Below are 288,358 nucleotides of genomic sequence, written 5' to 3'. Positions count from 1 at the left end.
TGCAGCAAAGTTTAACGTGCAGGGACACCGAGATACTAAACATTTTTACACCATTTGACTAAGTCTCAATTGCGAAAATTATTTTTAGCCCCAAATCGATGCATGTACATAAATAGCATTTTGCAAAAATCAGGCTTAACTGGTTAAATAACATTTCCTAAAACTCAAATTGCCTTTTAAGGGGTTAAGGACTTATTTTCAACCAAAGAATGCGCTAATGTTTTTTCCTCCTACCTAAACATGGAAAAATCGACCAGCACAGGAGTAATCTTATCTAATAGATATTCACTGGAAACGCCTAAATCAATATCCTCCGCCAACAGAGCGGGCCTAAAGCTGCATGACGCCTATGGCATCCGAGTGAGGTCCAAGTTTTTCACGGACCCATACACTTCCATTGACGATTTTGATCCAATCCTCAGATGAAAATTGGACATGTCTCTGATTTTCCATGGACTATGGATAAGTATTAGGATGTCACCAAGCTTTTGTCAATCTGAGAGCAGCATAATGTAGCGGTAAGGACTGAATGACACTCTGCTGTTTCAATCAGAAGCATGTAGCCGTCTTTTAAATGGAACCTGTCCTGTTGGGTAATGCTAGGATTCTGCAGATAGAGACGTGCACAGCTGCTGTAATGAACTGTGGTTCCTTGAAAGAAAAAAAAAAAAAAAAGCGCTTTATTCCACCTGGTGCCGCCAGCTTTCAGTCATTTAGGTGGGCCGATGTAGCTACAGTTACAGGTGGCTATAATCACACCAGGTACTTTAACTGATACATGATCACAGCCGCAGCTGGGACTGGTGACGTGCCGGCACGAAATGTACGACTGAAAGCTGGCGGCTCCCTGAAAAGTTTAAGCTAATTTTCTCCGGGTAGTCGTTCTTTCAGTAAGACAGCATTGTAAAAGCCATTTACCTGCAGATTAACCCTATATTGAATGGGCTTTGGTGAGTAATTTTTATCTTCGTCAATTTGTACATGGAAGAAACTGGGGTCCATAATAATGATTTGGTGGGGGCCATGAGGTCATTTACGGTATATTGTGGACATCGATACCCTTGAAATTGTAGGCCTAGATTTGCCAATCCAGCCCTAGTTACACCGGAGCTCTTTAAAGAGACTGTCAGCACAGAACGACTGTTCAAACCAAGCACCGGCGCTCTGTGCTGCATGGCAGCGCCAGTCATTTAAATACAAGCTTCACACCTGCTTGTTTTCTCACCATCTCTGCCTCCATTAACCTGAGCTGTTAAAGAGGCGGCAGAGATGGGGGGAAAATTCAAATTTTCCCCCCTTCATCCAGACCTCTGATGTCTTCCAACCACAACTCCTCTGCAGAATGCAACAGATCTATGGCTGATCTTTCAGAACACCCTCCCCTTAATACCTGTACCTCTTATTCCACTCACAGAACAGTGTCCCCAAAAATAAAACACACATTCCAAGCACGTTCTTGCCCCAGTAGAGCCCAAAAGGAGGGTTATCTGTCAGTCAGTGGTAAGCCCCGAGATGGCACAGAGGAAGTGGGACCGGAGTCAACGTGTAGGCCAGCCCTGAAAGTTATAGTAAAAAAAAAAAAAAAAATCTATCTAGGCTAGACGAAAGACGTCACTGCAGAGGGCTGTAGTCAGTGAAGGACAGACAATGAATGGAGTGTTCAAATCACGAACACCATATTACTGAAGTGATGCCATGTTGTACAGTGCCACCATGTATAATCAGTGAGTCAATGTAAACTACTGTAGATGGAAATGTGAATATGTTTTGTGCCCAAATACTACATCAGCAAAGATTACAGAAAATGAACTGCTTGGTTTCTTGTGATTGTCATCAAATAATGCAGGAACCTGGTGTAACAATCTGCAACCACACTAGTTTATTAAAATAAAATAACCAAAAATTAAAAACTAGACAGAGCGCACATATTTCAATGAGACTTCTTGAATCGTGGAGGCTCAGCCATGATTGCTTAATTACAAGCGATTTCAGCAGGAATTAATTTCCACAGGAGCCACATGCCGCCGTTACATCACTAGTTGTAGTCCATAAAATCAAGAGCGGCTCAGAAGAGCGCAGGACATCGAGGCACCGAGATGCTGCTGCCCCCTAGTGACAAGATCTCATGCCACAATTTCTCATTCTGATTGATTGAATATATATATATATATATATATATATATAATCAGTCATTGAAAAACAACTAAAAAGATGGCAATAAATAGCAGCTCTTGACAATACTCACGTCTCATGGCATAACACAATCTGAAGTGACATTTTCACACAACAGGACCCTATTCCTTTGTCTATAAATGTGGCCAGATTGTGTTATACTATTCCTGATAGAGTTTGAGTAGTCTCCAAAGTTGTCATTTATAAATATCTTATCGGTTAACTATTGAGAAATGAAACTTAATTTCACAGCACCAAAAAAAAAAAAAAATTATATTTTCTGTTACACTATATAATAAAATGAGAGTTAAGGCCAAGTTCACACGGTGCAAACAGCTGCTTTTATACTGTATGAGTGCAGAAAATCTACTGCACTTTACAGTGCATGATGGACAGTTCTCATGCAGAGGTCATTGTGCAAGTTGACAAGATCTGTAGGTTGGCCAAGTTGTGGACAATCCATTTAAGTTTACAGCTTTAACATTGGACTAATCTTCTGGCAACTGGCTAAAGAAACAGCTTAAAGAGGATGGAAATAAAAGGCTTAAAGCGGATCCTTTAAGTCATAAGTGTGATCTTGAGTATGCTCCACAACATGGCGAGAGTCAGAGCACTCCTATGTACAGAGGAACAAAACGGATGTTTGTTACTTGATGACTTTTATTAGTGACCACCTCATAATTACACTAAATTTACATCTTATTTACATAGAATACGGACGTTGCAGCCTGCTGACAGGGCTAATAAATTAGGGAGCTTTATTTTAGACCAACCCAACCAAGTCTGTCCTGTCTCAGACTGATGATAACCAAGTGATAAGTGCTTGCATCCTCCTTTATGTTTCCAGTGCGTTTCAGAAAAATAGTGCGGACATTAGGTGCTAAAGATGCCAGTCTAGAGCCGCACCTCCAGAGTCCAGTCCAACCAAGGGCTCCTGAAACACTGGAGGAAGGAAAAAAAAAAAATAAAAATAAAATTAAACTTGTTTTTTCATGAGAAAAAAACCCAACACTATGAACGCATGACCTTACTGTGGATGTCATAAGTGGACTCTGGCTCCAGCAGCAGATCTGGCGGCAACACGAGAAGGTCCTGGGGCCACTGTGCATTACAAAAAGAAATGGTCTCCTGCTCCGGTGAGGAACAGCTGTCGGTTCCAGTTTCTGATGCCCCGCTGCCAATCCTGCAGCAAAGTGCACAGCTGGGAGGTGTGAAGCCCGGCCCACGAGGACACAAGCCATCCTCATTTCTGAGATAACTCCTTAGTGCCCCACTATGGTGGATAGGGCGTTCACGGGACCAAGCCCAGTGCGTGGGATCCTTAGACATCACCTAAAAAAAACCAAGCAATTTCTATCAAGCCCATACTGCCATGTTTTCCCATATCAGTTCTCATGTTCGGCCATTTACCTCATCACAAAATCTCCGACTCACAACAGCTCTGTAGTTCATTTTTGCCCAGAAACTGTCCCGTACCCGAAGGAACTGAGGGTATAATTCCCGCCAAGAGTCACCAAGGGCCCATGGAAAGATTTCATATTTATAGTCCTCATCATCTTCCTCCATGTCATTAGCCAAGTAGCTAGGAAAAAAACAAAAAAAAAAAAAAACACGACAGCTATTAAGCAGAGATTTCACTTTGGCTGAAGAAGGTTTAATACATATTTTCACGATGATCTAGAAGTTAAGAGTAATTGTCACTTAGAGGATTCACCAGCTCCATAAGGACAGAATGTTGAAAAAAAAAAAAAAAAAATCTTTGCCTGGGCATGGAAGCGCTGCAGTCACTGCCACCCCCGATTTACAGAAATGTTGGACAATCATTGTCTCTGGGAAGCTATGAAGCACAGCTCTCAGCCTCCAGATAGTGACAGGGTAGATGTCTACAGGATGTGGAGTGATTATTCAGAAGCTCACACATGTGCAATCTCAGACACCGGTCTCTTTGGAACAGTTCAGAATTTACCAGTTCAACAGTTCCCATTCCATCAGTCGGAATACAGGTCCTTCTCAAAAAAAAATTAGCATATAGTGTTAAATTTCATTATTTACCATAATGTAATGATTACAATTAAACTTTCATATATTATAGATTCATTATCCACCAACTGAAATTTGTCAGGTCTTTTATGGTTTTAATACTGATGATTTTGGCATACAACTCCTGATAACCCAAAAAACCTGTCTCAATAAATTAGCATATTTCACCCATCCAATCAAATAAAAGTGTTTTTTAACAACAAACAAAAAACCATCAAATAATAATGTTCAGTTATGCACTCAATACTTGGTCGGGAATCCTTTGGCAGAAATGACTGCTTCAATGCGGCGTGGCATGGAGGCAATCAGCCTGTGACACTGCTGAGATGTTATGGAGGCCCAGGATGCTTCAATAGCGGCCTTAAGCTCATCCAGAGTGTTGGGTCTTGCGTCTCTCAACTTTCTCTTCACAATATCCCACAGATTCTCTATGGGGTTCAGGTCAGGAGAGTTGGCAGGCCAATTGAGCACAGTAATACCATGGTCAGTAAACCATTTACCAGTGGTTTTGGCACTGAGCAGGTGCCAGGTCGTGCTGAAAAATGAAATCTTCATCTCCATAAAGCATTTCAGCCGATGGAAGCATGAAGTGCTCCAAAATCTCCTGATAGCTAGCTGCATTGACCCTGCCCTTGATGAAACACAGTGGACCAACACCAGCAGCTGACATGGCACCCCACACCATCACTGACTGTGGGTACTTGACACTGGACTTCAGGCATTTTGGCATTTCCTTCTCCCCAGTCTTCCTCCAGACTCTGGCACCTTGATTTCCGAATGACATGCAAAATTTGCTTTCATCAGAAAAAAGTACTTGGGACCACTTAGCAACAGTCCAGTGCTGCTTCTCTGTAGCCCAGGTCAGGCGCCTCTGCCGCTGTTTATGGTTCAAAAGTGGCTTTACCTGGGGAATGCGGCACCTGTAGCCCATTTCCTGCACACGCCTGTGCACGGTGGCTCTGGATGTTTCCACACCAGACTCAGTCCACTGCTTCCTCAGGTTCCCCAAGGTCTGGAATCGGTCCTTCTCCACAATCTTCCTCAGGGTCCGGTCTCCTCTTCTCGTTGTACAGCGTTTTCTGCCACATTGTTTCCTTCCAACAGACTTAAGGCCCCTTCACATTAAGCGACGCTGCAGCGATACCGACAACGATCCGGATCGCTGCAGCGTTGCTGTTTGGTCGCTGGAGAGCTGTCACACAGACCGCTCTCCAGCGACCAACGATGCCGGTAACCAGGGTAAACATCGGGTAACCAAGCGCAGGGCCGCGCTTGGTAACCCGATGTTTACCCTGGTTACCATGCTAAAAGTAAAAAAAAAAAAAAAAAAAACTAGATACTTACCTACAGCCGTCTGTCCTCCAGCGCTGCGCTCTGCTTCTCTGCACTCCTCCTGTACTGGCTGTGAGCCGGAAAGCAGAGCGGTGACGTCACTGCTGCTTTCCGGCTCACAGCCAGTACAGGAGGAGTGCAGAGCACAGCGCTGGAGGACAGACAGCTGTAGGTAAGTATCTAGTGTTTGTTTTTTTTTTCCTTTTAGCATGGTAACCAGGGTAAACATCGGGTTACTAAGCGCGGCCTGTTGTGAATTCTGTGGCTGAGTTCACTTCTGTGGTCACAAGTGGTATTGCAGTCTCTGGGCTTCCTCCCTCAGGTGTTTTGGTGAGCTCGTTGGCTGCCTGGCTATTTAGCTCCACCTGAGTCTGTCTTCCTTGCTCCTTGTCAATGTTCCAGTGTTGGATCTGAGCTACTGCATCTTTCCTTGGGCCTGCTGCTCTGCTAGATAAGTGCTTCTAGTTTGTTTTCTGTTTTTTCTGTCCAGCTTGCTATTAACTTTTGCTGGAAGCTCTGAGAAGCAAAGGGGTGCACCGCCGTGCTGTTAGTTCGGCACGGTGGGTCTTTTTGCCCCTTTGCGTGGTTCTCGTTTTAGGGTTTTTTGTAGACTGCATAGTTCTCTTTGCTATCCTCGCTCTGTCTAGAATATCGGGCCTCACTTTGCTGAATCTATTTCATTCCTACGTTTGTCTTTTCATCTTGCTAACAGTCATTATATGTGGGGGGCTGCCTGTTCCTTTGGGGTATTTCTCTGAGGTAAGTCAGGCTTGTATTTCTATCTTCAGGCTAGTCAGCTCCTCAGGCAGTGCCGAGTTGCATAGGTAGTTGATAGGCGCAATCCACTGCTGCTTACAGTTGTGTGAGGATAGATCAGGTACTGCAGTCTACAGAGATTCCACGTCTCAGAGCTCGTCCTATTGTTTTTGGTTATTGCCAGATCTCTGTATGTGCGCTGATTACTGCACGCTGTGTTGCCTGATTGCCAGCCATAACAGTACAAGGAGCCCTTCAATGATTTCCAATAGAGGGAAAAAAGAAATCCTGACATCATTTTTTTTTCTTAGCTCTGTCTTCAGTCTTTTTTTTCCCCTAGACATTAGAGTGCTTCAGGACACAGCTGTGGACATGGATATTCAGGCTCTGTGCTCCTCAATGGATAATCTCGTTGTAAATGTACAAAAGATTCAAGATACTATTGATCAGAAATCGATGCTAGAACCAAGAATTCCGATTCCTGATTTGTTTTTTGGTGACAGAACTAAGTTCCTGAGCTTCAGAAATAATTGTAAGCTATTTTTGGCCTTGAAACCTCATTCTTCTGGTAATCCTATTCAACAGGTTTTGATTATTATTTCTTTTTTGCGCGGCGACCCACAGGACTGGGCGTTTTCTCTTGCACCAGGAGATTCTGCATTGAGTAATGTTGATGCATTTTTCCAGGCGCTGGGATTGCTTTACGATGAGCCTAATTCAGTGGATCAAGCTGAGAAAAATCTGCTGGCTTTATGCCAGGGTCAGGATGATGTAGAAGTATATTGTCAGAAATTTAGGAAATTGTCAGTACTCACTGTGGAATGAATCTGCACTAGCGGCTTTGTTCAGAAAGGGTCTCTCTGAAGCTCTTAAGGATGTAATGGTGGGATTTCCTATGCCTGCTGGTTTGAATGAGTCTATGTCCTTGGCCATTCAGATCGGTCGTCGCTTGCGCGAGCGTAAATCTGTGCACCATCTGGCGGTATTGTCTGAGAGTAAGCCTGAGCCTATGCAGTGCGACAGGACAATGACTAAAGTAGAACGGCACGAACACAGACGTCTGAACAGACTGTGTTTCTATTGTGGTGATTCTACTCATGCTATTTCTAATTGTCCTAAACGCACTAGGCGGTTCGATAGCTCTGCCGTTATTGGTACTGTACAGTCCAAATTCCTTTTGTCCATTACCTTAATGTGTTCTTTGTCATCATATTCTGTCATGGCGTTTGTGGATTCAGGCGCTGCCCTGAATCTGATGGATTTGGATTATGCAAAACGTTGTGGATTTTTCTTGGAGCCTTTGCGGTGTCCTATTCCGTTGAGAGGAATTGATGCTACACCTTTGGCCAAGAATAAGCCTCAGTACTGGGCCCAGCTGACCATGTGCATGGCTCCTGCACATCAGGAAGTTATTCGCTTTTTGGTACTGCATAATTTGCATGATGTGGTCGTGTTGGGGTTGCCATGGCTACAAACCCATAATCCAGTATTGGATTGGAACTCTATGTCGGTAACCAGCTGGGGTTGTCAGGGAGTACATGGTGATGTTCCATTTTTGTCTATTTCGTCATCCATTCCTTCTGACATCCCAGAGTTCTTGTCGGACTTTCAGGATGTATTTGAAGAGTCCAAGTCTGATGCCCTACCTCCGCATAGGAATTGTGATTGTGCTATCGATTTGATTCCTGGTAGTAAATTCCCTAAGGGTCGTTTATTTAATTTGTCCGTACCTGAACACACCGCTATGCGCAGTTATGTGAAGGAGTCCCTGGAGAAGGGACATATTCGCCCATCGTCGTCACCATTGGGAGCAGGGTTCTTTTTTGTAGCCAAGAAGGATGGTTCGCTAAGACCGTGTATTGATTACCGCCTTCTTAATAAGATCACTGTTAAGTTTCAGTATCCCTTGCCATTGATTTCTGACTTGTTTGCTCGGATTAAGGGGGCTAGTTGGTTTACTAAGATTGATCTTCGTGGTGCGTATAATCTGGTGAGAATCAGGCAGGGAGATGAATGGAAAACGGCATTTAATACGCCCGAGGGTCATTTTGAGTATCTGGTGATGCCGTTCGGACTTGCCAATGCTCCATCTGTTTTTCAGTCTTTTATGCATGACATTTTCCGTGAGTATCTGGATAAATTCTTGATTGTTTACTTGGATGACATTTTGATCTTCTCAGATGATTGGGAGTCTCATGTGAAGCAAGTCAGAATGGTTTTCCAGGTACTGCGTGCTAATTCCTTGTTCGTGAAGGGATCAAAGTGTCTCTTCGGTGTGCAGAAAGTTTCATTTTTGGGGTTCATCTTTTCCCCTTCTACTATCGAGATGGATCCGGTTAAGGTTCAGGCCATCCAGGATTGGACTCAGCCGACATCTCTAAAAAGTCTGCAGAAATTCCTGGGCTTTGCTAATTTTTATCGTCGCTTCATCTGTAATTTTTCTAGCATTGCCAGACCATTGACCGATTTGACCAAGAAGGGTGCTGATTTGGTTAATTGGTCTTCTGCTGCCGTGGAAGCTTTTCAGGAGTTGAAGCGTCGTTTTTGCTGTGCCCCTGTGTTGTGTCAACCTGATGTTTCTCTTCCGTTCCAGGTCGAGGTTGATGCTTCTGAGATTGGTGCAGGGGCGGTTTTGTTACAGAGAGGTTCTGGTTGCTCAGTGTTCAAACCATGTGCTTTCTTTTCCAGGAAATTTTCTGCTGCTGAGCGTAATTATGATGTGGGCAACCGAGAGTTGCTGGCCATGAAGTGGGCATTCGAGGAGTGGCGTCATTGGCTTGAGGGTGCTAAGCATCGCGTGGTGGTTTTGACTGATCATAAGAACCTTACTTATCTTGAGTCTGCCAAGCGCTTGAATCCTAGACAGGCCCGTTGGTCGTTATTTTTTGCTCGTTTTGATTTTGTGATTTCATACCTTCCGGGCTCTAAAAATGTGAAGGCGGATGCTCTGTCTAGGAGTTTTGTGCCCGACTCTCCGGGGTTATCTGAGCCGGCGAGTATCCTCAAAGAAGGAGTCATTGTGTCTGCCATCTCCCCTGATTTGCGGAGAGTGTTGCAGAAATTTCAGGCTAATAAACCTGATCGTTGTCCGGCCGAGAAACTGTTCGTCCCTGATAGGTGGACTAGTAAAGTTATCTCTGAACTTCATTGTTCGGTGCTGGCCGGTCATCCAGGAATCTTTGGTACCAGGGAGTTGGTTGCTAGATCCTTCTGGTGGCCATCTGTGTCACGGGATGTGCGTGCTTTTGTGCAGTCCTGTGGAATTTGTGCTAGGGCTAAGCCCTGCTGTTCACGTGCCAGTGGGTTGCTTTTGCCCTTGCCGGTCCCGAAGAGGCCTTGGACACATATTTCGATGGATTTCATTTCTGACCTTCCCGTTTCTCAAAAAATGTCGGTCATTTGGGTGGTCTGTGATCGTTTTTCTAAAATGGTCCATCTGGTGCCCTTGGTTAAATTGCCTTCCTCCTCTGATTTGGTGCCTTTGTTCTTCCAGCATGTGGTTCGTTTACATGGCATTCCTGAGAATATTGTTTCTGACAGAGGTTCCCAGTTTGTCTCGAGGTTCTGGCGAGCCTTTTGTGGTAGGATGGGCATTGACCTATCTTTTTCCTCGGCCTTCCATCCTCAGACTAATGGCCAGACCGAACGAACCAATCAGACCTTGGAAACATATCTGAGATGTTTTGTTTCCGCTGACCAGGATGATTGGGTGTCATTTTTGCCGTTGGCTGAGTTCGCCCTTAATAATCGGGCCAGCTCGGCTACCTTGGTCTCTCCATTTTTCTGCAATTCTGGGTTCCATCCTCGTTTCTCTTCAGGACAGGTTGAGTCTTCGGACTGTCCTGGTGTGGATTATGTGGTGGACAGGTTGCAGCAGATCTGGACTCAGGTAGTGGACAATTTGACCTTGTCCCAGGAGAAGGCTCAGCTTTTCGCTAATCGCAGACGCCGTGTGGGACCCCGACTTCGTGTTGGGGATCTGGTTTGGTTATCTTCTCGTCATATACCTATGAAGGTTTCCTCTCCTAAATTTAAACCTCGTTTTATTGGTCCGTATAGGATTTCTGAGATTCTCAATCCGGTGTCTTTTCGTCTGACCCTCCCAGACTCCTTTTCCATACATAATGTATTCCATAGGTCGTTGTTGAGGAGATACGTGGCACCTATGGTTCCATCTGTGGAGCCTCCTGCCCCTGTTTTGGTGGAGGGGGAATTGGAGTATATTGTGGAGAAGATTTTGGATTCTCGTGTCTCTAGACGGAAACTCCAGTATCTGGTCAAATGGAAGGGTTATGCTCAGGAAGATAATTCCTGGGTTTTTGCCTCTGATGTCCATGCCCCAGATCTTGTTCGTGCCTTTCATGTGGCTCATCCTGGTCGGCCTGGGGGTTCTGGTGAGGGTTCGGTGACCCCTCCTCAAGGGGGGGGGTACTGTTGTGAATTCTGTGGCTGAGTTCACTTCTGTGGTCACAAGTGGTATTGCAGTCTCTGGGCTTCCTCCCTCAGGTGTTTTGGTGAGCTCGTTGGCTGCCTGGCTATTTAGCTCCACCTGAGTCTGTCTTCCTTGCTCCTTGTCAATGTTCCAGTGTTGGATCTGAGCTACTGCATCTTTCCTTGGGCCTGCTGCTCTGCTAGATAAGTGCTTCTAGTTTGTTTTCTGTTTTTTCTGTCCAGCTTGCTATTAACTTTTGCTGGAAGCTCTGAGAAGCAAAGGGGTGCACCGCCGTGCTGTTAGTTCGGCACGGTGGGTCTTTTTGCCCCTTTGCGTGGTTCTCGTTTTAGGGTTTTTTGTAGACTGCATAGTTCTCTTTGCTATCCTCGCTCTGTCTAGAATATCGGGCCTCACTTTGCTGAATCTATTTCATTCCTACGTTTGTCTTTTCATCTTGCTAACAGTCATTATATGTGGGGGGCTGCCTGTTCCTTTGGGGTATTTCTCTGAGGTAAGTCAGGCTTGTATTTCTATCTTCAGGCTAGTCAGCTCCTCAGGCAGTGCCGAGTTGCATAGGTAGTTGATAGGCGCAATCCACTGCTGCTTACAGTTGTGTGAGGATAGATCAGGTACTGCAGTCTACAGAGATTCCACGTCTCAGAGCTCGTCCTATTGTTTTTGGTTATTGCCAGATCTCTGTATGTGCGCTGATTACTGCACGCTGTGTTGCCTGATTGCCAGCCATAACAGCGGCCCTGCGCTTAGTTATCCGATGTTTACCCTGGTTACCAGTGAAGACATCGCTGGATCGGTGTCACACACGCCGATCCAGCGATGTCAGCAGGAGTCCAGCGACGAAATAAAGTTCTGGACTTTATTCAGCGACCAACGATCTCCCAGCAGGGGCCTGATCGTTGGTCGCTGTCACACATAACGATTTCATTAACGATATCATTGCTACGTCACAAATAGCAACGATATCGTTAACAATATCGTTATGTGTGAAGGTACCTTTACCATTGAGGTGCCTTGATACAGCACTCTGGGAACAGCCTATTTGTTGAGAAATTTCTTTCTGGGTCTTACCCTCTTGCTTGAGGGTGTCAATGATGGCCTTCTTGACATCTGTCAGGTCGCTAGTCTTCGGGTACCGTCACACTATAACATTTCGATCGCTACGACGGTACGATTCGTGACGTTCCAGCGATATCGTTACGATATCGCTGTGTCTGACACGCAGCAGCGATCAGGGATCCTGCTGAGAATCGTACGTCGTAGCAGATCGTTTAGAACTTTCTTTCATCGCTGGATCTCCCGCTGTCATCGCTAGATCGGTGTGTGTGACACCGATCTAGCGATGCGATCTAGCGATGCGTTCGCTTGTAACCAGGGTAAACATCGGGTAACTAAGCGCAGGACCGCGCTTAGTTACCCGATGTTTACCCTGGTTACAAGCGTTAAACTAAAAAAAACAAACAGCACATACTTACATTCTGGTGTCCGTCAGGTCCCTTGCAGTCTGCTTCCAGCACTGTGACTGCTGGCCGTAAAGTGAAAGCAGAGCACAGCGGCTGTGCTTTCACTTTCACTTTACGGCCGGCAGTCAGTGAGTACGGGAAGCAGAGACTGCAAGGGACCTGACGGACACCAGAATGTAAGTATGTGCTGTTTGTTTTTTTTAGTTTAACGCTTGTAACCAGGGTAAACATCGGGTAACTAAGCGCGGTCCTGCGCTTAGTTACCCGATGTTTACCCTGGTTACCCAGGGACCTCGGCATCTTGGTCGCTGGAGAGCTGTCTGTGTGACAGCTCCCCAGCGACCACACTACGATTTACCTACGATCACGGCCAGGTCATATCGCTGGTCGTGATCGTAGGTAAATCGTATAGTGTGACGGTACCCTAACCCATGATGGAGGTTTTGAGTAATGAACCAGGCAGGGAGTTTATAAAAGCCTCAGGTATCTTTTGCATGTGTTTAGAGTTAATTAGTTGATTCAGAAGATTAGGGTAATAGGTCGTTTAGAGAACCTTTTCTTGATATGCTAATTTTTTCAGACAGGTTTTTTGGGTTATCAGGAGTTGTATGCCAAAATCATCAGTATTAAAACAATTAGAGACCTGACAAATTTCAGTTGGTGGATAATGAGTCTATAATATATGAAAGTTTAATTGTAATCATTACATTATGGTAAATAATGAAATTTAACACTGCTAATTTTTTGAGAAGGACCTGTATACTGTAGGCTTCACAAGCTAATGGGCCCCATGAGTTTGTTGTGGAGCAAAGCCAGGTGCATTTATTACGTTCTTAATTATGCAAAAAAAAAAAAAATTAGAAATTATGTATGTATGTATGTATATATATATATATATATATATATATATATATATATATATATATATATATATACATACATATATACACATACATACACCTCAAGTTGTGGGTTTTTGTATTATATATGTATTGTTTTAATGTATTTTTATGTCTGACATGTTTAGTAATGTGTGGCATTACGAATAGACAATTAGGGTTAGGGTTAACGGTTGGACTAGGCTAAAGTGAAGTGAGACAGTTTTCTGTCAGGGAGGCATGCAGTAGAGGGAGTCCTATGGTGGTGAAAAAAAAAAAAGTGGGAAGGTGCAATTAAATGTTTGGCCATGCCATGTCGCAGAGTACCTGGCCTTGGTTGGAACAGTCATTCTGTTACGAAAGTCCCTTTAAACTCACAATAAGGTCTAATGGTTCTATGCATTGCAATTTACTGCCCTGCTGGTATTCCTAATAAATCTGGAGAGTTGGAGCCATGACTAGTCCGAGAAACATGGCCTTCATTTGGCGGTGTGAATAAAGACAAGTCTCCCACTTTCTTCTAGCAAGAAGATACAGTTTTTAGGACCAACACTGATGTGGCAAAGTGACTAGAAGATGGTCATGTAGGTTTGCAGACTAAAATATTATAAGGCGAATCTAGACAGACTTAAGACCTGTGGTGCACATTAAGGATTACTTACAGAGCAACGAAGAAGTCCAATTTGGAATATTCACTGGTGTAGAGGCCTGCACGTTTAAAATACACCAAAACCATTGCGAGAAGATACTGTGGATTAGGAGAGCAAAGCAGTCACATCAGATGACCCACAATGAGTGTACAGCATTATGGCTACAGACGGTTCATACATCACTTATCTACAGAGGTTAAGAGTGAACCAACATTTCCTTACAATTGCAAGCACTATATTTATCTGGTGCATGCGCGCAGCTTCCTCATCATCATTGATCCTCTGAAGCTGGGTGTAAGCATGCTGACCTCAGAGGCGCATGACGAACTCTGCACTCAGATCATGCACCTCTCAAGCTGGCGATCAATGATGAGAGGGAAGAAGCTGCGTGCATGCGCAAGGCAAGTGCAGCGCCCCAGAGATCTGGTCATTGCAGTATGACACTCTGCCACTAAGGGGAGTGATGGTACGTCTGATGGCACTGAAGGAATTCTACTGACCAGGTATCACCAGAACACATTACACTTCACACTCCGGCCACTAGGGGGAGAAAAAGGCTTTATTTATTGGGCCACTCCTCACACTGGTAAAACTAGGGGCTGGGGAGGAAGTTAGTCAGAAGCTGACTGGGTTGGATTTAGGCAACATCCCGTGGCAGGGGGTGTTGCGGGGAGAAGACACAGGGGGGTCCCTGTCAGGCGTGGGAACCTGGCAGGTGCCTAGCGAACAGAACAGAACGTAACGGAACCGCGCCTGCACTACCTTGCGGCGGTATCCTAAGAAAGAGATAAGAAAGGAAGGATATTGTGGAACAGTAAACAAGATCAAGCAAAAAGGACCAGTAGGAGTCGTGCCGTGAGACCGAGGCAACATCCTACTGAGGTGTGTAGCCGGAACACCACGGGAGTAACTGACTCTAGGCCTTACTTCAAACTCCGCAGGACAGTTAATTATAGGTTGGCTGTCTACCTTAAATTTTTTTAAGAAGACATAGGGGGCAACAGTGGGAGAGGGGAGTCTCTAGGGTCCCGGAAGAGCTCCAAGCCTTCCCGTCATACGGGTGCGTCCTAGCCAAAATATACCTGGGGGACGAGAAACTAGTAACATCTGGAACTAAAGAGAGCTGTAGAGAACGAACGAGAACAGCAGTTGTGAGGACTATTCCGAATGCTCAGCAGGGTAGGACTACAACACAGGCGCTAGTGGTAGGCAACGATTTCAATCTGCGAGGGAAACTCTGGAAGTGTACATCAGACCGGCCAGTCGGTCTCCGAGCCCTGTTAAGCGTGCTCTGGATTGAGGATCCTGAAGCCTTCAGTAAAGAGGTAAAGAGACTGCAACCTTGTGTCCTCGTTATTGACTGCACCCTACACCATCACCATCCACCTTACTGGGAAGCCCTGTGGACATACTTCACCTGTGGGAAGGTATACCATCCAGCTGCCATTCCATCACCCCAGCGGACCCCACAGCAGCGTCGGTCACCCTGACCGAAGACCACAGGTGGCGTCACGAACCCTTGACAGACTACCACCTTTATTGGACACCCCTTAGCAGGGTCGCGGACCGGGTCTAGCCACCGTGAGCCTCAGAACCGAACCAGAGAGGCCCGGTACCGAAACGCGTGGCCCTGTGTCTGGGGGCGCTCCACAAGTATAACCCTTATGATAACATTGGCATGACGCCAGCCAAAAGCACCACAGGGGTGCGATAACATGCTAGGTGGGCCAACTAGTCTGGGACACTAATGCCCCCTGGACTAGTCAGAGCCCTCATTTACTCATCATAAACAGATCTTTAGAAAGGGTTTCTAAACTCAATGCAGGTAATGCAACACAGGTAGTTTATATATGCAGACACAACTGCCGGTGGTTTTCAGGGTATGTGGGACCTGACTGGTTCCCTCTAAAGGGTAACCAGCAATATTTATTTCCTATACCAGCATATATCTGCTGCTTGCTCCTCCTAGACTGATCACAGCAAAATCTGTCTCCAGATTAGACACATTACTGAAATGAGATGACAGTTGGTGCTTATAAGATTTTATGGAGGCGCTGCTCTTCCTCTAGCCTTTCCCCATCTAAATTAGAAGCTTGATCGTTGCAGCTGCCACATCCTCGTATTAAGTCAGCAGAGAAGCTAGAGTACTATTGATTCATGAAATAAGAGACTTACTCCTTAACCCTTACCGACACCAGGAGTACCTTAACACCGATGTTGGTATCCCTTCCTTTGATGTGGGCTCTGGTGGCAAGTCCATATCTTTCCAGCGACATGTCGGCTGTTTTGAACAGCTGACATGTGCCCGCAATAATTGTGGGTGGAATCGCGATCCATCCGCGGCTATTAACTAGTTAAATGCCACTGTCAACCACTGACAGCAGCATTTAAATGGCGCTTCCGACCATCGGGCTGGAAATACGCACACCGGTGACCCCCATCATGTGATTGCAGGTCACAGGTGTATTGGCATGACAACCAGAGATCTCCTGGAGACCTATGGTTGTTGATGCCAGGTTGCTGTGAGCGCCACCCAGTGGTCGGCGCTCATAGCAAGTGAGTAATTCAGCTACATAGGAGCGATCTGATCATCACCTGCATGTAGAAGAGCTGATAGGGCTATGGCAGCTTCTAATCTCCCAGGGAGACTATTGAAGCATGCCAGAAGTAAAGAAAAATTAATTATATATTATATATAAAATTTGTGACACCTCTTGCCTCATTCAAAATAAAATTAGAAAACCAAAACATTTAAGATCGCCGCATTCAGAATCACCCGATTAATGAAAGAAAAGGGATTAACCTGATCGCTAAACAGTGAACCAAGAGAAAAAAAAAGCCAGAATTACCTTTTTTGGTTGCCATGACATTGCATTAAGATGCAATAACCATCATATCTCCACAAAAAAGGTATTAACCCCTTCATGACCCAGCCCATTTTGACCTTAAAGACCTTGCCGTTTTTTGCAATTCTGACCAGTGTCCCTTTATGAGGTAATAACTCAAAAACGCTTCAACGGATCCTAGCGGTTCTGAGATTGTTTTTTCGTGACATATTGGGCTTCATGTTAGTGGTAAATTTAGGTCAATAAATTCTGCGTTTATTTGTGATAAAAACGGAAATTTGGCGAAAATTTTGCAATTTTCACATTTTGAATTTTTATTCTGTTAAACCAGAGAGATATGTGACACAAAATAGTTAATAAATAACATTTCCCACATGTTTACTTTACATCAGCACAATTTTGGAAACAATTTTTTTTTTGTTAGGAAGTTATAAGGGTTCAAATTTGACCAGCGATTTCTCATTTTTACAACGAAATTTACAAAACCATTTTTTTTTTTAGGGACCACCTCACATTTGAAGTCAGTTTGAGGGGTCTATATGGCTGAAAATACCCAAAAGTGACACCATTCTAAAAACTGCACCCCTCAAGGTACTCAAAACCACATTCAAGAAGTTTATTAACCCTTCAGGTGCTTCACAGCAGCAGAAGCAACATGGAAGGAAAAAATGAACATTTAACTTTTTAGTCACAAAAATTATCTTTTAGCAACAATTTTTTTTTATTTTCCCAATGGTAAAAGGAGAAACTGAACCACAAAAGTTGTTGTCCAATTTGTCCTGAGTACGCCGATACCTCATATGTGGGGGTAAACCACTGTTTGGGCGCACGGCAGGGCTTGGAAGGGAAGGAGCGCCATTTGACTTTTTGAATCAAAAATTGGCTCCACTCTTTAGCGGACACCATGTCACGTTTGGAGAGCCCCCGTGTGCCTAAAAATTGGAGCTCCCCCACAAGTGACCCCATTTTGGAACCTATACCCCCCAAGGAACTTATCTAGATGCATATTGAGCACTTTAAACCCCCAGGTGCTTCACAGAAGTTTATAACGCAGAGCCATGAAAATAAAAAATAATTTTTCTTTCCTCAAAAATGATTTTTTAGCCTGGAATTTCCTATTTTGCCAAGGATAATAGGAGAAATTGGACCCCAAATATTGTTGTCCAGTTTGTCCTGAGTACGCTGATACCCCATATGTGGGGGTAAACCACTGTTTGGGCGTTGGAGGGGTGGATTGGAGCACGGAGTGGGGGATCGCTGTGCGGGCGGGTGGATCGGAGCACGGGGGGGGAGGGGATCGGAGCACGGGGGGGAGCGGGCAGGAGGACGGGGGAGCGGAGCACAGGACCGAGGGGAGCGGACCACAGATCGGGGGGCGATCGGAGGGGTGGGGTGGGTGCACATTAGTGTGTCCAGCCATGGCCGATGATATTGCAGCATCGGCCATGGCTGGATTGTAATATTTCACCATTTTTTTAGGTGAAATATTACAAATCGCTCTGATTGGCTGTTGAAAGTGAAACTGCCAATCAGAGCGATCGTAGCCACGAGGGGGTGAAGCCACCCCCCCTGGGCTAAACTACCACTCCCCCTGTCCCTGCAGATCGGGCGAAATGGGAGTTAACCCCTTCACCCGGCCTGCAGGGACGCGATCTTTCCATGACGCATATGCTGCGTCATGGGTCGGAATGGCACCGACTTTCATGACGCAGCGTATGCGTCAAAGGTCGGGAAGGGGTTAAAAAGTCAGCTCGGCACAAAAAAAAAAAAAAAAAAGAGCCCTCACCCAACCCAAGATCATGAAAAATGGAGACTACGGGTACTGGAAAATTATGCAAATTTTTATTTTTTTTTAAGTTTGGCATTTTTTTTCCCACCACTTAGATAAAAAAAAGAGCCTAGACATGTTTGGCGTCTATGAACTCGTAATGACCTGGAGAATCATAATAGGTCAGTTTTAGCATTTAATGAACCTAGTAAAAGGAAAAAAAAAAAAAAACAAGTGTAGGATTGCCCCTAGGACCCCTTCTTTCTGTAGCTTCTCCTTTCTCTACTTCTCACCTTGTCTCTTCCTCTTCACTGACTGACTACTTTCCCTCCTAATTAGCTCCTCCTTTCCCTCCTTCGTTACCCTCTCCAGACTGGGATGAGGCCATCCTCCCTTAGCGTACACCCAGATGCCCTGACTGGAGTGTTGTTGGATGCTAGTGTAGAGTCCCAGTTATGCCCCCTCCTTGCCCGAGAGCAGAGCCCCACACCTCTGGATGAGGTGCAGTACCTCTGTGGTGACCAGACCTCAGGGGCACCACACAAGCAATGGTACTTTAGGCTAGGGCCATGTGCTGTTAAGATTACACAGCTAAAATCACATCTCTTGTACTAAAGCAAACACTGCCACCATCATAAAGACAACCTAGATTTCCAACAAAATGTTTAGAAACTATTGGTGTAATACAAGAACTGCACCAACAGCAAATAAAATGCAAAGATAGCTTGCAGTGCCTGAGCTGAAGGCTAAAGCCATCAGACAGCAGCAGCCATACCTACCTTGTCTGAGATTCTTAAGCAGGCATCCATAGACAGGAACTGTTGTATCAGCTCATTTTCTGTAAAAAAGATAAAACCATTGCCAGTTATAAGTGTTCACCATGAGCATTAGCTGCACATCCCCTGCCTCCCCATCATAGAGTCCATGTAGTACGCTGCGTCTGAGTGCCTCCAGGAGGTGTATGCACCCAGATATGATGCATAAGGTGGCTCAGCCGGCATCATTATAGCCACTTCAGTCCTACTTTGCAAGGGTTTGGACACAAGCCGAAGCACACTATAAAAACATCCTTACAGAACCACAAGGAGAAGTGCTACCACGTGGGAAAGCGAAATGCCAGTAAGGAGACTTACAGGCCATGCACTTCTCCTCTGGGTAATCAAATATAGGGGGGGGGGGGGGGGGGGCATTTATATGGATAAACCTAGATAAAATGGGAATGGTTGGTGATATCAACTTCCTGTTTGTGGCACATTAGTATATGGGAGGTGAAAAGCTTTTCAAGATAGGTGGTGACCGTGGCGGCCATTTTGAAGTCGGCCATTTTGGATCCAACTTTATAAATGGCCCACCGAGACGTATCCACACAAGTGGCCCACCCTGTACAAATTGCTTCTAAGGAGCAACATACCAAGTCATGTGGCAAGACTTGCTAGAGGGTCAATATTGACTTGTAGGATTGCTACTTCCAATAGGTGGCGCTAGAGTTAAAGTCGTATTACAAGGGCAAGTTTACAGAAAGTAAACCCTACGTTTTGGAGACATGCCCATCTGCACCTGTGATCTAAAATGTGTCAGATGTAATCTTTTTCAAAGCTATGACAAGCCAGTGCCTGGGGCCTTCCCCCATACCACAGGACAGTGGTGCTCTTACCTAGGAGCCTGTAGAAAGCCTGGCAATCTTGAGGTTGGAGATTGAGAGCACTCACCACCTTGGATCTGGTTACTGTGACCTCTCTCTCAGGGATTCGCATCTTGCGCGCTCCAACAACCCTAGCATGAGGATGCCCCCTCACAATGCCTTGCTTCACCATGCTGCCAGCAGTTGCTGCGGCCCGAGGGGCAATTTGCACGTGTCTCATTGTGTGAGGGAAAGAGGGACAAGCTAAAGGGCTGATCTGAAAACAGAGGCAACAAAATGCACAAATTCATCCATTAATACCATGCAGAACATGAACCACCCCATGTCCCCACCAATTATATAATTAAAGGGAACCTGTCACCCCCAAAGTCGTATATGAGCTAAGCCCACCGGCATCAGGCGCTTATCTACAGCATTCTGTAATGCTGTAGATAAGCCCCCGATGTATCCTGAAAGATGAGAAAGGTTAGATTATACTCACCCAGGGGCGGTCCGATCCGATGGGCGTCGCGGTCCGGGGCCTCCTATCTTCTTACGATGACGTCCTCTTGTCTTCACGCTGTGGCTCCGGCGCAGGCGTACTTTGTCTGCTCTGTTGAAGGAAGAGCAAAGTATGCCTGTGCCGGAGCTGCAGCATCAAGACAAGAGGAAAGAGGACGTCAACGTAAGAAGATGGGAGGCCCCGGACCGGACCGCGATGACCATTGGACCAGACCTCCCCCCCGGTGAGTATAATCTAACCTCTTTCTTATCTTTCAGGTTACATCGGGGGGCTTACCTACAGCATTACAGAATGTTGTAGATAAACCCCTGATGCTGTTAGGCTTAGCTCATCTTCGATTTTGGGGGTGACAGGTTCCCTTTAAGGCCATGGTCATACAGTGGAGACAAATCCAGAGTTTTCAAAACAAGAACAAACAAGGTGAAGAGCAAGACCAGCAACCCGGTCACCTGATACAAGATATTTGAGGAAAAGACCCATCTAGGCGAGCACAAGATCAATCTTCCTACATATTGCTATGCATTGCTTATATAGCGCCATCATATTCCATAGCTCACTACACACATCACTGTCCCCGTATGGAATTTACAGGGGACGGCACGGTGGCGCAGTGGTTAGCACTGCTGCCTTGCAGCGCTGGAGTCCTGGGTTCGAACCCCACCAAGGACAACATCTGCAAAGAGTTTGTATGTTCTCTCCGTGTTTGCGTGGGTTTCCTCCGGGCACTCCGGTTTCCTCCCACATTCCAAAGACATACTGATAGGGAATTTAGATTGTGAGCCCCAACGGGGACAGTGATGATGATGTGTGCAAACTGTAAAGCGCTGCGGAATATAATAATAATAATAATAATAATAATAAAGATTACATTAGGACCAATCAGTGCGTCTGCAGTGTGGGAGGAAACCCACAAAAACATGGGAAGAACATAAACTCCTTGCAGCTGTCCTTGGTGGGATTTTAACCCAGGACCCCTGAGCTGCAGACAGTGCTACCCACTGAGCCACCATGATGCAAGTTGCCAGGGCTCAAGATAGACAATAGAAAAAAAAAAAAAAAAAAAAAAAAACACACACACCACACTTCTGGAAGTAGTTTTTGGCTTGTTCATACATTGCTTTGATTCACCATTCCCCAATCTGGCATTTAAAGCACCAATCTAACTTTTTATTGAAAAGCTTCTATTTTTTTTTTTTTTTTACTTACCAACCGTCCACATCCATCACTGCTCCTCCCGCTAGTCTTTAGCAGTTTGTGACCAGCCAGATCACTAGTATGGAGATGGAGGTCACTTTTCAAGGCAAGTCTGAGAGTTTCGCTCTGATTCAGACCCAGGCCATGTTCACACATTGTTTTTTTCAGTGAAAATGTATTAGATTTTAGAAATCTCATGCACATAGCTTGTTTTGTCCTCAGCATTTTCTGTAATACCTTGGTTTTTGAAGAACGCAGCATATCACCTTCAATGATTTTCACCAATTTAACCCCTTCACAACATGCGCCGTACTAGTACTGCGCATGTCATGTCCCCCGCTTTGACGTGGGCTCCGGCGGTGAGCCCACATCTTTCCCGGTACATGTCAGCTGTTTTTTTACAGCCATGTGCCCGGGACAGCCACGGATGGAATCGTGATCCACCTGCGGCTATTAACCCATTCAATGCCGCTGTCAAACAACGACAGCTGCATTTAACGTCTGCATCGGGCCAGAAATCCATCCACCGGTGACCTCTGTCATGCGATTGCGGGTCACTGATGGGTTGGCACAACAACCAGAGGTCTCCTGATGGGATGGCACTCCTAGCAAGTGAAGTATTCTGCTACATACAGGCGGTGATCTGTTAGTCGTCTGTATGTAGCAGAGCCGATTGGGTTACAGCAGCTTCTGGACTCCCACGGAGCCTATTGAAGCATGCCAAAAGTAAAATAAAAAAAAAAAGGAACACATTTGGTGTCGCCACGTTCAGAATCACCCGATCCATATATTAAGCGTTAACCTCATCGCTAAACGGTGTAATGACAAGAGTCAAAACGGCAGAATTAAGTTTTTTGGTCGCAGTAACATTGAATTGAAATGCAATAACGAGCGATCAAATGGTATCAGCAAAATGGTATCTTTAGAAACGTCAGCTCGGCACAGAAAAAAAACTATATAATCCCCCACCCAACCCCAGATCATGAAAAATGGAGACGCTACGTGTATTGGAAATTGATGCAGTGTTTTGTTTGTTAAAAAAAAAAAAAAAAAAGTTTTTTTTTCCACCGCTTAGATAAAATAAAACCTAGACATGTTTGGTGTCTATGAACTCATAATGACCTGGAGACTCAAACACAGGTCAGTTTTAGCATTTAGTGAACCTAGTAAAAAAAAAAGTCAAACTAAACACAAGTGTGGGATTGCACTTTTTTTTGGCAATTTTACCGCACTTGGAATTTTCCCTGTTTAATACACGACATGGTAAGAGCAATGGTGTCGTTCAAAAGTACAACTCGTCCCGCAAAAAATAAGCCCTCACATGGCCATATTGACGGAAAAATAAAGTTATGGCTCTGGGAAGGAGGGGAGCGAAAAAAAAAAACGGAAAATGCAGAACCGAAAAAGGGCTTCATCATGAAGGGGTTAAAACAATGGGGGGGAATTTTTTTTTTTTTTATCAGCATGCACAGGAGATAAATGCACTATGATGGATATATATAGATATATAGATATATATATATATATAGATATATATATATATATATATATATATATATATATATTCACACCCCTTGTGTAACCTAATATTGCACAATAGCAGAGAGGTTACTAAATTCTTGGGGCAACAAAAACAAAACAATGTTCTATACAGCCAGCACTGACCCCCAGCTCACAGTGGCGTCCTGGGTGCCCGCACATCGCCTCAGCCAACAACTCAGCAGCTGGCACTACTGACCGCTGTCTGGCTATATATACTGCTCCACAGAGGGCGGGGCCTACTCAGACCACGCCCATAGCCAGCCAGGAGGAGGAGCCTGGCTGCTACGCATGGACCCCGAGTCTCACCAGCTGCAGGGGCAGACCAGACCTCCCGGAGATCCGCCGGGCTCAGCAGTCACCGTGAGCTGAAAAACGCTTTGCCAGAAAAATGGACGCAGCAGCGGCATGTAGCACACCCACTGACCTGAGCAAAGGGAGCAACCAGCAAAGGGAGGCTTTGTGACCCACCCGGCCTCCTGTAGCAGGCTTATCAGCAGTGAGGATCCCGCCTCCGCCACCTGCGGCTCCTTTATACTCCGCCCAGTAACAGCCAATCAGGTGGCCGGCAGCTGGAGCGTGGGGGCGTGGCCATCAGGGAGCGGGGCTGGCTGCAGCTGTGTGCTGGCGGAAGGATCTGGCTCTGCTCTGCTGTGCTCTGGCTCTGCTCTGCTGTGCTCTGCTCTGGCTCTGCTCTGCTCAGCTGTGCTCTGCTGTAGACCCTTTGTTCTGGCATTTGGCGGTGTGTGCACCTACCAATGTGTGACTATATCCTGAGCAAGGATTTTACAGCGTTTCTTCAGGATGGTGGGGGAAAAACTATATCAATGTGTAGCAAAGAAAAAAAAATATCCAGGGGTTCAGTAAATCATTTCTACTAGGAAAACTTTCCAGCTGAGCATAAATCACTTTTCTTGGTATCCTAAAAAAAAAAATCCTTAGAAAAATGCTACACGAATGTGGTGGGTGGGGGGAACCTCAAGGCTTAAATTGATTGATTATTTTTTTTTCCCCTTGTATTTTTTTTAGGCTCAAAATTCTGCTTTGACAACTAAAATTTTGGGAATGTCAATTTCTTTTGCGGTTACGCTGGATTTTATGTGCTGATTTTTTTTCCCCCCTAGGCTGGAATTACAGTAGATGCGTAAAATCCACAGGTAATAAAATGCACGCGTGTTTCTGAAAACTCATGAGAAAAAAAATCCATGTAATGTGCAAATGATTGTATCAATAAAGTGTTGTCAAAGCAAAATACCTGGAAGCATCAAAACCCAAGCAGCTTTATTTAAATCATGACACCGCAACAAGAGACAAAAAGTGCAGCGTAAAAAACGCATGTTTATATATATATATATGTGTGTGTATGCAATGATAACAGCAAACGTGAGGCTATATTCCCGTGATGAGTTTTTGGTGATTTTTTTTAATGCTGTCTAGTCACGAAAAAAAGTGCAAGTAGCTTATTTTAATTAATGAGTACCAAAAGCTCATGGTGGGCATGAAGACTAACCTAATTTATCTAATTGATGCAGAGAATCTGCAACATTAAAAACTCCCCAATATGTGCACATGACGTCTATCGTATGCTGGCATAGCTACCCGCTTTTGCAAGAGGGTGATGCTTCAACCGGAAACATTTTATGCCTGAAGAGGTAAAAAAAAACTAAAAAAAAAAAACTCAAAAAATGGAATATATGCACATGTAATTTTTACATTACCGGGCATATGTTCATTCTTTTTATTATTTCAGAGCTTTTTCAGGCAGTTTTCAGAGATCACCAGTTTGAAGAACACATAGTGGGCGCTCAATGTCATTTTCAGTCGGATTCCGCCTGAAACCACCTGAAAAAGCACCACGTAAAATAAACCTAATACAGAGCAGCACAAAACGTTACTGCACGTCTTCTGTCCTTTGCTTCTTTTAACTGCTTCAGGATTTGGAAACGGTGACGCAGTCAGGCCGGTTTCACACGTCAGTGTCTCCGGTACGTGAGGTGACAGTTTCCTCATGTACCGGAGACACTGACTCACGTAGACACATTAAAATCAATGTGTCTCTGCACATGTCAGCGTGTTTTCACGGACCGTGTGTCCGTTTGCAAAACACGGAGACATGTCGGTGTTCGTGGGAGCGCACGGATCACACGGACCCATTAAAGTCAATGGGTCCGTGTAAAACACGTACCACACACGGATGCTGTCCGTGTGCGTTTTCCCTGTCATAGGGTTAAAATTGTAAAAATTGTTGCAATACACGGACACACGGACAGCACACAGACCCTAAAAATGTACTCACGGACATCACACAGATCCCACACGGATGGCCTACGTGAGCACACGGACACGGATAACTCCGTTACCGTTTTCTCCGGTACCGGAAATATCTGGACGTGTGAGACTGGCCTTAAAAGTAGAAAATCTTCAGGCAGCGTCGTTTGGAAGCCGCCCATTTTAAGGCCACGTTCAGTACTTTAAGGCCGGCTTCACACTTGCGAGTTTTACGGACGTAAGAGCGCAGAATCTACGTCCGTAAAACTCACAAAAAATACGGCACAATTATTCTCTATGCCCCTGCTCCTATCTGCCGTATTTTACTGATCAGTATTATACGGCTTTCTACGGCCGTACAAAATCGCAGCATGCTGCGTTTGTCACCGTACTGCGCAAGAAATACGCCAATGAAAGTCTATGGAAGCGTGAAAAATACGGATTACACACGGACAAGCAGTGTGACTTGCGAGAAATACGCAGCGCTGTTAGAGAGAAAAGCCGGCAATTCAGTGCGGTGTACAGTAAAATCACACTGACAGCTTCCAGTAGAATAGGTAGAATAAATGTGTACACATAGAATAGGTATATATATATATATATGTGTCAGTGAGACACATATATGTATATATATTAATATTTATTCCAGCGCTATACAGCTTGAAAGCCGGTAATTCAATTACCGGCTTTTTCTTTCTCCTTCCTAAACCCGACATGATTTGAGACATGGTTTACATACAGTAAACCATGTCTTCTCTCCATTTTTTTTGCAGATTCCACACTACTAATGTCAGTAGAGTGTATCTGCAAAATTTGGCCGTTCTAGCTCTTAAAATAAAGGGTTAAATGGCGGAAAAAATTGGCGTGGGCTCCCGCGCAATTTTCTCCGCCAGAGTAGTAAAGCCAGTGACTGAGGGCAGATATTAATAGCCTGGAGAGGGTCCACGGTTATTGGCCCCCCCCCGGCTAAAAACATCTGCCCCCAGCCACCCCAGAACAGGCACATCTGGAAGATGCGCCTATTCTGGCACTTGGCCACTCTCTTCCCATTCCCGTGTAGCGGTGGGATATGGGGTAATGAAGGGTTAATGCCACCTTGCTATTGTAAGGTGACATTAAGCCTAATTAATAATGGAGAGGCGTCAATTATGACACCTATCGATTAATCCAATTGTAGTAAAGGGTTAAATAAAACACAAACACATTATTTAAAATTATTTTAATGAAATAAAAACAATGGTTGTTGGAGTATTTTATTCTACGCCCAATCCAGTCACTGAAGACCCTCGTTCTGTGAAAGAAAAAACATAATAAACCAACAATATACTTACCCTCCGCAGATCTGTAAAGTCCAACGATGTAAATCCTTCTGAAGGGGTTAAAACATTTTGCAGCAAGGAGCTTTGCTAATGCAGGCTGCTCCTCTCTGCAAAACCCCAGGGAATGAGGCTAAATATAGATCAATGAGCTATATTTAGCTTCATTTGCGGTGAGGCGCCCCCTGCTGGATGTTCATAGATCGTGGGAACTTTCCTAGAAAGCCTGGGAGCTTTCTAGGTAAGTTCCCACGATCTATGAACATCCAGCAGAGGGCGCCTCACCGCAAATGAAGCTAAATATAGCTCATTGATCTATATTTACTCATTCCCCGGGGTTTTGCAGCGAGGAGTAGCATTGCATTAGCAAAGCTCCTTGCTGCAAAATGTTTTAACCCCTTCAGAAGGATTTACATCGTTGGACGTTACAGGTCTGCGGAGGGTAAGTATATTGTTGGTTTATTATGTTTTTTCTTTCACAGAACGAGGGTCTTCAGTGACTGGATTGGGCGTAGAATAAAATACTCCAACAACCATTGTTTTTATTTCATTAAAATAATTTTAAATAATGTGTTTGTGTTTTATTTAACCCTTTACTACAATTGGATTAATAATGGATAGGTGTCATAATTGACGCCTCTCCATTATTAATTAGGCTTAATGTCACCTTACAATAGCAAGGTGGCACTAACCCTTCATTACCCCATATCCCACCGCTACACGGGAATGGGAAGAGAGTGGCCAAGTGCCAGAATAGGCGCATCTTCCAGATGTGCCTTTTCTGGGGTGGCTGGGGGCAGATATTTTTAGCCAGGGGGGGGCCAATAACCATGAACCCTCTCCAGGCTATTAATATCTGCCCTCAGTCACTGGCTTTACTACTCTGGCGGAGAAAATTGCGCGGGAGCCCACGCCAATTTTTTCCACCATTTAACCCTTTATTTTAAGAGCTAGAACGGCCAAATTTTGCAGATACACTCTACTGACATTAGTAGTGTGGAATCTGCAAAAAAAATGGAGAGAAGACATGGTTTACTGTATGTAAACCATGTCTCAAATCATGTCGGGTTTTAGGAAGGAGAAAGAAAAAGCCGGTAATTGAATTACCGGCTTTCAAGCTGTATAGCGCTGGAAAAAATAGTAATATATATACATATATGTGTCTACTGACATATATATATATATATATATATATATATATATATATATATATATATATATATATAGACAGTATATATATATTTTTTTTTCTTTTTGGGACACATGGATCATTTCTATAGCGGTATGTTGGTTTTGCAAGCCTGCGAGAAAACCACGCAGTACGGATGCCATACGGATTACATACGGAGGATGCCATGCGCAAAAAACGCTGACACACCCTGCCTACGGAGGAGCTACGGACCACTATTTTCGGGACATTTCAGCGTATTACGGTCGTAATATACGGACCGTATTTTCATACGCTGAGTGTGAAGCCGGCCTAACTCAGTATTTTACCTCAGTATTTTACCTCAGTATTTGTCAGCCAAAACCAGGAGAGGAATAATCAGAAGAAAAGTATAATAGAAACATATGCACCACTTCTCGTATTTATCACCCATTCTTGGTCTTGGCTTACAAATACTGAGGTAAAAAAAATCACCAAATACTCAACGTGTGAACATGGTCTCAAGGATATGATTTTTTGAAACTTTTTAAGTCTTAGGCCATGAGCACATGTTGAGTATTTGGTCAGAATTTTACCTCAGTATTTGTAAGCCAAAACCAGAAGTGGAACAATCAGAGGAAACGAATAATAGAAACACGTCACCACTTCTGCATTTACCACCCACTCCTGGTTCTAGCTTACTGGTTCTAGCTTTACTGAGGTAAATTACTGACCAAATACTGATTGTGTAATGTGGGCATCGGATAAGTGCACACGATCAGGAATGGCTCAGTATTTGCTTAGGACTTGACGTAGATGAAATCTGCATCTGATGTCACTAGCAGATCACCTGCGTTTTTGATGCGTTTTTTTCATTGCATGCTTTTTTTGTCACTTGAAATAAAGCTCATTGAAAGTTGGCTTCTGGGATGGAAAAAAATGATTTCCTGTTTGCAGATATATTGGGGTATGTGCACAGAGTCAGTAAACGCTGTGTACTTGTGCAGCATCCAACCTGCAGCTTCCAGCTGTTACAGCATAGTGGATGGGATTTCAAGAAATCCCATGACCACTATGCGTGCACCGATGCCCACGGTTCACCCGCAGAGACAGACATGCGGCGCGTCTTTTCAGACCGCAGCATGTCAATTTATGTGGTGGAGACGCTCAGTATTCGCTGAATAAATTACCCATACGCTTTTATTAGATGCAGTAAAACCGCATTATCTTCCTAGTCACATGCGTATTAAAAGCAGGAACGCAGCTTGCTTCGCATGTTTACTAATTTACATAATAGTTATTCTTGTGACACTGCCACACGTACATGACACAGGAAGTGGAGGAAAGCACAGAGAGCGGTCCCTTCTTTTTTAATAAACAAATAACATGGCGTGGGGTCCCCTTATATTTGTTAACCAGCCAGAGTAAAGCAGACTTCTGGCACTGGTATTTTCAGGCTGGTAAGGATCCAATATCCATGAACCTTACCAGCCTGATAATAGCCCTGCTGCAGTCTGTTTACCTTGGATGCTTAGCAAAAATAGTGGGATCCCCTGCAAAAAAATAGCGTGGGATCCCCCTCTTTTTGTTAACCAGCCAAGGAAAAAGCAGACAGCTGCGGCCTGGTATTCTCAGGCTGGAGAGGCCCATGGATTTTGTCCCTCACCATCCTAAAAAGAGCAGCCTGCAGCCGCCCCACAATTGGCGCATCCAAAGATGCGCCAATTGTGGCACTTTACACGGCTCTTCTCGCTTGTTCTGTAGCTGTGGCAAGTGGGGTAATATTTGTGGGGTTGATGTCACCTTTGTATTGTCTGGTGATATCAACACCACAGGTTAGTAATGGAGAGGTGTCTACAAGACACCTGTCCGTTACTAATCCTACAGTTATATGGTGAATAAAGACACAGCCAGAATAAAGTCCTTTAATTGAAGTAATGACCTCTATTCTTGATAACCAGCCTTGCTGAAGCTGACAGCTGAGGACTGCAGCCCCCAGCTGTGAGTTTTGTCTGGCTGGTTATGAAAAATAGGGGGGAACCCATGACGTTTTTTTTTTTTTTTTAATCACCGTATGTGTTTACAGCTCAGGAGCGGCAGATGAATACTCCCATCCGCCACTCCTGCTGTCACTGTTATTAGCAGCAGCAGCAGGGGTAGGCTGATGGGAGTAATAGTCCCATCAGCCGCCGCCTGCTGTCTCATTTAGGCCAGTCTCACACGAAACAGTCTCGGAGTTATCCGTGTCCGTGTGTGCACGTAGGCCATCCATGTGTCATCCGTGTGCTGTCCGTGTTTCTTGTCCGTGTGCTGTCCGTGTTTTGAAACAATTTGTTTCAATTTTAACCCTGACTTTAAAAAAGCACACGGACAGCACTCAGATAGCATCCGTGTGCGGTACGTGTTTACACGCACCCACTGACTTTAATAGGTCCGTGTTATCCGTTTGCTCCCACGAACACTGACATGTCTCCGTGTTTTGCACACGGACACACGGTCTGTGAAAACACGCTGACATGTGCAGAGACACATTTATTTTAATATGTCTACGTGTGTCAGTGTCTCCGGTACGTGAGGAAACTGTCACCACATGTACCGGAGTCACTGACGTGTGAAACCGGCCTAAAAGACGCTTTTTATTGCAAAAAATAGCTTTTTGCGTCACCACATTTTGAGAGCTATAACATTTCCATATCAGTGGCGTTTCCGGGGGGGGTCAGCCGACAGGGGGGCGCCAGCGGGCCGCCTGATGATGCAGCGGTCCAAGGAGGCTCCTCGTCAGTGGCATTCTGTTGCCCCCACACTGAGATAGTCCCGTTCTCTGAGCCAGCTGTCAAATTGACGGCCGGCTCAGAGAAAGTGCGGCGCGTCAGATCCCAAGTGTCAGTGGCGTAACTACCCCACAGCAGAGCCCCTCCACCGCAAAGAGCCGCACACCACAGCTATTGCTGCCGCAGCTCTGTGCGCACAGGACCTGTGATGAGGTCACAGGAGGGGAGGAGTCAGGAGTCACCTGATCAAGGGCCTCCGTGTAGTTCAGGACTCTGCTGGTTGTCATGGTGCTGGACAAGGGTAAGCTTTTGTGTGGGGTCAGGAGTGGTTTGTGTGGATGTAGCAGAGCCGTGTATGTATGAGGTGTACAGAGCGGAAGCCATGTGTGCAAGGTGTATGGAGCGGAGCCGTGTGTGTAAGAGGTGTACAGAGCGCAACTGGGTGTGTGCAAGGTATCGTAATTAAAACACACTAGATCTATAAGGGTATAGTATATATAAAATCTACCAAATAAAATCTACCAACTAAAAATGTTTATAAAAATATATATACTATATAAATAAATAAGATAGTATAAAATCCAACTACCCCCACACACCAATGTGTCAAAAGTGTAGTATAACACTACTAGACACTAAAAAGAAAAACGTGCTTGTAGCATGGTATAAGGTCAGAAATACAAATACAACAGAGATATAAATAGATTAATTTTCATTATTTATTTGCATGGTAACAATATATTAAAATTAAATAAATATTAAAAACAATTTCATTATATATACATGTATGTAATTTTATGTGCCCATACCTATTTGGCTACCATTATATGTATTATATATATATATATATATATATATATATATATATATATATATATATATAGCTGTAGAGACTGAATATATGGAAAAAATAGTACTAAAAAAGCAGGGGGTATATCTAAAAACATGTGCAAAAAAAATAAAAAAAATAAAAGGACCTAAAAGGACCTGTATGTGCAAAAATATATAGCAATACGCTTATAAAAGGAGCACTAATTAAAGTGCTATAGTGAAAGAGGTGCTAGTGCAATAAGTGCAAAAAACGCTAAAGATATATAAGGTGCTACTAGTTAGAATCAATACATCCAGTCACTTACTTTAATATATATGCGGTATTAGGTAGATAGCCAGTGCGGTATGATGCACCCCGACGCGCGTTTCGGACGCTTAACTCCTTCGTCAGGGGGTGTGCAAGGTGTACGGAGCGGAGCCGTGTGTGCAAGGTGTACGGAGCTCAGCTGCGTGTGTAGGAGTAACTAGGTGTGGCCATTATACTGTACGCTATATGTGTGTGTGTTTGTGCGTGCATGCGTAGCGCTGTGGGTGAATGTGCAGAGACGTAAATGGTTTTGTGTGTGTGTGTACGGGGAGTAGAGGGCAATGATGGGGCTGATAGGGAGAGTGCAATAATTGGGATGGAGGGGGAGGAGGAAATGATGGCTGTGGTGGAATGGGCAATGATGGGGGTGGGGGGAGGAAATGATGGAGGTGGTGGAATGGGCAATGATGCAGGTGGGGGGAGGCAATGATGGAGGTGGTAGAATGGACAAGGATGGTGGTGGTGGAAAGCACACTGATGATATTGGAGGGGGAGAAAATGATGGAGGTGGTGGAATGGGCAAGTATGGTGATGGCGGCGGAAAGGACAATGATGATAGTGGTGGAAAGGGCAATGATGGGGATGGTGGGGGAAGAGAAAATGATGGATATGGTGGAAAAGGCAAAGGAGGAAATGATGGAGGTGGTGGAATTGGAAATTATGGGGTGGTGGGGGAGAAAGCAATGATAGTGGTGGTGGAGAAGGCAAAGATGGAGGTGGTGAAGAGAGCAATGATGGGGTGGAGTAGAGGAAAATAATCGGCATATATGAGGAAACAGTACAGGAGAATGGGGGGCATATCTGAGGAAACAGTATGGGGGATGGGTGCAGACAGTATGAGGAGCGAACGGGAATGTATGTGGACACAGTATGAGTAGCGATGTGAAAAATGTATGTGGACAGAGTACGGGGAGTGAGGGTGATGGGATGTGTGCAGACACAGTATGGGGAGTCAGGTGAGCAGGCAGTATAGAAAGTGAGGGGGTAAATATATAAGGAGACAGTATGGTGAACAGGAGAGATGTGAGAGGAGACAGTATGGGGGAGAAAAGTGAGTGGGCACAGAATAGAAATTGAGTAGTGGGGGCGTAGCATGGTAGCCAGGAGGGGACAGTATACTAAGGAGGGGGAGTATGATGAGAGGGTACAGTATAAATACTGGGCCCTATAGAGGGGGACACAGTGTGAGAGGACAGTGTGAAGAGGGGGCCGGTATGGAAAGGAGAGGTCAGTGTGAAGAGCATGTACCATAAGAGGGACAGTGTGGGGGTCATATTTTGTGCAGACAATATAGCGAGGGGCAATTTTTTATTCAGGAGCATTATAATGACACTTGCATCTTTAAGGGCATCATGTGGAGATTTTCTGCAAAAGAACGGAGAAGATGGAAGTCTGCAGAGACGGCTGTGGATGAGAAAACTCATCATGGGGTCTGGACAAGATGAAGAAAAGGAGAACGGCTCCGGAGACGACATCATCTATAAGGTACCTGGATGTAAATGTTATTTGTGATCCTGACTAACTCTCATGTTTTTATTTATGTTCGGAGCATTAACCCCTTCATGACCTTGGGATTTTTCGTTTTTCCGTGTTCGTTTTTCACTCCCCTCCTTCCCAGAGCCATAACTTTTTTATTTTTCCATCAATTTGGCCATGTTAGGGCTTATTTTTTGCGGGACGAGTTGTACTTTTGAACGACATCATTGGTTTTAGCATGTCGTGTACTAGAAAACTGGAAAAAAATTCCAAGTGCGGTGAAATTGCAAAAAAAGTGCAGTCCCACACTTGTTTTTTGTTTGGCTTTTTTGATAGGTTCACTAAATGCTAAAAATGACCTGACATTATGATTCTCCAGGTCAGTACGAGTTCATAGACACCAAACATGACAAGGTTATTTTATACCTAAGTGGTGAAAAAAATTCCAAACTTTGCTTAAAAAAAATAAAAAAAAAATTGCGCCATTTTCCGATACTCGTAGCATCTCCATTTTTCATGATCTGGGGTCGGTTGAGGGCTTATTTTTTGCGTGCCGAGATGACGTTTTTAATGATAGCATTTTGGTGCAGATACGTTCTTTTGATCGTCCATTATTGCATTTTAATGCAATGTCGCGGCAACCAAAAAAACCTAATTCTGGCATTTCGAATTTGTTTCTCGCTACGCCGTTTAGCGATCAGGTTAATGTTTTTTTTTAATTGATAGATCGGGCTATTCTGAATACGGCGATACCAAATATGTGTAGATTTGATTTTTTTTTTATTGATTTATTTTGATTGGGGCGAAAGGGGGGTGATTTAAACTTTTATATTTTTTTTTTCACATTTTTTAAAACTTTTTTTGTCACTTTTGCCATGCTTCAATAGCCTCCATGGGAGGCTAGAAACAGGCACAACTCGATCGCCTCTGCTACATAGCAGTGATCTGCTGATCGCTGCTATGTAGCAGAAAATCAGGTGTGCTGTGAGCGTTGACCACAGGGTGGCGCTCACAGCTGCCGGCGATCAGTAACCATAGAAGTCTCAAGGACCTCTATGGTTACAAGGTACAAGCATCGCCGACCTCCGATCATGTGACAGGGGTCGGCGATGCCGTCATTTCCGGCCGCCCGGCCGGATGCGGTAGTTAAATGCCGCTGTCAGCGTTTGACAGCGGTATTTAACTAGTTAATAGGCGCGGGCAGATCGCGATTCTGCCCGCGCCTATTACGGGCACATGTCAGCTGTTAAAAACAGCTGACATGTCCCAGCTTTGATGCGGGCTCACCGCCGGAGTCTGCATCAAAGAGGGGGTTCTGACCTCGGATGTACTATCCCGTCCGAGGTCAGAAAGGAGGGGATGTCCAGGTTTGTGATGAGTCTGCAGTCATTCTTTGTGACTGCAGACTTCTGAATTCTCACAGTGCGCACTTCACGCTGTCAGGATTCTCTCGTGCTGGCGATTTACATTAATGCGGTCATGTACTGACTAGATACAGTATGTGTGACCTCAGTCAATGAAAATGAACTGAGCGAGGTCAGGCACGTCTAGTCGGAATGTGGTCAGAAGTATACAAATTACATACTTGTGCTGACATGACTGTCCACCGGCAAGGGAGAATCCTAGTAGTGTGCAGTGCACGCGTTGTGAGAAATCAGAAGCTGCGATGTCAGGATTCAGCTCTGCAGGTTCCAGTAGTCGTCACATGGATACTTCACTCATATGCGATTTTCATACTTATGGTCCTGTGACAACGAGCTTCTCTTCTGCTTCTCTGTTTTTCACTGAACATTGAGAGCATTAGGGAGAGGAGCTCATGGGTACATGACTAAGTGTGCAAATCACATATGCCCTGTGGGGGGGGGGGAGGGCACCAAAATATATTCTTGCCCCTGGTGCCAGAAACCCTAGATAGACCTCTGATTTCTATAATGAAAGGGGTCAGAAACGCTGCAGTTTCGCACAAAAGAAGTAACATGCTACTTCTTTTGTTCCGCAGCGGTTTTCATGAGGATTTTTTCCGCACCATCTGCACAGCTTTTCTTTTTCCAATTGATTTACATTGTACTGTAAATCACTGTGCGGATCTGCAGCGTTTCTGCGTGGAAAAATCTGCTGCGGATCCGCACAAATTCCGCATCGTGTGCACACAGCCACAGAGTCACGTGGGGTCTTGTTTTTTTGTGAGACAAGTTGACATTTTTATTGGTACCATTTTCAGGCACGTGATATTTTTTTTATTCCGATTTTTGTGAGGCAGAATGAACAAAAAACAGCAATTCATGAATTTCTTTTTGGGGGGAGGCGTTTATACGGTTCCACGTTTGGTAAAATGGATAAAACAGTTTTATTTTTCGGGTCAATACGATCACGGCGATACCTCATTTATATCATTTTTTAATGTTTTGGGGCTTTTATACAATAAAAACTATTTTATAGAAAAAATATTTGTTTTTCCATCGCTTCATGTGTAATTTTAACGTTTAGATTTTTTTTTTTACTCATTCAAATATTTATTTAGTGATAGAATTTATATTGATTTTTTAATTATTATTTTTATTTATTTTTTAGAATTATTTAATTATTTTTTATTTTTTTATTTTTAGAATTATTGAATTATTATTATTTTTTTTTTTTTTTATTTCATTCTAACTTTCATTCTTGACCCCAGCCTAGGTGTCGCTGTATTGGTGGGGCCTCCATTCTAGGCCGGGTTTTGTAGAAGATCAATATTTTTATTATTATTTATATATCGCAATACCTAAGTTTTACAGGCAGGTGATCAGTCACGGGTTTAGGTCCACAAAAAATATTTTAATAATAAAATACTATGCAAACAAATAGAAAGTACAAAAAAAGTAAAAAATAAATAAATAAATTAAAAAATACTAAATAAATACAAAGTACAAAAAAAGTAAAAAAAAAACTATTTTTTTTTTTTAAAGTTCAAGTCCGCCTTTTTTTTTTTTTACAATCCAAAGATGAAGAAATATAAAAAAAATAAGCAGATTTGATATCACAAAAGTTCAGGCTATAATTGAGTCAGGAAGGACTTATAGGACCAGAGCATCCAGAGCCCGGGTCTCGGGAGTGTTAGGCCATGTTCACACGTTGTGTTTTTGCCACTTTTCTTTTTAATGCAAATTTTTAGGTGTATTACAGAACCAGCAAAAAAAAAAAAAAAAAAAAAAAAAGATCTGCCTAGCAACCAGTGAAAACATGTCTTCATCTATTGGACCGCGTCAGCCTCTGCAGATTTTATCTTTTTTCCTATTGGCTTACTTATTTACATGCTAACCAATCATGTGTAGCCACGGGTCTACAGTCACAGGAAAGCTGTCAGGAACGCAGAAAAGACGCGACAACAGTGTTTTTCTAGCCTTCAATGGAAATGACGGCAAATCCACAATTTACAGCCTAAACCTATGACAGACTGTGCACAGGTTCCGAACCCAGCAGCAGAAATCACCAATGTTCCAGGTAAAAAAAAAAAAATACCCTATATAAAGCGTTTAGTTGGTACGCTCCTTTAAAGTAATGTATTGGATGGACGATACCATTGTAGAAATAGGGATTAATGTACTTGCATTACACCAGCGTTCCATACTTAAAAATACGTCTGTTTTATTTATTTTTGATAAATATTAACTTTATGTAATATTTGCACTCGCTACTATATAATATGAGTGAATGGCAGCAGAATCGTTTTTTATGACCACCCCCATACTGTGAGTTCATATGGATGAGTCCAACCGGAAGTGAGGTGTCTATTGACTTAAGCGCTTCCTGTTTTGGGGTGTTAGTGACAGCAACAGCTGGGAAGAGGTCAGATCATCTGTCACTGGCTGGGGTAATGCTGCTTGTCTGGTCTGTGATTAGTGTGGGCACATGAAGGCTTCAGGGGGGCTTGGGAGCGCACTTTACTGCACTGCTGCACATGGAATGGGCATTGCAGGGATCTGCTGTAGTGTTTGCTGCCTGTTCACACCACATGTTTAGCTGCAGGTTTTAGTAGCGTTTCTATGGCCAGAACAGACATGAGCTGCAGGGGATGTCTGATGACTGAGTTGCATGGAGACCAGTCCAGACTAAATGCAGTAACGCTGCAATGCATTATGCCATATCACAGACCTCAGGTGGCTCAGTAATCAATATACCAATATCACTAGATCGATCCCTGTCCAAAATGCTTTTACTGATCAGTGCTGATTTTTGCACGCCGAGCCGTGTGTGCTGTTGTGCTCTTTGTTTTCTTTATAGCCCAGATGTGATAACCTTGTAATATCATGAAGAGTTTGTATCTTTGCTGGATTGATTGCACTGTCTGTCTTCACACTGGCGGACACAGAAAAGGAGGGGGCCCCTGTGCATGAACAATATATGGGCCTGTGGCTCATCATAATGCACAATCCCACCTGCTCTGGAGGTGGTAGTGATCCCCTTACCTCTGGGGCCCCTGTGCATGAACAGTATATGGGCCCGTGGCTCATCATAATGCATAATCCCACCTGCTCTGGAGCTGGTAGTGATCCCCTTACCTCTGGGGCCCCTGTGCATGAACAGTATATGGGCCCGTGGCTCATCATAATGCACGATCCCACCTGCTCTGGAGCTGGTAGTGATCCCCTTACCTCTGGGGCCCCTGTGCATGAACAGTATATGGGCCCGTGGCTCATCATAATGCATAATCCCACCTGCTCTGGAGCTGGTAGTGATCCCCTTACCTCTGGGGCCCCTGTGCATGAACAGTATATGGGCCCGTGGCTCATCATAATGCACGATCCCACCTGCTCTGGAGCTGGTAGTGATCCCCTTACCTCTGGGGCCCCTGTGCATGAACAGTATATGGGCCCGTGGCTCATCATAATGCATAATCCCACCTGCTCTGGAGCTGGTAGTGATCCCCTTACCTCTGGGGCCCCTGTGCATGAACAGTATATGGGCCTGTGGCTCATCATAATGCACGATCCCACCTGCTCTGGAGGTGGTAGTGGCCCCCTTACCTCTGGGGCCCCTGTGTATGAACAGTATATGGGCCCATGGCTCATCATAATGCATAATCCCACCTGCTCTGGAGGTGGTAGTGGCCCCCTTACCTCTGGGGCCCCTGTGCATGAACAGTATATGGGCCCGTGGCTCATCATAATGCACGATCCCACCTGCTCTGGAGGTGGTAGTGGCCCCCTTACCTCTGGGGCCCCTGTGTATGAACAGTATATGGGCCCATGGCTCATCATAATGCATAATCCCACCTGCTCTGGAGGTGGTAGTGGTCCGCTTACCTCTGGGGCCGCTGTGCATGAACAGTATATGGGCCCGTGGCTCATCATAATGCACAATCCCACCTGCTCTGGAGGTGGTAGTGGCCCCCTTACCTCTGGGGCCCCTGTGTATGAACAGTATATGGGCCCATGGCTCATCATAATGCATAATCCCACCTGCTCTGGAGGTGGTAGTGGCCCCCTTACCTCTGGGGCCGCTGTGCATGAACAGTATATGGGCCCGTGGCTCATCATAATGCATAATCCCACCTGCTCTGGAGGTGGTAGTGATCCCCTTACCTCTGGGGCCCCTGTGCATGAACAGTATATGGGCCCGTGGCTCATCCATAATGCACAATCCCATCTGCTCTGGAGGTGGTAGTGGCCCCCTTACCTCTGGGGCCCCTGTGGCTGCACCAAAGATATGTCCCACTTCGTGCATTCAGTTCTGTTTATTTTTTATGTGAATTGTATTGGAAACATTTTGTGACTTTGTTGCAACTTTTGATGTCAATGTTTTATGATTCCGAAGATGAAACCCCCTATTAAGTAGATTTACTTTACTACGCATCGTGTCTGATGATCTTCCTTGCCAATATATTGACTCTAACCCCTTTTATAGTTAATAACCCCCCCCCCCCCCCATTATGTCATCATCCCTGTGTACGCTTGGTGTAGAATGAATATTGCACTGCCTCTTTTTTTCACTTAAAGGGACACTGTCACCTGAACTTGGAGGGAACAATCTTCAGCCATGGAGGCGGGGTTTTTGGGTGTTTGATTCACCCTTTCCTTACCCGCTGGCTGCATGCTGGCTGGAATATTGGATTGAAGTTCATGCTGTGTCCTCCGTAGTACACGCCTGCACAAGGCAATCTTGCACAGCGCAGGCGTGTACTATGGAGGACAGAGAATGAACTTCATTCCAATATTGCAGCCAGTGGGTAAGGAAAGGGTGAATCAAACACCCAAAAACCCCGCCTCCATGGCTGAAGATTGTTCCCTCCAAATTCAGGTGACAGTGTCCCTTTAATTGCTTGCATTACTTGATGATCACATTTGCCGAGATTGGTTGGGCAGATGCTAATTATAGGAAATAAAGCAAAATGTGGTAAGCCGTGGAGGCATCCTGTTGACAGATGTTCCCTGCAGGTGCATGGAAGCTGTGCACTAGTGCACCAGTAATGTCACGGCTAACTGCCTGGATGCCTCCCACACGGTGACCTGCTGCCTGTATACCATGCGGTGATGATGTCGGGGTGTACTGTTGCAGTAGAATTACAGGTACTTCACATGGTATTTTAATGCCGACTGTTGTGTATAATGTGAGTGCGGGCACTGAGCAGGGATTGACCATAAGTGTGTTGAGTTGGCGGATATGTAGGGTACAATTTTTATTTATTTATTTTTTTTAAATGGGTTACCTTCTCACATACAGCTCTTCTAATATGGAGGTCATTCCCGAGACCCTCATGTTTCCATGGCATGATGCAGCTTGCAGTGAAAATATTATATAACATGGCAGGCGTTCAGATAAATGATCTTCCGTGCCATATCTGGGAGTGTACGGAGTCTGCCAGTGGCATTTGCTGACGGCAATCGGCTATCCTGGCTCATAAAGCCGGTGACCCCTCTCTATCATGTCTGTGAACCCTTCATTGGGGTTGTCTGGTTAGGAAAACCAATTTATATATATAAAAAAAAAAAAAATGTCCTTCTTGGGAATGTAGAGTTAATAGATGGGAGTTCCTCATTTGCAGCCATCATTAATCAGATGGGGGAGATGGAGGCTTCCAAGGATGTTTCTTTGAAAGCCCCAGACTATGTGTACTTTGATTGTAGTAGGTGCCTTGTAATTTATTTATTATCCTAAGGGTGTGCTGCAGGGGGAATTGAGCTCTAGCTACCAGTTTTGGAGGTCCCATCAGTGGGATACCCAGTGATCAGCACTCTCCTAACCAATAGGGCTGGCTTTTAGTGCACTACCCATTTAGTTTGTAGCCTCATGTTTTAAATGGCACAGATGGTCTGTGTGTGGCCAAAGGATGTATGGGTGTAATCAGGTTACTGGCACATGCAATTTAATAGCACGTGCTTATAGAGAACCTGTGACTAGTTTTTTGCTTTTCTTTTATTCCCTGTGCTCCTCTGAATTTTTTTGTTTACAAATCTAACATACTGGAGGTGCACACTTTTTTTTTTATTTTATTTATTTATTTTGCAAAGTTGGATCCAGCTCATCATAATAGAATTCTTGGAAGTGTTCGGAGCCCAGAAATGCTGCGTCAAGGCATAGAATAATCATAAAATGAGGATGATCCAGCTCCACAAACTGTGATTGTGAATAGGCCTTTATTCACACAAAGTGCGTGGCAGAGGACAAAATCTGATGAAATGTGACACCGACGCGTTTCGGGTGACTGCCCACCCTTAGTCATGATTTTGTCTTCTGCCATGCACTTTGTGTGAATAAAAGCCTATCCACAGTTAGTTAAGCTGCATCATCTTCCTTTTTTATGTAGTATTAATTTTTATGGCCTTTTCCAAAGGGCGTTGCCCACAGGGTAGTAATGCACAGCAGTCTGAAGACACGCCCCTGAGGATCCTGGGAACTAATTTAGTAAAGGTTATAAATATTAGCACTAAAGAATAAGGTCCATATTTTTGGAATCATATGGTGGATTTAAAAACAAAAACATTAAAAAAAAACCTTAAAGGAGCAGCAGAAATAAAATAAGAGCAGAAACTTGACATTTTTGCGAACGGACTGATCCTATTTAAAGGATGCTATAAATTGGAGTTATCACTGGGGCCATACAAGGAAGATGTTTAAGAATCCCTAGACCTCTTCACGTGGCACCAGCACTCCAGATCTATCTATCTTGTACGGTAGAGTAGGACCCATCAGAGGGAGGTCATCCTACCGTGGTTGATGGGAACACATGAATTGGCCAATTTAGGCGCTAAGAACCTTCATTTCATCTCTTACTGTAAGTTTTTATGAAAAAATTATTTTGAAGAAAATATTTTTGAGAAGTATAATCTATATCGAATGTCTGTTTTCACATGGCCTAGATTCATGCACATGTGCTGCTACTCTTACACTCTTTCTTTCTTTCTCTTTCTTTCTCTCTTTCTTTCTTTCTCTCTTTCTTTCTCTCTTTCTTTCTCTCTTTCTTTCTCTCTTTCTTTCTCTCTTTCTTTCTCTCTTTCTTTCTCTCTTTCTTTCTCTCTTTCTTTCTCTCTTTCTTTCTCTCTTTCTTTCTCTCTTTCTTTCTCTCTTTCTTTCTCTCTTTCTTTCTCTCTTTCTTTCTCTCTTTCTTTCTCTCTTTCTTTCTCTCTCTTTCTTTCTCTCTTTCTTTCTCTCTTTCTTTCTCTCTTTCTTTCTCTCTTTCTTTCTCTCTTTCTTTCTCTCTTTCTTTCTCTCTTTCTTTCTCTCTTTCTTTCTCTCTTTCTTTCTCTCTTTCTTTCTCTCTTTCTTTCTCTCTTTCTTTCTCTCTTTCTTTCTCTCTTTCTTTCTCTCTTTCTTTCTCTCTTTCTTTCTCTCTTTCTTTCTCTCTTTCTTTCTCTCTTTCTTTCTCTTTCTTTCTCTCTTTCTTTCTCTCTTTCTTTCTCTCTTTCTTTCTCTCTTTCTCTCTTTCTCTTTCTTTCTCTCTTTCTTTCTCTCCCTCTCTCCCTCTCTCAAAATATTTACAAAAATGTATCTTTCCTTGGGACAGCACAAGATATGAAACTTTGATACAATGTAAAGTAGTCGGTGTACCGCTTGTATAGCATTGTAAATTTGTGAGTACACCCCTAAATGAATGGCCGAATTAGCCATTTCCCTTCCCCGGCGTTACAAGGTCTCGGGTGTAAGTGGGGAGTAGATATAGTCAATTTGGTGTTATCACTCTCACACTCTCATACTGATTAGTGGAAGGTCAACATGTCTCCTCATGGCAAAGAACTCTGAGGGTCTAAAAAAAACTGTTGCTCTACATAAAGATGTCTGAGGCTTTAAGAAGATTGCCGACACCCTTACACTGAGCTACAGCACAGTGGCCAAGACCAAACAGCGGTGTAACAAGACGGGTTCCACTCAGACCTGGCCTCTCCATGGTCAATCACAGAAGTTGAGCGCACAAGATCAACGTCATATCCAGAGGTTGTCTTTTCAAAAATAGACGTATGAGTGCTGCCAGCATTTCTGCAGAGGTTGCAGGGATGGGTGGTCCGCCTGTCGGTGCTAAGACCATATGCCAAACACTGCATCAAATTGGTCTGCATGGCTTTCATCCCAGAAGGAAGCCTCTCCTAAAGATGATGCACAAGAAAGGCTGGAAACAGTTTGCTAAAGATAAGCACACTAAGGGCATGGATTACTGGGACCGTGGTGTGATCAGACCAAGAAACTTATTGGGTTCAGATGGTGTCAAGAGTGTGTGACGGCAGCGAGGTGAGGAGTACACAGACAAGTGTGCCTTGCCTTGTTATGGGAGTGTCATGGTTTGGGGCTGCTGGATATGGGGAGCTACAGTTCATTGAGGGAACCATGAATGGTGATCTACTGAAGCAGAACATTGGTCCCCTCTCTCCGGAAACTGGACTGCAGGGCAGTATTCCAACATAACACAAACACACCTCCAAGAAGACCACTGCCTTGTAGAGGTGCTGGACTGGCCAAGCATGTCTCCAGACTTGAACCCTATTGATCATCTGTGGGACATCCTCAAACAGAAGGTGGAGGAGCACAAGGTCTCCAACATCCACCAGGTCCGTGATGTAGTCATGGAGGAGTGGAAGAGGATTCCAGTGGCCACCAGTGAAGCTCTAGTGAACATAATGCCCAAGCAAGTTAAGGCAGTGTTTGAAAATAATGGAGGCCACACAAAATATCCACACTTTGGTCGCAATTTGGCCATTTTCACTTGGGGTGTATTCACTTTTGTTGCCATCGGTTTATACATTAATGGTTCTGCGTTATTTAGCGGGCACCAAATTTACTGTTCTACAACCTGCACACTGACTACTTTACATTGTGTCAGATCTTCAGTGTTGTCCCATGAAAAGATATAATTAAAAAATCTACAGAAATGTGAAGGGTGTGCTCACTTTTGATGTACTGTATGTGTGCACAGACACTCTTATTAAAGTCCATCTGTATAATTTTCTGCCATATCTGTCTATACGAGGTCTGCTCCAAGACGCAGTAAGGCACTTCTTGGAGCCGGTCTCAAATAGGCAGATATGGCTTTAAATTACATCTGACAAAGTGACTCTGTTTGCCTCATTACAGTCAATGGCCCCATCAGTGCGTACGCCTATATCCAATTTCCCAGGGCGTCGGATGTAAGCCCCAATGGTGTCACTGACGTGAGGGTAAAACACAATGTGAACATTGCTTTGGGGTCCAGCTGTCTGTACCTGATGTTTGAAGGTCCCCCCCCCCTCTTTTTCACATTGAGATTGGTGATGGTATATTCTGTCATGTACTGAAGATCTTGTATGTTATGGTTCTGTATCTTTGTAAAGACGCATTGAAGGTAATTGAACTTGTCCTGGATGTTTATTTGTTACCAACGCTCCCCCATCCTCACTGCAAGGAGAATCTGGACTGGCTCCTGATTGTACGACTGTCCCACCAAATTTCTAAGACCTTACAAAAATGACCTGGGTGAATGCTGTTTTTTTTTTTGTTTTTTTTTTAAGATTATTGTTGTTGAATCTTAAAATGTGTGATGGCTGCATATAACTTGCAGCATGTCAGCTGCTGCCATGTTCGGCGTTCACCTTGTAACATTACCTCTATAAATGTAACAGTCCACATGCAGCTTCTTTAGGTAAACCTTGTAGAACCTGCCTCTGACTTGCTAAGTACATAAAACATTCCATTTCTCGTTTTTTGCACAGGGTGCCGCCCCTCCGTTGACCGCCAAGATGAGGACAGCCATGATGACAGGTGCCAGCTTGGCTCTTACGGCTGCCGTGGTGGCTCACGCTTATTACCTCAAGCACCAGTTCTACCCAACAGTTGTGTATTTGACCAAGTCAAGTCCCAGTATGGCTGTGAGTAAATGCTCTGGAATGGACACAAAGTAAAGATTTATCATATTTCTATGTGCATTGCATGAGAACTCTTGATTTGTATCGTGCAACCATGTTTCCGAATACGGGGCCGTGATGGACGGACTGGCCACAATCTAGGAGGGTGCTGATCTCTGGTTGGGAGACTTACGGCCAGTCCATACATCATAGCCCATACTTAGGAGTTGGTCAGGGACCATACAGCTTGGGTGACTAGTTCAAGAGGCCTGTCCGTGTCCCACTCTGCCAGACAGCCTAGCCCTAGGTGATCTGGGCAGGGAGAGGCCACCAGGGACCACCGGCCTATCCCTAGGTGATCTGGGCAGGGAGAGGCCACCAGGGACCGGCCTAGCCCTAGGTGATCAGGGCAGGGAGAGGCCACCAGGGACCGGCCTAGCCCTAGGTGATCAGGGCAGGGAGAGGCCACCAGGGACCGGCCTAGCCCTAGGTGATCAGGGCAGGGAGAGGCCACCAGGGACCGGCCTAGCCCTAGGTGATCTGGGCAGGGAGAGGCCACCAGGGACCGGCCTATCCCTAGGTGATCTGGGCAGGGAGAGGCCACCAGGGACCGGCCTATCCCTAGGTGATCAGGGCAGGGAGAGGCCACCAGGGACCGGCCTATCCCTAGGTGATCTGGGCAGGGAGAGGCCACCAGGGACCGGCCTAGCCCTAGGTGATCTGGGCAGGGAGAGGCCACCAGGGACCGGCCTAGCCCTAGGTGATCTGGGCAGGGAGAGGCCACCAGGGACCGGCCTCGGAATAGTCCCCCAAGCTCCCATGCAGCATCCATAGAGGTTGTCCTCCAGCCTCACTAGGCCCATGGATGGCACATCTGTGTGGATGCCCTGCTTCCATGTTCGTGCACATCTGTATGGATGAAATGGTTTGTATTTATAACGAGTTTATTTTTCACTGTTCCTTTAGGTGCTTTATATACAAGCGTTTGTCCTGGTCTTCCTCCTAGGCAAATTTATGGGCAAAGTGTTTTTTGGTCAGCTGCGAGCAGCTGAGATGGAGGTAAGCTTTGTAGCGGGGATTATGGGATTTGTGAGCTTGGGTTGGATTTAACAAGCTTACATGCCAGATATTGTGAAGATCCGTCTTCTGATCCATTGATTGCTGTGTTTTTTTTTTTTTTTTTTTTTTTTTTTTTGTATTCTACGGTATGGAAACGATCCCTACATAATATGGGTTGGTGATTACAACTCATTGGAGGCTCATTCATTGTATCGGTGAAGTCAGAAATATCCACAGTCCTTTATAGGGAGTCACTGTGGTTAGGTGCAGGTCATGCAATCGGATCACACACCAATCGAAGGCCGGATTCTCACTAGCATGACCTGGTTGTAAATCAAGCCCCACCGGCCATCAATGATCCAAACCAACTGCTCCATAGGGATTTATTACGTTTGCATGAAACCAGCCTGACCGTGGCTAGTGAATTAATCTGACAAGGTGACTCCATTCTAAAATAAAGAGATTATGCACCCCCTTAAACTATTTATGTGCACATGTCGGTCTTTCATAGTGAAGTCCAGCAATTCCTTTAGTCATGTATATATATTTTTTTCTAATGTAGTGGAAACCCCGTTTAAGTGACATTTTGTACAATTCTAACCATTTTCTTTTTTTCAGTGGATCTAAGGAAAAAATGGAGATTAAAAAAATATTTGGGAAAATTGCTTCATTTTTAATTTTTAGGCTCTGGAGCATAAAAAAAATAAATAAAAATCTATTCCCAAAGCATACAGCTCATATGCAGACCTATTGGTCTCTGTGCACAGGGTTGGTTTGTAACCCCCAATCTGATCCCGTCCTTCTCTCTTTTATATCCCATAAAACAATGGTTGTCAAAGGTGAACATGGCATTAGAATTGCAGTAGTTGTATTATGCTGCTTAGATGACATCTTAGAAGCCACTTAAATTATGAATTCTGATTTCTTTTCAGTGCTATTGCTAGTTACTAGTGATGAGCAAATGTGTTTGGATAAGGTGTTATCTGAGCATGCTCGGGTGCTAACCGGGTGACTTTGGCATACTGGAAAATATGTTTGAGTCCCCGTGGCTGAATGTCTTGCGACTGTTTGATAGGCAATCCCTGCATATGTTGTGGCTAACAGCCGCTGGGGCTCAAACATGATGTTATACGAGCACACCGAAGACATCCAGTTAGCACCCGAGCATGCTCAGATAACACCTTATCCAATCACATTTGCTCAACACGAATTGTTTTCCATTGCTGGGATGTTCCAGCATCAGCACCATTATTAATGCATCCAGATCCACCATTGCTTCATATCCGCACTGATTCCTGTGTTCTCCTGCCCGCAGCACCTCCTGGAACGCTCCTGGTACGCCGTCACAGAGACGTGTCTGGCTTTCACCGTGTTCAGGGATGACTTCAGCCCGCGATTTGTGGCCCTCTTCACTCTTCTGCTGTTTCTGAAATGTTTCCACTGGTTGGCGGAGGATCGTGTAGATTTTGTAAGAGACAAATTGTGCACTATATATATATATATATATATATATATATATATATATATATATATATATATATATATATATATATATATATATATATATATATATATATATATATATATATATATATATATATACCATATGCACCAAAATATAACTTTATAGTGATGTAAGGTAAACTGGTAGCCGCCCATCGGTCTGATGTGCAGTGGGTAAGTCTCCAATCTAACCTTTAGGCCACGTTCACATGATCAGTATTTGTGGCCAAAACCAGGCGTGGGTGATAAATGCAGAAGTGGTGACGTGTTTCTATTATACTTTTCCTCTGATTGTTCCACTGGTTTTGATCAGAGGAAAAGTGTAATAGAAACACATCCCCACTTCTGCATTGTTTATCCACTCTTGGTTTTGGCTTACAAATACTGATGTAAAATACTGAACGTGGCCTTAAAGGGGTGTCCGGATCCTTTAAAAGAAATAACTGCAGCAGTCATTGGGATATAAGAAGGAAAGGCGATATGCTCACCCCAGGAATCCGCTCTGTGCTGCAGCCAAATTGGACGATATGGTGTCACATGTAATGGTCTCGGTGGCCACAGCGCTCAGATGACTGGTAAGTGTGGCATCATTGCTACTGTACTGGTGAAGTGTCAGCACTGGATTCAGAAGCAGATTCCTTGGAGTATTTCTTCTTTTATCCCTATGGCTTGCTGCTGTCAGCGGTTTTCTTTTTTTTTTTTTTTTTTTTGTTGCATAGTCTTATAAAAAATCCTCCTCTTCACAGTTAAAGGAAATTTGACAGAAGGTTGTCGGCATGTAATCTGAGAAGATCATGATATAGAGGTGGAGACCCTGATTCCAGCGATGTGTCACTTACTAGGTTGTGCTTTGCTGTTTCAATAAAATCAGTAGATTCTACCTACAGGACTAGGTGTCTCGTGCCTCTTGGTCCAACCCATCCCCATCACTGATTAGCAGCTTTACCTCGCAGTACAATGTACACAGGAAGCTGGCAATCAGTGGTGTTCCCGATCCTATGGCTAGGTAACAATTTGCTAGATGTGATTTTTAGCAGACAGTCTAATATCCAGGGGTCTTCCCAGACACGTGGGCTATTTACAGGGTTATCTCACGAAGCTGTAGCCACCATTGATCATCTGTGGCCGGTGGCTGCCTCGGTAGGCCATTCTTGTAACTCATTAGGCCATGTAGCGGCATCCCCCTTTATTCGGATGTCCACATAGGTCGGATATTCAGAAAATCTGCTACTTATTACCGTCCCAGGATGGTGGGTGAGATTTTTCTAAATGTCATCAATTCGCTGCGGATAAAACCTGCTGCATAAACTGACCCGACGTAGAAATTGTATTCTTTATTTCCACGCAGATGGAGCGCAGCCCAAACATTTCCTGGTTATTCCATTTCCGGATTCTTGGTAAGCGCCACAACACCTAACGTAGACTTCAATATGTTACTAGAGGGTCCGTCTCCTCTCCTGTCCGGTCTGTTTTAGCAAATGCATTTCCCCTTAAAATATCAATCCTGGAGCATTTCTTCCTATTACTTTGTGGTGTACATTTCTTCTGTTATTCCTCCTGGAAATGTCACTGATCTCTTTGCACAGCCGGACACTGTCCCTACTATCTGACGCTGTCCACTCTCTCCTGACAACTTTCACACTGTAGAAATGCATTTTTTTTTTCTTTACTTTTTATTACTTCTTGAAAGTTAGAACTATAGAGCAGAACGGATGACAAATGGCAAAAACTTGCGTTTTTGTCTGCAGCGTTTTTTTGCACAAAAAAACGCATGCGTTTTTTTCCCTTTATTTAACATTGAAAACGCATGTGTTTTTTTTGTGTACGCGTTTGGTCGCGTTTTCACTCGCATGCGTTTTTTTACTGCATGCGTTCATTTTCAAAAATGCAACTTGTTGTATTTTTGAGAGGCGTTTTTTGGACACAAAAAAACGCATGCGTTTTTTTCCCTATATTTAACATTGAAAACGCATGTTTTTTTGTGTACGCGTTTGGTCGCGTTTTCAATCGCATGCGTTTTTTTACTGCATGCTTTCATTTTCAAAAATGCAACTTGTTGTATTTTTGAGAGGCGTTTTTTGGACACAAAAAAACGCATGCGTTTTCATGCGTTTTTTTTTTGGGTTAAAAAACACATTGGAGTCAATGGGAACGCATGCGTTTTTTTGTGCATGCGTTTGCATGCGTTTTTTTTTTTTTTTAAACCATAAAAACACACTGATAAACCACCCCACACCATAAAATTGATAAAGGGATCCTACCCCTAACCCTAATCCCTTTAAGGTTAGGGTTAGGATCCCTAACCCTACCCCTAACCCTAGCTCTTTCTGTTTATAGTGGGTTTTTTACTTTATTTTGATGATTGGCAGCTGTCACACATTTATCTGCATGCGTTTAAAAAACGCAAACGCATGAAAAAACGCATGTAAACGCGTCAAAACGCCGCGTTTTTTTCACCACATGCAAAAAACGCATGCGTCAAAAAAAACGCAGCGTTTGCACGCGTTTACATGCGTTTTTTCATCATGAGTTTTTTTTTTTTTTTTTTTTTAAACGCATGCGTTTTGAAACGCAAGTGTGAAACCAGCCTAACAATGGGAGTGTGAATGTGGCCCCTGTCTGGAAATTAAGACTTGGCTGTTTGAGCTTAAAGTGGCGTTCCCATCCCTAAGAGCCTATCCCAATATGTAATAGGTGTAATAATATTAGCAAATGCCTCCAATTAGAAACCAGTTCTTCTGATTTAGCGATGTTGCTTATCCCATGTGCAAGGAACGGCAGTAGCTTAAATGTCCATGGTTATGACCACTAACATCTAGCTAACTGTTACTGAGTGTTAATAACCACGGCTGCCTAAGTTACTGCAATCCCTGCACATGGTGTAAGCGACATAGCAAATCAGAAGAACTATACTACATTTCTAATTGAAGGCATTTGCTAATATTATTACACCTTCTACATATTGGGATGTGATTATTTTTTTTTTTTTTTTTTTTTTTGAGATGAGAATACTCCTTTTTAAAGCAAACCTGGCATGAGAGTAATGCTGTGTGATCCCTGGGCAATATGTATCAGTCACTGGCTGTGGTACATACTTTAAAGAGCTGGCTGGGGGCCTTGCATATCCGGTGACTAGTCCAAGGCCGGTCTCTAGCGTCATCTTCACGCCCTTCAGGCCTCTCCGTGTGTGTGCGTCATAGGTAGTGGGGTGGGAGAATCCGCCAGGCTTTGACTAGTCACCCGAGACCCATAGTCCCTGGCCGGCTTGGAAAAGTTTTTCTCTGAAATGCTGCAGTCTATCCATCCAATAATGCCATATCTGGCTTATGCTACCCATGGAAAGGGTTCCCTCACCCTCAACTGCACCCAACACACATCAGTGGTTTTTTGGATACGAAACTGTGCTTGAGATTAGGATTTCTCCATAGGGCTAATGTAGGGAGACCTCACTCCTCGCTTGCAACATCAACCGAGAAGTTCCAGGAGACACATTTTGACATGGGAGAATGGTTGTGGCCAATTGTCCGTTTATTCCTATATTTTCTTGAGGAGTAACAGAGGAACGGCAGCACTCCTCTCTAAGAAGGAATGCTCCATGAGGTACGCAAGCGCTTCCTAAACCATGTGTGAAGGGTTGCCTTCATGCAGTAAGTCTTCCCTGTAGATATTTCTGTGCCTGGTTCTTGCATTCTTTGCATGGCTCAGTGCTTGTTCTCCTGACGTGTGACCTGCCGGATGGCTGTGCGGTATCACTTCCTCCCTGGTTTGCATACAGCTGCCTTCACCATGACTGTTTCCTAGCTCCGTCCCAGAGTCGTGCTCATTACATGATGTTACATCACACGTCTGACATTGCACGCTTCGCAGTCTGATCTCCCCCGTCCAGTTCTCCAATATTAATGTTTCCCACGTGTGTGCTTTCCTCCTAGCGCTGATGCTCCTGCTCGGGGTGCTGGATGTTCTCTTTGTATCTCATGCTTATCACAGTTTGGTCACCAGAGGGGCCTCGGTGCAGCTGGTATTTGGATTTGAGGTTAGTACCAACCTCTGTAGTTAGAAACACCCATGGAACGCCTCCGGATGGAGACCCCTTTTAAATGGCGTATATCATAGTCCCCCTGTGGGACCCTCTCGTGATCCAAGAACTGCTGGTGCTTTTTCAATGTTCTGACCTTGGGGGTCTTGGAATGGTAAGTTCTGGCATATCCCAGATATATAAAAAAGGGAAAACTTTGCTCAGCACCTTTGCTGTTGTAGATTAGGCTACTTTCACACTAGCGTCGGTACGTGCCGACGTACTGACGCATACTGTGAAATAAAATCACAACGGGGGCAGCGGATGCAGTTTTTCAACGCATCCGCTGCCCCATTGTAAGGTCTGGGGAGGAGGGGGCGAAGTTCCGGCCGTGCATGCGCGGTCGGAAATGGCGGACTCGACGCTCAAAAAAACGTTACATGCAACGTTTTTTTTGTGCCGATGGTGCGCCAAAACACGACGCATCATTTTTTTTTTTTTTTGTGCGACGTATGCGACGTGTGGCGATACGTCGCAATGCGTCACTAATGAAAGTCTATGGAGAAAAAACGCATCCTGCGGGCAACTTTGCAGGATGCATTTTTTTTCTTCTCCAAAACGACACATTGTGATGTGCGTTGAACGACGCAAGTGTGAAAGTAGCCTTACCTGACATGAGCCACTGAGGGTCGGTGACTAACTGCAGCGGTGATGTGAGCTGTGACTGGCTGCAGCGGTGATGTGAGCCGTCAACGTGATGTCTCGTCTGCAGATAAAACACAAAGAACAGAGCAGTGGGGATGTTGTGGCTGGAGAAGGCCAGGATGAATGCTACCCTTTTTTGGTTATTTCACATTACTATAATCACTTGGGGCCCACTATTCTAAAAGTTGGAAACTCTACTTTTTTTTTTTTTTTTTTTTTTTAATTTGCATCATTTATTTTATTTAGTTCCTATTCACAGCTAAAAAAAAAATGAAGCATTCTCTTAGTTCTGTGGACATCTTATTTGCACTCTGGAGATATCCTTCTGGTGTTCCCGCTTTTCCAATTTGACACTTAATTTAAACAGATGTTAAAATATAGGCTGGGGCAAAGTATTGGCAAGGATCTATTATTTTCTACGTAGAATTAGTTTTTTCCTTTTTTATTCCGTTTCTTTTGTATCCTAAAACACCTGAAACCAATAAGTCACGATTGTCACACTGTGACCCAGCAAAGGTTTAGTTTTGCAAATTGTAATACTTGCACAAGTCTCCAAATAAGTGTCTTTTTATTATCAGGTCAGACTACTTTTCAGATTAAAGGGAAGCTAATCCTGGAAATTCAATATTCAAAGTAAACATAATAAAACCATACACGCATTGTTTGACAGTCTGCAGGGAGCCCGGGTGCTAACTTCCTCTTGAGCCTTGGCAATTTCGTCTAGAAGGAAGAAGTGCATGTGTCTGGTGTCTTGGACACAAAATGTAGCAGAGGCGAGGACTGATAAAATATATATATATATATATATATATATATATATATATATATATATATATATATATATATATATATATATATATATATATATATATATATATATATATATATAAATATATAATATAATATTTCTTCTCGCCCGACCACGTGCACCAGTGACCCCATTCCGTCACATCTCCTCCAGTCCCTTTCCCCGGCTGTCACCTCTCGCCTAACAAATATTCAACCTTTCTCTCACTTCCGGTATCTTTCCTTCCTCATTTAAGCATGCCATCATACATCACTTAAAAAAAACCATCCCTCGACCAAAACTGTGCCGCTAACTATAGAGATGAAGAGAAGATTAGAGACAGGTCTAAACTCCTTGAACGCTTGGTCCACTCCCATCTTATCCGCTGTCTCTCAGATAACTCTCTTCTCGACCCTCTTCAATCTGGCTTCCGCTCTTTACACTCTACTGAAACTGCCCTCACTAAAGTCTCTAATGATTTACTAACAGCTAAACCTAATGGTCACTACTCCATGCTAATTCTCTTGGATCTCTGCAGCATTTGACACTGTGGATCATCGGCTCCTCCTCACTATGCTCTGCTCCATTGGCCTCAAGGACACCGTTCTCTCCTGGTTCTCCTCCTATCTCTGACCGCTCCTTCACTGTATCTTTTGCTGGTTCCTCCTCCTCTCACCTTCCCCTTACTGTTGGGGTTCCTCAAGGATCAGTCCTAGGCCCCCTCCTCTTCTCGTTGTATACTGCCCCTATTGGACAAACAATCAGTAGATTTGGTTTCCAGTACCATCTCTATGCTGACGACACCCAATTATACACTTCTTCTTCTGATATCACGCCGACCTTTTTAGAAAACACCAGTGATTGTCTTACCGCTGTCTCTAACATCATGTCCTCCCTCTATCTGAAACTGAACCTGTTAAAAACTGATCTCCTTGTGTTCTCTCCCTCTACTAACCTACCTTTGCCTGACATTGCCATCTCCGTGTGCGGTTCCACCATTACTCCAAAGCAACATGCCCGCTGCCTTGGGGTCATACTTGATTCCGAGCTTTCATTCACCCCCCACATCCGATCACTGGCTCGCTCTTCTTATCTGCATCTCAAAAACATTTCTAGAATTCGCCCTTTTCTTACTTTCGACTCTGCAAAAACTCTTACTGTTTCACTTATTCATTCTCATCTGGACTATTGTAACTCTCTACTAATCGGCCTCCCTCTTACCAAACTCTCCCCGCTCCAATCTGTCCTGAATGCTGCTGCCAGGATCATATTCCTCACCAACCATTACACCGCTGTCTCTACCTTGTGCCAGTCATTACACTGGCTACCCATCCACTCCAGAATCCAGTACAAAACTATTACCCTCATCCACAAAGCACTCCATGGCTCAGCACCACCCTACATCTCCTCCCTGGTATCAGTCTACCACCCTACCCGTGCCCTCCGCTCCGCTAATGACCTCAGGTTAGTATCCTCAATAATCAGAACCTCCCACTCCCGTCTCCAAGACTTTACACGTGCTGCGCCGATTCTTTGGAATGCACTACCCAGGTTAATACGATTAATCCCCAATCCCCACAGTTTTAAGCGTGCCCTAAAAACGCATTTGTTCAGATTGGCCTACCGCCTCAACCCATTAACCTAACGATCCCTGTGTGGCCCATTACAAAAAACTAAATTGGGTTCCTCGCATCATGTTCTCATACACTTTATGCAGTATTAGCCCTCTGTGTCTGTACTGCTACATACTTAGGCAGGTAACTGGTTCATGCAGCTTTACATGAACACCCGATCCTAACACTATAGCTGGTCCGAATAACTATAGCAATTGTTACCATCCACCTCTCGTGTCTCCCCTTTTCCTCATAGTTTGTAAGCTTGCGAGCAGGGCCCTCACTCCTCCTGGTATCTATTTTGAACTGTGATTTCTGTTATGCTGTAATGTCTATTGTCTGTACAAGTCCCCTCTATAATTTGTAAAGCGCTGCGGAATATGTTGGCGCTATATAAATAAAAATTATTATTTATTATAATATTTAAGCTAAATGAATCTGAAATCTAAAAATAAACCTAAATCAATACCGAGTTTAACTATAGTTTAGCTACAGAGGTCAGAGAGGGGCTACGGAATGAGGACAGGACGATATCAAGCAGCTGGCTCTGTAATGTGACATGCAGGCTCTCCAAGCCGAACGGCAATGTTTAAAGCAACTGTGAATCTGTTTTCTTTATTAAAGAAAGGTTTCTAGGACTATCACAACTGTGATTTAAGCAGCAATAGTCACTTACTAATATATTGTTACTGTGAGATCAGTGCTGATATCCTCCGTAATAAACTTATGGGTATAGTGCCATTTTACCAGCCACCAGATTTAGCACCTTTTCCTAAAAAAAAAAAAAAATTAATTCACTCTTGTTATGAAAATTTTTCCCTGCTGTAATGTTTTTATAGTGAAAAAACGCACCATTAGGGGTGGAAACTTTGCAACATGGATGAACAAGGAGTGTTTTTTTTTTTTTTTTTCTCTCGAACTATTGGTGGAATGCTGACACTCTTTATGAACGTTAGACTTTATTCACACATTCAGTATTTGTATGCCAAAAACCAAGAGTGTCTGTCTCAAAAGCACAGAACAGATGTCTATCTTTCAATTATTTTTTTTTCTAAGTTCCTCCCCTGGTTTTGGCATACAAACACTGATGCAAAATACTGACATGGGACAAAGCCCTTACTCACACAGTGCTGCTTATTACCATTTGTTACCGTATATACTCGTGTATAAGCTGAGTTTTGTTCAGCATGTTTTTTTTTTTTTTTTTCCTTTTGTGCTGAAAACTCCCCCCTCGGCTTATACATGAGTCAATTGTCCCAGAGGGCAGGCGGGGGAGCAGCGGGTCACAGGAGGCAGGAGTCGGCAGCTGTGGCTAAAGCCTATGTCTCTGGTGTTATGGCACATTGACAGCCGCAGCCACCGGCTTCCAGCACACATACTCTCCTTCCTGCGCACCCTCATTGCTGGCACTGCATCTTCTTTGTTCTGGCACCAGCAGCTCCTCACATGGCCCCGCTCATTAAGGTAATGAATATGCATGCCTCTCCACTCCCATGTGTGTGGAGTGCATATTCATTGCCTTAATAAGCGGAGCTGCGTGATTGCTCCGCCCAGGAAGAGCTGCTGGCGCCGGCCGGCACGAGATACAGTGCCAGTAACGAGGGCGTGCATGCAGGTAAGGCTACTTTCACACTAGCGTTTTCTGCAATCCGTCACAATGCGTCGTTTTGCAGAAAAAAACGCATCCTGCAAAAGTGCTTGCAGGATGTGTTTTTTCCCCATAGACTTGTATTGACGACGCATTTGCGACGGATTGCTACACGTCGCATCCGTCGAGCGACAGATGCGTCGTGCTTTTGCGGACCGTCGGGAGCAAAAAACGCTACATGTAACGTTTTTTTGCTCCTGACGGACTGCTTTTTCCGACCGCGCATGCGCGACCAGAACTCCGCCCCCACCTCCCCGCACCTTACAATGGGGCAGCGGATGCGCCGGAGAAATGCATCCGCTGCCTCCATTGTGCAGTACGTTAAACGCTAGCGTCGGAATCTCTCCCCGACGCATTGCGATGGGGAGATTCTGACGCTAGTGTGAAAGTAGCCTAAAGTGTGTGTGTGTGTGTGTGTGTGTGTGTGTGTTTTTTGTTTTAACAGGAATCATACACACAAGGATAAGGGATAAAGAGCCATGCATACAGTGATAGGGTATAAGGGGCCATGCATGCAGGGATAGGGGGCCATTCATACAGGGGTAGGGGATAAGGGGCCATGCATGCAGGGATGGGGGATAAGGGGCCATGCATACCAGGACAGGGATGAGGGGACAATACTTACCTGGTTTATACTAGAGTCAATAAGCTTACCCAGTGTTCTGTGGCAAAACTAGGTGCCTCGGCCTATACTTTGGTCTGCTTATACTTGAGTATATACGGTATTTTAATTTTTTTTTTTTTTTTTTTGGGTTACTGACTGCGTTGTTGTTTTTCTCCTCTATTTGCCAGTATGCCATACTGATGACGATGATCCTCACAGTCTTCATAAAGTATGTCTTGCACTCCGTGGACCTTCAGAGTGAGAATCCCTGGGACAATAAAGCGGTGTACATGTTATACACCGAACTCCTGACTGGTAAGCGCCACTCTTTTTTTTTTTTTTTTTTTTTTTTTTTGCAAACTCTTCTGTTTCCATCTTCACATAATTTGAGCCAGGTGTCCTAAATTAAATCCAATAATTAAAAATCTTGTAAATCTATATTTTGCCCATACATTGTCAGTACTTTGTCACTGTGATGGAATTTTTGGAGAATCCATTTTTATTTCCATCCTCCTTTCTTGCAGGCTTCATAAAGGTTTTGCTCTATATGGCTTTCATGACCATCATGGTTAAAGTCCACACGTTTCCACTTTTTGCAATTCGACCAATGTATTTGGCAATGAGGTAAGTAACATCTGCAAAACATAAGTCCTAGGATTTCCCCTTTTTGAATGCCATGCGTCTAGTAGTGCATGCATCTTACGGTCTGAACCAGAAAAAAACCACTCTAGAATGTAATCGAGAGATTCTGGTATATAAAGGGGAACATTTTATCCAGCTAAAACATTTACTTCATAAAGAAACAATAAAAGTGCAATGAGTTCACCGGTTAACATCTAAAACCAAACTGCTGCGCCTCGTAGTGACTGGTGGGGTTCTCGTTATCATCACCATCTTTTAAACCAACTGTATACTCGCTATGGTCTGTGCAGTAGAGTCCCAAAAGGTCTGTCTTGTGGGACCCTGGAGGGGTCTGGAGGGCTAAGTTGACTCGTAATATAAGGACATGAAATTTGATTACATTTTAAACCCTTTTTTTTTTTTTTTTTTTTTGTGCTTTGGCAATCAAATAGTCTCACAAGCACTGCCTTTCAATCTTTAATTAGTAGAAGAATGATATTCCAGGGATAACGTAGTTGAATAGCTCTTGCTTAGATGGTCCATACCTCTTAAAGGGATTGCCCACTACTAGAACAACCCATTTTCATTCCCCATGTTTTGGCCCCATTAAAATAAAAACTCCTATACTGTCAGCACGCTTTCTTATTCCCGGACCTGACATGAAGTTGTTGGGTCAGGTGAGTACTACGCCCAAATGGCGCTGGCGTCGCTGTCCCCGCAGCTTGTTGCTCACTTCCTCTTGATTACTGGCATGTGCAAAGGCGGGAACAGCGACTCCAACTCTGCTTGGGCGCAGGGCTCATGTTAGCCATGGGAACGCGAGTGCCGACAGCACTGGAATAGCGTCACCACGGGAGGGGAGTATGGGTTTTTATTTTAAAGGGGACAAACATGGGGAACATAAAGGGGTTGTCCTAGTAGAGGATAACCCCTTTTTTGCCGTCTCCCATGACAGCACACATGAGAGAGAGAGGGGATCCGCCCAGTCAGGACAGGAAACCTACTAAAATAAAAGGGCGGTACCTCTCCCTCGCTTCAGTTGGGTTTCCTGTCCTGAGGGGAACCCTTGTACTGAATGTACGGCGGTACGTTGATTGAAGATTCCACTCACCCACTCCTGTCCCGGCTCTGGAAGAACAGGCAGAATGCCTGTAGGCCGGCCTTCAGGGTGTGGCAGCGCCGTTCGCAGGTCCTGGGGCCTTAGCACACGTGCGGGCGTTTGGCAGCGCAGTCCGGGGTCCTGTGGCTCTTCTGCGGCTGCCACGCCGCTCTCTTCCCCCTCTGCTGCCGCCGGCTCTGGTTTCCGGGTGTGCGGCGGTGATGCGCGCGGGGCATGCTGGGAGTAGGCGTGGCCTCGTGACGTCGCCGCTGCGCGCTGGATCCAAGATGGCGGCGCCCATGAACAAGCTCTGCGGCGTCTCAGGAATCCCCTGGCGGTTTCCGGTGGGCGCAGAGGGGGGGGGGGAGGGGCAGTAATGGTACCGGAGGAGGCGGTGAGCAGAGTGGATCACCCTTTAAAAGGGTGTGAATCCACAAGAAGAGTGCTCGCATATACAGAGCTCCACTATGGAAGACTGTACGGAGCAACACTCGAACTCCTCACCACAGCAGCAGCTGCAGGAGAATTTATCAGGAGTTATGTCTGCTCACCAGCATGCTAGGAGAAGAAGCGGCAGTCGTCCGGATCGGAAATCACAGGACTCCTCAGCTTCTAGGAGAGACGTTATCCGTACTCCAGATCAGCCTCAAAAGCCGGTACCCTTGAGTGTCAGCGGGTGGTGAGTGATCTTCGTGAATGTCACATGGTGTTAATGGGCTACATATCTCTGCTTGCTTATCAGGCGCCGAGGAAGGCTAGTGCCAAGTCCAAGAATAAAGAATGTGCCCTCTGCAAAGCCCCGCTAGCAGTCCAATGGCAGAAAAGCCTCTGTGCGGACTGCATTCAAAAAACTATTCAAGATGAAACTCCTGACTTTGCCGCTAGCCTCAGGGCCATGATTAGAGCAGAGGTTAAAGGGTCTTTAAAATCAGCCCTTAAAAAGAGAAGTAGCAAGACCTTAGAGACTGTTCCAAATTCTGATACCCCTCAATCTGATGAGGAATATCAAGAAAGACCTCTGTCTCCTTGTTCATCCTCTTCTGTACTCTCGGGCTCCTCTTCGGATAGTGATGTTGGGGGCCGACCATGCTTCCTAACTGAAAATAGAGATAAACTAGTTAAATCTGTTAGGGCTACAATGGGCCTTAAGGACGAGAAGGAGTCCAGATCTGTAGAGGACGTTATGTTCGGTGGTTTGGAGGAGAAGAGGAAGCGTACCTTCCCTGTAAATAATAGAATTAAAACCCTTATAGAAAAGGAGTGGAAGAAGCCTGAAAAGTCGGGTAGTCTTCCCTCAGCTTCCAAGAGATGTTATCCTTTTGATGATAAGGATTCAGAAATATGGGACAAACCCCCCAAAATTGATGGTGCAGTGGCCAGATCTTCTAAGAGGTCTTCCCTTCCCTTGGATGATTCAGGCGTCCTTAGAGACCCTCTGGATAAAAAGGCCGACGCTTTTTTAAAACCTACCTGGGAGGCAGCCGCAGGAGGTTTAAAGCCGGCAATAGCTGGTACATGTGTTGCCCGCTCCCTTATAGTCTGGCTGCAACAATTAGAGGATCAATTAAAATCTAGAGTGCCGAGAGATTAAATCCTAGCCAATATGGCAATGGCACAAGGAGCAGCGGCCTTTGTAGCGGATTCCTCAGCCGACTGTTGGACTTGCAGCTAGGGCAGCGGGATTGTCTAACGCGGCAAGACGTGCCTTGTGGTTGAAAGGGTGACCAGGGGACTTACCCTCAAAAAATAGACTCTGTTCCATTCCGTGTGACGGCAAATTCCTCTTCGGTCAGAACTGGAGGACATTTCAGAAAAAGCTGGCGACAAGAAAAAAGGTTTTCCCCGTTTTCCAGTGGCTATCAGACGGCCTTATTTTCGGAGAGGAAAATTTTAAGAGGTCGCCCTCCAGGGGATAGAAGAAACTGGGATTATAGAGATAGAAAAGGATCAGGGTATATGTTTAAGGGTCCCTCCACATCCACAAAAAAGCCCCCCCCCCCCTCCCCAATGACGCCATGCTAGAAGTAGGGGGAAGGCTTTCTTTCTATCATCACGCCTGGTTGAATATTTCCCCCAGTCGTTGGGCGTTGAATGTTGTCAACGACGGACTAAAAATAAAGTTTATTCATCTACCTCAACAGACTTTTGTGTTAACACCTTGCAGGAAGCTTCCAGAAGAACAACTAGCTCTGGAAACAGAGGTATTGGGGCTAGTTCTAAAAAAGGTCCTAGTAGAAGTTCCAAAGGGGGTTTTATTCCCCTCTCTTCTTGATACGAAAACCAGATGGCTCACTAAGGACTATTGTCAACCTAAAAAAACTCAATACAAAATTACTCCTTCAAGATGGAGTCGGTAAGCTCAGCAATAAAGATGCTGTTTCCAGACTGCTTCATGGCAGCTATAGACTTAAAGGACGCGTACTACCATGTCCCAATTCATCAAGACTATCAAAAATTTCTGAGGGTAGCTCTGTTCGTCCAAGGTCAGCTCAAACACTACCAGTATGCTGCCCTTCCATTTGGTCTGTCAATAGCGCCAAGGATATTTACAAAATTAATGTCAGATGTCATGTCCTTCCCCGGTTCCCGGGACATAGTCATCGTCCCGTACCTAGACGACTTCCTAATAATAGGCAGATCAGTGGATCACTGTCTTGCGCAGATAGAAGAAGTGACTACGACCCTAGCAGTATTAGGTTGGGAGGTAAATGTCGCCAAGTCAAGATTAACACCAGTGAAGGTTCAATCCTTCCTGGGGTTGATTCTGGATTCCACGCGTCAACTCTGTCTCCTGCCGGAGAACAAAATTTCCAAAATACAAAGTCTCGTGGAACTGGCGATTCATCAACCTGTGATGACATTAAGGGCCCCTTTCCACTTGTGTGAGAAAAAAACGGTCCGATTTATGGACCAAAAAAACGGATGTAACGTGTGCGATTGTCATGCGAGTGTCATGCGAGTGTAATGCTATTTTTTAATCGCATCATCCGTTTTTACATCCGTATGCAATCCGTTTTTTTTCTCTGCAACTATTTTTATACAGTCATTTACAGGACTATTTACAGTGTTCTGTGCCACAGAATGGTAATGTATCCGTAAAAAACAGATGGAATACGGATGGTCCGTATTCCATGCGGTTTTTTTTCTCGCACCCATTGACTTGCATTGGCAAGTCTTGTCCGAGAATCTCAGCAATACGCAGCATGCTGCGATTTTTTTTTTTTTTCTCAGCCGACACAGATTTTTCTCAGTCCGATTTCGGCTGGGAAAAAAATCGCAAATGAAATGTCACCTATTGAAAAACATTGGTCCGAGTGCAATCCGATTTTTTTTATCGGATTGCACTCGTCCGTTTTTCTCACAAGTGAAAAGGGGCCCTAAGAAAGGCGATGTCCCTACTAGGGTCACTAACATCCTGTATTCCCGCTGTAAAATGGGCACAACTTCACCTGAGGCAATTACAGTGGGAGGTCCTGTCAACACAGAGGTTGTTAGGGCATTTAGAGGGAAAAATTCACCTCTCAATAAGCGTCAGAGATTCCCTAGTCTGGTGGTCAGTAAGGGATCACTTGAGCTCAGGGGTTCAGTGGCTGACTCCAATAGAGGATGTGATCACAACAGACGCGAGTGGTACAGGATGGGGTGCACATCTGAGGTCTCTTTCCGTTCAGGGGTCCTGGTCCCATACAGAAAAGCTTCAAACATCCAATATAAGAGAGTTATGGGCTGTAGAAAGGGCAGTAAAACATTTCCTCCCAATTCTTCAGGGTCGTCATACCAGAGTAATGTCCGACAATTACGCGGTAGTAGCATATATCAACCATCAGGGGGGAACGAGGTCCTTTTCACTCATGAAAGCAACATCGGCGCTCCTTCAGTTAGCAGAATCTCACCTACTGTCCCTCACCGCTCTACACATAAAGGGGGTCGAAAACACTAAGGCGGACTACTTAAGTCGAAAAAAACTAAAACAGGGAGAATGGTCACTGAATCCCAGGGTATTCCGACAAATAGTACAGGCCTGGGGAGAACCAGTAATAGACTTGTTTGCCACGCTTCAAAACAGGAAGGTGAAGAGGTTCTGTTCACTAGACCCGAGGGGGAACCCGGTTGCAGTAGATGCCCTCCGCATTCCATGGAAGTTCAGTCTCGCTTACGTGTTTCCCCAAATAGCGTTAATACCGGTTGTAGTGAGGAAGATCAGGTCGGAGCAGGCAAGAGTGATTCTGATTGCTCCATTCTGGCCGAAAAGGCCATGGTTTTCTCTCTTAAGACAAATGTCGGTAACCGATCCATGGATCCTACCAGAGGTCCCGGACCTGCTTACCCAGGGTCCAGTATGCCACTCTCAAGTGAAGGGCTTCCATCTGGCAGCCTGGAATTTGAGAGGGCATTACTGAGCCGACAGGGATTCTCGCTAGGATTAGTCTCCACCCTGTTGAAAAGCAGGAAGCCGGTTACATCAAGAATTTATGGTAGGACATGGAAGAGATTTCTAGAGTTTTTAGGACAACCTTTGACAGACGAGGCTCCTGTGGGTGCTATTTTAGAGTTTCTGCAAGCAGGCTTACAGCTAGGACTGGCTACCAATATACTTAAGGTTCAAGTGTCAGCATTAGGAGCTTTATATCATTGCAATTTAGCCTCCAATAAATGGGTTGCTCGGTTCATTAGATCATGTAGTAGGTCTAGACCTGTAGTAATTCAAAAAATTCCTCCCTGGGATTTAAATCTTGTTTTAGATGCTCTAACTAAGAAACCTTTTGAGCCCTTGCAAGAATTATCAATAAAATTTCTTACTTTAAAAACAGTGCTATTGGTAGCCTTGACGTCCGCACGTAGAGTGAGTGACTTACAAGCCCTGTCCGTTTGTTCTCCATACACTCAGATATATGACGACAGGGTGGTTCTAAGACCAGACCCGGCTTACCTACCTAAGGTAGTTCTTAAATTTCATAGGAGTCAGGAAATTGTATTACCCTCTTTTTGTGCTAATCCAAAAAATCCAGGTGAGGAGAGGTTTCACACTCTTGATGTAAGAAGGTCTATGTTACAGTACATATCCTTGACTAGTCAGTGGAGGAAGGATCAGTCTCTATTTGTAGCTTTCCAGGGTAGCAGGAAAGGTCATGGGGTGTCCAAAGGTACTATTGCCAGGTGGATTAGGGAGGCCATTAGCTTATCCTATACTGCATGTGGCGTTCCGATCCCTGATGGCATCAAGGCTCACTCCACCAGGGCCGTGGCTACTTCCTGGGCTGAAAAAGCAGAGGTATCGCTTGATCAGATATGTAAGGCTGCTACCTGGTCCTCACCATCTACCTTCTTTAAACACTACCGACTAGATCTATCCTCCTCTACTGACCTTACCTTTGGTAGAAGGGTGCTGCAAGCGGTGGTCCCTCCCTAAGGTGTTCCTTTCTCCAAAAATCTCTCGTGTGCTGTCATGGGAGACGGGAAAACACCAAGGTTACTTACTGGTAGCCGGTTTTTCCGGAGCCCATGACAGCACCTGTATATTCCCTCCCTTTTTTCACCCTTTGGTGTGCACTTTTAGTTGGGTGTTTTTGTTTTTGTTATTATTATAATGTGGTGGTGGATTACCATGTGTACTAACCAAGGAGGCCTCTCATGCTCTGAAAACCAACTGAAGCGAGGGAGAGGTACCGCCCTTTATTTCAGTAGGTTTCCTGTCCTGACTGGGCGGATCCCCTCTCTCTCTCATGTGTGCTGTCATGGGCTCCGGAAAAACCGGCTACCAGTAAGTAACCTTGGTGTTTAGATATTATAGCGGCATTCATTATAATAATTTGGCACATGGAGGTAGGAAAAAGACCATTCTGCTTTTTGAGCTTCTAACACCTGGTTTGGTGTAAGGGATATCTGGTGTTGGACCCTCAACTATCAGATATTGATGATGGATCGTGTAGATGGATCATCAGTATAATGTGACTGTGAGCACCCTATAAGCCCTACTCTGCCCCAACTCCCATCTTTTTGGCTACTTTGAACCAGAGATATAAGTGTAGATGCAGACTGTCTTCTGAGACCCTCAGGTAGTGTTTCGTCAATGGCTTGCACTGCCTTATTTTTATTTTCCCTTCATCTTTTGTACTAATGCAAGTGGTTGATTTTTCTAAAGCCGGCCACACACTTTAGATGGCCGATTACCGAATGACCGTGCAATCAACAGCCGTCTTATACAACTCTCCCGTACAGGAGCGATCTTTTGGCCGAGTGCTCCTGTGTTCGCCATGAGAAAGCCGCCAAAAAGGGAGAACACTGTGAATGGCAGTCAAAATTCGGACCTCTCTTCCCACATCAATTGTCCGGAGCCCCCATACACATTCAACCAAATCCGTCGATATCGGTGGCTTTTGCTGACACAAATCTGTGTGGCCATTTTAAGGCTCTGTTCAGTTTAGAACCGATAAATGGAATCGTCATTCTCTACATTTCTGTTCTAATCAGAAGAGCCCCGTTGATGGATATGGGGTTTGTCTGTTTTCGGTTTTACCAGTTTTTTACAGTGGAGTCTAGTATGCAGGAATATATGAATCAATGGGTCCATTAGGAAGAAGATTCTATTTCCATTTGTCAGTTCTAACCTAAACAGACCTGTAATCTGAGTATAGTAGTGTGCGTCCCTCAAAGAATGGCGCCCTTGTTCTCCGTCTATATTTGTATCATACAGCATGAATTTGATTCCTAGGTGAAGAGACAATTCCCCAATATCTCCTTCTTTGTTTCCGTACAGGCAGTTTAAGAAGGCCGTCACTGACGCCATCATGTCAAGGAGAGCGATCCGCAACATGAACACCTTGTGAGTAAATAGGTTATGACTGGAAGGAAAGTAGACTCCAGCTTTAAGTGTATTCAGATATTTTGTGTTTAATACACAAAAGTATGGTCTCCTAATTAGCAGATTGCTGGAGGAAACGCATCCTCGGCCTTCCTTGTCACAACCCGTTTTATTGATTTTGTTTTCCTGTTCAGTGCAGTCTATAGAAATGCTGCAGTAGTATGGCTGGGAATAAATAATTGGAGATCTTTTCCGCTGCCAGAGGGTGAAGGAGACTAATTCTGTCCAAACAGAGTCCACTCCTGCAGCACAGATTAAAGCCTTTTAGGATTTTTGGTTTGAAAGTGTTCTATGGCATAAAGCCTTTTTAAAGGGATTCTGTCAGCAGTTTTGGCTTGGCAAAAACGCTGACCGTACTGTTTAAGCATATATAAAAGGGGTATCGTATCCTGGACTTATTAGAGGGATGGTCATCCATATCAGATCGGTGGAGGTTTTACACCTGATTCCAGTGCGGACGCTGGTGTAGGTGAACATAACTGGAACAGCACGGCACAGTTTGTGGTGTAGTGGTTGAGAACTGCAGTTTGGCTTCTATTCATTTGAGCTGCAGTTCTTGGCAGCAGCCACTACAGTGCAGCCATACTGTTCTGGCTGTGTTCACTGTGTATATCCAGCCAGTCCCGGAGCTGGAATCAGCTGATTGGTGGGGTGATGACTCTTGGACCTCCTCAATACAATAATTATGCCCTATACTAAAGACGAGAGGTCAATGTCACAAGGCTAAATAACCCCTCTAAGGTAAGCCATCAAGGTTTGATAAAGGGAGGGTGGGGCAAACATCCCAGATCCTGGCCAGTCACCACACTGAAAGGTGAAGACCACCGCATCGGCTTCATTGTCTACAAAGGATTTATCCTTTTCACTCCATTGGGACAAGTTGCAGTACCATACACAACCTTCTGAGGAAAGCTCCATGTCTGTCCCTTCTCTCTCACAAACTAATATATTTTCTAATATACTGTACTTTAATTAAAAAGTCCTGATCATTCCCTCTCTACTCAACTGATTTATTGATTTATTTAGTGTTTTTTTACTACCTCCGGTGTGATGACTCTTCATTTGCTTATCCCAGCATACACTGGGGGTTCTCAAACAAGTCGTCATCAGGAGTAGAGGCTGCAGTCAATGCTGCACCCTTTGCCTCCTCCCTAAAACGAATTGTCATCAGGAAGTTGCGTTTCAGGGGTTGGGCTAGTCCCTGCTCTACTGAGCATGCGCTGGTTGTCAATTTCAACGTATACTCTTGTCACTGTGCGCTTGCTCACCGGCTCTGATCAGAAGTGATGAGCTGGCAAGAGGGCGCACTATCAGTGTGCATTGTAAGAAGAATACCAGGCGTGTATGAAAGCAGAGCCTAGCACCTCCCCAGCAAGTAACGTCACATGAGGGGGGGCGTTGGCCTCTTCTGTTCCTACACGTCAGGTATTCGTCATACAACGCACACTGACAGTGCGCTCTTGCCAGCTCCTTCTGATCAGAGGCGGTGAACGAGCGCACTGTCACTGTGCATATTACACACTGAAAAGATCCTACTGAGCATACGTTGGAATTGACAACCAACGCATGCTCAGTACAATTAGGGACTAGCCCAAACCCTGAAATGGACCTCCCTGATGACACTCCGTTTGACTATCCCAGCACGCACTGGCATTTTCAAATTAGTCGTCAAAGAGGAAGTAGTAAAAATAAATAAAGCAGTTGCATAATGTAGTGGGGAAGCAGTAGGGAATTTTAAAATAAAGTATATGCGAAATTAGATTGACATTAAATGGGGCATTTAAGATTAAGCTACATTATTCTTCTGGACCACCCCTTTTAAATAGTTTGAAACTCCTTTGCATTTTTTTTTTATTAATAGAAATTCAGCAACGGGTAATGAAGGTGATTCTGATAATATAACAATAGGAAATCGATGTTAAATGAATTTGATTGTTGCCACAAATTAACTGATGATGTAAAGGTATAATATACATATCGCCTACAGGTATCCAGATGCCACGCCAGAGGAGCTGCAGGCCATGGACAATGTGTGCATCATCTGCAGAGAGGAGATGGTGACTGGAGCCAAGAGACTTCCCTGCAACCACATCTTCCACACCAGGTCTGCTCAGTTGCAATGTAGAGAGTGCCATGTATCTGGTCTTCTATGTCAGACATATTGTGGTCTAGTAAAGAGGAGTATGAATGTTATATACTCCCATCCTGAAAATATATCTGCTATCCAGTCTAGATTGCATGCCTATATTGCTGGTCTGCAACATTCAGATACAGAAGAGTTTTTCTTTAAAGACAAAAGCCTATACAGTATGCAGCCGTCATGGCTATCGGCTACTACCTTCCTTGGGATCCACTGAAAACGGCCAATATTCCTTGGGAAGCTCTGCCCCAACAGGCATTTCACTTTTCAGCCTCCAATTTGTCACTATAATGCAAGAACAGCCCGAGTCCTCCTGGACAGGAGCCAGAAGATGGTATAGATGCCTGTATGAAGTCCATATGACTGAATAGGGCATGTGGACCTGGTGTGTCACCTATAATCTAGCATTGAATATTGCCAAACAAGTCCTTGTAGCTCTGAGAGTGAGATCTGGAATCTCAAAATCCAAAAGTCTAAGACTTTCTAAGTAAAGAACAAAGTAATGAACCCCCTATCTAATGCACCTTCCCTTACCATTCCAGTTGCCTGCGTTCTTGGTTCCAAAGGCAGCAGACTTGTCCCACATGTCGAATGGATGTTCTCCGAGCTTCCCTGCCCACGCAAGCTCAAGCACCTGTAGACCAGCCGGACCCTGCCCAGCAGCCACATGCAGCTCCCGCACAACAGACTCCCATTATCGCTCCGCCACCCAACTGTAGGTCACACCATTGGTTTTATATAGATATATTTGATGTTAAACGGTGTCAGTTTACTTATTCCTTCTTAATTTCCTTTGTGTTTAGTCCCCCCAGGGATGCTTCCACCTTTTCCTCCTGGAATGTTTCCACTCTGGCCCCCAATGGGTCCTTTTCCGCCAGTCCCTGGCGTACCTGGAGCCAGTGCCGCGGAAGAAGCAAATGCTGGAACTTCCACTGGTAAAACTTTTTTTTTTTTTTTTCCCCTCCTCATGCTCCATTCTCAGAACCATCACATTGATTCATAGTACTCTCTCAATATAGAAATAATAAGAGGCAAAATTTCAAAGAAGGGTCCACAAGGCTTTGTGGAGTCCCAAAACCCAGGAAATTTCCCAATAAAACGTAGGCAAAATAATGTAATTCTGGGAGACTTTTTTTTTTTTTTTTTTTTTCTTTCCATTTAACCTTCGTCCGGCTGAGTAGGTACAATTGTAACTATTCTGTTTTAAAGTTGCAATAACTTTTTTTTTTTTTTTTCCGAAAAGCCGTAGAGGGCTGAAATTTCATGACATCTCTGCAGTTTTGGTCCAGAATATATTGGCCAAATTTCAATAAAATATACATGAAGGTACAATTGTACCTCTGCAGCCTGTTAACGTTGTAAAATTATGCAGCCCGACGAAGGTTAAGGATGATTTAGTGTAGTAGAGAAAGGATCAAGGTTATCAACTGAAGATTTATTTATTTATTTAACCTGGCAGAAGTGTCCATATCAACCATTCATTCCAACAAGTCAGGCAATTTCTTTCCAGAAAAAAAAGTGGCTTTTTTTTTTTTATATTTGTGACTTATTTTTTTTCTTTTCTTTTCTCAGTTTTCTTCTACAATATATTTACCTCCATTGGATATTTTCTGTTTGTACTTTGCAGCATCCGCTCCTAGGCCTGGCGATGCATCGAACACTGCTGGCGCGGATTCATCATCTGGGACATCTCTGCCAGGCTTTCCCTTCCCACCTCCATTTTTAGGAATGCCAATGTTTCCTCCATTTGGTAAGGGAAGATCTCCGTGTTCCAGTCTTCATGACTTTTTGTGACCTGCATCTACAATCTTTAGATTAATGATATATATATTTATATATTTTTTTTTTCTTTAGGTTTGCCCCCCATGCCAATGCCTCCTGCTGGCTTTGCTGGTATGACAGATGACGAGTTGAGGGCAATGGAAGGTCACGAGAGGCAGAATCTAGAAGCCAGACTTCAGTGTCTTCAAAATATCCATACTCTTCTAGATGCTGCCATGTTACAGATAAACCAATATCTAACAGTATTGGCAACTATCGGGTAAGACCTCTTAATAGCCCAGCTTCACTTAACTATTGTAGATTGTAAGCTCTCACGAGCAGGGTCGTCATATTTCGCTTTAATTATTGTATTGTTAACGTTACTTATGACTGTTGTGTTTGAAACTGTAAAGCGCTGCGGAATATGTTGGCGCTATATAAATAAAGATTATTATTATTATTATTTACTACCACCTGTTACAGTTCCAATGTAATTAGCATTTTTCCCTTATTAAAGGGGCAGGCAATAGATTTTGTCTTGGTTGATGCTAGTTCTGCACAGGTACTCTGAAGACCAAAGTGAATATAGTACAGGTAAATCCTGTGACCTCCGGATGATGCCTTATCAGATTGGAATTGTTCATCTTTAGTGATGAGCGACATCTACTCAGTACTCGAGATTTCCCGAGCACGCTCGGGTGACCTCCGAGTTTTCATCACCGCAGCTGAATGATTTACATCTGTTAGCCAGCATAAGTACATGTGGGGATTCCCTAGCAACCAGGCAACCCCCACATGTACTTATACTGGCTAACAGATGTAAATCATTCAGCTGCGGCACTGAAAACTAATTCTCTGAGTACTTACAAATACTCGGAGGATACCCGAGCATACTCGGGGAAACCTCGAGTACAGAGTATATTCGCTCATCACTATTCATCTCCCCTTATCTTCTCTGCCTTGCCAGACCGCCATGAAGACTCTTGAGCTTCCCACTGCTTTCTTACCTCTCCACAGTCACTTTTCATATTGCCCCACATAATAATCATACTTACTTTTTTTGCACCTCCCATTTCCCATTACAAATAAAACAAAGCCTCAAAACTCTCCAGAACCTCCCTTCCATGATAAGCAGCAGTGTCCCTAACTGCTGTGTAGTGCAGATGGCACGATGACTTCCACAACGTCTCATAGGCCACAGACCAAAATAGATAAGACCAACTAAAGTCCTAAAACCTATGTAAGCTTGGTGAAACGCGCGTCGAGGCGCTAGGTTACACATTAATAGTGCTTCAAATTGACATTATGTAAGTTTGTTAGAAATTTCATTTTTTACGGTCTTGAATGAAACCCACTGTCAGAGGCAGTTGATGGGTAGAATTTATAGGATAGCTCTCCACTCTTTCCTTTCCTTCTGTATATTTGTAGGTTTGTTTGTTTGTTTTTTAATCAGTCTGGACTCCTTTCATGATCCATTATGGGAAAGAAAACTGTTGCGGATGTGTTTTTGAAATGATCTTCCCTTGTCACACAAAGTGTGCCTGAATTGGGTTTTTATGATTCTTTGATGGTGGTAAGTCAATGACTGAAGGTTATATGTTCCATTTTTTTTCCCATCAATTATTAGGCCCCCTCGTCCTCCCATGCCCTCTCCACAGTCTCCAGTAGTCTCCACAGACATCGTTTCATCCAGTCAGTCTGAAGAAACCCCCACTTCTGAAGCACCCTCAGATGTCCCTGAAGCCTCGCAATCAGGTACTCTTCCAGCCTTCTTATAACCAGCCTGCTCTCTTACTGTCGCTTACAAATAAAAATTAATGAACGATCTTTCTCTGACAGTTCAAGTTGAATCCACCAGTGAAGAGATTATCAATGATTCTGAAGCTGGCACGTCAACAGAAGAACCAGATACTGCAGAGTTACGGAGACGTCGACTTCAGAAGCTGGAAATGGGCGCCTCTGAATCTCACTGAGGCTATCCTTTTGACCACGTCGGCACAAATAAACTGTGTGTACGAATCGGAAGATGAGCTTCTTTTGGACTTTGAATGAATGCCGGACAAGACTTAAGCTGGACTTCTATAAATATATATTTTTTAAGGACACAATCCTGGCATTTTCATGGAAATGCTCTTTAGATGAGGAAACTTGTGACCTCATTAAATGTGTTGGACTTGTTTCAGTAAAATGAAAATTTGGACTGGTCTATTTCACTTTATGAACGGAGTCTAATAAATCACTTTCAGTGGAGGGGCTATCTTACACCATTATTGGCGTAGTTTTGGCATCTAGGGTTGATAATTATAGTAATGGGTACATATATGGCCCAGGGGATTTCCAATATTGTTTTGTTTTTTTTATTAGGAGTTGCCCATCAATGTTTGACTGAGTATGTGCCCGTTACTGATCATGAAAACGGCATCTGTTCATGGATCTGCTCATCCAGATAGTCAACATATTTCCCTAGTAGGCCCAGCAGTTGGTAGTTCTTTGCCAGAAGTTCGAGCTAGAATGGACCTGCCCCCTATCTTTGGCCACCAGTGATCTTGCTACGGTCTCCTAGTCAATGATGGGCCTTGTGGCCCATTTTTGATTGGGTTTTTCCCAGGTCTGTACCTCAACAACTTCCTCACAGGTCAGAGCCCATAAGTGGTGCATCTGCTTGTCACCCGTCTCCCCTTGTTCATTTCTTCCCTATGTAGAATTGTTGGGTCCAAGAGGAAGATTTATAAGTTGTATACCATTGTGAACAACTTCATCTCAGCTGGTCCGTGTACCTTGAAAATGTAAAGGAATTGTCTCAAGTTCTTAAATGGGTAAAACGGCAAAGTGCTAATAAAAAGCACCTTTGCAATGCACCTCCTCTTACTCTCACGAACTGGTGGATTTTTTTATTTTATGGTTTACAGCTCATTGCCTCGGTTACCGGCCACTCTCGAGTCTTGAGTAGTCGGTGTAACTGGATAAGGAGTGCGCACCTTGTAGCCCCTTAGCTTTAGGGCAAGTTCACACAGGGCGCTTTTGCTGCATTTTTTTTTTTTTTTTTTTTTAATGCTAATTTTCAGCTGCTTAGTCCCTATGAGATTTCAGACATCTCATGCACACACATTGGTTTTTTTTGTGTGATCAGTATTTTGTGCTTTGCTGCGTTTTTTGGACATGGAGCATGTCACTTCTTCTTTCAGCGTTTTCCACCCATTGACTTGAATGAATGGTGACAAAACTCTTGAAATACGCAGGTTCTGTTCTTGCAGCATATTTGCTGCAGAAAAGTCAAGGAGAGCCGGATGTGACATCACACTCGGCTCTGCTACATCTAGATGGCAGGCTGCATGATGCGTCCATGCAGCCTGTCATCCAGCAGAGCGGACCTGAACCCCCATTCACTTGAATGGGGGGTCCGACATTACAGCGTGGAAAACACCGCTTCTGATTGGCAGGGAAATCATCCTCGCCGGTCAAAGTGCCGCAGTTCCCACGCTGTCAAGACAGCGGGGAGCACTCAGCTGTGAACAGAGGAATAAACTTCACTTCTGGTCACTGGTGTCAGCTGATGGGACTACTGCTCCCATCATCTGACACCTGCAGCTGCTAATTACAGTGAGAGCAGGAGCGGTGGATGGGGGTTTTCATCTGCCGCACCTGCGCTATAAATAAAAAAAAAAAAAAAAAAAAAAGCGTGGGGTCCTTTCCCCCCCCACATTTTTTTACAACCAGCCGTGCAAAGCTCACAGCTGGGGGCTAGTATTCTCAGGCTGGTAAGGGGCCACTATAGGGCCCCCCCAGCCTAAAAATAGCAGCCCGCAGCTGTCCAGAAAAGGCGCATCTATTGGATCAATTTTGGTGCTTTGCCCGGCTCTTCCCACTTGCCCTATAGCGGCGGTAAGCGGGGTTATGATGGGTTAATGTCACCTTCCTATTGTAAGGTGACATTAAGTCGGCTTAGTAATGGAGAGGTGTCAATAAGACACCTATCCATTGCTAATCCTATAGTAGTTAAAGGGTTAAAAAGACTTTTCTGCGTGTTTAAACCCCTTTCTGTCCTGTGGTCGGCGCTCATAGCAATGCAGCAATTCTACTACATAGGCGCGAACTGAGCTTTGCTCCTATGTAGCAGAGGCGATCGAGTTGTGCCTGCTTCTAGCCTCCCCATCAAGGCTATTGAAGCATGGGAAAAGTTGAGAAAAAAAAAAAAAAAAAGTTAAATATAAGTTAACCACTTAGTGACGGAGCCCAATTTTTTTTAAATCTGACCAGTGTCACTTTATGTGGTAATAACTCTGCAACACTTCAACAAATCCCAGTGATTTTGAGAATGTTTTTTTCGTGATACATTATACTTTATGATAATGGTAAATTTAGTTCAATATGTTTTGTGTTTATTTATAAAAAAAATATCAAAAATTAGAGAAAAATGTTAAAAAATTAGCAATTTTCAAAATTTGAACGATTATCTCTAATCCAGATGGTCATACCACAGCAAACCATTAATAAATACGATTTCCCACATGTTGGCTTTACATCAGCACCATTTGTAAAATGTTATTTTGTTTTGTTAGCGTTTTAGGAGGTTTAAAAATGTAGCATCAATTTTTCAAGGAAATTTACAACATTATTTTTTTAGGGGACTATCCAGGTTTGAAGTGACTTTAGGGGTCTCATATATTGGGAAACCCCCAAACGTGATACCATTTTAAAAACCGCACCCCCTGACATATCGAAAACTGCTGTCAGGTAGTTTATTAACCCTTCAGGTGCTTTTCAGGCAATAATGCAAAGTGGTATGACAGAAATGAAAAAAATGTATGTTTACCACCTAAATGCCGCTAACTTCAGAACAGGTTACAGCAGACTCTATCGCCGCTATTTGGTCGTGAATTGCCATTGCAAACATCAGGACCACACAATCATGATCTGAGGGCACCAATTGGGATAAATAGGAAGCCCCCACACTGTTAACCATTTATATGATGTAGTCACTATTTACAGCAGCATCTAAGGGGTTAAACAGTTGGACAGTGCAAACACTGATCGTGGCTGATGCAGCAAGTTGTCAGCTATAGTGGACAGCCGACAGCAACTGGATTGTCCCCTGTATGGGGAGGCTATTCTCTTATATCTCAGGTCAGTTAAAAGACGTATTGGCGGTCATTAAGGTGTTAAAATCATCACCCCCCCCCCCCCCCCCCTTCACAATAAAAAAAAAAATCAAATATACACATATTTGGTATCACCGCGTTCAGAATCGCCCGATATATCAATATAAACAATGGATTAAACTGCGTAGTGAGAAAAAAATGCCACATTTTTTTTTTTTTGGTCGCCGCGACATTACATTAAAATGCAATAACGGGCGATCAAAAGAACGTATCTGCACCAAAATGGTATCACTAAAAATGTCAACCTGGCACGCAAACAATAAGCCTCACCCGACCCCAGATCACAAAAAAATGGAGACGCTACGGGTATCGGGAAAATTGCGCAATTTATTTATTTTTTTTGTTAGCAAAGTTTGGAATTTTTTATTTTTTCTTTTACCACTTTAGACATTAAACATGTCTAGGTTCTTTTTTTATCTATGAACTCGTAATGACCTGAAGAATCATTTTGGCAGGTCAGTTCTAGCATTTAGTCAACCTAAATTTAGTTAACCTAGCAAAAAAAAAGTGTGGGATTGCACTTTTTTTTTTTTTTGCAATTTCACTGCACTTAGAAAACATGAAAACAAAATTCCAGTACACGATATGCTAAAACCAATGATGTCGTTCAAAAGTACAACTCGTCCCGTAAAAAATAAGCCCTCATATGGCCATATTAACGAAAAAAGTTATGGCTCTGGAAAGAAGGGGAGTGAAAAATGAAAACGCAAAATCGAAAAAAGCTGGGGTCATTAAGAGGTTAATAAAATAAAACCATGCACACCGTTTTATCATTTTATTTGTCTGCCCTTCCAAGCAAAGCCCTCGATCTTCTGAAACAAAAAAAAATAATAATAAACCAACACAAATACTCCCTGATCCGGTGCTGTCCAATATAACGAGTGACCCACGCAGTATCTGGGGGAGAAGAAGCTTTCAACCAGGAGCGCTGCTAATGTGACCACTCCGGGCTGTAAGCGACTGGGGAATGAATGAGACGGAGCGGGCGCAGGCTCAGTAACTAGCGGTGACGTCACCGAGCCTGCGTCTGCTCACAGCCTGACCTGAGATAACCTCTGGACCGTGGGAAAATGCCGGGGAAAAGATTACTGCAGGTAATCTATCAGTCCCTCTATTCAGTCTTTTTTTTTTTTTTCCCCCCCCTCTTCACTCAACTTTGTTGTCATGCACAAAGAGAAAAAAAAACCACGACAAAAAAACGCACCTAAACCTGCATTTTTGGCGCAGCTTCTTTCCTGCCAAGAAGATCAGGTTTTGCTGCAAAAAAAAAAAAAAAAAAACAGCAAAACGCCCTGTGTGAACTTACCCTTAGAGCCTGCAAGTATCGCTCTGAAGCAGATAGGATCTCTGAATCTGGACTGCTTTTGTCCTGTCCCATGCCGTATCGGCAGGCCTGCTTCTGGTAGCAGCCTGACAGTACTAAGTACAGAACAGCCCTGTAATATTGCCGCTGATCTGGACTATCTTTATGAGCATACTCTTCCCTGACAAACGGTAAGCTGGAAGGCAGAGATGCAATGCGCTTGTAAAAAGGGAACATAAAGGATTTGTCTAAAGAGTGTAGTGTCCTGCACACAAAGTATGGCCCTACATGGACTCCAAAGGATTTTCCTTAAATTTGTAATTTGAGGAGGTGTTTTCAGTGGAACGGAAACATCCAGACAAAAAAAAAAAATTCTCAACTTCTGTTTGGATATTATGTATTTTTACCCTTAAGAAGGCCATTTAATGTCCCAAATCTACAGCTGTGAATTGTTAAGGCTATTGTCTGCCAAGAAGACAATAACAGATGCAAGGGAGCGCCAGGGCCCCAGTCGTGGCTGAGTTTCTATATTTTAACAAGCCCCCGGTCTCCTGTCGCATGAATATAGTGTCCCCGCTGTAGCATACCTTCCACTTCACCTTCTGCACCGTCAGGGTCCCATCGGGCTGGCTGTAGGTCCACTGCTGCCGTTGTTGAATATAAAGACCGAGTTCGTTTCAAACTTCAAATGCAAAACCTTATTGTTTTCACAGCACATCCATATTTGTCACAGATTCCACACTACACATTTCTTCCTCTTTAGCTGTACTTTTCTCCTTCTCGGACTGTATCATACGCTTCCTCAGCATCCCTGTTCAGACTGCGCTGTGGATTTCCCTCAGCAGTTTCGCACCGGATCTGAGGGCACCAGCCCATGCGATGATCTGCCACATGGTGAGCGAACTGCCCTTTGGTACTGCTGTGACTTCTCCTGCAGCTCCAATTGTTGCTACTGCTAACTCTGCTGCTGTTCTGGTCTACTGGCCCTGGATGGCTGGACTTCTCCCTTGATAACGTTATGGGGTCACTGTGCTGTCCTGGGCATTAAGGCCGGGGACACACACAACGTATAAAAAAACGGTCCGTTTTTGACGGACGAGAATCGCACAAATGTTACCAAAACAATGATCCGTGTGCAGTGCGAGGATGCGATTTTCTCGCATTAAATGATCCGTGTGACATCCGTATGGCGTCCGTATGGTGAGATTTTCTCACACACTTGCAAAATGAGCAAATAATGGCTGAGCCTTTCCTGTCACCTGCCCAATGCCTGAGAATTTCTCGCACGTCACACTGATGGTCCGTGTGCTGTGCTATTTTTTCTCACCCCCATAGACTTTCATTGGCGATTCTCGGCCGAGATACGCTGAGAATTGCAGCATGCTGCGATTTCACTCGGATCCTGAATACGGCCGAGAAAATATCGGATGATGGGAGCTGCCCCATAGATTAACATTGGGACGAGCGCTATGCGATTTTTTTTTATCGCATTGCACTCGTCCGTATTACGGTCTAGTGTGACCCCGGCCTTAAGCCCATCTGGGCTGTCCGGGCTTCCTGGCTCCTCTCCCCAATATCAGGAAATACTCCTGGCTACCCACACAGGAGACTCCTCCTATATTAACTATTTACTATATGTTTCTCCTATCTATAGTGTGTCCACTATATAATGCCCCCATCTAGTGGCCAGGAAAGGGCACTGCACTTTCCCTATACTGAAACAATTTACAAAGTGCAAAAGCAGCTAAAACAAAATATACACCTATCACATGCAGTACAGTCCAAAAGTTTGGACACGCCTCATTTAACCCCTTCACGCTGCGGCCCTTTTTCGTTTTTGCGTTTTCGCTCCCCTCCTTCCCAGAGCCATAACTTTTTTTATTTTTCCATCAATATGGTCATGTGAGGGCTTATTTTTTGCGGGACGAGTTGTACTTTTGAACTACACCATTGGTTTTACCATGTCTTGTACTAGAAAACAAGAAAAAAATTCCAAGTGTGGTGAAATTGCAAACAAAGTGCAATCCCACACTTGTTTTTTGTTTGGCTTTTTTGCTAGGTTCACTAAATGCTCTACCTAGCATAGCCAGCTCATAGACTTAATAAAACTTAACTTTTAATATGTACATAAAACCAATAACAGTCAAAGATAAAGTGCTCATAAATACTAGGGCGCTTAATAAAATGGTACAATCTCACCCATTTGTTGTCTCTTAGTTCTCCAAGGTCCCGTATAAGACCTGGGTAGTTGAGACCGAGATGGGGGGGGGGGGGGGGGGCCGGGGCAAGGGGAGTTAGGGACCTGACTTTCCCTGTCGTGCCCTCTGCAAATAACTCCCGCCCTGACAAGGGCAGTTACCAAGTATGAAACTACTTTGTGGTGCCCATGGTAAATGTAACCTCCCTGGATGGTGTGTCTTCCCTTCCCAACGCGTTTCCTCCCCTGTTCAGGGGGTTCATTAGGGGAAGCTGTCCAGGCTAATTGAGGTCTTCTGCAGTGGCAGGTCTGACCTCCTTATGTAATAGCTGCCTCAATGTGAGGGTAAAAAAGTATCTTTGGTTTGCTGAGTAAAGTTCACTAAATGCTAAAACTGACCTGATATTATGATTCTCTAGGTCATTACGAGTTCATAGACACCTAAGGCCTCTTTCACACTTGCGTCGTTTGGCATCCGTCGCAATCTGTCGTTTTGGGGAAAAAACAGATCCTGCAAATGTGCCCGCAGGATGCGTTTTTTTTCCCCATAGACTTGTATTAGTGATGGATTGCGACGGATGGCCACACGTTGCGTCTGTCGTGCAACGGATCCGTCGTGTTTTGGCGGACAGTCGGCACGAAAAAAACGTTCAAGTGAACATTTTTTGTCCGTCGCGTCCACCATTTTCTACCGCGCATGTGCGGCTGAAACTCCACCCCCTCCTCCCGGACCTCAGAATGGGCAGCGGATGCATAGAAAAACTGCATCCGCTGCCCACGTCGTGCACAAATTTCACAACGTGCGTCGGCCCGACACATAATGACGGACCCGTACCGTCGCAAGTGTGAAAGTAGACTAACATGTCTAAGTTATTTTTTATTTAAGTGGTGAAAAAAATTCAAAACTTTGCTGCTAAAAAAATAAATAAAAAGCGCCATTTTCCGATACCCGTAGCGTCTCCATTTTTCGTGATCTGGGGTCGGGTGAGGGCTTATTTTTTGAGTGCCGAGCTGACGTTTTTAATGATACCACTTTTGTGCAGATACGTTCTTTTGATTGCCCGTCATTGCATTTTAATGTAATATCGCGGCGACCAAAAAAAGGTAATTCTGGCATTTCAATTTTTTTTCTCGCTACGCTGTTTAGCGATCAGGCCAGTGCTTTTTTTTTTTTTTATTGATCGGGCGCTTCTGAATGCGGCAATACCAAATATCTGTAGGTTTTTTTTTGTTTTTTGTTTTATTTTGGATGGGGCGAAAGGGGGGTGACTTAAACTTTTGTATTTTTTTCATATTTTTAAACTTTTTTTTTTTTTTTTACTTTTGCCATGCTTCAATAGCCTGCATGGGAGGCTAGAAGCTGGCACCACTCGATCGGCTCAGCTACATAGGAGCAATGCTCAGATCGCTGCTATGTAGCTGAAATGCAGGCTTACTATGAGCGCCGTCCACAGGGTGGCGCTCACAGCTATCGGGGATCAGTAACCATAGAGGTCTCAAGGACCTCTATGGTTACCATCCTGACACATCGCCGACCCCGATCATGTGACGGGGGTCGGCAATGCGCTCTTTTCCGGCTGCGCAACCGGGAGCGGTAGTTAAATGTCGCTGTCAGTGTTTGACAGTGGCATTTAACAGGTTAATAGCGGCGGGTGAATCGCGATTTCACCCGCCGCTATTACGCGCACATGTCAGCTGTACAAAACAGCTGACATGTTGTGACTTTGATGTGATTTCAGCGCTGGCGCCCACATCAAAGGGGAGACACAACATGCACAGTATGGGGCATGTCGTGAAGGGGTTAAAGATTTTTCTGTATTTTCTTGACTATGAAAATTATAAATTCACACTGAAGGCATCAAAACTATGAATTAACACATGTGGAATTTTATACTTAACAAAAAAGTGTGAGACAACTGAAAATATGTCTTATATTCTAGGTTCTTCAAAGTAGTCACCTTTTGCTTTGATGACTGCTTTGCACACTCTTGGCATTCTCTTGATGAGCTTCAAGAGGTAGTCACCGGGAATGGTCTTCCAACAATCTTGAAGGAGTTCCCAGAGATGCTTAGCACTTGTTGGCCCTTTTGCCTTCACTCTGCGGTCCAGCTCACCCCAGCCATCTCTATTGGGTTCAGGTCTGGTGACTGTGGAGGCCAGGTCATCTGGCGTAGCACCCATCACTCTCCTTCTTGGTCAAATAGCCCTTACACAGCCTGGAGGTGTGTTTGGGGTCATTGTCCTGTTGAAAAATAAATGATGGTCCAACTAAACGCAAACCGGATGGAATAGCATGCCGCTGCAAGATGCTGTGGTAGCCATGCTGGTTCAGTATGCCTTCAATTTTGAATAAATCCCCAACAGTGTCACCAGCAAAGCACCCCCACACCATCACACCTCTTCCTCCATGCTTCACGGTGGGAACCAGGCATGTAGAGTCCATCCGTTCACCTTTTCTGCGTCGTACAAAGACACAGTGGTTGGATCCAAAGATCTCTAATTTGGACTCATCAGACCAAAGCACAGATTTCCACTGGTCTAATGTCCATTCCTTGTGTTCTTTAGCCCAAACAAGTCTCTTCTGCTTGTTGCCTGTCCTTAGCAGTGGTTTCCTAGCAGCTATTTTACCATGAAGGCCTGCTGCACAAAGTCTCCTCTTAACAGTTGTTGTAGAGATGTGTCTGCTGCTAGAACTCTGTGTGGCATTGACCTGGTCTCTAATCTGAGCTGCTGTTAACCCTTCGATTTCTGAGGCTGGTGACTCGGATAAACTTATCCTCAGAAGCAGAGGTGACTCTTGGTCTTCCTTTCCTGGGGCGGTTCTCATGAGAGCTAGTTTCTTTGTAGCGCTTGATGGTTTTTGCAACTGCACTTGGGGACACTTTCAAAGTTTTCCCAATTTTTCGGACTGACTGACCTTCATTTCTTAAAGTAATGATGGCCACTCGTTTTTCTTTACTTAGCTGCTTTTTTCTTGCCATAATAGAAATTCTAACAGTTTATTCAGTAGGACTATCAACTGTGTATCTACCAGACTTCTGCACAACGCAACTGATGGTCCCAACCCCATTTATAAGGCAAGAAATCCCACTTATTAAACCTGACAGGGCACACCTGTGAAGTGAAAACCATTCCCGGTGACTACCTCTTGAAGCTCATCAAGAGAATGCCAAGAGTGTGCAAAGCAGTCATCAAACCAAAAGGTCGCTACTTTGAAGAACCTAGACTATAAGACATATTTTCAGTTGTTTCACACTTTTTTGTTAAGTATATAATTCCACATGTGTTAATTCATAGTTTTGATGCCTTCAGTGTGAATTTACAGTTTTCATAGTCATGAAAATACAGAAAAATCTTTAAATGAGGTGTGTCCAAACTTTTGGTCTGTACTGTATACTATAATATACACAGTACTAGACGACGAGACGCATAGAGTACTAATACATCACATTGAACCGGAATGGATAAAGTGATGAAGGGGTGCATCAGTCCTTGTAATCCCTTACACAGACACCATTTTCGAAAGGGTTTATTTTGTTCTGTAATATTATTTCTTGCAATCTGGCCAGTTACAGAGGAGAGTTTTACAGTTCTATTGGAAAGTAGCTCCTTGCCTGAGACACTGATCACTACAGATAGAATGCAGCAGTGACCGGTAACCTAGGTAACGAGCAGTGAACAGTAACATTTTAAAAATCTCATATTAAGAACTGAGATGATTTTTAATAACCTTGCAATCTTAAGCCATTCATGATGATGAGAATAACTCATTAACATTACTATCCATGGTGGTTTAGGGCAGAAAGATGATTGTCAGTCCCTATTGTAGTCTAGATTAGACAAAGTGTTTTCCATGGGCAAAATTAAGGTTTTATGTTGCATTCCTGGCGTTTGGTTTATTCCCACCAGATGGGGTCACGGAGAATAGTCCTTTTAACAGACTACTTCCTTATTTCCTCATTTTTCCTCCTATTGTTTTTCCACCTCCTTTCTTACCCCCTTCCAGGCAGCTGCCTGTGGTTTCTCGGCATCAAAGAATGGTCCTCTCTGTCTCATAAGGACCAATATTCTGGGGATTCTACTTTGATTTCTTTGGCAAAGAAGGATTGATCAGCCGAAACCCTAAGGTCATTCATTGAACATTTAAATGGAGCATTGCTTCCATCAGTAGAAATGTGTATTTACACCTGACCATCAGCTCATCGGCGCTCCCTATACTTTGGAGTACATTTCCATCTCTACCAATTTATTGCTTTCCCATTTGGACAGGTGACTGCTCCACAGATGTTCACGGAAGTTCCTTTTGTGATGATATTCCTCAGCTTCAGAAAAGAGCTTTGGCATCCTCTATATGGATGATGTTCCGATCCCGCACTGAAAGTATTTGAATTATTCGATGTCTTGTCTGGATAAAATTGAGACAAGCCCTTCCCTCATGAAAGGTGACACTTCTTCATATGCTAATTTATACTGATTTAGCAAGGTTATTTCATTTTTCAGAAAGGAAATCTGTCTTTATTTTGCTTCTGCATGTCATATCTGGGCATCAGCAGATAATGATTGAGACTAATGATGAGCGAATATACTCGTTACTCAATATTTCCCAAGCACGCTCGGTGGTCCTCCGAGTATTTTTTAGTGCTCGGAGATTTAGTTTTCCTCGCTGCAGCTGAATGATTTCTCTTACAGAGAAGTGCACTATATACTGGTTGATAAAACCCGGAATGGCCTGGGATTGACATCAAAGACAATGGGAATGGAAGAGGAGAATATCCAGACAATTAAATGTGTCAAGAAGACTCTTGCAGAACTGGATAGAAGACAGCTGGAGTTTGTTCCTGAGCATCCATTTGTGGCGAGACATCATGCACAGCCTTCACTAACTTCTGTTGACAGGTGGCAAATAAGAGACTAACTCAGTCAGTAAAGATCTACGGGTAATGGAAAAGAAACCGCTACTCCTGTGGGATGAATGGACTGAATATTAGGTGCATCCTCAAAGCCCTCAGACTACATGAGCAGTTGTGTCCAGTAAGGGGAGATGATGTTGGTGCATGCGTTTCACAATTTGATGTATTATAAAATTTTTTACTGTACTGAGATAATCTTATAAATGTGCCCCTGCTGTGTACTGTGTAAGCGGTGGCAAGTGGGGTAATAGTTGTGGGGTTGATGTCACCTTTGTATTGTATTTATTATTTTACTTTTATTACAGGAGATCGAGGGCATCACATGGATTAGGAGTAACAATAAAATGGTAAAACTGTGTTGTGTTTTATTTCATTAAAAGACTTTACTCTGGCTGTGTCTTTATTTAACATGTAACAACTATAGGATTAGTAATGGATAGGTGTCTTATTGACACCTCTCCATTACTAACCCGTGGGCTTGATGTCACCTTACAACTATTACCCCACTTGCCACCGCTACAGGGCAAGTGGGAAATGCGAGGCTAAGTGCCAGAATTGGCGTATCTTAGAGATGAACCTTTTCTGGGGCGGCTGAGTGCTGATGTTTTTAGCCAAGGGGGAACAATATTCATGGTCCCTTCCTTGGCTATTAATATCAGCCCGCAGCTGTCTGCATGGCCTTTGCTGGTTATTAATTATGGGGGAACCCCACGTCATTTTTTGGGGGGTCCCCCATTTTAATAGCCATTAAAGGCTAAGTATACAGATGTGAGCTGATATTAATAACCTGGGAAGCTCCATGGGTATTACCCCCTTCCCAGACTATAAACATCTGCCCCCAGTCGCTGGCTTTCCCTCTGCTGGTTTTGAAAATTGTGCGGTAGCCCACGCCATTTGTTTGTAATAAATAATCGTTTATTAATTAAATACTTGTCCCATAATTTGCACACACTATATTAATTGTATTTGTCATTGACATCTATATATCTACCTATTCTATATGTATTTACTGTATGTAATCCATCTCTTCTATCCTTTCGGCTCCTGCAGTGATTTTACAGAAGCCGACAGATGAATTATCGGCTTTTCTTCTATCTTTCAGTTCAATATAAAAAAATATATATATGTGTGTGTGTATTCTATGTGTATATTTCTATTCTATGTATTCTATTCTAACCTGTCAGTGTGATTTTACTTTGCACCGCACATGAATTACCAACTTTTCAAAGGACACCGATGCATAAAAAATGGTGCGAGTGCTGTGCATGTTTTTCTTGCATCCATTGACTTGCATTGGCGAGTCTCGTCCGAGATGCGCTGCAAATCACAGCATGCTGCGTTTTCTTCTCAGTCCGATTTCAGCTCAGAAAAAAAATCGCTGATGAGATGTAACTCATTGAATAACATTGGTCAGAGTGCAATCTGATTTTTTATCGGATTGCACTCGTCCATTTTTCTCGCAAATGAGTATGAGCCCTAATGGTTGTGTCTGACTGTACAGGAACATGGTCTGATCATTGCACAGCTCCTGGGCAGGGGAGGAAGCAAAAGAGAGTATACAGAAAGGACAGCACAGGATCACAGCTGATGCTTCCTGTGAGGTTAAACATTTCCCAGACAATTGTGTGACATTTCTAAGGGTATGTGCAGACATTCAGTAATCGGCAGCGCTTTAGACGCAGCACATGTCCGCTGCGTCCAAAGCGCTGCCGGCTTTTGAACGCAGGTGAGTCCTCTGTGTTCACTTAACCGTGCAGATTCACTGCGTCCAATACATTGCACGGGTGAAATTTGTCTTGCGGAGATAAATAGACATGCTGCAGTCTAGAAAGACATGCCGCATGTCCGTCTCTGCAGAGACACCGCGGGCGTCGGTGCACGCATAGTGGCCATGTGATTTTTTTTAAAATCACATCCACTATGCTGTAACAGCTGGACGCTGCGGACTGGATGTACGCAGCGTCCAACCCACAGCATTTACTGACCGTGGAAATGTACCCTAAGAGTAACACACCAGAATTTCTGGTGAAAACTGTTTCATGAATCAGCCCCTTCATGTCCATTTATGTGAATTTTTTCTTTGTTTAAACTGCAGGATACATTCAGAACTCAAAAAAATGTAAAGACCAAACATGTACGATTTTCATCATCCACCAAGCATAATTAAATACTTGCTACTTTTATTCTATGGCTCAGTATGATTGCAGAAATTAACTTGTGTGCGTTAATAAACTTATGCACAATAATTGCAGACTCCATGAACAAATTGTTTTTCAAATTTTCATAATGGCTTTTTTTAAATCCAGGACAATTCATTATTATTAGAACCATAGTAGGATACATTTAAGTAATTGTCAAACATTTTGTAAAAAAAAAAATGTTGACAAATAATTAATTGCTTAAGAAATGATAGCTCAAGAACTAGGAATAGTAATATTAACAACCAAGTAAAATAAATCATTCAAAATTTACAAGTTATATACAGTGTGAGGATTCTTTGGGTAGCATAAATACAGGGAGATCAATCAGCACTAGACTTTTGTTACTCTACTTGCAAACCCTTAAAGGGGCTTTACCACAATAAAAAGGTACCACATAGGCACAGGATAGATGCTGGGTTGCCTATTGCTTGGTTATGACCCCAAAATAACTGCAAGAAAAGAGGGTTCCAAGTCCTCGATTTCAATGGATTGGTGGTTGACTACAGTGTTCGGCTTTTTCCGTCAGTCCCATAGACTCTGAATGCAGCAATAGTACACAAGTTTGACCACAGCTCACTTAGAAAACAGAACTCAGCACCCCATTTTTTATTCATTGAGGTTACCAGTGGTTGGACCTCGAGCAATCATCCAACTATCATATAACCTGTATATAGGTGATAAGTTGTTGCGATTGTGATACAACCACTACACGTGTTCCTTTTCCATAAAAGGTGGCTCATGGAAACGTTTTCACCTCCTTGACAAGTGCTGTAACATCATTCATAATTTCAAAAAGAAAATTTTGGCAATCTGGCTTATACAATGTCTTGACAATCCATGATTTTTGACCTTTGGAGACTTCCAAACTCTGTATCACAGTGCCTAGTAAATCATCACTTGACACATTTTTCACCACTTCCTTCACCCTGTGGACATTTCTGTTATGGTCAAGGGCAGCGAGTTGTGTTTGCGCCACCATAGAGTCCATGAAGAAGTGTAACGTCTTTGAACGATATTTGCGGCAAGCGCTATGGTATATCTCTAACTCTCCCGTGTGACAGAGGAAGGAAAGCTGTTTTAAGTCTTTCAGTAGAGACGAATTTTCAACTATTTTTTTGAGTTGTTCATAGGCAGCTGAATTTTTCTCCAGCCACTTTGTGTTTTTCACCACTTCTTCTGGGAGAGGTGGATGATGACAGGCTTTGCAGTCACTATCACCTCCCCACTCATGGACATTGGTGACATGCTGAAGAACGGATTTCCATTTTTGGGTTAACAGATCATGATTTTTAGAACATGTGCAAGAGCTCCACCAAATATGGTTTCTGATCGCCTCCACCCATTCGTAGAGGACTTCACAGTCATTGTGTTTTGCTGCCATTAAAACTTCATTGCCTATTGATTTGGATAAATGCCACAGATCTATGAGATGTACGATACCCGGATAATCGTCCTTCAGAAGTTCTTGGATAGCGACACTTCTGTCAGTAACAATCATTTTCACATCAGTGTTCATAGTCTGGAGTTCACCCATTGCCTTCTGGAATCCTACTTTTTCTGAGTCTTCCAATCTCACTTCTGGAGTAACCGGCTCCACAGAAAATGAACATATTTTTTTGCTAGCCACGTCCATCAGAGAGTATACAGAATACTTGGGAGAAAATCCAGGATTGTCTAATTGTCGATCTCCTGCTAAGCAAAGTGGTCTTTCCCGGATACTTTGTATGACAGCTTTTTGCTCCTCCTTCCAGTGATGGTTAATGGCCGGAAACAGGTACATGGACTGATTTTTATAGTAAGTAGTTTTGTCTATTGATTTCACATTGAGCAATTTGAACATATGTTGGGATGTTAGAAAACTTGAGCCGCTGAATAGCACTGCTGCCGATAACAGAACATTTCCCAGTGGCTGATATCCATGTCTTGGCTGGCTTTCCCACAGCAACCTTGTATGACCAGACTGGCACCGAACCTCTACTGACAAATATGATCCAATAGTTTCCTTCCTGTACTGTGTAAGAGGTGACGTACATTTTGTTTCGGACATACACGGGATCATCATGATCAGTTTTTTGAGACAGGACTCAAATACAAGATACTTTTCTTCATCAACAGGATTTTCCACTGGTGAATCTAAGTCCTGGAAGACATGTTTTACGTCATCTTCATCATCACTTGGCACTAAGAACGACTCATCTTCATCCTCAGTCAATTCACCGATATAAAAGGAGGAGTTGTTCGGGTCTTCCTGATCTTCATCAGTTTTTACAGCAAAAGTATCCAATGAATTTGGATTTCTACAAACTGGAACTAATGGCTCCATTGGAATTGGGGAAATCCTTTCAATCTTGATATCTTGTGATATGAAGTTAGTGATGGTTTTTGAAGGACTAGAAATTGGAAATTGATCCTCTTCTATTTTTATATTGGGTTCTTTTTTCAGTGTAATAATGTCAAAATCTGATATTGTAAAGTTATTGTTAAAAAGTGTTGGCGACAGGAGTGATTGTCCTGCTGATGATTCATCTTCTTCTTTAATATGGATTGCTGTTTTATCATCTGAAGAAGTAGGTCCAGATGGATCAACTTCAGAATCTGATAAGATTTCATCTTTAACGGGATCTAAATTACCAGGTTTCACATCTTCACTCGGATCATTGTCATGGCCACTGGAGCTGTAATATCTGCAGTTACTAAATCCTTTGTCTGCTGGGCTGGCAAGAGATGTGGTTGATTCTGAATCATTAGATGTTTCACTTGGAACTGATAAGTTGTGCATAATGTTACTAAGGTTTGTAAATATTTTAGTTTGTGTGTATGCATTTCTTTTCCTATCTGAGAAAAAATCAGTGTTGACACCTTTGTCTACCATTAACGGCTTCTGGATCAGACAAGATGGTGGCACAAACGGTGGTGAATTAACAGAAATCTGGTTTGTCAGAGCACTTGGATCGGAAAAGGAGGCAGTAATAGGTTTCAAGAAAACATTTTCTTCCAGTTTTCTTTTCTTTGATGGAGGCACACAATAAGGGACCACAGTTTGGGAAGCAGGTGGGACATGCACAACAGATACAGAGGGCGGTTTCAGTGTCAAACCAGATGTTGGTGGCGTCTGCGTCACAGTGGACACTTTTCCAGAAACTGGAAGAACTTTCACACAGCATGGATTTGTTTCACTAACAGAATTCAAAGGAATATTGATGGGTGGAGCTGTGTTTAACCCAGGGGTAGAGATTACTGGTGCTGGGGCAAAGGATGTTATTGGAGAGGAAAATATGGAGGGTGATAAGGTTTTGGTATTTAAACATGATGCATTTTGTCTGAGCTTAGAATTCAAAGGCAGATTTGTATTTTTGAGAACAGAAGAGAACTCTTTCTTCAAAAATGTGAGAATACTTTGCTTCAAGTCAACAGGTGCTAGCTGTTTCACTTGACCACCATGGGATAGTTTTAATTTTGAATTTGCAAATGTACGAAGTTTAATACCAGAGGATGACGACGGTAGATCTTTTACAATGGGTGAGGTAGAAGCTCTCGATACCGATGACAGCTGCCTTACACCAGACGACGCAGAACGTTTTTGTGTGGCTGTAGCGGTTGCTGTTATTTCAGTAGTTACTTTTGGCGGTTTGTCACTAACTACTGAATTCGATTTTTGACTAGACCCGCATGCTTGTGCTGCTCCAGAGATGGCAGACAGTTTTTGTGTGGCTGCAGTTAGTTCGATAGTTACGGATGTTGGTTTGTTGTCAACTAATGGATCTGATTTTTGACTAGTTCCACATCCTTGAAACAAACCATTTTGAGGATCCACGGGAACTACAGTCATATTCTCAACTCGATATGTACGTACTGTACCGGAGCAAGATTTCTGTCTCTCAGCAAATGGAACGGAAGGGATGTAATGCTCACTAGAAGAGCTTGATGGTTCCGACACAGATGGAAAAATTCTTGAGACTGAAGATGGACCTGTACCTGTTTTATCCATATTAAAAACACTAGGAATGGCATCCTCTCTTAATCTCTTCCCACAGCCCTTATAACGGTAACTGTCATGTGTGAAATGTAAAGAACACATTCTGTATGAGTCACTAAGTTTTCCTTGGAATACTTTCTCAACCTTTTTTTCAATGTCGATGCCATACTGTCCTGTCTGTTGTAGCCAAAGCTTGATTTGTTCACGATTTCTTGGAAAACTATGAAGAATTCTGGATCGATCACGCGGCCTCTTTGTGGAATCACAACCTCGCACAACACAGGATGGCATGATGCAATGCCTACATAAAGAACACAAAATCCTTGTTATAGTTCAGACCGTCTGAAACAGAGGGAGGAAGTTGTCCACATCTTAACCCCATGAAAATCTCCCATGGAAAATAAAAGTGTGAAGAGAATTTATAAGAATTTATTGTTCATTGCTCTTATTTTTAACAATATAATTGCAGATAAAGTGAATATTTGTACCTCATTCATACAATGCAATTTTGCTTCAATTCCTGTGAAGCATCTGAAGGGTTAATAAACTTATTGAATGTGGTTTTGAGAACCTTGAGGGGTGAAGTTTTTAGAATGGTGTCACTTTTGGGTATCTTCTGCCATATAGGCTCCCAAAGTTACCTAAAAAAAATGGTTTTGTACATTTTGTTGGAAAAATAAGAACTTGCTGATGAACTTTGAACCCTTCTAAGGCTACGTTCACATTCACATTAGCGTTTCACGACGCAGCGTCGGGAAACGCTGCGGCGACGCATGCGTCACGCGCCCCTATATTTAACATGGGGGACGCATGGACATGCGTTGTGCTGCGTTGTGCGACGCATGCGTTTTTTTTGCCGCAAGCGTCGGGCGCAGAAAATGCAACAAGTTGCATTTTTCTTGCGTCCAAATTTCGTCAAAAAAGGACGCATGCGTCGCAAAACGCAGCGTTTTTGCGTGCGTTTTTATTTGCGTTGTGTCGCCGACGCAGCGGCGCACAACGCAAATGTGAACGTAGCCTAACTTCCTAACACAAAAAAAGTATGTTTCAAAAATTATGCAGATGTAAAGTAGACATGTGGGAAATGTTATATATTAACTATTTTGCATGATATAACCGTCGGATTTAAGGGCATAAGAATTAAAAGTTTGAAAATTGCAAAGTTTTCAAAATTTTTGACAAATTTCTGATATTTTTACAAATAAACGCAAGTCATACCAAATTAATTTTACCACTATCATAAAGCACAATATGTCACAAGAAAACATTCTCAGAATCAGTGGGATCCATTGAAGCGTTTCAGACTTATTACCTTATAAAGTGACACTGGTCAGAATTGTAAAATTTGGCCTGGTCAAAATTATGTGAAATACCTGTAGGTTGAAAATGCTTATTGCACCCCTTCTTTACAAGGTGTAGTTTCCAAAATGGTGACTCTTGTGGGCTATTTCTGTTATTTTGACATCTTAACCCCTTAGTGACAGAGCCAATTTGGTACTTAATGACCGAGCCAATTTTTGCAATTATGACCACTGTCACTTTATGAGGTTATAACTCTGGAACGCTTCAACGGATCCCGCTGATTCTGAGATTGTTTTTTCGTGACATATTGTACTTCATGATAGTGGTAACTAGTGTTGAGCATTCCGATACCGCAAGTATCGGGTATCGGCCGATACTTGCGGTATCGGAATTCCGATACCGAGATCCGATATTTTTGTGATATCGGGTATCGGTATCGGAAGTGTAAAATAAAGAATTAAAATAAAAAATATTGTTATATTCACCTCTCCGGCGGCCCCTGGACATCAGCGGGAGGATCCGGCGTCCGGCACGGCTTCTTTCTTCAAAATGCGCGCCTTTAGGACCTGTGGTATGACGTCCCGGCTTCTGATTGGTCGCGTGCCGCCCATGTGACCGCCACGCGACCAATCAGAAGCCGCGACGTCATTCCTCAGCTAAAGTCCTAGAATGAGCGCCTTCTAGGACCTGAGGAATGACGTCGCGGCTTCTGATTGGTCGCGTGGCGGTCACATGGGCGGCACGCGACCAATCAGAAGCCGGGACGTCATTCCACAGGTCCTAAAGGCGCGCATTTTGAAGAAAGAAGCCGTGCCGGACGCCGGATCCTCCCGCTGATGTCCAGGGGCCGCCGGAGAGGTGAATATAACAATATTTTTTATTTTAATTCTTTATTTTACACTTTAATATGGATCCCAGGGCCTGAAGGAGAGTTTCCTCTCCTTCAGACCCTGGGATCCATGAGGATACATTCCGATACTTGATGTCCCATTGACTTGTATTGGTATCGGATATCGGTATCGGCGATATCCGATATTTTTCGGGTATCGGCCGATACTATCCGATACCGATACTTTCAAGTATCGGACGGTATCGCTCAACACTAGTGGTAACATTTCTTCGATATTACTTGCGATTATTTATGAAAAAAACGGAAATATGGCGAAAATTTTTAAAATTTTGCAATTTTCAAACTTTGTATTTTTATGCCCTTAAATCAGAGAGATATGTCACGAAAAATAGTTAATAAATAACATTTCCCACATGTCTACTTTACATCAGCACAATTTTGGAAACAAAATTTTTTTTTGTTAGGGAGTTATAAGGGTTAAAAGTTGACCAGCAATTTCTCATTTTTACAACACCATTTTTTTTTAGGGACCACATCACATTTGAAGTCATTTTGAGGGGTCTATATGATAGAAAATAATGAAGTGTGACACCATTCTAAAAACTACACCCCTCAAGGTTCTCAAAACCACATTCAAGAAGTTTATTAACCCTTTACGTGCTTCACAGGAACTGAAACAATGTGGAAGGAAAAAATGAACATTTAACTTTTTTTTGCAAACATCTTAATTCAGAACCATTTTTTTTATTTTCACAAGTGTAAAAACAGAAATGTAACCATAAATTTTGTTATGCAATTTCTCCTGAATACGCCAATACCCCATATGTGGGGGTAAACCACTGTTAGGGCGCACCGCAGAACTTAGAAGTGAAGGAGCGCCGTTTGACTTTTTCAATGCAGAATTGGCTGGAATTGAGATCGGACGCCATGTCACGTTTAGAGAGCCCCTGATGTGCCTAAACAGTGGAAACCCCCCACAAGTGACACCATTTTGGAAACTAGACCCCTTAAGGAACTTATCTAGATGTGTGGCGAGCACTTTGAACCCCCAAGTGCTTCACAGAAGTTTATAACGTAGAGCCGTGAAAATAAAAAAATCGCTTTTGTTTACACAAAAATGATCTTTTTGCCCACAAATTCTTATTTTCACAAGGGTAACAGGAGAAATTAGACCACAAAAGTTGTTGTGCGATTTCTCCTGAATACGTCGATACCCCATATGTGAGGGTAAACCACTGTTTGGGCGCACCGCAGAGCTTGGAAGTGAAGGAGCGCCGTTTTACTTTTTCAATGTAGAATTGGCTGGAATTGAGATTGGACGCCATGTCGCGTTTGGAGAGCCCCTGATGTGCCTAAACAGTAGAAATCCCCCACAAGTGACCCCATTTTGGAAACTAGACCCCCCATGGAACTTATCTAGATGTGTGGTGAGAACCTTGAATGCCCAAGTGCTTCACAGAAGTTTATAACGTAGAGCCGTGAAAAAAAAAAATCGCATTTTTTCTACAAAAATGATCTTTTTGCCCACAAATTTTTATTTTCACAAGGGTAACAGGAGAAATTAGACCACAAAAGTTGTTGTGCAATTTCTCCTGAGTACGCTGATACCCAATATGTGGGGGTAAACCACTGTTAGGGCGCACCGCAGAGCTTGGAAGAGAAGGAGTGCCGTTTTACTTTTTCAATGTAGAATTGGCTGGAATTGAGATCGGACGCCATGTCGCGTTTGGAGAGCCCCTGATGTGCCTAAACAGTAGAAATCCCCCACAAGTGACCCCATTTTGGAAACTAGACCCCCCATGGAACTTATCTAGATGTGTGGTGAGAACCTTGAATGCCCAAGTGCTTCACAGAAGTTTATAATGCAGAGCCGTGAAAATAAAAAATATTTTTTTTTTCCACAAAAAAGATATTGTAGCCCCCAAGTTTTTATTTTTACAAGGGTAACAAGAGAAATTGGACCCCAAAAGTTGTTGTCCAATTTGTCTTGAGTATGCTGGTACCCCATATGTGGGGGTAAACCACTGTTTGGGCGCACGGCAGAGCTCGGAAGGAAGGAGCGCCGTTTTGGAATGCAGACTTTGATAGAATGGTCTGCGGGTATTATGTTGCATTTGCAGAGCCCCTGATGTACCTAACCAGTAGAAACCCTCCACAAGTGACCCCATTTTGGAAACTAGACCCCCCCAAGGAACTTATCTAGATGTGTGGTGAGAACTTTGAATGCCCAAGTGCTTCACAGAAGTTTAGAATGCAGAGTCGTGAAAATAAAAAATATTTTTTTTTTCACAAAAAAGATTTTGTAGCCCCCAAGTTTTTATTTTCACAAGGGTAACAAGAGAAATTGGACCCCAGAAATTGTTGTCCAATTTATCCCGAGTACGCTGATGCCCCATATGTGGGGGTAACCCACTGTTTGGGCGCACGGCAGAGCTCAGAAGGGAGGGAGCACCATTTGACTTTTTGAGCGCAAAATTGGCTGTCGTGTTTGGAGACCCCCTGATGTACCTAAACAGTGGAAACCCCCCAATTCTAGCTCCAACCCCTAACCCTAATCCCAACCTGATCCATAATCCTAATCACTAACCCTAACCATAATCACAACCCTTACCCCAAAACAACCCTAATGTCAACCCTAACCATAACCCTAATCAAAACCCTAAATCCAACACACCCCTAATCCTAATCTCAACCCTAACCTCAAACCTAACCCTAATCCCAATACACCCCTAATCACAACCCTAACCTTAACCCTAATCCCAAACCTAACCCTAATCCCAAGCGTAACCCTAATGCCAACCCTAACCCTAATACCAACCCTAATCCAAACCCTAAACCTAATCCCAGCTCTAACCCTAACTTTAGCCCCAACCCTAGCCCTAACTTTAGCCCCAACCCTAACCCTAGCCCTAAGGCTACTTTCACACTTGCGTTGTTTGGCATTCCGTCGCAATCCGTCGTTTTGGACAAGAAACGGATCCTGCAAATGTGCCCGCAGGATGCGTTTTTTGCCCATAGTATTGCCGACGGATCGTGACGGATGGCCACACGTCGCGTCCGTCGTGCACTGGATCAGTTGTGTTTTGGCGGAGCGTCGGCACAAAAAAACGTTCAATGAAACGTTTTTTTGTACGTCGCATCCGCCATTTCTGACCGCGCATGCGTGGCCGTAACTCCGCCCCCTCCTCCCCAGGACATAGATTGGGCAGCGGATGCGTTGAAAAACTACAGCTGCTGCCCACGTTGTGCACAATTTTCACAACGTGCGTCGGTATGTCGGGCCGACGCATTGCGACGGCCCCGTACCGACGTAAGTGTGAAAGAAGCCTAACCCTAAATTTAGCCCCAACCCTAACCCTAAATTTAGCCCCAACCCTAACCCTAAATTTAGCCCCAACCCTACCCCTAACCTAACCCTACCCCTAACCTAACCCTACCCCTAACCTAACCCTAGCCGTAACCCTACCCCTAACCTAACCCTACCCCTAACCTAACCCTAGCCGTAACCCTACCCCTAACCTAACCCTAGCCCTACCCCTACCCCTAACCTAACCCTAGCCCTAACCTAACCCTACCCCTAACCTAACCCTAGCCGTAACCCTACCCCTACCCTAACCCTACCCCTAACCCTACCCCTAACCTAACCCTAGCCCTAACCCTACCCCTAACCCTACCCCTAACCTAACCCTACCCCTAACCTAACCCTAGCCGTAACCCTACCCCTACCCTAACCCTACCCCTAACCCTAACCCTACCCCTAACCCTACCCCTAACCTAACCCTAGCCCTAACCCTACCCCTAACCCTACCCCTAACCCTACCCCTAATTTTAGCCCTAACCGCTGTTCTCCTGCCGGCCGGCAGATGGAGACAGATGGCGGGCGCACTGGGCATGCGTCCGCCATGTTCTTCTGCCGGCGGCCAGGAGGAGCAGCAAGAGGATCCAGGGACCTAGGTGAGTATGATAGGGTCCCCGAATCCCCCTATTTCTCTGTCCTCTGATGTGCGATCACATCAGAGGACAGAGAATTACACTTTACTTTTTTTTTTTTTTGCGGTCGCCGGTAAACAGTTAATTACCGGCGATCGCAAAACAGGGGTCGCTAAAACCGACCCCCGATCATGCTCTTTGGGGTCTCGGCTACCCCAGGCAGCCGAGACCCCAAAGATTCTCCCGGTGCCGGCCGGCGGGCGCACTGCGCATGCGCCCGCCATTTTGAAGATGGCGGCGCCCACCGGGAGACACGAGGAGCATCGGGGGAGCTAGGTGAGTATTGGGGGGCCACCTGGGACCCCTTTTCTCTGTCCTCCGATGTGCGATCACATCGGAGGACAGAGAAATTAAAAAGAGATCTTTTTTTTTTTTTTTTTGCGATTGCCGGTAAACGGTTAATTACCGGCGATCGCAAATGCGGGGAGGGTTAAAAACCCCCCGAATCATGTTCTCTGGGGTCTCGGCTACCCTCGGCAGCCGAGACCCCGGAGAAAATCGGCCTGTGGGGGGCGCTATACACTTTTTCCACAGCGCCGTTAATTAACGGCGCTGTGGTTTAAGTACCCTTAGCGGCCGCCGTTAAAAGGCGTATCGGCGGTCGCTAAGGGGTTAAGGGCTCTCCGATTTGGTGGCCGCAAATCAATTCCATCCAAATTTCTGTCCCAAAGATCAAATTCTGCACCTTTCCTTTTCGAGCCCTTCAGAATGATCAAACAGTAGTGGGAAACAGCCACATTTGGGAGAAACTGTGTAACAAATTGTTGGGGCCAAGTTACAAAAATTAAAAATTTTGAGCTAAGGCAATATTTAAATGGGAAAAATGTAATTTTTCATTTTCACTGAAAAATGTTATATTTTATGTGAAAAATTTAATTTTTTCTTTCCATTCATTTCGCTGGGTGTTAGTTCTGGTGAAACACCTGAAGGGTTAACAAACTTTCCGATAACAGTCATTCCATAACACACTTCTTCCTGCTGTAGATGTCACCTTTCCTTAATGTGTGACTTTTTAATGTCTTGCTTTAACACTCTCAATAAACTATACTATATATCTATACTACCGGTATATATATTTTTATAAATGTATCCATTTGGTCTTTTATGTGCAGGTACGCTAATGTTGTCTATTGGGCGCAAATTATGCAACAGAGCCAAGTACAGGTGCTCAGTGCATCATGATGGGGGCAATCATGTATATACACCTTCTACCAGCTTGTTTTCTCTTTCTCTCTGCCCTTTCTGTCTCTATGAAGCCAGGGCTATCGATCAAAGTAAAGGGGGTAGAGATAGAGGGGAAACAAGGCGAGAAGGTGTATATAAATGATTGTCCCCGAGCGGCGGAACTTAGTTTGGACCGTCATCCTATGCTAACAAAGTCTCTTTAAGGGAAATGGATAAAGTAGTTCTTTACATAAAGTAAATGTTTGGCTCTGATAAAAACTATAGTTACCGCCTGTGCCGGCTCCATTCCAGCAGTGTCGGCACTCGCCCATCCTGGGGCTGTGATGTCGTGGAATGACACGTGGTGCCCGGCGCCCAATAAGTGCTGACGTCACTGTCTCCACTTTCAGACAAACTGAACACAAGAGGAAGTCCGGGATCAGCAGACCTGACTTCCACTTGATGTTCAGTTTTTTATGAAGATGGAGACAGTGATGACAGCGCTGATTGGGCGCCGGGCATCATGTGTCAGAACGCCGCATCACAGCCCTGGGACAGCGAGTGTCGACAGATAGGTGGGGGTACACATAAGTGTGTGTATATATATATTAGATGGTGGCATCGGGTATTCTAGAATATGTATGTAGTTTATTTATCAATCGGGAGCGACCAATCCTCACGCCCCCTGAGGAAGGAGCAGGTTGCTCCGAAACGCGCGTCGGGGTGGGCCGTTGGTCCTCCACTCCTGCATTCATCAGGTATTGTACCGTGAATTCTCTCTGACTGTTGTTATAATATTAACCCCTCTGTGACCTTAGACGTACTATCCCGTCGAGGTGCCCTGGGCTTATCTGACCCTGGACGGGATAGTACGTCATAGCCGATCGGCCGCGCTCACGGGGGGAGCGCGGCCGATCGCGGCCGGGTGTCAGCTGCTTATCGCAGCTGACATCCGGCACTATGTGCCAGGAGCGGTCACGGACCGCCCCCGGCACATTAACCCCTGGCACACCGCGATCAAAGATGATCGCGATGTGCCGGCGGTGCAGGGAAGCAACGCGCAGGGAGGGGGCTCCCTGCGGGCTTCCCTGAGCCCCCCGCAGCAACGCGATGTGATCGCGTTGCTGCGAGGGTCTCCTCACCTCCCTCCCTGCTCGAGCCCCGGATCCAAGATGGCCGCGGATCCGGGTCCTGCAGGGAGGGAGGTGGCTTCACAGAGCCTGCTTAGAGCAGGCACTGTGAAGGCTGCAGCGCTGCATGTCAGATCAGTGATCTGACAGAGTGCTGTGCAAACTGTCAGATCACTGATCTGTGATGTCCCCCCCTGGGACAAAGTAAAAAAGTAAAAAAAAAATTTTCCAAATGTGTAAAAAAAATAAAAAAAAATATTCCAAAATAATGAAAAAAAAAAAAAATATTATTCCCATAAATACATTTCTTCATCTAAATAAAAAAAAAAAACCAATAAAAGTACACATATTTAGTATCGCCGCGTCCGTAACGACCCGACCTATAAAACTGTCCCACTAGTTAACCCCTTCAGTAAACACCGTAAGAAAAAAAAAAAAAAAACGAGGCAAAAAACAACGCTTTATTATCATACCGCCGAACAAAAAGTGGAATAACACGCGATCAAAAGGACAGATATAAATAACCATGGTACCGCTGAAAGCGTCATATTGTCCCGCAAAAAAAGAGCCGCCATACAGCATCATCAGCAAAAAAATAAAAAAGTTATAGTCCTGAGAATAAAGCGATGCAAAAATAATTATTTTTTCTGTAAAATAGTTTTTATCGTATAAAAGCACCAAACCATAAAAAAATGATATAAATGAGGTATCGCTGTAATCGTACTGACCCGAAGAATAAAACTGATTTATCAATTTTACCAAACGCAGAACGGTATAAACGCCTCCCCCAATAGAAATTCATGAATAGCTGGCTTTTGGTCATTCTTCCTCACAAAAATCGGAATAAAAAGCGATAAAAAAATGTCACGTGCCCAAAAATGTTTTCAATAAAAACGTCAACTCGTCCCGCAAAAAAAAAGACCTCACATGACTCTGTGGACCAAAATATGGAAAAATTATAGCTCTCAAAATGTGGTATTGCAAAAAATATTTTTTGCAATAAAAAGGGTCTTTCAGTGTGTGACGGCTGCCAATCATAAAAATCCGCTAAAAAACTCGCTATAAAAGTAAATCAAACCCCCCTTCATCACCCCCTTAGTTAGGGAAAAATTAAAAAAAATGTATTTATTTCCATTTTCCCATTAGGGCTAGGGTTAGGGCTAGGATTAGGGTTAGGGCTAGGGTTAGGGTTAGGGTTAGGGCTAGGGTTAGGGCTAGGGTTAGGGCTAGGGTTAGGGTTAGGGTTAGGGTTAGGGCTAGGGTTAGGGCTAGGGTTAGGGCTAGGGTTAGGGTTAGGGTTAGGGTTGGGGCTACAGTTAGGGTTGGGGCTAAAGTTAGGGTTAGGGTTTAGATTACATTTACAGTTGGGAATAGGGTTGGGATTAGGGTTAGGGGTGTGTCAGGGTTAGAGGTGTGGTTAGGGTTACCGTTGGAATTAGGGTTAGGGGTGTGTTTAGATTAGGGTTTCAGTTATAATTGGGGGGTTTCCACTGTTTCGGCACATCAGGGGCTCTCCAAACACGACATGGCGTCCGATCTCAATTCCAGCCAATTCTGCGTTGAAAAAGTAAAACAGTGCTCCTTCCCTTCCGAGCTCTCCTGTGTGCCCAAACAGGGGTTTACCCCAACATATGGGGTATCAGCGTACTCAGGACAAATTGGACAACAACTTTTGTGGACCAATTTCTCCTGTTACCCTTGGGAAAATACAAAACTGGGGGCTAAAAAATAATTTTTGTGGGAAAACAAAAAGATATTTTATTTTCACGGCTCTGCGTTATAAACTGTAGTGAAACACTTGGGGGTTCAAAGTTCTCACAACACATCTAGATAAGTTCATTGAGGGGTCTAGTTTCCAATATGGGGTCACTTGTGGGGGGTTTCTACTGTTTAGGTACATTAGGGGCTCTGCAAACGCAATGTGACGCCTGCAGACCATTCCATCTAAGTCTGCATTCCAAATGGCGCTCCTTCCCTTACGAACCCTCCCATGCGCCCAAACGGTGGTTCCCCCCCACATATCGGGTATCAGCGTACTCAAGACAAATTGGACAACAACATTTAGGGTCCAATTTCTCCTGCTAACCTTGGAAAAATACAAAACTGGGGGCTAAAATATAATTTTTGTGGAAAAAAAAATATTTTTTATTTGCATGGCTCTGCGTTATAAACTGTAGTGAAATACTTGGGGGTTCAAAGCTCTCACAACACATCAAGATGAGTTCCTTAGGGGGTCTACTTTCCAAAATGGTGTCACTTGTGGGGGGTTTCTACTGTTTAGGTACATTAGGGGCTCTGCAAACGCAATGTGACGCCTGCAGACCATTCCATCTAAGTCTGCATTCCAAATGGCGCTCCTTCCCTTCCGAACCCTCCCATGCGCCCAAACGGTGGTTCCCCCCCACATATGGGGTGTCAGCGTACTCAGGACAAATTGGACAACAACTTTTGGGGTCCAATTTCTCCTGTTACCCTAGGGAAAATACAAAACTGGGGGCTAAAAAATAATTTTTGTGGGAAAAAAATTTTGTTTTATTTTTATGGCTCTGCATTATAAACTTCTGTGAAGCCCTTGGTGGGTCAAAGTGCTCACCACACATCCAGATAAGTTCCTTAGGGGGTCTACTTTCCAAAACGGTGTCACTTGTGGGGGGTTTCAATGTTTAGGCACATCAGTGGCTCTCCAAACGCAACATGGCGTCCCATCTCAATTCCTGTCAATTTTGCATTGAAAAGTCAAACGGCGCTCCTTCCCTTCCGAGCTCTCCCATGCGCCCAAACAGTGGTTTACTGCCACATATGGGGTATCAGCGTACTCGGGACAAATTGGACAACAACTTTTGAGGTCCAATTTCTTCTCTTACCCTTGGAAAAATAAAAAATTGGGGGCAAAAATATAATTTTTGTGAAAAAATATGATTTTTTATTTTTACGGTTCTGCATTATAAACTTCTGTGAAGCACTTGGTGGGTCAAAGTGCTCACCACACCTCTAGATAAGTTTCTTAGGGGGTCTACTTTCCAAAATGGTGTCACTTGTGGGGGGTTTCAATGTTTAGGCACATCAGTGGCTCTCCAAACGCAACATGGCGTCCCATCTCAATTTCTGTCAATTTTGCATTGAAAAGTCAAACTGCGCTCCTTCCCTTCCGAGCTCTCCCATGCGCCCAAACAGTGGTTTACTGCCACATATGGGGTATCAGCGTACTCAGGACAAATTGGACAACAACTTTTGAGGTCCAATTTCTTCTCTTACCCTTGGAAAAATAAAAAATTGGGGGCAAAAATATAATTTTTGTGAAAAAATATGATTTTTTATTTTTACGGTTCTGCATTATAAACTTCTGTGAAGCACTTGGTGGGTCAAAGTGCTCACCACACATCCAGATAAGTTCCTTAGGGGGTCTACTTTCCAAAATGGTGTCACTTGTGGGGGGTTTCAATGTTTAGGCACATCAGTGGCTCTCCAAACGCAACATGGCGTCCCATCTCAATTCCTGTCAATTTTGCATTGAAAAGTCAAATAGCGCTCCTTCCCTTCCGAGCTCTCCCATGCGCCCAAACAGTGGTTTACTGCCACATATGGGGTATCAGCGTACTCAGGACAAATTGGACAACAACTTTTTGGGTCCAATTTCTCCTGTTACCCTTGGTAAAATAAAACAAATTGGAGCTGAAGTAAATTTTTTGTGTAAAAAAGTTAAATGTTCATTTTTATTTAAACATTCCAAAAATTCCTATTAAACACCTAAAGGGTTAATAAACTTCTTGAATGTGGTTTTGAGCACCTTGAGGGGTGCAGTTTTTAGAATGGTGTCACACTTGGGCATTTTCTATGATATAGACCCCTCAAAATGACTTCAAATGAGACGTGGTCCCTAAAAAAAAATGGTGTTGTAAAAATGAGAAATTGCTGGTCAACTTTTAACCCTTATAACTCCCTAACAAAAAAAAATTGGTTCCAAAATTGTGCTGATGTAAAGGAGACATGTGGGAAATGTTACTTATTAAGTATTTTGTGTGACATATCTCTGTGATTTAATTGCATAAAAATTCAAAGTTTGAAAATTGCGAAATTTTCAAAATTTTCGCCAAATTTCCGTTTTTTTCACAAATAAACGCAGGTACTATCAAAGAAATTTTACCACTATCATGAAGTACAATATGTCACGAGAAAACAATGTCAGAATCACCAGGATCCGTTGAAGCGTTTCGGAGTTATAACCTCATAAAGGGACAGTGGTCAGAATTGTAAAAATTGGCCTGGTCCATAATGTGCAAACCACCCTTGGGGGTAAAGGGGTTAACCATCTAGTTATGTGGCATTTGCTATGATAGTTTTTGAGTCTTTGGGATATTTGTGATTGTAGCCATATGCCATTACATTTATGCAGGGGTGGCTGACCATCCTAGCCCTTCTTTGATGTGTCGCTATTGAGAGCGAACACGAACATTGTTTTCCACTTCTGCCATTGTACCTATACATTTCCGGGTTTTATAATTGTATTTAATAAAGTTTGTACACTTCTATGGGACTTTATGACTGCTGGTTTGGTAGTCACCTATCTGTATACACATGCACCTATCTGTGTGTATATATATATATATATATATATATATATATATATATATATATATATATTATATATATAAATATACACACACCTATCTGCACACCTCTATATACACCCTCTCACCCAGCTACCTCTATCACAGCCCTATGGGTTACACAGGCCCCTGCACTGCACATATTGACCCTGTACCCCGGAGCCGCCCCTTCCTGTTTGCACTCACACCGTGTATCTATGGACACGTTTCCATCACACTGATATACACACGGGTGATTGCACCCCGGGGCGGTGACACCGAGCACACATCCCGGTATGAGCCTCCGCCGCCAGTTACCTCAGCACACCGCGCCGCCTCTAAAGTCACAACGTCTGACGTCATCACCCTGCGACCTGGAGGCAGCGCGACCCCCCGGTGACGTCACGCAGCGCAGGCTGATAGTTTGAGGATCTCACCACAGCCTCCCCGGTGTAGGCGCTTCAGTGCTGACTAGATCGGGGGTGATTTTTTGAGGAGCTCATTTTACCAACTCCTCTGTAGACGGCTGAGGACACGGATCGGAGGCTGCAGTGAGATCCTCAGCACTGAGACGTCTAGACCGGAGGTGATTCCCGGAGCTCCTCATACAGTCTCCATTCTGGTCCGCTCTTCTGGCTCTTTAATGCTTTTTTGATGGAATTTCTCCAGTGCTCTGCGGCCCCATAGAGCGGGGATGGAGCTCAGACTGCGCATGTGCAGTGCTGCCTGGCTCATTCACTCCAGAGTATAAATAATCGGTCCCGTTCTCATCCCGGAGAGTAATCCGATCAGTGTGAGCGCGGCCTTACAGAGATAAGTGCCCCATGCTGCCGGCCAGTGCAGGTCCCAGCTGATGGACACCGATCACCTTGGATAGATGATAAAGGGGTTGTCTGATGACAACAAGTTCTGTATTCATACATGGAAGCATTGTTAAAAGATACAGTTTCCCCTCAGTGAGATTTTAGTATTCTTTACACCAGCGGTGGCCAATTTATTTTCCCAAGGAGCCACATGAGAGTCTGTGACTGTTGTAGAGGCCGAGCCTGAAATTCTGCTCAATATTAATATAACTACATGGTAGCCCGATTCTAGCGCATCGGGTATTGTAGAATATGTATAGTAGTATATAACACGGCCCACGCAGTATGTATATATATATATATATAGCAGAGCCCACGTATATAACAGCCCACGTAGTATATAACACAGGCCACGTAGTCTATAGCACAGCCCACGTAGTCTATTGCCCAGCCATGTAGTATATAACACAGGCCACGTAGTATATAACAGCCCACGTAGTATATAACACAGGCCACGTAGTCTATTGCCCAGCCATGTAGTATATAACAGCCCACGTAGTATATAGCACAGCCCACGTAGTCTATTGCCCAGCCATGTAGTATATAACAGCCCACGTAGTATATAACACAGGCCACGTAGTATATAACAGCCCACGTAGTATATAACACAGGCCACGTAGTATATAACAGCCCACGTAGTATATAACACAGGCCACGTAGTATATAACAGCCCACGTAGTATATAACACAGGCCACGTAGTATATAGCACAGCCCACGTAGTCTATTGCCCAGCCATGTAGTATATAACAGCCCATGTAGTATATAGCACAGGCCACGTAGTCTATTGCCCAGCCATGTAGTATATAACAGCCCACGTAGTATATAGCACAGGCCACGTAGTATATAACAGCCCACGTAGTATATTGCCCAGCCATGTAGTATATAACAGCCCACGTAGTATATAGCACAGGCCACGTAGTATATAACAGCCCACGTAGTCTATTGCCCAGCCATGTAGTATATAACAGCCCACGTAGTATATAGCACAGGCCACGTAGTCTATTGCCCAGCCATGTAGTATATAACAGCCCACGTAGTATATAACACAGCCCACGTAGTATATAACAGCCCACATAGTATATAGCAATGTGGGCACCATATCCCTGTTAAAAAAAAAAGAAAACAAAAAATAGTTACTCACCTTCCGGCAGCCCCCGGATCCAGCCCAGGCGTTTAGCGATGCTCCGTTCCCAAGAATGCATTGCGACAATAACACGTGATGATGTAGCGGTCTCGCAAGACCGCTACGTCATCTCCGATCATTGCCACAATGGATTCTGACATTGGCGCGGGATTTAAACCACGCTTCGTTGATTTGTCGCACCGGTCCGGCCATGACCAATCAACGATTATCCTGGACCATCTATTTACTATTGATGCTGCCTATGCAAAAAGATATAATGTTAAAAATAAAAAAAAATTGTGATATTCTCACCTTCCGGCATCCGCGGCAGCGTCCAATCAGCAACATTGGCGTGGGATTTAAATACCACTTCGCTGATTGGTCGCAGCCGACCGTGCCAATGTCGCTGATTGGTTGCGGCCGGCCGCGACCAATCAGTGAAGCATGGTTTAAATCCTGTGCCAATTCGCGGCCGGACAGCACCTGTTGCTGATTGGTCGCGGTCGGCCGGGCGCGACCAATCAGCGAAGCGATGTTTAAATCCCGCACCATAACCCGTGATGACGTAGTGGTCTTGCGAGACCGCTAAGTCATCTGGGTAATTTTGCAATGCATCACTGGGAACGAAAGCTGCTGGCCACATCGCGAGGAACGGGAAACCTACAAAGGAGATGGAAGGTGAGAATAGCATGATTTTTTATTTTTTTTAAATTATTTTTAACATTATATCTTTTTACTATTGATGCTGCATGGGCAGCATCAATAGTAAAAAGTTGGTCCGGGATGGGGCGACACACTGGTGCTGACTGGAGGGGAGTAGGGAGGGGCCAATTCACGGCCGGAATAAGCCTGTCGCTGATTAGTCGCGGCCAGTGCAACCAATCAGCGACGCGGGATTTTTGTGACAAACAGACGGAAGTGGACCTTAGACGATTATATAGATTATTACTATTTTATATTATTTGTATCAATACTGAGCAGAATTAATTTCACTGACTCGCTGCTACATGTCACGATAGGGATTATTGTCACTTGTGTCCTTGTAGCAGAGAATCGGCTCCATATAATTTACTGCTTTTTATAAAATCTATACACTGTGTTCCAAATTATTATACAAATTGGATTTAAGTGTCATAAACATTTAATTGTTTTTTTCAAATAAACTTGTGGATGGTATTGTGTCTCAGGGCTCAATAGATAACTGAAATCAATCTTAAACACGTGATAATTAGTTTTTCAGGTGATTCTAATTAAAGGAAAACTACTTAAAAATTATGTTCCACATTATTAAGCAGGCCAAAGGTTTCAAGCAATATGAGAAATAAAAAGGATCTCTCTGCTGCTGAAAAGCGTTAAATAGTGCAATGTCTTGGACAAGGTATGAAAAAATTAGATACTTCACAAAAACTTTGTGATCCTCATACTGTGAAGAGATTTGTGACTGAAACAGGGCACAGACATAGTTCAGGCAGATAAAGGCATAATGAGGAAGGCTTCTGCCAGACAAATTCATTGGATTAAGAGAGCAGCTGCTGAAATACCATTACAAAATTAGCAAACAGTTATTTGAAGCTGCTGGTGCCTCTGGAGTCCCTCGAACCTCAAGGTGTAGGATCCTTCAAAAGCTTGCTGTGGTGCATAAATCTACTATTCTGCCACCCCTAAACAGTGTTCATGAGCAGAAACGGTTGCAGCGGGCCCAGACATACATGAAGACTAATTTTCAAACAGTCTTGTTTACTGATGAGTGTCGAGCAACCCTGGATGGTCCAGATGGATGGAGTAGTGGATGGTTGGTGGATGGCCACCATGTCGCAATAAGGCTGCGACGTCAGCAAGGAGGTGGAGAAATCATGTTTTGGGCCAGAATCATGGGGAAACAGCTGGTGGGGCCCTTTAAGGTTCCTGAAGGTGTGAAAATGACCTCTGTAAAGTAAATAGCATTTCTGACTGACAACTTTCTTCCATGGTCTAAAAGCAGAAACGTGTCTTCAGGAGCAAAATCATCTTCATGCTGACAATGCCCCATCTCATGCTGCAAAGAAACTTCTGAGTCAATGGCTGCTATGGGCATAAAATGAGATAAACTCATGGAGTGGCCACCATCTTCCCCTGACCTCAACCATACAGAGAACCTTTGGAGTATCATCCAGCACAAGATCTATGAGAGTGGGAGGCCGTTCACATCAAAACAGCGGCTCTGGGACACTATTCTGACTTCATGCAAATAAATACAAGCAGAAACTCTCCAAAAACTCAAGAATGCAAGAATTGTGAAGGTGATATCAAAGAAGGGTTCCTATCTTAACATGTAACTTGGCCTGTTAGGCTGTTTTGGAGTTAAATAGCTTTTTTGTTCAGTGAATGTGACCTCCTAATGCTGCAAATTCCACAAATGAGCATTTTCAGTTCTTTAAAACATATAAAATATTTAGAAATTCTACTGTGCCTAATAATTTGGAACAGTGCATTTTGAGTTTTTATTCATTTTGGAGATTACACTGTTATCATTGGGAGGTTTCTCCAAGAAAATTTGATGTATAATCTAACGGGTGATGACTTTTATTAGACTGACTGTCATTTGCACCGAACATTTAGGAAAATCCGAGAAAAATGTCATCTGCATAATAATGTGGAACATGGTGTAAATCATTTGCTCCCATTATTCAGCCATTGTACCTTGAATATAGTAAGATGTCTCCACAGCCCTCCTACACAGTACAATGCCCCACACACAGTACATGCCACCCTAACATACGATGTCCCCACAGCACCAGCCACAGACAGTACAATGCAAAATGCCCCCACACAGTACAATGCCCCCACACACAGTACAATGCCACCGCAACATAGGAGGCCCCCACAGCTCCCCAACATAATTTGACAGTATGATGGATTTCACAGCACCCCCACACATGGTTTGATGGTCATCACAGCCCCCTCCCATACTGAGTAATGGCACCCATATACCCCCACAGACAGTAATGGTGGTCCTCACAGCCCTCCCCACACACAGGATGGTCCTCATAGGCAGCCACAGTATGACGGTCCTCACAGCGCCACACACATGGTTCACATGGGCCCCTATACACAGTATAATTGCCCACAACAACCCAGACAGTATTATGGTCACCACAGTCCCCGTATATAGTATGAGCCTCCACACACAGCCACTTATGCCTCTGATGCTTATATACCAGCAGAAAGCAGTGTGACGAGACGCTGCTCACATCTGTTTTGGAGACTGTCATGATCCATTATTAGAGTTTGTGTAAATCGATGTGCAGGACGTGGTCTAACGGCCTCGCCAGTAATCTGTGGCCATTGGCCTGGAGCCCTGTGAGCTGCTTCCTACCTCCCGGCATCCACGGATTGTCTTGTGTATAGCCATTCTGGTGCAACATTACGTCACGCCATTCACAAGTAGATCTGCGTATGCCGGTAGGTAGGAGAAGGTTTGTCCTGACGAAGAAGTTTGAAACTTTAAAACGCATGAAAAAACTGAAATGAAATGGGTTAATCTGCGCTACCACCGGAATTCTGTCTTGAATTGTCTGAGATGTTCTGTGTTGGACACTCCCCTCTCGTATATATGCTCACCACTTGCACTTGGGAATTGCCAGTGATAGCTCACATTTCCTGGTTTCGGTGACAAATAAGCCACATACTTGTATTCCTGTCTTATCATCTTTCCGCTGGCAGCGCATATTGACCCATTTGATTCCAGTTTCTTCACGTCGACGGCAGAAGGCGGCTCTCAGGGCTCGCGTCCAGTGGCCACAGATGGACCACTCCTGGCGCAGCGACTCACACAAACTATCTGCAGCATAGGATGGACACCTAAGAAGAGCGCTAATGGTGCCCGTCAGGCGCTAATGGTGCCTAGGTGCGACAGATCCAGAGCTGCGGCGTAATTTCCATCTATGAGAGAACCTCACGGGGGAAAGTTTGTTTTATTATTTCCATAAGTGTCTAGAAAACTAATAACAGAGCTTGGTGTGACACCCCGAGTCCACCATAGAGAAGAGCACATCCCCCCGCATTACCTCTACAGACTCTACTTGTTATAAACACTTCTTGCTATCTGACGTCATCAACTTGAGACGTAATGGCGCCCACGCATTGGACAAGGGTTAAGACTATCCAGGACGGTGTCAGCAGTGTTCCTGGCTGGAGTCAGGGAGGGGCTGGAGTGTAAATGGTTTATGGCCTCCCTTATAGCATGTGGCAAGTCTGTTTACAGTGCCGCAGTGATCACCTGGCGTCCTGAGCTTGGAGCGGCGCTGCTGGTCACGTGGCGCACCTGCAGACGTCACGCAGGGAGCGGTCACGTGTTTGTACGGCTCCTCCTCGCTGCAGTGGATGGAAAGTGAGGTCTGAGAGGAGCCGGGAGTGATGGAGGCTCTGCACAGTGGACACTGGATGGTCTGTGAGGCCAGAGGAATGAGGGAAACTGTTAATATGATTTTTTTCTGCAATTCCACAATGATACAGCGCAATACTTCTGTATAGCGCTGTAATAAGCCTGTATAAAGAGGTTCCCAGCATCACCCTGCAATCACATTGTGGGGGTCCTCATGAAGGTGCATAGGTGATGTGCATACATCCAAGCACATTACAACTAGACGTGTCTGGCCTCACTGATATCACCCGCACTGAGCGAGGCTGTGTACGTCTAGTCGGCATGTGACCGCATGTATGAAAATGGCGACGCTGTAGAATCTTGACAGCATGCACTGTGTGCACTGTGAGGATCCACAAGTCTGCTGCCAGATAGAGTAACTGCAAACTTCAACCCCTTCGAATATTTCTGTCCTCACAACCCAAGTACTTGTTTTCTCTCCTATAATGCTCCTGGAACTTTATAGGGTTCAGTATATTTATTCTTTCAGAGTGCATTGTGGTAGATCTTTTATTGCAGAATTTGACAACTGCTTCAAGTTACTGCGCAGAATCCTATGTCAGAACACAAACAAGCACGATTTACATCAGGTCGGTATTTAGACTCCTATCTTGGTTTTATGATTTGCACTTTAAAATTTTTTTTTTTTTTTACTATGGGCTTAACAAGTAAGAGGCAGTACCAGCCTGTTGTACCCAGCGCTGGCACAGAGTGGTCACCAACTGTTTCTGCCGGCGATTCTGGTGCTTTATGTCAACAGAGCAGTTCTTTTTCTTCTGGGCGCTTCTGTCGACAAGGCGTGACTGCTGACATCATCATGCTGATTGACAGCCGGCTCCACGCAGTTAGTCAGCGGTGAGCTGGCTGTCAATCTACATGACGTCAGCTGTCACGGCCCATCAGCAGAGTGGAAGAGAAGTTGCTGCTCCGTTGATGTGACATCAGCAGAAGCCGCAGAATCGCCGGCAGAAGTTTGTGACTGCTGTGTGGTGCTAGAGATCATAAGTGGGCTGGTAGTCAGCTCTTAAGTCTATAGTAAAAAAAAAGAAGTCTCATATAACCCCTTTCTCTTGCTACTATTATAAGCCTTCTTTTTGAGATGTTGGTGGCTGATATTGTTTCACTTTTGCAGGTCTCAGCTCTTTTGTGTCCTCCTAAAAGAATCTGGGAAGTAAAGTCAAGAATTTGGTCATTTCACCAGCGGCAAACTTACCACTTGCTCTAAAAAAATAAATTATACTCTCTAGCCTATCCAGACCTGGGGAATTTGAAGATATGATGGGATAGCAGACAAGGTCTAAGGGTATGTGCACACAGTGCGGATTCTCTGCAGATCTGCAGCGTTTTTTGAGATGCAGAAACGCTGCAGATCTGCAATTGATTTACAGTACAATGTAAATCAATGAGAAAAAAATGCTGTGCACACTTTGCGGAAAATCCGCTGCGGTTTAAAAGAAGTAGCATGTCACTTCTTTTTTGTGAATCTGCACCTTTTTTGTACCCATTCCATTATAGAAAACCGCAGGGTAAAAAACACAGCAAATCCGCAAGAAAACCGCAGCAAAAACGCACAAAAAACGCGACAAATCCGCAGGTGCGTTTTCTGCCAGGAGAGGCAGAATCCGCACCAGAAACTCCTAAGCCTAATCCGCAGCGTGTGCACATAGCCTTAAGGTACCTTCACACATAACGATTTTGTTAACGATATCGTTGCTTTTTGTGACGTAGCAACGATATCGTTAACTAAATCGTTATGTGTGACAGCGACCAACGATCAGGCCTCTGCTGGGAGATCGTTGGTCGCTGGGAATGATCAGGACCTTTTTTTGGTCGCTGATCACCCGCTGTCATCGCTGAATCGGCGTGTGTGACGCCGATCCAGCGATGTGTTCATTGGTAACCAGGGTAAACATCGGGTTACTAAGCACAGGGCCGCGCTTAGTAACCCGATATTTACCCTGGTTACCATTGTAAAAGTAAAAAAAAAACACTACATACTCACATTCCGATGTCTGTCACGTCCCCCGGCGTCAGCTTCCCTGCACTGGTGACGTCACCGCTGTGCTCTGCTTTAAGGCCGGCCGGCGATGACACAGTCAGTGCGGGAAGCTGACGCCGGGGGACGTGACAGACATCGGAATGTAAGTATGTAGTGGTTTTTTTAACTTTTACAATGGTAACCAGGGTAAATATCGGGTTACTAAGCGCGGCCCTGCACTTAGTAACCCGATATTTATCCTGGTTACCCGGGGACTTCGACATCGTTGACAGTTTCAACGATGCCGAAGTCGTTGGTCGCTGGAGAGAGCGCTGTCTGTGTGACAGCTCCCCAGCGACCACACAACGACTTACCAATGATCACGGCCAGGTCGTATCGCTGGTCGTGATCGTTGGTAAGTCGTTTAGTGTAACGGTACCTTCTGCACTGAGGAGTACAGATACCTTATCATTAGGAATCCAGTGCTGCTATTGTCATCCTGAGATGGCATTGTCTAGTGAGGCAGCATCGTACCAGTGGATTTGCCTTGATTTGAATAAAACATGTAATAAATAGATTTATTTTCCCAAATGTGTAATAATCTTCCATTTAGCGGCTGTGTGCGACATCTAACTTCTTCATAGATCTGGACTTCAGTAATGTGGATTTGGGATGAGCTGCGGCTGTTTTTGCTGTGTACAGCATTAGGCTGCAATGTATGATAGCTTTCGCATACACTTACTAATGCATGGGTAGAATGGGGATGGTAGAGGTTCTTTGGGCTTTTAACTTTGTTCGCAGTCCTTAAGATAAATCCAAAATGTTTGATCCATGGAGGCCCAAACCTCAAGACCCCTTACCATGCTATGTGCCAACCAGGCCTCAAAACAGACCAGGGAAGAGCGGGACCAGTGCCTAGAAAAGTGAAATATACAATGGAGCACAGCCCAGCTGATCCAAAGTTGTAACACAGCCTGCACCAGAGTATGGAGCAGGCTCAGATCCTGAGCCCGCTCTATACAGCCGAGAGGTTAAAGCATTTGCTGATAAAATCTTTGTGACGTTTTAGGTGGAGGAAAAGCACCTGGCATGACAAGACACGAATACTCGTCGTGACTTCTCCCAGAAGCTGCTGTCAGTCAGCTAAGCCAGGCATGCAGTTGTATGGGCACCTTTACATTGTAGTGTATATATAACGGGCACGATGCATAGCCTGCAGTATTAAACATTCAGCAGAAATACATGTAGTATGGCATCCTTCACATAGTACCTGATCATACATTTTCAGACCGTAATTTGATTAAGTTATTGGTTGTAAATTTTAAAATTGAAATTGGACGGTGAATCATCATCTGTTTTTTACATTTTCTCATTGATCCAAAGAAAAAAAATTTCAATATACTATATTGGAAAGTCATCAAAAATATACAGCCTCCGTGCCAATGTAAACTGTGGGTATTTTGTTATCTCCAACTCTGAAATACTTTGCATGAAAAATGTAAAACCCACAAATAATTAAAACCCGGCTTTATTATTGCTGAAGTGCAAGTTTTAGGGAGCAGTCAGATGGACGCATAACACAGATGAAGATGGCATCGCAATGCACGGACTGGCCGGCGGGTCACCTGATCCGAGCGGGACAGCGTGATGTATTTCTATGCAGCTGTCACGCCTGGGTCAGGAGAACCGTTGGCCACTCCGTGCACTATGATGCCAGTGTCGTCCGTGCTATACGTCTGACTGCGCCATTATTATGAAACACTGCGGCGTTTCAGAGGAAATATGCTTTTAGAATCTGGCTGGGGATGTTGTGACTAGGATGATTCGCCCTTAGCTGCTTCTCCTTGAATGACAGGTCTCTTTACAGACAAGTAGAGAGAGACCTGTCAATCAAGCCAAGCAGGGCGAAGGTCCCAGGTACCTGCATGAATCAGAGACTGGCTCTGTTATTCCAACCATGTATGTTTTACTCTGAAACACTGCGGTTTTTCAGAGTGGACATACACTCGAAAACGGGGCCCGACCCACTTGTGTGTATAAAACACGGGGAGATGTCAGCGGGGACGTACCTCTGTGAATAGTCACCCTAATCACTGGACGCTGCTATAAAACGATACTTTCTCTGAAACGTCGCAGCATTTCTGAGTATGGAAAACACGGCTGCAATAATCAAATCAGTCTTGGACTCGGGTCATGTTCACACGTTCAATATTTGGTCAGTATTTTACATCAGTATTTGTAAGCCAAAACCAGGAGTGGGTGATAAATGCAGACGTGGTACATATGTTTCTATTATACTTTTCCCTGATTGTTCCCCTACTTACAAATTCTGATGTAAAATATTGACCAAATACTGAGAGTGTGAACGAACGTGGCCTTAGCCTGCCCGTGGTTCTGGCAGGTTCCCTTTTAGAAATATGTTGATACAAGAACGTGGAATAGTAATATCAACCGCTTTGTAAATTTTTTTATGGGTATAGAAAAATACTTCAATATACACAATATATATCATATACATCACCATACAAAGGAAAAAAAATGCATTGTTTGTAATCCCCTAATTGGTGCTTTCCATAAGTGTTGGGTTATTTAAATGTTTTTCTCCTCTCTGACAAGTGCTGTAACATCATTCATAATGTCAAAAAGAAAATTTTGGCAATCTGGCTTATACAGTGTCTTGACAATCCAGGACTTTAGACCATTTGAAACCTCTAATCTCTGTGTCATAGTATCTAAAGAATCTTCACTTGATGCATTTTTCACCACTTCCTTCACCCTGTGGACATTTCTGTTATGGTCAAGGGCAGCGAGTTGTGTTTGCGCCACCATAGAGTCCATGAAGAAGTGTAACGTCTTTGGACGATATTTACGGCAAGCGCTATGGTATATCTCTAACTCTCCCGTGTGACAGAGGAAGGAAAGTGCCTTTAGATTCTGTAATAGACTGGTACTTAGAACTATCTTTTTGAGTTGTTCATAGGCAGCTGAATTTTTCTCCAGCCACTTTGTGTTTTTCACCACTTCTTCTGGGAGAGGTGGATGATGACAGGCTTTGCAGTCACTATCACCTCCCCACTCATGGACATTGGTGACATGCTGAAGAACGGATTTCCATTTGTGGATTAACAAATCAGGGTTTTTAGAACATGTGCAAGAGCTCCACCAAATATGGTTTCTGATCGCCTCCACCCATTCGTAGAGGACTTCACAGTCTTTGTGCTTTGCTGCCATTAAAACTTCATTACCTATTGATTTGGATAAATGCCACAGATCCACGAGATGTACGATACCCGGATAATCGTCCTTCAGAAGTTCTTGGATAGCGACACTTCTGTCAGTAACAATCATTTTCACTTCAGCGTTCATAGTCTGGAGTTCACCCATTGCCTTCTGGAATCCTACTTTTTCTGAGTCTTCCAATGTCTCTTCTGGAGTAACCGGCTCCACAGAAAATGAACATATTTTTTTGCTAGCCACGTCCATCAGAGAGTATACAGAATACTTGGGAGAAAATCCAGGATTGTCTAATTGTCGATCTCCTGCTAAGCAAAGTGGTCTTTCCCGGATATTTTGTATGACAGCTTTTTGCTCCTCCTTCCAGTGATGGTTAATGGCAGGGAAGAGGTACATGGACTGATTTTTATAGTAAGTAGTTTTGTCTATTGATTTCACATTGAGCAATTTGAACATATGTTGGGATGTTAGAAAACTTGAGCTGCTGAATAGCACTGCTGCCGATAACAGAACATTTCCCAGTGGCTGATATCCATGTCTTGGCTGGCTTTCCCACAGTAACCTTGTATGACCAGACTGGCACCGAACCTCTACTGACAAATATGATCCAATAGTTTCCTTCCTGTACTGTGTAAGAGGTGACGTACATTTTGTTTCGGACATACACGGGATCATCCTTATTAGTTTTTTGAGACAGGACTCAAATACAAGATACTTTTCTTCATCAACAGGATTTTCCAGCGGTGAATCTAAGTCCTGGAAGACACGTTTTACGTCATCTTCATCTTCAGCATCACTTGGCACTAAGAATGACTCCTCTTCATCCTCGCTCAATTCATTGATGTGAAAGGAGGAGTCGTTCGGGTCGTCTTGCTCATCATCGGTCTGTAGGGCAGAAGTTCCCCATAAAACTGAATTTTTGCAAATTGGATCACTTGGAATGGGGGAATTTCGTTCATTTTTAGGATTTTGTGATCCAAAGTTAGTGATGTTATGTGTAAGGATAGAAATTGGAAATTGATCCACTTCCATTTTTATATTGGGTTCAATTTTCAGAGTATTGATGTCACAATTCGGTATTGTAAAGTAACTTTTAAAAGTTGTTGCTGATAGCAGTTTTTTCCCTGCTGATGAATCATCTTCTTGTTTAATATTAATTGCCTGTTTTTTACCCGAAGAAGCAGGTCCTAATACATCAACTTCAGAATCAGATAAGATTTCAACTTTAACGAGATCTAAATTAGCGGTTTCCAAATCTTCACTCGGATCATTGTCATCATCACTTGCCCTGGAAGAACTGCAGTCATTAAATCCAATGTCTTCGGGGCTGGCGAGAGATGTGGTTGATTGTGAGGTATTGGCTGTTTTGCTTCCAAGCAATAAGGTGCACATAATTTTGCGATTTCTTCTAGATATTTTAGTTTGTGTGTGTATGCTTCTTCTCCTATAAATTGGGTCAGTAGCAACACAGAAACTTTTGCTATTTGTGCAGAAATCAGTGTTGACTCCTTTGTCCACCATTAAAGGCTTCTGGAGTAGACAGGATGGTTGAACGAATGGTGCGTTATGTGGCAGGAAAATAAAATTACCTGTGTTAACAGACGTCTGGCTGGGCAGAACGGTCGGAGCAGTAGACGATACGGCTACAGGATTTAAAAAAAGCATATTGTCCTTCAGTTTTCTTTTCTTTGATGGCGGTGCACAATCGGGAACTGCGGAATAGGAAGAAGGTGGGTTCTGTACAACAGACGTAGAGGGTGCGTTCTGTGCCAAAGCAGATGCTGCTGGTGCCTGTGTTACAGGGGATGCATTTACAGAAACTGGAAGAACCGTCATGGAGGACGGCTTTGTTTCACCAATGACAGGAATATTGGCCGGTGGAGCTGTCAGAGTTTTGGATGATGCGGTTTTGGTGTTTGAAGATGTTGCTTGTGATCTAAGCTGGTTATCCAAAAACAAGTTGGAACTTGTGGGAACAGAAGGTTTCCCCAGACATGTGACGGGGGCCATTGTACTTTGCTGCAAGTTAACAGATGTTAGCTTTCCCCCCAGTTGACCACCTTGGGATGATACTTTTAATTGTGAAATTGTAGGTGTACTCTGATGAACCATCAATGATGACGACACTGGTACTTCCACAATGGATGATGTAGAAGGTCTTGATACAGAAGGCTGCTCACTTACACCAGACACGGCAGACATACTTTTTGTGGCCATAGTGGTTGCAGTTAGTTGAATAGTTACCATTGATGGTTTGTTGCTAAGTGCTGGATTAGGTTTTTGATCAGTTCCACATGACTGAAAAAAAACATGTTGAGGAACCACAGGAATTAAAGTCATTTTCTGAACAGTGGGTTGTGAGGATACCTTTGGAGGAACAACAGGAACCTCAACTCGATATGTCCGTATTGCTTCAGAACAAGATGGTGTTTGGCCTTGGGTATGTGGAGTAGAAGATGTGTGTTGCTTATTAGATAAGTCTGATGGTCCTGATTCTGAAGGAATAGTTGTAGATGGTAAAGATGGAATTGTAGATGGTCTTACTGTATTAAAAATAGTAGGAATGGCATTCTTCTTCAATATCCTCCGACATCCGTCATAGTGGTAAGAGTCATGTGAGAAGTGTAAGGAACACAGTCTATAGGAGTCATTTACTTTTCCTAGAAACACTTTTATAACCATTTGGTCAACAAGGTCGGGGTCATATTGTCCTGTCTGCATCAGCCATAGCTTGATTCTATCAGGTTCTTTTGGAAAACTATGAAGGCTTCTAGAACGATCATAATTCTTTCTTGCGGGATTACAACTACGCACAACACAGTTTGGTATGATGAGATACCTACATAAAAAAAGATGGAAGTTACCCTTCATAAAGAATTATATGTTAAAATGCTACATGTTTTAAAAAAGTAGAAACATTTTTAACCTCTTCCCACAAATAAAAGGGCACATTCACATTGTTTTTTGTGTCCCATCGGACCATGCAGTACGCCCGAAATCCCCAGGAAAACGGGGTCCTGACGTAGGCGCCAACGGGGCCAACCGATTGCAATGCTGCATGTTCGCTCTGCCGTCACCATTGCAATATATTGGCCCTGTCGGCACCTACGTCCGGACCCCATTTTGCTAGGGATTTCGGACTTATGCCCCAACGGGGACATAGAACGCAATGTGAAAGCACCCTAACTGTATGATCAGATTGCAGGTGATTTCCGGTAAATGGGTGTACAGTTAGATCTGATGAGTGGCACAAGCACAGGACTTGTGCTCATGCTAGCTGAAACAGGATCAGGCTGTTAGGGCTCTTTCAGTCATCCGTGATTATCGGTCCCATATCAGATCGCAAAGCATGGACTGACCGCTCGTTTCCTGAACCAAGCGTGACAGCTTCATACAAATATAAGAAGCTGTCACGCTAAGGTTGGGAGACGCATGGCTAGCCTATGCATTGCCATCTGAGATTGGACAAATGATCACGAACGTCTGAAAGATCCCTTATAAACAGCTGCGCTCCTGCAGAGTGTGCTGGGACAGGACCTAGTTCTGATCTCACCACTTTAACCACTCAGATGCCACGGTCAATAGTGACAGCAGCATTTGAGGAGTTAGACAATGGGAGATTGCTCCCTGTCAGTCCGTCGGCACCTCCGCAGTATGACACAGTATGACGCAGTGCAGGTGACATACAGTCTAGTGGTGCTAATGCAAGACATACAGCGCGATCCCCATGAGTGCTCTGAGGACATCAGCACTGAAAACCTTTCTGGGAAGCTAACACACTCCTAAGGTGTCTCCCCTTCAATTGCCAGAGTTGATACTTCCAGTGTATAGTAATGGAGTTAAAAAAATAACATAAGTACACTAAGCAGTAAGAAGTGGTTTGAAGGCCACTTAGATGCACGTTTTTTTTTACAGAACTGAAGTCAAGTTGCTTAAAAAAATGATTTTCAGAGTTAAAGTGGTTGTCGACTACTTTTACATTGATGTCGTATTTGTAGGATAGGTCATCAATATTTGATCGGTTGGGGTCCAACACCCTCGCTGATCAGCTGTTATCGGTGCCAGTGATGGCGGCGGTCTCCAGAGGTACTTACTTGCGGAACTTGGTCGTCTACTTTTAGTGGCCAAGGCTTGTTACTGCACATCCGCCTCCTATTGAATTGAATAGGAGGCAGATGTGTAGTACCCCACAGCGAAAACTACAAGTAGATGGCCAAGCTCCGCAAGTAAGTACCTCTGAAGGCCGCCGCTGGCACCAATAACAGCTGATTAGCGGGGGTGCCGGACCCCGACCGATCAGACATTGATGACCTATCCTAAGGATTGCAGGAGACAAAAACCTGACCAGCACCTCCATACAATGTGAATGGGTTCAAGTTGCAATGACTGCATAATATACAAAAAGAGAGCACAGCAGCCCTCTGTAAGGGCCAAAGTATATGCAAACACTGAATACATGAGATCTAAAATGAATTGTTGCTAAATAAAGTGAACTTGCAAAAATGAAAGTTCTTAGAGTATAAATTGGCCAATTCATATATGCCCATCAACGGCGGCAAGGTGACACTTCTCTGATGGGTAATCAATGCAAAAGTAGTGGACAACCTCTTTAACTTTCAAAGCTGCATAAATTATTGAAAGAAATTTGGAAGTTTATTTACTCTTAAAATGGGTTGTCCGATCTTTTGCTAAAAGTCTGCAGTCGCTCTATGTGACTGCAGACTTCTGAATCCTCACAGCCTGCAATTCTCTGTTGTCAATGTTGAGAGCAGACGGTAACATAACTGCAGGTATGCAATATGCATATTTCCACATTTCAGGTCACTCAATTCATTTGTATTCTTCTCTTGGGGCATGTACTTTGTTACATGCTTGTCATTGACCAATCAAAAGCATGCATCCTGCAAGAAGAAAAAGATAATGCCAGCTACTGTGTAGTATAGAGCAGAGCTTACTCTGATTACAAACACTTTCAGATCTCCACTCACAGCAGTCAGTGTGGAGGGAGCGGGACAGAGCAGTGCTGATTATGACCGCGAACACTTCAAGATCTCTCACAGCAGTCACTGTGTGGTGGGGAAAAAGCTGAGCTCAGTGCGATTACAAACACTTCCGGATCTCTCACAGCACAGCAGAGCTCAGTGCGATTGCAAACACTTCCAGATCTCCTCTCACTGCTGTCAGTGTGGTGGGAGGGAAAATATAGCAGGGCTGATTAATTACAAACACTTCAAGATCTACTGTCCCAGAAGTATTAGTGTGAGGTGAGGGGTGGAGTGGACCTTACAGCGCTGAGAGATGTCACATGATTCCTATGGCCAATCAGCGCTGCCTTTACTCTCCTACAGACGTACTTGACATCCTGTGGAAGGGAGAGCGCAACAGAGGCTCTCCTGTACTGTCAATCTCTTGATTTTTTAGGAGGGGAGAGTAAAGCCAGCGCTGATTGGCCGCAGAGGTCACATGACATAGTAATGTCACATGAGCAGTGGGAGAGGCAGTGCTGACACCAATGAAATAGCCCGTGGACCGGAGGCAAATATACGTGTTATTATTTTACTGTGGGGTTACATAGGTATTCAGAAGGGGTTGTCTGAGTAGTGGACAACCCCTTTAAGTGGGTTCTCCCTCTCCAGTGTAAATCCAGGCTTTGGCTCCTTCACTAGCACCATATCTAGCACGGTGTGGGACAGAATAACAGACAGGTGAGGCATATTGTTTTTTTTTTTTTTTATTTTATTATAGGAGATGAGGGATTCAATGGGATGGGCGTTCGGTACGTATAACTGTGTTTGTTATTTTTAAATAACAAAAGGAAACCTGTGTTTTGTTTTATTTCTAATAAAAGACTTTATTCTGGCTGTGTCTTTATTGACCATGTAACTATAGGATTAGTAATGGATAGGTGTCTTATAGACGCCTCTCCATCAGTAATCCATGGGCTTGATGTCACCAGACAATACAAAGGTGACATCAACCCCACAAATATGAACCCCACTGGACACAGCTACAGGGCAAGTGGGAAGAGCTGGGCAAAGCGCCAGAAATGGATCATCTAATGGATGCGCCTTTTCTGGGCGGCTGCTATTTTTAGACTAGGGGGACAAAATCCCTTACTAGCCTGAGAATACCAGCCCTTACAGCTGTCTGCTTTAGCAAGGCTGGTTGTCAAAAATGGAGGGGTACACATTTTTTAATTATTATTTATTTAAATACTTAGAAAACAGTGTGGGGATTCCTCTATTCTTGATACCCAACCTTGCTAAAGCTGACCGCTGAGGGTTGCAGCTCCCAGCTGTCAGTTTTGCCTTGATGGCTATCAGAAAAAAAGGGGAGTCAACATTTTTTTACCCCTTTTTAATTATTTATTTGGAGCACAGGCTGATGAATACTCCTGTCAGCCGCCACTTGCTCTCAATGTTATTAGGCGAAGCAGGCGTCAGCTGATGGGAGCAGTAGTCCCATCAGCTGATGCAAGTGACCAGAGGTAAACTTTTTACGTCTGATCACAGCTGTGGGCTGAAAGAGAGAGAGAAAAAAAAGAAAAAGTGGAAAAAGGAAAAAGTGGAAAAAGGGTGTAAAAAGAGTGGAAAAAGGGGGAGAAAAAGAGAAAAAAAGAGGGAGAAAGAAACAGGAAAAAGAGAAAATAGAGGGAGAAAAAAAGAGAGGAAAAAAAGTGGGAGAAAGAGAGGGAAAAAAAGAGAGGAAAAAAGATAGAACAAGGGAGAAAAAAAGAGAGAAGAGTAGAAAATGAGAAGAGACTGTGCACCCGCTGCCATGACATTATGTCTATCAGTTATACTCACCCTTCCTCCCAGCCTAATCCTACAGACACGTGACCATGCCGTAACACGTGACATGTAGTGACAGGCGCCAGAGCTCATCACACCGAATCCCGCCAGTTACCTCAGCAGCCACCACACACTGCGCCGTCTCGACTCCTGGAAACCATGTCGTGTTGTCTGACGTCATCAACTGGCGACCGAGCGGCGCCGTGACAGTGACGTCACGCTGCGAAGATGGCGGAGAAGTGGAAGCTTCCGTCTGGAGGCCTTAGCGCAGGTGACTAGAAGAGAGCAGCTCGGTGTGATGGCCGCCCGGGCCGACTGCTGCTGCCCCGGGGAAGCCATGACAGATGAGGGAGACTGTGCAGGGGGAGGCAGCGGAGAGTGTGGGCCTAAGTATAGTGCGGGGGACAGGGCTCCCGGGCAGCGGACTGAGTGTATGCCATCATGTGGACCGGGCACGGGGAATAAATGGCGCTAGAATAATCCCCTGCGCTTGTTGGGAGAGGGAGGCATAAGGACTATGTGTAGATTACGGGGGATATAATATCCACCTGTGTATATGGGGCGTGATCGTTCCTACATGTATGTCCTGGTCATTCCATGTCTGATGCCAAGGAAACCTATCAGGCTGTGTTTACACTTGGCGGGTTTTCTGCGTTTTTATATGCAAATTTTCAGCTGTGTCTTGCAGTAACTTATGAAGTAGAATGTCTTTTTTTGTCACTAAAATTTATCAGCATGCACGAGAGACAAATGTAGCGTGGCAAAAACCGCACTTACTGAAGAAAAAAATGCAGCAGAAACACCACGTGAATATAGTCTAATATCTCTCTATATTTTAGGGACCAATAAGCTCTGTTCATATATATATATATATATATATATATATATATATATATATATATATATATATATATATATATATACTAGATGGTGGCCCGATTCGAGCGCATCGGGTATTCAAGAATATGCATGTCCACGTAGTATATTGCCCAGCCACGTAGTATATTGCCCAGTCACGTAGTATATTGCCCAGTCACGTAGTATATTGCCCAGTCACGTAGTATATTGCCCAGTCACGTAGTATATTGCCCAGCCACGTAGTATATTGCCCAGCCACGTAGTATATTGCCCAGCCACGTAGTATATTGCCCAGTCACGTAGTATATTGCCCAGTCACGTAGTATATTGCCCAGCCACGTAGTATATTGCCCAGCCACGTAGTATATTGCCCAGTCACGTAGTATATTGCCCAGTCACGTAGTATATTGCCCAGCCACGTAGTATATTGCCCAGTCACGTAGTATATTGCCCAGAGACGTAGTATATTGCCCAGCCACGTAGTATATTGCCCAGCCACGTAGTATATTGCCCAGCCACGTAGTATATTGCCCAGCCACGTAGTATATTGCCCAGTCACGTAGTATATTGCCCAGCCACGTAGTATATTGCCCAGCCACGTAGTATATTGCCCAGTCACGTAGTATATTGCCCAGTCACGTAGTATATTGCCCAGTCACGTAGTATATTGCCCAGTCACGTAGTATATTGCCCAGAGACGTAGTATATTGCCCAGCCACGTAGTATATTGCCCAGCCACGTAGTATATTGCCCAGCCACGTAGTATATTGCCCAGCCACGTAGTATATTGCCCAGTCACGTAGTATATTGCCCAGCCACGTAGTATATTGCCCAGCCACGTAGTATATTGCCCAGCCACGTAGTATATTGCCCAGCCACGTAGTATATTGCCCAGCCACGTAGTATATTGCCCAGCCACGTAGTATATTGCCCAGCCACGTAGTATATTGCCCAGCCACGTAGTATATTGCCCAGCCACGTAGTATATTGCCCAGCCACGTAGTATATTGCCCAGCCACGTAGTATATTGCCCAGCCACGTAGTATATTGCCCAGCCACGTAGTATATTGCCCAGCCACGTAGTATATTGCCCAGCCACGTAGTATATTGCCCAGCCACGTAGTATATTGCCCAGCCACGTAGTATATTGCCCAGCCACGTAGTATATTGCCCAGCCACGTAGTATATTGCCCAGCCACGTAGTATATTGCCCAGCCACGTAGTATATTGCCCAGCCACGTAGTATATTGCCCAGCCACGTAGTATATTGCCCAGCCACGTAGTATATTGCCCAGCCACGTAGTATATTGCCCAGCCACGTAGTATATTGCCCAGCCACGTAGTATATTGCCCAGCCACGTAGTATATTGCCCAGCCACGTAGTATATTGCCCAGCCACGTAGTATATTGCCCAGCCACGTAGTATATTGCCCAGCCACGTAGTATATTGCCCAGCCACGTAGTATATTGCCCAGCCACGTAGTATATTGCCCAGTCACGTAGTATATTGCCCAGTGACGTAGTATATTGCCCAGCCACGTAGTATATTGCCCAGCCACGTAGTATATTGCCCAGCCACGTAGTATATTGCCCAGCCACGTAGTATATTGCCCAGTCACGTATATTGCCCAGCCCGCGTAGTATATTGCCCAGCCACGTAGTATATTGCCCAGCCCACGTAGTATATTGCCCAGTCGCGTATTGCCCAGCCATGTAGTATATTGCCCAGTCACGTAGTATACAGTATATATATATATAAATAATATGCACACCCAGATACTGAACATGTGAACATAGCCTTAGATTCCATGGTGATCAGCAAGTATTAAATCCAACTGGTTAGACAGAGGGAATTCCTTTGCCGACCCCATTGAGCCTTCATGATAGGATGGTAGGAACCCGATGGGTTGTTTAATGGCAGCTTTGTGCCCTAATTCAGACATCACGGTGGCACAGTGGATAGCACTGGAGCCTTGCAGCGCTGGGGTTCTGGGTTCAAATCCCACCAAGGACAACATCTGCAAGGAGTTTGTATGTTCTCCACGTGTTTCCGTGGGTTTCCTCCGGGTTCTCCAGTTTCTTTCTACAGTCCAAAGACATACTGATAGGGAATCTAGATTGTGAGCCCATGTGTCCCATAGGGGACAGCGATGATAATGTGTGTAAACTGTAATGTGCTGCGGAATATGTTGGCGCTATATAAAAAGACTTATTATTAGCTATAGGCCCCCAAATAATATGGCCTATATTATGTGTGCCTTTGCTCCAATGTAACAAAAATAATCATTATAATAATAAATAATAATAATAATAATTTTATTTATATAGCGCCAACATATTCCGCAGCGCTTTACAAATTATAGAGGGGACTTGTACAGACAATAAACATTACATCATAACAGAAATACAGTTCAAAACAGATACCAGGAGGAGTGAGGGCCCTGCTCGCAAGCTTACAAACTATGGGGAAAAGGGGAGACACGAGAGGTGGATGGTAACAATTGCTTTAGTTATTCGGACCAGCTATAGTGTAAGGCTCGGGTGTTCATGTAAAGCTGCATGAACCAGTTACCTGCCTAAGTATGTAGCAGTACAGACACAGAGGGCTAATACTGCATAAAGTGTATGAGAACATGATGCGAGGAACCTTTTTTTTTTTTTTTTTTTTTATTATAAATAGGCCACACAGGGATCGTTAGGTTAATGGGTTGAGGCGGTAGGCCAGTCTGAACAAATGAGTTTTTAGGGCACGCTTAAAACTGTGGGGATTGGGGATTAATCGTATTAACCTAGGTAGTGCATTCCAAAGAATCGGCGCAGCACGTGTAAAGTCTTGGAGACGGGAGTGGGAGGTTCTGATTATTGAGGATGCTAACCTGAGGTCATTAGCGGAGCGGAGGGCACGGGTAGGGTGGTAGACTGATACCAGGGAGGAGATGTAGGGTGGTGCTGAGCCATGGAGTGCTTTGTGGATGAGGGTAGTAGTTTTGTACTGGATTCTGGAGTGGATGGGTAGCCAGTGTAATGACTGGCACAGGGTAGAGGCATCGGTGTAACGGTTGGTGAGGAATATGATCCTGGCTGCAGCATTCAGGACAGATTGGAGCGGGGAGAGTTTTGCAAGAGGGAGACCGATTAGTAGAGAGTTACAATAGTCCAGACGAGAATGAATAAGTGAAACAGTCAGAGTTTTTGCAGAGTCGAAATTAAGAAAAGGGCGAATTCTAGAAATGTTTTTGAGATGCAGGTAAGAAGAGTGAGCCAGTGATCGGATGTAGGGGGTGAATGAAAGGTCAGAATCAAGGATGACCCCAAGGCAGCGGGCATGTTGCTTTGGAGTAATGGTGGAACCGCACACGGAGATGGCAATGTCAGGCAAAGGTAGGTTAGTAGAGGGAGAGAACACGAGGAGATCAGTTTTTGACAGGTTTAGTTTCAGATAGAGGGAGGACATGATGTTAGAGACAGCGGTAAGACAATCACTGGTGTTTTCTAAAAAGGTCGGTGTGATATCGGGAGCAGAAGTGTATAATTGGGTGTCGTCAGCATAGAGATGGTACTGGAAACCAAATCTACTGATTGTTTGTCCAATAGGGGCAGTATACAACGAGAAGAGTAGGGGGCCTAGGACTGATCCTTGAGGAACCCCAACAGTAAGGGGAAGGTGAGAGGAGGAGGAACCAGCAAAACATACAGTGAAGGATCGGTCAGAGAGATAGGAGGAGAACCAGGAGAGAACGGTGTCCTTGAGGCCGATGGAGCGGAGCATAGTGAGGAGGAGCTGATGATCCACAGTGTCAAATGCTGCAGAGAGATCCAAGAGAATTAGCATGGAGTAGTGACCATTAGATTTAGCTGTTAGTAGGTCATTAGAGACTTTAATGAGGGCAGTTTCAGTAGAGTGTAAAGAGCGGAAGCCAGATTGAAGAGGGTCGAGAAGAGAGTTATCTGAGAGATAGCGGGTAAGACGGGAGTGGACCAGGCGTTCGAGGAGTTTAGAGATGAAGGGAAGATTAGAGACAGGTCTATAATTAGCGGCACAGTTTTGATCGAGGGATGGTTTTTTAAGTAATGGATGTATGATGGCATGCTTAAATGAGGAGGGAAAAATACCGGAAGTGAGGGAAAGGTTGAATATTTTTGTTAGGTGAGAGGTGATAGCCGGGGAAAGGGACTGGAGGAGATGTGACGGAATGGGGTCACTGGTGCAAGTGGTCGGGCGCGAAGATGCAAGGAGCCTGCTTACTTCTTCTTCTGTAACTGCTTCAAAGTCAGAGAGTGAACTAGATGCAGTGGGGGAGGGAGGACAGTGCATGGTATGAAGAGATTGGGAGATGATTTCCTGTCGAATGTGGTCAATTTTTTCTTTGAAGTAATTGGCCAGATCGTCAGCACGGAGATCCGTGGTTGGGGCCTGCTCTCTTGGGTTGAGTAGGGACTGGAACGTGTCAAAGAGACGTTTAGGGTTATTGGACAGGGAGGTGATGAGGGTGTTGAAGTAGGTTTGTTTGGAGAGGTGAAGGGCAGAATTGTATGTCTTTAGCATGAACTTATAATGGATGAAATCTTCGGGTAGATTAGATTTTCTCCACAGACGTTCTGCGCACCTGGAGCACCGCTGCAGGAAACGTGTTTGCAGCGTGTGCCACGGTTGTTGCCGTCTGTGCCGAGTTGTTTTATGTATAGGAGGAGCAGCTTCATCCAGAGCACTTTGCAGGGTTTCATTGTAATATAGTGATCATTATTTTTACCACTCAATGGACATTTGGCATTATGGTTATGTGCACATATTAGAAGCATTTTTATTGCTACCAGATAAAATTGAAAAATATAAAGCTGTTTTCACACCACACTCTAGAGATCTTCTGAACACCATTCTTTACTGAAAAGCAGAATCGGATCACAGAACAAAGAAGGGAATATTGTTAGAGGATATGGCATCTCCTCTGATATTCCTGTTGCAGTAGATATACACATTCTTCATAAAATATTTCTAGAGTTTTCTTGTAATTCTGTGTAGTGCCATTATTCTGTTACTCCTCCTGGATATGTATTTTTTTTTAAAACCCATATGTGTGTGGTATTTCTTTTTGTTACTAAGTCGTGCCACCACACAAACTGACAGGGCCTGGTCATTGCTGATAATGTCAAACTGTAGGAACAGACCTCACAACACTGTTGAATCACAGTCAATATCGGGTTATATTCGACCCCTGGACTGGTCTCCCAGCAGCTATTTTGGGCTATCTGGGCGCCTGCTACATTATTGACTGTCTCTAAAGATGTTAGCTTTCTGGCCAAGCTGCAGCTGCTATTTTGTACATGGCCATGTCTTCTGAATGACATCATGCAGCACAGTTAGCGCTTCCTGCACGATCCTGAGATTACCATTTGTGCTAGCAGTAAGGCTGGGGGAGAGAGAAGCCACATGGGAGGATATAAGCGCTGTGTATCTGGCTATGTGGCCATCATACTGTACATGGGGATTTTGTGGCTATAACACGGTATATAGGGGTTGTAATACTGCTTATTGGGGTCTGTGTATGGGGTGGTGGTGAAGCCATTATAATATGTATAGGCTGTGGAGCTATCATACTATATATAGGAGGGGCGTGGGGCCATCATACTGTGTATAGGAGGGGCGTGAGGACATCATACTGTGTATAGGAGGGGCGTGAGGACATCATACTGTGTATAGGAGGGGCGTTAGGTGCCATCACACTGTGTATAGGAGGGGCGTGGGACCATCACACTGTGTATAGGAAGGGCGTGGGACCATCACACTGTGTATAGGAGGGGCGTGGGACCATCACACTGTGTATAGGAGGGGCGTGGGACCATCACACTGTGTATAGGAGGGGCGTGGGGCCATCATACTGTGTATATGAGGGGAGTGGGACCAACACACTGTGTATAGGAGGGGAGTGGGACCTACTCACTGTGTATAGGAGGGGCGTGGGACCAACACACTGTGTATAGGAGGGGCGTGGGACCAACACACTGTGTATAGGAGGGGCGTGGGACCAACACACTGTGTATAGGAGGGGCGTGGGACCAACACACTGTGTATAGGAGGGGCGTGGGACCAACACACTGTGTATAGGAGGGGCGTGGGACCAACACACTGTGTATAGGAGGGGCGTGGGACCAACACACTGTGTATAGGAGGGGCGTGGGACCAACACACTGTGTATAGGAGGGGCGTGGGACCAACACACTGTGTATAGGAGGGGCGTGGGACCAACACACTGTGTATAGGAGGGGCGTGGGACCAACACACTGTGTATAGGAGGGGCGTGGGACCAACACACTGTGTATAGGAGGGGCGTGGGACCAACACACTGTGTATAGGAGGGGCGTGGGACCAACACACTGTGTATAGGAGGGGCGTGGGACCAACACACTGTGTATAGGAGGGGCGTGGGACCAACACACTGTGTATAGGAGGGGCGTGGGACCAACACACTGTGTATAGGAGGGGCGTGGGACCAACACACTGTGTATAGGAGGGGCGTGGGACCAACACACTGTGTATAGGAGGGGCGTGGGACCAACACACTGTGTATAGGAGGGGCGTGGGACCAACACACTGTGTATAGGAGGGGCGTGGGACCAACACACTGTGTATAGGAGGGGCGTGGGACCAACACACTGTGTATAGGAGGGGCGTGGGACCAACACACTGTGTATAGGAGGGGCGTGGGACCAACACACTGTGTATAGGAGGGGCGTGGGACCAACACACTGTGTATAGGAGGGGCGTGGGACCAACACACTGTGTATAGGAGGGGCGTGGGACCAACACACTGTGTATAGGAGGGGCGTGGGACCAACACACTGTGTATAGGAGGGGCGTGGGACCAACACACTGTGTATAGGAGGGGCGTGGGACCAACACACTGTGTATAGGAGGGGCGTGGGACCAACACACTGTGTATAGGAGGGGCGTGGGACCAACACACTGTGTATAGGAGGGGCGTGGGACCAACACACTGTGTATAGGAGGGGCGTGGGACCAACACACTGTGTATAGGAGGGGCGTGGGACCAACACACTGTGTATAGGAGGGGCGTGGGACCAACACACTGTGTATAGGAGGGGCGTGGGACCAACACACTGTGTATAGGAGGGGCGTGGGACCAACACACTGTGTATAGGAGGGGCGTGGGACCAACACACTGTGTATAGGAGGGGCGTGGGACCAACACACTGTCTATGGGAGGGGCGTGGGACCAACACACTGTCTATGGGAGGGGCGTGGGACCAACACACTGTCTATGGGAGGGGCGTGGGACCAACACACTGTCTATGGGAGGGGCGTGGGACCAACACACTGTCTATGGGAGGGGCGTGGGACCAACACACTGTCTATGGGAGGGGCGTGGGACCAACACACTGTCTATGGGAGGGGCGTGGGACCAACACACTGTGTATGGGAGGGGCGTGGGACCAACACACTGTGTATGGGAGGGGCGTGGGACCAACACACTGTGTATGGGAGGGGCGTGGGACCAACACACTGTGTATGGGAGGGGCGTGGGACCAACACACTGTGTATGGGAGGGGCGTGGGACCAACACACTGTGTATGGGAGGGGCGTGGGACCAACACACTGTGTATGGGAGGGGCGTGGGACCAACACACTGTGTATGGGAGGGGCGTGGGACCAACACACTGTGTATGGGAGGGGCGTGGGACCAACACACTGTGTATGGGAGGGGCGTGGGACCAACACACTGTGTATGGGAGGGGCGTGGGACCAACACACTGTGTATGGGAGGGGCGTGGGACCAACACACTGTGTATGGGAGGGGCGTGGGACCAACACACTGTGTATGGGAGGGGCGTGGGACCAACACACTGTGTATGGGAGGGGCGTGGGACCAACACACTGTGTATGGGAGGGGCGTGGGACCAACACACTGTGTATGGGAGGGGCGTGGGACCAACACACTGTGTATGGGAGGGGCGTGGGACCAACACACTGTGTATAGGAGGGGCGTGGGACCAACACACTGTGTATAGGAGGGGCGTGGGACCAACACACTGTGTATAGGAGGGGCGTGGGACCAACACACTGTGTATAGGAGGGGCGTGGGACCAACACACTGTGTATAGGAGGGGCGTGGGACCAACACACTGTGTATAGGAGGGGCGTGGGACCAACACACTGTGTATAGGAGGGGCGTGGGACCAACACACTGTGTATAGGAGGGGCGTGGGACCAACACACTGTCTATGGGAGGGGCGTGGGACCAACACACTGTCTATGGGAGGGGCGTGGGACCAACACACTGTCTATGGGAGGGGCGTGGGACCAACAAACTGTCTATGGGAGGGGCGTGGGACCAACACACTGTCTATGGGAGGGGCGTGGGACCAACACACTGTGTATGGGAGGGGCGTGGGACCAACACACTGTGTATGGGAGGGGCGTGGGACCAACACACTGTGTATGGGAGGGGCGTGGGACCAACACACTGTGTATGGGAGGGGCGTGGGACCAACACACTGTGTATGGGAGGGGCGTGGGACCAACACACTGTGTATGGGAGGGGCGTGGGACCAACACACTGTGTATGGGAGGGGCGTGGGACCAACACACTGTGTATGGGAGGGGCGTGGGACCAACACACTGTGTATGGGAGGGGCGTGGGACCAACACACTGTGTATGGGAGGGGCGTGGGACCAACACACTGTGTATGGGAGGGGCGTGGGACCAACACACTGTGTATGGGAGGGGCGTGGGACCAACACACTGTGTATGGGAGGGGCGTGGGACCAACACACTGTGTATGGGAGGGGCGTGGGACCAACACACTGTGTATGGGAGGGGCGTGGGACCAACACACTGTGTATGGGAGGGGCGTGGGACCAACACACTGTGTATGGGAGGGGCGTGGGACCAACACACTGTGTATGGGAGGGGCGTGGGACCAACACACTGTGTATGGGAGGGGCGTGGGACCAACACACTGTGTATGGGAGGGGCGTGGGACCAACACACTGTGTATGGGAGGGGCGTGGGACCAACACACTGTGTATGGGAGGGGCGTGGGACCAACACACTGTGTATGGGAGGGGCGTGGGACCAACACACTGTGTATGGGAGGGGCGTGGGACCAACACACTGTGTATGGGAGGGGCGTGGGACCAACACACTGTGTGTGGGAGGGGCGTGGGACCAACACACTGTGTGTGGGAGGGGCGTGGGACCAACACACTGTGTGTGGGAGGGGCGTGGGACCAACACACTGTGTGTGGGAGGGGCGTGGGACCAACACACTGTGTGTGGGAGGGGCGTGGGACCAACACACTGTGTGTGGGAGGGGCGTGGGACCAACACACTGTGTGTGGGAGGGGCGTGGGACCAACACACTGTGTGTGGGAGGGGCGTGGGACCAACACACTGTGTGTGGGAGGGGCGTGGGACCAACACACTGTGTGTGGGAGGGGCGTGGGACCAACACACTGTGTGTGGGAGGGGCGTGGGACCAACACACTGTGTGTGGGAGGGGCGTGGGACCAACACACTGTGTGTGGGAGGGGCGTGGGACCAACACACTGTGTGTGGGAGGGGCGTGGGACCAACACACTGTGTGTGGGAGGGGCGTGGGACCAACACACTGTGTGTGGGAGGGGCGTGGGACCAACACACTGTGTGTGGGAGGGGCGTGGGACCAACACACTGTGTGTGGGAGGGGCGTGGGACCAACACACTGTGTGTGGGAGGGGCGTGGGACCAACACACTGTGTGTGGGAGGGGCGTGGGGCCATTAAAAGGAACCTTAAGGCCTACCTCTTCCAGCAAGCCTGAAATCTGCAGTAACCACCACTGCACGACCAGCTCTACCCTCGCCCACTGTATCCTCACCCATCCCTTGTAGATTGTGAGCCCTCGTGGGCAGGGTCCTCACTCATGTACCAGTCGTGACTTGTATTGTTTAAGATTACTGTACTTGTTTGAATTATGTTATACCCCTTTTCATATGTAAAGCACCATGGAATAAATGGCAGTATAATAATAATATAGTAGGGGTGTGGGGACATCATACTGTATATAGGTAGGCTGCGGGGACCGCATACTGTATATAGGTAGGCTGCGGGGACCGCATACTGTATATAGGTAGGCTGCGGGGACCGCATACTGTATATAGGTAGGCTGCGGGGACCGCATACTGTATATAGGTAGGCTGCGGGGACCGCATACTGTATATAGGTAGGCTGCGGGGACCGCATACTGTATATAGGTAGGCTGCGGGGACCGCATACTGTATATAGGTAGGCTGCGGGGACCGCATACTGTATATAGGTAGGCTGCGGGGACCGCATACTGTATATAGGTAGGCTGCGGGGACCGCATACTGTATATAGGTAGGCTGCGGGGACCGCATACTGTATATAGGTAGGCTGCGGGGACCGCATACTGTATATAGGTAGGCTGCGGGGACCGCATACTGTATATAGGTAGGCTGCGGGGACCGCATACTGTATATAGGTAGGCTGCGGGGACCGCATACTGTATATAGGTAGGCTGCGGGGACCGCATACTGTATATAGGTAGGCTGCGGGGACCGCATACTGTATATAGGTAGGCTGCGGGGACCGCATACTGTATATAGGTAGGCTGCGGGGACCGCATACTGTATATAGGTAGGCTGCGGGGACCGCATACTGTATATAGGTAGGCTGCGGGGACCGCATACTGTATATAGGTAGGCTGCGGGGACCGCATACTGTATATAGGTAGGCTGCGGGGACCGCATACTGTATATAGGTAGGCTGCGGGGACCGCATACTGTATATAGGTAGGCTGCGGGGACCGCATACTGTATATAGGTAGGCTGCCGGGACCGCATACTGTATATAGGTAGGCTGCGGGGACTGCATACTGTATATAGGTAGGCTGCGGGGACCGCATACTGTATATAGGTAGGCTGTGGGGACCGCATACTGTATATAGGTAGGCTGCGGGGACCGCATACTGTATATAGGTAGGCTGCCGGGACCGCATACTGTATATAGGTAGGCTGCCGGGACCGCATACTGTATATAGGTAGGCTGCCGGGACCGCATACTGTATATAGGTAGGCTGCGGGGACCGCATACTGTATATAGGTAGGCTGCGGGGACTGCATACTGTATAGAGGTTTGCTGGCAGTGGGGTATACTACTGTGTATTTTGGGTATTTGTTGGGCCATCATACTGCAAAAAGGGCAATTTTACTTGTATCACACCATGATATAGAAGCTACACAGAGCGTACTTTGGCTGCGGCTACAAGCAAAAATCAGCTTGTAGCCGCAGCATAAATTTATGAATGCAGCCCGCGCCTTAGCGGGCTTTTTCTAAGTCATCAACATATCTGACTGATCTGTTGATAAGCTGAGTTACTCATAGGTTATGTTCCAATTGTTGCAGAAATAATGCGGATTTTACCATTTGCTTTGCATAATGTAAAATACTTAAGTGAAATCAGCAGAAATCTGCAGTACTACGTGATTCTGAGCTTTTATGAGTCGCATGTGAATGAGAAAAAAAACATGTAATTACACAGCATGTATTCCATCCATAAAATCTAGAGACACGAAAATTTCCACCGGATCATACACAATATGGCCCCAACTCAAACAATCGATAGCACAACAAAAGGGAAACAATACAATGAGACCCAATAGAGAGTATCTTAAGGAAAATGTAAATGTTATTAAACACTTAAAATCTGATAATCCATAGCAGAGTAAAGCTAACCAAGCAGGACAGGAAGGTACACATCCACCAAATGGATCATGGTAATCAAAACGCACTATATGGCACTCATTTGTAATACCAAATCTACTATATAATTGTCTAAGGGTCACTTTCGTCTTTCTGTCTGTCCTTCTGTCTGTCACGGATATTTATTGGTCACGGCCTCTGTCTGTCATGGAATCCAAGTCGCTGATTGGTCTCGCCAGCTGCCTGTCATGGCTGCCGCGACCAATCAGCGATGGCCAAAGTCCGATTAGTCCCTCCCTACTCCCCTGTAGTCAGCTCCCGGCGCCCGCTCCATACTCCCCGCAGTCACCGCTCACACAGGGTTAATGCCAGCGGTAACGGACCGCGTTATGCCGCGGGTAACTCACTCCGTTACCGCCGCTATTAACCCTGTGTGACCAAGTTTTTACTATTGATGCTGCCTATGCAGCGTCAATAGTAAAAACATCTAATGCTAAAAATAATTAAAAAAAAATAAAAAATCATTATATACTCACCTTTCGCGACGCCCCGGTGACCGCTCCATCCATGCAAGCAGCAGGTTCCGGTGCCAAGGATGGTATGGAAAAAGGACCTGCCATGACGTCACGGTCATGTGACCTAACCACAAGGGGCCCTCGGAAGGTGAGTATATGTTTATTTTTTATATTTTAACCTGTGGCATACGTGGCTGGGCAATATGCTACGTGGCTGGGCAATATACTGCGTGGCTGGGCAATATACTACGTGACTGGCCAATATACTACGTAACTGGGCAATATACTACGTGGCTGGGCAATATACTACGTCACTGGGCAATATACTACGTGCCAGGGCAATATACTACTTCACTGGGCAATATACTACGTCACTGGGCAATATACTACGTGCCAGGGCAATATACTACGTCACTGGGCAATATACTACGTAACTGGGCAATATACTACGTGGCTGGGCAATATACTACGTGGCTGGGCAATATACTACGTGACTGGGCAATATACTACGTGACTGGGCAATATACTACGTGACTGGGCAATATACTACGTGACTGGGCAATATACTACGTGACTGGGCAATATACTACGTGACTGGGCAATATACTACGTGGCTGGGCAATATACTACGTAACTGGGCAATATACTACGTGGCTGGGCAATATACTACGTCACTGGGCAATATACTACGTAACTGGGCAATATACTACGTGACTGGGCAATATACTATGTGGATGGGCAATATACTACGTAACTGGGCAATATACTACGTGGCTGGGCAATATACTACGTGACTGGGCAATAGACTACGTGACTGGGCAATAGACTACGTGGCTGGGCAATAGACTACGTGGCTGGGCAATATACTACGTGACTGGGCAATAGACTACGTGACTGGGCAATAGACTACGTGACTGGGCAATAGACTACGTGACTGGGCAATATACTACGTGACTGGGCAATATACTACGTGACTGGGCAATAGACTACGTGACTGGGCAATATACTACGTGACTGGGCAATAGACTACGTGACTGGGCAATATACTACGTGCCCGGGCAATATACTACGTGCCCGGGCTATATACTACGTGCCCGGGCTATATACTACGTGCCCGGGCAATATACTACTTGGCAGGGCAATATACTACGTGGCTGGGCAATATACTACGTGGCTGGGCAATATACTACGTGGCTGGGCAATATACTACGTGGCTGGGCAATATACTACGTGGCTGGGCAATATACTACGTGGCTGGGCAATAGACTACGTGACTGGGCAATAGACTACGTGACTGGGCAATAGACTACGTGACTGGGCAATAGACTACGTGGCTGGGCAATATGCTACGTGGACATGCATATTCTAGAATACCCGATGTGTTAGAATCGGGCCACCATCTAGTAGATAAGAGTATGAGCACACTGTTAGAAGCCATGTCTTGGTTAGCTTTACTCTGCTATGGATTATCAGGTTTTAAGTGTTTAATAACATTTACATTTTCCTTAAGATACTCTCTATTGGGTGTCTTTGTATTTAGAGTTTCCCTTTTGTTGTGCCATCCATAAAATCTGTATAATAAATCTGCTTATAAGCCCCATGTGCACGTACTTTACTGTGCTCGGCAGTGCTCGTCTGCTGGCCGTAGTTTGATACACATTCTCTACTTTTCTTACAGGGTCTCTATCGTGCTTTGGCCAGTCTTCCCAAGACTGTGATGTCCTCACCACTGAGGATTGCTCAGGCAGTGATGATGACTCCGATTATCCAGATAAAGTTGAAATGTCCCCAGGCTTGATGTCTTACTGGAAAGCAGCTGTGAAGAAACCCAGTGATTTCAGTGCATGGAGTAAGCTTATTGCGTGTGCAGAGAAAGAGGTAAGACTATGTTTAAATTCACCCTCACTCTCCTTTTTTTTAAAGGGTTGCCGAGTCTTGTGATAAAAGTCTGTAGCCATTTTATGTGATTGCAGACTTCTGAATCACGACAGTATGCGGTGTGCACGCTGTCAAGATCTCCCTGTATTACTGGTTAGAATGGGTGACTACAGACTTTTATTAGAACACCAGAAAACTGATTTAAAGCATACCTTTAACTTCAGGTGAGTTTTAAAAAGTGTGTTCTTAAGGAATAACACCATTACTGACCATTATTTGATCAGATGTGAGTGAAGACCAGTTGTTGTAGTGTCTTCCATACACAGAGACATGAAGGATTCATGCTTGTCTTTATGTAGCACGTTCATAAGCAGCAGAAACATGTAGGACGTTATACAACAGTACTGAGCAATGTAGCTGAGAATCCACCTCTAGTAAACACTTACTAGAATTCAGCTCAATCTGTCTCTGTCGCTCTGATTCTTCCTCCACCTACCCTCTCCAAATACTTCCATTGGCAGCTGTAATGTGATCTCTCAGTGAGCTAGCGGTCAGTCGGGACAGATTTTAGTTGTTTTTTTCAGAATGAATGATGTGTTCATGAGATAGAGAAGTGTCTCATAAGTGTAGAAATAAAAGTAATGATAACCTCCTGCTGATATAACAGTGATTTTATCAAAACTGCATCAAGCAGCCCAGTAAGTGACACATCACTGGAATCAGGGTCTCTGTCTCTACATCATGCTGCTCTCAGATTAGGTGGCAAAAACCTGCCAACAGATTCCCCTTAAGAGATGATCTTGTTCTTTTTCAGTTGGCGTTTAGTGATCTTTCATTTTCACACAACATTATTATTTCTCAGTTGTTTTTTTCCCTTTAGTTTACATAGCTTTTTGTCATTAACCTCCACAGAAAAACCTGGCAGCTTGTAGGAAAGCCTATGATGCCTTCCTTACATGTTTCCCACTTTCTCATATATTTTGGAAGAAGTATGCAGACATGGAGGAGCATCTTGGCAACGAAGAAGAGGCTGAAAAGGTACGTGTGTCACCACTCCAGAAGCTCTTCGTACATTACTCTCGTGGACTCAGGTAGTTAAACACCTTATAATGACATAGATTGTTTTGAAAGTCCTCTGACAATTTAGTAATTTCACAGAATTTCAAGCTCTTCCATTGTTTCCTTCAGAAGAGGCAACATTTTTCTAGGGGCTGATTCTGCAAGATGTTGCATAATGATTTGATGACGTTGAGCAGTCGACATAGATTTAGGGATGTGCATGTTCAGCAATAATAATAATCATCAGGATGTGCTGAGATAATAGCAGATGTAATATGTGCCAAACCAATGTTCCCCATATCAGTAACACTGCCACAAGTAAGTACGATGGATCCATGTGGATTACCGTCATTTCTAACCATGCCATCTGCGTGGTTCAGAAATTGTAGTTTTCACATAGATTTGAGAGTTTGATTTACTTATTGGGTTTTCTCCTTCGCCTCATTGGGGGCCACAGACCGTGGGTGTTATGCTGCTGCCACTAGGAGGCTGACACTAAAGGTACCTTCACACTGAACAATTTAACAACGATATCGCTAGCGATCCGTGACGTTGCAGCGTCCTGGATAGCGATATCGTTGTGTTTGACACGCAGCAGCGATCTGGATCCTGCTGTGACATCGTTGGTCGGAGCAGAAAGGCCAGAACTTTATTTCGTCGCTGGATCTCCCGCAGACATCGCTGAATCGGCGTGTGTGACGCCGATTCAGCGATGTCTTCACTGGTAACCAGGGTAAACATTGGGTTACTAAGCGCAGGGCCGCGCTTAGTAACCCGATGTTTGCCCTGGTTACCAGTGTAAATGTAAAAAAACAAACAAACACTACATACTTACATTCCGGTGTCTGTCGCGTCCCCCGGCGTTCTGCTTCCCTGTACTGTGAGCGCTGGCTGGCCGTAAAGCACAGCAGTGATGTCACCGCTCTGCTTTACGGCTGGCGCTCACACAGTGCAGTGAAGCAGAACGCCGGGGAACGGGACAGACACCGGAATGTAAGTATGTAGTGTTTGTTTGTTTTTTTTTACATTTACACTGGTAACCAGGGTAAACATCGGGTTACTAAGCGCGGCCCTGCGCTTAGTAACCCGATGTTTACCCGGGGACTTCGGCATCGTTGGTCGCTGGAGAGCTGTCTGTGTGACAGCTCTCCAGCGACCACACAGCGACGCAGCGATCGGCATCGTTGTCTATATCGCTGCAGCGTCGCTAAATGTGACGGTACCCTAAGTGATACAAAGAAAGTGATCTCCTCCCCTGCAGTATACACCTCCTGCTGGCTCTCAGCTAACAAGTTCTTGCTTAGTGTCTGTAGGAGGCACACGGGTCTGTTTTCAGACCCCACAGTTTTGTTTTTTTTCCCTGTAAATTTTTATTTTTTAACCCCTTCATGACCTTGGGATTTTTCGTTTTTCCGTGTTTGTTTTTCACTCCCCTCCTTCCCAGACCCATAACTTTTTTTATTTTTCCGTCAATATGGCCATGTGAGGGCTTATTTTTTGCGGGACGAGTTGTACTTTTGAACGACATCATTGGATTTTAGCATGTCGTGTACTAAAAAACGGGAAAAAAATTCTAAGTGCGGTGAAATTGCAAAAAAAGTGCAGTCCCACACTTGTTTTTTGTTTGGCTTTTTTGCTAGGTTCACTAAATGCTAAAACAGACCTGCCATTATGATTCTCCAGGTCATTACGAGTCCATAGACACCTAACATGACTAGGTTATTTTTTACCTAAGTGGTGAAAAAAATTCCAAACTTTGCTTAAAAGAAAAAAAAATGGCGCCATTTTCCGATACTCGTAGTGTCTCCATTTTTCATGATCTGCGGTCGGTTGACGGCTTATTTTTTGCGTGCCGAGATGACGTTTTTAATGATAGCATTTTGGTGCAGATACGTTCTTTTGATTGCCCGTTATTGCATTTTAATGCAATGTCGCGGCGACCAAAAAACGTAATTTTGGCGTTTCGAATTTTTTTCTCGCTACGCCGTTTAGCGATGAGGTTAATGCTTTTTTTTATTGATAGATCGGGCGATTCTGAACGCGGTGATACCAAATATGTGTAGATTTGATTTTTTTTTTATTGCTTTATTTTGATTGGGGCAAAAGGGGGGTGATTTAAACTTTTATATTTTTTTTTTATTTTTTTCACATTTTTTTTTACTTTTTTTTTTTTACTTTTGCCATGCTTCAATAGCCTCCATGGGAGGCTAGAAGCAGGCACAACGCGATCGCCTCTGCTACATAGCAGCGATCTTATGTTCGCTGCTATGTAGCAGAAAATCAGGTGTGCTGTGAGCGCCGACCACAGGATGGCGCTCACAGCTACCGGTGAGCAGTAACCATAGAGGTCTCAAGGACCTCTATGGTTACAATGTACAAGCATCGCCGACCTCCGATCATGTGACGGGGGTCGGCGATGCCGTCATTTCCAGCCGCCCGGCCGGATGCGGTAGTTAAATGCCGCTGTCTGCGTTTGACAGCGGCATTTAACTAGTTAATAGGCGTGGGCAGATCGCGATTCTGCCCGCGCCTATTACGGGCACATGTCAGCTGTTCAAAACAGCTGACATGTCCCGGCTTTGATGCGGGCTCACCACCGGAGCCCGCATCAAAAAAGGGCTTCTGACCTCGGACGTACTATCCCGTCCGAGGTCAGAAAGGGGTTAATTAACGGAGTGAAGGGGTCGACGGATTCCTTTCTAGGGTCCGCTCTCCCCCGAACCATCAATAGGCGAGCACGGCGAGTATACCTCCCCGTACCTCTCCTGCAACGACTGGGACACGCCTAATCTAAGCTAGGGAGACGGTTCCTATACGGTCCCGATCTCCCCCCTGTAAGATGGCGAGCACATAGAGTATGAGCTCTTATGTGCATCTCCTGGGCTCCTCCGCACTCAAGCCCTCACCTTGGCGTCATGTAGTCCCCACAGCAGCTGTAAGTCCCCTGCGGCAGGCACATATGAAGATGCACAGACCCTCTCCATCCCCCGGCTAAGGGAGGATCGGTTGAGCTTATTCCCCTGCAATGGAGGCTGCATCTCTGCTCGGTGACTGTGAGTAGTTCTCTTCCTCACGCTGCCTGCGTGGGAAGGTGCGGTGCAGTCTGGGTCCCTGGGGAGAGGCACCGCTGGCTGGACACCAGCGGCGATCACTCGGCGCTATGTCGCGGCCGCCGGCACGCTCCGCCGGCAGGCTCCATAAATTTAGTCCCTGGCTTTTTTCAGCCTGACTAGGCCACAGTTAAAATCCCTGCCCATCGCCGGAGCCCCGTCCACTACTCAGGCGCTTCTTGCTCTGAACAAGAAGAGCCCTGCAAATCTCGGGCGCCATCTTGGGACTCCACTTCTGCTGGGAGGGGGCGACGGTATCCGTTCAAGGTTCCAATCTCCCCCGAATCATCGACAGGTGAGCACGGCGAGTATACCTCCCCGTACCCTTTCCTGCGACGTGGGAAGCCATGCCTGAGCTCACTTCAGGGGCGACGGTTCCTTTCATGGTCCCGATCTCCCCACACCAGCAGCAGGCGACCACATGGAGTGTCGCCTCCATGTATCCTCTCCTGGAGCCAGGCCTAATGCCGGACAACTGGCCCTGTCAACCCGGACTGAACTCCGTGGCTGTACAGAGGCCCCTCTCTATGGCGTCCGAGCAGCTCCCACTGTCCCACCACTGTGAAAGCTGATGGCACAAGGAGGCGGACGGTTCCTCTCCACCTCCCTAACAGAGGGATGATGGATTGAGGCTTATCCCTGCACCGTCCACGCTGCACAGAACAGCGCTGAAACCCACATCCGCGGCGGCTCCATGCCGGGGCGCGCACCGATGGTGAGTGGATCCATCTTCAGTGGGATATCCACATGCTGACAGGCAGCCTCAGCCACTTCCCTGTGGCCCACCTCCCTGAGGTAACGCTCCGGCCAGCTGCAAAAATTTAGCCCCTGGCTTTGGCCAATGTGTAGGCCGCAAGCCGTGCCCGCACTATGGAACCTTGAAAGGATCCGCCTTCACTCTGTTAATTAAAAAATAAAAAAATTACAGAGAAGTAAAAAGTAGAATAAAAACGTTGGGGTCTGAAACAGACCCGTGTGCCTCCTACAGACACTAAGCAAGAACTGGTTAGCTGAGAGCCATCAGGAGAGTGTATACTGCAGGGGAGGAGAGAACTTTCTTTGTATCACTTAGTGTCAGCCTCCTGGTGGCAGCAGCATACACCCACGGTCTGTGTCCCCCAATGAATGGCTCGTAGTAAAGGATTTTACGGTGAGTACACAAAAATCCCTATTTTTCCTGGAAATGAAATGACATTTCAAAAGGCGATGAAACCTTGGAAAATGAAGGGTCATTCACCTGAAGTTGCCATATATTGGAGAAACAGAATGCAGACCTGAAATTGAAGATGCTGGAATTTCTGGAGGATGGCTTGTGCCATGTACATCAGCAGGGCAACTGAGATCAGTGAATGGCTGCAGAGCTGTGGTCGGGACTAGTGATGAGTGAATATACTCGTTACTCGAGATTTCTCGAGCATGCTCGGGGGTCCTCCGAGTATTTATTAGTGCTCGGAGATTTAGTTTTTAATGCCGCAGCTGAATGATTTACATCTGTTAGCCAGCATGAGTACATGTGGGGGTTGCCTGGTTGCTAGGGAATCCATACATGAAGGACCCGTTGAAGTGCTGCACAGCACGAAACGGCCGTAGTCCGTTCTCATTCACTTTCCTCCCTGCCGTTGTTGTTTTATATGTCCGAATAAATTGTGACCACCACACCTGGGGTAAGTGCGCTTTTTTCTTATACTTTTGCAAGAATCCATACATGTACTTAGCCTGGCTAACAGATGTAAATCATTCAGCTGCGGCGAGAAAAACTAAATCTCCGAGCACTAAAAAATACTCGGGAGGACCTCCGAGCATGCTCGAGAAATCTCGAGTAACGAGTATATTCGCTCATCACTAGTCGTGACCTCACCACTGTAGACGATCAGTAAAGACCGGAGCAGGTGAGACAGCGCTGGAGTACCGGAGGGTAGGTAGCTTGTTTTTATTTGTTCACTTTTTCACCTCTTTGGATTTTGGGAGCAATAATCTTTGAAGGGGGGGGTAACCCCTTTAAGTATTTGTATGCCATAATCCAGTTTTTTAAATATCTCGATCTCTGCAATACTTCAAGTTTAAAGGGAACCTGACTTCTATGTCTTACTCTGAAACAGCTTCCCTCGTGCCTGCTCAGGTAGACGGATGGGCCTCTCGCTATACACACACATAGGGAGAGAGCGGTCAGTCTAGCTATGTAGGTGGTAAGAAGTCAGCGGCCTCACTTTTCAGTCGTCAGGTAGGAAGGATTGCAATAGGTTCCACCATTCAGAACATCTAGAGCTTATATGTATAAAAATATAAATATTACAGCGTGACAAGTAATTACCGGCTCAAGCAAGATTTGAGGAACTTACCCTTTAAAGTCCCTCATTAAAGTTGGTAGATCACGATGATTTCTCCCTAAAATCTCTTGGGTGTGAGGTAGATGATGTCAGAGTGGATAGGGATACAGCGGTTTGAGTTTAATCACCCGATCCTTTTGTCCTGGAGATAAGCCGCCACCAGAGCAGTCTTGCGGCTGCTTTCTATGTTCTCCCCATTAAAAACATATGAACATTCGGTCAAGCCGAATGTTGATTTCTTTTTTTTTTTTTTTTAAGGGTGGGGAGAGCATTGTATGGACAGCTTAAGGGTGAAATGAGATGAAAATATGTGATCTGGACAATAATCTAGACCTCTTTTGTATCAAATCGGGCTCAAGATATGTAGTGCTACATGAGCCAGCCACCTCCCAGTGTTAGTCTAACCATAGATCAGAGATGCATTAGGGCACATGGCGTGTAAAAGATTATTTAATGAAAAGATGAAACATTAAGTTATTTGGAATATATTGCAAAAGCAGTTAAATTAGGAAAATTATTGACTTTCTCTAAAAAGATGTGATTTAGGACACACCGTGGATTTGATTTTCTGGGGTAGCGCATTCCAGACAACTGGTGAAGCGTAAAGAAAATCCTGGATAAGGAAGATCAGATTTATGTTAATGTTAAATTACTAACAGAACTTGGAACACATGTTGTGTGATAGACAATAGCAACGTGCGACGCATTAATGATAATTTGTTTCTGGATGTGAAAACCAGTATGTTAAACACATTTAATATGGCAATAGTAAGCTGACATCCAGAGAAGAGAAACGGTGGCTGAACAGGCTGTATGCACAGCAAGCGTTTCTCTTCTCGATCGCTACTGCCGATCTCACATGGCTTTGGAGCCGGAAGAAGAAGCCGAGACAGTGAAAGAAGACTTTGAGTAAAAGAAAACCAGCATTTCCTACACTTCAATCATCTTTACCTATTAACCAAGTCACTTCTGTTACAGTCTGGAGAAATATGGATAGAGAGGAAGAGCTGACACCTGGACGTCATACCCAAGTATTCTGCTCCCTGGAGAATTTTTTTTGGTAGCCTAAAATTGGGGGAAAAAGGGTTCCCTTCACTTCCTTTCTCTTATTAACTTTGTAGAGGCAGCAGTTGGGCGAATAGTGATAAAACATTTGCTGTAAAATCAATTTCCTAATGTAAAACCTTTCCTTTGAGCTGCAGCAAGAATATTGACACTTGGAAGATATCAGTGATCGGCAGCCGGTTATGTGTAAGGGAAAAATGCTGAGATGCTTATTTATTTTACTCGATAATTTATTATGTTAAAATAAAATATATAATCTTATATCTATTTATTTTATATCATAGCTATAATATAATATCGTATTATCGCGTACATTTAGAACGTGTACAGTTATTGTCTTGTTGTGATTCCCTATTGTAACTTCCTTTTCATAATCCTTAAATAAATGAAAAAAGATAATGTAGTTGAAAGGCTAAATAAGTTGCACAACTTCATTCTTGTCTCCTTCACCCATAGACTGGTTATATTATTTGTGTTGACTTTAGTATAGAATGTTTCTCTTATTTCTGATTTACTTTTCTTCCTCCTTTTGGGTCCCAACGCAGTATTAAGGGGCTTTTCCACTACTGTGATATTGATTACCTATCTTTATGATAAGTCATCAGTATCAGATCAGAGGGGCTCCGATCAGCTGTTGCCAGTCTTGTCGATGGGTGGGTGTAGTAGACACTACGTCCTCCAATTTGGTTGCTTGTATGTTATTTATCGGGTAGTCGGAGGGGGGAATCGCCTCTGAATGTTGGAATTATTAGTATTCGTTCATAGAGTGCATGGGGTGACTCCATCTTACCGGAGAGATCATTATTATTCTACACCGATTGCATTTGTCTAAAAACCTCTGCAAATTCAGCACTGTACAAGGAAGATGGCGATTCGAAAGGACTGAGACAACCGAAATCTGAAAAAGGCAAGTTTTAAAATATGTTGTTTTCATTCAAAACTGAAAGCCTAAGACTAACCCCAAATAAGATTCCTCCCAGCTTCTCCTCCCATACCTTTCGAAAATGAGCTCCAGAATACTTACAATACAGTGTTTTTGTTTTTTTTTTCTTAGATGAAATGGTGATTTTGCATGATTCTTGGGGCAACAGTAATTATTTCACCTCAATAGAACAGTTGTTTTACTAGACAGGGACGGACCCACGCTAACAATCCGGAATCTAAGGGTGTGTGCACACGTTGCGGATTCTGAAAAATCCGCAGGTAAAACGCCCTGCGGATTTAGTGCAGTTTTAGTGCGGATGTCACCTGTGTTTTTACACCTGCGGATTCCTATTAAGGAATAGGTGTAATCCGCACAAAGAATTGACATGCTGCAGAAAATAAACCGCAGCAATTCTCCACGGAACTTTCCGCAGAATGTGCACAGCGGATTTGGTTTTCCATAGCTTTACATGGTACTATACAAAGCATGGAAAACTGCTGCGGATCCGCAGTGCACATACCCTAATAGGGCCAATACCTTATCGGACATTATTGTCATCAATGGAAAATTCTGAATTTATAACTATGGCCCAAACCTGTCGGTGTCAGATCAACCTGTGCAAATAAAGTTTGTGTTACTCCACTACGTCTCTCCCACCCGATGTGATGATCACTATATACAGATTCTACTGCACACATTTGACTTTTTTTTTTATCTTTATCTAAAATGTTGTCTAATATTTTTTGCTTAACTTATTTCTAATGTTATAAATATATATATTTTTTATATGATTCTTTTTCACTCTTGGCATGTGCTTTCTATATTCTTGACTTAACTGCTTTTTCTTCTGCTATATATAAGCATGAGGGGAAATATGTAATTTTCATGACCTGAAGAACTTCTGGATACGATTGAGCTTGTGAATATGTATTTGGTAATTCCAGTGCAGAATTACTGATGTTTCTGGTTTGTGCAGATCTTTAGTCGCGCTGTGAAGGCAAACCCACTGAACGTGCCTCTATGGACCAGCTACATCTTGTTTTTGTTCAAGAAAGTGGACATGAACCAGCCAAATTCTGCTCAGACGTTACAAGGGTAAGGGTGAAATCATATAATTTAATTTTTTTTCAGCATTTATATATCAATTTTTGTTATTTTATTTTTTTTATCTGGCATGAATGATTGAATAACGATGACTAGATATGTTTTTGAATATCAATGCGAGTGATTAAATTTGTTTAAATTAATGGAAGTGTGACAGTACAAAATGACTGTTCAAACCAAGCACAAGCGCTTGGTGCACCCTTGTCATGGCCAAACAGTTTTGTGCCCCTTCCAATCTATTTGCTTTCCATCTATCTCCACCCTCCCTTTTCCTTGCTTGACAATTCTGCCTTTACAGGAGCCAGAGAATGACAGATCAGGTGTGGGCAATTCATTCTCCCAAAGGGCCACATGAGAGACTGTGACTGTTGTGAGGGGCTGAACCAATAGACTGAAATTAATTCTTATTATTAATATTAATTTTAAATACTTTATTTTAATATTAATTTTATTTCTAAATTTTGAGCAGAATTAAGTATGCTAACATTTCCCTATATACCATATGAGCCATCACACAGCCTGCTATATACTGTATGAGCCCACACACAGACCCCTTATATACCATATGAGCCCGCACAGTCCCCTATACCGTATGAGCCCACACATAGTCTCCTATATACAATATTTTTATTTATTTTTATTTTAGCTAAATAGCGCCATTAGTTCCACAGCGCTTTACAGACATTATCGGTATGAGTCCCCACATTGCCTCCTATATACAGTATGAGCCTCCACATAGCCTCCTATATACAGTATGACAACCACATAGCCTAAATACAGTATAAACCTCCATATAGCCTACACACAGTAAGAGCATCAACATAGCCCCTGTATACAGTATGAGACTCCATATAGCCTATATACCATATTAGACCCTACATAGCCTCCTGTGTACAGTATGCCCCCCCCCCATAGCTTCCTGTATACAGTAAGGACACCCATAGCCTCCTCTATACAGTATGGGCCCCCATAGCCTCCTCTATACAGTATGGGCCCCCATAGCCTCCTCTATACAGTATGGGCCCCCATAGCCGCCTCTATACAGTATGGGCCCCCATAGCCGCCTCTATACAGTATGGGCCCCCATAGCCTCCTCTATACAGTATGGGCCCACATAGTCTCAAGTATGCAGTATTGCCACCTGTATACAGTATAGCCTCCTGTGTACAATATGTCCCTCCCATAGCCTCCTGTATACAGTATCGCAATCCGGTATACAGTACGGCACCCCCATAGCCTCCAGTATACAGTATGGCACCCCCATAGCCTCCTGTATAGTGTGGGACCCCCATAGCCTCCTGTGTACAGTGTGGAACCCCATAACCTCTTTTGTAGTGTGTCCAGTGTGGGCTTCCTCATAACCCCCTGTGTACAGTATGGGTGCTCCTCCCATAGCCCCTATACAGTATGCCCCCCATAGCCTGCTGTATAAGGTATGGCCTCCCACCCCATAGCCTACTGTATACAGTATGGCTTCCCACCCCCATAGCCACCTGTGTACAGTATGTGCACCCCCATAGCCTCTTGTGTACAGTATGGGCACCCTCTGCCATAGCCTCTTGTATACCGTATGGGCGCCTTCCGCCATAGCCTCCTGTGTACAGTATGGGTGCCCCACCACAGCCTCCTGTGTACAGTATGGCCGCCCCCCCATAGCCTCCTATATACAGTATGGACGCCCCAGCCATAACCGCCTGTGTACAGTATGGACGCCCCCCTCCATAGCCGCCTGTGTACAGTATGGACGCCCCCCTCCATGCCTCCTGTGTACAGTATGGGTGCCCCACCACAGCCTCCTGTGTACAGTATGGCCGCCCCCATAGCCTCCTATGTACAGTATGGACGCCCCAGCCATAACAGCCTGTGTACAGTATGGCCGACCCCTCATAGCCTCCTGTGTAATATATGGACGCCCCCCTCCATAGCCTTCTGTGTACAGTATGGCCAACCCCTCATAACCTCCTGTGTACAGTATGGCCGACCCCTCATAGCCTCCTGGGTACAGTATGGACGCCCCCGCCATAGCCTACTGTGTACAGAATGGCTGACCCCTCATAGCCTCCTGTGTACAGTATGGGCACCCCCCATAGCCTCTTGTGTACAGTATGCCCCCATAGCCTTCTGTATACGATATGTCCGCCCACCCCCATAGCCTCCTGTGTACAGTATGTGCACTCCCCATAACCTCTTGTGTACAGTATGGGCGCCCCCCTCCATAGCCTCTTATATACAGTATGGACGCCCCATAGCCTCCTGTGTACAGTATGGCCGACCCCCGCCATAGCGTCCTGTGTACAGTATGAATGCCACCCGCCATAGCCTCCTGTGTACGGTATGGACGCCCCCGCCACAGCCTCCTGTGTACAGTGTGGACGCCCCCGCCATAGCCTCCTATATACAGTATGGACGCCCCAGCCATAATCGCCTGTGTACAGTATGGACACCCCCTCCATAGCCTCCTGTGTACAATATGGCCATAGCCTCTTGTGTACAGTATGGGCGCCCCCCATGGCCTCTTGTGTATAGTATGCCCCCATAGCCTTCTGTATATGGTATGTCCGCCCACCCCCATAGCTTCTTGTGTACAGTATGGGCGACCCCCCCCCCGCCATAGCCTCTTGTACACAGTATGGGCGCCCCCAAAGCCTCCTGTGTACAGTATGGCCGACCCCGGCATAGCCTCCGGTGTACAGTATGGCCGACCCCGGCATAGCCTCCGGTGTACAGTATGGCCGACCCCGGCATAGCCTCCGGTGTACAGTATGGCCGACCCCGGCATAGCCTCCGGTGTACAGTATGGCCGACCCCGGCATAGCCTCCGGTGTACAGTATGGCCGACCCCGGCATAGCCTCCGGTGTACAGTATGGCCGACCCCGGCATAGCCTCCGGTGTACAGTATGGCCGACCCCGGCATAGCCTCCGGTGTACAGTATGGCCGACCCCGGCATAGCCTCCGGTGTACAGTATGGCCGACCCCGGCATAGCCTCCGGTGTACAGTATGGCCGACCCCGGCATAGCCTCCGGTGTACAGTATGGCCGACCCCGGCATAGCCTCTTGTGTACAGTATGCCCCCATAGACTTCTGTATACGGTATGGCCGCCCACACTCATAGCCTCCTGTGTACGGTATGGCCGCCCACACTCATAGCCTCCTGTGTACGGTATGGCCGCCCACACTCATAGCCTCCTGTGTACGGTATGGCCGCCCACACTCATAGCCTCCTGTGTACGGTATGGCCGCCCACACTCATAGCCTCCTGTGTACGGTATGTGCACTCCCCATAACCTCTTGTGCACAGTATGGGCGCCCCCCTGCCATAGCCTCCTGTGTACAGTATGGACGCCCCCCGCCGTAGCCTCCTGTGTACAGTATGGACCCCCCCGCCGTAGCCTCCTGTGTACAGTATGGACCCCCCCGCCGTAGCCTCCTGTGTACAGTATGGCCGCCCACACTCATAGCCTCCTGTGTACAGTATGGACGCCCCCCGCCGTAGCCTCCTGTGTACAGTATGGACCCCCCGCCATAGCCTCCTGTGTACAGTATGGACGCCCCCCGCCGTAGCCTCCTGTGTACAGTATGGACCCCCCCCGCCATAGCCTCCTGTGTACAGTATGGACGCCCCCCGCCGTAGCCTCCTGTGTACAGTATGGACGCCCCCTGCCGTAGCCTCCTGTGTACAGTATGGACGCCCCCTGCCGTAGCCTCCTGTGTACAGTATGGACGCCCCCCGCCGTAGCCTCCTGTGTACAGTATGGACCCCCCCCGCCATAGCCTCCTGTGTACAGTATGGACGCCCCCCGCCGTAGCCTCCTGTGTACAGTATGGACGCCCCCTGCCGTAGCCTCCTGTGTACAGTATGGACGCCCCCTGCCGTAGCCTCCTGTGTACAGTATGGACGCCCCCCGCCGTAGCCTCCTGTGTACAGTATGGACGCCCCCTGCCGTAGCCTCCTGTGTACAGTATGGACGCCCCCCGCCGTAGCCTCCTGTGTACAGTATGGACGCCCCCTGCCGTAGCCTCCTGTGTACAGTATGGACGCCCCCCGCCGTAGCCTCCTGTGTACAGTATGGACGCCCCCTGCCGTAGCCTCCTGTGTACAGTATGGACGCCCCCTGCCGTAGCCTCCTGTGTACAGTATGGACGCCCCCCGCCGTAGCCTCCTGTGTACAGTATGGACGCCCCCCGCCGTAGCCTCCTGTGTACAGTATGGACGCCCCCCGCCATAGCCTCCTGTATACATTGAAACATCCCATACACATGAGAAAAAACTCACCACCACCACATACTCACCTCGCTCCCATCCCCCGTTCTCTTCTGTCTCCAGTGCAGTGACTCTGCGCTGACCCAGTGACATGATGCAATCACGACTGCTGTCTCACACGCTGATTGGTGGAAGTTGGAGCTGGCGGAGGGCATGGTGCTGACTAGGAACAGCCAGAGGGCCGGATTTTTGCCCAGCTCCAACATAGATGGGAAAACAAAGTAGGTGGGAAGGTGCACTGAACTGTTTGGCCATGCCAAGGGTGCACCAAGCGCCTGGGCTTGGTTTGAACAGTCATTCTGTGCTGACAGACTCCTTTTTAAAGGGAATTAAAATGTTTAGACATGTGTGATACTTGCTGGCCATTTACTGCTATACAAATCAGTAAGGCCCATCTTCAGTCTTGTTGACCTGTTACATTTTCCTTTTGGTTAGCAGCGAGAGCGAGAACCAAAGTTGTATAAACGCCACTCCATCACCGTCTGTTATAACGGCAGTCTGGTTTATTGCTAATTTCCTTCCGCCGTTCGTGTACATGTTCTCGCGTGCATGCTGCTGAATTCTTTATTAACAGGTAGCCCGGCAATAACCTTTTTTTTTTTTGCACATTTGAAGATGAAGACCTTTTCTTCCCGTTGGAGTCATTGTCCCCTTGTGCGCTGCGTCCAGTGTTATTCTTAATGTAAAGTCACTATTGTAATGAAATGCTCTGTTCAGTATATATGTATTCCTTGTAATAAATTCTCTATCTCTTGCATTATTTTCTATCTCGAGTGCTGTATTTCATTTGGTGCTTGAAAATATCGGAAGAAAAAGGACTTGTATAACCGTATAAAGTTTGAGACAATACCGCCACTGTTCCGCTCAGAATAGCAACTATTGTGCGACACAAAATTGCGCATTATGTGGGGCTTGTTTCATTTTTTTGTAAGTTGCTATGCAAAATGGTGGAATCACACGCGTATTGTGAATAGTGTGTGCGGAAATGCCGACCTCGGTGGCGCAACAGCGATCATAAGGGAAGTCCACGTGTCTTTAAAGAAGTGTGCATTAAATAAATGGGTGGCTCAGTGGGTACAAGTTATATCTGGAGATCTATTGCCTCCATTCTGTTACAGGGTGCAAGGAAAAATTGTACACCCCAACATGGCATAATCCATTCTTTTCTCCAGTAATGTCGCATACTTGTGCGTGAGTGCGAATTTGCTTAGGTGTCTGCATTTGCCATACATCCATATTTTTCTATGTATGTGTGAATTATTATTTTTTTTCTTTTGTGGAGATATATTTGTTAATATAGTTGTCGTCTGTATAAATGTAGATATTTGAGTGTACAAAGTAGTATTATTGTAGTAGTGTATATAAGTATGCATCTTTTGTGATGGTGTGCATGTATGTGTATATATTCTTTTCTGTGTGTGATCATTTATGTGTTCGTGTATGTGCAGAACAGTGGTTTTGTTCAGCTATGTATTTTTGCTGGCTCTATATTATTATTTATTTATATTTTTTGCCCTATATTATTTACCGTAGTCCTTTTTAGACTTTTTAAATTCTGGATTATTGTTTTTGTTTGTTTTTACATTAATGCAATTTTAATCCTTACTCTTCCTCCTGTTTTATCATTGGAGCACAGCTGGTTTACATAGTGGACAGACCCCGGCAGCACCTGACAGACCCCAGCCAATTTAGTGGGATTTCTCGGGTTTCTGCTATGGTGTCCGTGATTTTACCAGACAAAATTGCACAAAACTTTGCGCTTTATTATCTGAATCTGCGACCGAGGCTTCAAGCCGTTGCTCCAGTGCGGATGTGAACCATACACTACAAGGTGATGGACTTCGCCAGAATTTCACAGAGATCCTTTTGAAACTGACATGTAGTAGCTGTCATGTCTCTGGTGTAGCTGCATCGTGGCTCGCCTCTGCACAGGAGTGATGCAGGGCTGCTAGGCTCTGTGCAGAAGAGCTGCATCATGGCTTTCCTTGGCGCAGGAGTGATGCAGTGCAGATAGGCTCTGTGCAGGAGGGCTTCAGCCCGGCTCGCCTCTGCATAGGAGTGATGCAGCGCGCTTCGCCTCTGCATAGGAGAGCTTCAGCCTGGCTCGCCTCTGCAGAGGAGTGATGTGGCACGGTTCGCCTCTGCATAGGAGAGCTTCAGTCCGGCTTGCCTCTGCACAGGAGTGATGTAGCGCGGTTCGCCTCTGCATAGGAGAGCTTCAGTCCGGCTCGCCTCTGCACAGGAGTGATGCAGCACGGTTCGCCTCTGCATAGGAGAGCTTCAACCCGGCTCACCTCTGCACAGGAGTGCTGCAGCGTGGGTAGGCTATGCGCAGGAGAGCATCAGCCCAACTCACCTCTGCACAGGAGTGATGCAGCGTGGCTAGGCTATGCGCAGGAGAGCTTCAGCCCGGCTCACCTCTGCACAGGAGTGATGCAGCGTGTCTAGGCTATGCGCAGGAGAGCTTCAGCCCGGCTCACCTCTGCACAGGAGTGATGCAGCGTGGCTAGGCTATGCGCAGGAGATCTTCAGCCCGGCTCACCTCTGCACAGGAGTGATGCAGCGTGGCTAGGCTATGCGCAGGAGAGCGTCAGCCCGGCTCACCTCTCCACAGGAGTGATGCAGCGTGGCTAGGCTATGCGCAGGAGAGCTTAAGCCCAGCTCACCTCTGCACAGGAGTGATGCACCGTGGCTAGACTCTGGGCAGGAGAGCTACAGCACAGCTCACCACTGCACAGGAGAGCTGCATCATGGCTCGCCTCTGTGCAGGAGTAATGCTAAGCTTTTCGCAGAATACCTGCAGGGTGGCTAGGCTCTGTGTAGGAGAGCTGCAGTGCGACTTTGCTCTGTGCATGACACCTAGGCTCTGCGCAGGAGACCTGCAGCGCTGCTCCTTTGGCATTAATGTGCTCATCATTAGTTCCCTTCATAACTGGTTGGCTGGACGTTTAGATGTGCAGAGAAAAACAGTGAAAGGGTCCTACGGATCCTTTATTCCCAGGTTTGCAAAAGATGGACCCCCACCAATGATAAACCGATGACATATATACTTGCCATCACATTAGGAGATAGAAATGCTGGGTGTGATTGGATACAGGATTGAAAAATCCTATGAAGGAGGAGCTGATATTGTGGTCTCCCATGTCGTCCTAGTTCTCAAATGACAAAATTGTGAGTGGTAAGTAGATCAGTCAAAACTGGGATCACAATTGCTCTTATTTGCATCATAAAGAGAATCTGTCACCAGGAACAGCAGCATAAAGTAGCATCTTGATTTTCAGTAGTTTCATAAAACCGCTGTGCAGCGATGGAGTCCTGTCAATGATGTGTGCCACCAGTGGAGTCCCCAATACCGACCCCTCACAGAGTAACAGCTTTCCTCCTATGCTGAGCGTGAAGGAAAATCTGTCAGCGACAGCGCCAGGAGGAGCTGGCAGCTCATTTTGAGGACTTGAAATCTCCTTACAATTAGTCGTCTATTTTGCAGTTCTACTGTGCCTGCATTACTCTATTAGGGGACGGCTTTTCTTTAATATGGTTATCTATTAGTGATGAGAGAGCGTGCTCGGGTGCTAACCGGGTGACTTTGGCGTGCTCGAATAATATGATCGCGTCCCCGCTGCTGTCTGACAGCCGTATCACATGGAGAGATTGCCTAACAGGTAATCCCCATATGTGTTGTGACTGTCGAACAGCTGCGGGGAGGGACTTGAACACAGTATTCGAGCACGCCAAAAACGCTCGGTTAGCACCCGAGCATGCTCAGATAACACCTTATCCCAGCACGTTCGCTCATCACTATTATCTATATCTACACCTCTTACCAAGTCACAATTTAGGCAGAGCAGTCCACCCCCTACCACGTCCCTAGGAGAGCCATCATTATTTACAGTGCACTGGGCATTAACCCGTATAACTACACATAAGATGTGATTTATTTATTTTTTATGATACACTTTTGCAGGGTGTTTAAGGACGCTATGGATTCCTGCGGCATGGATTACCGCTCCGATGAGCTCTGGAACCTGTACATAGAATATGAGCTGAAACATGAGCACTTTAGAGAAGCCATGACGCTCTATAATCGTGTCCTGAATATCCCCACTCAGAGTTATCAGATGCATTATGAGAGGTGAGGACGCGGATACAGAATGTGGGTGCGATCGCAGATCTTAGGCTACGTTCACATTTGCGTTGCGTCGGGCGCAGGTTCGGCGACGCATGCGTCATGCACCCCTATATTTAACATGGGGGCGCATGGACATGCGTTGTCTTGCGTTTTGTGACGCATGCGTCATTTTTGGCGCAAGCGTCAGGGCGCAGAGGACGCAGCAAGTTGCATTTTTTTGCGTCCAAAATCAAGCCAAAAATGGACACATGCGTCATAAAACAATGCGTTTTTGCATGTGTTTCACATCCGTCGTGCGTTGCGGCGACGACGCTGCGTCCAAAGATGCGAATGTGAACGTAGCCTAACTGTGATGCTGCTCGTTGCTTCGGGTTTTAGATGGTTTTCTTTCCTGTTTTTCTGTGCAGGTGTAAATGTCTTATATCTACTCGATCTCCCGTTGAATTCCTGACTGAGGAAGAACTCGGCGCAATCTACGCAGAAATGCAAGCGGAAAATGATTATCCGGTCGCTATGGAGGATTTAGCTTCAGAGGACATCGGAGACTCGCTATCAGTATGTATAGTTTAACAGAGCTAATGCTTTCACATCTTTTCTCAAAGGTTTTTTTGAAACTGGAAAGTCTTCTGCTTTCATTGGTTTGTAGCACTGCATTCTTATAAAAGATTATCTGACTGCAGATTGCTAATCATTTTCATAATCCCCATGCCACCTGTTTTTTGTTTCAACAGCCATTGTCTTCTTGAGAGAACCCCATTTAACCCCTTTCTGCTGTGGCCACTGTTTGGGGTTTTTGGAATCCCTTTTATTTTACATTTTCATACATTGCCATATGAGGGATTGTTTTTTTTTAAAGGATATGTAGTGTTGAATATCTTCATTATATGTATTAACTGTGTAAAAAAAAATCTCTTGTTGATCAGGTGTAGATTTCACAGTATTTAATGTGTGATATAAATGACATAAGTCATGAAAGTCTGGAAATCACAGGATGGATAGACATGTTACTGGATATGCAAAAAGAAAAATACATAATATATAAATATTGTGTATACTTACAATACCCTTTATTTTTAATTTAGGAAATTTAGAGTCAAAACTGAGAAAAAAATCTGCAGGCTGAAGACCCTGGTATAGGTTTAGTTTATAGGCTAAAATCTGAATAGTATGGGACCTGATAAAGGGTTAAGTAAGGTGATGGATTCCTTCCAGGGATTTTCTTTAACCTGTTCAGCACATATGACATACTAGCTGAAGAGCCCGGCGTTGCCTGGGCATAGTAAATATCTGTGGTTAGTTATAGCACCTCACTTCTCTCATTTTCCCATCACGCCTCTCATTTCCCCCCCCCCCTCACATCTTTCATTTTCCCCCTCACTCCTCTTATTTTCCCCCTCACTCCTCTCATTCCCCCCTAACACTTGTCATTTCGACCTCACATCTGTCATTTTCCGATCACTCCACTATTTTCCCTCACTCCTCTCATTTTGTACTCACACCTTTTCATTTTCACCTCACACCTCTCATTTTCACCTCACACCTCTCATTTTCCCCTCAGTATATACATGTTTGTCGTCTCCCTTATATATAGTATACACCTGTATGTCCTCTCCCCTGTATATAGTATATACCTGCTGTATGGCATCTCCTCCTGAATATTGTATATACCTATGTGTCATCTCCTCCTGTACATAGTATATACCTGTATGTCATCTCTTCTGTGTATAGTATATACCTGTATGCCATCTCCTCCTGTATATAGTATATACCTGTACGTCATCTCTTCTGTATATAGTATATACGTGTGTCATCTCCTATATATAGTATATACCTGATTGTCCTCTCCTGTATATAGTATATACGTGTGTCATCGCCTATATATAGTATATACCTGTGTCATCTATATATAGTATATACCTGTGTCATCTCCTCCTGTATATACGTGTCATCTCCTCCTGTATATAGTATATACCTGTATGTCATCTCCTGTATGTATTATATACCTGTATGTCATCTCCTCCTGTATATAGTATATACCTGTCATCTGCTCCTGTATATAGTATATACGTGTGTCATCTCCTCCTGTATATAGTATATACATGTCATCTCCTCCTGTATATAGTATATACGTGTCATCTCCTCCTGTATATAGTATATACGTGTCATCTCCTCCTGTATATAGTATATACGTGTCATCTCCCCTGTATATAGTATATACTTGTGTGTCATCTCTCCTGTATATAGTATATACCTATGTCATCTGCTCCTGTATATAGTATATATGTGTCATCTCCCCTGTATATAGTATATACGTGTCATCTCCCCTGTATATAGTATATACCTGTGTGTCATCTCCTCCTGTATATAGTATATATCTGTGTCATCTCCTGTATATAGTATATACCTGTAAGTCATCTCCTGTATATAGTATATACCTGTGTGTCATCTCCTCCTATATGTAGTATGTACCTGTATGTCTTCTCCTCCTGTATTAGACCGCGTTCACATGTTATTTGCTCAGTATTTTTACCTCAGTATTTGTAAGCTAAATTGGCAGCCTGATAAATTCCCAGCCAACAGGAAGCCCTCCCCCATGGCAGTATATATTAGCTCACACATACACATAATAGACAGGTCATGTGACTGACAGCTGCCGTATTTCCTATATGGTACATTTGTTGCTCTTGTAGTTTGTCTGCTTATTAATCAGATTTTTATTTTTGAAGGATAATACCAGACTTGTGTGTGTTTTAGTGCAAGTTTCATGTGTCAAGTTGTGTGTGTTGAGTTGCATGTGGCGACATGCATGTAGCGACTTCTGTGAGATGAGTTTTGTGTGGCGACATGCGTGTAGCAACTTTTTGTGTGGCGAGTTGCATGTGACAGGTTAGTGTAGCAAGTTGTGTGCAGCAAGTTTTGCGCATGGCGAGTTTTACATGTGGTGCGTTTTGAGTTTGAGCAAGTTTTGTGTGAGGCAACTTTTGCATGTGTTGCAACTTTTATGCATGTGGCAATTTTTCTGCGTGTGCAAGTTTTGCGTGTGGCGAGTTTTCCCTGAGGTGAGTTTTGCAAGTGTGGCGAGTTTTGCGTGAGGCTAGTTTTGCACGTGGCGAGTTTTGAGAGGTGACTTTTGTGTTTCGACTTTTATGTGGCGAGGTTGGTGTATGTATGGTGAAATGTGTGCTGAGGGTGGTATATGTGTTCAAGCACGTGGTAGTGTGTGGCGCATTTTGTGTGTTCATATCCCCGTGTGTGGTGAGTATCCCATGTCGGGGCCCCACCTTAGCATCTGTACGGTATATACTCTTTGGCGCCATTGCTCCACTCTTTAAGTCCCCCTTGTTCACATCTGGCAGCTGTCAATTTGCCTCCAACACTTTTCCTTTCACTTTTTCCCCATTATGTAGATAGGGGCAAAATTGTTTGGTGAATTGGAAAGCGTGGGGTTAAAATTTCGCCTCACAACATAGCCTATGACGCTCTCGGGGTCCGGACGTGTGACTGTGCAAAATTTTGTGGCTGTAGTTGCGACGGTGCAGATGCCAGTCCCGGACACACACACACACACACACACACACACACACACACGCACACACACATTCAGCTTTATATATTAAATACGGTAGTTATGTCAATTGTCATGTCCCTGACTTTCCCTGCACATGACGGCTCATTTAATCAGCCATCATGTGTCTTTAACAGCGTGGGTGGATCGGAGCTTTACCAGCTGCTGTTAACCAGTTAAATGTCAATATCTGACAGCTGGCTGTAACACACACCATCCGGAAGTGCATAACAGATCCTTCCCATCGGCGCCCCTGTCACGTAATCAGGGCTCGCCAATAGGTTCTCATCACAGCCAGAGGCCTTCAGAAGACCCCTGTGCCTGTTATTACGATGCTCCTGTGAATCGGATGATCGCAGCTTCAAGTCTCCTAAGAGACTATTAAATAAAGTCAAGAAAAGTTTTAAAAACAACAAATGTTCAAATCACCCACCCTTTGCCCAATTGAAAATAAAATATATTTTAGAGGATGGGAGGATACAGGTAAAATTTGTTAAAGGATGTCTTCCATTGAGGGGGGGGATAGCCTATCTTTATATGAAGCACTAACAAATTCAAATCTTCTCCAAGAAAAACTTTTCACATTATCTTTAATGCATAAAATATGGTGGAAAATCAGAGATCTGCAGCAAATAGAGAGTTGTTCACAATTTACATCAATATGGGACCCCCAATGGTTAGTTAATCTGAGAAGTTTGGTGGGTTTTGGGAAGTGGAGGGAGAGGGGGGGTGAGCAGGGTATCCCAGCTGCTATTAGATAATGTACTCAAATCTTACGCACAATTACAGGAGGAGTTTGATCTTAATCAAGGACTTTTATAAATCCCTCCAGCTACGTCATGTGTTCAATGTGGACTTTACGGAGAGTGGTGTGAAAGTCTATGTACCAGATACTGTTAGAGTTAGTTAGTAGATCAAATAGTTCATCTGGGATAATATCGCGCCTATATAGATCTATATTAACATGGTTGGGGTCTGTAACATGGGGTGTTCGTAACATGGGAGGGGGGGGTCCGTAACATGGGTGAAGGGTGTCTGTAACATGGGAGGGGGGTGTCTGTAACATGGGTGGTGTCCGTAACATGGAAGGGGGTGTCCGTAACATGGAAGAGGGGGTCCGTAACATGGGGGGTGGGGCCGTAACACGGGGGGGATCCGTAACATGGGTGGTGGGGCCATAAGATGGGGGGATCTGTAAAACTTGGAGGTCCGTAACATGGGGGGTCTGTAACATACGAGGGGGGCCTAAGTGCTAAGCAAACACCCAATTTATAGTAAAGAGAGATGGGAGGCAGAGATCGGCCCAACAGAAGGTCAGTGGATAGAGATATTGGTAAGGGTACCTCAGCTCTCTCCTAGAGAAGCGCACAGAGTTTCTCAACTTCATCTAATATATAAGGTGTATAGAACAGCGGAGTTTATGTGTAAGATTGGGGCCGGAGCAGACGCATGCTGTCCTAGGTGTGGAGTGGAGCCGGCTACTCCACTTCATATGATGCGGTCATGTCCTAAACTGGAGGGATACTGGAGGAAATTACTGGCATTAATTAGATGAGTGTTTAAGGTGATATTGGAAACTACACCGTTAGTTTGTGTGCTGGGGTATGGGGAAGATCTACAGACAACTGAGATGGGTAAAATTGCTGTAGCACGGATGCTGTATTTAGCAAGGAAACTAATAGCGCAACACTGTTTGAATACTGAGAGCCCAACAAAAAAGGAATATATCAACAAAATAAACTGGTTTGGAAAAAGGTGTATACAAAAAGAGGCAATATTAATAAATTTGAACAGCTTTGGGTTGCGTGGATGATGAACCAGGGCTCCCGTCAAGGGAATTGGCGAGATATAGATTGGGCTTCCGTTAATAAGAGGATTACGAGAGATATGATCCATTGTTTATCCCATGAGCAATAATAATAATTGCATGACTAGAAGCTCTAAAAGGAGATATTTTCTCTCTAGACATTACAGTGGTGATGACTATATGTTTTGTCTTTTTTTTTTTTTTTTTGTAGAATGGGAACTTTTGTTTTTTATTTAATTTGGTCTTTCCCTTTCCATGTCCCATTCCCCCCCCTTCCCAGTTGTTCTTAATTTTCTGTGTTTACCTGATGCGGATAATATGTCCGTGTAAAAATTTTTTGCAAAACTTCAATAAAGATACTTTATTAAAAAAACAAAAATTGGTATCGCCACATTCAGAAATGCCCCGATCTATCAAAATGTAAATTAATCATATCAGTAAATAGCCTAACGATAAGAAAAATTGAAACTCCCAGAATTATGGGAGTTGTTTTGGTTACCACAATATTACAATAAAATACAATAAGAGGCGATCAAAACATTATATCTACCCCAAAATGGAATCAGCTCAGGGTGCAAAAAATGAGCCCTCACCCAGCCCCAAATCACAAAAAATGGAGACGCTACCGGTCTCGGAAAATGGTGACTAAAGCAAAAAAAATCTTTCATCTAAATTTCTCAATTTTTTTTCACCACTTAAATAAAAATAAACGATACATGTATCTGCATTTTCGTACTGGCCTGGGGAATAATATTGCCAGGTAAGTTTTACCATATAGTGAACATCGTAAATAAAAAAATAAATCAATTGTGGAATTGCATTTTTTTTTTTTGCAATTTCACCGCACTTGCTTACCATATATTAAAATCAATGGATTCAAAAGTGCAACTCATCCCGAAAAAAACAAGCCCTCACACGGCCATATTGACAGAAAAATTAAAAAAAGGTATCACTTTTGAAAGATGGGGAGGCCAACACAAAGAGAAAAAAAAAATAAAAACCCTAAAATGGCCATGGCGTGAATGGGTTAAAAGGAACCTGTCACTAGATTCATGCTGCCTGTAGTTTGAACAGCATGAATCTATTTACAGGTTCCCTTTAAAATAGACTTGTGAGATTCTAATTTATTTTTTCCCCCGTTTTGACAGGAAGCAGATGTACAGAAGATTCGGCAGCATTTTCTAGACGCAAGGGAGCAGATGTATCTCCGTAATGAAATGGAAGTTCAGAAACGCTCTGCGTTTGAAGACGGGGTAAGTGTCATTTCTTAAGGTCTTGCAAAGGTAGAAATGATTGATGTATATATGTGTATAATGTGTGTATGTGTATATATATATATATATATGTGTATATATATATATATATATATATATATATATATATAATCAGCTCACACTGATGTGCCATCCTGGATGAGCTGCACTACCTGAGCAACGTCTCTGGGTTGGAGACACCGCTTCTCTTCTCTATAACACATAAACATATATATATATAATACACTGCTCAAAAAATGGAACACTTACACAACAGAATATTACTCCAAGTAAATCAAACTTCTGTGAAATCAAATTGTTCACTTAGGAAGCAGCACTGATTGACAATCAATTTCACATGCTGTTGTGCAAATGGAATAGACAACAGATGGAAATTATTGGCAATTATCAAGACACACTCAATAAAGGAGTGATTCTGCAGGTGGGGACCAGATTGAGATCTGGATTTTATAAATCCATAAAATATATATACTATAAAAAGTACCAATGCTTTCTGGCTGATGGTTTGGTCACTTTTGAATGTTGGTTGTGCTTTCACACTCATGGTAGCATGAGAGACAGGAGACAGGCCAGTACACCAGGAGACATGGAGGGGGCCGTAGGAGGGCAACAACCCAGCAGCAAAACCGCTACCTCAGCCTTTGTGCAAGGAGGAACAGAAGGAGCACTGCCAGAGCAAAATGACCTCCAGCAGGCCACAAATGTGCATTTGTCTGCAAAACGGTTAGAAACCGACTCCATGAGGATGGTCTGAGTGCCTGACGTCCACAGATGGGGGTTGTGCTCACAGCCCAACACTATGCAGGATGCTTAGTATTTGCCACAGAACACCAGGATTGGCAAATTCGCCACTGGTGCCCTGTGCTCTTCACAGATGAAAGCAGGTTCACACTGAGCACACGTGACAGAGTCTGGTAACACAGTGGAGAGTGATCTGCTGCCTGCAACATCCTTCAGCATGACCGGTTTGGCAGTGGGTCAGTAATGGTGTGGGGTGGAATTTCTTTGGAGGGCCGCACAGCCCTCCATGTGCTCGCCGGAGGTAGCCTGACTGCCCTTAGGTACTGAGATGAGATCCTCAGACCCCTTGTGAGACCATATGCTGGTGCAGTTGGCCCTGGGTTCCTCCTAATGCAGGACAATGCCTGACCTCGTGTGGCTGGAGTGTGTCAGCAGTTCCTGCAAGAAGATATGGACTAGCCCGCCCGTTCCCCAGACCTGAATCCAATTGAACACATCTGCGACATCATGTCTCGCACCATCGTCATGTTGCACCACAGACTGTCCAGAAGTTGGCGGATGCTTTATTCCAGGTCTGGGAGGAGATTCCTCAGGAGACCATCCGCCGCCTCATCAGGAGCATGGCCAGGCGTTGTACAGTAGGGAGGTCATACAGGCACGTGGAGGCCACACACACTATTGAGCATCATGTCCTTGTCTTGAAGCATTTCCACTGAAGTTGGATCAGCCTGTAACTTAATTTTACACACACAGATATATATATATATAGATATATATATAGATATATATATATATAGATATATATATATATCTATATATATATATTTTATGTATATATGTTGGGGTTATGTTATAGAGATAAAAATATACGTGTGATTTATGTATATTAGTATAAATTACACAGCTATATTGTGCAGATACAGCTCACCCATTCTAGCTAAATATATTCACATGCCTGTGTAATATATAGTACACAGTTATAGAGTGTGTGTGGTCATTGCTCTCACCCCTAGAGCCGCTCAGCCGTCCATGTGCTCGCCAGAGGTAGCCTGACTGCCATTTGGTACCAAGATGAGAACCTCAGACCCCTTGTGAGACCATATGCTGGTGCGGTTGGCCCTGGGTTCCTCCTAATGCAGGACAATGCTAGGCCTCATGTGGCTGAAGTGTGTCAGCAGTTCCTGCATGATGAAGGCATTGAAGCTATGTACTGGCCCACCCGTTCCCCAGACCTGAATCCAATAGAGCACATCTGGGACATCGTGTATCATTCCATTCACCAAGGTCAAGTTGCACCACAGACTCTCCAGGAGTTGACTCATGCTTAAATCCAGGTCCGGGAGGAGATTCCTCAGGAGAACACCCGCTGCCTCATCAGGAGCATGCCGAGGCGTTGTAGAGAGGACATACAGGCACGTGGAGGCCACACACACTACTGAGCATCATTTCCTTGTCTTGACTCATTTCCACTGAAGTTGGATCAGCCTGTAAATGATTTTCCATTTTGATTTTGAGTATCATTCCAAATCCAGACCTTCATGGGATATTTATTTTGATTTACCTTGATCATTTTTATGTTTTATTGTTCTCAACGCATTCCATTATGCAATGAAAAAAATATTTGCAACTGGAATATTTAATTCACTGATATCTGGGATGTGGTATTTTAGTGTTCCCTTTATTTTTTTTAGCTGCGTGTGTATGTATGCATTTGTGTATATATACACCTATATAGCAATAGAGTGGTGTATATATACAAGTATACGTATACTATTGTATTATATAGACAGGCTCAACCACAGAACACCACACGCTGAGCTGTCAATCCCAAGATGGCAGCTCCCATAAACTGAGATTGTCTTATTTCATAATTCAAGTAATTCTAGTCATTCTACCAAAGGTAATATATTTCATGTTTATATCTACAGTCACCTTGCTGTAATATACCATAATATGTGTGAAGGTGATAGGTCCTCTTTACGGGAGTGACCGCTTTCAGATTAAACCAATAAAACCTCATAAAATGGTGCTCCTCACCACCCACTGAGACGAGGACCCAGCATTACAGCAGCTCCTTCATTCTTGGTATTAGCGGTGGTCCCAGAGATTGGATCCCAATCACTTCTAAAGTGGAATATCATACCGTTAAAATATACAGCTTGTCCCGCAAGCCCTCATAGGCTTTGTCAACAGAAAAATTAATTTTAAAAAAAATGTTATAGCTCTCTGAATGCCATGACGTCAAAGCAAAGAAATTCGCTGTGACTTAAATGCCCCTCTAAAAAATTCTGCATCTTTAAAGTGGTATAATATTGAATATTGAATCGGTGGCAGCCCCGCCATCAGTCACCTCCACCAATCATCTGTTACCCAATTCCTCAGCCACTGGAATCACTCAGCATATGGAGCCGAAAACACACCGCTCTGTGTACGTCTGTGCACTGTAGCTCAGCTGCCACTTACTTCAGTAGGAGCCGCAGTACCCAAGATGCGATCCCTTCAGTAGGAGATGAGCTGCAGGACATGCTCACTTCAATGTCATAGTCTTGGACATCCCCTTTTTAAGGCACTGACTTCTCGGAAAGTTGTGAACATTTGCTTTCCAATAAAGATCTGAAGTAAAATAGCGTGTGAATAACGTCTGTATTATTGCTTTCTTTTAGATCAAGCAGTTGTATTTCGTTTCCATGCCACTAAATATCAAACAACTGCAGAACTGGAGGAAATACCTGGCGTTTGAGAAGTCTCAGGGGCAGCACGATCGCATAGTTGTGCTGTTCGAGCGCTGCTTGATACCATGTGCAATGTATGAAGAGTTCTGGCTGTCGGTGAGGATCTCGGCGGTTATTACTTGTGCTTGGTGTATTCTTCACTGGTCTATTCCTGAAGCATGTACTCATCACGTATGTACAAAAGTGAGATAGAGGGTTACACTAAAGCTCATTCCCTGCAAGGAAAAGGAGGCGCCTGTTAAAATAGCTTTTATTTTAGTAAGTTGAGCCGATGTTATCTTTGTCAGGAAACGCTGCTCTTTTCGTATTGAGAATACAATATTACACGTATTCTGTGCCGAATTTCCTCTATCGCTGTTTCTTTTAACTGCATTGGAAAACAATCATGTATTTCCTAATATAAATGCACAATTTCACGGAATAAATCTTCACCAATTAGTCATAGGATTAAAACCACTGACAGGTGAAGCAACAGGCAATCCCTGCATGTGTTATGGCTGTCGAACAGCCGCGCGACATTCAGCCGCTGGGACTCAAGCATATGTTTCGAGCACGCCGAAGACACTCAGTTAGCACCCAAGCATGGGCGGATAACACCTTATCGGAGCACGTTCACTCATCACTAGAGAACATGATAAATCCTTTAAAGAGAACGTGTGATATTGAATGTGCAGTCTGATCTGCCATCAGTATGGTGTAGAGCAGAAGTAGCTCTATAGGTTTGCAGGATAAAAAATCAACATATATAATATTTATAGAAATCCATGTTTGTTCTGAAGTCAGAAGTCTAGGGGGTCTGGCTATATAGTAGTCCAAGAAATAAGGCCAAAAAAAAGTGCACTTACCCGTGTTCAGAAGTCACAATTTTATTCGGACATTTTTACCAAAAATATGCAGGGAGGGATGTGAATAAAGCGGACAACGGCCGTTTCGTGCCTCAGCACGAAACGGCCGTTGTCCGCTTTATTCACATCCCTCCCTGCATATTTGTGGTAAAAATGTCCGAATAAAATTGTGACTTCTGAACACGGGTAAGTGCACTTTTTTTTGGCCTTATTTCTTGGACTTCTATGTTGTACTTTTAAAGTTGCACCCCGTTGAATATAAAGGAATTCTTTCGGTTCTCTCCTGAACAAAAGGGTTGTTTAGATAATAGGGTCTAACAATTACAGCAGTGCGGGGTACTATTGTTCTGTTTTGTTGCCTCAGAAGATTGTCTGGCTACATAGTGACTGACAACTATCTCTATGCATGATTATTTAGACTGCTCCCAGTGACTAATTAGGACCCTCACTTGACTGCTAAGCCCAGAAGCAGCAGGGATTTTCTTCCAATGAGATAAGTTATGCTGAATCTTTTCCCACAAACAAAACATCTCTGTATGTTCAGCCTGTCCTGCTCTACGTCATGCTGTCCGCAGATCAGACTGAATGTTTAATGTGACAGATTGCTTTAAAGTTGGTGATTTGACCTCCTTGCGCCCCCCCCCCCCAAGATTCTTGTAAGTTGTGCCCCCTGAGATTCTTGTGAATTGCGCCCATCCCGAGGTTCTTGTGAGGCGCCCCCCCTGAGGTTCTTGTGAGTCGCGCCCCCAAACCCCCACTCCCCCCCCCCCCCCCCCCCCCCCCCGAGGTTTTTGAGTCGCGCCCCCCTCCCCCCCCCAAGGTTCTTGGGAGTTGTGAATCGCGCCCTTCCGAGGTTCTTGTGAGTTGTGAGTCGCGCCCCCACCCCCCAAGGTTCTTGTGAGTCACGCCCCCCGAGGTTCTTGTGAGTCGCGCCCCCCGAGGTTCTTGTGAGTCGCGCCCACCAAGGTTCTTGTGAGTCGCGCCACCTAACTAATGGCCAGAAAACATTTGCACTAAATGAAAAGGCCTATATCTCTGAAACTCTATGGTGGGTTTTGGGGAAAAAAAGAATAAAATTAGAGGAAAAACTGGTCACTTTCGACCTTGGTACAAGTCCTCTTTAAATATGCATTGTTGTCCTTATGGTCTGGATTAATATGAAATATTACTGTTGGACCTAGTTGTATTTAATATGATTGACAATGATTCCTTAACCCTGCCCGCACTTTACTGATATTGTAATTCTGGTTATTGTAATCTCGTGCAACATATACTGTTGAATAGTGTGACTTTCCCTGGGTGGCGTACGACTTACATCTTATTGACAAGAGAACTGGTAACACCTTGTTGTCGATGCATTTGTATATTTCCAGGAGTAATAATAGAGGGATGACGTAAGGAGGGTACACGAATGTTATTTTGTTGGAAAAAAAAAGTTATATCAGGAGAGATGAATTTTTTTGTATCATGATGTATAGACAAATGTTCTAGGTTACATAGATATTGTAATAGTCTGTGAACATTAAAATTGATTACGAGGATATAGGTTGGAAATATTGACGATGTGCATCTCTGCAGTACGCTCAGTATATGGAGGGACAGTCCGTGGAAGCTGCCCGTTCAGTGTTTGAGCGAGCCTGCCGGACCCATTTACCACGAAAATTTACGCTTCACCATCAATGGGCTTTTTTCGAAGAAAAGCACGGTATGTCTCATTGTTTAGCTAGTAGCCAGATTTTTCACATTGTTCCATGTTCTGCAGTGTTTTTTTCCTAGCCAATAAATATATAACTTATGTGTGCATGTATACACATATATATAATATAGATTTTGGGTTTTTGATCCCTAGGGGAACTAGACTCTGCTCGGGCTATTTTACACAACCTAGAAAATGTGTTACCCGGACTTGTCATTGTGCGGCTGAGGCGCGTGAACCTTGAGCGACGCAATGGAAATCTGCAGGAAGCAGAGAGGTTGCTCAGAGAAGCTGTACAAAACAGCGGTATCCCGGGCGTAGCAGCATTTTATACAGTCAAGCTTGCACGACTACTGCTAAAGCTGAAAAAAGATCCAGAGAAGGCCAGAGACTTACTGATGGAAGCTCTCGAGAAGGAACCGGTGAGAAAACATTAACAATTAAAGGGTCTTACTAGCGCCACTCACTCCCCACCACAATGGTAGGTGAGAAGGTATTGGTAAGCCAAATTCAGAAGTAGTTCCCAAATACAGGACTGGTGTGTATTCTTCAATTATAAGTCTAGGGCCGGGAAGGATGGTGGAAATGACACTAAGTGAAGGTAGAGGATGTTTAGATGAGAGTGTGATGTACCTGGGGATGCACATGAAAATCTTAGTGGTGGAGTAAGCAAAAGACCAGGACATCAAAGGAGATGGTCTTGTGTTGTGAAGTATCAAGAGATTAGCCTGAGATATGCGGAATAGGCAGGTTACGGATAGCCTTATAGCACGTTGTATTTTGAGTTAATTTTTGGGGGGCAGTGTGTACCCAGTGATAGGTTTTGCAAAGGGGAGAAGCGAGGGGATTAATCGGGAGGCAGTGTTGAGGTTGAATAGGAATGGTGCAATATTGAAGGATGTTGCAGTAGTCTAGGTGGGAGATGATGAAGACATACACGGGCAAAAGGAGGAGAATAACAGAGGGATCACACCTGAGCCAGAGAGGTAAACTTGAATATCATCAATGTAGAAGTGGCATGGAAAGTTGTGGGTTTCTTTGAGCTGTCCCAGGCCACCAAGATGTAGATTGAGAGTAGAGGTCTTTGGTTAGAGGCTTGCGGGGGACACCAACAGAAAGGGGTCGAGAGGAGGAGGTGACGTGTGAATCGGAGGCACTAAATAAAGAGGTCCATTAGAGAGCCAAGTCTGACATGACAGAGAGTTTGGAATGAGGAATACAAAGTGATGTTGTGAGGCTTTGACAGCTAGAAGATCATTAGGGACTTTGGTTCCACGGTTTTAATGGAGTGGTTGTTCAGTAGCCAGATTGTAGAGTTGGAGGTGGGAAGACAATTTAAGGTGGACATGTTCCTTAAGTAGCTTTGCGGCCATGGAATAGCTGAGTAAAGAGGACAGGAAAAGGGATGACTTTCTACGGAGGGGTGTGATGGTTGTATGGAAAGCTTCATTTAGACGTCTGTGAAACGTGGTCTATGTACAGAATGCGATGCACGGACTGTCCCTGGGTCTCCAGAGCTGAACTTGACTGGGAAACCCGCAGCCGGTCTGTATATCACTGTCCATACATAGACGATGATTCACGGACGTCTGAATGAGTCAGAAGGAGGAGTGCGCTGATGCCAGCGAGTAGTGATGGTTTGAGGAGCTAGGTAAGGTTGAGATTAGCACAGTAGTTTGGTTGGGGGTGAAAAGGGATAGGGTTGAGACACTTGAACTGTGATTTGGAGAGTAAGGCGGAAAGCTTTCCATCAGTAACAGTAGAGAATCTGTTTATGGATGGGTGCGTGAAAGGTCTGGGCAGTTGTTTTTCTGTAAAGTTCACCTGACACTATAGACATTAGATGAGATAAAAAACCCACCACACCAAAATCTGATATTTTTGGACATTTTACTTTAGTGGCCAATTGTGGCGTCACCTTGTCTGTTTGAACCAAATGATCTGTGAGATGTTTTTTTGTACTTGTTTATCCTGAAATATATTCTCAGTATCTGTCTTGAGATTATAGCGAATTTAGATATTATTTTCTTTTAGTCTTAGGTGAAATTTTGATTATATATTTTTTGACATATTTTCTTCCAGAATAGTCCTTGCCTACACGAGTGTCTGCTGGAAATTGAGATATCCAGAGATGCTGCGGATGATGTGATGCTTTGTCTAGAAAGGGCGCTGAACAGCAACATCCATGATTCTCTAAAGGGAACCTGGTCCCAAAGACGTCTTGAGTTCCTGGAGGACAACGGCACCAGTGTTAAAAGGTACTGAAACCTGTCTTTTATTTCATAGCAACATCTTTGAGATGATGGAAGTTAGCGGCACAATCAAATAATTTTTATCTACCAGAATATTGATAAGAGGTCATGGTTCTGCTTCAGGGAAAATATTTTTTTCTGTACCCCTCCTTTCCAAAGTTCTGTTTTCCAGTATTAAAAGAACTGCCAATATTTTCCCTTCAACTAACACTGTATACCATCGTAGTTTGCTCCTTTTCCTTTTTCTCCTCTATGACTCTAGCCAATCAAAACACAGCTGTTGCATAGAGGGGAAAAAAGTAAACGCTTCCAGAGAAAGTCACAGCTACTGCTCGGCTCAGAATATTGAAAGACGCGTCGAGAAATCTAGTCGGCTTTTAACTACACACATGGGGTTATGTGACTGTCTAGCTACGTATGGCTATGATTCAGCAGACTTTTTCTTTACTTAAGCCGGGGTCACACTTGTGAGTGTGATGTGAGAAACACGGGCATCAAAACCCGGCACTCGGACCGGAGCGTGCGGCTACATAGAAATACATGCAGCCGCACGCTCCGGTCTGAGTTCTGGGTATTGATGCGCGAGTTTCTCGCACCACACTCGCAAGTGTGACCCCGGCCTAACCCGAAAAACCCTATGAATTTGGCCCACTGCTTTGTGGAACACTAGAATACCAGTTTGAACTCAGTTTTCTGGATGCCTTTTTTTCATTCCTGTGTATTGGGGCTACAGGAAAAGAAAAATCTGAATTTTGCATGTTACCATTTTAGCAATTTAATCAAATATGATGTGTTATCTATTCTGTTTCAGTGCAAATGTACTAGTTTTATTTTTTTTACTTGCAGTTTACTTAAAGCTTATGATGAGCATCAAATACTGGTAGAGAAGGATGAACTGAAGAGAAAAGGAAACGATGGGTAGGAGTTATCATTTACAATTATCTAAATTACTCTACAGTGTTGCTCTTTGCTGCTAAAGACGCCATTAATAAAACAAAAATATTCCCTAAGGCTGTATTCACACATCCGTGTAATGTCCGAGTGCCGCCAGATTTTTTTTTAAATTGTACTCAAATGGATCTATTTAGAGATCTGTGAAAACAATGGATCGCCGTGAGATTCAGAGCATGCCCTATAATGCTCCAATTTAATTTTGAGGATCTGAACACACTCAGTGGGATAAAAAAAAATTAAAAAAAAAAGTTGGGCAGCATACCAACACAACACACTGGTGTGTGAATGCAGCCTTAGGGTGCATTTACAATGACTGATATTCGTGAATGGGCCGCTCATCACAAAAAAACACTTGTTCGCCCGGTGACATTATTTTTTTCCCTTTACCAAAACGTAGCCACAGTCTATGGCACAGATACCAGTTATCCTGGAGCACTGGGTATAGTTCATCCGTCAGTGGATTAGTAGTTCCTATATAACTGGTTTAAAGTAAATCAATTTTGGAACAAATCAAGCCAGACATGTCACTGGAAGGACCAACAAGCTACGATTTTCCTACTTTGGACACATCATACGAAGAGAGCAATCACTGGTGAAGAACATCATGGCCGGGAGAATAGAAGGAACAAGACGAACAGGAAGATCAGCAACTAGATGGCTGGATACGATCAACAGAATGGTGGAGAAGACCCTGGTGAACCTATCTAGGCTCGCACAAGATCAACCTTCTAGTTCGTTCATACAAGTCGCCATGGCTTGAAATTGAGACGAAGGTTGTTAAAATATATATATGTAGGATAAGTGTAGGTCCATAGTGATAGCAGCTGAAGTGGCACAAAAAGAGCTAGGGCTTGTTTTGTCTAATGAAAAAAAAAAAAAAGAAGCAGAATCAGAATGTGTGGTATTCTTGCGCGTCCTCTGTTGATGTCTGGGAGGAAAACCAAAAAAAAAAATGTAGTAGGAATCGGATCTTTGATCAATGTAGAAAAGCAAAAAGACCTAAAAAAACAAAAAACTTTATTGATGTATTTTTTAAAAAATTCAAAAAACAAACAAACCAGAAACAACAAAAATCACAGAGAAAATTGGAGGGTCCAATCAAATGCTAATAAAGCATAAGAAACTTCACAGGTAGTTATATACAAACAGATGCCTGTTCAGGCCAAAAATAGACTTATTATATTGCACAATAAAAGGAAAATGGGCTAGGGAGGATAGACAGTGGCTTCCCCTATCAGTATCCCTTCCTTGCAGCGGAGGTTGGCACCCTGGGAAACGATATGGCGTCCCCCCCCCCGACTGACTGACCCTAGGAGACCCTCCAATCCCTGCCAAAGCCATCACCAAACACACAAATTCAATACAGTGCTGTTAGTGCTTATATTGTTGATCTGTATGTGCTCTTAAAAATTCCTCTTGAGCCATTACGATAGAGACTCCATCATATTTGGAAATAACCGTGGATCAGATATTATCCAACAAGATCTCTTGTAAAAAAGAGAAGAGAGTATCAAATAACACAGATCAAATGCACAATATTTCTACTACGTGTATTTTCTCCATTTACTATCCTGATTTTGTTTTCCTATGCAGGAGTGAAGGCGATGAAAAGAGCAAAAAAGCCAAGCCGTCTAATGACCCCTCTGTACAGGACAATCTTTCCATCCCGAAAGTTACACAACCCGCAGTGTCAGCTGTAGAATCTTCTGTAGTGACGACTCCAAGTGTTTCTACAGGAAATAAAACTGTGACCAAACCTGTGACGACTCAACCAAGCCCTCTATTACCGGCTTATGTACCACGACCTTTAATACGACCATACCCTGGACCTGTATTTTCTAACTTTTTCAGAAGTCCATATCCCCCACAAAGAATGCCTCCTGGACCTTTGCTGCCTTACGGTTATGGACCATGGTATCAGGCAAGTGCAAAGTGCATTTTAGCCATTTTTATTTTTTTTTCATATTGTCCATCTTATTCATTATTGATTTTTTTTTTCTTTCTTTTTTAGAACTTTGGAGGATATAACAACCCACTGCCTTGGGGATACAACAGATTTTACCGGCCCTTTTAATCTTCTATTATTGGAAGCTTGCTAATTGTTGCCAACTGTTCGAAGCCCCAAAACCACGAAGGGTGGATTTTTTTTTTATTTCACACTTTGTTGAAAAGTTCATGTTTTATAGCTCCATGAACTATGGAAAAGCAATACCTCTTCCAGGAACATATGAATGCAAAGCGTCGGACGGCTTGTTGCCTGGTACATACACAGTGGCTTCCAAACGTATTCACCCCCTTGGCATTTTATCGTGTTTTGATACCTCCCAGACTAGATTGCACTAGTTTTTTTTTTTTAGGGTTTACATCAATTCATGTAATGACCATGCCTACCACTGTGAACATTTGGTTTTCTTTTTATTGCGAAACAAACAAAATAACTGAAATCTTCACCGTGCAGAACCGTTCACCCATTAAAGTCAGTACTTTGTAGAGCCTCCTGTGATCTATCAATCTTTGGTTTTCTCACTTATTAATGCCCTCGTTGCCCGGGCTGAGAGTTTTGGTGGGCGTCCCTCTCCTGACAAAATAGGTAAAAAGAAAAGGGGGTGAATACTTTTACAAGCCATTGTAAGAAATGATTAGCAACTGCTACTAATGGACACTCCCCTAAAGCTCATCATCAGGCCGGGTTCATACAGCGTGGTTTGCAGCAGTTATTTTTTTGTTTTTCTAGGGAACAGCAGGAATGGATCCCACAAAGACATGCAAATCAGTATACAGCTTTAGTGTGTGAACCAGGCCTTATTCATTCAGTTTTCTTCAAAAAGTTTTGTTTTACCTATTCAGAAAAAAAGGAGACAGCCTAGAAAATATGATGCCACTTATTGTATGTGATTTATTTTTCTGTAAATAAAGTAAGTGTCACCTAGGGAAATAAACCTAAAAGTTTTTTTTTGTTTTTTTTTTTTTACATATGCCATGAATGTCTTGACACATAAAAATACATTTTTATGCCCAAGATTACCCTCTAAAGTCAGGTTTGAAAATTGGTATTTTAAGAGGGGTGGTCCTGTGAAAGAAAGATGCATAATACATGCTGGGAATTACCGTAAACCAGTCACAGAAATTCTCATCTTGATAAATGTTGGAGATTTTCTTTTTCAGGACCATGGGTGTTGTAGTGGAGGTTGAATACTAAACCCGTATTTGACCACGGCTATGCCTGACATACAGCATTGTTATAGGAAATGTATCTGTTTTTCTATAGATTTGTTCATCTGTAACTATTAGATTGAGAGAGAAATACGCATTGTTGTCCCAAGCCAAAGAGTACTGGCCTCCACCTGCGTAGGACACAGTGTTACATTAACGGATGGCGCACATGGCGACTTCCAAACAAAACACATTCAGGACTCATTCAGACATTGTTTTACAGGTACGAGAAAATTGTTCCTCGTTTAATCGGCGATTTTGTTCAGTTTGATTTTAGTTTCATCAGTTCTCAGATGAGAAACAAAAAAACAAAGTTTCTCCACCCTTTATCAGTCCGTGAAAAACAGACATCACTCAGATGGCATCCCAGTGCTAGCCTTGTTTTTTTTTTTTTTTTTTTTAAGATTTGAATTGCCGACTTTGATGGACACTTAGATCAATACGACATGTGTCCACAACTTTACACTGACCGCTTTGTCTGCAAAAGACGTCCTGACATGTCACCAGCCCCATAACCTATACTAGGTACCTGTTCTATCCATCAAAAGCACGGATATCACTCGTACACTGCAATAAGTAGACATCTGAATGAGAGCTTAGGCCTGGGCTACGCTGCACTTTTTGTACAGCTGAATCGCAGCTGAAGTTCACACAATTGCATACAACTCACTTTATTGCTGCTGCATCTCAATAGGTAAAGGGGAATATGTAAGTAGGATCTAACCTCCTAATCCATCAATGTGGGCATGTACGTCACTGGAAGTTGAATAGTAAGATTTTGGGTTCTGTAAAATCTTTTTCTCGGAGCCTTCATTGGGGACACATGAAAACATGGGTGTATGCTGCTGCCACTAGGAGGTTGACACTATGCAAAAAAAAAGGGTTAGCTCCTCCTCTGCAGTATATACCCACCAACTGGGAGAAAGCTAATCAGTTAGTGAGAAAGCAGTAGGAGAAGTAGAGAACATAACAACACGAATGTAACATATAACAATAGAACCTGATAGAACAGTAAACAAGGGCGGGTACTGTGTCCCCCAATGAAGGCTCTGAGAAAAAGACTTTACGGTGAGTGCCCAAAATCTTACTTTCTCTTCATTGGGGAACACAGGAAACCATGGGACGTCTCAAAGCAGTCCCAAGGGTGGGAAGAAGTATATCCTCAAGTCAAAGCTCAGGCCACTGCAGCTTGCAGGACCTTTCTACCAAGGTTTGCATCCGATGAAGCATGGGTGTGAACCCTGTAGAACTTGGTAAATGTATGAATGGAAGCCCATGTAGCAGCTTTGCAGAGCTGCGAGGCCGACGCCTGATGTGCCGTCATCCTCAATGGGCATGCTCTACTTCTTAGACAGTAAGCTTCCAGAACGGTGGAACGGATCCATTGAGCAATTGTAGACCTGGATGCAGGGAGACCCTTCTGTGGACCTTCTGGGATGATGAACAGAGAATCTGAGCGTCAAAAAGGCTCAGTCCTGGACAGATAAACACATAGAGCTCTCACCAGGTCCAGTTTGTTTAGTGACCGCTCCCGGGGGTGAGGGAGACGGACAAAAGGATTGAAGTACAATGTCCTCATTTAGATGAAAACTGGAAACCACCTTGGGAAGAAAGGATGGAACCGGATATAGGACCACCTTGTCCTGGTGAAAAACCAGGTAAGGAGAGCACTGCTAGCTCTGAAACCCATCAAATTGAAATAATCGCAACCAGGAAGATGACCTTCCAGGAAAGGAATGTGTAAGGAACCTCACGCAGTGGTTCAAACGGAGACTCCTGTAAGACATCGAGTACCAAATTAAGATCCCAGGGATCCCACTGAACAGAGCCAAAACTTGTCCATTAATAGAACTAAGGGACAGTCCGGACTCCAGACCCGACTGCAGAAAAGACAAAATGGATGGGAGGTGAAAAACCATTGGAGCAATCCGATGAGTCTCACACCAGCGGAAAAATGCTTTCCATGTACAGTGGGAGATGCAAGAGGATGAAAGCTTCCTTGCTTTAATCATGGTCTGGATGACCTGATCAGAGAACCCAGCCAACTTCAAAACTGTGGTTTCAACAGCCATGCTGTTGAAGAGGGGCCAATGCGACAAAAGGTACGGGAGTGTCCACTAGAAGGTTGACCATCTCTGTGTACCAGGGTCTTCGTGGCCAATCCAGGGGGAGGTCTATGATGGGTATTCCCTCCGCTTTTATCTTTTTGATTACCCTGGGGATTGCTAGTGGGTCTCGAGATCTAGACACAAACTGAGGAACCTTGTGGTTGAGTCTGGACGCCATGAGGTTGACGTAAGGAGACAGATTCTGTGAATGACTTGACAGATTCAGTGACCAGTCGCCTGCGGCGAGACTCTCGGCTGAGAAAATCTGCCTCCCAGTTTTCAACTCCTGGGAAGTGCATTGTGGAAATTGCTGGAACATTCTGCTCGGCCCAAAACAGGATCCGAGCGACCTCCGACATCCCTGACAGACTTCAAGTTCTCACTTGATGGTTGACATACGCCAACGCCGTGGCATTGTCGGACTGGACTCGAATCCGACATCCGTGAAGAAGTTCCTGCTAATATGAAGCATGGCGAGAAATATTGCGCAGAGTTCCAGAATGTTGATCAGAAGGGATGCTGAGCTGACCCTGGACCGTCAAATCTTGGAACACTGCTCCCAAGCCGAGAAGACTGGTGTCTGTTGTTGCTATCTTGCAACGAATGGGAAGGAAAGACCTCCCGAGATGGACCGAATGGGAACACTCCCACCATTTCAGGGACTGCATTATCCGTGGGGGGATTGAGACAAACTGATCCAGGGAACAGATCGACTTGTCCCATCTCGTCAGAAGGAAGAGTTGGAGAGGACGCGTGTGGAACTGAGCAAACACCGCAAAATCATCTCTGATCCCGGGTCCAACGTCTTATTTTTCTGGGGATGCTCTCCAACACCGCCCAAGCAAAGATTTTCCTATCCAAGGAAAAGTCTCTAGTACTTATGCACGGAGTTCGGTCCCTCAGAGATCGCTCTCCACGCTTCAGCATGAGCGTACTAGGCCAGATGATTGCTTCAATGGAAGTTCCTGCCAAATTACAGTGCTGTGAATTGGAAGTGAAGTCCCTGAATGGCGAAATGAAGGAATCTCTGGTGCAGGGGAAAAATGGGAATGTGCAGGTAGGCGTCTTGAATGTCCACCGAGCAGAAAAATTCCTCTGGCTCCATGGAGGCTATTACAGTTCGAAGAGATTCCATCTTGAAGTGTTGCAGACGCACATATTTATTTAGTAATTTGAAGTCCAGGATGAGCCGTCCTTCTTTGGGACCACAAACAGGTTTGAATAAAATCCTGAGAAGCGCTCTCGTGTGGTAACAGAGACGATGACGGCGACCTTGAGGAGGGAGTCGATGGCCTTGAAAAAAACCAGAATGAGAGATACATAGTGGATGCTTTCCTGAAACGGAAAGTACTTGCAAGCAGCATAATAAAAAGAATAGCAGGTTTACCCAGAACCCTTTGCAGTAGGCGGAGCTATGCAAATCATCTCTTTGGGGTGGAAAGAGATGATTTGCATAGCTCCGCCTACTGCAAAGGATTCTGGGTAAACCTGCTATTCTTTGTATTATGCTGCTTGCAAGTACTTTCCGTTTCAGGAAAGCATCCATTATGTATTTCCTTTAAGTAGAGGGCTTTTCGGTCTCTTTCGTCCCGCTACATTTAGCCCAACTTGGGTCTCTCCCTAAGGTGGCTAGCATATATGTACAGAATGAGAGAGGCATTCTTCGGTGGACGGGATTCGAACAAACAAAATGGAGGGAGAGTAGAAAACTATCTTGTAACTGTAGGAGATGATGTCTCTGACCCGGGAGTCATCGACTACAGATAGCCACTCGTCCTGAAACTAAAGATGACCGCCCACCCTGAGAGGCTTCCCAGGTGGGGGTGACCTGTCATACTGAGGAGAATCTGTTGGTGCCTGACCTGAGTGCGGCGTTGAGCAGGATTTAAACGCCAGGTCAGGGTTGGCATAAAGGAGGGTCTTTTCCTTTAACAAGCTGGGGATTTGTGCTGTTGGGGATTACTCTGTAGTGGAATCGCCGAAACAAGCGAAAAGGAACTGTGCAACGGGGCGCACGTTTAACTCTGTTGGGGTAGAGATGTACTCTTTCCTCCCATGGCATTGGAGATTATCTTGTCCAGCTCTTCTCCAAAGACACAAGAGCAGTGGAAGACCTGTGAGGGACTTCTTTGAAGCAGAGCCCACGTTCCAGGCTTTCAGCCAAAGGACCCTGCGGATGGTGATTATGTGGCTGCATCGAGGGACGCAGACAAAAGGTATTTCACTGCATGGCAGATCTGGTCCACCAGATCTGCCAGCTCATGCGTTTTCGTGTCTGGAAACGCTTGTCTGGGTGCTGCCATTCCACCGCAAAGATCCTGTTGAACTCATTGTGTTTGGCAAGGGGAGGGCGCTTCATATTCCTGAAAGAGATTGTCTGTTCAGAGGGAGAGATCTCTGAATCTTTAATGTTAAGAGTCTCATTAACGGCGACAATTAAACTATCCACTCTATCACGCAGTTTGGAGACCTGTGCAGAACGTGGGTCTGACTTTAGCACCTGTGGAGCGTCAGATGAGGGAGAGCTGGAGGACGGTGACGGAGATGAGGAGCTAAACTGTGAACTAATGCGGGCGCGCTTTTTGGAACTTCTGGATGTCCCGCGAAGGGAATCCCTTTGGGTATGCGAGGGGTTAACATGACGCATCCAAGGGGGGGGTAATTGTAACCCGCTGCCAAGGGCAGGATTAGAAAGCCATTCCCAAACAGACCAAAGTGTGAGATACCTTGGTTAGGTCAGCTACCGACTGAGGTAGAGATGTCACCCACTCAGGAGGTGGCGCACTCTCGTTGCAAGCAGTGGGGGGGCTCCTGGAAAGACAGATGGTTTGCAATTATGGCAGAGGGATGAGGTCTGACCAGAGGGAAACATTATTACAGGAGGAACATGTGAAGTGTACTACGATGGGAGGATGGGAGTGAGACTCCCTAGAGTTAGAAATAGAGGAGAGTGGGAGAGGAAGAGACTGTGCCAGGGGAGATCTGCCAGGGATGAGGGTGACAGAGCTTACAGACCTGGATCCTGGCTGGGAACAAACCAATAGGCAGAGCCGCAGGGGTAGTAGGTTAGAGTCCGAGAGCTGCAGACGGCATGAAGATTGCGCCGGATTGTGGGTGGAGCCTGTAGCATGCGCAGATTTCTCACTTGATGAGGCAGGGGAGGATGGGGACCGAAGGAGAGGGTGCAGTGTTGCCGGGTCCAGGGAGAGGACCGTGCTCATAGGCCAGTGGGAGTGGGCGGAGCTAAGCAGAGCGTTGACGCGCATTATCGGGCAGCCTGCAGGGGTGCGGCCTAGCCCTGTAGTAGGCTAAGACCGGTGCCGGGGACTAAACTTTGGGCCTGGAAGCCGAAGGGGGGAGAGGGATGGCGCGGTAGGCACCGCGGACCCCCAAGGGGGCCGAGAATAGGACTGGAAGGCAGCTATTTTTCTAGGACCATTAAAGATATATCTATATTTATATTTTTTAAATTAAGGAGCCCCCCTGCACTGCCACATGGAATACCTGTCCTGAAGATCCCGCATCCCTCTTTGCAAAACTGGCGCTGGAAGACGGACTTCCATGTAGACCTCTGGCCCACTGAACATCTTCGATGGCCGTTGGGTAACGATTCCGTCTTCCTACCCTGCACGACTGGCTCTGGAGGGCGGGCGGTGCAGGGTGTAGTGGTAAGGACCAGTCCGCATCTTCGGTTTGCGGATGCCCTAAACACGCTTGAAGTGTTAGCAGGCATGGGGTCCTGCCTGGTAGATACGAGAGGGTACAGTAGTGAAGCATTCCCACACTGCCCAAGGTCTCTAGGGGGGAGAGCTGAGTGATCAATTACACTCCGTTGCCCAGATCACAAGCTGTCTCTGAAAAATAGAAATCATTAACAAAACACAACAAAAACCTAAAGATAGAAACAAGGCAGCCCTGTGTCCACCTCCTACCGACACTAAGCTAAAACTGATGAGCTTCCTGCCAGTCGGTGGGTGTATACTTTCTTATGGTGCAATGCAGCAGTGATCGGTGGCCCCATGGGGCATCTGTTCAGCATTATATGCTCATTTTAGCTGGGGAGTGGAATGACTGCCATCCTACACGGCTCGCTGCTTATGTCTGCAGTCTACGGTCCATCTCCTGGCCCGAGTTAATGGCCTCACATATTTCTATGATGCTGCTGGTCTGCATCAGACCAATGAACTGTGCAGAAATACACTGCCTAGGAGATGTGGATATATGAAGCCGACCTCACAGAAACGCACCCAACAATATAATTTGGACCGGTTGCAGTAATTGATCATCAATGGCTGATTAAAAGCCCAAAATCTTCTCGGCTGCTACTGAATCAGCTGCTGATGCTTCAGCCACCATTTCTCCCATCCCAGAAAATCCTAAAGCACCACTCCAGCATTATTTTTTTTCCATCACTGGAGTAGTGCTTCTAATAAAATTAGTCAGCATAGTCTTAAACTTACCTGCTGTCGTCTTCACCTTTTATTGGCGCCGCAGCACCATTTTCTGACTGCGACTTCTGCATGAGCGGAAGTCAGAAGTAACAGTCACAAATTCTCAATGTAAGTCTATGACCGAGAACGCGGCTCCTATAGACTTACATTGAAAAGTGACCAGCTTGAGACCTACCGGAAGAGCGGAGGTAGGTGACAGTAAATATAAGTCCGGGGGCAGGCAACTTACGATTAGAAGCACCACTCCAGCGCTTTTTTTTTTTTATTTGATCAACTACTATTTATTTCCCTGACCTTAATTCTCTCACCAGCCGCCATCTTCAGCTCCTCCCAGAGCCGCTCAGGTCTCGCGCCGCCATCTTGTGGCCACAACTCACTGACCGGACGTCAGAGGTAACGGTCACAAGTTCTTGGTGTAATTTGAGAGCCAAAACGAGGCTCTCATTGACTTGCACTGAAAAGTTACCTCTGCCTCGCTGCAACAAAAACTGAAGCAATCCAATAGGTGACAAGCTGTTGAAGAGTGACCTGAGGAAATTCATGTCTATGCAATCTTCATTCTGGTCCCCATAGACTTACATTGAGCTGTGACTTTCGAATTGCCCAGCACGCGCTGGAGAGAGATGCGGCAGGTCACAAACTTGCAGCAACGGCAGAAGGTGAAGACCACAGCAGGTAAGCATGAGAGTAGAGTCGGGGACCTTAAATTAGAAGCACCACTCCAGCGCTGCAATTTAAAAAATATAAAGTGCTGGAGTGCTACTTTAACTCCATATTGAATCATTAGAACATTGATGTTTCATACACCAGTCTTAAGTTGATTCGTGTTGAAGTAAAGTGCACCAGATTTATTAAGAGGCACATCAGAGAATACTGCATGATTATTAGTGATGAGTGAACGTGCTGAAATAAGGTGTTATCTGAGTATGCTCGGGTGCTAATAGAATCTTCGGTGTGCTCGAATAATACATTCAAATCCCCGCCACTGCATGTCTCGTGGCTGTTTGACAACCCATGCAGGCATTACCTGTTTGTTAGGCTGTCCTTGCATGTGTTACGGCTGTTGAACAATCACGAGACAAGCGAGGACCCAAACATATTATTCGAGCTCACCGAAGACACTCTTAGCACCCGAGCATGCTCAGATAACACCTCATCCAAGCACATTCGCTCAGCACTAATGATTATACTTTGTTTTTTGCACTGTCCCTCTACACAGGAAAGCACACGATCTACACTTTCCAATACAGTTTAATAACTGACACATATCAGGACTTGTGGCCTCCAAGCCTACAAAATCGTGTGTTCTTTATCCTTAATTTCTGTAAAAGCTCTTACCTGCACTGTAGTAGTAATTTTTCTTAAAACTATAATAGTGCCACTCCCTAGTACACACAAAGGTAACATTTCCCCCAAAAATATTTTAATAGGTTTATGAATGAGTATTCCACAGATCACAATACTTTTTTTTTCCTCAATATTTGCAAAATAAGAGTTGGACAGTCTTTACTAGCGAAAAAAAATGGAGATCAAAGTCTCTTTTCATTCCATTATGACCGGCGATTCCAATAGTGTCAGAAGCCCTTCTCCGCCAGCCAGGTCTGTAATTCCTTATCAAAATAGCCTTTAATCCGGATTGACTTGTTGATCTCATTAACTTGAGTCGCCGGTGTCCTTCCCGTTAAATTTGTCAGAAATTCCCGTACTTCTGCTTCCAGAGCCTGTAGATGAAATAGTCAAGATTTATGGACATTCATGGACAAATAAATACACGATGGCGACTACTGGAACTGATAAAGACTTAGGAGGATATCAAAAGTTCTAGGTTTCCTCCTTCGTATAGAAATTGTCCACTACTAAATAACTTTTTAAAAAAAAGTGCTGCAAGGATAGATAATAGTAGGGTGAGAAAAACAACTTTTAATATATTTCTTGTAAAACCAGGGAACATATAAAGACACACTAACCACAACAAGTGCTAGAAATCCAAAAGTCAATACAAATGCTCAATAAAACCAGTGCACATTAGTAAAATGGTACAGGGTCTCACCCTTTTTGTGTCCCAGAGGATCCAACCAAAGTCCAAGAGTACATGGACAGTCCCCCAGTGTAGTCCTGACCTCACTAGTGTCCCTTCTATCCCTGACGCATTTCGTCCACAAATACAGGTGGACCCATCCATCAAGGAAGCATTAAAATATCTTAGGAGTTATTACAAGGTTCCAAATTTTAGAACCCAAAAAATGGAGTCCCAAGTATTATGCTCTCTGTGCCTACTCTAAAGATGCCACAATCATGGCAAAAAAAAAAAAAATACGTGTGAATTCTGCCTTGGGTCTTACCCTTCTAAATGAAACAGGAGCCAATGATTTCAATGGGCGGTGCTGGTTCTCTAGAGCTCATCGTGGTTTAGCACCATTTCGGGCAGTTACTCGGCATAGACGGCCCCAATAAATGCAATAATAAGTGAAGATTTCTAACCGGAAAGAACGGGCCACGAGTTTAGACAGCGTCACTCACCCAGAGGTCGCCTTCAATCTTCCGGATGATGGTCATGTGCCGATTACCATGAGTAATGTCCGTGTACACTGGGATATTGTGCATCCGGGAGCGTCTCACCACGTAAGGAAGATCCGGCAGTGTGTCTAGTGAGAAAAGAAGACGTTAGCACTGGAGCCGTCGCCACATCGGGGGTGACAATGACTTTCACAGAAGCAGCTCGGGGACCCCAGGATAATCCGGTGGTCCGTGAAGTTTTGAAAAACAACTATCCGCCTTATTTGTAGAATTTTGGAGTGGGGCAACTTCTTTAACCCCTCACCGTCACAGCCTGTTTTGCCCATTAAGCATCAATTCCCCCTATCATGCCTTCCAAGAGGCTTTTTTTTTCTTCCAAAGTTTAATAAGGGCTTGTTCTTTTCGCAGGCATTTTATTTTTGCACTATTTCACAGTTCATCTAAATGTAAAAAAAAAAAAAAACCACACAGATGGCTCCCTTAACTGCTGAGATGCTATTAAACGGCCAGAGTGTGAGTTCTCTCCTATTCTGGTCCTTGCGGGTTTCATGATCTTTCCTCCTGCTTCTTTGCAGCATTGGATGTGTATTGTCATTTCATGTGACAGGTGAAAAATCTATCTCCCCTGGCTTATTATGTTTTAAAAAACAAAAGCAAAGTCATCTTTACTCATCCTCCCCTGGTCCAGCGCCGAGTCTCTGCTGCTACTCCCAGTGTCTGTTATTGTCTGCAGCGCTGACATTATGTTGACAGCACTGCAGCCAATCAATGAACTCATCAGCTAGTGCCGTCTACTCAGAGACAGTGCTGCGGACAATAGACACCAGCAGCAGAAGTGGACCTGGGAAGGGTGAGTAAAGTACTGATAAGAAAAAACTGCAGTGCCACAGATTCCAGAAAAACACGTAGACATTATTTTACCAGTGTCATGCAATCCCTTTAAATGCAGATGCTTTGATACAAGGAAAAACTATTGCAGGAGAGAAATGGCTGCCTAGTCAATATGATATAATGTTAATCTGCACTCATTTCTGTAGCAACTGCTGCTTACAAACCTTTAGGGGGGATCCATCCAGACGGAGCAGGTCCTGTATGCTTTGGTGGTCTGGGCACTTGTGTCGGGGGTATGAGACGCTCCACAAAGTGATACTCCTCGTGGGATTCTACTATGCCTGGATACTGAGAGCTTGTGCTGGTGGCTGATCCACTACATGGCCGCTGGAAAGAAAAATAAAAGGTAAAAAAGTATATAAAAAGAGAAGTTATTTGTTTTATATTCACCATCGGGGGGAGAAAAAAAAAAGGTTTCCTAAGTTACTGTTCACACTGCGTTTGGTGTGTATGTGCGGTGAGATACATTGTTATATTATTCTGAAGAGACTGGTTACTAGTCAGGGGCCACACGTTTCTGATCTAGGCACCATTCTTTTTAAAGGGAACCTGACATTTTTATATCTGGCTTTAGTGGTATGGTCATATAGGCGTTTGTCCGAAAGTAAAATTTTTTTTTTTTGTACAGATCCGAAGAGCCAGTCATCCAAAATAAAGGGTAGAAGTCATTTACAGTGCATTTGGGGTGTATCAATGCACTTGGACTGCTTCTTCTAAGTGCACTGACACGCCCCCAGTGCACACTCAGGCTAATTTGCATATGCCTGCCACAAAGTTTGCCCTTTGTAACGCTTCACAGTCTTAGGCCGGCTTCACAATTGCGAGTTTTACGGACGCAAGAGCGCAGAAACTACGTCCGTAAAACTCGCAAAAAATACGGCACAATTATTCTCTATGCCCCTGCCGTATTAAACTGATCAGTATTATACGGCTTTCTACGGCCGTAGAAAATCGCAGCATGCTGCGTTTGTCACCGTATTGCGCAAATAAAACGTCAATGAAAGTCTATGGAAGCCCCAAAAATACGGATCACACACGGACCAGCAGTGTGACTTGCGAGAAATACGCAGCGGTGTTAGAGAGAAAAGCCGGTAATTCATTGCGGTGTACAGTAAAATCACACTGACAGCTTACAATAGAATAAATGTGTACACATAGAATAGGTATATATATATATATATATATATATATATATATATATATATATATATATATATGTCAGTGAGACACATATGTATATATATTAATATTTCTTCCAGCGCTAGACAGCTTTAAAGCCGGTAATTCAATTACCGGCTTTTGCTATCTCCTTCCTAAAACCCGACATGATTTGAGACCTGGTTTACATACAGTAAACCATCTCATATCACCATTTCTTTTGCATATTCCACACTACTAATGTTAGTAGTGTCTATGTGCAAAATTTGGCCATTCTAACTAGTAAATTAAGGGGTTAAATGGCGGAAAAAATTGGCGTGGGCTCCCGCACAATTTTCTCCGCCAGAGTAGTAAAGCCAGTGACTGAGGGCAGATATTAATAGCCTGGAGAGGGTCCACGGTTATTGGCCCCCCTGGCTAAAAATACCTGCCCCCAGCCACCCCAGAAAAGGCACATCTGGAAGATGCGCCTATTCTGGCACTTGGCCACTCTCTTCCCATTCCCGTGTAGCGGAGGGATATGGGGTAATGAAGGGTTAATGCCACCTTGCTATTGTAAGGTGACATTAAGCCAAATTAATAATGGAGAGGCGTCAATTCTGACACCTATCCATTATTAATCCAATACTAGTAAAGGGTTAAAAAAAAAACACACACACATAATTACAAATTATTTTAATGAAAACATCACAAAGGTTGTTGTAATAATTTATTCTACTCTCAATCCACTCACTGAAGACCCTCGATCTGTAAATAAAAAAAAAATAATAAACCAAGAATATACATACCTTCCGAGGATCTGTAAGGTCCAACGATGTAAATCCATCTGAAAGGGTTAAAATATTTTGCAGACACGAGCTTTGCTAATGCAACGCTACTCCTGCCTGCAAAACCCCGGAGAATGAAGGTAAAGTAGGTCATTGACCTATATTTAGCTTCACTTGCGGTGAGGCGCCCTCTGCTGGCTGTTCCTAGATCGTGGGAACTTTCCTAGAAAGCTCCCTGGCTCGAGTTCATATGAGGACAACCAGCAGAGGGCGCCTCTTATGATCTCGAGCCTGGGAGCTTTCTAGGAACAGCCAGCAGAGGGCGCCTCACCGCAAATGCAGGTAAATATAGGTCATTGACCTACTTTACCTTCATTCGCTGGGTTTTTGCAGGCAGGAGTAGCGTTGCATTAGCAGAACTCCTGCCTGCAAAATATTTTAACCCCTTCTGATGGATTTACATCGTTGGACCTTACAGATCCTCGGAAGGTATGTATATTCTTGGTTTATTTTTATTTTTTTATTTACAGATCGAGGGTCTTCAGTGAGTGGATTGAGAGTAGAATAAATTAATACAACAACCTTTGTGATTTTTTCATTAAAATAATTTGTAATTATGTGTGTGTGTTTTTATTTAACCCTTTATTAGTATTGGATTAATAATGGATAGGTGTCAGAATTGACGCCTCTCCATTATTAATTTCGCTTAATGTCACCTTACAATAGCAAGGTGACATTAACCCTTCATTACCCCATATCCCACCGCTACACGGGAATGGGAAGAGAGTGGCCAAGTGCCAGAATAGGCGCATCTTCCAGATGTGCCTTTTCTGGGGTGGCTGGGGGCAGATGTTTTTAGCCAGGGGGGGCCAATAACCGTGGACCCTCTCCAGGCTATTAATATCTGCCCTCAGTCACTGGCTTTACTACTCTGGCGGAGAAAATTGTGCGGGAGCCCACGCCAATTTTTTCCGCCATTTAACCCCTTAATTTACTAGTTAGAATGGCCAAATTTTGCACATAGACACTACTAACATTAGTAGTGTGGAATATGCAAAAAAAATGGTGATATGAGATGGTTTACTGTATGTAAACCAGGTCTCATATCATGTCGGGTTCAGGAAGGAGAAAGCAAAAGCCGGTAATTGAATTACCGGCTTTCTGCTATATCGCGGCTGTATGAAATATTAATATACACATATATGTGTCTACTGATATAGATAGATAGATAGATATATATATAGAGAGAGAGAGAGACAGTATATATATATATATTTTTAACACATGGATCCCTTGTATATCCGTATGTCGGTTTTGCAAGCCTGCGATAAAAACACGCAGTACGGATGCCATACGGATTACATACGGAGGATGCCATGCGCAAAAAACGCTGAAACACCCTGCCTACGGAGGAGATACGGACCACTATTTTCGGGACTTTTCAGCGTATTACGGCCGTAATATACGGACCGTATTTTCATACGCTGAGTGTGAAGCCGGCCTTATGTTGGAGGAAGTAGCATCATCCCACGCAAAAGAGAAAAGCGATGATGGAAACTGGGGGAATTGGTTATTGGTAAGAGAAATGTTTAGAAAGGAATAGACTATGACATTTTTAGCTGAGAAGCTTATTTACAGAGGTTGTCTGGCCTTAGGGTACAATTTTGCAGTCACTTTGTACCGTAATTCTCTGGTGCCGCAAGTATGTATTTGCATACATGCGGTCACATGCCGACTAGACGTACGTGACCTCATTGAATACAAGTGTATTGAGCGAGGCCGGACATATCCAGTCAGAATGCGACGGGGAGTATTCAGATCACAAACTTCTGGTCACACAACCGGAGATTCCCGCGATGTGAGGAGTCACTGCACACTTGTAGCCGTAGGTTACTTTCACACATCAGGTTTTTTGTTTCAGGCTAAATCCGGCTCTTTGGAGAAAAACCAGAACTGGAAAAAATAAAAACCGGAACCGGTTTTCCCCCCCATTGACTTGTATTAGCACCGGATTGCGCCGGATGGCCCAGTGTTTCTTCCGTTTTTTTTCCCGGATCCGGCGAACATTCGATTCCGGTGTCTGGAAAAAAGTCTACTGTAACCTTTTTTTGTCTCCGGCGAAAAAGCCTGAAGCGCCAGATCCAGCGCTTCCGGCTGTTTGCTAGAATGAAAGCCTATGGGAGCCGGAAGGTGCCGGATCCAGAAAAAGCCGGATCCGTTTTTTTAAACTGAGCATGCTCCAATTTCTTTTTATCCAATAATTTATTATTATCATTTTTATAGCGCCATTTATTCCATGGCGCTTTACATGTGAATGGGGCAAATATAGACAAATACAATAAACATACCATATATACTCGAGTATAAGCCGACCCAAGTATAAGCCGACCCCCCTAATTTTGCCACAAAAAACTGGGAAAACTTATTGACTCGAGTATAAGCCTAGGGTAGGAAATGCAGCAGCTACCGGTGAATTTCAAAAATAAAAATAGATGCTCCATACTGTTCATTATTGCCCCATAAGATGCTCCATATAAAGCTGTGCCACATATAATGCTCTGCACCGTTCATTATGGCCCCATAGATGCTCCACATAAAGCTGTGCCATATATAATGCTCTGCACCGTTCATTATGGCCCCATAGATGCTCCATATAAAGCTGTGCCATATATAATGCTCTGCACCGTTCATTATGGCCCCAAAGATGCTCCATATAAAGCTGTGCCATATATAATGCTCTGCACCATTCATTATGCCCCATAGATGCTCCATATAAAGCTGTGCCATATATAATGCTCTGCACCGTTCATTATGGCCCCAAAGATGCTCCATATAAAGCTGTGCCATATATAATGCTCTGCACCATTCATTATGCCCCATAGATGCTCCATATAAAGCTGTGCCATATATAATGCTCTGCACCGTTCATTATGGCCCCAAAGATGCTCCACATAAAGCTGTGCCATATATAATGCTCTGCACCGTTCATTATGGCCCCATAGATGCTCCATATAAAGCTGTGCCATATATAATGCTCTGCACCGTTCATTATGCCCCATAGATGCTCCATATAAAGCTGTGCCATATATAATGCTCTGCACCGTTCATTATGGCCCCAAAGATGCTCCACATAAAGCTGTGCCATATATAATGCTCTGCACCGTTCATTATGGCCCCAAAGATGCTCCATATAAAGCTGTGCCATATATAATGCTCTGCACCGTTCATTATGGCCCCATAGATGCTCCATATAAAGCTGTGCAATATATAATGCTCTGCACAGTTCATTATGGCCCCATAGATGCTCCATATAAAGCTGTGCCATATATAATGCTCTGCACAGTTCATTATGGCCCCATAGATGCTCCATATAAAGCTGTGCCATATATAATGCTCTGCATCGTTCATTATGGCCCCATAGATGCTCCATATAAAGCTGTGCCATATAGAATGCTCTGCACCGTTCATTATGCCCCATAGATGCTCCTTATAAAGCTGTGCCATATATAATGCTCTGCACCGTTCATTATGGCCCCATAGATGCTCCATATAAAGCTGTGCCATATATAATGCTCTGCACCGTTCATTATGGCCCCATAGATGCTCCATATAAAGCTGTGCCATATATAATGCTCTGCACCGTTCATTATGGCCCCATAGATGCTCCATATAAAGCTGTGCCCCATATATAATGCTCTGCACCGTTCATTATTGCCCCATAAGATGCTCCATATAAAGCTGTGCCATATATAATGCTCTGCACCGTTCATTATGGCCCCATAGATGCTCCATATAAAGCTGTGCCACATATAATGCTCTGCACCGTTCATTATTGCCCCATAAGATGCTCCATATAAAGCTGTGCCATATATAATGCTCTGCACCGTTCATTATGGCCCCATAGATGCTCCATATAAAGCTGTGCCATATATAATGCTCTGCACTGTTCATTATGGCCCCATAGATGCTCCACATAAAGCTGTGCCATATATAATGCTCTGCACCGTTCATTATGGCCCCATAGATGCTCCATATAAAGCTGTGCCATATATAATGCTCTGCACCGTTCATTTTGGCCCCATAGATGCTCCATATAAAGCTGTGCCATATATAATGCTCTGCACCGTTCATTATGGCCCCTGTTGTGAATTCTGTGATCAAGCTCCCTCCTGTGGTCACGAGTGGTACTGCGGCTTCTGAGTTTCCTTCCTCAGGTGTGAGGTTAAGTCTTTGGGTGCTGCTCTATTTAACTCCACCTAGTTCTTTGATCCTGGCCTCCAGTCAATGTTCTAGTATTGGTCTTGCTTCCTCCTGGATCGTTCCTGTGGCCTGTCTGCTCAGCATAAGCTAAGTTCTGCTTGTGTTACTTTTGTTGCTATATTTTCTGTCCAGCTTGCTTTTTTGGTTTTGCTTGCTTGCTGGAAGCTCTGAGACGCAGAGGGAGCACCTCCGTACCGTTAGTCGGTGTGGAGGGTCTTTTTGCCCCTCTGCGTGGTTGTTTGTAGGTTTTTGTGTTGACCGCAAAGCTATCTTTCCTATCCTCGGTCTATTCAGTAAGTCGGGCCTCACTTTGCTAAATCTATTTCATCTCTGTGTTTGTATTTTCATCTTAACTCACAGTCATTATATGTGGGGGGCTGCCTTTTCCTTTGGGGAATTTCTCTGAGGCAAGGTAGGCTTATTTTTCTATCTTCAGGCTAGCTAGTTTCTCAGGCTGTGCCGAGTTGCATAGGGAGCGTTAGGCGCAATCCACGGCTACCTCTAGTGTGGTTTGATAGGTTTAGGGATTGCGGTCAGCAGAGTTCCCACGTCTCAGAGCTCGTCCTATGTTTTGTGGTTTTTGTCAGGTCACTTGTGTGCTCTGAACTTCAAGGTCCATTGTGGTTCTGAATTACCTATTCATAACAGGCCCCATAGATGCTCCATATAAAGCTGTGCCATATATAATGCTCTGCACCGTTCATTATGGCCCCATAGATGCTCCATATAAAGCTGTGCCATATATAATGCTCTGCACCGTTCATTATGGCCCCATAGATGCTCCATATAAAGCTGTGCCATATATAATGCTCTGCACCGTTCATTATGGCCCCATAGATGCTCCATATAAAGCTGTGCCCCATATATAATGCTCTGCACCGTTCATTATTGCCCCATAAGATGCTCCATATAAAGCTGTGCCACATATAATGCTCTGCACCGTTCATTATGGCCCCAAAGATGCTCCATATAAAGCTGTGCCACATATAATGCTCTGCACCGTTCATTATGGCCCCATAGATGCTCCATATAAAGCTGTGCCATATATAATGCTCTGCACCGTTCATTTTGGCCCCATAGATGCTCCATATAAAGCTGTGCCCCGTATATAATGCTCTGCACCGTTCATTATTGCCCCATAAGATGCTCCATATAAAGCTCTGCCATATATAATGCTCTGCACCGTTCATTATGGCCCCATAGATGCTCCATATAAAGCTGTGCCATATATAATGCTCTGCACTGTTCATTTTGGCCCCATAGATGCTCCATATAAAGCTGTGCCATATATAATGCTCTGCACCGTTCATTATGGCCCCTGTTGTGAATTCTGTGGCAGAGCTCCCTCCTGTGGTCACAAGTGGTACTTCGGCTGATTCTCTCTGTGAGCTTCTGTTGGTGGAGGGAAGTGGTACTGCGGCTTCTGAGTTTCCTCCCTCAGGTGATCTGGTGAGGTCGTTAGGTGCTTCTCTACTTAAATCCACCTAATGCTTTGATCCTGGCTTCCTGTCAATGTTCCAGTGTTGGACTTGCTTTTCCCTGGATCATTCCTGTGGCCTGCTGCTCTGCATAGCTAAGTTCTTCTTTGCTATTTGTTTGCTATTTTTTCTGTCCAGCTTGTCTATTTTGTTGCTGGAAGCTCTGGGACGCAAAGGGTGTACCTCTGTGCCGTTAGTTCGGTACGGAGGGTCTTTTTGCCCCCTTTGCGTGGTTTTCTTTAGGGTTTTGTGTAGACCGCAAAGTTACCTTTTCTATCCTCGCTCTGTTAAGAAAGTCGGGCCTCACTTTGCTGAATCTATTTCATCTCTACGTTTGTCTTTTCATCTTAACTCACAGTCATTATATGTGGGGGGCTGCCTTTTCCTTTGGGGTATTTCTCTGAGGCAAGGTAGGCTTATTTTCTATCTTCAGGCTAGTTAGTTTCTCAGGCTGTGCCGAGTTGCATAGGCAGAGTTAGGCGCAATCCACGGCTGCCTCTAGTGTTGTTTGGAGAGGATTAGGGATTGCGGTCTACAGAGTTTCCATGTCTCAGAGCTCGTTCTATGATTTTGGGTTATTGTCAGATCACTGTATGTGCTCTGACCGCTATGTCCATTGTGGTACTGAATTGCCTTTCATAACAGGCCCCATAGATGCTCCATATAAAGCTGTGCCATATATAATGCTCTGCACCGTTCATTATGGCCCCATAGATGATCCATATAAAGCTGTGCCATATATAATGCTCTGCACCGTTCATTATGGCCCCATAGATGCTCCATAGAAAGCTGTGCACGTCCCCAGCCTCAGAGCCGTCTGTGGCCCGGACAACGAGGTCTGGATTTGGCCCAATCACTTTGTAATAGTCTAAGGCTACTTTCACACTTGCATTGTTTGGCGTACGTCTCAATGCGTCGTTTTGGAGAAAAAATGCATCCTGCAAAGTTGCCCGCAGGATGTTTTTTTTCTCCATTGACTTGCATTAGTGACGCATTGCGACGTATGGCCACACGTTGCATCCGTCGTGCGACGGATGCATCGTGTTTTTGGCGGACGCAACTCACTAAAAAACTTTCAATGTCACTTTTTTTGTGCGTCGTGACTGCCATTTTTGACCGCGCATGCGCAGCTGAAACTCCGCCCCCTCTTCCCCGCTCATCACAATGGGCAGCGGATGCGTTGTAAAACTGCATCCGCTGCCCACGTTGTGCTACATTTAACACACTGTCCGTCGGGCCGATGGTTTGCGACACCCCGTACCAACGCAAGTGTGAAAGTAGCCTAAGCTTATAACAAACATTTCAGTGGGGATGGACAACCCCTTTAAGTGGTCCTGTCATGGGCAGACAGAGCATGAACAGTAGAACACAAGCCGCTGGCTGCTCAGCACAAGTCCTAATGTAACATTGTGTCCACAGCCGCCTCTAGTGTACACACAACGTCACCATGCGGTACCTGCAGTCTGACCACAGCATTCAGTGCTCCCAGTGTTGTCCTTCTCAGTATGGGGGCCGCCATCTTTCCTCGACCGTCACCACCGGCAGCTTCCTATTTTGTGGGTATACCAATATGGCGGCCTCACAGATCCTAATGAGAGTGCCAGCATGGATGTCAACGTGCTGCGTCATCACGCGTCTCGTGCGCGTTCACGCTTTGATTTAAAATACGTGCGCGCTCATTGCTCCTCCTTTTTCCTTTCCTCCATTTTGCGAGACGCGGAGCGGCCGGTGAGGAGCTGGTGGCGGGTTTATGGGCCGGAGGCTCGGTGCTGCCGGTGTATGATGTGTGCGGGCGGGAGGGCGCGTGGCGGCTCCGGAGAGTGCGGTGCTGTCGGGTTATCGCCGGTATGCCCCGGCACGTGTGCGCACTGTCGCCCGCCGGCGTGGAGTGAGGTGCGGGGTGATGTGTACGGCGGGTCGGGTATAGTGTGCACATATCGGTGTGTGTACCGGGGTAGGAGGGCTGCTGCAGCCGCCGGACATCACAGCTGGTGGGCACGTGGAAACTGGCGGGCCTCGTCCCCCTCGGGCTGTGGTGGGATTAGCGGCCTCGTCCCCCTCGGGCTGTGGTGGGGTTAGCGGCCTCGTCCCCCACGGGCTGTGGTGGGGTTAGCGGCCTCGTCCCCCACGGGCTGTGGTGGTGGGATTAGCGGCCTCGTCCCCCACGGGCTGTGGTGGTGGGATTAGCGGCCTCGTCCCCCACGGGCTGTGGTGGTGGGATTAGCGGCCTCGTCCCCCTCGGGCTGTGGTGGGATTAGCGGCCTCGTCCCCCTCGGGCTGTGGTGGGATTAGCGGCCTCGTCCCCCTCGGGCTGTGGTGGGATTAGCGGCCTCGTCCCCCTCGGGCTGTGGTGGGGTTAGCGGCCTCGTCCCCCTCGGGCTGTGGTGGGATTAGCGGCCTCGTCCCCCTCGGGCTGTGGTGGGATTAGCGGCCTCGTCCCCCTCGGGCTGTGGTGGGGTTAGCGGCCTCGTCCCCCTCGGGCTGTGGTGGGATTAGCGGCCTCGTCCCCCTCGGGCTGTGGTGGGATTAGCGGCCTCGTCCCCCTCGGGCTGTGGTGGGATTAGCGGCCTCGTCCCCCTCGGGCTGTGGTGGGGTTAGCGGCCTCGTCCCCCTCGGGCTGTGGTGGGGTTAGCGGGCCTCGTCCCCCACGGGCTGTGGTGGTGGGGTTAGCGGCCTCGTCCCCCTCGGGCTGTGGTGGGGTTAGCGGCCTGGTCCCCCTCGGGCTGTGGTGGGATTAGCGGCCTCGTCCCGCTCGGGCTGTGGTGGTGGGATTAGCGGCCTCGTCCCCCACGGGCTGTGGTGGGGTTAGCGGCCTCGTCCCCCACGGGCTGTGGTGGGGTTAGCGGGCCTCGTCCCCCTCGGGCTGTGGTGGGGTTAGCGGCCTCGTCCCCCACGGGCTGTGGTGGGGTTAGCGGGCCTCGTCCCCCTCGGGCTGTGGTGGGGTTAGCGGGCCTCGTCCCCCTCGGGCTGTGGTGGGGTTAGCGGGCCTCGGGCTGTGGTGGGGTTAGCGGGCCTCGTCCCCCACGGGCTGTGGTGGGGTTAGCGGGCCTCGTCCCCCACGGGCTGTGGTGGGGTTAGCGGCCTCGTCCCCCACGGGCTGTGGTGGGGTTAGCGGGCCTCGTCCCCCTCGGGCTGTGGTGGGGTTAGCGGCCTCGTCCCCCACGGGCTGTGGTGGGGTTAGTGGGCCTCGTCCCCCTCGGGCTGTGGTGGGGTTAGCGGGCCTCGTCCCCCTCGGGCTGTGGTGGGGTTAGCGGGCCTCGGGCTGTGGTGGGGTTAGCGGGCCTCGTCCCCCTCGGGCTGTGGTGGGGTTAGCGGGCCTCGGGCTGTGGTGGGGTTAGCGGGCCTCGTCCCCCTCGGGCTGTGGTGGGGTTAGCGGGCCTCGGGCTGTGGTGGGGTTAGCGGGCCTCGTCCCCCTCGGGCTGTGGTGGGGTTAGCGGCCTCGTCCCCCACGGGCTGTGGTGGGGTTAGCGGGCCTCGTCCCCCTCGGGCTGTGGTGGGGTTAGCGGGCCTCGGGCTGTGGTGGTGGGGTTAGCGGCCTCGTCACCCACGGGCTGTGGTGGTGGGGTTAGCAGGCCTCGTCACCCACGGGCTGTGGTGGTGGGGTTAGCGGGCCAATCCATGGCATATGATATTTCTATGATGTGATCAAGGTCCTACATTGATTTTTCTGTACGAATAGTTGCCAAAAGGAAACCGCCTGGATCTCTGTATCTACAACATTGTGGAGTGTGCATGGATAACAGTGGTGCCCGGGACTTGACTATTGCAAAGCTATGGGGGGCCAGCTAAGACCCGCTTGCTGTGAAAGAGGCAGGTGGAGGGCCATTTCTCCCGCTTGCTGTAGGAAGGGGGTATGCGAGTCGGCTCCCCCATGAGCTGTTTGTGTGTGTGCAGGGGGGGGTATGCGTTTCCTCTTAATACACTGTACAGGCTTCTAATACTGTGATTTCTCACTGCTTTATAACTCTGACATTGTATTTTTTCTCTCTCATTGTAGCTGACACCATGCAGCTTTTTGTCAGAGCGCAGGATCTGCACACCCTTGAGGTGTCCGGGCAGGAGACTGTTTCCCAGATTAAGGTGAGAGCTTTGGGGTAAAATAAAACGCCGCACCAGTCAGGTCTAATACTGATCTATTCACCATTGGGCTGGAATCACTTATTTATATAGCATCATTAATTCCATGGTGCTTTACATGAGAGAGGGTTTACATACAGGGTTATAGATATCGTTTACAGTAAAAAAAATTTACAGTGACAGACTAGTACAGAGGGGAGAGGACCCTGTCCTTGCGGGCTAACATTCTATGGGATAATGTATGAGACAGAAGGTCGGGGGTGCGGCAGCTCGGGTGGTTGGTGAGGCGGCAGAATGGTTAATGCAGGCTGTAGGCTTTCATGAAGAGATGGGTTTTCAGGTTCCATCTGAAGGATCCAAGGGTGGTGGATAATCGGATGTGTTGAGGCATGGAATTCCAGAGGATGGGGGATATTTGGGAGAAGTCTTGGATAAGGGGAGAGTAGGAGGTTTTGGGAGGATCGGAGATTACGTGAATGAAGATAGTGGGAGATTAGTTCAGAGATATAGGGAGGGGACAGGTTGGGGATGGCTTTGTAGATCAGTGTTAGTAGTTTGAACTGGATTCGTTGGGGAATGGGGAGCCAGTGGAGGGATTTGCAGAGGGGAGAAGCAGGGGAGTAGCGAGGAGAGAGGTGGACTAGCCGGGCAGCAGAGTTGAGGACAGACTGGAGTGGTGCAAGAGAGTTAGCGGGGAGGCCACAGGAGGGTGTTGCATTAGTCGAGGCAGGAGATGAGGGCATGCACAAGAGTTTTAGTAGATTATGGGCTGAGGAAGGAACGGATTCTGGCAATATTTTTGAGTTGGAGGCGACAGGAGGTGGCAATAGTTTGGACGTGTGGTTTGAAGCACAGGGCAGAGTCGAGAGTTACCCTGAGGCAGCGGATTTCAGGTGCGGGAGAGAGCTCAATGCTGTTTAGCATAATAGATAGATCAGGTAGGGGGGATACGCAAGATGGGGGGGGGGGGGGGGGAGATGATGAGTTCGGTAAAAAGTACAACTGAAATTCCAGCTCTAAACTTCTGTGGATTCCAGAATCACATGTTCTCTCCATGGATTCACAGGGGATTTCTCCTGCTTTCTGCATTTCAACAACACAATGAATTGAGTTTTGTTCACAGGTAGAACACATACCCATAGAACAGATATTTAGTTGCAGAAAGTTTCTGCAATGAAATCTGCATCGTGGTGATTTATACTAAAAGGCCTTTGATGGCTGACAATGGAATGATTGTCCATCTGCTAGAAGTGGAGCTGTGTTGTGAGCGGCTGAGCTGCACTGTGACTCCCATTGTTATTAATAGGAGTTATGCAGATGCTGTATCCTAGTGAGCTATACTGTAACAGACAGCCTTGTGAAAAATTGGGACAGTCACATTTGCTGCTTTTTGCTCCACCGTAAGACTTTATAGTTTTGCTCTCTTCAGAATTTGATCAGCATCATCTAGTCTGCCCATTTTTGTGGTATTTAATAATCGGCTGCATTTTAAAATGAGTTTAACATTCCTCCTTACTTTCCATTCAGGCTAAAATCTCCTCCCTAGAGGGAATTTCCGCTCAAGACCAGGTTCTTCTCCTTTCTGGCGCCCCCCTCTGGGATGAATCCACCCTAGACCATTGTGGAGTATGCGAACGCAGCACCTTGGATGTAGCTGTTCGTCTTTTGGGAGGTTTGTGCTTTTCATCTGCATTTTTACCTACTTCCTGATAAGTAGTGATCTTACAGGGGCTGTCCAATACTTTGAAAACTTCTTGATCTAAATGTTTGACCTCCAATAAATTATAAAACCTATACACTCCTCCTGTGCCAGCACCATTCCAGCTGTCAGCACTTGCGGTCCCAGGGCTCTCGGGTGGTGTTGACACGTGACCCTGGCGCCCAATCATCGCTGGCGTCACTCCCCGCCTTTGGACAAATCTAAGAGGAAGTCCAGGCTTCAGCTGATCAGGGACATCCTCTTCATGCTCAATTCGACAGGAGGTATGGACAGTGATGCCAGCGCTGATTGGGCATCATGGTCACGTGTCACAAGAATTTCCCAGGAGAACTAGTGCCAACACGGCAGGATGGCACGGGAGGTGAGTATAAGCTTTAATTTTATATAGGTCAGCAATGAGTATGAGGTGATGTCCAACTAGTGGACAACTTCTTTAATAATTACTTCAATTGATATGGTTACTGCCCTTTTTATTACTCCGATATACTTTTTGAGCAAAATGTATGTATTAAACATAATGTTTTCTATCAACAGGTAAAGTCCATGGTTCTCTAGCTCGTGCCGGAAAAGTCCGAGGTCAGACTCCAAAGGCAAGTAGAATATATGATTCAACAATATTTATTCTAGGACTAAAGGATGGGCCCGATGCATCAAGACCAGCGTTGTTCACCAGTCTTAATGAGGGGGGCGCTCTGGAGCCAGACGCTCCACATTCATGAAGAGAGGTGCACGCCTCTTTATGAATCTGGACCGTCTGAAGGACAGTGTGCACCTTTGTGCGCTACTCAGATATTTCACTACAGTCAGAGACTTGAGGGAGATTTCTGGCATAGGGAATGAGACAGCTTGTCTTAACCTACCACTGCACCTTGTCCTGCCCCACTCAGTCCATTTTGGGGAAGGTGAGAGAATCTGGTGCTGAAACCGAAATTCCCCAAATTTAGCCGCAGCTCAACATCGTGCCTAAATTTTGCAACTTTACAAAGTTTTTACGCTTTTGATCATTCAGACCCTAAGTATCTGAATAGTAGTCCATGCTGTGATATAGAAGATCCAAAAGGCAAGCGTGCATCCAGCACTGTCGGGAACACAAAGCTGCCTATGTATTTGTCTGTTTTCTTTACAACAAATGATGTGATTACGATTGTGTTTAATTGCAGGTGGCCAAGCAGGAGAAGAAGAAAAAGAAGACTGGCAGGGCAAAAAGGCGCATGCAGTACAACAGGCGTTTTGTCAATGTGGTGCCCACTTTTGGCAAGAAGAAGGGACCAAATGCCAACTCTTAATTTGTCTTAGAGAGTTAATAAAAATATAGAACTTCATTGTCCCGTGTGGAGTCATCTGTGGGTGAAATGTAAAGATTTTCTGTAACAGAAATCACTATTTTAAAAAAGGCAGCCATTTACACCTTAAAACTTGGTACACGCTGCTCAACAAAATAAATAACATGGAACACTAAAACAGCACATCCTAGGAATCACTGAATGAAAAATTCTGGTTGAAAATCTTTACTCATTACATAGTGGAATGTGTTGAGAAAAATAAAAATGATCAATGTAAATTAAAATATCCCATGAAGGTCTGAATATAGAATGCTACTCAAAATCAAAGTGGAAAATCAAATTAAAGGCTGATCCAACTTCAGTGCAAATGCTGCAAGACGATGAACTGATGCTTAGTAGTGTGTGTGGCCTCCACGTGCCTGTATGACCTCCATGCAATACCTGGGCATGCTCAGGCAAGGTTTCTAGCAAGATACTGATCTAAACCTCAACAAGGCACCTACAAAATATGTAAATATTACAACAGATGAAATATCCCAGAATATTCAGAAAATGCTTAAGGCTGTGTGCACACGTTGCTGATTTTTCGTGTTTTCCCGATAAAAACACTATAAAACCACAAAAAAAGCATACATTATGCATCCCATCATTTTTAATGAATTCCACAATTTGTGTGCACATGATGCATCTTTTTTTTTTTTCCCACAAAAAAAACGCATCGTGGTAAAAAACGCAGCATTGTTCATTAATTTTGTGGATTTTTCGTGGATTTCCCACTATATAATGCATTGGGAAATGTCTGGGAAAAATCGGCAAAAAAAAACGCATGCAGATTTCTTGCAGAAAATCTCAGGATTTTCTCAGGAAATTTCTGCAAGAAATCCTGAACGTGTGCACATAGCCTAATAAAGGTTCTTGGCAAAATGTTAATATAAACCCCAAGGCGGCACATAAAAGATATGTAGATATTGCAACATGTCCTACACGAAAGAAATATCCTGGAATTATAAAAAATAAACACACTGGGGAACACAATTTTTTTTAAGAGTTAGGTCAGACAACTGTTCTTAATTAATTTTTTGGATGCTGAATCCAGAAATGATCTCCGTTTTTCTCTATCACGTCAAGTTTTTGAACTATAGGATTTTTGTCTTCTCAAAACTATGTAAACTACTGTACCTAAAACGTTTGTTTTTTTTAAATAGTACAAATATGAACAAAAAATGAAATATATAAGAAATAGGCATGACAAAGTTGTGACTACTCTTACAAGTTGCCACGTAGCTCTATATGAGTCGAATTGTAATCAGATAACAAGTCTTATTACAGATATCAGTGCAATTGTGCTTCTCTGGCAGGTAAGCTGTGGAGGAAAAACTTGACGTGCTAGAAAAAAACTGACTACATTTTTGGAATCAGCATGCCAATTTTAGTATAAATCGGCTCAAAAACCTAACTCAACAGAAATTTTTTCAAATTGTTCCCCTGTGATTATTGCAAGATCTTGGCCATGGTGATTCCTACACCTGCAACCTGCAATCGCTGATGTCTTTTATACACCTGGAATTCCCCATAAGCCTCCTGAGGGACTATATCATGGGAGGGAAACGTGGCGAGGCTAATGTTACCAGGATATGAATACAGATAAGTCTGCCAGTATTTACTGGACTTTATCACTATATATGTGGACTTATATTTTTTCTGGGCATGGTGCAATAAATGTTTTTTATAATTCCGGGATATGTCTTTTGTGTAGGACATGTTGCAATATCTACATATCTTATGTGCCTTGTTGGGGGTTTATATGAACATTTTGCTAAGAACCTTTATTAAGCATTTCTGAATGATTCCGGGATATTTCATCTGTGGAGGACATGTTGTAATATTTACATATTTTGTATGTGCCTTGTTGAGGTTTATATCAATATCTTGCTATAGAAAACTCTATTGGGCATCTTTGAATGTGTTGCACCGCACTCTCTCTTATAATATGGTCTGACTGAAATGAGGGGTTTGTGAAAAACACCCACTTTTGGCGGTTTCTTCGTCGCTATCCCTGGTAATGTCCCTGCGCTAGTAAACCAATAAGGGATTCATTAGGGCCACCAGAGTTAGCTGCCGAGGAGCGGGGGCGCCATGTTGCGTCCAAGAGGGTGCCAACCTCCGCTGGTAGGCAAGGGACGATATTAGGGACTAAGGGGTGAGAAATAATCAGAATATGACTGCCTGATAAGTGTCAGACCATTAAAGATTGGTCATTTATACCTGGTAGTGATTTATGTTGTATGTATATATATATATTTGCCATGGATCCCAATTTATAATCCCCGAGTGTTTTCGAATGGTGTATATGTACCAGGTGTTTAGGATTTATATTTGTAAGGTTTTTTTGGTTTAAGGTAAATCACCAATTAGTGAGGGACTCCTAGGGCCAGCAGGGTCAGCCGCCGAGGAGCGGGGGCGCCATATCGCGTTCAAGAGGGTGCAAACCTCCACTGGCAGGTAGGGTACAAGAAGGGGTAACTAGGGTTAAAATATCTGTATTCGTCCCCACCCTTCCCTGCACAATTGTCTGGTTAGGTAAAATAGGTTTACATTTTATTTGAGTTGCTTGGTGTTTTTAAAGTCTTTAGTGTCAACGTTTGGTTTTTTAATGCTGTGGATAATAAACTTAAATTCTTTTATGGTATTAGTTTTTCTAGTGAGCTTTGGTGGATACTAATCCTAATGATCTGATGATATACTTTCTCGAACCGTCGTGAAACAAGCAGTCATTGGGGATTCGAACATATTTTTTGAGCACGCCGAAGACATTCGGGTAGCACCCGAGCATGCTCAGATAACACCTTATCCCAGCACATTCGCTCATCACTGCTAAATGTCCCATGGATGTTGGATCAGAATCAATCTCCAAAACAGGCACCCACACCTGCTCAGCTATATAATTCTCAAAGAAGGGAATAGAGCAGTGTTCCCCAACCCCAGTCCTCCAGAGCCACCAAGTCATGAGTTCAGGGTCTCCTTAGTATTGCCCAGGTGATGTAACAGCTCCTGGCTCGTCTGGGAAGACTTTCTACAGGATTTGGAGGCGTCTGTTGGGAATTTTTGCCCTTTCATCCAGAAGAGCATTTGTGAGGTCAGGCACTGATGCTGGGGAGAGGCCGGGCACAGTCTCAGTACTAGAAGGTGCTCGTGCTGCTCTCAGATGGGCCAACCCTTGCCCCATGGGGACGGATCCCTTTAATAACCCCTTGCCCCTTGGGGACAGATCCCTTTAATAACCCCTTGCCCCATGGGGACAGATCCCTTTAATAACCCCTTGCCCCATGGGGACAGATCCCTTTAATAACCCCTTGCCCCATGAGGACGGATCCCTTTAATAACCCCTTGCCCCATTGTGACGGATCCCTTTAATAACCCCTTGCCCCATTGTGACGGATCCCTTTAATAACCCCTTGCCCCATGGGGACGGATCCCTTTAATAACCCCTTGCCCCATTGTGACGGATCCCTTTAATAACCCCTTGCCCCATTGTGACGGATCCCTTTAATAACCCCTTGCCCCATGGTGACGGATCCCTTTAACAACCCCTTGTCAGTAAACCTTTAAATGACAAGAAATTCTAATGACAATTTATAATGAGCACAATGTGTAACCATAGTGATGTCCCACAGAGAAGTCCCCCATATTTCTGCCTGTGTCATCCTCACTGACCCCTATAAGAACCTCGCTGGCCACAAATCTCCACACACGCGGCAGTGGCTGACATCGTGACGTCAGCTGTTAGTCACGTGAAGGGTCAAGTCTGTGCACTTAGTCACGTGGCCACCAGCGACTTCCTCTTCCTGGGTCACGGGACGTGATCCTGCGCTCTGATTGGTAGACGATGGGAGTGGGCTCGTCACCCCGGTAACGCTGTCACTAATGGCGTCGCCCGAAGGCCGCAGTTCTCCCGCCGTGTGCACCCTCTGCCTGTCCGCTCCCGGGAAGTACACGTGTCCCCGGTGTAATGCTCCGTACTGCAGCCTGGCTTGTTACCAGGGAGGCCGGCACTCCGCCTGCTCCGAGCTCTTCTATAAGGAGGCCGTGCTGCGGGCCCTGCGGGAGGAGGAGGCCGGGGCTGACGGGCGGAGGCGGGTAGAGGAGATGCTGCTGAAGCTGAGGGAGCGCGGGGAGGAGGAGGAGGATGGCGGCGGCGGTGCTGAGGAGGATAGCGGCCTGTGGGGCAGCCTCTCCCGCCAGGAGAAGGAGCATTTCCTCGGCTTGTTACAGAGCGGTCACATTGGGGTCCTGGTCCCTGAGTGGAGGCCGTGGTGGGACAGCCAGCCCCTCCGATCTCAGGGAGACAAGATCCTGGAGCTCCCACAGTCTGTGCCCGGGCGCTGCCAAGGGGCCCCGCTGCCAACCCGCGGGCAAGAGGGTGGCACCAAAGCGTTGTGTCGTCCGACCAGCAGCGATTCACCACCGACTAACTGTGCAGGAACCAGCCAAGATGTCGCCTCAGTCCCTGATCAGGTCCCAACCCCTCCTGAGGCTACAGATGCCCAGAAGATGGCATCTCGGGACCCTATGAAGAAGACTGCGGAACATGGGCCCCGCGAGACCACCCCACAGGATGAGAAGAAAGATGGAGGGGACCCCAGGCCAGATGACGGGGCCATAACATCGGGGGTCCCGCCTCTCCTAGATCGTATCCCGCCCCTCCGCTCGCTTACTCGTAGCCCCTCCCCGTTGGTCCGCTTCACGTTGGTCAATGTCATTTACGGCTACTCTTTCTCCCTCCTCCGACATAACGGTGACCTGAGCGATGACGAGATGCTGTCGGGCTTTATAGGGACCCTGCTGTCTGTGTCCGGCGCTCTCAGCACCACCGCCGTGTACAACTCTGCCGCCCAGGCTTTGAAGAGCGGCCTACGAGCCGCCTCTGACCCTATGTTGGGCGGGGATGAAGGTGCAGCAGTTTTGGCCATGGAGGCTACCGCTAAAATCCTTCGGGGTGATGGCGGTAGAAGGTATTCCCTGGCTGCTCTCTCCCACTTGTGCCATTTACTGGGAAAAATCCGTAAAGTTGTGACTGGAGAAACAGACGCAAAGAAGAGAGCCTTTATAGCCAAGAAAAAATGCTTGTTTCTGGCGGCGTGGGTGAACGAGAACGGAGACTGTTTGGCCATATTGGCTGCTGAGGTCATGATGGAGTTGGAACAGCATCTTAAAGACTTGAAGGAAATGGCAGAGATATCAACAGGACTTCAGAGGGTCTGGGGCGGAATAAGACCCCCTGCCCAGAAGAAGCTCATCCAGGAGGTTAACAAAGGTTAAGCAGACCCGCTGCTGTGCTTATGGGTACTGGGTCCATGGCGGCCATAATGATTTCTTATCAGACATTGACATCATTTTTATATTCATAGCACTTTTGAGTTTTCTCAGATTCAGAAATTCTCCGAGCTCCCAGTGTCCGGCTGTAAACACTGCCATCGTATCTGTAGGCCGGGCACCAGAATGCTGAATATTCAGACCTGTATTGTATGTGATTGCAGATAGACTGGGTATAGTGTAAGGCAGGGGTGTCAAACGGCATTCCTCGAGGGCCGCAAATCATGCGTGTTTTCAAGATCTCCTTAGCTTTGCACAAGGTGCTGTAATCATTATCTGTGTAGGTGATAATTTAATCACCTGTGCAGTACAAGGAAATCCTGAAAACATGACCTGTCTGCAGCCCTTGAGGAATGCAGTTTGACACCTCTGGTGTAAGGGATCTGGAATTGGCATTTCACATGAATGTATTTATTACATAAAATATCTGTATCAATAAAAAGGGCAATCATATTACAGAATTAAGTAGTACATGCCGAGTTGATGGTGGATACATGTATTTCCATGACTCGCACATTTATAGTGTTATTAATTCCATGGTGTTGTACAGTTTTCCTTATTTCGTCTAGATAAAGCAGCGCTCCTGTGCATGCGCTGAGTCCGGTATTGCCGTTCAGCTCCTCTAAGGCTCTGTTCACACTTGCAGCGCAGGCTCCATTTAGAATCAGCAGCAAAAGTATCAGACATAAAAGTGCAGGATCCTACTTATTTTTGTCCTTTAAAGCAGAGGTCCCCAACTCCAGTCCTCAAGGCCCACCAACATGTCATGTTTTCAGGATTTCCTTAGTCTTGCCCAGGTAATAATTGCATCACCTGTGCAATGCAAAGGAAATCCTGAAAACATGACCTGTTGGTGGGCCTTGAGGACTGGAGTTGGGGACCTCTGCTTTAAAACACTGAACACCAGAGTCAATCGGTCACATTCTTTATTTTTGCAATCCTGTTCCATTAAGGGAGTGGTCCAAAATTACACTTTAATTTTCATCCTAAATCCCTATTTATTTAATGCCATAATCTAAACGGTTTCCTAACATACCTACTTCCTGCCGTTCCTTAACTACATTAACTGCCTTTCTGTTTTTTACAACTTCCTTTTTAGTGATGCTTCATTTCAGAATCCAAATCCGACAGGGGGCAGCTCTGGTCTCTGCCTGCCGAGTAGTATTATAACACACACTGACAGTGCGCTCCGCCGCTGGCTCGTTACTGCTGATCTGAGCCGAAGAGAGAGCGCACTGTCATTGTGCACATCGCGCAGGGACTAGCCCAGCCACCAAAATGAGCATCACTACTGACGCTTTGTTTCAGAGAGGGGACAGAGGCTGTGGACTGCAGTGACTGCAGCATCAGCCCCCTGCAGCATGCACTGGAATTCTCAAACAAAGCGTCATAAATTTTAAAAAAAACCCATAAAAAATAAAAATCAGTGTAGGTAGGGAATCTTTAATTCAAGTATATTAGAAAACAGTTTACATTGTGGCATATATCAAGATTTAGGATGAAAATTAAGTTGGATTTCGGACCACCCCATTAACGGTACAGAGATATGTAAATAGCAGAGACATGAATAAAGCCCTACTTTACAATATTTAAGGCAGTCCTTAAACACTGGCACTGTGTGTGTTTCACTCCTCAAGAAGGCATCTTTTACCCTATTATAATAAGTCTTTTTTTTTTCATTGCCATTTCTGTTTATAAAGCAAATTAAATGATACCAATAAAAAATATAATGTATTGCCAACACCTTTGTGGAGTAGAATGGGTTGTATTTTTTATTGTTTAGAATTTTAACTACTGAATGTGAAAGCAATGGGTGGATTTATGCACTTTTATATATATTTCCAAAGTATTAACATAAGACAAGATATCAACTCATCATTTAGTAGGCACAATCGCTGCCCAACCATGTGTCTAATATTCTGTTCTCTGTATCATCGGCTCTGCTGCCTCAGTATGTGTGTGACAATGACTTGATCGAATGCCAATTTAAGGCACCTACAATGGTGGAAAGTATTAGTACTAGTGATGAGCGAGTGTACTCCTTGCTCGAGTTTTCCTGAGCACGCTCGGGTGGTCCCCGAGTATTTGTGACTGCTCGGAGATTTAGTTTTCATCACCTCAGCTGAATGATTTATAGCTACTAGCCAGGCTGAGTACATGTGGGGGTTGCCTGGTTGCTAGGGAATCCCCACATGTAATCAAGCTGTCTAGTAGCTGTAAATCATTCAGCTGCCGCGATGAAAACGAAATCTCCGAGCAGTCACAAATACTCGGGAGACCACCCTAGCGTGCTCGGGAAAACCGGAGAAACAAGTATACTCGCTCATCACTAATTAGTATCGTTATTATGGCTGCATAACCCAATTTTCTTGCAGTGACTGATCTGATGGAGGGGTCCTTAGTGATCCATGTCGGGCCGACTCACTACAAAATGAAGATCAGTGAATAGTGGTGCGCACCTCTACACTACGCCAGAAAGCCTCACTCCAGGCAGGTAGTGGCGTGAGATTTGTGGCATCGTGAATGCTACATCTCGTCATCAGTTAGATCGCGCGCTCCGGTTCCACCTCTGACCATTTCAGCAGAACTGGGAGAAAGTGTTGTGAAGATGCCAAGTCACAAAATTCAGGCACAACTCCAGGTTGCACCAACATTTTTGCAACTTTGTGAAGCATTTACAACAGAATTCAGGCAAGAAAATTATGAATATTTTTGAGTTTTGAAATCTGCAGCGTTCAGCCCTTACTAAATATATATATATATATATATTTTTTTTTTTTTTTTTTTATATATATATATATTTTTTTATTTTTTTTTTTTTTTTATATATATATATTTTTTTTTTTTTTTTTTTTTTTTTTTTTTTTTTTTTTTGAGAGGGTGATGTACTGCAGGACGGGGCTGACTTCCAAGACGGACGTAGGTGGACTCCTTTTTGGCAAGATTTACCGAGCCCTCACAATATTCTTAGGAAGGAATGAATGAAGCATCGTGTACTACAATACAGAGGGATTCTTGACTGCTGAATTCCCCACAGGATGCAACATGGTGATTACGGTTTTGACATGTGAATCACAGCAGCAGTTATGATAATTAAAAAAAATGGACACAGTTTGTTAAAAAAAAAAACGACTAATTATTTTTTATTAATACAAATTGCTCACCAATAAAAGGTTATATAGGTTAGATCAACGATCGCATATCACCCAAGTTTTAGGCCCTAGGACAGATTTGTGTAGGAAATATTTAGTTCAGATCCCGGGAACAGATCAGAACAGGGCAGAGCAAGAAAGGTGGGGAAGGTTTTCCAAGTATGTCCTGATATCATTATATTCTTGGTCCCACATATACGGCTCCTGCTCAGACCTGTATTAAAAAGTCATTGCTATCGCTGACTGTCATGGCGGAGATGTGGATAATTGCTTCTCAGAGTTCTGAGAACTGTGGAGCGCAGCTGCTTTACACTGTCTGGGTAACTCCCATTTATTTCTATGGTAGATGTGCCAACAGTGTAGCGCAGAAGCAGATATCCAAATCTCAGCCATGAAAGTCAGCGATAGGAATAACCTTTAAAGGGAATCTGTCAGCAAGTTATTGCTATTCCATTTGAGACGAGCATGATGTAGGGGCAGAGACCACAATTCCAGCGATGCGTCACTTACTAGGCTGCTTTCTGCAATTTTGATAATGTCTGTTGCAGATCTAGGCAACTTGTCTCTTCAGAGAGGAAGAGAACTAGAACTCTAGTGCCACCTATTGGAAGTAGCAATCCTAACAGTCAATGTCGACCCTTTCACGAGCCTTGTCACATGACTTAGGATAATCTAGCAGTTCTCTTGAATGCTGACCCCTGTATAGCCCCACCCACACCACTGATTGGCAGCTTTCTCAGTACAGATACAGAAAACTGCCAATCAGCGGTCGGGGTGTGGCTGTACAGAGCTAATGAATATGGAGGACTACCTGGCAGCAGGTTTACTAGTCCTCTACTGATAATCTCCTGCTGATAAAACTGATTTGATAAAAATCTACAGCCAGCAGCCCAGTAAGTGACACATGGCTGGAATCCGGGTATCTGCCCCTACAGTATGCTGCTCTCTGATCAGGTGGCAAAAACCTCGTGAGCGATTCCCTTTAAATTTGTTGTCCTGGCTCTGTGTACAACTAGGGATGGCGTGTAACATGCTGAATCTGCTCCGTGGGTAATGTTCACACTGTAAGGATTTTGCTCTGTTGGTGAAAGTTAAGTGACCGCTCGTGTGTGAATTGCATACGTAATCACATGCTGATTTTTTTTTTCCCCCACTTTTCTTAATTCTGACCACTGACTGAAGCTGAATAGAGAGCGGTCGGTGTGTGATCACAAGTCTGCAGATTGCCCTTGAGCGGTCCTGTAAAATTCACCGAAAGCGTGAAGCACACTGTCAGGATTCAGCATGTTACACGCACTCCATAGGTTTATTCATGGCCTGGACAACCATATAACACCGGACACTAACTCCAGTTCCAACGCTCCCCGAGTCCTTTCCTGGTCTCTGTACTTCTTGTTCCATCCATGTGGACGTTACTGCCGCATTTCCTGGACCAAACGTGAAGTACAGCGACTGACGGAAGACACGGGCAGTGCTCAATTGGCAAGGTGAGTATTTTATAGCACTTTTTAATTTAAAAAATAATTGGATTGACAACCCCTCCCCCAACACTGTTCTGTTAAAGTCGTCCAACGGCATATTTGTGCCAACAGTCTGCTTTACAGTCTGTTCCCGGCTGCAGTTCATTTTAAAAAAATAGAAACTTAACGTTTACTCCCCCTCCCCCGGTCTAACGCTGACTCTCTGATGCTGCCGATGTCCGTGATTGTCTGCAGTGCTGACAGCACTACAGTCAATCGGTGCTCATGCTGTCAGTTTGACTCACTGAGCTCATTGATTAGCTACGTGATGTCAGCACTGCAGACAATCACAGACACCAGGAGCAGTGGCAGAGATTCAGCGTTGGACCCGGGGAGAGTGAGTAGTGCATATTTTGCTAATTTAAAAAAAAAAAAAAAAACTGCAGCCGTGAAACAGGAGGTTTCCGAAACTGGAAAACCCGTCTAAGTAAATTTGTTCCTATATTTGGTTTTCCATAATGACTCTTGCCCACATACTGTACAGGTCAGCGAGCAGCGGTCCGAGCTTTTTTTTCTTCTGGCCTTTGTCACACTGGAGCTGAAATACTAGTTGATGGATGGAGAAATTAGTAGATGTACGGAAATATCCTGTAAGGAACGCGTCTGCAGTATTCCTGCCAGGCCAGGCCGTACTTCTTCAAACACTGGTGCTCATCTCTTGCCTCTCGGTGAACCAGGAGAGCAGTGAAATAAATAACGTAGAAATAGGGTAAAATGTGGCCAAGACCTGTGGGAGAGAACGACATAGATTGGTGCCGCCCCAGCCCATGGTGAACGCTGGTCATCCGCATACAACTGCCAGGAAAGTGCGTTTGTGACCGTGGCATCAGCATTTTACTGAATCCTACATTTCCTTAAAATGGAAATCGGTCACCAGGTACAGCATGGAGTAGTGACAGAGACCCTGATTATGGTGGCAAGAAATCTGTCAATCTGCATCAGGTGGCCAGGACAACCAGCAGCTCATGAATACGGAGGACTCTGCAGCACATCACTTAGAGGACTCCTAGGCTCAGAATGGGATATGCTATGAAAAATGCTGCATGTGGTTAACGTAGGCACAGCTGGAATCAGCATCATGTGGGTGACCATAGGGCCCTGTGGAAGGTGACCATAGGGCCACATGGAAGGTGACCATAGGGCCATATGGAAGGTGACCATAGGGCCATGTAGAAGGTGACCATAGGGTCATATGGAAGGTGACTATAGGGCCATATGGAACGTGACTATAGGGCCATATGGAAGGTGACCATAGGGCCATATGGAAGGTGACCATAGGGCCATGTAGAAGGTGACCATAGGGCCATGTAGAAGGTGACCATAGGGCCATATGGAAGGTGACCATAGGGTCATATGGAACGTGACTATAGGGCCATATGGAAGGTGACCATAGGGCCATATGGAAGGTGATTATAGGGCCATATGGAAGGTGACCATAGGGCCATATGGAAGGTGACCATAGGGCCATGTAGAAGGTGACCATAGGGCCATGTAGAAGGTGACCATAGGGCCATATGGAAGGTGACCATAGGGCCATATGGAAGGTGACCATAGGGCCATATAGGTGACCATAGGGCCATGTAGAAGGTGACCATAGGGTCATATGGAAGGTGACCATAGGGCCATATGGAAGGTGACCATAGGGCCACATGGAAGGTGACCATAGGGTCATATGGAAGGTGACTATAGGGCCATATGGAAGGTGACCATAGGGCCACATGGAAGGTGACCATAGGGCCATATGGAAGGTGACCATAGGGCCATATGGAAGGTGACCATTAATCACCTGTACAGACTAGGCTCTACTGCTGGAACCCCCCGATTACTAAACCAAAGCCCCCAAGAAACTTTGTGCATATTATGTGATGTTCTCCTTTCCATACCGCAGCGACTTACCACATGGTAGTGACCAGGCCAGAGCCATAATTAAGTCTCCAAGGTAATTTGGGTGACGAACAAGACCCCACCATCCAGATACAAGAAGACGCTTTCCTGTTGCTGTCGGGATGGTCTCCAGTCCTACGATTGATGGAAGATGTGAGAATCGTACAATGCAAGACAATTATCCCAAGACAGTAAGTGTTTGGTGGGGGTCCGACTGTTGGGACCCCCTGCGTATCCCTGGGATGAAAGAGTAACATCGCTGGTTAAGCAGTTTGGGAACTGAACAGTAAACAGGTCGAAATAAAGACCTTAGTCCCCTCAAGGACCCCCATCTGTTCATGTTAGGGCATTTCTTTCGATGTTATGGTCAATGTGAGTTTTACACCAGTGAACTGGGCAACGGGTCTCCCAGGGCTCGTTGGACAATGATTGGCTGCAGCGGCGCTCACATGGTCAATCGTGATGGGCTGCAGTTCTCACACCTCCAGACAGGGACGTTTCAGAACTACAGCTCCTTAGTGGATACTGATTGGCTGCAGTGGTCATGTCAGCTTGGGATTTTTCCTGGTAAGAGGCAAGACTATGCTCACACGGAGGTTTTTGATGCCTTCAAACCCACAAGTTTTTTCAAGTGGAAATAAACTAGGAAACGCTCCTTTTGTAGGGGGGTTTGGATTGGTTTTTCGTTTACGGAAGTGGTTTTGAAGAATTTTGGACATTTCTTTTTTTTCCTAGTATGGAGAGAACTCCTTCAGTGTCCACATCAAAGAAGTGACATTAACTTTCTCCCTCCCTCCCTCCCACCAGGTGTTTTTCAAAATAACTCCCCAAATGAACAGAAAAGTGTATTTCCTAATAAAATAACATGATTAAAGCACTTATGGGATGATCATCTGCTCCAAAAAAAAAAAAACAACAAACCTACTTGAAAAAGTCAGTGTGGACATCGCCTTAAAGCATGTTCTCTTACCAGCCACACTTGGGTCGGATGGATTTCTTCGGAAAGCATTTTTCTGCGAGTTAGACCCTCGGAAAATGATGTAACCGACAGCTGCCAAAATGGAAGAAATTTCATATCAATTATAAAATGTATAAAACAGATTTTGTATATAAATAAAGTGTTTAGAAAAAAAAACAAAAAAAACTGAAAAATGTAAAACCATTAAATTTTAGACACAAATGTAATACTTGTTCCTGTGAGTTCACCTTTGAACACAGTGACACAGCTCGTCCGACTATCTATAAGTGCGGCATTACTTATCTTGTGCTGATACCAGGACTTACACCCTGTGCTATAGTCCGGACTTAGTGCTCCTGATATAACATTAGTGGTCAATGTCTGATGCAAGGACGATTCCTCCCAGAGTCCGCTCTGTACAGGCAATAGACCAATGATGAAGCTGGGGGGATTTCTGCTCTGAAGTCTGCGGGACGGTGAATGCAGCTCCGCACTATAAGGCCAGTCTCACAGGTCCAGATAAATCCGTTACCGGAAAACTCGGTACCGGAATTATCCGTGTCCGTGTGCTCACGTGGCACATCAGTGTGCCACACGTGCGGCATCCGTGTGCCGACTGGGTACCACACGCACCGTGCAGGAGACAGCGCTACAGTTAAGCACTGTCCCCTGCATCTGGTGCTGAAGCCGCCATTCATTTCTTCTCTCCAGCAGCATTCGCTGGAGAGAAGATATGAAAAATCTTTTTTTTTTTTTGGTGTTTAAAAAAAAAGATCCCTGTCCCCAACCCCCTCCCACCCCTGTGCGCCCCCCTCCCCCCCCGAAGTTAATAAAATACCCGGCTCCCTCGCTGCTTCCTCTCCTCGCCCGCAGCTTCTCCTGTATGAGCGGGCACGTGGTGCCGCCCATTACAGTGATGAATATGCGGCTCCACCCCTATGGGAGGTGGAACCGCATATTCATCACTGTAATGGGCGGCACCACGTGACCGCTCATACAGGAGAAGCTGCGGCGAGGACAGGAAGCAGCGCCAGCGAGGGAGCCGGGTAAGTATTTTATTAACAGCGGGGGGGGGGGGGCGCACAGGGGATGGTAGGGGGTTGGGGACAGGGATCTTTTTTTTTAAACACCAAAAAAAAAGATTTTTCATATCTTCTCTCCAGCGAACGCTGCTGGAGAGAAGAAATGAATGGCGGCTTCAGCACCACGCTGGGGGGACAGCGCTTACTGTAGCGCTGTCTCCTGCACGGCACACGGACTGCACACGGACAGCATCCGTGTGCGGTACGTGTTTTACACGGACCCATTGACTTTAATGGGTCTGTGTGATCCGTGCGCTCCCACGAACACTGACATGTCTCCGTGTTTTTCAAACGGACACACGGTCCGTGAAAACACGCTGACATGTGCAGAGACACATTGATATCAATGTGTCTACGTGAGTCAGTGTCTCCGGTACGTGAGGAAACTGTCACCACACGTACCGGAGCCACTGACGTGTGAAACCGGCCTAACACAGGCTGCAAGTCCATTTCTATACAAAATAAGTCACGCTAAATATTACAAAGTAAATTCATAGGATTCTATTCAGTGTGCTACCTGCATATACAGGTTTCATTTATTTTATTTTTTTTTTACAACAATCTTAAAATCTAGTGACTGTCTGCAACGGTCACATGTCCTTGAGCCAGGATGTCATTGCTGCAGCAGCAAAAAGAACAGCATTGGACTGGGCACATTATTCTGTAAAAAAAAAAAAAAGTATATACATATATTATATATACAGAGTATATATATATACAGTGGGGCAAAAAAGTATTTAGTCAGTCAGCAATAGTGCAAGTTCCACCACTTAAAAAGATGAGAGGCGTCTGTAATTTACATCATAGGTAGACCTCAACTATGGGAGACAAACTGAGAAAAAAAATCCAGAAAATCACATTGTCTGTTTTTTTAACATTTTATTTGCATATTATGGTGGAAAATAAGTATTTGGTCAGAAACAAAATTTCATCTCAATACTTTGTAATATATCCTTTGTTGGCAGTGACAGAGGTCAAACGTTTTCTGTAAGTCTTCACAAGGTTGCCACACACTGTTGTTGGTATGTTGGCCCATTCCTCCATGCAGATCTCCTCTAGAGCAGTGATGTTTTTGGCTTTTCGCTTGGCAACACAGACTTTCAACTCCCTCCAAAGGTTTTCTATAGGGTTGAGATCTGGAGACTGGCTAGGCCACTCCAGGACCTTCATATGCTTCTTACGAAGCCACTCCTTCGTTGCCCTGGCGGTGTGCTTTGGATCATTGTCATGTTGAAAGACCCAGCCACGTTTCATCTTCAATGCCCTTGCTGATGGAAGGAGGTTTGCACTCAAAATCTCACGATACATGGCCCCATTCATTCTTTCATGTACCCGGATCAGTCGTCCAGGCCCCTTTGCAGAGAAACAGCCCCAAAACATGATGTTTCCACCACCATGCTTTACAGTAGGTATGGTGTTTGATGGATGCAACTCAGTATTCTTTTTCCTCCAAACACGACAAGTTGTGTTTCTACCAAACAGTTCCAGTTTGGTTTCATCAGACCATAGGACATTCTCCCAAAACTCCTCTGGATCATCCAAATGCTGTCTAGCAAACTTCAGACGGGCCCGGACATGTACTGGCTTAAGCAGTGGGACACGTCTGGCACTGCAGGATCTGAGTCCATGGTGGCGTAGTGTGTTACTTATGGTAGGCCTTGTTACATTGGTCCCAGCTCTCTGCAGTTCATTCACTAGGTCCCCCCGCGTGGTTCTGGGATTTTTGCTCACCGTTCTTGTGATCATTCTGACCCCACGGGGTGGGATTTTGCGTGGAGCCCCAGATCGAGGGAGATTATCAGTGGTCTTGTATGTCTTCCATTTTCTAATTATTGCTCCCACTGTTGATTTCTTCACTCCAAGCTGGTTGGCTATTGCAGATTCAGTCTTCCCAGCCTGGTGCAGGGCTACAATTTTGTTTCTGGTGTCCTTTGACAGCTCTTTGGTCTTCACCATAGTGGAGTTTGGAGTCAGACTGTTTGAGGGTGTGCACAGGTGTCTTTTTATACTGATAACAAGTTTAAACAGGTGCCATTACTACAGGTAATGAGTGGAGGAAAGAGGAGACTCTTAAAGAAGAAGTTACAGGTCTGTGAGAGCCAGAAATCTTGATTGTTTGTTTCTGACCAAATACTTATTTTCCACCATAATATGCAAATAAAATGTTAAAAAAACAGACAATGTGATTTTCTGGATTTTTTTTTCTCAGTTTGTCTCCCATAGTTGAGGTCTACCTATGATGTAAATTACAGACGCCTCTCATCTTTTAAAGTGGTGGAACTTGCACTATTGCTGACTGACTAAATACTTTTTTGCCCCACTGTATATCTACTATATAAAGCTGAATGTGTGTGTGTGTGTGTGTGTGTGTGTGTGTATGTCCGGGATTGGCATCTGCACCGTCGCAGCTACAGCCACAAAATTTTGCACAGTCACACGTCTGGACCCCGAGAGCGTCATAGGCTATATTGTGAGGCGAAATTTTAACCCCGCGCGTTCCAATTCACCAAACAATTTTGCCCCTATCTACATAATGGGGAAAAAAGTGAAAGGAAAAGTGTTGGAGGCGTCGCAGCTACAGAAACAAAATTTTGCACGGTCACACGTCTGGACCCTGAAAGCGTCATAGGCTACGTTGTGAGGTGAAATTTTAACCCCGTGCTTTCCAATTCACCAAACAATTTTGCCCCTATCTACATAATGGGGAAAAAGTGAAAGGAAAAGTGTTGGAGGCAAATTGACAGCTGCCAGATGTGAACAAGGGGGACTTAAAGAATGAGAGCGATGGTGCCAAAGAGTATATACCGTACAGTTGCTAAGGTGGGGCCCCGACATGAGATACTCACCACACATGGAGATATGAACACACACACAAAATGCGCCACACACTACCACGTGCTTGAACACATATACCACCCTCAGCACACATTTCACCACACATACACCAACCTCGCCACATAAAAGTCGAAACACAAAAGTCGCCGCTCAAAACTCGCCACGCGCAAAACTCGCCACATGCAAAAACTAGGCTCACGCAAAACTCGCCACAAGTGCAAAACTCACCTCATGGAAAACTCGCCACACGCAAAACTTGCACACGCGGAAAAATTGCCACATGCACAAAATTTGCAACACATGCAAAAGTTGCCTCACACAAAACTTGCACATACTCAAAAGGCACCAGACATAAAACTTACCACGCGCAAAACTCGCCATGCGCAAAACTTGCTGCACACAACTTGCTACACTAACCTGTCACATGCAACTCACTCGACACACAAAAGTCGCTACATGCATGTCGCCACACACAACTCAACACACACAACTTGACAAACGAAACTCGCCCTAAAACACACACAAGTCTGGTATTAGCCTTCAAAAATAAAAATCTGATTAATAAGCAGACAAACTACAAGAGCAACAAATGTACCATATAGGAAATACAGCAGCTGTCAGTCACATGACCTGTCTATTATGTGTATGTGTGAGCTAATATATACTGCCAGGGGGAGGGCTTCCTGTTGGCTGGGGATTTATCAGGCTGCCAATTTATCTTACAAATACTGAGGTAAAAATACTGAGCAAATAACGTGTTAACGAGGTCTAATACAGGAGATCACACAGGTATATACTATATACAGGAGAGATGACACACAGATATATACTATATACAGGAGAGATGACACACAGGTATATACTATATAGAGGAGGAGATGACACACAGGTATATACTATATAGAGGAGATGACATACAGGTACATACTATATACAGGAGGAGATGACATACAGGTATATACTAAATACAGGAGGAGATGACACACAGGTATATACTATATACAGGAGCAGATTACCTACAGGTATATACTATATACAGGAGGAGATGACATACAGGTATATGCTATATATAGAAGATGACATACAGGTATATACTATATACAGGAGGAGATGACACACAGATATATACTATATACAGGGGAGATGACACAGGTATATACTATATACAGGAGGAGATGACATACAGGTATATACTATATATAGAAGGAGATGACATACAGGTATATACTATATATAGGAGGAGATGACATACAGGTATATACTATATATAGGAGGAGATGACATACAGGTATATACTATATATAGGAGGAGATGACATACAGGTATATACTGTATACAGGGGAGATGACACACAGCAGGTATATACTATATACATGGGAGATGACATACAGGTATATACTATGTACAGGAGATGACATACAGGTGTATACTATATATAAGGGAGATGACAAACATGTACATACTGAGGGGAAAATGAGAGGTGTGAGGTGAAAATGAAAAGGTGTGAGTGCAAAATGAGAGGAGTGAGGGAAAATAGTGTAGTGATCGGAAAATGACAGATGTGAGGTCGAAATGACAAGTGTTAGGGGGGAATGAGAGGAGTGTGGGAGAAAATGAGAGGTGTGAGGGAGAAAATGAGAGATGTGAGGGGGAAAATGAGAGGCGTGATGGGAAAATAAGAGAAGTGACGTGCTATAACTAACCACAGATATTTACTATGCCCAGACAACGCCAGGCATATATATATATATTTTTTTTTTATTATATTTTTTATGTTCGAGTCCTCGCGGCTGTAGGTCTCACGCCTGTTTGACAGCCGCAACACACGCAGAGACTGCCTGTTTGATCCCTAAAGATGTTAGACCATTCTGGGAACAGATGAGAGCGGTTGATGCTCATTTTTGGGTTAAATATTACAGATCTCTAAACTTCACAGCAGCCACTGATTCCAGTGACTGCAGACAAACACATCTATCCACAATGTCCAACACGCAGCCACCAACGTAACTGTGGACTCGTTTGTGCTGACATATTGGGTCCATTGGATATTTCCATGGTACATTTAAGAATGAACATGAAGGAAAGTGATCCTACCATTGAGAAGGACAATGCCAACGGCAGCCGCAGTGCTCAGATCCTGAGGGTGACGGACTAAGAAGTACGCCTGCAGTGAGTAAGTGAAGGGGACCCAGCACAAGTCCCCAAATGCCAGCATGAAACCAAACCCGTCATGTACAATGTCCATCGTTGTGAGAATCGCCTCCTATTGACAAAAAAGTGGACAAAATGTCATGGGTAAATCAGGAGCGGTCTGCGCTCTTCTATATAACCCAGACAGACATGTGTGCGTACCTCGTGCCATAGGGCATCCATGACATACAGAACCTGGAAACCAAAGACCAAAATAATGGAGAGGGAAGCGGAGCCGCGGAGCTCGATGTCCTTCATCAGGAAGCACAGGTTTAACACACACTGGAAAGGAATGAGTAATGTCAGAGGGGCGAAGGAAGGAGATATTAGAAGATGCCCTAGGATTTGGAGAAAAGTGGTGAAAAACAAAATGGTAGCCCAGCGAGAAGACGAGTGGCCCCACTATACTGAACATCACACATGTAGGCGCCAGGAGTTAACAGCAAGGACTTAGGTAACAGAGGCAGCCCATGTAACTGCGGAGGCCCCGAAGCAATGAGGCACTGGCCCAAATTACCTACTTTATTACCTTAATGAATGAGCACAGATGTTAGAACACAAGAAGGGACATCTTCTGCTGGACCCCGCAATGCTCGGCTCTAAACCCCCCTAACTTTAAATACGTAAAGGTTTGTTCAAGACTATTTTTCTTTCTACGGGCCTAAAATCTAACAGGCAGTGAGGTGCTACCTACCTATCTGTTGTGCCCAGTGCAAATCTCTCCTGGCACAGAGAGGTCACACACCGCTCCTGCCGGCGATTCTGCAGCTTTTGCTGATGTCACGTTGACATAGCAGCGGCTTCTCTTCCGCTCTGCTCTGTTGATGGGGCGTGACTGCCGACACTATGCTAATTAACAGTCTGCTCCCTGCTGCCTACCTGCGGGGAGTCAGCTGACAATCAGCATGACATCAGCAGTCACACCACGTCTACAGAGCAAACTGGAAGAAGAAGAGATGCCCTGTTGAGGAGCTGATTCACCAACTGAGCAGTCAATGACCTACGCTGGGCAGTGAGTGATTATCTGCCTGTTTTTTTTTTCTTTCTTTTAACTATGGGCTTCAAAACTTGCCCTCCAAGCTGATTAAAAGGGTCCCCAGGACTACAGCCCCATCTCCTCTTTTGGAGCCTACTCTGCTTTCCTTGCAATATTGGGGACTTGGAGAGGGACTGGTTTTTACCATTAACTACTCAATCTTTGGCCCCTCACCTGTTGGGCTCTGAAGACCTGCAGTTACCCCAAATCATTTAATGTACCCCAACTGATTGGCATTTGTCCCCCATACACTTTTTCCAGGACTTTGTTGCTCTCTGACCATGTGACGTCCCTTTCTTGCTTCCCCTTTACTTGGAGATGTGGTGGGTCCCAGCTGTTAACCTGTCGTTGCCCATCATGTGGACATACCCCCTGAATGTTTCCATTTACAATATACCTTATCTATAGAACTGTTAGTCCATGTTTTCTAGAACCAAAAATTCTCACCCAACCCATGAGTCCCGGGCGAAGTTCACAGAAATACTTCAGGTCGAAGGAGCCAATACGGGGGTTCAGCTCGTGCCCGATGAAAAAGTCATAGAGGGGATTTCCTTTAATAAAAAATACCAACATGAGGATTAAAATAATTCAGGATAGGGTTTTTTTTTTTTTTTTTTTTCATTATTTTAGTTCGTGCCCAGAAAAATAAAGTCCCTGGGGTAAGAAGATTTAAAAAAAAGCATTTAAAAGGGGTTGTCCTCTACTATAACATTTAACGTTAATGGGTGGAGTAAGAAATAATAGACATGACGCTCACCTCCCAGACCAGAGCACTTGACATCCAGTGAGGGAGTTCAGGTGACCGCTGCAGCCAATCAGCAGCTGCAGATCAACTAATCGCCTGCAGCCTTCACAATTCATCCAAAAAGGAACAGAGATCGGCTGCAGCGCTCACATGATATGTGTTCTCCACATCTTTTGGGGTTTATGCAATATTACCTGAATTACCACCTGGTGCCAGTGCAGACTCCGGTGCTGCCAGCGACTTGATGTAAAGAAAGATACTGAGAGCCAAAGATATGATGGTTGAGGCCGCAGCAAACTGCAAGAAGTGGTCGTAAACGTAAGAGAGGGGTAACTGCAGCATCACTGCCACACCGGCCAGCAGGGCGCTCACAAGGAAGGCAGAAAAAGCTGGAGATGGAAAAAGATCAGACAAAATAAATTAGATATAAACATTGTCTCATCTTAAAACTTATAAATAGTGAACAAATCTAAAAAAAAAAAATTCTGTAAACATTGACGCTGAGAACAACTCAAATTACTAATGAGGAGCAGTCACTCTCCGGACAGGTCACCATTAGGAAGATACGTACATTCCCCTAACAAACATCTTTTCACATAACTCTGTGATGTTCCTTTGTCATTCCTCCTGAATATTTATAAATACATTGATAACTAGGCCTCACCATTCCTTTGGTCCAAGACTGGTGTCCCATACACAGCCTGGCACTGCCACCACTAACTGGACTGTTATAATGTACGGACATAGCCCCAACTGGTGACACCCAACTATCAGGTTATTCAGAAAGAATAACAGAGGGACAATGCAATTATGAAAAAAACAAGGTTTCAGAACTGACATTTCAAGGGAATAAAGTTAATTACTAGTATTCACATTAGGGGAGGCTGCAGATCTGCTTTAGGGCAGTCTCACACGTCCAGATAATTCCGGGAGCGGAAAAAAAATCGGTACCGGAATTATCCGTGTCCGTGTGCCCCTACGTTTTTGTGGCACATCAGTGTGGCACACGTGCGGCACACGTGTGCCGCCCGTGTGCCCACTGGGTACCACACGCACCGTGCTGGGTACCACACGTACCAGCATCTGGTGCTGAAGCCGCGATTCATATCTTCCCTGCAGCAGCGTTTGCTGCAGAGAAGATATGAATAATAGTGTTTAAAATAAAGATCTATGTGAGGTGGAGACGCATATTCATTACTGTAAATGAGCGGCCCCACGTGACCGCATACAGGAGAAGATGCGGCCAGGAGAGGAAGCAGCGCCGGCGAGGGAGCGAGCCGGGTGAGTATTTTCAGAACAGCGGGGGGGGCGCACAGGGGGTGGGAGGGCAGGGGGCACATAGATCTTTATTTTAAACACACTTATTCATATCTTCTCTACAGCAAACGCTGCTGCAGGGAAGATATGAATCACGGCTCCAGCACCAGTGGGGGGGACAGCGCTTAATGTAGCGCGGTCTCCTGCACGGCACACGGACTGCACACGGACAACGTCCGTGTGCGGTACGTGCTTTACACGGACCCATTGACTTTAATGGGTCCATGTAATACGTGCGCTCCCACGAACACTGAAATGTCTCCGTATTTGGCACACGGAGACACAGTCCGCAAAAAAATCAATGACATCTGCACAGATGCATTGATTTTTATGTGTCTACGTGTGTCAGTGGCTCCGGTACGTGAGGAAACTGTCACCTCAAGTACCGGAGCCACTGACGTGTGAAACCGGCCTTAAACTGATTATTACCAGAGTTTTTGAACTATAGACACACTTTTAAGCAAGAAAAAAAAAATCTTGCTAAAAAGTGTGTGTGTACATATAATCTGGAGGCAGCTTCCTATGAACGACAAGATGCCGACACCGTGTTCTTCACGATCACTGAAAGATCTATGCAGGAGCAGACACTTATCTATCTGATCGGTGAAAGGCAGGACAGAAACCTACCAGGAGCTGCACATCACCTCTAGCTGCACAGATGCCGCAGGTCCCAACTAGCTGAAGGACCTATCAGTTCACTGATGTAGCTGAACTGCATGTGTGCACATGCATGTGGCAGAGCTGTCTGTGTGTTAGTGTTTGTAGAAGAGCTGTGTCGAGGGTTTGTAGCAGAGCTGTGCTTGTAGCAGAGCTGGGTGTGAGTATTTGTAGCAGAGTTGTGGGTGATTTGTAGGAGAGCTGTGTGCCAGTGTTTTTAGCCAAGATGTGCAACAGTGTTTGTAGCAGAGCTGTACTTGCAGAAAACCTGATCGTAGCAGACCTGCGTGCAAATTTTTGTAGCAGGGCTGTGCGCGAGTGTTTGTAGCAGAGCTGTGTTTGTAGCAGAGCTGTGCGCGAGTGTTTGTAGCAGAGCTGTGCGCGAGTGTTTGTAGCAGAGCTGTGCGCGAGTGTTTGTAGCAGAGCTGTGCACAAGTGTTTGTAGCAGAGCTGTGCGCGAGTGTTTGTAGCAGAGCTGTGCACGAGTGTTTGTAGCAGAGCTCGGTGCATTTATAGCAGAGCTGTGAGTGTGCATGTATGGTGCATGCAGCAGTGTTGTGTACAGTGCCTTGAGAAAGTATTCGGCCCCCTGGAACTTTTCAACCTTTTCTCACATATCATGCTTCAAACATAAAGATACCAAATGTAAAATTTTGGTGAAGAATCAACAACAAGTGGAACACAATTGTGACGTTGAACTAAATTTATTGGTCATTTTAAATTTTTCTGGAAATTCAAAAACTGAAAAGTGGGGTGTGCAATATTATTCGGCCCCTTTACTTTCAGTGCAGCAAACTTACTCCAGAAGTTCATTGTTGATCTCTGAATGATCCAATGTCCTAAATGCCTAATGATGATAAATATAATCCACCTGTGTGTAATCAAGTCTCCGTATAAATGCACCTGCTCTGTGATAGTCTCAGGGTTCTGTTTGAGGCAAAGAGAGCATCATGAAGACCAAGGAAAACAACAGGCAGGTCCGTGATACTGTTGTGGAGACGTTTAAAGACGGATTTGGATACAAAATGATTTGCAAAACTTTAAACATCCCAAGCAGCGCTGTGCAAGCGATCATATTGAAATGGAAGGAGTATCATACCACTGCAAATCTACCAAGACCCGGCCTTCCCTCTAAACTTTCATCTCAAACAAGGAGAAGACTGATCAGAGATGCAGCCAAGAGGCCCATGATCCCTCTGGATGAACTGCAGAGATCCACAGCTGAGGTGGGACAGTCTGTCCATAGGACAACAATCAGTCATACACTGCACAAATCTGGCCTTTATGGAAGAGCGGCAAGAAGAAAGCCATTTCTCAAAGATATCCATAAAGAGTATCGTTTAAAGTTTGCAACAAGCCACCTGGGAGACACAGCAAACATGTGGAAGAAGGTGCTCTGGACAGATGAAACCAAAATCAAACTTTTTGGCAACAATGCCAAACGATATGTTTGGTGTAAAGGCAACACAGCTCATCACCCTGAACACACCATCCCCACTGTCAAACATGGTGGTAGCAGCTTCATGGTTTGGGCCTGCTTTTCTTCAGCCAGGACAGGGAAGATGGTTAAAATTGATGGGAAGATGGATGGAGCCAAATACAGGACCATTCTTGAAGAAAACCTGTTGGAGTCTGCAAAAGACCTGAGACTGGGACGGAGATTTGTCTTCCGACAAGACAATGATCCCAAACATAAAGCAAAATCTACAATAGAATGGTTCACAAATAAACGTATCCAGGTGTTAGCATGACCAAGTCAGAGTCCAGACCTCAATCCAATCGAGAATCTGTGGAAAGAGCTGAAAACTGCTGTTCACAAACGATCTCCATCAAACCTCACTGAGCTCGAGCTGTTTGTCAAGGAAGAATGGGCAAGAATTTCAGTCTCTCGATGTACAAAAATGATAGTCATACCCCAAGCGACTTGCAGCTGTAATCGCAGCAAAAGGAGGCGCAACAAAGTATTACGTTACAGGGGCCGAATAATATTGCACACCCCACTTTTCAGTTTTTGATCTTCAACAAAAATTTCAAATAACCAATAAATTTAGTTCAACTTCACAATTGTGTTCCACTTGTTGTTGATTCTTAACCAAAAATTTAAATTTGGTATCTTTATGTTTGAAGCATGATATGTGGGAAAAGGTTGAACAGTTCCAGGGGGCTGAATACTTTCGCAAGGCGCTGTATATGTGTGTGCTGCAGAGTCTACACATGTATCATACACACGCTGCAGAGAAACACTAGTAATACATCTATTACCGCCTTTTCTTACTATAAATAGTAATTAATAGGAAATCTGTTTTCCCCAATTTCTTCATCTAGACCTTCGGTGCCTTTTATAGTCAGCAGAGTACAGTGTCTGTCCTGTCATCGCTCCAGATCTCCTGCACAACGGCTCTGAAGATGCCATCGCTCCGATATTAGACGACACCACCCCCATTTTTTAACTCACCATTTATTTTGTATTTCAGACGAGTGTTGTTTCTCAGAGGGATTCCTTCAGCCGTCTGAAATAAGAGGACTTCCATGTTATATATTACAGGATTGGAAATGATATGATAAATTTAAAGGGATGAGTGCAGACAGCACTCGGCGCAGTATCTTATGTAGGGGCACAATCACTGCGACTGGTGACGGATTCGGCGGAGCGCGGATTTATGGACATCAGAGAGAGCAGGGGTCTGCGGCTGGTGGGGATCATTAGAGGGGATACTATATGCAAACAAAAAAAAAGAAAGCGGACATACTGTTCCCATAGGCGACATATACAGCACCGCCTGCAGCGCGATCCAGCCCAGCAGCAGCGTCAGGGCATATGGGTTCCACAAGGCCGGCAGCGGGGGAAGGGGCCCGGGCACCTGGAGCACACTGGCATCGTCTGTGTTACACGCCAGGAGGAGGTACAGGACCGTTACGGGCAAGACGAACAGCAGCAGTAAGGCCCCTACAAAGGAAGAAACATCTATACGTATGGGTGTAAGAATGCGGTGCCAGCCCCCCAACATAAAGCCAGACACGCTTACCGATGGATCCCCCAAACTCAAATTCCTTTGTACGTGGAGTTTTTATCTTGTCCGCCATCCTTCTTATTCCTACGGGAATGTTCTTATTCACTACAATAGAAAAAAAATTATAATACAAAAATTATTAATTTTTATTTTATTTTTAACAAAATGGTAGGAGAAGGACCATAATGAGGTCCTGGGATTGGGATATAAGTGACCGGAGATGGCATCGGTATTGTTTTCATTTTCCGTATCACATCACCATCAGAAGGGACTTTGATCCGCAGTATGGACTGTACAGGTACAAGGACGGGCGACCTTGGTGCTCGTCAGGTATGTGCAGCGAGGGGGCTGGGAGCCATGGCTGGGTCACTCACAGAGGAGGGGGGAGCAGAGTCCACAACCCAAGGAAACCTCCAAACTAATCCATGGATCCCACAGCCCTCTCCCACCATATCACGTCTGTAGAAAGTCTATGTTATTCCCAAGATAAGTTATCCTCATCGGCTATGGTACTGGATAAATGACTGGCCTGACCACTGGGACCACACAAGAATGGCCTCTGGATCCCAGGTACCCATGTCTTAAATGAAGCCGTACTGGCGGTGTTTAGACCTCATTCCCAGTAATTATCTATGGGACTGATGGAAAAATCTGAGTATAGCGCGCCACTCTTTCCAGCAGTCCCATAGACAATGAATGAAAAGGAGGTAAACACGAACAGTTCAGCTCCATTCCAGACTTTGCTCAGGTTCCCCAGATCCAGAGGCCCATTCCCAAGATTGGTTGGGGTCCCAGCAGTCGGGTTCTGATCTCTGGTAATTGTCAGGATACGTCCACATGGATCAGATTTGCTGCAGATAATTCCACAGCTAATCTGACCTATAATCTGCAGGGAAGTCTGCCAGAAAATCCACAGCACGTGGTTCTAACTTTGGTGTGGAAATAAATGGGTGATCTTGAAAAAAAAAATTAATAATTATAATGTCCCTATCGTTTGCCATAAGCATGACCGGTAAATGCCGCTGTCCTCCTGAATCCGACAATATTTTTCTGCTTCGTTCCTGAGCTATGACCCTCTCTTCCCTACATATATATATCAATTTAGGCTTGTTAGCCAAGTGGGCGTTTTCCACAACTCTTTTCTGTGTTTTCATTAGAACCACACCCCCTTGGCAAAAAAAGGACTATTTATATACAGGGAATAAGGGGCCGTATCTCAGGAACAAACGAAAAGTAACGCTGGATCCAGGAGAACAGCAGGTAAAAAAAAAACAAGAGCTGATTCCCTGTGGACACATTCTGCAGCAGATTGTTCTTTGATGCGGGATTCCGCCGCTGATTTTTGGATCTTAAAATCCTGTCTATCCTGCATGGTGAACGTGACATTCCCTACAGTGGGGGATTTAACAGGAAGGGTTAATAGGAGGAAGCTTCACTGCTATATACTAGGTAGTCTCCAGTTGCAGCTCACATTAGTACGCAGGAGGCCTGCAGTACACCCCCTGCACACAGCTCCCTACAGACACCCACACAAGCACGTACCTGCAGCTTTAGCCCTGTGACTCCTAATGTCAGGTCACTGTCCCTTTAATTCCCATGGTCTCCCCATGCGCCTCTTCCTATAGTGTCACTAAGAGTACAGACCAATAGGAAAGCAGGATTGACAAGCCTTCGCCTCTCCTCGACCAATCGGATGCAGCTAACACTCGAGCCACGCTTGAGCTCTGAAAGGGATTGGCTGCAGCAGTTGCCATGTCAACCAGCCGCCCCTCCTATAGGCGGGGACTGTGTTACCAAAAGATAACAATTTGAAACCGTTCTATGACAGTGTCCGCGTGCAGGTTCTGTTCTTAAAGGCACAGTAAACCTAAAACTGGCTTCTTTCTCGTGATTTTTAGTCCTGATCTCTATAATTGGTGACTTCTATATTTGTTGATCACAACCTATGATTCCTAGTGAAAGCACCTTGGAGATGTGAGGCCAGATTGGTCCCCAATAAATGTGTGATGTGCTGTTAAAAGTGCAGAACATCCAGTGCAGACTTGAGCGGATGTGAACAGAGGTTTACCAAAGAAGAGACCCCTATAAATTGAAATATAACCTTTATTATTAATAAATAGAATAAAGAAAAATAATCCCCCTAAGTGAAACAAATGCTAATATAGAGCGGGCTGAGAGAGAATAGGGAACAGGAAGAACAAACAATGACATACCCTATCCAGATGGCCTGTATTAATTATATATATTAAATATTATTATTAATAATGCACTACTAGGATGATAGCAGTGTGCGCACAATAGAGAAATAAAGGGTAGGATGTACATATATGGGAGAGCAGTGACAGTGCACTCAATCTAGGGATACAGATTAATATCTAGGTACCATAGCAACACTTCACTATGACACAGTAATCCCCACCTACTTAATGTTCCGGGATTTAATGGGTGCTAACATATAATGACTCTAAATAGATATTCCAGCACATATACTGCAGAACATTGAAAAACCAAATGACTCCCCATAGCCACATATGAAACTGTCAGATAATGCACTGAGGGCACAGAGGGAATCGTTCCCAACCCGGCTCTACTCGTCTGCTCCAGTGCGGAGCAATCTACCATACTCTAGCTCCTGAGATGACGGAGACGCACTGTCCACGCGTTCCCCCCAACTGGGTCCATCAGGAGAGATTCCTAGTGTTCTGGCAGTAAGGGGTCATGATAAAGATGAGGCTGGTGTGAACAGAGATCACAGGGCGTCCACACACCGTCCACTACCGTCTTTCCTGACCGGACCCCTCCATTTACGCTTGGTTCGGACAAGCTCGTATGGGTTCTCACAAAGAACTTAATTCTTCCATCTTCTCCATTGTCTCTGTGAGCCTCCATCGTACTGCACTCACATGACATCCAAGTGCAGTCTGATGTTTCACACACACCCTTAGACTTGTATGGGTGCGCTTGATCTGAATATCGGAGTCATTCGCAGCATGTTTACTCATGACGAATCGGCGTAAGAAAATAATCGCCGATCTGCCCTGCCCCATAGTATAACATTGGGCCGGGTGCAATCCAATAAAACATCTGATAGCACTCATCCGTCCGTGTTATACCCCAGTGTGAACCAGTCCTAAAATGGTAAATAATCCAGTTTCTACTTTCTGCCATCTAGTGGACACTTAACATATTGCAACACCTTGTTCCTGTACTGTCATCTAGTGGCCAAGAAGTGATACAAACTATTAGATGAATTTATTATTATTATTGTTATTATTATTATTATTATTATTATTATTATTATTATTAATAATTATTTATATAGCGCCATTAATTCCATGGTGCTGTACATGAGAAAGGGGGGTTACATACAGGGTTATAGATATCGTTTACAGTAAACGGGTTTACAATGACAGACTGGTACAGAGGGGAGAGGACCCTGTCCTTGCGGACTGACATTCTTTAATGAATGACTTACACTTTAATGAATAAATGAGAATCATCAGTACATAAAATGTTATATTTGTATTACATAGATATTAATCAAATAACATTCTGGAACATTCCCATGGCTTTTGCTTTGGATCTGTCCATCCTTGAACACACATTCATCGATGATTGAAACAATATACTGTATGTACAAAACTGTTTCACTTTTCATGTAGACTAATTCTAGATACAGACTGTATATCATTGGGTGAGATGAGAATAATATAGATGATGTCCAAACCCTTGAAGAAAAGAGCAGTGTAATGTAAATGATGCAGGTTTTATGTTACTTTATATAGGGGGAAAATACAAGCAATTAACAGTCATTAAAGTAAATGACCATTGGTATTTCTCGCACTGGTGGAGACAGTCTGAGACATGAGATCTCATCGCTATTATTGACTTTCACCGTCACTTTAGTTGATATTATCCAGTGCCAAAATTCATTAAGGGCACAGGTACAGATGGGGGATACATCGGAGAGGTCAAGGCTTTGTAAGGACACCAGAGGCGTAAAACTTGAAGAAGACGGGGTGACAAGGTTGTTGTCCCCTATATTGAGGGACTTTAAGATCGAAGAATCATGATACCTGCAACAAAGTAAAGAGATAATGTTACTTGGTACAGTTCCATTTTCTTCTTCAAAATCCAATTGTGCACACGATGCAGATTTGGTGCAGAATTTTCTGCATAAAATCTGCACTAAATCTGCATCTCCTGGCAGAATCCGCAGGTGCGTTTTTTATGCGTTTTTTGTGCGTTTTTGGTGCGTTTTTTTATGCGTTTTTGATGCGTTTTTTGTGCACAAATCTGCACAAAAAACGCATAAAAAACGCATAAAAAACGCACCAAAAACGCACAAAATGGATTTCTATTATGGAGGGGTGCAGAAACGCTGCAGAACTGCACAAAAGAAGTGACAGGCACTTCTTTGAAATCTGCAGCGTTTCTGCGCAGATTTTTCTGCACCATGTGCACAGCTTTTTTTTTTCACATTGATTTACATTGTACTGTAAATCACAGTGCAGTTCTGCAGCGTTTCTGCTGCAGAAAAATCTGCTGCAGTTCTGCACTAAATCTGCATCGTGTGCACATATAGATCGTAAGCACGTGCAGAATAAATTAGTTTTATGTTAAGACAAAAGGTAACAGCTAAATGATAGAAGGGTCGAGTGGTTACAGTTCTAACTCCCGATCTTTTTGATATCGGGGTAGATAATCCTTTACCGGACGTGTCCAACAGCAAATTCCTCCTTTCTCACCAGGACACAAGAACTCTTAATGAAGCCGAGCTTTGGGTGGGGGTGGGGGGTGATAGACTGCAATCATGGATAGCCAACTTATATGTTATGTCTATGACCACCTTTATTTTAGGTATGGGGCTATATGGCACTCCTGCTTAGATGGGGGCTCAAGAAGGGTCACAAACCCAATAGGTCTACCAGGAGGCTCCTATATACATTAGAGTAGACTGTTGGCTGATATCGGCTGGTTTGGACGCCTTTAGTCTAGTGTGTATGGGAGCCTATAGAGTCTCATGGTGCTTAACCAGGATTATAGAAACTATCAATACATTAAAGGGGTTGTCCAGTCTTAAACTACAAGTCTACAGTCTCTGGCCGGTTTCACACGTCAGTGGCTCCGGTACGTGAGGTGACAGTTTCCTCACGTACCGGAGCCACTGACTCACGTAGACACAGTGAAATCAATGCATCTGTGCAGATGTCATTGATTTTTTGCGGACCGTGTCTCCCTGTGCCAAACACGGAGACATGTCAGTGTTCGTGGGAGCGCTTGGATTACACGGACCTATTAAAGTCAATGGGTCCGTGTAAAACACGTACCGCACACGGACGTTGTCCATGTGCAGTCCGTGTGCCGTGCAGGAGACAGCGCTACATTAAGCGCTGCCCCCCCCCCACTGGTGCTGAAGCCGTGATTCATATCTACCCTGCAGCAGCGTTTGCTGTAGAGAAGATACGAATAATCATGTTTAAAATAAAGCTCCATGTGCCCACCCCCTGTGCGCCCCCCCCCCCTGTTATTAAAATACTCACCCGGCTCCCTCGCTGGCTGGCGCTGCTATCTGTCCTGGCCGCATCTTCTACTGTATGAGCGGTCACGTGACACGTAGAATATGCGGCCAGGACAGGAAGCAGCACCAGCCAACGAGGATAATTCCGGTACCGATTTTTCCGGTACCGGAATTATCTGGACGTGTGAGACTGCCCTCTCTATGGGACTGCAGACTTCTGAATCTTCACTGTGCACACTGCGAAGATTCCCAGGTGCCGACGCAGGGAGCAGGGGGTAATGTGACTGCAAGTATGCTATATACATATTCCCGGCCACAATCCGACTAGATGGGCGCAGCCTTTCTCAATGCAATTAAATTGTGGCCCGGACAGTTATGCTCAAAAGTTTACATATCAGGCAGAATTTTTGCTTTTTTGACCTTTTTCCGACAGTATGAATGATAACACCAAAACTTTTTCTCCACTCATGATTAGTGGTTGGGTGAAGCCGTTTATTGTCAAACTACTGTGTTTTCTCTTTTTAAATCATAATGACAACCCAAAACATCCAAATGACCTTGACCAAAAAGTTTACATACCCTGGTGATTTTGGCCTGATATCATGCACAGAAGTTGACACAAATGGGTTTGAATGGCTACTAAAGGTAACATCCTCACCTGTGACCTGTTTGCTTGTAATCAGTGTGTGCACATAAAAGCTGAGTGAGTTTCTGGGATCCAGACAGACTCTTGCATCTTTCATCCAGCCACTGACGTTTCTGGATTGTGAGTCATGGGGAAAGCAAAAGAACTGTCATCGGATCTATGGGAAAAGGTAGTTGAACTGCATAAAACAGGAAAGGGATACAAAAAAAATATCCAAGGAATTGATAATGCCAGTCAGCAGTGTTCAGACTGTGATTGAGGGTACGTACACACGTTCAGGTTTTTTCGCATTTTTTTGTGTTTTTTCATGATAAAAACGCTATAAAAATGCATTTAAAAATGCAGACATATGCATCCTATCATTTAGAAAGCATTCTGCAATGTTTGTGCACATGATGCGCTTCCTTGAGGCGTTCTAACGCTGCGAAACGCGCGTCGGGGCGTTCTCACTGGCGGGACCTTTTCTCCTCTCTCCCCCATCCACATTGGTAAGCATACTACTTAGACATTTTTACTGTTGCAGGGGCCATCCCAGCCATTAGGGCGCACTGGCTCCACTTCCTGTGCTAGGTACCGGTATAGCTGTGACGTTTTTCATCTCATGCCATTACTCTTTACCACATGGTACGCTATATATAGCTTTAGCCTCACCGTTATAACAGGGGTTGTTTTGGCTGCCAGTGTGCACCTGTTTTTTACTCCTGGCTGGGTCCTGCACACGGCATTGTCCTGTTGGGGTTGGATGCCGCCGCTGTTACAGGGGTCACCCTAGCTGTCAGTGTGCACTTGCCCTTTATCTTCCGCTAGGCCCTGTTGCTGTTGCGACCCCCTCCCCCTTGTATTTTTTCTTCACTATATGTTGCTTATCGCTTATTGCCGTACCATGATCATTTTATATTTTATATTAGGGTGGTGAGATGTGAGGTGTTTAATGGTTTTTTCCCCCCTTTCGATGCTTTATTATGGTATACATTGTGACCATTACTGATGTCCATAGTTTTAATTTTTTGTACTAATAAAGATTGTCTTATTTATACCATCACTATATGCTCTCGGTTCTCCTCCTTTTTTGTATTCATTTTTCGGAGCGATTATATTTATTATCTGGGTCATTACCGTATACACTAGTACTCTTCCCCAGATTTTGTTGATATGTTTTCGGAATTTCGGTTGGTATTAATGTAATTCTTGTTGTATACCTCTCTTGAGTGGTGAGTTCTACTTATATTACCATTTAATGTCCCCTGAGTCCTCCCATGTACAGTAATAATGTCCCCCGAGTCCTCCCATGTATAATAATAATGTCCCCCGAGTCCCCCCCATGTATAATAATAATGTCCCCCGAGTCCCCCCATGAACAGTAATAATGTCCCCCGAGTCTCCCATGTACAGTAATAATGTCCCCCGAGTCTCCCATGTACAGTAAAAATGTCCCCCGAGTCCCCCCATGTACAGTAATAATGTCCCCCGAGTCTCCCATGTACAGTAATAATGTCCCCCGAGTCTCCCATGTACAGTAAAAATGTCCCCCGAGTCCCCGCTATGTACAGTAATAATGTCCCCCGAGTCCCCCCCATGTACAGTAATAATGTCCCCCGAGTCCTCCCATATACAGTAAAAATGTCCCCCGAGTCCTCCCATGTATAATAATAATGTCCCCCGAGTCCTCCCATGTATAATAATAATGTCCCCCGAGTCCCCCCCATGTACAGTAATAATGTCCCCCAAGTCTCCCATGTACAGTAATAATGTCCCATGAGTGTCCCCATGCACAGTAATAATGGCCCCAGTATCGGTGATGTGAGCATGCGGTCATGTGAGTGTGGGTATACAATTTGCAGCCATGTGTCATCTACACTATTTTGACTTCTCTCGAGCAAAGCAATACCATTGTGACAACCAGGAACCTGGGGTGCACACTGTGGTCTGGAGAGACGTGATGCATATCCGAATCTACATGTAATCCGCTGGCGTCTCTGGACGCCTAGTGGGCTTGGGATTTCTTGAAATCTCGTCCACTGTGTTGTAACATCTGCACGTTGGGCAAGTACGCAGCGTTCAACCCGCAGCGTATAGTGACTGTGTGCACCTCCTACCCTCACAGAGACAAACACGCCCAGCTGAACACTACAGCTGGTGCTGATACATGCTGTACAAACCGTGAGCGGCCTGTATCACCCGTCAGGAGAGCTTTAATAACTTTATAACCAGATGCGGTCAGACAGGCCCAGGCAGTGTCTGAGGTAAATCAGCAGTGAGCACGAGGTTCAGCGTGCATGAACCAGAGCACACAGGAGAGGAGCTGACTTCAGCACTGACAGAGGAGCCTGTCAGAAACTTGTCAGCTTTGCTCTCCTCCCAGGTTAGACTGCACTGAGGACTCTGCCACTGTGCTAGCCGGCAGCGTCTCAGGAAGATAGGGGAGCAGGCAATTTGCCGTACTCTCCCTCAGTGCTGCCTGATGACTGAAATGGCCATGGATCCAGGTGGGCCCCTTCATGGGACGGGGTCCGGAACGACGGTCCCCTCTGCCCCCCTAAGTGCCTATGCTATACTTTTTTTCTGGCATAACACATAGTGCCAAGAATCATCATGGTCCTGGTCTCTGACCCACAAGGAATTGGTCACATGTCCGCAGTCACTTTCCTGGAATGTCAGGACCAGTGATGTAACTTGAAGCTTATGGCCCCAATACAAAACCTACAATGGGGCCCCTAATGATAGCATTGGGACAATGATGAGCAAATTTGTTCAGAAAACGATCGCCAAACATAAATTCAGCACAAATATAGGACATTCGGATTTGTGATCGGAAATACAAGCAACATTTTATAAATTCGGTAACAAGTGTGGGAAAATATTTCTGTTGCCACAAAAGTTTTTTCAGCACTTAAGCAACAATAATGGTGGTGTATCATTATCATGAGCGTTTGGCACGTGTTTGATGAGGGGAGAGGTTTGCAGAGCTCAGAGGCGCGGCGTTCTTGTAAACAGCCATTTTCACCCCTAACTTTATGTGTGCACATTGCGGCTAGCCAATCAGGGCACAGGATACACCCACAACGTTCTGACACAACGGCTTGTGTCATTGGCTGCTGAAATCACATGTCCCTCTCCATATAAAGAGCAGACATCTTGTTTTAGCGCCATTTTGACACTGTAACAGCACATAAGGGCTGCTCCTGATGCTGGCACTGTAAGCAGCAAGAGTTTAGCTAGTTAGCTAGGTGGTTGTATATCAGTCAGATAGTGTAGTTAGTCTCCAGTGTGGCTGTTAAATTTACCTTCCGGCAGGACACATATCCTACAAGTGTGTTGTGCACTGCTTCTAGTTTGCTCCATGCACAAGTATAACATTCTAAATAATATTTTTTCACTAGATAAATGTGAAACAGCCTGCTGCATCCCACCTTGTCATTTATTGATGTGGTGATATGAATCTGACTGCAGGCCTAAGGCACATTAAAAAAAAAAGATTATAATTTTTTCTGTTGCTGAATGTGATATAGCCCGCCGTATCGCACGTTGTCATTTTTCTGGTGGGAATATGAACCTGTCTGCAGACCTAACACGCATTAAAAAATATATAATTTTTTCTGTTACTGAATATGATACAGCCCGCCGTATCGCACGTTGTAATTTTATGGCAGTGATATGAACCTGTCTGCAGACTTAAGGTGCATTAAAAAAAATTATATTTTTTTCTGTTGCTGAATGTGATACAGCCCGTCATATCTCACATTGTAATTTTATGGCGGTGATATGAAGCTGTCTGCAGACCTCAAGCACATTAAAATACTTGTTTTTTTTCTGTTAATAAACGCGATATCCAACCTTTTCATTTAATGGCATTGAAATTGTTCTGCATGCAGAGCTGTTGCACATTAAAATTTATTTATTTCTTTTTTTTTTTACAAACGTGATATAGCAGCGGAGATCTGTGTTTGAAATTGTTTTAAACCTGTCGTCTGGATTATGTGCATTTTTTAAATCCAATTCCTTACTGGCATCTTTTATGACTAGCATCTGTTACACCTATCTTCTGAGGAGCATCAAACGCTCTCTGGTAGTTGGTGTTGGGTAAATGAGTAATCGTTGTAGGCTGGATCCTGGACCTTATACCTCCTATAGCCACCCTGTTGTTAATCCTGTTGTCCGATCCAATTCCCGCCGTCATCATGGCCCTTTTCCTGATCAGTTCATGTAATGACACATCGGCCATATTTCTGTGGCAAACCTGCACCTTACCAGCAGCAAATGTAGGAAAGAGGGCATTCCTATGCCACACACAATCTTCTAGATTATACAGGCATCATCCACACTAAAATATGTTTTTTTATGTTACTAACCGAATACCAAAGGGGACATCTCACTTCAAAATTGTTTGGAGCATGTAGTCAATGTTATACAGGCCTCATTGACAGGCACAAAAAATTCTTCTATGACTAACATCGTACATAGTAACATAGTTAGTAAGGCCGAAAAAAGACATTTGTCCATCCAGTTCAGCCTATATTCCATCATAATAAATACCCAGATCTACGTCCTTCTACAGAACCTAATAATTGTATGATACAATATTGTTCTGCTCCAGGAAGACATCCAGGCCTCTCTTGAACCCCTCGACTGAGTTCGCCATCACCACCTCCTCAGGCAAGCAATTCCAGATTCTCACTGCCCTAACAGTAAAGAATCCTCTTCTATGTTGGTGGAAAAACCTTCTCTCCTCCAGACGCAAAGAATGCCCCCTTGTGCCCGTCACCTTCCTTGGTATAAACAGATCCTCAGCGAGATATTTGTATTGTCCCCTTATATACTTATACATGGTTATTAGATCGCCCCTCAGTCATCTTTTTTCTAGACTAAATAATCCAAATTTCGCTAATCTATCTGGGTATTGTAGTTCTCCCATCCCCTTTATTAATTTTGTTGCCCTCCTTTGTACTCTCTCTAGTTCCATTATATCCTTCCTGAGCACCGGTGCCCAAAACTGGACACAGTACTCCATGTGCGGTCTAACTAGGGATTTGTACAGAGGCAGTATAATGCTCTCATCATGTGTATCCAGACCTCTTTTAATGCACCCCATGATCCTGTTTGCCTTGGCAGCTGCTGCCTGGCACTGGCTGCTCCAGGTAAGTTTATCATTAACTAGGATCCCCAAGTCCTTCTCCCTGTCAGATTTACCCAGTGGTTTCCCATTCAGTGTGTAATGGTGATATTGATTCCTTCTTCCCATGTGTATAACCTTACATTTATCATTGTTAAACCTCATCTGCCACCTTTCAGCCCAAGTTTCCAACTTATCCAGATCCATCTGTAGCAGAATACTATCTTCTCTTGTATTAACTGCTTTACATAGTTTTGTATCATCTGCAAATATCGATATTTTACTGTGTAAACCTTCTACCAGATCACTAATGAATATGTTGAAGAGAACAGGTCCCAATACCGACCCCTGCGGTACCCCACTGGTCACAGCGACCCAGTTAGAGACTATACCATTTATAACCACCCTCTGCTTTCTATCACTAAGCCAGTTACTAACCCATTTACACACATTTTCCCCAGACCAAGCATTCTCATTTTGTGTACCAACCTCTTGTGCGGCACGGTATCAAACGCTTTGGAAAAATCGAGATATACCACGTCCAATGACTCACCGTGGTCCAGCCTATAGCTTACCTCTTCATAAAAACTGATTAGATTGGTTTGACAGGAGCGATTTCTCATAAACCCATGCTGATATGGAGTTAAACAGTTATTCTCATTGAGATAATCCAGAATAACATCCCTCAGAAACCCTTCAAATATTTTACCAACAATTGAGGTTAGACTTACTGGCCTATAATTTCCAGGTTCACTTTTAGAGCCCTTTTTGAATATTGGCACCACATTTGCTATGCGCCAGTCCTGCGGAACAGACCCTGTCGCTATAGAGTCCCTAAAAATAAGAAATAATGGTTTATCTATTACATTACTTAGTTCTCTTAGTACTCGTGGGTGTATGCCATCCGGACCCGGAGATTTATCTATTTTAATCTTATTTAGCCGGTTTCGCACCTCTTCTTGGGTTAGATTGGTGACCCTTAATATAGGGTTTTCATTGTTTCTTGGGATTTCACCTAGCATTTCATTTTCCACCGTGAATACCGTGGAGAAGAAGGTGTTTAATATGTTAGCCTTTTCCTCGTCATCTACAACCATTCTTTCCTCACTATTTTTTAAGGGGCCTACATTTTCAGTTTTTATTCTTTTACTATTGATATAGTTGAAGAACAGTTTGGGATTAGTTTTACTCTCCTTAGCAATGTGCTTCTCTGTTTCCTTTTTGGCAGCTTTAATTAGTTTTTTAGATAAAGTATTTTTCTCCCTATAGTTTTTTAGAGCTTCAATGGTGCCATCCTGCTTTAGTAGTGCAAATGCTTTCTTTTTACTGTTAATTGCCTGTCTTACTTCTTTGTTTAGCCACATTGGGTTTTTCCTATTTCTAGTCCTTTTATTCCCACAAGGTATAAACCGCTTACACTGCCTATTTAGGATGTTCTTAAACATTTCCCATTTATTATCTGTATTCTTATTTCTGAGGATATTGTCCCAGTCTACCAGATTAAGGGCATCTCTAAGCTGGTCAAACTTTGCCTTCCTAAAGTTCAGTGTTTTTGTGACTCCCTGACAAGTCCCCCTAGTGAAAGACAGGTGAAACTGTACAATATTGTGGTCGCTATTTCCTAGATGCCCAACCACCTGCAGATTTGTTATTCTGTCAGGTCTATTAGATAGTATTAGGTCTAAAAGTGCTGCTCCTCTGGTTGGATTCTGCACCAATTGTGAAAGATAATTTTTCTTGGTTATTAGCAGAAACCTGTTGCCTTTATGGGTTTCACAGGTTTCTGTTTCCCAGTTAATATCCGGGTAGTTAAAGTCCCCCATAACCAGGACCTCATTATGGGTTGCAGCTTCATCTATCTGCTTTAGAAGTAGACTTTCCATGGTTTCTGTTATATTTGGGGGTTTGTAACAGACCCCAATGAGAATTTTGTTACCATTTTTCCCTCCATGAATTTCGACCCATATGGACTCGACATCCTCATTTCCTTCGCTAATATCCTCCCTTAAAGTGGACTTTAGACAAGACTTTACATAGAGACAAACCCCTCCTCCTCTCCGATTTTTACGATCCTTTCTAAACAGACTGTAACCCTGTAAGTTAACTGCCCAGTCATAGCTTTCATCTAACCATGTCTCGGTTATTCCCACTATGTCAAAGTTACCTGTAGATATTTCTGCTTCTAGTTCTTCCATCTTGTTTGTCAGGCTTCTGGCATTTGCGAGCTTGCAGTTTAGAGGATTTTGTTTTGTTCCAATCTCCTCGCTGTGGATTGTTTTAGAAATGTTCTTACCTCCCTTCTGAGTATGTTTTCCTGGGTCTTCTTTGTTCAAGTCTAATGTTTTTCTTCCCGTCCCCTCTTCTTCTAGTTTAACGCCCTCCTGATGAGTGTAGCGAGTCTTCTGGCGAATGTGTGTTTCCCAGGTTTGTTGAGGTGTAGTCCATCTCTGGCGAGGAGTCCATCGTACCAGTAATTCACACCGTGGTCCAGGAATCCGAATCCTTGTTGTCTGCACCATCGTCTTAGCCAGTTGTTTGCATCAAGGATCCTGTTCCATCTCCTGGTGCCATGCCCGTCTACTGGAAGGATAGAAGAAAAAACTACCTGTGCATCCAGTTCCTTTACTTTCTTCCCCAACTCTTCAAAGTCCTTGCAGATTGTTGGTAGGTCCTTCCTTGCCGTGTCATTGGTGCCAACATGTATCAGAAGAAATGGGTGGACGTCCTTGGAGCTGAAGAGCTTTGGTATCCTATCGGTCACATCCTTGATCATCGCACCTGGAAGGCAGCATACTTCTCTTGCAGTTATGTCCGGTCTGCAGATGGCTGCTTCTGTGCCTCTCAGTAGTGAGTCTCCCACCACCACCACTCTTCGTTGCTTCTTGGCTGTACTTTTTGCTGTCACTTGTTGCTGTGTGCCCTTTTCTTTTTTGCTTGCTGGTATTGCTTCATCCTTAGGTGTGCCATCTTCATCCTCTACAAAGATTTGATATCGGTTCTTCAGTTGTGTGGTTGGTGATTTCTCCATGGTCTTCTTGCTTCTTTTGGTCACATGCTTCCACTCATCTGCTTTTGGAGGTTCTCTGACACTTTTTTCACCTTCTGTGACCAGTAGAGATGCTTCTGTTCTGTCTAGAAAGTCTTCATTCTCTTTGATGAGTTTCAAAGTTGCTATTCTTTCTTCCAGACCCCGCACCTTTTCTTCTAAAAGGGCCACTAGTCTACACTTCTGACAGGTGAAATTTGATTCTTCTTCTGGTCGATCTGTGAACATGTAGCACATGCTGCAGCTCACCATGTAGGTTGTCACATCTGCCATGTTGCTCCTAGATCCTGCTGACTTGCTGTGTGTTTTCCTTCTTGTGTAATCTACTCAGCCAAGCTCTCTTGCAATAATGTCCTACAGGCAAAAATTTGCGCGCCTTAAGGCGCGCGGTTTGGTGATGCTTTCGAAGCAGCTGGTCCCGGCTGTACCCAACGATCTTCTAGCTTAGGGAGGCTCCTTGCTTTTCCCAGGAGGCACCTGGAATATGCAAATTAGCCTCCTCTAGCTTGAATCCCTGGTTTGGTGATGCTTTCGAAGCAGCTGGTCCCGGCTGTACCCAACGATCTTCTAGCTTAGGGAGGCTCCTTGCTTTTCCCAGGAGGCACCTGGAATATGCAAATTAGCCTCCTCTAGCTTGAATCCCTGGTTTGGTGATGCTTTCGAAGCAGCTGGTCCCGGCTGTACTCAACGATCTTCTAGCTTAGGGAGGCTCCTTGCTTTTCCCAGGAGGCACCTGGAATATGCAAATTAGCCTCCTCTAGCTTGAATCCCTGGTTTGGTGATGCTTTCGAAGCAGCTGGTCCCGGCTGTACCCAACGATCTTCTAGCTTAGGGAGGCTCCTTGCTTTTCCCAGGAGGCACCTGGAATATGCAAATTAGCCTCCTCTAGCTTGAATCCCTGGTTTGGTGATGCTTTCGAAGCAGCTGGTCCCGGCTGTACCCAACGATCTTCTAGCTTAGGGAGGCTCCTTGCTTTTCCCAGGAGGCACCTGGAATATGCAAATTAGCCTCCTCTAGCTTGAATCCCTGGTTTGGTGATGCTTTCGAAGCAGCTGGTCCCGGCTGTACCCAACGATCTTCTAGCTTAGGGAGGCTCCTTGCTTTTCCCAGGAGGCACCTGGAATATGCAAATTAGCCTCCTCTAGCTTGAATCCCTGGTTTGGTGATGCTTTCGAAGCAGCTGGTCCCGGCTGTACCCAACGATCTTCTAGCTTAGGGAGGCTCCTTGCTTTTCCCAGGAGGCACCTGGAATATGCAAATTAGCCTCCTCTAGCTTGAATCCCTGGTTTGGTGATGCTTTCGAAGCAGCTGGTCCCGGCTGTACCCAACGATCTTCTAGCTTAGGGAGGCTCCTTGCTTTTCCCAGGAGGCACCTGGAATATGCAAATTAGCCTCCTCCAGCTTGAATCCCTGGTTTGGTGATGCTTTCGAAGCAGCTGGTGCCGGCTGTACCCAACGATCTTCTAGCTTAGGGAGGCTCCTTGCTTTTCCCAGGAGGCACCTGGAATATGCAAATTAGCCTCCTCCAGCTTGAATCCCTGGTTTGGTGATGCTTTCGAAGCAGCTGGTCCCGGCTGTACCCAACGATCTTCTAGCTTAGGGAGGCTCCTTGCTTTTCCCAGGAGGCACCTGGAATATGCAAATTAGCCTCCTCCAGCTTGAATCCCTGGTTTGGTGATGCTTTCGAAGCAGCTGGTCCCGGCTGTACCCAACGATCTTCTAGCTTAGGGAGGCTCCTTGCTTTTCCCAGGAGGCACCTGGAATATGCAAATTAGCCTCCTCCAGCTTGAATCCCTGGTTTGGTGATGCTTTCGAAGCAGCTGGTCCCGGCTGTACCCAACGATCTTCTAGCTTAGGGAGGCTCCTTGCTTTTCCCAGGAGGCACCTGGAATATGCAAATTAGCCTCCTCCAGCTTGAATCCCTGGTTTGGTGATGCTTTCGAAGCAGCTGGTCCCGGCTGTACCCAACGATCTTCTAGCTTAGGGAGGCTCCTTGCTTTTCCCAGGAGGCACCTGGAATATGCAAATTAGCCTCCTCCAGCTTGAATCCCTGGTTTGGTGATGCTTTCGAAGCAGCTGGTCCCGGCTGTACCCAACGATCTTCTAGCTTAGGGAGACTCCTTGCTTTTCCCAGGAGGCACCTGGAATATGCAAATTAGCCTCCTCCAGCTTGAATCCCTGGTTTGGTGATGCTTTCGAAGCAGCTGGTCCCGGCTGTACCCAACGATCTTCTAGCTTAGGGAGACTCCTTGCTTTTCCCAGGAGGCACCTGGAATATGCAAATTAGCCTCCTCCAGCTTGAATCCCTGGTTTGGTGATGCTTTCGAAGCAGCTGGTCCCGGCTGTACCCAACGATCTTCTAGCTTAGGGAGACTCCTTGCTTTTCCCAGGAGGCACCTGGAATATGCAAATTAGCCTCCTCCAGCTTGAATCCCTGGTTTGGTGATGCTTTCGAAGCAGCTGGTCCCGGCTGTACCCAACGATCTTCTAGCTTAGGGAGACTCCTTGCTTTTCCCAGGAGGCACCTGGAATATGCAAATTAGCCTCCTCCAGCTTGAATCCCTGGTTTGGTGATGCTTTCGAAGCAGCTGGTCCCGGCTGTACCCAACGATCTTCTAGCTTAGGGAGACTCCTTGCTTTTCCCAGGAGGCACCTGGAATATGCAAATTAGCCTCCTCCAGCTTGAATCCCTGGTTTGGTGATGCTTTCGAAGCAGCTGGTCCCGGCTGTACCCAACGATCTTCTAGCTTAGGGAGACTCCTTGCTTTTCCCAGGAGGCACCTGGAATATGCAAATTAGCCTCCTCCAGCTTGAATCCCTGGTTTGGTGATGCTTTCGAAGCAGCTGGTCCCGGCTGTACCCAACGATCTTCTAGCTTAGGGAGACTCCTTGCTTTTCCCAGGAGGCACCTGGAATATGCAAATTAGCCTCCTCCAGCTTGAATCCCTGGTTTGGTGATGCTTTCGAAGCAGCTGGTCCCGGCTGTACCCAACGATCTTCTAGCTTAGGGAGACTCCTTGCTTTTCCCAGGAGGCACCTGGAATATGCAAATTAGCCTCCTCCAGCTTGAATCCCTGGTTTGGTGATGCTTTCGAAGCAGCTGGTCCCGGCTGTACCCAACGATCTTCTAGCTTAGGGAGACTCCTTGCTTTTCCCAGGAGGCACCTGGAATATGCAAATTAGCCTCCTCCAGCTTGAATCCCTGGTTTGGTGATGCTTTCGAAGCAGCTGGTCCCGGCTGTACCCAACGATCTTCTAGCTTAGGGAGACTCCTTGCTTTTCCCAGGAGGCACCTGGAATATGCAAATTAGCCTCCTCCAGCTTGAATCCCTGGTTTGGTGATGCTTTCGAAGCAGCTGGTCCCGGCTGTACCCAACGATCTTCTAGCTTAGGGAGACTCCTTGCTTTTCCCAGGAGGCACCTGGAATATGCAAATTAGCCTCCTCCAGCTTGAATCCCTGGTTTGGTGATGCTTTCGAAGCAGCTGGTCCCGGCTGTACCCAACGATCTTCTAGCTTAGGGAGACTCCTTGCTTTTCCCAGGAGGCACCTGGAATATGCAAATTAGCCTCCTCCAGCTTGAATCCCTGGTTTGGTGATGCTTTCGAAGCAGCTGGTCCCGGCTGTACCCAACGATCTTCTAGCTTAGGGAGACTCCTTGCTTTTCCCAGGAGGCACCTGGAATATGCAAATTAGCCTCCTCCAGCTTGAATCCCTGGTTTGGTGATGCTTTCGAAGCAGCTGGTCCCGGCTGTACCCAACGATCTTCTAGCTTAGGGAGACTCCTTGCTTTTCCCAGGAGGCACCTGGAATATGCAAATTAGCCTCCTCCAGCTTGAATCCCTGGTTTGGTGATGCTTTCGAAGCAGCTGGTCCCGGCTGTACCCAACGATCTTCTAGCTTAGGGAGGCTCCTTGCTTTTCCCAGGAGGCACCTGGAATATGCAAATTAGCCTCCTCCAGCTTGAATCCCTGGTTTGGTGATGCTTTCGAAGCAGCTGGTCCCGGCTGTACCCAACGATCTTCTAGCTTAGGGAGACTCCTTGCTTTTCCCAGGAGGCACCTGGAATATGCAAATTAGCCTCCTCCAGCTTGAATCCCTGGTTTGGTGATGCTTTCGAAGCAGCTGGTCCCGGCTGTACCCAACGATCTTCTAGCTTAGGGAGACTCCTTGCTTTTCCCAGGAGGCACCTGGAATATGCAAATTAGCCTCCTCCAGCTTGAATCCCTGGTTTGGTGATGCTTTCGAAGCAGCTGGTCCCGGCTGTACCCAACGATCTTCTAGCTTAGGGAGACTCCTTGCTTTTCCCAGGAGGCACCTGGGATATGCAAATTAGCCTCCTCCAGCTTGAATCCCTGGTTTGGTGATGCTTTCTGAGCAGCTGGTCCCGGCTGTACCCAACGATCTTCTAGCTTAGGGAGACTCCTTGCTTTTCCCAGAAGGCACCTGGAATATGCAAATTAGCCTCCTCCAGCTTGAATCCCTGGTTTGGTGATGCTTTCGAAGCAGCTGGTCCCGGCTGTACCCAACGATCTTCTAGCTTAGGGAGACTCCTTGCTTTTCCCAGGAGGCACCTGGAATATGCAAATTAGCCTCCTCCAGCTTGAATCCCTGGTTTGGTGATGCTTTCGAAGCAGCTGGTCCCGGCTGTACCCAACGATCTTCTAGCTTAGGGAGACTCCTTGCTTTTCCCAGGAGGCACCTGGAATATGCAAATTAGCCTCCTCCAGCTTGAATCCCTGGTTTGGTGATGCTTTCGAAGCAGCTGGTCCCGGCTGTACCCAACGATCTTCTAGCTTAGGGAGACTCCTTGCTTTTCCCAGGAGGCACCTGGGATATGCAAATTAGCCTCCTCCAGCTTGAATCCCTGGTTTGGTGATGCTTTCGAAGCAGCTGGTCCCGGCTGTACCCAACGATCTTCTAGCTTAGGGAGACTCCTTGCTTTTCCCAGGAGGCACCTGGAATATGCAAATTAGCCTCCTCCAGCTTGAATCCCTGGTTTGGTGATGCTTTCGAAGCAGCTGGTCCCGGCTGTACCCAACGATCTTCTAGCTTAGGGAGACTCCTTGCTTTTCCCAGGAGGCACCTGGAATATGCAAATTAGCCTCCTCCAGCTTGAATCCCTGGTTTGGTGATGCTTTCGAAGCAGCTGGTCCCGGCTGTACCCAACGATCTTCTAGCTTAGGGAGACTCCTTGCTTTTCCCAGGAGGCACCTGGAATATGCAAATTAGCCTCCTCCAGCTTGAATCCCTGGTTTGGTGATGCTTTCGAAGCAGCTGGTCCCGGCTGTACCCAACGATCTTCTAGCTTAGGGAGACTCCTTGCTTTTCCCAGGAGGCACCTGGAATATGCAAATTAGCCTCCTCCAGCTTGAATCCCTGGTTTGGTGATGCTTTCGAAGCAGCTGGTCCCGGCTGTACCCAACGATCTTCTAGCTTAGGGAGACTCCTTGCTTTTCCCAGGAGGCACCTGGAATATGCAAATTAGCCTCCTCCAGCTTGAATCCCTGGTTTGGTGATGCTTTCGAAGCAGCTGGTCCCGGCTGTACCCAACGATCTTCTAGCTTAGGGAGACTCCTTGCTTTTCCCAGGAGGCACCTGGAATATGCAAATTAGCCTCCTCCAGCTTGAATCCCTGGTTTGGTGATGCTTTCGAAGCAGCTGGTCCCGGCTGTACCCAACGATCTTCTAGCTTAGGGAGACTCCTTGCTTTTCCCAGGAGGCACCTGGAATATGCAAATTAGCCTCCTCCAGCTTGAATCCCTGGTTTGGTGATGCTTTCGGAGCAGCTGGTCCCGGCTGTACCCAACGATCTTCTAGCTTAGGGAGACTCCTTGCTTTTCCCAGAAGGCACCTGGAATATGCAAATTAGCCTCCTCCAGCTTGAATCCCTGGTTTGGTGATGCTTTCGGAGCAGCTGGTCCCGGCTGTACCCAACGATCTTCTAGCTTAGGGAGACTCCTTGCTTTTCCCAGAAGGCACCTGGAATATGCAAATTAGCCTCCTCCAGCTTGAATCCCTGGTTTGGTGATGCTTTCGGAGCAGCTGGTCCCGGCTGTACCCAACGATCTTCTAGCTTAGGGAGACTCCTTGCTTTTCCCAGAAGGCACCTGGAATATGCAAATTAGCCTCCTCCAGCTTGAATCCCTGGTTTGGGGATGCTTTCGGAGCAGCTGGTCCCGGCTGTACCCAACGATCTTCTAGCTTAGGGAGACTCCTTGCTTTTCCCAGAAGGCACCTGGAATATGCAAATTAGCCTCCTCCAGCTTGAATCCCTGGTTTGGTGATGCTTTCGGAGCAGCTGGTCCCGGCTGTACCCAACGATCTTCTAGCTTAGGGAGACTCCTTGCTTTTCCCAGAAGGCACCTGGAATATGCAAATTAGCCTCCTCCAGCTTGAATCCCTGGTTTGGTGATGCTTTCGGAGCAGCTGGTCCCGGCTGTACCCAACGATCTTCTAGCTTAGGGAGACTCCTTGCTTTTCCCAGAAGGCACCTGGAATATGCAAATTAGCCTCCTCCAGCTTGAATCCCTGGTTTGGTGATGCTTTCGGAGCAGCTGGTCCCGGCTGTACCCAACGATCTTCTAGCTTAGGGAGACTCCTTGCTTTTCCCAGAAGGCACCTGGAATATGCAAATTAGCCTCCTCCAGCTTGAATCCCTGGTTTGGTGATGCTTTCTGAGCAGCTGGTCCCGGCTGTACCCAACGATCTTCTAGCTTAGGGAGACTCCTTGCTTTTCCCAGGAGGCACCTGGAATATGCAAATTAGCCTCCTCTAGTACAGTAGGGAATATCTTACTTAGACATTGTTTGTAGCATCTAGTCAATGTTATACAGGCCTCATCAACAGGCCCCCCAAAAAAATTCTGCTACTAACGTAATACAGTAGGGGACATCTCACGTACAAATTGTTTGGAACATGTAGTCAATGTTATACAGGCCTCATCCACACAAAAAAAAATCTGAAAAAAAATCTGTTACTAATGTCATACAGTAGGGACATCTCACTTTGAAAATGTTTGGAGCAGATCTTCTTTGTCATACAGGCCTCATCCACACTGAAACAATTCTTTCTTCTGTAACATGAATCATCACACCATATTTCACCTTCTAATTTTGTGCTGCTGAAATTCAGCTGTGTGCAGAGGTTGTGCAGAGTAAAAAATCTATTTTTAGTTGATAATAGTGTGCTCCTAGCACACTATCTGAGCAACATGACTAGGAAAAAGTGAGGTTGTGATGGAAGGGAGATTAGGCTTGGTGTTCGTGGGGTAGGTGTTAATGTTTCTGAAAGCACTAGTGAACCACTAATATGATGTCCTATCCAAAGACAACTGCCAACTTCTGTTACTGGATGTTGTAATTTTTAGTGTGCTGTATTGTTCTCGTATTATTGCAGTCTCTGATATCTTTAGTGGGGATAATGTGCCTGCTGTTGCTGCTGCTGGAGATGTTAACACTAATTTGAGAAAATGTGAATAGTCCTGCTTGGGTGTCCATCTGCTGGGCTGTGTGTAGTAGAAGACCTGTCAGTTCCTATTAGACTATTTCTACTGTGGTGAAATTTATGTCATTTTGTTGGTGCGTGTAAATTAATTTTTGTAAATGTGTAGATTCCGCGTTAGGTCTCCATGTGTGTTACCTGTAACAGTAGGCCTCCGATTCCGTCAGTTCTCCACTGTCTTTGAGTCAACTACCCGTGGTATTATCCTTACATATTTCTGATAATAGTAATACATGAAACTGTTATGTGTGCCGCCTGAGTGTGGCTGATCATCACTTTAAATTTTTGGTGGGTGTTTATCACTTATATAGCACCAATAATTCAACATTTGCTTTACAGACATTTACAGGCATTACTGGCACTGTCACCATTGTGACTCACAATCTAAATTTACTATCTGTATGTCTTTGTAGCGTGTGTAGAAAAATAATTACAGGGAGTAAACCCTCGCAAACATGGGTATAACATGCAAACTCTGCAAGGCTGCCAATGTTTTGGCATTGACAATGGAACATTTCTATGGGTGGATGGCTATCACTGCGATGCGAACTGTGTGCCTCACTGCTGTCTTGGGAAAAAACACTGTCAAGATTGTCTTCCAGCATGTATTGATACTGCAGTATGGCCGCATGCCTATCCAGGGGGGAAACAACTGCCAACATTTCCTTTTGCATTGTGAGTAGAACACACTGGCAACCCAGTAATCAGCAGTATTTGGAATCATAACTATTAGGGTAACAATCATGTTGCAGATAGTGCTGCAAGAAGGCTCTCATGGGTTGGTCTCTTTCATGAGATCCAACTCCACAGTGTGATGGTGGTGGGATAACACTCAAGCTTTCTTCCTTCATCCACTCCTGACAACCACGAACAACATAGAGGGAATCATTATCATCTTCATCTCCTAACTGTTGCACGTCATCACCTTTTCCTTCTTATGGTCCTTCACCATTTGTTCCTCCCATGGCAACTGTCTGTGAGATGATAGGCCTCAACTTATAGATATTGTTAACCCTAAAGGTATCCTACTCTGCTTCCTACTCTTCCCCCAGGACCACTACCACCACCTCCTCACCCCCCATTTAAAGTGTGCTCCAGCATGTAGATGACAGTAATAGGAATGCTGACGATGGCATCAGCACCGCTAATCATCTTAGTACCCATTAAGAAAACATACATATTTATAAATACAACCTGGTGTTCGAGTCTTCTTTGTGCCCTCCTGAGACCGATCTTCATTTTCCAGGCTTTGAAAAATGTCATACTACACCAGGTGTTGTCGCTGCTGCCAGAGTCGCTGCAACATGTGCAGAGTTTAATTCCACGGTGTGGTCATATCTCATATCAACCGGTTAACTGGTAGTCCGAAAGATCTCTAGACCAACTGAAGTGGAATGGTGGAAGTCAGCACAATAGTGGTTTCTGCAGCAGCATATCCAAGTTGGGACAGTGGCGGAGGAATTTCTGTACCATCAGGTTGAGGATGCGAGCCATGCACGGCACGTGTGTTAGGTTGGCAAGTTGTAGGACCCCCACCAAGTTTTCACCATTATCATACATGGCCTTCCCTGGCTCCAGGTTGAGTGTAGACAGCCATTTCTCAATCTCAGCATGGATAGCTGTCCACAACTGTTGATCTGTATGACTGCAATCTCCAAGGCATATTAATGTAAACACTGATTACGGTGAGCCCTGGCTGTGCAGTACGGAGGTGGAGAAGGGATTCTCTCTGCAGTGTTGGAACATGTGTTTAATTAAGGCAGGGGTTGGGGGCGCAGGTGGAAGCCCTAGAGGAGGTGGAGGAGGCAGATGCACTGCAGGAACTGTTACATACAGAGGTTTGTTCTGCAATCCCTGGGGATTCCAAGACTTGGTGTCCAGTGACACCTTGGTGTCTACTGGTTTAGTTCTACATCGCCTGGTGTGTACTAGTTTAGTTCTCCAACCCAAGTTGTTTAGTAGTTTAGTTCTCCAACCCATGTTGTCTATTAGTTTAGTTCTCCATGTTCTGATGTTAAATTGTTTTGTTCTGCAATCATAGCTGTTTAGTAGTTTAGTTTCTCCAACTCCTGTTGGCTGTTAGTTTAGTTATCCATTTTTTTATGTGTAGTGGTTTATTTTTACATCACCAAGTTCCCTGCAAGCCTTGGGGATTGCAAGACTTGTGGAGCAGCCCCTTCCCTGACTGTCCCCACAGCCACCAGAGTCACCCAGTGCCCAGTCATCGAGATGTAACTCCCCTGTCCATGCTTGCTTGTCCAGGTGTCATTGTTGAAATGCACCCTGGCAGACATAGAATTTTTCAGGGAACGAGTGATGTTGTCTACGACTTATTGCTGTAGCGCAGGCACATCTTTCTTAGAGAAGTAATGGTAACTGGTACTGGGGGGACTGCGACAGCCATCAGCTTTCGGAAACCGTCTGTATCCATAAGGCGGAAAGGCTGCATTTCCATGACCAACAGATTGGAGAGGCCATGCAATAATCACAGGGATCACAGTTCATGAGTCATAGAGAATCAAGCATTGTGATCTTTGTAGTGAATAGCTCTCAGCTGGCCCCTATCGTCCAGACAATGACACAATTGGGCGACAAATCATCCGAGAAGGCTGTAGGCTGTTCACAATAATTAGTTCTTAGTAAAGTAATAGTGGTCGTACGGCTTATCCATGTCCAGATTAGAACACATGGAATATGCATATATCCAGCTGTACGATCACTACTAACTCCATGATAACCCTACACTCCTCACTGCCAAAAACAATCCTGTTTTTAACCCAATAAATAAATACAGGCCAATTGGACACCATTCTTCTTTTGAGGTTCACACCGTCAGGGTTTTCCATCCCCCTCCCTCAGAGGAGCAGTCATATACCGGTCTCCAGGCTCACTCACCCACTTCCTTGACCACTTTTATGCGTTGGTGCGACAATTCATGTCCTCAGAATTGACAACCCTTATCCTGGGAGACTTCAACAGCTCCACCTCCCCAACTACATCCCAGCTGCTATCTCTAGCCAATTCTTGTGGCCTCTCACAACTTTCAAACTCTGAGACACACAAAGATGGTAACACCCCTGAACTGGTCTTTGTCCGGCCCAGTTCAATTGCCTATCTAGATGACTCACCTCTTACCCTTTGTCCCCCATGAAATTAGGAGTATAACCACATCTTAGACATTTTTAGGTGGGCCCTGAAAAACACATCTGTTTTGGCTGGCCTATCACGTACCCTAATCAAAGTCCTATATATATATATATATATATATATATATACAAGAAAAAAGGAAAAGCAGCACCAAATAATAAAAAAATGTGGACTTTATTGCCTGAATGGCGTGCCATTCAGGCAATAAAGTCCACATTTTTTTATTATTTGGTGCTGCTTTTCCTTTTTTCTTGTATTGTTTGAGGCCATTTGGATTGCTGGCTGGAAGAGCTTTGCACCGTGACTAAAGGTACTCTCTGGATGCTGTTCCAATTTTTTTCACTATATATATATATATATATATATATATATATATATATATATATATAGCTTATTCTCTACTTCTCTGAACATAATTCGCCATCAAACGCAATCGTACCCAAAAGGCTCATGCAGCCTTTATCTACCCCCATTTCCTCAGAATGGTTGTACCATCATTGTAAATAAGCACTTGTAATTTGTGTCACCCCCACCTCATTGTAGATTGTAAGCTCTGAAGAGCAGGGTCGCCATTATTTTTGCTTTAATTGTTTGATTATCTTAAACTTGGTAACTTTTGACTGTTTTATATGAACTGCTGACTTGTAAAGCTATGCGGAATGTGTTTGCGATATATAAATAATGGTTATTATTATTGTGGATTGAAGATGGTGAAGTTCAAGCTGTTAGCTTTGCCATGTGTAGGAGGAAAGAATCTTTTACGTGAGCACAACTGCATAAACGAGGGTTTGCTGCTGTGCTGACACAGGGTGGAGTAGGGTGAACACGGCAAGCTGCTGGACTGTGAGAGAGGTGCAGGCGGTGATGTCACAGTTGATTGAGAAAGATGGGGTGTGCTTGGTATGTAAAATCAGTGAAAAATAGCAGGCATGTCCAATTCCATATCAGCTGACAGGCTCTCAGTCACCCCAACTGTAGGGGGTAAACAAGTGGAGGTTCTTTGGCCGGAGACCTGTGTGACAACACTTGCCATGGTGAAGGAGGAGGAATAGTCAGAAGATGTGGTTGGTGAGGCTCGCTAGTCCACATTTTAGCACAATGATATTCTCAGATTAACCCCTTAGAGACCCTGCCGTTTTTTGTTTTTAATTTCTGTTTTTCACTCCCCTTTTTCCCAGAGCCATAACTTTTTTTATTTTTCTGTCAATATTGCCATGTGAGGGCTTGTTTTTTTGCAGGACAAGTTGTTCTTTTGAACAACACCATTGGTTTTACCATATCATGTAATCAAAAACGGGGAAAAAATAAAATTCCAAGTGTGGTGAAATTGCAAAAAAGTACAATTCCACAATGGTTTTCGGGATTTTTTTTTACTATGTTCACCAAATGCTAAAAATGACCTGCCATTATGATTCTCCAGGTCATTATGAGTTCATAAACATCAAACATGTCTATGTTCTTTTTATTTAAGCAGTGTTTAAGTGGTGAAAAAAAATTCCAAAGTTTGTTTAAAAAAAAAAATTTGCACCATTTTCCTAGACCCATAGCATCTCCATTTTTCCTGATCTCAGGTTGGGTGAAGGCTTATTTTTTGAGTGCTGAGCTGATGTTTTTACTGATACCATTTTGGTGCAGACACGATCTTTTGATCGCCCGTTATTGCATTTTAATGCATTGTTGTGGCGACCAAAAAAAAACTAATTCTGGCATTTTGACTTTTTTTTCTCGCTACGCTGTTTAGCGATCAGGTTAATCCTTTTTTTATTGATCGGCCATTCTGTGCGCAGCGATACCAATTATGTGTATGTTTGGTTTTTTATTGTGAATGGGGCAAAAGGGGGGTGATTTAAACTTTTATTTATTTTTTTATTTTTTTTAAACTTTTTTTTACTTTTGGCATGCTTCAATAGTCTCCATGGGTGACTAGAAGCTGCCATAACCAGATCGGCTCTGCTACATACAGACGATGATCAGATCACTTGTATGTAACAGAATTGCTGAAGGGGTGGGGCTCAAAGCAATCCGGCACTGACAACCATAGAGGTCTCCAGGAGACTTCTTGTTGTCATGCCAATCCGTCGGTGACCTGTGATCATGTGACGGTGGTCACCGGTGGGCGGATTTCTGGCCTGATGGCCGGAAGCGCGGGTTAAATGCTGCTGTCAAAGTTTGGCAGTGGCATTTAACGAGTTAATAGCCACGGCTGGAATGCAATTCCACCTGTGGCTGATCCGAGCACATGTCAGCTGTTCAAAATAGCTGACATGTACCGGGAAAGATGTGAGCTCACTGCCGGAGCCCACATCAAAAGGAGGGAAGCGACCTGTGCAGTACTAGAACGGCGGAGGTTGCAAAGGAGTTAACACATGTTGCTCTCACATGTGCCAGTTTATGCATGTAGTACTGAAATTATTTCATTTTTTTTACTCTACTCTGTCTTTTTTTAAAAAAGTTGACAGCTAAAGTGATATTTTTATCTTTTTGCCAGCCTGAAAAAAAGACCCAAGATAGGCAATTACATAACCGCGAATGCTGCTGTCCATTGCCAGAGTTGGGGCTCAGGATGGTCTTGGTTGCATAAGTTTGTGTCTTCGTACCCTCCTCATCTTCCTCTCCCTCTGCTGAGCTACTCAGCTGCATGCCTCTGGGTTTACACCAAGTGTTATCTACTACCTCATCATCATCCTCTCTGTTCTCCCACTCCTCGCGCTGAGAGTCACCCTGCTCCTCTTCCTGCCTTGACAGCACAATGCAGTCTGCAGGCGCCTCAAATATCTGCGTCTCATCACAAATACAATCCCTGGCTAAAATTATGGAATCACCGGCCTTGGAGGATGTTCATTCAGTTGTTTAATTTTGTAGAAAAAAGGCAGATCACAGACATGGCACAAAACTAAAGTCATTTCAAATGGCAACTTTCTGGCTTTAAGAAACACTAAAAGAAATCAAGAACAAAAAATGTGGTAGTCAGTAATGGTTACGTTTTTAACCAAGCATAGGGGAAAAATTATGGAATCACTCAATTCTGAGGAAAAAATTAAGGAATCACCCTGTAAATTTTCATACCCAAAAATAACACCATAATTTTTGCCAGGGGTTGTAGATCACCTTCACCCAATGAGGTTAATGTCTGTTGACGAGGGTTTGGTTTATGCTTGGACCCAACTTCGTCTGGCCATGGATCAAACAGAGAAAAAAAATTGGCCATCGTTGCAGATGATTTCCTCCTCTTGAATATGTGAATCTTTAGAGTACACTTCCTATGCCCATGGCATACAAGGTGTGAAAAGATCTGCAGACACAGCCACCTGGGGTTCCCAACAGTAAGCTGGGCACTTGGAGAGCTGTGATGTGGGGAAAAAAAGGGTAATTAAGGTGCCACCACTGAAGACTGTACTGTGTGCGATGTTAAGGTGGAGGAAGATGAGCAGAGGCCACTTGATGCAGTTTTTGCCATCAGCTGGAGCACATGTTCTTTCTGGCCCTCATCTACAATGCATACCATTGTACGGCTGCCAAAGAAAGGGAGCGGTGTTGCCCATTTAGTAACGGAAGTTGTAAAAATGCTGACCAATTGCTCACTGCAGCAAAACAAACCAACTTCTCATCTCTCATATCATACTTGTGTCTCAACCCTAAACAGCTATTCAGTACTTTCAATTTTCTCCTGCGTCCACCAGCTCCCACTCCTTCTCCTCTCAGCTCAGCTGAAGACTTTGCCACACCAACTTGACACAATAATGTCCCACCTCATTCCAAATTTTACCACAGATTTCACCAGAAACCTAACCCATCTCTTCAACCTGTCACCAACAACTGGTGTCTTCCATCCTAATTGAAACATACCTCGATCACACCCATCTTCAAAAAGCCCATCCTTGACCCATCCTCTGTGTCTAGCTATCGCCCCATATCAGTTCTTCCTTATGCCTCCAAACTACTGGAGCAACACATCAAGTCCTCCCACCTCTCCTCTTGCTCCCTCTTTGACAGCTTACAATCTAGCTTCAGACCGCACAATTCCACTGAAACTGCCTTGACTAATGTCACCAACAACCTACTAACCGCCAAAGGAAAGCAATGCGAGTTAGCCCTCTCCTTCTTCTGGACCTGGCATCTGCCTTTGACACAGTGGATCATTCCCTCTTACTACAGATTTTCTGATCTGTTGACATTACAGACTTGGCCCTTTGTTGGATCTCCTCATACCTAACAGATATGATATTCAATGTCTCCCACTCACACAACACCTCCTCATCTCGCCCCCTATGTGTCGGTGTCCACCAAGGTTCTGTTGTAGGACCGGGAACTATGCTTAGGGGGCTCGTGCGCACACTCCCTGCCTCTTAAAGGGACCACCTGTATCAACCTAAGGTATTCCCAGCCTATATCTGGGTGACACCGTCTAATTAAGACTTCTCTTCCAATTTGGAGGTGCCTGAGCCATGTTGTTAGTTTGCTTTGCATGCTTGCTAGTTGTCAGGTTCCCCAGGTCTGCACATCTGCTTCTCTACCCTGTACCCATGTGCTCTTACCTGTCTGTGCTCTTCTGTCCATCAGCCGGTCTAGATCGCACCTGCCAGTGCCCATCTGTCTAACACCTGATCAAGCCCGCACCTACCAGTGCTTTTCCTCAACTGGTCCCATCTGCACTCATGGTTCCAGAGTCCCTACAGTGCCTGCCTGCATTTTTCATCCCTCCTTTGGGCCGTAGCAGCTTATCTGCTGTAGGGGGTCAGCTGTCATCTTCAATAGGTCAGCCATGGAGTAGCATCTGGTGCCACCTCTTTGTCCCTCCTTGGCTCACAGTTTTCGCCTGCTGCCACTTATCCGAGTGGGGATTTGGTAGACCACCTAGTTACTCCCCCTCCAGGCTTTCAGAGGGATACAGAACAGTGGTCCCAGCACCTTGCACGTTACAGTCTCCATCTGCTGGGTTGGCTGTAGTGGAATAGGTGTCAGTTCCCGCTATACTGATTCTACTCTGTTGCAATTGATTGCACTTTGTTGGTGTCTGCCACTAATTTTTGTGAATGTGTAGACTCCTGCTTGGGTCTCATTCATTCGTGCTGCCTGTAGCAGTAGGCCTCCAAGACCGTCAGGCCTCCACTTCCTTGGAGTTAACTACCCATGTTACTATCCTTAGATTTTTCTGACAACAGTAGTTTATGAAATTTATATGATATTTGTGCCACCTGAGTGTGGCTGAATATGAAAGCAGGTTGAGCTGTTGCATGTGGTATCAGGGCTCCCAGCACAGGAGGCCTACACTGATCCCTCACCCACCTCGTCTTAATGTGACGTTCAATTAAAAGCTGTAAATGCTGTCCCAGACCCTGATACCTCATGCCTGGCTGATTTCTGCATTGCCATGCAATAATTTGTACTGTGGGTGAATTGAGGCCACCTTCCTGGTGTCTGTCCCTCATTTGATGTGTTTTGGCAGCATTTGGGGCCGTTATAAGGTGTTGTGCATGCGTTTGTTTTCGCCTCCCATTGACATGAATGGCGTTTGGTTTTATTCAGCAAATATTCGACGAATTAATCGGTGAATATTGCAAATTCGGTGATCGTATTCTGAACTTAACATTGAAATATTCGCTCATCTCTACTATTCACTATATACAGAGCTCTTGTGTATAATGTCACTGGTGATCACTATATTACCTGTACACTGACACTATATACTGAGCTCCTGTGTATAATGTCATTGGTGATCACTTTATTACCTGTACACTGACACTATATACAGAGCTCCTGTGTATACAGTTACTGGTGATCACTATGATACCTGTACACTGACACTATACATTGTATAGTATACACAGAGCTCCTGTGTATAACGGCACTTATGGTAATATCAGTATTGTGTTTTTTAATTAATGATCAGTATTGTAGTTGTCACGAAATACAGCGACCCAACGGGGGTACGTCAGTGGTTGGCACAACAAACACACAATGGGATGGAAAAGGGGAGAGGAAGGCCCTACTGATAGGGAAATGAGGGATGGACACCCCCTGAGCTCAAACCTGAGTTTGTCCCTGCACTTCTCTAATACCCTAAGTGGGTCCTTTGCCCCACCGCCATCAGGAATCTCGTACCTTGCTGTCATCTCACACTGCCCTGGTTAGTGCATTGGCCGGCAAGGGCGCTAGCCTCACCACTGCAGATGGTACAAACACAGAGGACAGTGACAAACATGAGAGGGATAAGGAATAAACACCACACTTAGCTTCCAGACTCTGTTGCCAAGCTCCACACCGCAGAACACACAGAAACAGAATTCCAAACACCAGAAGTAGCTAACACCAGAGAGCTGCAACTGCACCGCTGGTCTCCATAGAGAAACTCTGTCACCAACAGTCAGCTGATGTATCAGGTGACCAGTTAAAGTATAGTGGGAGTGGTCACCACCCACATCAGCTGACCTAGCCACTCTGCAGTTGCAGCAGGCTGTCAGCAGGGGAAACTTATCTTAACCCTCACTGGTCCTGAAAGGAAAAAAATCTACATTTAATTTACAGAAGAGCCAGAGCTGCTATGCATCCAAAAATGGATCGTGACGGCAGTATTCAGTCACTAAGTGGTGGTAATATATGGCATAGTCATTGTGTGGTGGTATTGCTCCCCTGTATATGTTATTATTGGTGATTTAAAAAAAAGGTATGTGACACATTCCCTTAAAGAAAAATAAAGAAAAATGTACCTAAAAAGAGTATTGGGTATGTAAAAAGCCAAAAGAGTTTACCTTTCCTGTGGTGGCAGCTTAAAAAATCTTTTGGCCAAAACAAAACCTGCTAGCTATGTATGTGTAAGGGCTGGTGGGACTCTAAAGGTGAACCCACTGGACCTCGACAGCGAACCTCCCTAGGGCGAGTAGACCAGGTGGACCACCCCCTGTACAGGGAGCGTTAGGGACAGGCCCAGGGGAGACTACTGCCATGGCAGCTGGTACCCAGGGACAGGGAGTCGGACAGAGAGCAGGGACATGGAAAGGCAGGAGGGGTGAAAGACACGGAATAAACACGGGAACACGGACTGGCTGGAACGACGAGGTAACAGGAACACGACCAGGCTGGAATGACGAGGTAACAGGAACATGGACAGGCTGGAATGACAAGGTAACAGGAACACGGACAGGCTGGAATGACGAGGTAACAGGAACACGGACAGGCTGGAATGACGAGGTAACAGGAACACGGACAGGCTGGAATGACGAGGTAACAGGAACACGGACAGGCTGGAATGACGAGGTAACAGGAACATGGACAGGCTGGAATGACAAGGTAACAGGAACACGGACAGGCTGGAATGACAAGGTAACAGGAACATGGACAGGCTGGAATGACGAGGTAACAGGAACACGGACAGGCTGGAATGACGAGGTAACAGGAACACGGACAGGCTGGAATGACGAGGTAACAGGAACACGGACAGGCTGGAATGACGAGGTAACAGGAACACGGACAGGCTGGAATGACGAGGTAACAGGAACACGGACAGGCTGGAATGACGAGGTAACAGGAACACGGACAGGCTGGAATGACTAGGTAACAGGAATACAGACAGGCTGGAATGATGGGATGACGGGAACTCGGACAGGCTGGAGACACAAGGCGGCAGGAACTGGAAGGGAGCAAAAGAGAAGGACAAGGTAACGGACAAAAGGGCAGAGAAACAGGGAAGCACGGATCACGGAGCAGAGCAAAAGCTGAGCAGAGAAACGTGGAGCCAAATCACTTGAAGGATACAAATGACAGTCAGGCACTGTCATGAGGAAGAGGCGGGCAGATAAACAGTGCGGGGAGTTACCTTCCGGGTCAGGGTCCTCCAAGATCAAGCTCAGATTTGTCTCTTTACATTGTGGCATTCAACAACCTCTGATCAGCACATATTTGTCTATCGGCGGTCATTTAACAACCTGTTTAGAAGGGCAGACCGCATACTAATGTTTACACGGAGCAATCTGTAATATATTGTTCAGTGCACGTAGGCAGAGGGAATCCTGTTCAGGCAGGTAGTTCTGCTACATTATTAATTCCTTGGATATCTTTTTGTATCCCTTATCCAGAAATGTCAGTGGCTGGATGAAAGATGTAAGAGTCTGTCTGGGTCCCAGGAACTCACTCAGCTTTTATGCACACACACTGATTACAAGCAAACAGGTCACAGGTGAGGACTTTACCTTTAGTATCCATACAAACCCATTTGTGTCATCGTCTGTGCATGTTATCCGGCCAAAATCACCAGGGTATGTGAACTTTCAATCAGGGTCATTTGGATGTTTTGGGCTGTCATTATGATTCAAAAAGAGAAAACACAGTAGTTTGACAATAAATGGCTTCACCCAACCACTAACCATGAGTGGAGAAAAAGTTTTGGTGTTATCACTCATTCTCTGAAAAAAGGCAAAGAAAGCAAAAATTCTGATGGGGTATGTAAACATTTGAGCACAACTGTAGTACCAAAATGTCCTGGAAAAAGCCAATGAGCGTATGCAATGTAGTGATACAAATACACCAGTGAGATGCCCGTGCTGATTGGCAGATCCATCTAGCCAGTTGCTCATTTCAATGACCCAAGAAAGGTCATTGTTTATAAATATTGAAAATGTTGTAACCTGAGGAGCCACTGTGTCTTGGCCATTGCTTCCAATCATAACCCAATGAACACACTCATTTTTTTTTTAAATAAAAAGAAACCTTACAGTTCCTATGTTTTTGCTTTTATTTTGTTGAACCTGTTTCTGAAATGCTATCTTACAGCAGATTATATTGAAAGGTGTCAGTCTTCTGCAGTGAGGTCTTCCCGATGTCCAATCATCTCAATATTTCTTTTGATGGTTTCTTTGCGTAGCAACTAATGCCACAGCGGCAATCGCTGCCATTCCAAGAATCCCTCCAGTTGCATACATCTTTGCATCGTCTACCTATTGGATACAAAAAAAATAAAAAATATTGTAGACTTCTACCTGTAAATTCCCTGAAAATAAAAAGGTCTAAACAATGGAACTTTGCTTAGTCTTATATGCTGTTGATAATCATAATTATTTTATGGCAGCATAAATTATCTGATCACCCAACTAGAATTTTGCTTACAAATGCTCATTCGCCAATTATTAGTTCATCTGTATGGGACATACAGTATAAAATGTTCTGCATTTGTGAATGATCACTAGTACGACTCCTATGTATACAGACTCCATGATTTCAATGAAAAAAATACAAGTTATACTGAATCTTTCCCAACAAACCGATATATCATTCTGCTCAGCTTCTCCTTCTCTATACAAGCAGTCCACAACTCGGACTGTATGTATCACCTTACAGGTTCCTTTTAGTCGTATAGTAAATTGGACTAAAAGTAAATGTCACAATTTTCTCCAAAGTTTGAAAATGTTTCTTCCACAATCAATGTGCACTCACAATAATTCATCTGCCCCTATATTCTATGAACCTCTGAACAATCAAAAGAACCCATAAATTACCTGGTCAGAATAGCCACTACCATATCGCAGTACCGTCACAAAATGTTCACAGTTGGCACTGGTGACGCTATAGTTCATTTTCTTCCCCACTTCTCTTCGAGCTGCATTTACAATTTTTCCTGGTGGGTAAGGGTCTCTTTTTTTGTCATACTTGTTGTTGACTCTGTAGATGCAGCCATCAGCAACCAACTCTATTGAGTCTTCTCTCACCACAGCCGTACCTCCAAAGGCCGAGGATAAACTGGAATAACCATCTTGATCTGGAAAGTAGAAAGTATTTGAGTCAACGGTTTTTCACCTGCTGGGTCCTAGTTGCTCCCGTGCCGCCCTTATGGTGGTTCTCATTGACCTTTGCATTCTTGGCTACAGTTGTACATTTCAGTGAATCCGCTGTTCTCGGCAGTATATGGATACACATTCCATTGGTCATCTTGTGCGGACTGCAACCGTTAGTACATGGACTCATATCAATAATATGGGGTACTGTGGTTGATGGCACTAATAAGGGAATTGAGGCTGACCTATTTAGGAGTACTGCCGCTGAGTTGCTAAAAAGGCTGCATACTAGAGACAATAATGACTAAGACTGCAGCTGGCACTAATCATGGGATCTGTCACTAGCAATGCTATGGAGGCACTATTGCTATGACTGCCTTTGGTGGCTTGTCAGATAATTTATATTATTCTTTTTATAGGGTCTTTGGGTTGGTTATGTAATGCAGGTGATCTGAATGCAACAGTGGAGACAACTGGCGGGATCAACAATCAACTACTTTATTCACTTAACAGGGTTAAATGCGAGAAAGATTATTTTCACAGATAAATCGCACAAGAACAATATTCAAAGTATAATTTACAGGCAACAGGGAATTATATGCATAGAGAAATATTGGTTAGTACATTACGGGAGCTATGTCCTCGATCAGCTTGGGGTCTACAGTCCAACCTTGGTCTAACTGAGAAGGAGGCAAACACTGTATTTAGTAGGAACAGTCTCTAGGGCACTCTTGCAGCTTTCTGAGCCCTGACAAAGTCTAATAACACTTTCTGGACCTCTTTAGCATCAGCCAGGCTCTGTCTCATCTACAGCCTCTTCTGCTCACACCCGATACTGTGAGTCTGTGCTGAAAGCAGCAGCCCTGCTCACTTGCGTCCCCTGATCACCAGCTAAGGTTTGAGTCTTTGGTCGCATATTCTTCAGGTATCTTCGGTGCTTGACCGCCAACTGGAGGCTGCTCGATCTGGTAAAGTCTGGATCTGGTCCTCGACTCTTTACTAGCCTTGTCTGGGTTCCGGGTCTTGAACGGCATTGCTCTGGTCTTCCGTACTTGAACAGCGCAGTCTGGATCCCAGGCCTCGAGTGGAGTCGTCCAAATCTCACTCACTGGCTCACAACGTCCCGCCTGTCTCGCTCTCCAAGCACGTCCCAATAATTCGGCTCTGGCATTCCTTGTGTCTGGCTTGGCTCTGGTCACGGCCTTTACTGGATCTTCCTCACAACTCAGGCCTTCTCCTGCATCGGTCCGCTCTCAATCTCTTCTGTGCCAATGGTGGCTGCAAGCCCACCTTGCAGGCATACAACCTGCCCTGGTGCAGGTTCTGGTGTCAACTGTCTTTCTCAGCCTGGCCAGGCCTTCTATATTCAGGAAGTCCTTCCTGTGTGTCACCTGATCAGGTTCAGCAGGTGAAACCACTCCCGCTGCAAATCTCCCAGCACAATTTAGTTCCTCTTCCTCTCTGAAGAGAAAATTTGCATATTTCCCAGAGGAGCATTGTGGCTTTAAGTCTCCTCACCTCGACATGCTTAACATGTCACTCTCCGCAAGGAGAAACGATACTTCTTGGATCCCGGTCAGACGCCTCTCAATCAGCCAAACCAGATCTCCACTTTGCACCGACTCTTAGGATTGCTACTTCCAATAGGTGGCACTAGAGTTCTAGTCTTCTTCCTCTCTGAAGAGACAATTTGCATATTTCCCAGAGGAGCATTGCGGCTTTAAGTCTCCTCACCTCGACATGCTTAAGATGTCACTCTCTGCAAGGAGAAACGATACTTCTTGGTTCCTGCTATCACAATTCGTTCTTTTTTTACTTTCACTTTCAGTTTGGTCCAGCAGATGGTGTTTGCTTACAGTTACTCAGTCTCTCTTATCCATCTCCTTACAGTTACATAACAGGAGGGCGCTGAGCATCAGACCAGACCCATAGAGTAATAGAAAAAGATGGCCTGATTGATCAACCACGTTTTCTATGGACATACAGATAAATATGAGATATATATATATATATATATATATATATATATATATATATATATATTACAGTACAGACCAAACGTTTGGACACTTCTTCTCATTTAAAGATTTTTCTGTATTTTCATGACTACGAAAATTGTAAATTAACATTGAAGGCATCAAAACTATGAATTAACACATGTGGAATTATATACTTAACAAAAAAGTGTGAAACAACTGAAAATATGTCTTATATTCTAGGTTCTTCAAAGTAGCCACCTTTGGCTTTGATGACTGTAGAGATGTGTCTGCTGCTAGAACTCTGTGTGGCATTGACCTGGTCTCTAATCTGAGCTGCTGATAACCTGTGATTTCTGAGGCTGGTGACTTGAATAAACTTAACCTCAGAAGCAGAGGTGACTCTTGGTCTTCCTTTCCTGGGGCGGTCCTCATGTGAGCCAGTTTCTTTGTAGCGCTTGATGTTTTTTGCCACTGCACTTGGGGACACTTTCAAAGTTTTCCCAATTTTTCGGACAGAATGGCCTTCATTTCTTAAAGCAATGAAGGCCACTCGTTTTTCTTTTACTTAGCTGCTGTTTTCTTGCCATAATACAAATTCTAACAGTCTATTCAGTAGGACTATCAGTTGTGTATCCACCAGACTTCTGCACAACACAACTGATGGTCCCAATCCCATTTATGAGGCAAGAAATCCCACTTATTAAACCTGACAGGGCACACCTGTGAAGTGAAAACCATACTTGGTGACTACCTCTTGAAGCTCATCAAGAGAATGCCAAGAGTGTGCAAAGCAGTCATCAAAGCAAAAGGTGGCTACTTTGAAGAACCTAGAATATAAGACATAATTGCAGTCGTTTCACACTTTTTTGTTAAGTATATAATTCCACATGTGTTAATTCATAGTTTTGATGCCTTCAGTGTGAATGAACAATTTTCATAGTCATGAAAATACAAAAAAAAATCTTTAAATGAGAAGGTGTGTCCAAACTTTTGGTCTGTACTGTATATATATATATAAATTCATAAATGTGTACCCAATCAAATAAAATTAATTGTAAAGTGCCAGTGCTAAAGTAAATGAAACTTCCTGATTGATGTGTGAATCAAAAAGAATTAAATGGACAAAAAGTTGTATAAACGCCCAAAAACCAGCCACAGATACCAACCGGTATGACGCACCGCTGCCCCCGCACACACCACTCCAACGCACGTTTCTCTACCGCTTTGTCAGGGCATTTCTACAACTTTTTGTCCTTTTAATACACTTATTTTTTAATAATGTTTAATCTAAGCACTTTATTTATATGTTGAATTTTGTATGATTAACATAATATTATTTAATTTAGGGTTTATTTTCACATTTTTAATTAATTTTTCACGTATATGACCAGCCACTAATTCATTTTGTACATTCTGTATATTGTTCTTTTATTACCAATTGGTTTGACATACCCTGCCCCCTGCCTACATACCGTATTTATAAATTCATTTAGTTTCTTTTATATTCTTGATTTTAAATTATTTTAATAAAATTCCTTGAATTTAATATGATATTTTGTGTCATTTTCCCATATGTATTAATAAAATAATATAATGAATTCATCATATGTTTAATGAATATTCTTTTGGGTTTATGTTTGTGATTTATATTAATTAGTTTTATATTTATTGGACATTTTTTGGTATTTCTTTTCTATATAGGATTTTTTTTTAGATATATATGTTTGCCTGGATCAGAAATGGCTTCTTTTATAGGAAGAAGGCAAACCGGTGGAGGCCGCCTGATGCGCTAGTCAATACCCTGCTGGGATAAACTTGGTCCTGACATTTGTGTAGTCTTAGACATATCAGTATGCAGGGGCGGACTGGGCCGGGTGGCAGGAATGCATATGCCCCCCGGGCCGGTGCCTGAGCAGCTGGACAGGGCCGCTGGAGGACCGGCAGCGATTTCCGCCAGCCGGCCCTTTAAATCTTGTAAAGGCAGGTCCTGTGTGTGCGCGCGCGCATTGCCGGCGGCTGAGAAGCGCCGCGGCGGCCGTGCTAGTGCACGAGCACGGCCGCGTTCCTAGGTCCTGCGCACGCTCGTCTGCTGCCTGTGCCAGCGCAGGCACACAGGAGATCAGACCACGAAAGATTTGAAATGTCCCGCGCGCGCGCATAGGGCGCCTCCAGGCTCCACCTGACTGTGTGTGCGTCTGACGCTGGCCGGCCTGCACCAGCGTCAGAGAAAACTGGCTGCTCACCACTGCCTGTCTGCCTGGGATCCTCTTCATCGCCGACGCTGGCCAGGACCCGTCCCACCTCAGCCCTTCATCCTCCCGACCTCACCAGGGACCTGGGTTAGTCCCAACTCCCAAGATGAATTTTTTTTATGTATATACAGCAGTTGCACCTATATAATGTGTATAGACTGCTATATATGCATTATATAGGTGATACTGCTGTGTATAATCACTATACTACCTATATAATGTATGTATAGCAATCTATATCTTATATAGGTGACAGCTACTGATGCATATATATACCTTATATAGGTGACACTGTGGGGTGTGTTTATGTATATATATATGTACATGTATACACAACAGCAGTATCATCTATATAACATATATACATCAGTAGCAGTATTGCCTATATAACATATAGACTGCTATACGTAAATTATATAGGTGGTATAGTGATTATAAACAGCAGTTGCACCTATATAATGTGTATAGACTGCTATATATACATTATATAGGTGATACTGCTGTATATAATCGCTATACCACCTATGTAATGTACGTATAGCAGTCTATATGTTATATAGGTGACACTGCTACTGATGCGTATATACCTTATATAGGTGACACTGTGGGGTGTGTGTATATATCACACCACTGTATACACAGCAGTATCACCTATATAACGTATATACACATCAGTAGCAGTATTGCCCACATATATAAGATACAGATTGCTATATATACATTATATAGGTGATACTGGCTGCTACTGCTGTATATAATCGCAATATCACCTATATAATGTATATACAGCAGTCTATATATAGGCAATACTGCTACTGATGTGTATAGTTGTAGTATCACCTATATATTGTATGTGATAATGTGACTGCTGTACATACATTATATAGGTGAAACATATATATATATATATATATATAATCAGTTTCACCTATATAATGTATGTATGTACAGCAGTCACAGTATCACATACAATATATAGGTGATACTACAACTATACACATCAGTCGCAGTATCAACTATATATTGTATATACAGTAGTTTCAATGTGATATATATTCAGCAGTCGCGGTGTCTCTTATGTGATGTATGCATCATAATATAGTATAATGCTGTCTTAAATATGTATATATATATATATATATATATACAGTATATAATTGTCTAAGGGTCACTTCCGTCTGTCCTTCTTTCTTTCTGTCACGGTTATTCATTCGCTGATTGGTCTCGCCAGCTGCCTGTCATAGCTGCCGCGACCAATCAGCGACGGCCACAGTCCGGAAGAAAATGGCCGCTCCTTACTCCCCGCAGTCAGTGCTTGGCGTCCGCATACTCCCCTCCGGTCAGCGCTCACACAGGGTTAATGGCAGCATTGACCGCGGTGTAACGCACTCGGTTACCGCCGCTATTAACCCTGTGTGACCACATTTTTACTATTCATGCTGCCTATGCAGCATGAATAGTAAAAATATCTAATGTTAAAAATAATAAAAAAATAAAAAATAGTTACATACTCACCCTCCGGTGGCCCCCCCGGATCAGGAACCGGCCTTTTCCGCTCCGCGCGACGTCCCGGTGACCGCTGCATGCATTGCGGTCTCGCGAGATGATGACGTACGTTCTCGCGAGACCGCAATGCAATCTTCAGACCGGACTGCACGCCAAGCATCGGGGAACGGACGCTTCGATCCGGAGGCTCCAGGAGGTGAGTATGTAACTATTTTTTATTTTAATTCTTTTTTTTTTTAACAGGGATATGGTGCATACTACGTGACTGGCCAATATACTACGTGATTGTGCTGTATACTACGTGACTGGTCAATATACTACGTGATTGTGCTGTATACTACGTAACTGGGCATACTGCCCAGCCACGTAGTATATTGCCCAGCCATGTAGTATATTGCCCATTCACGTAGTATAAAGCACAGAGCCACGTAGTATATTGGCCAGTCACGTAGTATACAGCACAGAGCCACGTAGTATATTGGCCAGTCACGTAGTATATTGCCCAGCCACGTAGTATACTGCCCAGTTACGTGGCTGGGCAGTATACTACGTGGCTCTGTGCTGTATACAACGTGGCTCTGTGCTGTATACTACGTGGCTCTGTGCTGTATACTACGTGGCTCTGTGCTGTATACTACGTGGCTCTGTGCGTAGCTGGGCAATATACTACGTAAACTACGTGGCTGGGCAATATGCTACGTGGCTAAAGAGCACCATGTAATTGGACCTGTGGTCGATCATGCGCACTTCGGCGCCATTCACATGTGGCTCTTCAAATAACGCCTTTAAGAGGAGTGTTGAAGGGCAGGACAAAGTATAGCAAAATTCACTTTTCGGGGGTGGGGAGTGTTTGAGTATGTGGACTGGTGGGGTTTTTTGTGGCAGGGCTGCTTTTTTGTCCCTGTCCGGCCGTGTGTGTGTGTGTGTGTGTGATTATACAGTGGGATTGTGCGTGTGTGCACTATATATACAGTGGGGCTGTGCGTGTGTCAATTATACATTGGGACTGTGCGTGTGTGTTTTATATATATATATATATATATATATATATATATATATCTCGCATGTTTGCCGTCACAGGACAACCTGTTCCCGGCGCAGGCACCGGAGAATCCTCACAGAGCATAGTGCGCACGATATGAGGATTCACACATAGTGACTGTAGACATGTAGCTTAAAGGGAACCTGTCACCCCGAAATTCGCGGGTGAGGTAAGCCCACCGGCATCAGGGGCTTATCTACAGCATTCTGTAATGCTGTAGATAAGCCCCCGATGTTACCTGAAAAAGGAGAAAAAGACGTTAGATTATACTTACCCAGGGGCGGTCCCGCTGCTGGTCAGGTCGGATGGGCGTCTCCGGTCCGCTGCGGCGCCTCCTATCTTCTTTCCATGACGTCCTCTTCTGATCTTCAGCCACGGCTCCGGCGCAGGCGTACTTTGCTCTGCCCTGTTGAGGGCAGACAAAGTACTGCAGTGCGCAGGCGCCGGAAAGGTCAGAGGCTCGGCGCCTGCGCACTGCAGTACTTTGTCTGCCCTCAACAGGGCAGAGCAAAGTACGCCTGCGCCGGAGCCGTGGCTGAAGATCAGAAGAGGACGTCATGGAAAGAAGATGGGAGGCGCCGCAGCGGACCGGAGACACCCATCCGACCTGACCAGCAGCGGGACCGCCCCTGGGTGAGTATAATATAACGTCTTTTTCTCCTTTTTCAGGTAACATCGGGGGCTTATCTACAGCATTACAGAATGCTGTAGATAAGCCCCTGATGCCGGTGGGCTTACCTCACCCGCGATTTTCGGGGTGACAGGTGCCCTTTAAGATCCGACAACCCCTTTAAGGATGGGCCGCTACTCATGGGCCACTGCTGTGTACTTGCCCCCCAGGCTAAAATTTGCCAGTCAGCCCCTGTCAGTATGTCTAAAGGTACCGTCACATTAAGCGACACTGCAGCGATATAGAAAACGATGCCGATCGCTGCAGCGTCGCTGTTTAGTCGTTGTGTGGTCGCTGGAGAGCTGTCACACAGACAGCTCTCCAGCGACCAACAATGCCGAAGTCCCCTGGCAACCAGGGTAAACATTGGGTTACTAAGCGCAGGGCCGCGCTTAGTAAGCCGATGTTTACCCTGGTTACCATTGTAAATGTAAAAAAACACTACATACTTGCATTCCGGTGTCTGTCGCGTCTCCTGGCGTCAGCTTCACTGTGTAGGCGCCGGCCGTAAAGCAGAGCGGTGACGTCACCGCTGTGCTCTGCTTTACGGCCGGCCGGCGCTGACACAGTGCAGGGAAGCTGACGCCGGGGGACGCGACAGACACTGGGTGATTGTGTCAAAGAGTCTGCAATGTCAATCAGCAGCTTCTAAGCCCAGAAGGATATTTCAAGTATTAGATTTTGTATTTTCTACATTTACACCACAAATCAGCTTTGCTACGGGAAATTAAACAATGTTATTTTTTTTTTATTTCCATTATTTGTGCAATCATGGTCTCGAATGTGAAAAGAAGCTGCCAGAAGAATGGATTATTAACTTCTTTCAACCGCTTTGCGGCTGTTGGAAGCCTGAAGAGGTTTAAAAGAAGTTCAAAAAGATTATACATATGCACAGCAAGTTGTTTTTACATTGGAGTGCATATGTTCGTTCTTTACAGGGCGGGTTTAGCACTTTTTCAGACGATTTCCAGGTAAAATTGCTCGAAAAAGATATTGTGTGCATGTACCTTAATTGCGCAATTTTTTTTTTTAGTTGATGCATAATAAATTATGCTGGATTATGATGGTGATGCGATGATCATGGTACAATGTATTGATCTAACAAAGCAAAAGTGGAAAAAATAAAACGTAACTTTTATTTTGACTAAAGTCACACACAAAAAAAACTTAAACCAAACACCCAAGTGGATAAAAATACTGGGGCTGAGTCTCAGGCAGTAGTGTAGTTACCACAGAGATTGATTATCCCCAGAAAGGACAGAATGATATCCTCCACAGTATATTGGAGATATCATAAAAACTAGAAATTGACATAAGAGCTGGAGTAAAATAACGTCAAACAGCACAAAACGTCAAACTAGTTGCATGAACAAGCAATAAAAGCCATCAATAACCGCATGTACACAGTGCCATTGATGGCTGTAAGTAATATAAAAAGGAACAATCTCACCGGTTCCAAGATGAGGGCCCAGGAGCACCGGATAATTTTCTGGTCAGAAGAAAGTCCGGAAAAATACCGGAGACGACAGTCCCTGTGTCAGTCCCTATGGGGCTATCGATAGACTATCCCCACAGCTCCTGCCCTTACAAGGGCAGACCACAGCTACCCCTGTCCAAACATGCCCTGCACTCTCCCTGTATGGTCCGTCCCGACGCGTTTCATCTGAGCAGAATCTTCAGGGGACTTTCTTGTGCATGGAGATAGAGTGCTAAAAAGGAGGGACACTAAGTCCTGCCACCCTCAATGCTGTCCTGCAGAGAACAATGTATTGATCAAAAGTGTCTGAGGAATGGAGTTGGTTTAATATAATTTGCATGGCATCATTCTTCTTACCTGTTAAATGGACCACCTTTCCCCCTCCGACATATATTCCCCAATGTTGGTATAATGGGCGTATAAATTCTATCAAGTCGCCTGGTTTTGGTGAAGGACCCTTTAAAAACAACAATGTACAATATATTATTAAGAAATGAAAGCATCTCTATCACTCAGTACAAACAATTTCTCAATCCCTCCTTGGGTAAATAACTTGGTGGTTAGAGGAGCTGGAAAGCTATGAACTACCAGAAGCCGGAAAGATCAAGCCACGGTTAGATATTGACTTGCTTCTTGTTACCTGACAGACAATGGTAGGATCTCATCATTCAATTAACAAATGACCCAGTTTACCAGTTTATTATTATATAGGTGCATAGGTACATTTGTGAATGAAGGTGATATAATAGTTAAACAATATATTTACAAAGGAGTAGTGCTAATTTACACAATAATTGATCTTTCAATCCAATATTCAACCGGTATCAGATCTATATAGAACAAATGATTAATTGTACAACGTTGAATTGGAGCCACCAAAGTGACCTCACTATTCAATAGGTACCTGCCTGAGAAGGGTCTCCGTTTCAGTGTAAGTTCATAGTTAGAAACCAAAATTTGGAATGTGGAAGTTCCAGTTTTTCTGTTTTCTTTTTTCTGGCCCTCAGGAGATCTGTTTAGGGAGTGACATCACTCACACCAGAGTGGTAGCTTCTTAGTATCCTGTGTCTGGAGAAGCGTTATCAGCCAGAACGTCACAGTCATTTTTACTCCTATTTCAGAAGAAGGATGAAGCCTAATTTTCTTTTTAGTTAGGTGGTGGTGGTCACAGAACTTCATTTTTGTAGTTTGCCTCCACGCGGACTTTGCCACCATTTTTCTGAACCGTCATCAATATATATAGAAAAGTATACTCACCTCTCTGGCCTCTGAACATCACCTGTCTGGTTGTCACTATATCTTCAGATCGCCTCCACTTGAGCTTAAATCCCCAGTCCTCTCACGCTTGGCGAGACTTCCAGCTTTAATTAGAACCCAGGTTCTGTGCAAGCATGCGTAGGTCACAACATCACAGCGTGCACCGAACTCTCCCAGGGCCTATCAAAGTGAACACTTCTTCGCTATGTGCTCACAATGTCTTTTTTGGAGCAAAGAAACAGAAGACCAGGCAATAAGGAGCTTCCACCCGCATCGAGGATCCAGAGTGAAGGATGGATGGAAATTTTTAATTTTAAAAACCTTTCATTTTTAAATGACAAATGTAAAACACTTAATAAAACATAAACACAACATGTTTCAGCTGTCTAGTCTTCATCAGCTGTACACTTGATGAACTAGATAGACAGTTGAAACGCGATGTTTTTGTTTTATTCATTTTTTTTAATATGTCTTATGTCATCCCAAACCCTTTGCTTAGATTTTAAAATTAAAAATTTCCATCCATCCATACCTCTGGATCCTAGATGAATCTGCGTGGAAGCACCTTATAGCTTGTCTTCTGTTTCATGCTCTGTCCCCCCATTGGAACCATTCCCAGGAATCGTCCATGGCAACACCGCTGGCAGCAAACCACCATCAGGGATCCAAATTGGAGACACGTTCCTGCTTGCACAACTCCGTGAAGTGAGCTGAATCGCTCACAATCCACTTTGATGTTACACTTTTAATATTATGCTTCGATAGCGCTCCCGTTTATCCCCTCTGTCGTCCCAGGAATTTTTAGGCTAGGTTCACACTAGGTGTTTTTGCTGCGTTTTTTAATTCTAATTTTCGGCTGCTTTTTACAGCACCAACAAAGCGGATGAGATTTCAGTTATCATGTTTTGCTGCTTATTTTTGTGCCAAAACTCGATTCTATGGAACAGGACTTTTTTTTTCAGCACTAAACTTTATCAACATGCACAAAAGACAAATCTAGCATGCCAAAACGCCACAACAAAAACACGCAAGAAAAACAAAGGAAAACATGCCTTTTTCTACAGCTTCTTTCCTGCAAAGAGATAAGGTTTTGCTGGAGAACAAAAAAAACCTAGTGTGAATTTACCCTTAATGTCTTCTTTATACTTATTCTGCTCCGAAAACCACCTGAAAAAGCACTAACTAAACATTAAAAAGATTAAACATAAGCATTTCTATGTAAAAAGGAATCGTTGTTCATATGTTCAAACTTTTGAGTCTTTAAACCACTTCAGGTTTCCAAAAACGCCAAGTGGTTACAAGAAGTGACCTGGCCATTCTTCTGTGATTTCCACTATAAAGACGCTCTATGCTTTATAACAGAAGTTAAGCTGAGAATTTTTTTGAGTGTTTTTCCAGCATTTTTTGCTTCCTTCATTGTTGAATAGAGCTAAAACAAAAAAAAAGTCCGGAACACGTCAGTAAAAAAGATACCGCAAAACCAATGGAAAAATACTAAAAAAAACAATGCTGGAGGACAAAAATGACAAAATAACCATCAGGAAAGGAGCAAAAAAGTGCTAAATAGGGATAAACCATCATCATTACCCAAAGAATCTTTCTCTTGAAAAACTCGGCGGATTCACCCATGTGAAAAAGATACATCTTGTGCCCATACCCATAATTCTTCTAAACCATAATTCGAAGCAGATTTTGGCACTGATTTCACCCTTTGCATTATAATATTCAATTCCACAGTTTTTTTTTGTTTTGTTTTTTTCGTTTTTCCAGCTACATGTGGATGAAGTTTAAAAAACCTGATCAGCATGTTTAGTATGTACTAAAAAGTATGTAAAAGATGACCAGCATTGCAATAAACCTTCAATTCAGAAATTCTTCAGTAGATGTTGAACGTGATATGGTCCTACAGAAAAGCTACACTTACCTCTAATGGCATGGCTCTTGTTTTCTATGTACGGTATTTCCGTCACTTGAAAATTTGCCTGTAAAATATGTGAATAATTAAAATATTTTGCTTCCCAGTGGCATTAAGCTTATTTAGTTCTCTCAAATTGACTGCTAATAGTACATCTATAAAGGCTCATTTTCACTTGTGAGACATACGTCCGTGTCTCGCAGGTTAAAACCCTCCTCTGGCGCCGGCACTCCAGAGCGGAGCGTGCAGCTGCATTGCAACACATGGAGCTGTATGCTACACTCCCAAGTGTCGGCGCCAGAGGAGGGTTTTAACCTGCGAGACTCGGCCGTATGTCTCGCAAGTGAAAAGGAGCCCTAAAGCTAATCTAACTTATCATGTATTCTCCCACATATGAGACTAAATATCTGCACAGAGAGCATAGGAATGAAGTGTCGGACAAAAGGTGCATTCACACAGCTGTATAAATCGGCCCAAGATCAGAACGCAATGCACGGATTGGCCGGCAGCTCTCCGAACCCAAGCTTGATAGGCTTCATGTATTTCTATGAAGCAGAGTCTTTGCGGCCATGCAAAGCATTGCGGTCTGATCTCGGTCCGATTTACACGGCCGTCTAAATGCGCCCAAACCCTTACAGCTGATATTTTTTTTAGGACTCACTCAGGCATCCGTTACTTTTTCTTGTACTTGAAAGAAAGAAAAAACAACGGACCGATTTCCATCAGTGGATTAGATGTTAATCAGTGTTACGTCAGTGTGTCCGTTTTTACCATCTATGTTTCATCAGTTTTTCTTGTAGGCAAAATAATCATAATACAAAATTTCCAAGCTTCTCCTACTCATTAAACAGTAAGAAATGGACAGAACACAGATGAAACATGTCCAGTTTGATTTGTAACCCAGATCAAAAAAAGACTTACACCTATTTTATATTTGGGGGTTTTTTTGCGGACTTTCCGTTTAGAAAAAATCATGGAATTTTTGGTGTTTTGTGCAGTGGACTCCAAACTGTTTGGAAATGGCCCTTTTCCAGCTTGGGCTGCAACAGTTGATGTTCTAAGATCGTTGCTGATGTATTTTCCCCTTGGTCTTGTATTAACAAATGCCTGAATGCTTCGACCAGCATACTGCCAAAACTTCTGCTTTTATAGAGGTGGTCACACTTGCTGATGAATAAGTAATTAAGTAATTAAAAGCATTTTATTGGCAGCATGTGGCTGATACTTACTTTTAATTCCAAATGAAATCAAGGGGTGCACCTAATTTTTCACACACTGATTCTGCATTTTGGTCTAGTTTTTGTTAAAAGATGAAATGGTATAATTTGTCATGTGCTGTTGTGTAATAACCGGGGTGCCACAAAGGATGAGATTGGCCAGTGCTATTTGTGCCCAGAAATATCTATCTGCTGCTTGAGCAGAACCTTGCGGAACCAACAGGAAGACGAAGAGTTTCAGGGAGGAAGACTCAAGACTGAGCATCAGGTTATGTGGGCTTGATGACTCAGCTCGCCAATATAAAAGGCCAGAGCAGCAAGGCAGGAAGAGATTTGGCACCAACCGGTGAGACGAACAGGATGTGCGTGCAGTAAAACGTTGAGGCAGAGATTCCAGAATGAATCTGGAGGCCTGAACCAGCAGGTATGCCTTTGAACGAGGTCCAAACAACGTCGGTCAAGATCCATGAACCAGATTACGCCAGTCAAGACCTGAGGTCCAGATCTGCGCTGGTCAAAACCTGGACTCAGCCCTTGTTCGCCCAGGCCCAAGAGATGACATTTGCAGATCAAGCACCAAAGATTCGGTGGGGACCCTGACCCTGAAGTGGATATCCATAGTGCTGAATCGGCTGTGCGATGGAGCCAGGCCGTTACTTCCAGCACTGACGTACGGTACAGTGCAGACGGACGTAATACAGCAGGTGGGCCAGAGTCCGGTCAGTGTGAGAAAGGCCCAGAGAGTGCTGCCTGACTTTGTCAGAAGGACTTGCGGCCTAGCGGTAAAAAACGAAGATTCCTGCTAGGACATAGAAGAGGCATGGGAAGTATTGTAATACATTATATTTTGGTGGACACTATCAGTGTTGGAGATTAGCTAGATAGCATAAAGAATTTGCTCTAACAATCACAGTGTACTGTAAACAACATTGCATATTTCATTCACTCTGTTTCTTATATCATATTCTCCTGTTAAACCCATCCCTCGCTCCTCGTCTTGGGAATAAACAGTTAAGTTGGTTGCTTCTGCCTTGCTCTTATCTGCGTGTTGCATCTCGTGACCTCTTTAAAATTGTTCATCTTTGGTTGTATTTACCTCATTTTAAAAACTTCTAAGGACCATATGTTGAGATGTTGGTGTTTTTTAATGTCCTAATACATAGTTCAAAGAGGGTGTACTTATATTTTATTTTGACTGAACACCTTGTAAAATGTCTTCTGCAATAAGTGCTTCTTACTGAAATTGCTTGGGTATCAGAATAAAAAAAAGAACAAAATTGGCTGGTAAAAATGATACAAGATTGAAAATTATGCTGGGACACAATTAATCGCACCTTTTGTTCTGCTAAAAACAAAGAACAAATGAATGGTTGATTTAATGCATCAAGTGTCCATCATTATTGCCTGTTCCCAGAATGTTATATCCTTTCTGAGCAGACCAGAAATGCTATTATTACCAAGAACATGCAGTCTAAAAGGGTACATGATTATGTACAAAGACTTTGGGGGAGATTCTTCAAGACGATGAGGGGGAGTTTTGGAGCTGAAGCTCCCGATTCATTGAGAGGCTTACGGTGAGGCGCACTTAGGCTACTTTCACACTAGCGTCGGAATCTCCCCGTCGCAATGCGTCGGGCAGAGATTCCGACGCTATCGTTTAATGCACTGCACAACGGAGGCAGCGGATGCATTTCTCCGGCGCATCCGCTGCCCCATTGTAAGGTGCGGGGAGGTGGGGGCGGAGTTCCGGCCGCGCATGCGCGGTCGGAAAAAGCGGTCCGTCAAGAGCAAAAAACGTTACATGTAGAGTTTTTTTGTGCCGATAGTCCGCCAAAGCACGACGCATCCATCGCACAACGGATGCGACGTGTGGCAATCCGTCGCAATGCGTCGTCAATACAAGTCTATGGGGAAAAAACGCATCCTGCAAGCACTTTTGCAGGATGTGTTTTTTCTGCAAAACGACGCATTGTGACGGATTGCAGTTAACGCTAGTGTGAAAGTAGCCTTAGCGGCATGCGCCTCTATATATGCCTTGTCACAAATCTTACTCCAGCCCCTGATGGAGTAATATTGTAGCCTGGTGAATGCTGCAGCTCATCATGAATTTGACTAGCAGGAGTTGTCACACCATCATCCTGCCCCAACTTCACTACTTAGTCGGAGCTGGGATAAGCATGGCTTGAACACACTGAGGCCGGCGTCACACACAGCGTAAAACAATACGGTCCGTATATTACGGCCGTAATACGCTGAAAAGTCCCGAAAAAAGTGGTCCGTAGCTCCTCCGTAGGCAGGGTGTGTCAGCGTTTTTTGCGCATGGCATCCTCCGTATGTAATCCGTATGGCATCCGTACTGCGTGGTTTTCTCGCAGGCTAGCAAAACCAACATACCGCTATAGAAGTGATCCATGTGTCCCAAAAAGAAAAGAAAATATATATATACTGTCTCTATATATATATATATATATATATATATATATATATATGTGTCAGTAGACACATATATTAGAGAGAAAAGCCGGTAATTCAGTGCGGTGTACAGTAAAATCACACTGACAGCTTACAGTAGAATAGGTAGAATAAATGTGTACACATAGAATAGGTATATATATATATATATATATATGTCAGTGAGACACATATATGTATATATATTAATATTTATTCCAGCGCTAGACAGCTTGATAGCCGGTAATTCAATTACCGGCTTTTTCCTTCTCCTTCCTAAAACCCGACATGATTTGAGACATGGTTTACATACAGTAAACCATGTCTTCTCTCCATTTTTTTTGCAGATTCCACACTACTAATGTCAGTAGTGTGTATCTGCAAAATTTGGCCGTTCTAGCTCTTAAAATAAAGGGTTAAATGGCGGAAAAAATTGGCGTGGGCTCCCGCGCAATTTTCTCCGCCAGAGTAGTAAAGCCAGTGACTGAGGGCAGATATTAATAGCCTGGAGAGGGTCCACGGTTATTGGCCCCCCCTGGCTAAAAATATCTGCCCCCAGCCACCCCAGAAAAGGCACATCTGGAAGATGCGCCTATTCTGGCACTTGGCCACTCTCTTCCCATTCCCGTGTAGCGGTGGGATATGGGGTAATGAAGGGTTAATGCCACCTTGCTATTGTAAGGTGACATTAAGCCTAATTAATAATGGAGAGGCGTCAATTATGACACCTATCCATTATTAATCCAATACTAGTAAAGGGTTAAATAAAACACAAACACATTTTTTAAAATTATTTTAATGAAATAAAAACAATGGTTGTTGCAGTATTTTATTCAACGCCCAATCCAGTCACTGAAGACCCTCGTTCTGTGAGTAAAAAAACATAATAAACCAACAATATACTTACCCTCCGCAGATCTGTAACGTCCAACGATGTAAATCCTTCTGAAGGGGTTAAAACATTTTGCAGCAAGGAGCTGTGCTAATGCAGGCTGCTCCTCGCTGCAAAACCCCAGGGAATGAGGCTAAAAATAGATCAATGATCTATATTTAGCTTCATTTGCGGTGAGGCGCCCTCTGCTGGCTGTTCATAGATCGTGGGAAATTACCTAGAAAGCTCCCTGGCTTTCTAGGTAATTTCCCACGATCTATGAACAGCCAGCAGAGGGTGCCTCACCGCAAATGAAGCTAAATATAGATCATTGATCTATTTTTAGCCTCATTCCCTGGGGCTTTGCAGCGAAGAGCAGCCTGCATTAGCACAGCTCCTTGCTGCAAAATGTTTTAACCCCTTCAGAAGGATTTACATCGTTGGACGTTACAGATCTGCGGAGGGTAAGTATATTGTTGGTTTATTATGTTTTTTTACTCACACAACGAGGGTCTTCAGTGACTGGATTGGGCGTTGAATAAAATACTGCAACAACCATTGTTTTTATTTCATTAAAATAATTTTAAATAATGTGTTTGTGTTTTATTTAACCCTTCACTACAATTGGATTAATAATGGATAGGTGTCATAATTGACGCCTCTCCATTATTAATTAGGCTTAATGTCACCTTACAATAGCAAGGTGGCATTAACCCTTCATTACCCCATATCCCACCGCTACACGGGAATGGGAAGAGAGTGGCCAAGTGCCAGAATAGGCGCATCTTCCAGATGTGCCTTTTCTGGGGTGGCTGGGGGCAGATATTTTTAGCCAGGGGGGGCCAATAACCGTGGACCCTCTCCAGGCTATTAATATCTGCTCTCAGTCACTGGCTTTACTACTCTGGCGGAGAAAATTGCGCGGGAGCCCACGCCAATTTTTTCCGCCATTTAACCCTTTATTTTAAGAGCTAGAACGGCCAAATTTTGCAGATACACACTACTGACATTAGTAGTGTGGAATCTGCAAAAAAAATGGAGAGAAGACATGGTTTACTGTATGTAAACCATGTCTCAAATCATGTCGGGTTTTAGGAAGGAGAAGGAAAAAGCCGGTAATTGAATTACCGGCTTTCAAGCTGTCTAGCGCTGGAATAAATATTAATATATATACATATATGTGTCTCACTGACATATATATATATATATACCTATTCTATGTGTACACATTTATTCTACCTATTCTACTGTAAGCTGTCAGTGTGATTTTACTGTACACCGCACTGAATTACCGGCTTTTCTCTCTAACAGCGCTGCGTATTTCTCGCAAGTCACACTGCTTGTCCGTGTGTAATCCGTATTTTTCACGCTTCCATAGACTTTCATTGGCGTATTTCTTGCGCAGTATGGTGACAAACGCAGCATGCTGCGATTTTGTACGGCCGTAGAAAGCCGTATAATACTGATCAGTAAAATACGGCAAATAGGAGCAGGGGCATAGAGAATAATTGTGCCGTATTTTTTGCGAGTTTTACGGACGTAGATTCTGCGCTCTTACGTCCGTAAAACTCGCATGTGTGACGGCGGCCTGAAAGTCACATCTTTTTGTGCAAACTCCACAGTTGTGCAAAAATGCAAGTTTTTCAAGCTTTATTTTTTGTCAGAAATTTGGTGAAAAAATCTTTGATGAATCGCCCCTTTGGCTTTCCTTACTTAACACTTGTTCAATAAGTTTGCTACTCATGGACAAGTCAAAAATCTTCTAGAAAGAATTAATAAGTAAAGAGACCATGTACAACATCCAAAGAACTTCAGGCTGAGCTGGAAATGTGGAATGATGGTTTCAACTAATACCATACAATGTACGTGGAACAAAACAGGGCTCCATGGGTGAAAGCAAAGGAGAACCCAACTGAAAGGCATAAAAAAAAGAGAAACTGAACTTTGCGGAAAGTTACGTAAACAAACAACAATTCTTCTAGAAAAATGTTCTGTGGACAGATAAGACCAACTAGAGCTTTTCAGCAATGCAAACTAGTCGAGTTCATTGACGACAAAATGATGCCATGCAAACTCACCGCAGTATTTTGGTCAATATTTGTAAGCCAAAACCAGGAGTGGGTGATAAACACAGAAGTCGTGACGGTTTTCTATTATACTTTTCCTCTGATTGTTCCTCTCCTGGTTTTGTCTTACACATACTGAACATATAAATGTAACCTAAGCTATGTTCCCTCGATGAGCTTTTGGTGAGTTCTTGATGTTGCAGATTTTCTGCCCTTATTAAGTAAAATAGGTTACTTGGTTTTTAAATACATTTTTTTACATACGTTAATATCTCCTGTTGGCACGTCATGTTATAAAAAAGCTGCTTTATTTTTTTTTGACTCTTACTGGTATTTGGCTTTGACAAAACTTTCTGAATATAGTCAAATGCGAATTACATGTGTTTTTCATTTGTCTCAACCGCGCAAAAAACACATGTGCATTTTTTCCTTGGAAATTTTCTTATGCAAGTCTATTAGAAAAATCTGCACATAAAACTCAGAGAACCTGCAAGGCAAAATTACATGTTGGAGATTTGAAACCCGCACCACATGTCTGTTTATGCCGAGTAAAAAAGAAGCACCGTGGGCAGGAAATGTCTGTAAATCCCATCCACTTTGCTGAAATTGTAAAACGCTACGTTTTTTTTATGCAGCGAAAATACGAAGAATCAAAAAAATCATGGTGGTCAAACAGGTTTAGCAATCAGGTTCAAGAAGGTCAAGCATATTTGCATTTTTGCCAAAATTTGTCCCTCCAAGTATTATGGAGGGATTTTTTTTTGTACTTTCCAGGCTGTATACTATGTTTATTTTTTTATTTTTATTTTTTTTACACTGCATGTATGGTGACAGATGAACTTTTTAGTTGAATATATTTGGACATGCTATTAAAATATTCTAAGGATTCACTGCTGGTACATAATCACTTATTTCTGACGTTATTAGTTTGGCATAAAACAAGCCATCAAGGGTACAAATAATAACCACAAGGGTAAATAATAAGTGTTGGGTGGGAATAAGGGGAAGGAGAGACATGGTGAAAGGGATATAGGAAAGTTGCAAAACAATTGTGAATGTTACATTGTAATCCTAAGGAATAAATAGCCTACTTACACTATAGCTTGTCCCCCAGAGCACTGCGGAGAATCTTGTATATACTTTCAGTTTCTTTTACTTGGTTTTATTCAAGGATTTCCTGTACCAGTAAATGCCTCCGATAAGGACACACACAACAGAGGCATACAAGAGTTGCTATGAGTTGATGTTAGGCTACGTTCACACTAGCGTTCGGCTAGTGTGCGTCGCGCTAGCGTCGGGCGACGCAGCGGCGACGCACGCGTCATGCGCCCCTATGTTTAACATGGGGGACGCATGCATTTTTGCTTGTTGCGTTTTCCGACACGTGCGTCTTTTTTGACGCTAGCGTCGGACCAAGAAAACGCAACAAGTTTTTTCTTGCGTCCGATTTTCATCAAAAAACGACGCACGCGTCGCAAAACGCAGCGTTTTTGCGTGTGTTTGCATGCGTTTTTCGGTGTGTTGTGCGTCGCGTCGCCGACGCAGCGGCGCACAACGCTAGTGTGAACGTAGCCTTAACCTTATGTTTACTGGATTAAGCATGTCACTAAAAAGCTACACCTGGCAAGTCGGGATTCCTCTTTTCTGGAATTCCAGCAGGCAAAATTTCTTTTGGCAAAAGGAATTGTTTCAGGTATTTTGAATTTTGCCACAGACTCTTTAACTAATACTGTGTTCTAGCTAGTGCATTGCTTGAGGGGGACAAGCAGCGGCGGAATGATCGCAGTCGCAGAAGGTGCGACCACAAATGGCCCCATGTGGGAGGGGGAGCTGCCGGTGGCCAATTAAAAGCTAGCAGGTGACGTCGGCACGCCAGTCACGAGTTGTACACAGCAGTGAAGTTATGCTCTGCCCGTGCGAGCTCCCTGAAATCGGCTGCGAACTACATAAGAGGGTGCTGCACTTTAAAAAAAATTTTGTCTGAAAATAGACTGGACATACCAGTAAGGGGTTCAGGATTGGGTTCATTATACAAGAAAGAGGGCTCAGGATGAGGTTCATTATACAAGCATTACACCAGAATGGGGTCCATTATGTTCACTTTTGGTCTCATTGGTTGCTCCAGGGGATCATCAGAGATTGGGATTTTATTTTTTTTATAACCCAACCTCAAGAACTTTGTCCCTGACTTGTTTGGAAATCTCCTTGGTCTTCATGGTGTTGTTTGGTTAGTGGTGCCTCTTGCTTAAAGGGAACCTGTCACCCAGGGCCAGCATCAGCACCCAACGTACCCGGGCAAGTGCCGGGGCCCTGGCAAGACAGGGGGGCCCATTCAGGGCTGGCGTTAGGGGCAGGTAGCTGCTTAGGGCCCCCTGCTCCCCCAGGGGCCCTCAGCTAGCGGCACATCAGCAGCCACTATGGGACCTCTGTGAAGCAGGGGGGCCTGCCTGTCGCCAGCGCCAACTCCCCCGCCGCCGCATTTAACTATACCTGCGTCTGCCGGTAACGTTCAAAGCAAATGATGGAGGAGAGAGCATCACCTGACGCTCCCTCTCCCATCATTCCCCACTCCGCCGCTGCGGGTGCGCGATGACGTCATCGCGCACTCGCTGTGTGTCAGGCAGTGCAGCGGCAGCTGCCAAGACCGGAGCAGGGAGCAGCGTGCAGCATGGGCACATTGAGAGGTGAGGAGTGTTGTTTTTTTTTAACTATAACAGTGAGTACTGGACTATGGGGCCATTCTTGGGGGGAGGGGGGCTGTGCTGTATACTACATGTCTGTGCTATATACTATATGGCTGTGTTATATACTACGTGGGCTGTGCTATATACTATATAGGCTGTTATATGCTACGTGGGCTGTGCTATATAATACATGTCTGTGCTATAAACTACATGGGCCGTGTTATATACTATGTGGCTGTGCTATATACTATATGGGCTGTTATATGCTACGTGTGCTGTGCTATATACTACATGTCTGTGCTATATACTACATGGGCCGTGTTATATACTATGTGGCTGTGCTATATACTATATGGGCTGTTATATGCTACGTGAGCTGTGCTATATACTACATGACTGTTCTATATACTACGTGGGCCATGTTTTATACTACGTGGGCTGTTATATAATACTAGCTGAAGAGCCCGGCGTTGCCTGGGCATAGTAAATATCTGTGGTTAGTTATAGCACCTCACTTCTCTTATTTTCCCATCACGCCTCTCATTTTCCCAATCACATCTTTCATTTTCCCCCTCACATCTCTCATTTTCTCCCTTACACCTCTCATTTTCTCCCTCACTCCTCTCATTCCCCCCTAACACTTGTCATTTCGACCTCACATCTGTCATTTTCTGATCACTCCACTATTTTCCCTCACTCCTCTTTCAACCCCACATCTGTCATTTTCCGATCACTCCACTATTTTCCCTCACTCCTCTCATTTTGCACTCACACCTTTTCATTTTCACCTCAGTATATACATGTTTGTCATCTCCCTTATATATAGTATACACCTGTATGTCATCTCCTGTATATAGTATATACCTGTATGTCATCTCCCCTGTATATATAATATACCTGCTGTGTGTCATCTCCCCTGTATATAGTATATACCTGTATGTCATCTCCTCCTATATATAGTATATACCTGTATGTAATCTCCTTCTATATATAGTATATACCTGTATGTCATCTCCTCCTGTATATAGTATATACCTGTGTGTCATCTCCCCTGTATATAGTATATATCTGTGTGTCATCTCCTCCTGTATATAGTATATACCTGTATGTCATCTTCTATATATAGCATATACCTGTATGTCATCTCCTCCTGTATATAGTATATACCTGTAGGTCATCTGCTCCTGTATATAGTATATACCTGTGTGTCATCTCCTCCTGTACAGTATATAGTATGTACCTGTATGTCATCTCCTCTATATAGTATATACCTGTGTGTCATCTCTCCTGTATATAGTATATACCTGTGTGTCATCTCCTCCTGTATTAGACCTCGTTCACACATTATTTGCTCAGTATTTTTACCTCAGTATTTGTAAGCTAAATTGGCAGCCTGATAAATCCCCAGCCAACAGGAAGCCCTCCCCCTGGCAGTATATATTAGCTCACACATACACATAATAGACAAGTCATGTGACTGACAGCTGCCGTATTTCCTATATGGTACATATGTTGCTCTTTTAGTTTGTCTGCTTATTAATCTAATTTTTATTTTTGAAGGATAATACCAGACTTGTGTGTGTTTTAGGGTGAGTTTCGTTTGTCAAGTTGTGTGTGTTGAGTTGCGTGTGGCGACATGCATGTAGCGACTTTTGTGAGATGAGTTTTGTGTGGCAACATGCATGTAGCAACTTTTTGTGTGTCGAGTTGCATGTGACAGGTTAGTGTAGCAAGTTGTGTGCAGCAAGTTTTGCGCATGGCGAGTTTTGCGCATGGCGAGTTTTATGTGTGGTGCCTTTTGAGTATGTGCAAGTTGTGTGTGAGGCAACTTTTGCATGTGCTGCAACTTTTGTACATGTGGCAATTTTTCCGCGTGTGCAAGTTTTGCGTGTGGCGAGTTTTCCATGAGGTGAGTTTTGCACTTGTGGCGAGTTTTGCGTGAGCCTAGTTTTTGCATGTGGCGAGTTTTGTGCGTGGCGAGTTTTGAGCGGCGACTTTTGTGTTTCGACTTTTATGTGGCGAGGTTGGTGTATGTGTGGTGAAATGTGTGCTGAGGGTGGTATATGTGTTCAAGCACGTGGTAGTGTGTGGCGCATTTTGTGTGTCCATATCCCCGTGTGTGGTGAGTATCCCATGTCGGGGCCCCACCTTAGCAACTGTATGGTATATACTCTTTGGCGCCATCGCTCTCATTCTTTAAGTCCCCCTTGTTCACATCTGGCAGCTGTCAATTTGGCTCCAACACTTTTCCTTTCACTTTTCCCCATTATGTAGATAGGGGCAAAATTGTTTGGTGAATTGGAAAGCGCGGGGTTAAAATTTCGCCTCACAACATAGCCTATGATGCTCTCGGGGTCCAGACGTGTGACTGTGCAAAATTTTGTGGCTGTGACTGCGACGCCTCCAACACTTTTCCTTTCACTTTTTTCCCCATTATGTAGATGGGGGCAAAATTATTTGGTGAATTGGAAAGCGTGGGGTTAAAATTTCACCTCACAACATAGCCTATGATGCTCTCGGGGTCCAGACGTGTGACTGTGCAAAATTTTGTGGCTGTAGCTGCGACGCCTCCAACACTTTTCCTTTCACTTTTTCCCCATTATGTAGATAGGGGCAAAATTGTTTGGTGAATTGGAAAGCGCGGGGTTAACATTTCACCTCACAACATAGCCTATGACGCTCTCAGGGTCCAGACGTGTGACTGTGCAAAATTTTGTGGCTGTAGCTACGACGCCTCCAACACTTTTCCTTTCACTTTTTTCCCCATTATGTAGATAGGGGCAAAATTGTTTGGTGAATTGGAACGTGCAGGGTTAAAATTTCGCCTCACAACATAGCCTATGACGCTCTCGGGGTCCAGACGTGTGACTGTGCAAAATTTTGTGGCTGTAGCTGCGACGGTGCAGATGCCAATCCCGGACATACATACATACATACATACATACATACATACATACACACACACACACACATTCAGCTTTATATAGTAGATGTGGCTGTGCTATATACTATATGGGCTGTTATATGCTACGTGGGCTGTGCTATATACTACGTGGCTGTTCTATATACTACGTGGGCCGTGTTATATACTATGTGGGCTGTTATATGCTGCATGGGCTGTGCTATATACTACATGGCTGTTCTATATACTACGTGGGCTGTGTTATATACTACGTGGGCTGTAATATGCTATGTGGGCTGTGCTATATACTACATGGCTGTTCTATATACTACGTGGGCCGTGTTATATACTATGTGGGCTGTTATATGCTGCATGGGCTGTGCTATATACTACATGGCTGTTCTATATACTACGTGGGCTGTGTTATATACTACGTGGGCTGTAATATGGTATGTGGGCTGTGCTATATACTACATGGCTGTTCTATATACTACGTGGCCCGTATTATATACTACGTGGGCTGTGTTATATAATATGTTGTTGTACTATATACTATATGGGCTGTTATATGCTACGTGGGCTGTGCTATATACTACGTGGCTGCTCTATATACTATGTGGGCCATGTTATCTACTACGTGGGCTGTTATATGATACGTGGGCTGTGCTATATACTACATGGCTGTTCTATATATTACGTGGGCCGTGTTATATACTACGTGGGCTGTGTTATATAATTGTTGTGAATTCTGTGGTCAACCTCCCTCCTGTGGTCATGAGTGGTACTTCGGCTGGTTCTGTCTATGAGCTTCCTTTGGTGGATGTGAGTGGGGCTGCGGCTTCTGAGTTTCCTTCCTCAGGTGACGAGGTTAAGTCGTTAGGTGCTGCTCTATTTAACTCCACCTAGTTCTTTGTTCCTGGCCTCCAGCCAATGTTCCAGTATTGGCCTTGCTCTCTCCTGGATCGTTCTTGTGGCCTGTCTTCACTGCATAAGCTAAGTTCTGCTGGTGTTACTTTTGTTTGCTATTTTTTCTGTCCAGCTTGCTATATTGGTTTTCCTTGCTTGCTGGAAGCTCTGGGACGCAGAGGGAGCACCTCCGTACCGTTAGTCGGTGCGGAGGGTCTTTTTGCGCCCTCTGCGTGGTTGTTTGTAGGTTTTTGTGCTGACCGCAAAGCTATCTTTCCTATCCTCGGTCTATTCAGTAAGTCGGGCCTCACTTTGCTAAAATCTATTTCATCTCTGTGTTTGTATTTTCATCTTTACTCACAGTCATTATATGTGGGGGGCTGCCTTTTCCTTTGGGGAATTTTTCTGAGGCAAGGTAGGCTTATTTTTCTATCTTCAGGGCTAGCTAGTTTCTCAGGCTGTGCCCGAGGCGCCTAGGTCTGGTCAGGAGCGCTCCACGGCTACCTCTAGTGTGGTATGATAGGACTAGGGATTGCGGTCAGCAGAGTTCCCACGTCTCAGAGCTCGTCCTATGTTATTAGTAACTATCAGGTCACTTTGTGTGCTCTTAACCACTAGGTCCATTGTGGTTCTGAATCACCTGTTCATAACATATAATATGTGGCTGTGCTATATACTATATGGGCTGTTATATGCTACGTGGGCTGTGCTATATACTACGTGGCTGTTCTATATACTACGTGGGCCATATTATATATTATGTGGGCTGTTATATGCTGCATGGGCTGTGCTATATAGTACATGGCTGTTCTATATACTATGTGGGTCGTGTTATATACTTCATGGGCTGTTATATGCCACGTGGGCTGTGCTATATACTACATGGCTGTTCTATATACTACGTGGGCCATGTTATATACTACATGACTGTGTTATATGCGATCATGAATCGTGGTATGTGTTAAAGGGGGGGGGGGGGCCACTGAGACTCTTTCACCCGGGGCCCTCAAAAACCTGGAGCCAGCCCTGACTCTATTTATATACATTCAACACACAAGAATCAACATAAAGGGGCCCTGCAGCACCCTGCAAAAAGATGATAAAAATGCAAAAAAGATGAAAAATTAAATAATGTATATAATACCGTATATACTCGAGTATAAGCCGACCCGAGTATAAGCCGACCCCCTAATTTTGCCACAAAAAACTGGGAAAACTTATTGACTCGAGTATAAGCCTAGGGTGGAAATGCAGCATTTACCGGTGAATTTCAAAAATAAAAATAGATCATTATTTCCCCATAGCTGTGCCATATAGTGCTCTGCACCGTTCATTATTTCCCCATAGCTGTGCCATATAGTGCTCTGCACCGTTCATTATTTCCCCATAGCTGTGCCATATAGTGCTCTGCACCGTTCATATTTCCCCATAGCTCTGCCATATAGTGCTCTGCACCGTTTATATTTCCCCATAGCTGTGCCCATATAGTGCTCTGCACCGTTCATTATTGCCCTATAGCTGTGCCCCATATGGTGCTCTGCACCGTTCATTATTGCCCTATAGCTGTGCCCCATATGGTGCTCTGCACCGTTCATTATTGCCCTATAGCTGTGCCCTATATGGTGCTCTGCACCGTTCATTATTTCCCTATAGCTGTGCTCCATATGGTGCTCTGCACCGTTCATTATTTCCCTATAGCTGTGCTCCATATGGTGCTCTGCACCGTTCATTATTTCCCTATAGCTGTGCTCCATATGGTGCTCTGCACCGTTCATTATTGCTCTATAGCTGTGCCCCATATGGTGCTCTGCACCGTTCATATTTCCCCATAGAAAGCTCTGCCATTGCCGCCGCTGCTGCAGTAAAAAAAACAAACACATACTCACCTTTCTTGCTTGCAGCTCCCAGCGTCCGGTCCCGGCGTCTCTCTGCACTGACTGTTCAGGCAGAGGGCGCCGTGCACACTATATGCGTCATCGCGCCCTCTGACCTGAACAGTCAGAGCGCAGACGCAGGGAAGATGGAGCGGCGCCCGGCGGCTGGAACAGGGACAGGTAAATATGCGATACTTACCTGCTCCCGGCGTCCGGCTCCTTTCCCCGGACAGCTGTCTTCGGTGCCGCAGCTTCTTCCTCTAATCAGCGGTCACCGGCACCGCTGATTAGAGAAATGAATACGCGGCTCCACCCCTATGGGAGGTGGAGCCGCCTATTCATTTCTCTAATGAGCGGTCCCACGTGACCGCTGAAGAGGGGAAGAAGCTGCAGCACCGAAGACCGTGGGACGGCAGGGACAGCGCGAGGATCGCTGGGACTAGGTAAGTATACCTCAGCGCCCTCTCCCCCTCACCCGCCGACCCTGCCACCCACCTTGACTCGAGTATAAGCCGAGAGGGGCACTTTCAGCCCAAAAATTTGGGCTGAAAATCTCGGCTTATACTCGAGTATATACAGTACATTAGATGAGGTATTAGTTACAATTTTGGCCAAAATGGATAAGCTTGCAACCCAACATCAAGGGTCCTCATCAACTTGCAAGTCCTACTCTAATATCAAAAACAGCTATCATAGAAAAACTCGAAAAGACACAACATGAAGAGCAGACTCACCAAAGCCTTGTGAGATGACAATCACTCGCAGGGTGCAGCAGGCCACCCAACCCCCCTCCCCCCCTGTAATAAATGCTAAAGCAGCACGGGTGCAAGCATGATGAGAGCATGATTGCAAGCAAACCCTTATCTTACAAGGTTTTGCCAACATTTAATGAACCTTTACCCAACAGATAACAAGTGACCTTTGGGAAACTTCTGACCTTTAGTAGATAATGAGAATAACTTGGCATTTGAGTTGCACTTGGCTTATTGCTGTCTTGCTTAGGAAATCCTTTCAACAAAAATTTCTTGAGAGCAATAAAACAGGAAAATCTGGGAATATAAGTGTCGGAGAGGGGGCTACCTGCTCTGGAGCCCCTTATATGAGCCAGAATGCAGAGCTGCAAACAGTAGGTGTCATTTCAACATTTTCTTCTTTGTGCAAATATATTCTAACTGCAAAGAGAACGCAATGGCATGTGTAGTGGATGGCACCAGGGGTGGATTAAGGGTAGCCAGGGCCCCGGGCTGTTCACACACTGTGGGCCCCCCCGGTCATGTGACGGGGGTCATGTGACGGGGCCGGGGGTCACGTGACGGGGGTCATGATATACCCGAACCAGATTATTCCAGAAAAAGGGCCGGGCCCTACTCTACTGTAACCTAGGAAATATTTGTTAAAATCTGCAATAAAATTTAGGTATATCTTGACCAATAATATCACATACAAGGAACAAATACCACCGCACCATGACCAGACCACAAATTACAACCACAGTGATCGAATAATAGCACATACAAGGGACAAATACCACCGCACCATTTCCAGACCACATATTACCATACCTCCCAACTTTTAAAGTTGGGAAAGAGGGACAAAGTTTGCGGCGCGCGTTGCGCGCCGCAGCAACTTTTAGGACACACCTCTGACCACACCCATTCACTAGTCACACCCATATACATGTCTCAACCACACCCATTTAGCACTGCTGATCACACTATTCATAAAGAATAATTATAAAAAAAAAATATGGCCACACAGTGCTCGATACTGTATAATGGCCACACAGTGCTCCATACTGTATAATGACTGCACATCATGCTCCATACTGTATAATGACCGCACATGATGCTCCATACTGTATAATGACCGCACATGATGCTCCATACTGTATAATGGCCAAACATGATGCTCAATACTGTATAATGACCCCACATGATGCTCCATACTGTATAATGACCGCACATGATTCTCCATACTGTATAATTGCCACACATGATGCTCCATACTGTATAATGACCGCACATGATGCTCCATACTGTATAATTGCCACACATGATGCTCCATACTGTGTAATGACCCCACATGATGCTCCATACTGTATAATGACCGCACATGATGCTCCATACTGTATAATGACCGCACATGATGCTCCATACTGTATAATGGCCACACATGATGCTCCATACTGTATAATGGCCACACATGATGCTCCATACTGTATAATGACGGCACATGATGCTCCATACTGTATAATGGCCACACATGATGCTCCATACTGTATAATGGCCACACATGATGCTCCATACTGTATAATGACCGCACATGATGCTCCATACTGTATAATGACCGCACTTGGTGCTCCATACTGTATAATGGCCACACATGATGCTCCATACTGTATAATGGCCACACATGATGCTCAATACTGTATAATGACCGCACATGATGCTCCATACTGTATAATGGCCACACATGATGCTCCATACTGTATAATGGCCACACATGATGCTCCATACTGTATAATGACCGCACATGATGCTCCATACTGTATAATGACCGCACTTGATGCTCCATACTGTATAATGGCCACACATGATTCTCCATACTGTATAATGACTGCACATGATGCTCAATAATACTGTATAATGACTGCACATGATGCTCCATACTGTATAACGGCCACACATGATGCTCCTTACTGTATATTGGCCGCACATGATAATGGCCACACATAGCTACTCCTACACACGCGGCTGCGCTCCGTAAACTTTGCATACACGGCTCCGCTCCGTACACACGGCTCCACTCCATACATCTCATACACACACGGCTCCGCTCCGTACACATTCAGCTCCGCTCCATACACCTCATACACGGCTCTTCTCCATACACCTCATACACACACGGCTCTGCTCCATACACCTCATACACGGCTCCGCTCCATACACCTCATACACACACGGCTCCGCTCCATACATCTCGTACACATGGCACTACTCCGTACACCTCATACACACACCGCTCCGCTCCATACACATTGCACACACTGCTCCGCATACCTTGCACACACACAGCTCCGCTGCGTACACCTCATACACATACGGCTCCTCTCCATACATCTCGTACACACACGGCACTACTCCGTACACCTCATACACACGTGGCTGTGCTCCGTACACTTCATACACACGCGGCAGTGCTCCGTACACCTCGTACACACGTGGCTGTGCTCCGTACACCTCATACACACGCGGCTGTGCTCCGTACACCTCATACACACGCGGCTGTGCTCCGTACACCTCGTACACACGCGGCAGTGCTCCGTACACCTCGTACACACGCGGCAGTGCTCCGTACACCTCGTACACACGCGGCAGTGCTCCGTACACCTCGTACACACGGCTCCGCTCCGTACACCTCGTACACACGCGGCTGTGCTCCGTACACCTCGTACACATGGCTCCGTACACCTCTTACACACGACTCCGCTCCGTACACCTTGTACACATGCGGCTGTGCTCCGTACACCTTGTACACATGGCTCCGTACACCTCTTACACACGACTCCGCTCCGTACACCTCGTACACACGCGGCTGCGCTCCGTACACCTCGTACACACGCGGCTGTGCTCCGTACACCTCGTACACACGACTCCACTCCGTACACCTTTGACATGCTGCTCCGCTCCGTACACCTCGTACACACGCGGCTGTGCTCCGTACACCTCGTACACACGCGGCTGTGCTCCGTACACCTCGTACACACGACTCCACTCCGTACACCTTTCACATGCTGCTCCGCTCCGTACACCTCGTACACACGCGGCTGTGCTCCGTACACCTC

The 288,358-nt window shown here is 44.9% G+C and overlaps 10 protein-coding genes across 15 annotated transcripts; 4 read left to right on the top strand and 6 right to left on the bottom strand.

Annotated features, from left to right (window-relative positions):
• Positions 1-2,851: 2,851 nt before the first annotated feature.
• SPDYC (speedy/RINGO cell cycle regulator family member C) lies at positions 2,852-20,244 on the bottom strand. The gene is made up of 6 exons (XM_069738838.1): positions 20,007-20,244; positions 19,132-19,190; positions 13,751-13,836; positions 3,583-3,754; positions 3,204-3,504; positions 2,852-3,114 (listed from the first exon to the last, which is right to left on the bottom strand). Exons 1-6 carry the CDS (start codon positions 20,212-20,214, stop codon positions 3,053-3,055), a joined length of 888 nt encoding a protein of 295 aa, XP_069594939.1. The 5' UTR covers positions 20,215-20,244; the 3' UTR covers positions 2,852-3,052.
• Positions 20,245-36,672: 16,428 nt separating this feature from the next.
• Positions 36,673-71,297, top strand: SYVN1 (synoviolin 1). 3 transcript variants are annotated; one of them, XM_069739928.1, is made up of 16 exons: positions 36,673-36,825; positions 44,499-44,654; positions 45,597-45,689; positions 47,005-47,157; positions 48,541-48,589; positions 51,122-51,225; positions 56,753-56,879; positions 57,089-57,188; positions 65,042-65,107; positions 67,134-67,250; positions 67,829-68,001; positions 68,090-68,221; positions 68,914-69,036; positions 69,141-69,327; positions 70,675-70,802; positions 70,887-71,297. In XM_069739928.1, the coding sequence occupies exons 1-16, from the start codon at positions 36,817-36,819 to the stop codon at positions 71,018-71,020; spliced, it is 1,851 nt and encodes a 616-aa protein (XP_069596029.1). In that variant the 5' UTR covers positions 36,673-36,816; the 3' UTR covers positions 71,021-71,297. The 3 variants fall into 3 exon arrangements, with proteins under 3 accessions (XP_069596029.1, XP_069596031.1, XP_069596030.1); XM_069739930.1 differs by lacking the exon at positions 36,673-36,825 and adding an exon at positions 37,149-37,195; XM_069739929.1 differs by lacking the exon at positions 36,673-36,825 and adding an exon at positions 37,149-37,170 and having other exon boundaries at positions 70,887-71,247.
• A 13,454-nt stretch (positions 71,298-84,751) lies between these two features.
• Positions 84,752-102,190, bottom strand: LOC138649720 (uncharacterized). The gene is made up of 2 exons (XM_069740361.1): positions 102,134-102,190; positions 84,752-89,094 (listed from the first exon to the last, which is right to left on the bottom strand). The coding sequence occupies exon 2, from the start codon at positions 89,082-89,084 to the stop codon at positions 85,554-85,556; it is 3,531 nt and encodes a 1,176-aa protein (XP_069596462.1). The 5' UTR covers positions 89,085-89,094; positions 102,134-102,190; the 3' UTR covers positions 84,752-85,553.
• Positions 102,191-112,634: 10,444 nt separating this feature from the next.
• Positions 112,635-120,377, bottom strand: LOC138648913 (uncharacterized). The gene is made up of 2 exons (XM_069738893.1): positions 120,323-120,377; positions 112,635-116,255 (listed from the first exon to the last, which is right to left on the bottom strand). Exon 2 carries the CDS (start codon positions 116,135-116,137, stop codon positions 112,772-112,774), a length of 3,366 nt encoding a protein of 1,121 aa, XP_069594994.1. The 5' UTR covers positions 116,138-116,255; positions 120,323-120,377; the 3' UTR covers positions 112,635-112,771.
• On the top strand, positions 120,341-171,982 carry LOC138648914 (pre-mRNA-processing factor 39-like). Of its 2 annotated transcripts, XM_069738894.1 has the most exons (14): positions 120,341-120,478; positions 134,978-135,177; positions 136,090-136,215; positions 144,640-144,758; positions 152,996-153,163; positions 153,568-153,715; positions 159,681-159,785; positions 163,211-163,375; positions 165,703-165,829; positions 165,974-166,242; positions 167,903-168,078; positions 168,919-168,990; positions 170,620-170,947; positions 171,038-171,982. In XM_069738894.1, the coding sequence occupies exons 1-14, from the start codon at positions 120,436-120,438 to the stop codon at positions 171,098-171,100; spliced, it is 2,109 nt and encodes a 702-aa protein (XP_069594995.1). In that variant the 5' UTR covers positions 120,341-120,435; the 3' UTR covers positions 171,101-171,982. The 2 variants fall into 2 exon arrangements, with proteins under 2 accessions (XP_069594995.1, XP_069594996.1); XM_069738895.1 differs by lacking the exon at positions 144,640-144,758.
• Positions 171,983-180,204: 8,222 nt separating this feature from the next.
• Positions 180,205-191,461, bottom strand: MRPL49 (mitochondrial ribosomal protein L49). The gene is made up of 4 exons (XM_069740210.1): positions 191,326-191,461; positions 182,371-182,533; positions 181,319-181,443; positions 180,205-180,519 (listed from the first exon to the last, which is right to left on the bottom strand). The coding sequence occupies exons 1-4, from the start codon at positions 191,386-191,388 to the stop codon at positions 180,373-180,375; spliced, it is 498 nt and encodes a 165-aa protein (XP_069596311.1). The 5' UTR covers positions 191,389-191,461; the 3' UTR covers positions 180,205-180,372.
• A 58-nt stretch (positions 191,462-191,519) lies between these two features.
• Positions 191,520-196,988, top strand: FAU (FAU ubiquitin like and ribosomal protein S30 fusion). The gene is made up of 5 exons (XM_069740212.1): positions 191,520-191,597; positions 193,867-193,949; positions 195,474-195,618; positions 196,201-196,256; positions 196,827-196,988. The coding sequence occupies exons 2-5, from the start codon at positions 193,875-193,877 to the stop codon at positions 196,950-196,952; spliced, it is 402 nt and encodes a 133-aa protein (XP_069596313.1). The 5' UTR covers positions 191,520-191,597; positions 193,867-193,874; the 3' UTR covers positions 196,953-196,988.
• A 3,833-nt stretch (positions 196,989-200,821) lies between these two features.
• Positions 200,822-204,065, top strand: ZNHIT2 (zinc finger HIT-type containing 2). The gene has a single exon (XM_069739657.1). It carries the CDS (start codon positions 200,874-200,876, stop codon positions 202,266-202,268), a length of 1,395 nt encoding a protein of 464 aa, XP_069595758.1. The 5' UTR covers positions 200,822-200,873; the 3' UTR covers positions 202,269-204,065.
• A 1,369-nt stretch (positions 204,066-205,434) lies between these two features.
• TM7SF2 (transmembrane 7 superfamily member 2) lies at positions 205,435-224,347 on the bottom strand. 2 transcript variants are annotated; one of them, XM_069739656.1, is made up of 11 exons: positions 224,252-224,347; positions 222,725-222,814; positions 222,449-222,645; positions 222,154-222,208; positions 217,919-218,113; positions 217,427-217,530; positions 216,106-216,225; positions 215,848-216,016; positions 209,849-209,929; positions 208,891-209,013; positions 205,435-207,721 (listed from the first exon to the last, which is right to left on the bottom strand). In XM_069739656.1, the coding sequence occupies exons 2-11, from the start codon at positions 222,780-222,782 to the stop codon at positions 207,561-207,563; spliced, it is 1,263 nt and encodes a 420-aa protein (XP_069595757.1). In that variant the 5' UTR covers positions 222,783-222,814; positions 224,252-224,347; the 3' UTR covers positions 205,435-207,560. The 2 variants fall into 2 exon arrangements, with proteins under 2 accessions (XP_069595757.1, XP_069595756.1); XM_069739655.1 differs by having other exon boundaries at positions 222,449-222,663; positions 224,252-224,331.
• Positions 224,348-256,391: 32,044 nt separating this feature from the next.
• Positions 256,392-285,267, bottom strand: LOC138648718 (phospholipase A and acyltransferase 3-like). Of its 2 annotated transcripts, none has more exons than XM_069738562.1 (5): positions 285,249-285,267; positions 269,553-269,610; positions 266,729-266,828; positions 257,170-257,429; positions 256,392-256,611 (listed from the first exon to the last, which is right to left on the bottom strand). In XM_069738562.1, the coding sequence occupies exons 2-5, from the start codon at positions 269,562-269,564 to the stop codon at positions 256,507-256,509; spliced, it is 477 nt and encodes a 158-aa protein (XP_069594663.1). In that variant the 5' UTR covers positions 269,565-269,610; positions 285,249-285,267; the 3' UTR covers positions 256,392-256,506. The 2 variants fall into 2 exon arrangements, with proteins under 2 accessions (XP_069594663.1, XP_069594662.1); XM_069738561.1 differs by lacking the exon at positions 285,249-285,267 and adding an exon at positions 277,244-277,376.
• Positions 285,268-288,358: the final 3,091 nt, after the last annotated feature.

This window comes from Ranitomeya imitator, chromosome 9 (genome assembly GCF_032444005.1).
Source record: "Ranitomeya imitator isolate aRanImi1 chromosome 9, aRanImi1.pri, whole genome shotgun sequence".
Classification (NCBI taxonomy): Eukaryota; Metazoa; Chordata; class Amphibia; order Anura; family Dendrobatidae; genus Ranitomeya; species Ranitomeya imitator.
This window is presented reverse-complemented; position numbering and strand designations above follow the sequence as displayed.

Excerpts from the sequence above, each read along its gene's own strand:
- SPDYC (XM_069738838.1), bottom strand. The coding sequence starts at position 20,214 with ATGAGACACGTGCAAATTGCCCCTCGGGCCGCAGCAACTGCTGGCAGC. Across the intron at positions 13,837-19,131 it reads GCTTAAGAATCTCAGACAAG|TATCTTCTCGCAATGGTTTT; the intron begins GTAGGTATGGCT and ends CCTAATCCACAG. Across the intron at positions 3,115-3,203 it reads GTCCACTTATGACATCCACA|TGTTTCAGGAGCCCTTGGTT; the intron begins GTAAGGTCATGC and ends TCCTTCCTCCAG.
- SYVN1 (XM_069739928.1), top strand. Across the intron at positions 56,880-57,088 it reads ATACACCGAACTCCTGACTG|GCTTCATAAAGGTTTTGCTC; the intron begins GTAAGCGCCACT and ends CCTTTCTTGCAG. Across the intron at positions 69,328-70,674 it reads ACAGTATTGGCAACTATCGG|GCCCCCTCGTCCTCCCATGC; the intron begins GTAAGACCTCTT and ends ATCAATTATTAG.
- LOC138649720 (XM_069740361.1), bottom strand. The coding sequence starts at position 89,084 with ATGCCATCCTGTGTTGTGCGAGGTTGTGATTCCACAAAGAGGCCGCGT.
- LOC138648913 (XM_069738893.1), bottom strand. The coding sequence starts at position 116,137 with ATGCAGACAGGACAATATGACCCCGACCTTGTTGACCAAATGGTTATA.
- LOC138648914 (XM_069738894.1), top strand. The coding sequence starts at position 120,436 with ATGGCGGAGAAGTGGAAGCTTCCGTCTGGAGGCCTTAGCGCAG. Across the intron at positions 120,479-134,977 it reads GTCTGGAGGCCTTAGCGCAG|GGTCTCTATCGTGCTTTGGC; the intron begins GTGACTAGAAGA and ends CTTTTCTTACAG. Across the intron at positions 165,830-165,973 it reads TTTTTTCGAAGAAAAGCACG|GGGAACTAGACTCTGCTCGG; the intron begins GTATGTCTCATT and ends TTTGATCCCTAG.
- MRPL49 (XM_069740210.1), bottom strand. The coding sequence starts at position 191,388 with ATGGCGGCCCCCATACTGAGAAGGACAACACTGGGAGCACTGAATGCT. Across the intron at positions 182,534-191,325 it reads ATGCTGTGGTCAGACTGCAG|CGGCCATGTAGTGGATCAGC; the intron begins GTACCGCATGGT and ends TTTTCTTTCCAG. Across the intron at positions 181,444-182,370 it reads TGGATGGATCCCCCCTAAAG|ACACACTGCCGGATCTTCCT; the intron begins GTTTGTAAGCAG and ends TTTTCTCACTAG.
- FAU (XM_069740212.1), top strand. The coding sequence starts at position 193,875 with ATGCAGCTTTTTGTCAGAGCGCAGGATCTGCACACCCTTGAGGTGTCC. Across the intron at positions 195,619-196,200 it reads AGCTGTTCGTCTTTTGGGAG|GTAAAGTCCATGGTTCTCTA; the intron begins GTTTGTGCTTTT and ends TTCTATCAACAG. Across the intron at positions 196,257-196,826 it reads TCCGAGGTCAGACTCCAAAG|GTGGCCAAGCAGGAGAAGAA; the intron begins GCAAGTAGAATA and ends GTTTAATTGCAG.
- ZNHIT2 (XM_069739657.1), top strand. The coding sequence starts at position 200,874 with ATGGCGTCGCCCGAAGGCCGCAGTTCTCCCGCCGTGTGCACCCTCTGC.
- TM7SF2 (XM_069739655.1), bottom strand. The coding sequence starts at position 222,782 with ATGGCGGACAAGATAAAAACTCCACGTACAAAGGAATTTGAGTTTGGG. Across the intron at positions 222,209-222,448 it reads ATATGTCGCCTATGGGAACA|ACGGCTGAAGGAATCCCTCT; the intron begins GTATGTCCGCTT and ends CTCTTATTTCAG. Across the intron at positions 218,114-222,153 it reads TCTGAAATACAAAATAAATG|CTTTTTCTGCCTTCCTTGTG; the intron begins GTGAGTTAAAAA and ends TTCCATCTCCAG.
- LOC138648718 (XM_069738562.1), bottom strand. Across the intron at positions 257,430-266,728 it reads AAAGGTGGTCCATTTAACAG|ATCAAGATGGTTATTCCAGT; the intron begins GTAAGAAGAATG and ends TCTACTTTCCAG. Across the intron at positions 256,612-257,169 it reads GTAGTGGCTATTCTGACCAG|GTAGACGATGCAAAGATGTA; the intron begins GTAATTTATGGG and ends TGTATCCAATAG.